The sequence below is a fragment of the Meles meles genome, chromosome 3 (assembly GCF_922984935.1).
Source record: "Meles meles chromosome 3, mMelMel3.1 paternal haplotype, whole genome shotgun sequence".
In the NCBI taxonomy this organism is placed as follows: domain Eukaryota; kingdom Metazoa; phylum Chordata; class Mammalia; order Carnivora; family Mustelidae; genus Meles; species Meles meles.
In genome coordinates this window covers 141,735,860-141,941,719 of record NC_060068.1, presented here as the reverse complement: position 1 = coordinate 141,941,719, position 205,860 = coordinate 141,735,860, and the positions used below count along the sequence as shown (strand labels likewise).

The 205,860-nt window shown below is 55.0% G+C and overlaps 5 protein-coding genes across 9 annotated transcripts; 2 read left to right on the top strand and 3 right to left on the bottom strand.

The window, feature by feature from the left end:
* Positions 1-14,374: 14,374 nt before the first annotated feature.
* PDGFRB (platelet derived growth factor receptor beta) lies at positions 14,375-51,051 on the bottom strand. Of its 2 annotated transcripts, none has more exons than XM_045999998.1 (23): positions 50,605-51,051; positions 35,430-35,475; positions 34,052-34,375; positions 33,023-33,289; positions 32,173-32,300; positions 31,882-32,056; positions 31,084-31,276; positions 30,281-30,396; positions 28,824-28,947; positions 28,276-28,490; positions 25,659-25,753; positions 24,596-24,728; positions 24,005-24,109; positions 23,541-23,651; positions 22,365-22,524; positions 21,542-21,702; positions 20,883-21,001; positions 20,533-20,655; positions 19,673-19,784; positions 19,164-19,263; positions 18,537-18,642; positions 17,453-17,685; positions 14,375-16,322 (listed from the first exon to the last, which is right to left on the bottom strand). In XM_045999998.1, exons 1-23 carry the CDS (start codon positions 50,632-50,634, stop codon positions 16,157-16,159), a joined length of 3,342 nt encoding a protein of 1,113 aa, XP_045855954.1. In that variant the 5' UTR covers positions 50,635-51,051; the 3' UTR covers positions 14,375-16,156. The 2 variants fall into 2 exon arrangements, with proteins under 2 accessions (XP_045855954.1, XP_045855955.1); XM_045999999.1 differs by having other exon boundaries at positions 28,276-28,487.
* Positions 51,052-60,892: 9,841 nt separating this feature from the next.
* On the top strand, positions 60,893-77,872 carry CDX1 (caudal type homeobox 1). Its single transcript, XM_045998849.1, has 3 exons — positions 60,893-61,475; positions 75,744-75,889; positions 76,415-77,872. Exons 1-3 carry the CDS (start codon positions 61,031-61,033, stop codon positions 76,619-76,621), a joined length of 798 nt encoding a protein of 265 aa, XP_045854805.1. The 5' UTR covers positions 60,893-61,030; the 3' UTR covers positions 76,622-77,872.
* Positions 77,873-82,339: 4,467 nt separating this feature from the next.
* SLC6A7 (solute carrier family 6 member 7) lies at positions 82,340-101,556 on the top strand. 2 transcript variants are annotated; one of them, XM_046000952.1, is made up of 14 exons: positions 82,340-83,171; positions 88,043-88,226; positions 90,178-90,309; positions 90,495-90,729; positions 91,230-91,368; positions 92,111-92,245; positions 93,386-93,489; positions 93,617-93,741; positions 94,142-94,254; positions 94,490-94,621; positions 95,102-95,201; positions 95,403-95,503; positions 96,032-96,199; positions 99,468-101,555. In XM_046000952.1, the coding sequence occupies exons 1-14, from the start codon at positions 83,139-83,141 to the stop codon at positions 99,675-99,677; spliced, it is 1,911 nt and encodes a 636-aa protein (XP_045856908.1). In that variant the 5' UTR covers positions 82,340-83,138; the 3' UTR covers positions 99,678-101,555. The 2 variants fall into 2 exon arrangements, with proteins under 2 accessions (XP_045856908.1, XP_045856907.1); XM_046000951.1 differs by lacking the exon at positions 82,340-83,171 and adding an exon at positions 86,634-87,903 and having other exon boundaries at positions 99,468-101,556.
* Positions 101,557-107,892: 6,336 nt separating this feature from the next.
* On the bottom strand, positions 107,893-168,677 carry CAMK2A (calcium/calmodulin dependent protein kinase II alpha). Of its 3 annotated transcripts, XM_045999567.1 has the most exons (19): positions 168,449-168,677; positions 153,825-153,919; positions 146,957-147,016; positions 141,815-141,869; positions 140,902-140,967; positions 140,726-140,798; positions 137,321-137,423; positions 135,979-136,062; positions 135,758-135,852; positions 134,602-134,724; positions 134,136-134,219; positions 132,594-132,636; positions 130,167-130,207; positions 125,456-125,488; positions 124,426-124,474; positions 118,090-118,165; positions 115,427-115,521; positions 111,619-111,847; positions 107,893-111,335 (listed from the first exon to the last, which is right to left on the bottom strand). In XM_045999567.1, exons 1-19 carry the CDS (start codon positions 168,508-168,510, stop codon positions 111,332-111,334), a joined length of 1,470 nt encoding a protein of 489 aa, XP_045855523.1. In that variant the 5' UTR covers positions 168,511-168,677; the 3' UTR covers positions 107,893-111,331. The 3 variants fall into 3 exon arrangements, with proteins under 3 accessions (XP_045855523.1, XP_045855524.1, XP_045855525.1); XM_045999568.1 differs by lacking the exon at positions 125,456-125,488; XM_045999569.1 differs by lacking the exons at positions 107,893-111,335; positions 125,456-125,488 and having other exon boundaries at positions 111,615-111,847.
* A 6,525-nt stretch (positions 168,678-175,202) lies between these two features.
* On the bottom strand, positions 175,203-181,855 carry ARSI (arylsulfatase family member I). Its single transcript, XM_046000167.1, has 2 exons — positions 181,020-181,855; positions 175,203-177,407 (listed from the first exon to the last, which is right to left on the bottom strand). Exons 1-2 carry the CDS (start codon positions 181,337-181,339, stop codon positions 176,000-176,002), a joined length of 1,728 nt encoding a protein of 575 aa, XP_045856123.1. The 5' UTR covers positions 181,340-181,855; the 3' UTR covers positions 175,203-175,999.
* Positions 181,856-205,860: the final 24,005 nt, after the last annotated feature.

The following is a 205,860-nucleotide window of genomic DNA, read 5'->3' as shown; positions in this document are numbered from 1 at the left end:
TAAGTGAAGGAAACCAGACACGAAGTCACGTACAGTATGACTACCTTTATATGAAACATCCAGAATACGAAAGTCCGCAGAGACAGAAAGCTGACTGGTGGTTGCCAGGAGCTGGAGGGAAGAGGGAGTGGGGAGTGACAGCTTGAAGGGGAGAGTGTTCCTTTTTGGGGTGATGAAAATGTCTCAGAGCTAGGGGGAGGAGATGGTTGCACAACACAGTGTACTCGACGTCACTGAATTGAAGTAGTGGGCGTTGAAGTCCATGTTACATGAATTTTACCTCGATTAAAAAAAGAAGAAGAAGAGATCAAGACTTTCTTAGAAAAACAAAACCATAAAATTCATTGCCAGGAGATCAGCACTACAAAAGAAAAAAAAAAAAAGAACAAAAAACGTCGGGGCCCCTGGGTGGCTCAGTCGGTTAAGCACCTGCCTTTGGCTCAGGTCATGACCCCAAGGTCCTGGGATCGAGTCCCACACCAGGCTCCCTGCTCAGCAGAGAGCCTGCTTCTCCCTCAAGAAGATAACAGACTGTCTGAAGCAGACATTGTTGAAATTTTCTGGTAAAGAACTGGATAGTGTCTATTTTAGGTTTGGCAAGCCATTCAGTTTGGGTGGCAACTGCTTAACGAGGCCATCGTTGTAAAGAAGCAGCAGCAGACGACACCCGAGCTATTGACTACAGCTGTGTTCCAGGGAGACCTGACTTTACAGAAACAAGGGCAGGCTGGGCGTGGGCTAACTTAAAGCACAGAAGGTGGCCGAGCATTATGTGTGTCTGGCTTCTGGGGTGGGTGGGGGTACAACGTAGGATAAGGATATTACAGAAGACATGAAAGTGCACTCTTTAAGGCCCTTATACTATATTTAGAGCAGTATAATATGATTTGCAGGCAAGTTTTGGTTAATTAAAGATATATATTTAAAAATCTAGAATAATCATTAAAATTGTTTAAAAGGTGGGGCGCCTGGGTGGCTCAGTGGGTTAAAGCCTCTGCCTTCGGCTCTGGTCATGATCCCAGGGTCCTGGGATCGAGTCCCTGAGCAGGGAGCCTGCTTCTCCCCTCTCTCTCTGCCTGCCTCTCTGCCTACTTCTGATCTCTGTCAAATAAATAAAATCTAAAAAAAAAAGTCTAATTCTAAAAAAAATATAATTGTTTGAAAGGTATATGTTATAAGCCAACAGTATGGGTAAGGAGTCATAATAGAGTCATGAAATATAGTCAATTAATCCAAAGAAAGAAAAAGAGTAGGAAGGAAGGACCGGGTAAAACAAAAAGAAACATCTAACAAGACGAGAGGTTTGTCTTATTAGCTTAAGCGTCAGCTCGTGTCCTCGAGGTAAGCAGCCCAAACATACTAAGTGAAGACAGAGATGGTCAGGTTGGATAAAAAAGCACACTCCCGCTATTTGCTTTCTACAAGAAACCTACTCTAAAAATAAAGACACAGACAAGATAAATGCAAACGGATGGAAAAATACATTCCACGTAAACAATAATCAGAAAGGGTTGGTGTGCAGCACTGATACCAGACCAAGCAGGCTTCGGACACGGACTACGTCTCAGCATAATGAAGGACATTACGTAATGGCAAAAGAGTCAATCATCCCTGATGACGTAACGATTCCAAATGCATACGCGCCTCAATTAGAGCAGAGCTTCGGAATATAGGAAATAAGATCCATGGAATGGAAAGAACAGAGAGACAAATCCTTGGCAAAGCTTCTCTCCCCATAATAAATAGCACAGGGGGAGAGAAAAGAGTAAGGATATTGAACAAAGCTATAATCCAACCTGACCTAATTGAAACTTCTAGAATAATCCACTCAATGGTAGCAGAATACACATTCCTTTTTAGGGCACGTGGAGCATTCACCAAGATTACTATATTCTGGGAAATAAAATAAAATAAAATAACAATCACAAATAACTAGGGGCACCTGTTTGGTTCAGTTGGTTAAGCATCTGCCTTCAGCTCAGGTCATGATCTCCGGATCCTGGGATGGAGCCCAGAGTCAGCTAGCTCCCTACTGAGTGGGGAGTCTGCTTGTCCCTCTACCCCTCCACCTGCTCATGCACTCTCTCTTTCTCTCTATCTCACACTCTCTCTCAAATAAATAAGTCAAATCTTTAAAACAAAACACAAATAACTAAATCTTATAAATTATTTCTTTTTTTTATTTTTAACGATTTTATTTATTTATTTGACAGACAGAGAGATCACAAGTAGGCAGAGAGGCAGGCGGAGAGAGAGGGAGAAGCAGGCTCTCCGCTAAGCAGAGAGCCCGATGCGGGGCTCGATCCCAGGACCCTGAGATCATGAGCTGAGCTGAAGGCAGAGGCTTAACCCACTGAGCCACCCAGGCGCCCCATAAATTATTTCTCGTACCAAAACAGAATTGAACTTGAATTCATTAACAGAAAGATATCTGGGTAATCCCAAATATTTAGAAATTGAATAACACACTTATAAACAACCCGTGAGTCAAAGAGGAAATCACAAGAGAAATTAGAAAATATTTAGAATTGAATGAAAAAAATAATGATTTGTACTTCTATCTTAAGAAACTAGAAAAAGAAGAATAAAACCCAAAACAACCATAAGGAAGAAACTAAAGATACCACCAGAAATCAATGAGATCAGAACAAAAATGTTAGAGAAAAACCAGTAAAACCATTGAAACAAATGAATAAAATATCCAGGAAAACAGAACAAAACAAGAAAGACACAAATTACTAATATCAAGAATGAAAGCGTGGACATTACTACCAACCATTTGGACTCTAAAAAGTTAATAAGGAAATGCTCTAAACAATGCTAAACCCACAAATCATTAGGTGAGATAAAATGGACTAATCCCTTGAATGACACAGAGTGCCAATCTCACATGAATGGCCCTGTATTTATATAAAGCCTTCTAACAATAACAACAGACCCCAGAAAACGAAAACAAAATTCCAGGCCCAGATATTTCTGTTGGCAAATTCTACAAAACAAGGAAGAGATAATACCAAGTCTACACAAACTTTTCCACAATGTAGCAGAGGAGAGAACACTTTCCAACTCATTGTATTATCCCAGCACTACCCTGATAACAAAACTATACAGGGACATTACAAGAAAATAAAACTACAAGCCAATATCACTGATGAACACAGATGCAAAAAATCCTCAAAAATATTAGCAAACCAGGGACAGCTGTGGAGCTCCGTCGGTAAAGCCTCTGCCTCTGGCTCCGGTCATGATCCCTGGATCCTGGGATCGAGTCCCGCTTCAGGCTTCCTGCTCAGCGGGGAGCCTGTTTCTCCCTCTGCCTGCCCTTCCACCCTTCTTGTGATCGCTCTCTCTCTCTGGCAGATAAATAAATAAAATCTTAAAAAAATATATTAACAAACCAAATCCAACAACACATTTAAAAAAATCACTCACCACGTTCAAGTGGAATTCATTCCAGGAATGGTTTGAGTATTTGCAAATCAATCAGCGTGCTACATCACATTAACAAGAGAAAACATAAAAAACACGTATGATCATCTCAATAGAATGCAGAAAAGACATTTGACACAATACAACATCCATTCATGATAAAACCTCTCAACAAAGTAGGTTTAGAGGGAAAATATCTCAACATAATAAAGTCCATATATTAAAAACCCACAGCTAACATCATACTGCATGGTGAGAGCTTTTCCTCTAAGATCAGGAACAAGACAAGGATGTCCGCCCTCACTACTTTTATTCAACATAGTACCAGAAGTCCTAGCTACAGCAGTCAGGCGAGAAAAAGAAATAAGGGGCATCCAGACTGATAAGGAAGAAATACAACTTTCACTAGTTGCGGATGGCAGGGTACCATATATAGAAAACCCTGAAGACTGTACCAAAAAATTACTAGGACTAATAAATGAATTCAGTAAAGTCACAAGACACAAAATTAATGTACAGAAATCTGTTACATTTCTATACACTACCATTGGAGTAGCAGGAGAAATTAAGAAAACAATCCCATGTACAACTGCACCAAAAATAATAAAATACCAGGAATAAAATTAAGCAAGGAGATGAAAGACCTGTACTCCAAAAATTATAAAACACTGATGAAAGACATTGAAGATGACACAAACGGAAAGGCGTTCCATGCTCATGGATTGGAAGAACCGATACTGTTAAAATGTCCATACAACCCAAAGCAATCTACAGATTTAATGTAATCCTCATCAGATACCGACAACGTTTTTTACAGAACTAGAACAAACGATACTGAAATGTGTATGGAACGAAAAAGACCCTGAATAGCCAAAGCAATCCTGAGACAGAAGAACAAAGCTGGGATTGAAGGTCTCAATCCCAGATTTCAAGATGTACTAGAAAGTTGTAGTGATCCAAACAGTATGGTACTGGCACAAACACAGACCCACAGAACAATGAGCAGAATAGAGAGCCCAGAAACAAACCACATTTATATGGTCAGTTAACCTACGATAAAGGGGACAAAAATAAGCAATGGGAAAATGACAGTCTCTTCAAGAAATGGTGTTGGGAAAACAGGGCAGCTACATGCGAAAGAATGAAACTGGACTAGTGTTTTACCCTATACCCGGAAATAAACTCAAAATGGATTAAAGAACTCGCTGTGCAACCTGAAACCACGAAAATCCTAGAAGAAATCTCGTTGACATTGGCCTTAGAAATATTTTTCTAGATTTATCTCCTCAGGCAAGGAAACAAAAGCAAAACTGAACTATTGGGACAACACCAAAATGAAAATCTTTAGCCCAGCAAAGGAAACCATCAACAAAACGAAAAGACAACCTACTGAGTGGGAGAAGATACTAGCAAATGATACATCCAATAAAGGGTGATTGAACTATGTCTTAATTGTGGTAGTGATAACATGAGCATATACATTTGACAAAAGTAGCACGATGGGGGTGCCCGGCTGCCTCAGTCTGAAGAGCGTGCAACCCTTGAGCTCCAAGTGTTGAGTTCAAGACCCAAGCTGGGTGTAGAGATTACACAAAATAAAACAAAACAAAATGTAAGTAGCACTATAGACTAAAGAAATGCAGCCTAAAAAGTGTGAATTTTACTGTTACTTAAACCTTAAGCAGAACGAATGGAGACTAAAAGTATAGGGTTGAGAATAGCCAAGACATTCTTAAAGAAGATGAAAGGAATGGAAAGCCTTGTTCTACGACGTATGAAGAAATACTGTGAAGACAGTACGGTGGAGTTTGCTACTGACTCACAGACAGACAGATGGTACAAAAGGAAGATCCTAGAAAGAGATCTCCACATGCAGGTACTTGGTAAATGATGGAGATGGCTGTGTGAGTTTGCAGGGTGGGGAAGGATAAGGATAAGGATCCCAGGTAACTGGCTAGCCACACATTTTTTTAAGTATATTTCTTCTACAGATATCTTTTGTCCATTTTTCTATGGGTTTTTGTCTTCTGTTGATTTGTGGGACGATTTCTATTCTCTATTATGTCTATTAACCCTAACATCATATATGTTGAGGTATCTTCCGCACGCAACCATTTCCGTTTGAACCCTCTTTTTTGCTGTCTTTACGTACACAGAAGTTTTTACCTTATATGTCGTCAAATCGTTTGGCCTTTTCATTTCTGGCTTCTGGGTTTCACGTCTTGCTTAGGCAGGGTGAGCCGTTTACTGTTTACAAGGCACTTTCATTTCCATGTTCTCATACAGGCCTGGGCCACCCGGACCCAGCAAGTGCATATTATCACCACTGGAGAGATAAGAAACAGGAAGGTCACCGAGGGTAAGTGACTTACCTCGGGTCACCCAGTTACTTCGGGGAAGACTCAGCCAGATTTGGGATTCTCAGAGCCTTCAGCCAGGGTCGCGGCTCCCTACTCCTGGGACCATTGGACCAAGACCATTCCTCTCACCCCTTCACTCCGCCCCTCAGCAGGTGACCTGCATGCCTCCTGTTGTCGGAAAGCTGTAGCCCTTTCTTCCCTCCCTGGGGCACCGCCTGTCCCTTTTAGTGCTGCATTCTGGACTCCCCGACAGCTTTGTTCCTTGACTCTTGATGGGCCGGCCTCCCATGTGTGGAGGCAGCCCTGTGCTCCCTGGAGGCACTGCATCTTAGGCTGGGTGTGCTGGTCCCTTAGCCATCCTCGGACCTGGTGTCCAAACACATCTGATCTTCAGCATATGCAGGGTCATGAATGTGACATTGACTTTTTCAAGTCTAACACGTTTGGAGGGAGCCCCTTCATGTGGAGACAGGTACAAGGGGGTACAGATGTGGAGGAAAGAGGACAGAGCATCTGTGAGGGTTTAGAGGGCGCGTTGGATGAGTCCTCTAGGCAGAAAAGGAATCTAGGAGAAGGACTGGTGTAGGGGCGGAGAGGGGGAAAAGCAGGGCCGCCAGGAGGGAGTGGAGGTGGAAGTAGGAAGGGGTGAGGTCCAGGTGCAAAGAGTCCCTGACGATCCCACCCGGAGCTCAGACTTTATCTGGTTGGCCATGGCCATGGGCTCTTAATGGGAGCCTGTGGATGGGCGCCTCCAAGAATGGTCTGGGGACTCCGGCCTCAGACTCATACATGTACCCATTAAAATGTAGAATCTAAGGCCATCCCAGGCCTGCTGAATTTGGGGTGAGAGGTAGAAACCTGCACAGGAAGCATGCTCCCTACGGGGCTCTGATGTGCACTCATGGTGGAGGCCACTGTCCTCAAAAACCCATGGATGGCCTCAGGGAAACCTGAGAACCCCTAACATGTCGGTGAAGTTTGCATCTGATCTCAGGATCTGGTGCTCAGCTTCCATGCCATTCTCGCCAAGTTCCTGACCCAGTCTAGCAGAGACCCTCTCTGGTGGAGGGAGGGAAGGTAGAGAAGGAACGTGGCCGGCGAGATCACTTCCGCAGAACCTGTCTCTGTCCCATCTCAGAAGAAGCCGCTCGCTCTGTCGTTTCTGTCCTCCCAGCAAACTCCCATCCCTCCTCACCCTCCCTGACTCCGGGAGGCCTCCCTAGCCCTGACAGACAGGCAAGTGTCCTTCCTATGAGTCCCAGGCTAGTTCCAGTACTTTCCTCACTCAGCAGGTGAGGGTTAGCAAAGGTTGATCGGGACCTTACTATGCATCAGAAGCATCCCACTCCCTTTTTGAAGTTCTCCCTCTGACTCCTCAGGCCTAGAGGTAGGTGTTGTTATTATCTTAAAGCTCAGAGAACTTAAGTCACTTTCCCAAGATCACACAGCCAGTAAGGGTATTCCTGCCTCTTGAGCCTCTGGTGCCCATAACCATTCTGATCCCCTGACTTTAGATATTTGGAGCATGAAAGAGTCCACGAGTAAATGCTGTGTTCCCCAAGTCTGCAAGCAGGACAGTACTCTCCCTTCCTGGGAATGTGGCCTCAGACGCCCCCTATTCTGAGTGTGGCTTGTGTGCAAGGCACCACATCAGGCCCTTTGCACATTTACCTTGTTTCATCCTCTCAGCCGTGAGTCTGGTTCTAGTGATTATTCCCATTTTGCAGATGAGGAAACTAAGGCTTAGGGAGGTTAGGTCACTTGCCTGAGGTCCCAGAGCCAGCAGGTGACACAGCTCTGGAGTTGGAACCAGGCAGCCTGGGTGCAGAGCCTGTGCTAATGACTGCCACACTGCACAGAGTGTGGGCCCCAGCAGCAAACATGCTGACCACCGCTGGCCACGGGATGGACGTGACCTGTGGTTCAGTGCAGTGATGCCCAGCAAGGAAACCGTAATGATGCAGCTGGGAGGGGGAGGAGCAGGAATCCTGAATTGACATCACTCCTTCCTGCAGCCGAGGAACTTTAAAAAGGCTTTGCAAGTCAGCCTAAGGATTAGGAAATCCCAGAGTAACTGTGTGGGACGTGTTGCGCTTCTGCACATACTAAGGGCCTGGAATTCATCTCCCTGCCTGGCTCTTGGCTCCTGGAGCCTCCAGGCCTCACGGGAGGGACAGCTTGGCCCTCCAGATCACTCAACCCCAGCCCCAACCCACGTCCCGGGATCCAGGAGGTTCCTCGCTCTTGGAGTGGAGGAGCCCCAGCCAGGAGCCAGGGACCCATTCTGGTCCTGCTTCCTGGTCCTGCTTCCACCCTAGGCCAGAGAGGTCCAACCACCCTTCCCTCTTGGCTCTGGGGAGTCACTGGGCTCTAGCATCTGGCGTAGGACACGGTGCCACATGTTTCCAGCTCAGCTCCCTCCTCTAGCAGGGCTCACAGGAACCCTGTGACCTGTTCACTGCTGGTCTCTCCTCCTCTTGTCACCCACACTCCTCCTGCACTGCATGCTGAGATTTCAGTGCTGAACTCACTTGGCTCCTTCTTACTTACTGCTGGAGGTGGGCCTGCCTCGTCTGGACTGAGTTCTACACCCCACGCTCTCCCTGGCCCCCGAGTGCACAGCACCCCTCATGGACCCAGCACAAGCTCTGTTCTAAAGGGGGTTACTGACACAGGGGCACGAAGAGGGCTCTTTCGCCATCACCCTGCCCATTGGGCACGCCCTCTGTGCCATCTCTGCATGGCTTATCCCGTCTTAATCCTCACAGCCACATCTGGAGATAGCTATAATTATCCCATGTCACAGATGAGGAAAGACAAGCTCAGAGATGGTAAGTGGCCTGCCCAGGGTCACACAGCTAAGTGGCGGAACTGCATTTGAACCCAGAAACTTGGTTCCAGAGCCCATGTGTTTAATCATCTACCTTCAGCTGGGGCTCTCAGAAAGGTCAAGGCTAGAGAGGAATGACCTGGGCTTTAGAGCCAGAGAGACCAGGAATCACATTCTCCCCTCCAGGCTGTGTGACCCCAGCCAGGCCCTTGGCCTCTCAAGGAGTCAGTTTCTTCATTGGTGAAGTGGGGGAAGGGTTACGGACTCAGATCCAGTGAGACCACAGTGCTTGGTGCACTCGACAAATATCTAGCGTGTACTCTGTGCCTGGCCCTGGGGACACAGTGGTGAACATGGCAGTCATCGTCCCCCGTTCTGGAGCTCCCAGCTTGGTGGCAGAGGCAGGAGAGGAACCAGGGGCTCAGGCGGTGGTAGGACTTCTAGGGAAGCACTGAAGAGAGGAGTCAAAAAGGGGTGTGACTAAGCCGACCAGGAACTGGGGGAGGTACAGGGAGGAGTGGGGAATATTCCAGGAAGGAGACCTGGCATGGTACAGGCCTGGAGATGAGAGAGTACACTGGACATCCAGAGACTGAGGCTATCAAACAAAGGACTGGGAAGAAAAACCACTTCCCGCTGGGTGATAGGGAAGGCTTCTTGGAGGAGGCCGCTTTGATCTGGGCCGGTTTGCTCTTCAGCCATAGTGCGCTGGGCATCCTCAGGGGTAAGGACAGCACCAATAAAGGTGCAGAGGTCAGGCTTCTGCACAGCAGAAGAAACAGTCAACACAACGAGATAGCAACCTACCAAATGAGAGAAAACATCTGCAAACCATCAGTCTGATAAGAGGTTGACAACCAAAATATCTAAGGAACCCCTATAACTCAACAGCAAAACAAAACAAAACAAAAAACCCCCAGACGAACAAACAAAAGCCCCACAAAGTATCAGACTTAAAAATAGTTGGAAGTAGAGCGCTTGGTTGGTCGGTTGGTGGAACGCGCCTCTCTTGATCTCAGAGTTGTGAGTTCGGGCCCCAAGTTGGGTGTAGAGATTACTTAAAGTCTTTAAAAATATGGGCGGAAGAACTGATTAGACATTTTTCTAAAGAAGACGTATAAATGGCCAACGTGAAGAGATGCTCAACATCACTAATTTTCAGTGAAAAGCAAATTAAAATCACACGAGGTATCACCTCACACCTGTCAGGATGGCTAGCGTCACAAAGACAAGAGATGGCTAGTGCTGGTGAGGCTGAGGAGAAAAGGAACCCTTATACCCAGTAGGAAGTTTGGAAAGCCTGTGGTCCACATGGGGATAGAGAGGCCCTGGGGGACAGACGTGGGGGGGTGTAGTGGGAGACATTGGAACCAGGTCAGGGATGGCCTTGAAGACCACATGAGGGTGCTTAGACTTTGTGTTGGGCCACGAGGAGCCCCTGAAGGTGTCTGAGCTAAAGAGAGTTGTGGTCATGGTATGCTTCAGGATGATCAATAATAAAGAAGAGAAACTCTCAGACATGGAAGCTTCCACCTTGTCCTTTCAGAAGGGGAACAAGCACCCTTGAGAATTCTGTGATTTTCCAGAAACTCTGTTACTTCCCCATGTTTGTGACTTCTCTAGTTCCTTGCAGTGATTACCATGAAACCCAAAACCAGAAAGAGACTATGGACCTGCCCTAAGTCTGTCAGACGGAGAAGAACCCTAAGAGGGTGTAGGGAGCGGTTGGAGAGGGCAGGCGAGATACCACCAGGGACCCAGAGAGAAGCGCCAGGGGCGAAGCCAGTGGGAGGAAGTCCCAGGGAGACAGTCTGGCTTCTGTGGTGTCCCTCAGTCCCTGCTGGATCTGGAAAAGAGCCAGGCTGCCCAGGCTGGGACCCCCTCATCAGGCCATTGAGGCAGCCGTAGCAGATTTATTCTGAGCTGTGGGAATCTGTGATAGCCCAGAGAAGCCCCGGGACCCCACTCCAAGAAGAGCCCCACCCAGGGATACCGGGAGCCTCATCCCGAGTGGCAGCCGTCCCTAGTGGCAGCCAGCATGCTGATGCCGGAGCCCAGTCTGCTGCTCCCTCTGAGTTTGGAAAGTGGCCTTAGAAACTCCCTGAAGAAGGTGGTAGAAGGACACTGGACTGGCAGGCAAGAGTCTCCTGTGTGTGACCTTGGGCCAGCCCTCAATGGCGCTGAGCCTTAGCTTCCTCCTCAGGAGCTGAGTGAGCCCTTGACTTACCTCCCAGGCTGATTGTGAGCATCACATGGGACCACTGTCAGGAACAGCAAGGGACACATGCAGGGCTCAGGTGGCCAGAGCGAGTTGGGTTTCCCAACAAGCAGGTGCCCTCTGGATGTGGGCTGGGGGCCAGCCCCCGGGGGGCCCTGAATATCAGCGTTGGAGGCAAGTTCTCAGCCCTCTGGTCACTCCAGGGACAAAGTCTCCACTTGGCGCCCTCCCTCTTTATCTCTGTTCTACCCCTGGTTTGTAGCTTTTCCCTGCAAACAGAAGAGGCTCCGTTCTTCCTTCAGGAAGTCAGGGCACCTGGCCAGAATTGAATAATGTTGTTTTCATCACTTTTCTGTTTGATTTTCTTAGCTTCTTGGAAGCTTTATGATTTTGCATAAAGGCAACGTTTGGACTCCAGGAACGTTTTAAATGTTTATTCTGTTTCCTAAGCAACTCTGTGTCTAGGAATTTAACCTATGGAAACAGATACTTACAGAATGTACAAATAGAAATATACTTTACGGGGTACCTGGGTTAACATCAGGTCTTGATCTCAGGATCATGAGTTCAAGCCTAGTGTGGAGCCTACTTTAAAAATAATAAACAAACAAACAAACAAACAAACAAACTTTACGAACAGTGGTCATTCCAGCATAATTGAGAACCTGGAAGCACTAAATGTCTATTACAAGGGGACTAGTTAAATAATGTATGGCACAGGCATATTTTAAATTATGCGCAACTCTCGCAATGAACACATTACTTTCTACACGTACCACCGACCTGTAAGTATTCCCAAGATGTGTTCTTAAGGGGAAAAACAAAAAGTTGCGAAAATGGTAGTGGTAGTGTTATTTAAAATTGTAATTATATATTTACACATATAGGTACAGATACAAAATGCAAATATTAGTGTAGCTGTTAGGGGGGCAGGGAGCCCCAGAAGGATGTAACTGAAACATCAACGGTGAGAGGTGAATTTTCCATAAGATAAATTCCTACACACACAGTTACTAAATGAAGAAAAGACATTTACGATGTTACTGGAGTCTAGAATACAAAATACACAAAGGGAAGACTTTCTATATTAGATATTTTGAGAGTAGATTTTTTTTTTTAATTCTATATTTGACAGATAGATATCACAAGTAGGAAAAGAGGCAGGCAGAGTGGGGGGGGAGCAAGCTCCCTGCTGAGCAGAGATGCGGGGCTCGGCAGAGAATCGGGGCTCGATTCCAGGACCCTGAGACCATGACCTGAGCCAAATGCAGAGGCTTAACCCACTGAGCCACCCAGGCACCTGGGTGTTTTTTAATACTGGTGTATGTTGCATAAATACTTTTATAAAAGTAATTTTTAATTATTATGAAGTTGAACAAAGAAATAAAAGAGGCCTTTAGACCATGTCCCCTAGGGCAGAGGAAGGACGTTGGTGAGGGTTATGAGCCGTGCATCAGCTGAAGGGTAGGGCCCCACGAGCAATGGCTCCTTCCAGTCTTTCCCTCTTTTTCCAGGAACAAGGCCCCGGCTGTGAATAGGACAGTGGAAGAATTGTACAGTCCAAGTGGCTCATCCGTCTGGGAGGAAAATTCCAGCTCACAGATTGCCTTGGGCCTGCCTGAGCAGCAAGGCTGGGAGGCAGGAGGCAGCAAGAGGTGACCTGTTGTTCTCCTCTCCCCCAACTCCTGCACGCCCTCTGCTAGCCCTCAGGTTCACTTAGCTCTTTCCTCTTACCCTGCGCTTCCCTACGCTGTCTGGACAGCGCATATGTCTACAGTCTGGAGACAGGGGTTGGGACCCAGGCTTCCCCCGTCCCCAGCTCTGCAACCTTGGCTGAGCACTTTACCTCCCTGAGTGCTGACCTGGGAGTCTGCCAGAATCCTGTCCCTACCGCCCTGATGAGATGGCCTTGGGCAGTTCGCTTCGAAACCTTCTTGAACTGGCTTCGAATGTACTATGAGGACAGCAGCGGTACCTGGTCCCCTGGGTTGGTGTGAGGGTAAAATGAGAAAAGGCTCACCAGACTTTCCTCATCCTTTCTCTCTCTGTGACATCATTAGCTCCATTTACTGCTGGAGAAATCGAGGCCTGGTGTGGTGTAATCTAGCCCAGGTCTCCCCTAGGGAACAGGCCTGAAGTGGAGGGAGTCCAAGTCTCCTGACCTCCAGCGGGAGGCTTTTCCCATGAGCCAGGATAATCCCCATCTGGAATGTGGGTTGTTTATTCGCAGATCCTGGGATTGGTTTATTCATCTTCTACCACAGCCGGGAAAGAGAAGGTCAGGTCACAGGCTCAGGGTGCTCTCTGAAGCCAGGTCCCCCAGGAGGGTGGGCTTTGTGTGGCCAGGCCATGCGGCGGGTGGGGTTTCCCCCGGTGGGTTCAGCTGCCCTGCGTTGGTGGCTGGGCCTGTGAGTCAGAGCTGCCCGCGTCTCCCTGTGGGCAGCCACAGCCCCAGACCCATGGCAGCAGTCCAGGGAAGTGTGGGCTTCCAAAGAGAGGTGCCTGTGCCCCAGAAGCAAACGGAGATGCCTCCTTCCCCCACATCAGAGAGAGCAAGGGATGGACAAGGTCACGCAGTGAGGCATGATAGATAGAAACCCAGGTCTACCTTGGGTGACCCCTGCCAAAAGGCCCAAGTGAGACAGTCAGGAACCCACAACCTGGGTCTAAGACCCTTGCCCTCTGGCCCTTGCCCCCATTGGCTCTATTGCCCTGGGGTCTGTCAGGCTTGGGATGGGCCATGCAGCTTACGGTCAAGATGGAGCTGGCAAGCAGGCACCAGGACACCTGGCTCCTGCCCCCCCTCCATTCGACTGAACTGCTGTGGTCATGAGGGGCTTGGGGCCTGCTGGGTCTGCATCCTGCTGCCCGGCCTCGCTAGCTCGACTGTGCCAGAGACACAGCGGGGCCTCGCTCACTCCCCAGCCTCACCCTGGCCGCACCCACCTCCTCCCCCCGCCCACCCTCCTCTCTCTCTTCCTCTTCCTTCTCTCACTTGCCCTCTCTCCTCACTTCTTTCTGCTCTCTGACACCTATGGGTGCTCTGTCTGCTCTGCTCCTCCTTGAGACCCCACTGCTACTCACCCAGGCCTGGAATCTGGGCTGGACCGATGCCTGTCCCAAACCACACCAGCCTCCCTCTGGCCTGCGAGTAGAATGGAGGGGAGGGCAGGGGGTGTCCGGGCTTACCAGCCAAAGCCAAAGCACATGGCACGGCGGGGCGGGGGCCACAGGAGGGGCTCAGGCTTCTCTACAGGAGCCTGTGAACGGTCTGGCCAGCCCAGAGCCAAGCGCTGCGGAGCCAGAGGGACCTTCTCATTTCACACTCTGGGAAGCCGAAGCCCAAGGCCCAGGACGTCCAGCTGCTAGCAAGCGGTGGAGGAGTGTGCAAACCCCATTTTACAGATGGAACTGAGACTCCAAGCTAGAGGACACTGTGTGGGGACACTGTGGCCGGGGCCAGCCCCATCTGCCCCACTCCACTCCTGCCACCTCCCGGGCACAGGGACCTAAACCCACGAGAGACCACGAAGTCCATGAGTGAGAAGCACCAGGTTTAATATTAAAATCTTTCTCTTAAAAAAAAAAAAAAGTACACAGATAGGAAAATTTGATGGCGTATAAAATAGCACTTCTGCTGTATAAATGTGAGTTAATGTGAGTCCTAAAAATACTTGTAAACCTAGGTGATTACATCTTTGGTACCGTAGTGAGAACCCCCTCCTTCTCTTGGCCCACTTCCGGCTCTCCTCCTGCCAACAGTCTTGGTCATAGCCCTCACTCCCCTGGTACCCCCGATACCCACTGAGCCAGGGTGTGGTTGGCAGAGAGAGTGCAGCGAGCGGGCCTGGGCAGGGAGTGAGCCGTACCCCATGGGTACTCCCTCAGGAACAGGCAGCTGCTGGGTGAGAAGGCAACCCCCAAAATACCTGCCTTTTGCACCCCTCTCAGATTCCCTAGAAAGGTTTCTTATACTCTCTGGGGTCCCCCAGGAACCCTCACTGTCCACGATGTCTGTGGCACAGACTTGGACAGCAGGTGCTGGACAGCAGACCGCACAAGGGGTCGGATCTGATCCTCTCTGCTTCCCTCGCTCAGGATGGCTCCAGGGCTCACTGGTGGGTCTGAGAGGGGCCCCGTAGTCCTCCCATGGGGCAGCTGTTGGGGGCTTTCCAAGACACTGCCTGTCACTCCAAGTCAAGGCCTAGGCAGCTGGCCTTTTGGGGCTTGTTGGAGGTCTGGGGGAAGGGGCGCGGTTCCTGGTGCCCAGAGTGTGATGCATGGTCTGGAATCTCCCCAGACCCCAGATGACCCCTAGGACGGAAGTTTGGAGTGTTTGGCTTTGCTTCTTCTGGGCAAGTGTGCCACCCCCTGGAAGATTCAAGAATGTTAGTGCCGCAGGCACCAGAAGTCAACAAGTCCACCTTTTCATTTGTCAACAGGGCAGCAGGCCCAGAGAGGGCGAGGGATTCCTCTAAAGTCCCACATCAGGTCCGATGAGCCTCCTGATGCATGCCTGTGGACATTCCTCGCCGGTGCATCTGCACGCTCATCACAGATGCGGGGCCCGCCTGGCCCTGGAGACTCTGGCGGGTGAAATAAGACGGGCGGTGATAAGGAAGGAGATCCCCCGCACTTACGGGGCCAGGCAAACATGGACACGGGCACTTGTACGACGAGGTGTGCCCCAAGTGCCTGGGACAGGGGCTGTGGGCCAGAATGTCCTGAACTTGGCTCAGCCCTCAGCAGGGAGCATGGATGGCCCCAGACCAGCTCGGGCCTGGGAAAGTGGAGACTGGCATCAAGGAGAGGTGGCTTCCAGAGGAACATCACTGTCCGAGGCCAGGCCCCTGCTCAGTCGGGAGCCGAGGATGCCAGGGTCCCTTCCCCAGCTCTCAGGTGGATGAAAGTGCGAGGAGAGAGCTACAGCTCCTGGAGGAACAGCTGTGCGACCAGAAGAACATTAATCTGTGCCTCCTGAACGCTGAGCATCTCTAGGGATTCTAGCCTCCCCACCTGTCAGCCAGGGCGAGAAGCCCAGATCGTGCGTCACCGGGCCCGGCGCTCCCATCCTACAGATGGAGAAACGAAGCGTCCCGGGAGACCCCTGGCTCCCATCACATGGCCCCCCCAGCGGCAGAGGCCAGTCATGATCCCTGCAGCCTTCTTGCCTCCTAACCCACCCCAGTGGCTGGGGTGCCACAGGCCAGGGGCAAGAGCTTTCTAGAAAGTGACAGCGGATGGGAGGCCAGCCCAGCAGGCGGTGGGCGCTGGGAGGCAGAGGGGGAGCCTCGGGTGGGGCAGGGGGGGGCCGGCCCCCTACAGGAAGCTGTCCTCTGCCTCGGCCCGGGGCCCGGGGCAGGTTGGATCCATTGGGGGCTGCGGCTCCGCCGGGGGCTCGGGCTGGGGCTCCGGCTCCTCTTGGGGCTCCAGGGGGCTGTCACAGGAGATGGTAGAGGAGGTGTTGACTTCATTCAGGGTGGAGCTAGGAGGAGAAGGCAGGTGAGTGGGGGGCCGGGAGGGGGGCCACAGTAAGATAACAGCAGTGGCCCAGAGCTTTCTGTGCCTTCGAGCCTGCCCCGTACACCCCACACCCTTTAGGTCATCCAATCCCTGTCAGGACTATGCAAGGCACCACGTCGATGGGCGCTCCTGTTTTCATTTTTGAGAGGATGAAATGGAGGCTGGGGGAGCGGAGGCAGCTTGTGCGAGGGCGCCGGACAGGCCAGCGTTCACGCCTCAAGCTGTCTGAGCTCTGAGCTCCGCTCCTCTGTACACAGGCTGCCTGGAGCCCTGCAACCTTTGCTCCTAAGGAAGGCGGAGAGAGCCTTCTAGTTCTCCTGGCGTTCCGAGTGCCCAAGGAGCGATGGAGGCTTGTGGAGACAGGGCCTGGCCGGGCCTCACAGCAGCTGCGGCCTCAGCTGGAGCTGGAACCCTGCCTGCAGCTGCTGCCACTTCACCAGAGAGTGGATCTGGTTTTTGGGGGGCTGGTGTCTGGCCTTGTGGGGGACTTTCCTCTCCAGCTGAGGGAAGGTCCTGTCTGAACCAGAAGGCCAGGCCTTCCTGCAATCCCCGCCATTGTAACTTCGCCACATCTCAAGGCAAAAGAAAAGCACGAATCTCCTTCCCAGTCAGAATTCTGGCCTCAACTCCTGTGGGTACCAGACCTCCTACAACCACAGCCTCCTACAGCCAGGCTCCCAGGGATCCTTGGGACGTGGTGCTGGAGAACGGAGCCCAGACCAGGGCTGGCAGTGACCCCAGAACAGTACACAGGTGCTGGGGATGCTGATTAGACTTCCTACTTCTCCGTAGGGCCTGAATAGGTCCTAGGGAGAGGAGCAGGGACAAGGCCTATGGGGGCCACTTTCCAGGAAACTGCTACCTTGCAATTAAATCCCAGACATTCTGTCTCTTACCAGTCTGCCCTTTCCCCCTGAGCTCATCAGAAGCCAAATGAGTTCAGTTCTCTCTGCTCACTGGCAGGAATCAGTACTCACCCCAGGTAATGGACTTCTAGGGCAAGCCTGGCGGCATGAAGACACACACACATACACACACACACATACACACACACACACACTATTGCCTTGGGCCTCAGGCCAGAACAGCTACCTGGCAAGGCTGGGAGAACTCTCCAGTGGGCCCTCATCAGCAGCGTCAGGTTTGGGGTCAGGCAGGGGGATGATGTAGTCGTTGTCACCCTCGTTGGGCTGCACAGCAGTGTAGAGGACAGAGCTGGTGTCCAGGGGCGATCGGAGGCCATGGAAGCCAGGCAAACGGGCTTGGGACCGAAGGACGGCCGGGTGGTCGCTCCTCAGAAACTCCTCATCAACCTGCTGGTACTTCTGCTCCACGGGGAGGGAGGATCAGAGAAACAGCGAGGGTCAGACCACAAATACCCGTGTGGTTCATCTACCATGAGACCCTGACCTGGCCCCTCCTGCCTCGTGTGAATTGGGCAACTGGTGCTCAGAGAGGAAGGGGAATTGTCCGGAGCCACACACAGCTGGCGGCTCTCCCAGCTGCCATCACACAAGACCAGGTGGGCTCGGGGGCCCCCCAGGGAGGGGACAGTCAGCAGACTAGCGCCTGTGACCCTAACAGTCCCCGTACTTCAGAACAGACAGGTGTGAGCTGTCATCTGGCTTCAACCTCCTTCACTGTGGCCTCAGCTTCCCTAACGGCTAAGTGGTGACAATGCAATCATCTCACTGGGTGCTGAGCTGTGACTGAACGTGGGTGGGAGTGTGGTTAGGAATGGGTCAGGGGGAAAGGGGTGTGCACCACCCCTCCCTATAGCTCCCTCTGGTGGACAGGCCGGGTTCTGCCTTAACTGAGCCCGCAACAGGAAATCAAAGCAGCATCAGGGCGGTCAGGCCCTTGGCGGACGTGCAGCCTAAGGTTGTTCAGACTTCTGAGGGAGCCCTAGGCCTGGTGCATGGGTGCAAAGGCATGAGGAGGGATGCGGGATGAAGGGGGCTGTGGGCAGCGGCTTCCACGCAGGATTTCAAAAAACGCTGTGCTGTTAAAGTAAATTCAACTCACAGCCCCAGCCCATCCCTTACTAGTACCAGCAGGGAAAGTGAAGCCCGAGAAGGTACAGGGCGGTCCCTCAAATACCAGCATGACACACAGAGCCTTGTACCCAGTGTCTGTCTTCTGGACCAGAACTCTCCGTTTCGCTGCCTCAACATACCTTTTTGTACCCCTCGCCCAGCAGCCTCTCGAGAAGCAGCACCAGCTGGGAGAAAGGAGGCCGGATCTCAAACTTCTCTTCCCAGCACTTCTGCATGATCTCGTAACTGGGGAGAGGCACAGACGGGGTCAGGGTCTTTGGCTCTGGCTCTGCAGCCTCCCAGAACCAGGTGAGCAATGAAGGGAGTTGGGGAAGACAGGTGAAGAGGGATTGCTTTTCCTGTCCCTTAGCAGGCCCTCCCCCCACTGGCAGGTTCCCTGGGGTTGACCACATTAGTGAGCATGTGGCCCAGGTCTGGCTGGTAGGAGTTTTCATGGCTCTCAGCTCAATGGCTGGCTCTGGATGTGTACGTGACCCCAGCTGAGCCCTTGACGGTCAACTTGGGGCCTTCCGCCCGAACTATGGTGAAAGCAGCAAGCAGATAGCTATCTGGCCTTAAAATGTGGCCACCTCGAAGGAAAGCAGAGCCGAGTAGAACCAGATTCCTGAGGACAGCCTCTGAACACCTAGATCCAGCTATACGGAAGTTTTTCTAGATCTCTGAATGAATCTATTTTTGCCTTAAGCAAGTTAAATTGGATAACTATTGTCCACACCCAAAAAAATCCTCGCAAAGGCTCCACTCACATCTCGTCAGAGGCGTGGGCAGGCTGGGCCATGCGGTACCCCCTCTTGATGGCATTATAGAACTGCTCATTCATGGGCAGCTCTGGGTATGGGGTGCCACCTGCAGGGAGCAGAGACGAGAGACACACCCGCTCAGAGGTGCTGGAAGAGTGGCAGAGAGAAGCACACCAGCCCTAGAATGGACAAGGGTATAATGGCCTTGGCACGGAGACATGTGAGCCCCCTCTAGAGGCTCTGGACAGAGATGGCAACCCTCCCCAGAATCAGAGAACCAGAGAAACCAGAATCAGCTAGGCTTTTTGATGTCACTTCCAAAACCATTCATAATCGGCTGGGGAAGTAAAGAGACCCAGAGAGGACAAGGGATTTGCCAAGGTCTTGTAGCCGCAAGAAAGCAGCAGAGAACTATAACTTGCACCAGAGCCGGTCCCACAGCCCCACCAGGCTGGAGGTACACGCAGGCAGGGTAGGGGCTGTGCCCCTGATGGCTGGGGGCCAGGGGAGCATACCCAGGGTGAAGATCTCCCAGAGTAGGATCCCAAAGGACCACACATCGCTCAGGGTGGTATAGAGGCTGTTGAAGATGCTCTCGGGGGCCATCCACTTCAGAGGCAGAAAGGTCTGGGGGAGGGCGGCACAGCACTAAGCATAAGGAGGGCCAGGGCCCACTCCACACCTGGCAGTTTCCACCCAAGCACTAACTCCTGCCCTGAGAGCCCACCTCTGCAGGCATGCAGATCCCACAGGCATCCCAGTACTGACCAGGGGACCGGAAGGCCAAGTTTCTTTACCCACAGCTGGTAACATGGCGGTCCCATCCCTGAGCAAGAGCCCCAGGTCTGAGGTCCCTCTTCCTGACCCCAGTAGAGGCCCCTGGATGGCTTGGTAGAGAGCAGGAGAGCCAGAGAGAAGCCAAGGAACCCAACTGCTCTGACCCGGCCACCTTTGATCCCTGTGGTCTAGAGTCCCTTCAGCTCTGAGATTCACTGTCCTCTTGTGGAAAGTGGGAACATGAGTGGCTGACAGGATGGTCACATTTTAACCAAATACACATTTGACCTGCTCCCTTTCCACGTTTCCCAGGACCCAGGTCCCTTGAGCACCGCCCCCCTCCCCCCGGCCCCCGTCATGTCTGGTGACTCTGAACCCTGGGCTCACCTCACAACCTTAGCACTCTACTCCCCCATCCCCCACCCCATGCTCAGCCTGTGGCTTCCCTTCCTGGGCCTGCACACATGGCTAGGCAGGTCAAGCCTGTCACCGCTGGACAGAGCAGGTCACGAGGCACTCAGTCCTCATCTCCCACGTGCCACAGCCACGCTGACCAGGAGAGAACCTGCTCCCAGGGTCAGAGGCACATGGTACTCACGCTGCCTTTGGAGATATAGTTCGAGTCTCGCATGATGTCACGAGCCAGGCCGAAGTCACAGATCTTGACCAGCTTGCCCTCACAGATGAGCACATTCCTGGCTGCCAGATCTCGGTGGACACACTGGGTTGGGGGAGATGGGAGCTGAGGCCTTGGGGGCAGTTGTGGGGAAAGACCTCCCTGCCAAGGGCTTGGGGAAAAATGTATCACCACACAGGTGAGGGGGGCCACCCAGCGAGGGCATTCACTGTCCTCACCCACCACAGGGGACACAGCTGCCATACAGAGCTTTGTACTTGGAGGACCCTGGCCAGCTGGGTGGCCCACCTCCCCACTGTGACCACACGTACGTTCTTGGAGGCCAGGAACTCCATGCCATTGGCCACCTGGTAGCTGAAGCCCACGAGATCCGTGTAGCTAAGCACTGGGGACTCGTTGATCAGAGTGGCCCGACAGGTCCTCTCAGGAGCTAGGGGAGAACAGAAGTTCACCTACCACCATGGGTCTCCACATGGCCCACAGGACCCCTGCCCTTTTGCTCACAGAGGCCGACTGTCTGATACAGGTAGCTACTGATCCTCTAAGTCCTCCAAAAAAAGGAAGACCATTTCCAAACATCTAATGCAAACCTCTCCTACCTCATCAGTGCTTTCATCAGCCAGAAAAGCTTTTGACGTCAACCCCAGGCCACCTTTGCTCAGCCTGACCTGCCTGCTTCTCAGGGACCCTGGGTCAGCCTGGGAGCCTGGGACCTCCTCTGTGCCCATGCCCCAGGAGGCCCAGGACTCCCTCCATCCCAACTCCTCCCACTCTGGATCCAGAAACAGAGGTTCACTCTGGGGCTCCCTCACAGAGCAGCTGAGTGCAGGTGGCTAACCTCAGTTTCCGCATCTTTGAAATGGGGACAAGCCACCTTCCTCCCCGTTATTGCGAGCCTGGGCATACGAAAGGCTCTGATAGGAATGCATGACGGCACAGGGGTGGGGGCCGTGCTGAGGTGAGGACCCACCGGTGGGGACGTAGTTGTCATAAGGGGCCATGTAGCTAGAGGACTCAATGTCCGCATATTTGACGCCTCCTTTCATGTCCAACATGGGCACGTAGTCTATCGACTCGTCTTTGCTCATGTCCATGTAGCCACCGTCGCTCTCCCCAGGCAGAGACACATGGCTGGGGGAGAGAGGAACATCACAGGAGGAAGGGCTATGGGGCTTTCCTTTTGCTTCCCTTACCGTCCCTCCTCGCCCCGAGGCCCCACACGGCCCTGTCACTCATGGGTTTCCTCTCTCTCTCCACCATTCATCTTTCTCCAGCCTGTCACCACTTGAATGGCCACGCAGGGAGCCCTTCCCCCCAGCCTGTGGGGTCCTAAGCTGGGCAGCGGGGTGCTGGGATGACATAAGACCCCGTGCGTGTCCCCGGGGAGCTCACGCCTAGGCGTGATCACAGCACTCCAGTGCGAGGGTCAGAGGAAGGCCAGGTAGCACGGTGTCTTTCCGGGGGTCTCCATCTGGCTCTGAGGGCCCAGCCACAGCCCAGAGTGGGCAAGGAGTCATCCTAATGCCTCTGCCTACAGCGCCAGCTCCCCGGAGAGCTAGGGACCACATTCGCCCATGTCTCTAGAGGTGGACCAAGGACTGGAAGGAAATTGATCCAGTGCGGGGGGGGGGCACCGGGGTGGGGGTGGACAGGGCTGAGTCTTCCTATCTTTCGGTGACAGACCGACACCCCAGCTCCTAAACTGTCTCTGCCCACCCTGGCCTCAGCTTTCGTCCTGGACAGGGAGGGAGGGAGCGGGGGCCCCGAGGGCTCCGTGAAGCCTCCTGCGGTACCTGGACAGCGGGAGCCCGATGGGCAGGGCATTGCTGTAGAGCTCGGCGCTGGGCGGGTGGCGCTTGTCAGAGCAGCGCTGCAGGAAAGTGTGCTTGTTGCGGTGCAGGTAGTCTACGAGGTCGCCGTAGCGGCAGTACTCGGTGATGATGTAGATGGGTCCTGTAGGGGCACAGGCTCAGGAACAGCCCCAGGGCTCAGACCTGCCTTCAGGGCTGCAGCTTGGAAAGGCAGTTTGGTAGGATGGCCGAGAGGCTTTGGCACCAGGCTAACCCCTGTTCTTTTCCGGCTTCTGTGACCAGGAGGGAGATACTTATTCTCGCCGAGCTTTACTTTCCCCATCTGTTAAATGGGGCTAACCCTAGCCACCTCCCTGAGCACTCATAAGATAATACCTTTGTCAGCTCGGCCCCAGGCCTGGCACAGGGCAAGGACAGGGTAGTAGATGTCACCCATAGGTTTTCAAATGACAGCGGATGTTGGAGCCCAGTATACAGAGCAAAGAAAGGCAACTATTTCTTATCAGGTTACTGTTTCAACCCAAATACAGTACATTTACTTGAAGCCTGTCGTGGGAACTTGACGATATTGATGAGGACTGACATTTTGAAATGGGTGATCTTGTGGACATAAATTGGCCTCTGTGTGCAGCTCACTTCTGTATTTCATTTTGGTTGCACAATACTGAGGAAAATCCCAAATCTCACAATAAGCAGCTGCAAACAGTGATAACACTTCTTTTTTTTTTTTTTTTTTTAAATGGCCTAACTTGCAATCAGAGCTTCAAATAAACACATGCGCCGGGGAGACTTCATTCTATGATCTGAATGAAAGCAGCTCCCAGTCGGCCTGCTGGTGTTCTCTGAGTGTAGGGACAGAACTCACCTCACAGGGGCCAGGACTTAGGAGTTTGTGGAATGTATTGCGAAAATTTTAAAGAGTCGGAGGACCCTTGGGTTTGGAAACGGCCAAGTCCTTGGGCCTTGAAGGTGATGTGACTCTGTGGGTTTGTGAGTCCCACCCCTATCTGGGTCTGTGAAATGATGGCACTTGACAGGGCGGGTATAGCCCCTCCAGCTGGAGTGTCCTGTCATCCCTGGACTGAGGAGGGGGCGGTGGGGGGGCAGGCTTGGGCAGCTGGCGTTTTCCGGAACCCTCTGGGGGAGTGGTTTTGGTACCTCCTTTGGTGCAGGCCCCCAGCAAGTTGACCACGTTCAGATGGGGCCCGAGGTGACTCATGATCTTCAGCTCTGACATGAGGGCCTGCTTCTCGCTGCTGCGGGCTGTGGCTGAGGAGGGAGATGGCGCCTCAGGCCTGCCCTGTCCCTGAGGCCCCAAGGAGGCTGTTCTGCTCCACACCCTACTGTAAGACCCAGATGGCCTGGGGGCAGTGAGGACCCTCGAGCAGGGGGAGGGGAAAGAGGGAGGGAGGAAGGTCAGGGAGAGGAGGAGGTGCAGGGGGCGGGGGCAGGGTGAGGAGGATTCTTGGCCAAAGCAGAGCCTGCAGTGGTGCTGGCCCACAGGTGACTGTACTGCTTGGGTCCAGCAAATGAGAGCCAGGGAGCGCCTGACTATGTGGGGCCAGGGACAGGGGACACATGGGGGCCCAGATGTGAGGGAGGGGCAGGCTCCCAGGACTCACATTTCAGCATCTTGACTGCCACTTTCATCGTGGCCTGCGAGTGGCTCAGGCCGTGAGCCGTGGCCTCCACCACCTGCCCAAAGGCCCCGGAGCCCAGGGTGCGTCCTGGGGTAGAGAAAATCCTTCAGCTCCTGGCCCACCTGGGAACCACATACCCTGCTCTCTTGGAGATCAACCCCTCCAGCCAACGAGGACTCAAGGTGTTCCCTCCAGGGGTCTCCCACAATGCTTTGCAGCCCTTCCTGATGTCTCATCTGAGTCCTGCCAGTTTTGTGGTCCATCTTTAGTCCCTGGAAGACTTCCTCCCATCCCCAAAGGGAGTTCAGCTCCTCTGCACACCTTGGCTTCCCCAGCTAGACTAAGCACAGGCCTGACATGCAGTCTGTCCTCAGTTCCTAGTTCCCCTCTTGCCCCCAAGAGGTCTGATTTCACATAGTCATGGGATCACAGGACCTCAGTGCTGAACCCTCCCTGGGGTATCACCTTGCCCCCATTGTACGGAGGGGGCACTGAGGGCCAGAGATGGCAAGACCTCAGTCTTGCCACCCGCCCAAAGTGCCCAGACTGCCCTTGAGAATGCCTTGGACTGACCGAGCACAAGCTGGTCCCGTGGCAGCTCCCAGGTGGAGTCGTAGGGCAGCTGCATAGGATCTACATAGATGTACTCATGGCCGTCAGAGCTCACGGATTCAATCACCTTCCACCGGATCTCGTAACGTGGCTTCTGCAAGACCAACATGAGGGATGGCTCATCTGAGGAGGTCTGGGCTTTGGGGCCCACCCACCCATGGCCCCTTATGGGGCAGATGGAACAGGAGACCCTGAGGCCCAGAGAGGGACAGAGGCCTATTTGAAGTCACACAGCAAGTTATTGATAAGGCTCAGGTTCACGGGCTCAGTGAGAACAGGTGCCAAGAGGCCCCAGCTTGGTGCTGGCTGAGGAGCAGCTAATAGCCCAGGGCCTGGCTCATCGGGACCTCCTTGCCAGCTTCTCCCAGAGTTCTGGCTGCTTCTCAGATGGGAGTAGCGGGGCAGGCAGTCCTGGGAAGTGACACAAGCTAGGGGCATTCGGCTAGATGTGGACAGCCCGTTCTCCAAGCTGGGTCATTCGCAGTGGGAATCTCAGAAAGATGGAAGCACACGATGTTGAAATCATAGGATGTTGGAATCACAGGATTGGGCTCTTAGAATGATAAAATCATGGGTGCTGCAATCCTAACTCGAGAATCTTAAAACATCAGGATCACAGAATGGTGAAGCCTCGGAACAGAACACTGAAATGACACGTTAGTAGGATTAGAATGCATTTCAGTAGAAGCCTGGGAGCCTCTGGAGGTGAGAGCTGGAAGAATCCTGGGACTCATGTAGTCCACCCAGAAAGTGCCTTGCCCTGTGGCTGGGAGGGGCAGGGCTGAGGTCCAGGCAACACCCAGTGAGGCACAGCAATGGCAAGGGACCCTGGATGGCCTGGACCAGGCTCAAGACGGCCCTTGCTGCTGGGGGTGGAGGCAGCTCTCCATCGTTTTACACAGCAGCGCTCTGTGCCAGGCTGGGCCATGACCAGATCCTGCAACATTCAAGGGCAGCTGGGGGCTCCATATGTAGGAAGAATAGTGTGCCCATGTGCACCCACCAGGCAAGGGAAGGAGCTTACCTTCTGCCACAGCATGATAAGGATGATGAGGGAGATGACTGTGAGGACCACCAAGGCCAGGATGGCCGAGATCACCACCACCTTGAAGGGCAGAGCTGCAGGCAGAGACAAGAGCCGGCCATAAGCAAACGGGGAGCTTGGCAGCTCCCTGGCAGTCCTCCCATGCCCCCACTGCTGGTCCGGCAAATCCTCTCTGCCTGTTCTGCCCTCCACCAGCCATGGCCTGTGACGTCAGACTCTCAGCCCCTCCTATAAGAACCCACACCCCTCAGTAATAATGGCACTCAGCTTCCTTTGGGCTCCCATATGCCTTCAGCACTTGCGGGGGTCAGTCAGGCCTGTCTGCCATGGCCCCAGGCTGGATACCAGCTCCTGATGACTGGGCTCACCTCGCCTCTGAATCCATGCTCTTGCCAGGGCTGCCGCAGCTAGGACAGAGCCTGACTGAGCTCCCACAGCCTGACAAATCCAGACCATTTCCTCCCCTGCTTCCCCTGGAGTCCCCAGTGGCGTCGGTGTAGTGATGACAGTGGGTCCTAGTGACGACCCCAGGGAACAGGGGTAACCAAGTGGGGCTAACTCAGGGTCCCCAAGCCCCAAGTCTCCTCTCTAATGCCTCAGCCTCTTTGCTGTACAATTTCCCATTTTCTTCCCCTCCCTCTGCATCCACTCTGGCCAGACCCTCACCTCCCCTACCCTGCCCCATTGGCCACCCATAGGGTCCTCCACAAACTTGTTCCTTCTTCTTCTGTCCCACACTTGCCCCTCTCAGAGCCCCTGGAGGCCCCGTCCCTCCTCCTCAGGGTCCCAGACCAACATCACTCTTCTCCCTCTCCCCACAAGGTCACACATCCCAGGCCTGGGAAGGAAGTCTGAATCTTCTTCTTCTTCTTCTTCTTCTTTTGACAGAGAGAGATCACAAGCAGGCAGAGAGGCAGGCAGAGGAGAGGGGAGGAAGCAGGCTCCCCACTGGGCAGAGAGCCCGACATGGGGCTCGATCCCAGGACCCTGGGATCATGACCTGAGCTGAAGGTAGAGGCTTAACCCACTGAGCCACCCAGGTGCCCCGGAAGTCTGAATCTTCTAAGGAGCAATCTGAGTAAAAAGAAGAGGCTTTGTCCAGCCATGGTAGTTGCCCTGTGGGTTGGTACATGGCTTCCCCCTCAGGCAGTACACAAAAGCTTTACTTCTGTCTTGCTCTGGGCTGGCCTGCAGGCGCCTACCGGCTCAGGGCTATGAGCACATGTGTGGGAGTGGGAGTGAGATAAGGGATGAAAACCCCCACCCATCCCACCACTGGGCAGCGGGCTGGGGACAGCTCTGTGCACAGAGAGGCTCGTGTGTGTGTGTGCCAGCCCAACCTGCCAACGCCTCCCACAGCTTTCAAAGCTCTGTTTGCCCTGGCTTCTGCCTAACCCAAGCCCCTCCTTTACCAGTCCTTTCCCTTTCTCTTGTTATCTCCCTGCTCCAGCCCCTAAACACGCACATATTCTGGGCTCAAGCCATGCTGAATGCCTTTGAGTTCTCTGATCTCACTTTGCCTCTGGGCTCTTGCAAAAGCCATTCCCTTTGACTAGAACCCCATTCCTTACCAGCCTAACTTCCAGGTGTCTTTCAGGTTTTGACCTAAAGATTTCTTTTTCCAGGACACTCTCCTGAATCCCCCAGCTGGGCACAGAGCCCCTCCTCCCTCTAAGCTCCCTGCCCCCCACAAAGTACTGCCCCCCGCAGTGGGATTGCCTAGTTCCTTGGCTGCCTTCTCTCCGGACTGAGGGCACTAGAAGTGCAGGGAGGCTGGGCCTTCTCCAGGGAGAAAGAGGAAACGAGTGAACAAACGGAGACCAGCACAAGGGGAAACACACGCCCAGGGACCGGCAGGTAGCATGGGCACCCAGGCGCTGGCTGACACTATTCCCGTGGACAAGAGCTGTGCCTTTGTGTGTGTGTGAACCTGCTCACAGACATGCATGGGACAGCATGGTGTCCATCTGGGTGCAGAGGCTGTGTCCGCACGCTTTCATGGGGGAGGGGGTGCTGCCGCTCCACGCTCTGTGCCAGTTTGCACACATGCACAGGAATTACACATGCACTACCCACACCCTTGTGTGGGGATCGTGCATCTGCATGTACACGCATACAGACACACCCCCATGGGTTTATATACACGTCTGGGGATTGGGCATAGCCATACCCACGGCTTTATGCATGCACTTGGTGTAGTCCCCCAAAGGCAGGCATCATGCGTGCTTGTGCACAAGCCTGTAGACATACACTCCAGCCTGACACGTGTACCTGGGGCTTGGGCAGTCTTCATGATGTGGTTTACAGATCTACACTGGGAGGGTCTGCCCTGTGTCCAAGGTCAGGCCTGCTCCTGCTCACACAGAACATGCGTACACCCAGCCAGGGCCTAGACACGTACACTCATGGATGTACACACATGTGCCAGTCCTGCGTTGTCGCATAAGTGCACAGGGGCGCATGCTGGTGGGCTTGGCGAGGCCCCAAAGTGCCCACGCTCCCAGGCACAGCTGGGCTCCCAGGCACAGCTCCAAGGATGGCAGGGTGGAGGTGGGGGTGGAGGGTCTCCAGGAGCCACTCGGGCCAGAGGACTCACAATGCGGCACCACGGTGACCTCCTGCATGTCGTGTCCCAGCAGGTTGTGCAGAGTGCAGCGCACGGACAGCGGTTGGTCCACACGGCGCAGGCGCAGTGTGCTCACCACCTCAAACTCCTGGTCCTCTGGCCAGTATGTCACGTTAGTCTCCAGCTGGCTCTCCTCCTCCGAACTGTTCCCCAGCGGCGTGGGCGGCAGCTCGCGCGGACATCTGCTGGGGAAAGCCAGTCCGGTCAGCTTCCAGTCCTTGACTGGTCCTGAGCTCATTCCTCCTGTGCCCCCTCGACTGACCGGCAGGGGGAGCTCCGAACCCAGAACTGAGAGCCCGCGATCGCAAAATCCACTCCCTTCATTTGATCGCCTGAGTCAAGGTAAGGAAATGGGACATTGAGGTCATGCAGAGCATCTACAAGAAGCTACATCTTCTAGAACGGGGCTCTAGCCTGGAACTTGGTGCCCAGAGAAGGGGCTGGAGGAGATGACCTCCACTGGGTCCTTCCAGGCCGCTGTGGTTACTCTGGGAGATGGAGGCCAGGGGTCTGCTCACCTTTTGAGGTCGCTGCAGGTAGACCAAGTGAGGTGCGGCTGGGGCATGCCGCGACCGCGACAGCGGACCGTTTGCTCCCCGCTGGCAGGGTGGCTTTCACTAAGCTCCAGCACACGGACAGGCACTGTGTGGAGAGGGCAGGAGGCCAGGAGGTGGGGAGGTCAGGAAGGAGACAGTGAGAAAGGCCCTCCGGGAGGATCTGGCCCAGGGTCTGGGGGTGGGGGGAGGGGAGCCTCAGGCTGCAGGTGAACATCAAATACCAGGAATCCCCGTGTGAAAACTGACAGGTTCTCCTTCTGGGCACTTCAAAGGGAAAGCCTCTGTAGGGTGCCAGTCTGTCTCTAACACCTCTCTGAGACTCGCTAATCTGCCCTTTTAACAAAGAGCAGGTCTGAGGGTCAGAGAAAGCCCTGGGAAAGCGAGAGCAGGAGAGCACGGAGCTAGAATTTAATAGCATCGCTTTGTTTTCCCAGAGTTTATTTTAGTGGTTGCTTTATATTTATGACATGTGATGCTGATTTTCCATCTACAATTGAGAGGTTAAATTCTCTTTCAAAATACATTTATTTTTAGAAAGTCAATTGACAAAACAGTAAGTCATTCGTGTGTCATTCCCCTGCTCAAAACCCTGCCATAGCTCTGTCATCTCCGTCACAGTAAAAGCCAAAGTCCATACAAAGGCCCGAGGGGACCCATGCAATCTGTGCCCCCCCCTCTACACCCCACGACCAGGTCTCAGCTCTGACCTCATCTCCCACCACTCTCCCCCTTCTCGGTTCCTGCCACACCGGCTTTCTGCTGTTGTCCTGCCTTGCCACTGCTTGGCGGGCCCTTGCCCCCCAGAACCCCCTGGCGAACACCCTCACATTCTTGAAGTCTTCACACAAATGTCACTTCCTTGAGGCCAACTTGATCAGGCTGCTTAAAATCGCAACCCTCACCGCCCCGTGCCCCCTGAACCCTCGGTCCTCCCTACCCGGCTTTTCTCCCCCTTCGACGGCACTTGTTACCTTCTAGCCTTCTGTGTCATTTGCTGGTTCTCTGCCCTACCGTGGAGTGCTTGTCCTCCCCCAGCAGGAGACAAGCCGCACAAAGGCAGGGCCTCAGGAACCTTGACCAGACTGGTGTGTTGTAGCTGCTCAGTGAATACCTATCTAAGTAGTAGTCCAGTATGAGGGGATGCGAGAAGGACAAATCGTGGCACTGGCGCATGAAGGCCTGAGGCATTAGGGACAACAGTATAGCCCAGGGGCCTCCGTGTACAGCTTGAGGCCCAAGGAGGAGACACGCCGAGTTCACAGAGGAGGGGAAATGTTGGAGCTCGGCCTCGAGGCCAACCTCCTGAGTCCTCCGCTCCCTCTCCTGCCCCCTCTCCTCCTATGGGTGGGTGGACAGGGTAGGAAGGGAGAAGCGGTGGGGGGTTGGTGTGCAGGGAGGCAGGGTGCAGGGCTCCTCACCGTTGACCTGCAGCTGGAAGGAGAGCTCGGCCTCCGCGTCCTCATGGAAGACCCGCACGGTGTAGCAGCCAGCCTCCGCCACCTTCACCCGCACCAGCGTCAGTTCCGACATGTACCTGCGGAGCACGACAGGCCCAGCTGCCGGCGCTGGACGAACTCCCACAGTCCCCCCATCCAGCCCTCCTTGGATGGACCTGAGAAACCAGGCCCAGGGAGGGGCAGGGCCTTCCCAACGTCACACAGGTGTCGCTAGCAGACAGGACTCACGCTGCCAGTCTCCTGAATCCCCCACCCATCGGCAGCTGGCTCCACTGAGCTCAGAGGGGGGTTGAGAAGGGGTGAAGAAAGTGGGGCAAGCGCCCCTTCCCTCCCCCTCCACATCTCACTCCTGCAGAAAGGCCTGACAGGGCTTTATCCACATGGACGGCCACTCATTGTCGGCCTGCTCGCCTCCTGCCTCCCGGCCACCATCCATGTCATGGCCCGTCTGGCACCCTCCTCCCTGATCATCTGGCCTTCTTCTCCTCAGCTGCTCCCAGCTGGCCCCACCCATCACAAGGACAACTGAACATCTGGGTGATCATCTGACCCGCGTCTGTTTCCCCCTCTAGACAGGAGACGCTAGGAGGGCTGGAACAGTCTACTCGGAGCTCTGCAGCCTCCTCAGTGCCTGGTACGGTGCCTCGCACGTAGTGGGCTCTCAGGAAAAGTGTCTCTAGGTGTGTCCCGTGGCTGAAGGCTGCGAGCTGCCACGCAGCTGCAGAGAATAACGTCAAGAATGGAGCGGGTGGGCTGCTGCTCACCGGGTCTCAGACACGTTGCGTGTGGACAGGGAGATCTCGCCAGCGCTGGAGTCGCCTAGCGTACGGTTGTCCTTGAACCACATGACAGTGGGCGGCGGGTAGGCCTCGAACACGACCTGAAGAGTCCGGCTGCGGTGCAGCTCCGCGAACTGTACGGCGTCCAGCTCTCCCAGCAGCCGCACGTAGCCACTCTCTGCAAGGGGCGGCCGTCAGGGGCGGGGCCCCAGGGGTGGGGCCGGGCCCGGCTACCAATAGGACAGCGCCTCCTGGGGGCGGGGCTCCCGGAGGCAGGGCGGGCATCCACCGAACGCTAAAGGAGCCCGGCCTTCCGGGCTTCAGGCTTCAGGACCTGAACCAATGATGGGGGTACCGGATCTGGGGTTGAAGTCAGGGCTGAGCCTGGACCAGGGACCGAACTGGGGGCTGATATTGATTTGGGGACCGAGTTTGAGGTTGGGACTGGAGTTGTTCTCACTGAGCGTATTCTGGCTCAGGATTGTGGCTGAGGTGAGCTGCAGCATGGTTGAATTTGAGGATGGGGCGGCCTGGGCTGGGGTGGCAGTTGGGTTTAGAAATCGGTTTGGGCCTGAGGTTCTGGCTAGGCAGAAAGTCCACGCTGGGAATAGAGTTGAATTTGGGGCCGACACTGCATTTTGGTTTGGGTTTATCCTAGAAATGGGCTTTGGTTGGTACTGAAGCCAGAGCTGTACTGGAATGCGGCTGACAGGAGCCTGGGGCCATGATAGGGTCTCAGTCCAGCTCAGAAGGAGGGTCGGGGCTGAGCCCCAGGGCACGCACCAACCACAGTGACATTGATGGACTTTTCATCCCGATGCTCGTTCACACTTTCTGATACATTGCAGATGTAGGTCCCTGAATCGCCAAGCTCAGCAGCAGGGATGTGCAGGATGGAGCGTATGTGCGAGGGCATATTGAAGAGGAAGTCGGTCACTGGCTCCACCAGCCGCCCACTCTGTAGGGACAGGTGGGGGAAGCCCCCCCCATCAGGCAGAGTCCAAGAAATTAGGCTACAAGGCAAGATACCCATCCTTTCCTGGCCGTTCCTCCAACCCCCCAGCCCAGCACTACCTCCATGCGTGGGTAGGTCCATTCGAAGTTGACCACCTCATTTCCGGTCACGATGCACATGATGGTGATGTTCTCACCCTGACGGACCACAGTCTGAACTGCATTCACTGAGACATTGATGGACGACACTAGAGGAGAGAGATGAGTTTAGGGCTGAGGAAGTCACCACCAGCCATCACACCAGCCCTGCGGCTTGGGGATAGGGTGGGGATTCAGAGATGGAAGGGATGACTCATGCGGAAGATCCATTAATTCAACAAATATTTGTTAACTATGTTCTGCATGCCAAGTACTATGCTGGGCACTGGGACTTTAGCAATAAACACAACAGACAAAATTCCTGTCCTCATCGATCCGACATTCTAGAATCTTGAATCAGTATATTCTCTGGGCATCTAAGTACCAGAGAAAGGTATGGATCACAAACTATGTACCAGGGAGCCTCTGTCTTTAATCCTCCCAATAATCCCACCAGGTGGGCTATCATTATGGTCCTCTTTTTCCAGAGGACGAAGCAGACTCGGAGAGATTAGGTGCCTGGCTCAAACTCGTTCGTATGGGAAGTGCACAGCTGGGACTCAAACCCAACCCACTCTGGGGCCTGGGCCTTTGCCCACCACAGTGTAAAGCCCAGCCCTGCCACCCACCCTCCCCATGACCTTGGGCATACTCCCTCCTCCGAGTTTCAGGCTTCTCATCTGTAAAATGGGGAAACACTACCTGCCTTCCAAGACTACCATGAGAATCTGGTTGAAAATGGAATTGCCCACTTCGTAAGCTGGAAAGGGCTCTACCCCTGTGGATGGCCATACTTGCCTCTGCTGAACATCAGGCCAGAAAGGGGGCTTACCCTGGAGGCTGTAGACATAGTAGGCTTCAGAATCCACTTCCCTGTCCCCGATGGTGGTTTTGCAGACATAGGTCTTATCCTCGAATGTACCGGAGAAGCCACGTTGGTGGTCGTAGGGGATGGGTAGTGGGATATCCACTTTCTTCTCATGCAGCGTCACCACCAGCTTCGGATCCGTCACTCGGCACGGAATTGTGATCTCAGTTATTTCCGTGAGGAAAATGAATAGTTCCTCGGGGTCAACCGGGAGAAAGCCCATCGTGGGATCTGCCAGGTATGGGGGCCAAGAATGAGGGTCAGGGGAACTGGTTTTCTGGCCATCCCCTGAATTTCGGTGTGTCCTTGAGCAGGTGTTTTCTCTCTGCCCCTCAGTCTTCCCCTTTACAGAATAAGGGTGCTCTCAGAGGTCCCTTCCAGCTTTAATGTTTTTTTGTTTTTGTTTTTGTTCTTTAAAGGTTTTATTTATTTATTTGACAGAGAGAGAGAGAGAGAGATCACAAGTAGACAGAGAGGCAGGCAGAGAGAGAGGGGGAAGCAGGATCCCCACTGAGTGGAGAACCCGATGTGGGGCTCGATCCCAGGACCCCGAGATCATGACCTGAGCTGAAGGCAGTGGCTTAACCCACTGAGCCACCCAGCTGCCCCCAGCTTTAACGTTTGATACGGTCAGCACCAGGGTGGGAAAAAAGATAAGCTACAAGTCAAAGGGCAGCTGGTACCTGGAGCTTGCAGGATGGGAAAGGTGGGATGTGGAGGCCCAAGAGAGAGCATATTGGAGCCTGCTGAGAAGCCAGAATTCTGGGGAGCCAGGAATGGGGTGGGCTGGCAGGGAGCAGTCAGATCTCCCTGATCTGACTCCGGGGGGGTGGGGAGTCATCATACTCCTGGACCGAGCCAGGCTGGATCCCGTGATTCATCTGCATGTCAAAGCTGGCCGTGGCTCACAATGTAACTAAGCACTCTCCGCTCCCCCCAGACACCGGCAGTTGACAGAAGTCAGAGAGTGAGCAGGCAGGTGGGGGTGCTTACCTGGCACAAAGATGTAGAGCCGTTTTCGCTCACCAGGCTCTAGCCCATGGGAGCCTTTGTAGGCGCAGAAGTATTCTCCCGTGTCTATCCCACTGACATTGGTCAGCGTCAGTGTGCTGGAGAAGGTGCCATCCTGGGTCTTGGCCATTTTCTGCGGGAGCTCCTGAGACATCCGTTCCCACACCACTGGAGCTGGGCCCGAGCAGGTCAGAACGAAGTTGCTGGAGACATTGAGGACAAGCTCTGGCCCTGGGGGTGTGATGACCAGGCCCCAGGAGGCCTGTGGGCCCAGCAGCAACAGCAGGGGCAGCAACAGCACCTGGCCTTTGGGAGAAAAAGCGTCAGATGTCAGCACAGGGACATCAGCCCCTCTCCTCTCGGCTGACCCTGGAGGAAGCCATGTCTGCACAGTCCCTGAAGACCACGCCTCCCTAATCTGACACAGACTGAAAGCCCTGGCTTTGAAGCCAGCTTGCCCAGTGCTGGGGGCCCTCGGGACTCCTTCCAGCCCCCAGCTTCCTGATCTTAGTGCCTCTAGATCCCAGACCTTAGAGTCTCCAGCTATGCTGTGTTCAGGCTGCGGGCATGTTCACCCGAAGGCATCAGGAAATCCGTGGGAAGCAATTCCCAGGCCTCCAGTTCCTGCATTACTTCCCAGGTCACTTTCCGAGCCCCTTCCCTGCAGCTGGCCCAGTTCTCCAGGTTCCACCCAACCCCAGAGGTGGCCTTGATTGGGGAGGGTGGGGCAAGGTAGCTCAGAGTAGGGCACACAGGACAGGAGAGACTCAGCGCCCCCCACCTCCCGGGGACTGGAGGGAACTGGGGTTGGATGTGGGTGTCACGTGATTGGTTCCTCTCTCTCTGCTAATGTCCCCTGGGCAGGATTCTGTAAGCCACATCCCCCAGACCTGCAGATGCTCAACCAGACAGCCAGCCACCCATCCTCGGTAGACTCTCTGGTGGCCAGTGACCGTTCACTGCCTGGTCGGCCACCCAGCCCCAGGAGCACCAACAGCATAGAACAGGCAGTAGTGAGGGAAGGGTGTGCTCGCAGAAGCCCAGCCAGGACTTGGGAGCTCATAGCCAGTGAGGGATCCAGGCATGGGAGGGGAGCCCCAGACCGGAAGCAGACCAGCCAGGCTGGTACCCCAGAGTACTGAGAAGAGGTGGGACATGGGGGTGACTGAGCTGAGTGAACAGTAGAAGGCGGCCTCCACTGAGCACCACAGGAAAGGCAGGAAATCGAGGCTCAAGAGCACAGCAGTGTCCCTGGGCTCCCATGCCCTGGTGCTAGGATTCTGCTCAGTGCCTCCTGGGGGTCCCCTACCCCTTTGACAATAGGATCTGACATGACACTTGGAAGCCACAGTGTACCTACCTTTGAGGACAGGAGCTGGCCTGGTGCTCGGAAGCTGCATGGTGTCCTGCAGAGTTAAATATAGGGGTCAGGGCTGAGTGGGCACAGTCATTGTGAAATCGGACTTAGCACCTGGGTCCTGCAGAGGAAACCCCAGCGCAGACCACCAAGCCTCCATGTCTATGCGACTGAAGTCAAAAGCCACCCATGTCCCATGATCAAGAGGACACTCATGCCCGAGTCCCCACCCCCTACATGGGACTGGGCCTCAGGGAGATTGGACCCTACTTCGGCTCTGCCTCTACCTCTCCAGTAGCCTTGGCTGAACCCAGGCCTCTCTGGGCCTTAGTTTCTCTTTATGTGCAGTGGGACTGGGGGACTTGGGCTGGATGGTGTCCAGGGGCCCGCCAGCTCCAACAGCCAGTCATCTGGGTGACAGTTCCAATACTAAGCTCTTATCTGCCAGGACAAATATTTGGGAAAGCGTGATGAAAGGCCTGGGGGAGCAGGAGGGGGAAAGCCAGAACCCAGAGAACTCCCGCAGGCTCCAAAAGCACAACAGGAAGTGGAGGCGGCTGTGGGAAGGGAAGCAGGGCAGTCAGGACTGCGGAATGTGGGGGGGGCACCCCTGTGCCTGGGCCCCCTTTACTCAGCCCCAAGCTGCACAGGGAGGCCTAGGGGAGAGGGGCCAGGGACTGAGCCCAGGGGCAGCCCCACTGCACGGGAAGGCTTCAGAGGTCCTTGGAGACTACTGAATCCAAGCTCCCCCACCTCCACCCCCCAGGGTCCAGACAGGGAAACCAAGGCTCCAGATGGGAAAGAAGTTCACGCAGGATGACCCAGGAGAGCTTGTCCAGGTGGGAGACAAAGAGATCTGGAATGATAGAGGCAGAAAGAGACAGACACAGAGACCAAGAAGGAGGACACACATGGTAAAGGAGGAGCCAGAGACAGAAGAAGGACCACAGAGAGACAGATCGACTCAGATGGGTTTCTGCTCCATCCCTGCCCTTAGCAGCCCCAACTGCAGATTCCAGACAACCACCAATAGCCAAGCTGGCAAGGGTCTGCCTGCAGCATCGATAAGAAGGTGACCAGAAATAGACAGGGGTCATGGAGCAAGAAACGTGGGAAGAGACCACGTGACCAGGCACAGGGTGCCTCCCGGGCTGCGGGTCCACTGACTTCCCTGAGTGGCTGCCCGGCCAGGCCTGGCTCCTCAGCCCATGCCCAGATGGCCCTTTACTTCCCAGTCTAGGGCTGGGCTCCGGGTCTGAGCCCCACGGGGCCTGCCTCCTGCACCATCGCTCTCTCAGTGTCCTCAGTTGCCAGCTCTCAAAATGGGATGATGAGGAGTGGACCACTTACGGGGACAGCATTTACCCCTACTGCCCAGCCCCCCAGGAAGCTCTCTGAGCAGCTCTGCTTTGCCCTTCCTCCTCCTCCCCATCCCTTCGACCAGCCTGCCTGAGGGTCTCCTCATTCCTCCCCTTTCCTCTCTCTGAACTCTTCCAGAGACAAAGCCCAGCCCTCCCACAGCACCCCCACTCCCGTCCCTCCTGCCCCAACCCCTCCAGCTGGATGCCAGTCTTCCGCCAGCAAGAGGGAGCAGTGCAGAGGCAGAGCCAGCAACCCCCACAGAGGCCCATGTGCCCCTCGCTGGGTGCCCCTCTTGCTCCCCCCTTCCTGCCTGAGATCCCAGCCAAAGAAAATCATTAGCAGCCCAGGCTGGGGGAGGGGGTCATCTCAGCCTCCCTGCCCCTCCCCTCCCAGCCTCCCTGGCTGGCCACACTGTTTATTATTCTAAAGGAGGAATTTGGTCGGCTGGCCTGGAGATGGGAGGTCACTGCGACCAGGGCTGGCCTGGCTCTGGAAGGCTGGGCCTTGCAGGCTGGGCCCCCAACTCCCCTGACCCTGGCTCCTCTCCTGCTGGGCGTGGGGCCGGGGGCAGCTCAGAGTTTCTGAGACTCTGAGCCAGGAGGGGCCCTCTTGAACAGGCAGTGGCCCAGAGAGGGACAGAACTGTGGCCTAATCACACAGCAAAAAGGCTGAATCAGGCTAGGGAGAGGATAGTCTGGGCAGAAGAGCTCAGGGCCAGTGTAGATGCGCCACGGATCTTGGACCGACTTCTTGCTCTAGGAAATGAACATTTTGGCTCCAGTCACAAGGGATCTCAGACTCACCGTGAGACTCAGCAAGTCTCCCGCCTTCTCTGGGACTCAGTTTCCCCCCATGAATACAGGGAGAAGTTTGGAGGGGGCAACTCAAAGAGCTACCCTTGTTCTAAAACTGTGCTTTTGACTTGCTAGAGAGAAGGTTCTGGTCACTGTTATACTTGCTGGGGTGGTTTAGGGAGGTGAGGCCGATGAGAAAGAGGGGGCTACGTTACCAAGGCTGGAGTCACGTGAATCCACAACCCATCTCATTCCACAGGTTGAATTTCCCTGACCATTTGGTCACAGACATGCTGTATGGACTTTGACAAATTGTTTCCCTCTCTGGGCTGCACTTTTCCCATATCTACAATTAGGAGTTAGGTGGCCTTTCAGGGGACTTGGAGACAAATAAATAGGTGATCTGGAACCCCAGGAGGTGGCAAAAGGAAAGGTAGCGTGGACAACAGAAGGACTGGGAAGAACAAGAGTATAGTTTGGGGCCCCAGACTTCACCTCCCAGGCCCATCTTAGATGACTCCCTGATACCCACAGTTATTTACCCAATGCCTTACGGACCTCTGCGCTTCTCAGAGGCTGCTGTAGTGCCAGCCAACCCCACAGAGGCCCAAGCAGCTAATTCAGAGGTTGTGGGCTTGCCTGTGACAACTCCCCCTTCTTCAGGGGGAGGTCTGCGCTCCAGGGAGAAGTCACCTGGGACAAGACAGATGTCACAGTCAGGATGCAGGCACCCTCCTACCTGCCATACTCTCCTGCCTGGGGAGGGCCCTGAAGCAGAGGGAGGGCAGGGACTCTCAGGGATCCCCTCTTTGCCCATGAGGAGCGTGCTGAGGGCCAGGAAGATCCCATGATTCCTCTTACTGGCGGGGGCAGAGGTCCAAAGATGGAGTCATTGTCCTGCTCCTCCAAGTGAATTAGAAGGACGTGTTTGGGGGAGCAGAATGTGCACCCCAAGTCCGGGGAGCAGGCATGCTTGGGGAATCATTCTGAGCCCAGCCTTATGTCTTTCCAGCTCCTGTGAATCTTTCCCACCACCTTAATCTAAATAAATCCAATCCCTCTGGGCCACATCCGCCAGCAGTAGCTTCCCTCCCTCGGGGTCCCAAGACTCCCACGACACAGGGAGGCCAGGGAGGAGGGCTCCCTGGCTGCCGGCGGTGGGGGAGGCTTGCACACGGCCAGCATGCGCTCACAAGCCCCAGAGCCCCACCCACGCACTCACTCACACGCTGCTCGGAAACACACCCGTGTGCACCGGGCCATGTGTGTGCCCAGCCCTCAACGCAGGCACTGCACATGTGCGTGCCCACACAAATCCCACGTGCACACAGCTCCCCGGTGCCCGGCACACATGGCCGCACACGCGCTCTCGGCGCAGACTGCTGCCTGTGTGCTCTCCCACACACCCAAGGGCGGGGCGCACGCATGCCACAGATCACATGTGCACCCGGCCCCAGCCAAGCTGCACACGTGCAGGGGGGCCTGTGTGCACGCAGACCTCAACACACCCGAACACACAGCCACAACACCCAATACAAGCCAGTGCTCACCAGCCGACTCTGTGTGCTACATCCAAGGGTCACTCCTGTTTTAGATGGGGAAACCGAGGCAGTGAACAGGTAGGGAACTTGCCTAGGAATGCAGAGCAGAGACCGAACCTCTGTCTGCGGAGTGCTCTCTGCCAGCCTGTGCCACCGCCACCTTCTGTGTTTGGGCTAGGGACAGGGCAGGACTGGTTTAGCTGAGAGGTGACGGCACCTGGTGATAGAGGCTGGAGTGAGAGGTAGCTTGCACGAGCCCCCACTCCTGATTCTGACTTGGAACACTGCGGGGGGGCGGGGGCAGGAGTGTGTGTGTGTGTGTGTGTGTGTGTGTGTTGGGGATGCAGTGTCATTTCCTGAGATGAGAATGAGGCAAAGGGCCAGGATTGAGAGCTGCCATCAAGCTGCTTCAGGGTTTGGAGGGGCCGTGGGCTCCCGAGTGGACGGAGGGACCCTCTGTCTGGAGGCAGGGAATGGGCAGAAATAGCAGGGAGGTGGGGATAGGAGGCAGCCCTGCTGCAAGGAGGAGGGGGGTGTTGGGGCGGGCAGTCTCAGGCCAGGGATGCTCTGAATAAACAAGATGCCAGAGGGAGGAGGAGGCCTAGCCGCGGAGTCACGGGGTTAGAGTCACAGAATATCAGAGCTCCACGGCCCTCAGGGATCATCTCGCCAAACTAACCCTCTTCCTGTGCCCGTTGTACAGGTGGGGAAACTGAGGCTTAGAGAAAAACAGGGACAGGTGCCAGTGTTTTGGCCTAGGCAAGCCAGGCTCAGGTAGGTGGCTAATGGGGCGCTGGAACTCACCCGACTGGGCAGCCCTGGCTCCAGCCCCAGCCCCGATGTGAGGCCGGTAGCTCAAGACCCAGGGTTCAGGCTACCTTCATGGCCCACTCTGTGGGCAGTCACTCTTCCTGTCCTGTCCCACCTCAGAGGAGGTGGCTAAGTTGCCAGCAGAAGTGGGGACACTGCTGGCAGCCGCGTCCTCTCTTCTGTACACCCCTCTCCACTCTGCGTCCCGGGGACAAACCAGCAAGGATCCCTGACTGACGGGAATAAGGGTATGTGGGTTCTTGCCCCAGCTCTGTCACCCACGTATCGTGCCATCGTGCCCCTCGCTGAGCCTTGGGCTTCCCATCTGTACACAGGGTGCACTTCCAGGGCTGTCTGTGGCTCTCAGGACCTCGCTTGGGGAAGGCAGCTGTGCAGAACTGGAATGCTGGGGTGGGGGTGGGGACCCGGGGAGGGGCCCTGGCCTGGATGTCATGACTCAGCTCAGAGAAGGCAGCCCGCCTGAGGCCTAGGAGTGTGTGGAGGCAAGAGGCATCTGGAGCCAGGGATGGAGTCCTCCCTCCAGCAGCTGCGAGAGCACATGAGTGAGGGCCGCACTGGCTGGACCTGGCAGAGGGTGGCCCGGGGGGCCTTACTCCAAGGGGGCTGAGACGTAGGTGTGCTCTGGCAGCATGGGTGGGGGACCTTCATCCCGAGAGCCAAGGAGCACTGCAGAGTCCTCTGGTAGGGAGACAGTCGGGGTAGAAGCCTGGGAAGGGGCTGAGGCTGGGGGGCTCCCACCTGCCACCCTCAATCCTAAGCCCCCCTCCTATCTGTTGGCTCAGCACTCCACCTTTACACAGTGTCTCCCCCACAAGCCAGAGGAGCACTTCAGGGCCGGAGAGAGAGCAGCCTGGCCCAAATCGCACAGTGATGTAGCTCAACATCCAGGCCTCACTCTGCCATGCGGCTCCAGACCTAGAGGAACTTCTGGTTTCCGGGTACCTATGAGGTCCCCCAAACAAAGCAGCAGAAATCAGCTAAGTTGGGGCCTGACCCGGACTCCAGACGTTCTGGAAGTCCACGTGGGTAGAATAACAGTGCCTGTTCCATGGGCTGGCATTCCGGTCCCCCTACCCCCGCCCTCTCCAGTGCAAGCTTGGTCACCTCTGGCTGTCCCATGGCACCGCCCCTCTTCTGTCTCACCAGCTGCAGGCTGTCCCCTCCGACCTGTTCTCACACCGAAACCAGGGGAGCCTTTCTGAAATACCTGTCTAACCACCTTCTTCCCTGGTATGTCCGTGGCCCTCCACTGCCCACAGGACTGGGCTGGCTTCTTAACTCGGCCTCTAAGAAACTAGGTGCCCCGGCCCTGCCGACAGCTTGTCATGACTGAGGAAGGGAGGTCGCTGCCCTCCTGGCTCCCTGGGGCCCAAGTGAGGCCCCCACGCTCTCGTCACTCACTGTGTGCTCCTCTCCCCAGGAGGCCTCCCCAGGGACACAATGGAAAGAAATGACCTATTTTCTGGAAGTTCAAAATAAAATGAAACATCTGTCGGGATCCGAGCCAGGCTGATAAAGAACGGACTGATTCCCCCCACCGAGCCTGAGCCCCCTCTCCTGCCACACACCCCCTCCTCCGCCAGAGTGTGTGCACGTGGGGGTGGGGGATAACGCAGGCCCGGGGACTTGGAACAGCTCGTGGGAAAGCGCTCAGTGTGTGCTTCACGGCCACTGGGGGCCCAGGGGAGGGGGCCTGGGTCCCCACACAGGCTGGGAACCATCCTGAGAAGGAGGTCAGTGAGGGAGGGAGGCCTGCCGCGCGCTCCTGTCCCCCGCCCCCGGCCTCCCGAGCAAACGCTTCCTGCCTTCTCTGGTGTCTTGCTGGCCTCCCTGCTCGTCCCCCCACGGCTGCCCACCCCGCCCCCAGGGCTCTGCGCAGGCCCCGTGTATTCCCGGACTGGAGTCCTCTGGATCCCATCTGGACCCCCCGGAGCCCCTGTAAGATGGAACAAGGAGCTAGCCGGCCTTGAAAACAACAGGGATGACAATAGATATCTCTGATTTCTTTTGGGCCTCCCAGTACCTGGGCTGATGTCAGCGGGACAACCCATGATCTCTGGGTGGCGGCCCCCTTTCACAGATGAGGAAAGCAAGGCACAGAGGGGTTAAATCATTTGCCCTTGGGCACGGGGCTTGTCAGTGGTGGAACCAGTGCTCAGTGCTGGGCGGACTGACCCGGGAGCACCCTGGCTGACCCCGGAGCACCCTGGCTCCACACCTACGTCACAGCCTCCCTGAGGCAGGAGGTAAAAATGACAAAGCCATGCCTGGCACCCAGCACAGGCTCCGTCCACGAGCCACACCCGCCTTGTTCTTTCCGCTCTGCTTCCAGACCTCGCCTGTTGGTCCAGGCCCTCCTTGTAACGGGGTGAGCCTGAAGCCGAAGAACAAGGCGAGAGTCATACCACCTCTCACAGAGCCCTACGGCCTTGGGGCTGGAAGAGGCCCCAAACACTCACCCCCACACGCCTCCCTCTTCCTCTCCGCAAACCAAGGGGTTGTCCTGTCCACAATGGCACACCTCCCATGGCCAGGGTCTCACCCCCTCATCCGTAAACTGAGGCCATCCTTAGACGGCTCAGGACCCCCAGAGGTCAGGCTACTCAGAAATGTTCATTACATTGGGGATCTCCTCTTGTCCTCACAACAGTCCTGTGACAATCGTTATTTTCCTTTCATGAGGAAGAAACTGAGTCTCAGAGAGGTCTGGTAACTTGCCCAAGGTGACACATTCAGTAAGCCATGAAGCTGGGGTGCAAATTCAGGCTCGTCGGACTTCAAACCTGTCTTCTTAACCATTACGATGGGCGGCCCTGTCTCCAGCCCAGAAACAGGTCTGTCCACAGGGAAACAGGACTACACGAGTTTACCCTAATGGGGTCCATACAGAATCCAGGCTCCCAAGGTCCGAAGGATCCTGCGGTCCGAGTCCTTAGCCTTCCCTTGCTGAGGTGCCAAGTGAACACGGGGCGTGCCCCAGCTCACCCAGCAATTTGAAAGTCAAGCTAAGGATAGAACTCAGATCCTTCCAGCAACTTCCCTGCAGAGCCTGAGGGTCAGCTCACGGGTAGGGAGAGGAGTCCTTGCTGAGGACAGCCTGGGCCTGGCAGAGGCCGTGCCCCAGCAGTAACTGGCCTGCCCCGAGGCCCCCCCTGAGGGCCTCTGAGCTGGAACACCCTGGTAGTCAGGCTAGGTGTGTGGCCGGCTCTGCCACAGGCCCAGGCCCGCTGTGCTCGGGGTCCAGGCCTGCCCCTGCTGGGGCCCCAGCACCTCAGCAGCTGCAGAGTTCTAGGCCTCCACCATCCCTCGCTGCCCTCCCTGCACTGCCCCCCCCGCCCCACCCCCAGCCTCATCTCCGGCCGGTGCCATGGCAACGGAGAGCCCAGATCCTGGCAGCCAAAGGAGCCCCTGAGAGGGGTCCCAAGCTGAGGCTGGGGAAGGGGGTGCAGCAGACGCAGACAAGCAAACCTTCTGTTCCCCGGGCTGCTGCCAGCTCGAGATCAGCCCCGGGCCGGGGTGGGGGCCGCAAATAGAATGGGTTCTCAGAGCCAAGTGGACAGGGGGCAGGCAGGCCTCAGGCCGTTTGTCCTGACCCACCAGCACGTGGCCTGCCCCCACCAGCCTCGAGCCCAAGCCCACAGGCTGGCGGAGAAACCCTGCCATTAATTGGAGCCAACGTGGAGCATTGAGATTCCCCTCAGAGCCCTTGGGGCGGCAGAGCCAGAGGGGAGAAAACGCCCACATTTTGCTTCCCTCTCCCTTTCTCAGCCTTCTGTCTCTCGCCCCTTCCTCTCCAGTCCTGCACTCCCACTCTCCCACGGACAGTTACTCGGCTTCTCTGCGCCTCAGCATTCCCATCTGGAAGTCGGGGCTCATCACTGAGCTGGGGAGGCCACTGAATGAGTTCATGCAAGTAAAATGCTTAGAACAGGGCCTGGCACACAGCCCTGTGCCAAGTCAGGGGCCTCGTTCTTCCTGCGCTCACGGGAGAATAAGTCACTTACCCACTAGCCCGGCCAGTGAGTGCACAGCTCAGGCCCTCTGGCTGGGCCTGTCAGTGAAGGGATGCCTGTGATAAATGAGATGGGAAAGGCCCTTCTAGAAGGACTTCTTAGGAAGGGTAGCTGCCTGTTACTGGTACGGCTGGCAGGCTCGGCAGGCGGGGCCGGGGGTGGGGGGTGTCCTCTAGCATAGTCGGGAATTTAAAGGCCCACCCAGGACCAGAACCCAGGCCTCAATCCCCGGTCTGCCAACCACTTCCTTCCTGTACCTTTGCCTTAGTTCCTTCACTTGATTCCCCACAAATGAGGAAACACACCTAAAATTTTTTCAGATGCCCCCAAATTCCTAATACAGAATTAGGCTTACAGTAGATGCTTAATAGATGCTTACACACCATAAGGGATCACACAGCCTTGTAGGGGTCAGCCCTTCTGGTCTTCAGGCATGGGGTTTCAGCTGTCTTCTAATGGCTTGGGGTTCACTAGGCTGGAGAGCTGACATGGGCAGACAATGGTGACTCTTTCCCTCCAGGGTGGTGATGTGATGGGCTAGATTGGAGGGCAAAAGGGGACCCTGAAGCCAGCAAGCTGTGCCTGGTGCCACCCAGGGCACCAAAAGCACAAGGGAGCCCAGCCAGATCAGGTGCAGTAGTCCTGCTCTGAAGCCACTTAATCCAGGTCCAAGTTAAGTGCCAGTTCTCCTCCCTCATAACGGTGTGACCTCTCTGACTTTAACTTCCCTGAGTTCCAATTTCCAGGAAAACGACACAAGAGACTTCCTTTTCCAGACTTCCTTTTCCATTGCTTTGAGGGGCAGCAGTGATGACGAAAAGCACCTGTCACAAAATAGGTGCTCAGTAAATGGCAAGTGTCCCAAATATGGGATTCTTCTAGTGGGGGAGGGGGCGGCCTCCAGCTTGGCCTCCAGGATTTAGCTGGTTTCTTTGGTGGATGATGCCAGGGAAGGGTGTCCTACAGTGGCTCTGTGTGGGAAGTGGGAGGTCTCAGGGCATCTGGGAGAACAGCAGGGGTAGAGCTCTGACATCAGAAATCCGGGCTCTTTAGCAAAGAGGTAGGGAAGGGCTCACGTCTGACACCAGGAAGAAAGGCAGAAGTCACTCTGGGAAAGCCTTGGGGTCCTGGGTGAGGATTCAGGCTTTGCTCTGGAGGCACCAGGACATTAATAGTGGGGTAGGGGGTGGCAGGCTGCTGGCTGGGCAGTGGTAACAGGCCAGCTCCAAGCACTGCAGGAGGAGGGAGCTCCCCGTCCTCAAACGGGAGTGATAGGGGTAGATTAGCATCTGTGGGAGGGCATGGCAGCGAGGCCAGTTTTGGGTATGAAACCATCTCAAGCCCCACCTAAGGTCCCAGGCAGAACCAGCTATGTAATTTGTGGAGCCAAGTGCAAAATGGACACGCGGGACCCCGGTTCTAAAATTATTAAGAATTGCAGGGGTGCCTGGGTGGCTCAGTGGGTTAAGCCTCTGCCTTCAGCTCAGGTCATGATCTCAGGGTCCTGGGATCAAGCTCCGCATCGGACTCTCTGTTCAGCAGGGAGCCTGCTTACCCCGCCCCACCCCGCCTGCCTCTCTGCCTACTTGTGATCTCCGTCAAATAAGTAAATAAAAATTAAAAAAAAAAAAAGAAAGAAAGAAAAGAATTGCAAGTTGGAGCATCAGCCCCGTTCCCTGGACTAAAAGGGAGGCCAACTGTCCAGCCAGCCAGCAGCGTGTCTATCTGTCTCTCCCATGCATTATTTATCCATTCCGCAGACAGGTTGCAGAGTGAGAACTGAGAGGGTGCAAATACGGGTTGAGGGGTGGGGTAGTCCACAGTCTACCACGTCAGAGCAAGCCTTTCCCTTCAAGCCCCATGTCCTGAGCTACGGCTGTGACAGGTTCCTAAAGCTGAGCCCTGTCCTATGGACTGACCCTGGAATCCCCCCATGCCTAACTGAGGCTCAGTTTCAAGAGAGGAGACCCTGACCCACCCGCTGGTTCCACTTCCTGGGAAGGAAGTCTACTAAGGGCAGCAATGAGGATTTGAAACAGCCACAGAAGCCTGGCAGGGGCTAAGAGCAAAGCGGGATGGAACATCTGAGGTCACTGAGTGGCACCCTAGGTCTCCCCTTTTCTTATATAAAAAGGAAATTGTGGCCAGAGAAGTGACGTGGGGAGAGCTCTGGGTCCACAAAACTTTACCCTGGGGGGTTCCCGCCACTCATGGAAATGGCATTTCCTCTTTAGCCCAAACTCTGCCTTGTGACCTCAGCCAGGGAGAACTGAGGCTGAGGGAGTCCCCGGATGGCAGAGGCGGATGGATGGCACGTACTTGGCTGGGTCCCGGGCTCAGTGCTACCGCTGACCGTCCGTACGACTGGACCTCTCTTCCGGACCAGCCCTTCTCTGGACCTCAGTTTCCCACCCGTACAACAGGGAAGTCAAACCAGGTGACTCCCGGAGTCTTTTCCATCCCTGTCCTTCAGGAGTTCCTGAACTCCCTGACCCTGCTGCCCCCCAAGAGACGATCGTTCCCATCACAGGGTGGAGGAGCTGGTACCTCTGGCAGATGGAAGGTTTCGGGCTCCTGAGACATCAAAGAGCCCTGAGCTGAAGAGAGAAGAGAGGGTACTAATAGTGCAGCTAAAGCAATACACTTTGATCTGCGGCCTCCTGAACTAGGCTGGGGGCAGGGTGCCCCAGAAAGCATCTAGGAAGGGGGTGGTCCCTGGGGTGGGGGTCTGGGGGTTCAGAAAGCCATTGGCTCTGAGTCTGAAGTCTTGGGAGGGTCTTAAGTTGGCTCTTACACTGGAAGCCACAAGTGTGTAAATTCCACACCCGCTCCCATCAGGACCCCACATCGCTTCCCTCACCTCTGGACCCCACCATTTATCCATGCACCATTGACCCAAAGCCCTGCTTCCTCTTGAAATCAAAGCACATGAGATTTGAAAAATCAGCATCGGAAGGGGCCTAAAGGCTCACAGCATCCACCCATATGGACCCCAACAGGCGCATCTTCTGACTTCCTCCCTCTGTACCCCAGGAAAATGGGCACAGGGGCTCTGCAGGAACACACCCTTGGAGCGCCCTAAGAAACCGAGTACATTAACGAATGGGCTGTTCTAACTGTAGAAAGTTTCTCCTCTTTATAGCAGGTTACAGTTTTCCATTAGTGAACATCGATCCTGACCTCTTTCTGTAATGGGTAAAGAAAGAGTAAGAAAAAAATCCTTTCACTGTGAAGTTAAAGATACAGGATGCCTGTACCCAACAGGCTGTGTGGCTGCCAATCTGGGTTGGTGGGGCTTGCAATCCTGGAATTGTTTTCAGCCTGGAAGGAGCTCAGAGATCATCTCGTTCAACCTCCTGGGTCTTACTGATGGAAAACTGAGGCCCAGCTTAGGACGGACTTAGCCACAGTCACACAGGATGGGTTCCAGGGTCTGAGGACCACCTCTGGAACTCTGAGGGGTCCTCACAGCTCAGGCCCATTGTCAAAGTCTATGCTGTTTCCCCAGGGGTGGCCCGCACCCCACGCGGCCTCTCTTGGGCTCTGGAGTCACAAACACCCAGACGAAAACCACTTCCTAGCTGTGGGAACTTGGGCAACTGATTTAACCTCTCTGGGCATTTCCTCATCTGTTAAACAGAGAGAGTTTATATCTACTCCTGGAGGTTGCTGTGATGATTCTATTAGTTTGGCAAATATTTATTAAGCACTTTCTGAGTGCTGGGCCTGTTCGAAGCCCCAAGGACCACAGCAGTGAACATCACAGTAATGGGATGGGAGGCACTACGAAAGCACTCAGGGATTGCTGGTCCCTGTTATCTCACCCTGCCCCCATTGCTCCCCAGCATAGGGGCTATGAACTCTGCCTCCTGGGAGGCCCCCAGGAAGGCCTACGGAAAACATTCCGAGGGTGAGGGCCCACTGCCTGCAGGATTCTGAAATGTGCAAGGACATAAGGTGGGCACGGAGGGTATTTCAGGGCAGTCAAGGGACCCTCTCCTTCCTTCTTCCTTCCCCACCACACTCAGCAGCCCATCCTGAGCAAAACACGAAGCCCCCTCCTCTAGTCCAGAAGGCAGCTGGTCTCAGAGCCAGACCAAGCCTGGAAGGTGGAAGTGGCCTTTATAATACCTATGGTGTCTAGGTCCCTCCCGTGGGCATGGTCCTTTGTTGATCCCAGACTATTTCACTGCTGAGTCCCATGCAGGAGAAGGGCGAGCAGTGCCCCTCCCTCAGCCCATGACCATTAGGTGAGCCCTGTGAGAGCCCAGCAAGAGCTGCTCAGAGCCTTACCTATGTTACAGTCGCAGAGCTTACATGCCCCTGCTGCTCGCAGAGGAGGGAACTGATGCCAAGAGTGACAGAGTGCTGGCCCGGGGTCACACAGCCAGCCAGGAGCCAACTAGGGATTAATGCATGGTCCCCTGATGCCCAAACCTGATGTGGTTTACCCATAGTGTCCACTGCCTTCCAGACGTAGATGCCATCCAGATAAAGGACATGGGGACCCGAGGCTGGCCAAGCAATGGACTTGAGGCAGGGCAACACCGGGTCTCCTGACTCTGAATCCATGGTGCTTTCCGCTGTCCCACATCTGTGGACAATTACAAGCCTCAGCTCTTCATCCCACACAGGAGGGAGGTCCGCCTGGTCACCAGTGAAGGGAAGGTGCTGGCCAGATGGTCTCCTTCCTCACTCAGGACCCGGCCAGACTCCGGGTGGACCCAGGAGCAGGTGGGGCCTGACGCTGAACTTCCTGCTGTGGAAGGTGCTGGAGCCAGAAGCAGCCTCTGTGGGAGGATGGAGATACTCTCCCTTCTGACCTAGGCCTCCCTGGGTAGCAAGGGGTTAAGTCTTTGGTTTCAAACAGACCTGGGTCTAAGGACTCTAACTGTGTGATACTGGAAAAGTCCAGTAGCCTCTCTGGCCCTTGGTTTTTTCCTTTTCTGCCAAACAGGGTAACAGCCATATGGATTCCCAAGAGCTGCTGCGGGGGTTACAAGGGGCATGGGGTCCCGGGCTCTGCACCTGGCACAGGGCAAGCGCTCTATGACAGTGAGCAACATGGCCCTCCATCCCTGAGCGTTGTGGACTCAGAGCCTCTTGCTCAGAGGCAGGGGAGGCCTGCACGACTTCAGAGATCTGGCTAGAGGCCTTTGTGCACTCTGGGATTGCAGAGACAGGCCGGGACGCTCCTCCCTGTTTGACATAGTAAAATGCCATCGGGAGGAACAACGTGATGTTCTGGAAGGGCACCTGAGGGAACCGAGGGGCCTGGTTCTAGTCTCACATTTGGGAACAGAAAGTCTTCAGTGAGCCCCCTCCTACCTTTGACCAGTACATTTGCCCCCCTGCCCATGCTGGGGACAGAACACAAGATGGGGGAGCCTGGGGCCCAAATGATCTCTGATGTACACACAGGAAGAGAAGGCCAAGCAACCAGGCAAAGGGCATGGCAAGCACTTGAAGACTTGAAGAACCTGGAAGGCTCCCTGGAGGAGGTAAAGTCGGGGAAGGTCCATGAAGGAAAATGGAGGTGATGAGGAAGGGCATTCTCATGGGCAGGATTGTGCATACTCTTCCTGGGAACCCTAGGATCTGACTAGCGGGAACACAAGCCCCAAGTTTGGAGAAACAGAGCAGGGAGCTTATTATCTCCCTGAGCTCTGCCACTTACTAGCATTGTGATGCAGTTTTGTAGCTGCCTTGAACCTTACCCGCAAAACCGACATAAAATCCGTGCCCACCTCAGAGCTGCTGGTGAGTTATGTGAGATCAGGCCCATAAAGCTCTCCAAGGGGTCCTGGCATGCAGTAGGTGCCAATCAATGGCAGCTACTATTAGGAGTTGGGGCTTTCTACACAGGATAATCAAAGACGGAATCGTGATCAGATTCGTGTTGTAGGACGGAGTCAAAGCAGCGTCCGGAAGGAGGGAGGCAGCAAGGCGGCCCAAGCAGCTGCGCGGGTCCAGAAAGACCCAACACCGACTCCTCCTTCTTCACAGAGGGGGCCCCCCACATCTGACGGCCAGGCCCAGGCCCCCAGCCCCACGGCCCCAGCTGCATGACTGCTTGGTTAGGCCTGCCACGGCCCCCTTGTCTTCATGCTTTCCCAGTCACTGGAGGTTTAGAAGGACATCTTAGGAATCTGGAAAATCTGCAAATCCATTTAAATCCCCAGAGGTTGCCTGGCGGCCGACTGGCCTAGGGCCAGACAGATTCTTAAGGACAAGGCTTGGGACCAGAGACAGGGACCATGGTTCTGAGGTCCCCTATCCAGATCCCCTTTCCACGGACCCTGTTTGCCACCTCCCAACTCCCCTCTCAAGCTTCTTCTAGCTCTCCCAGCCCCCTCAGGCTGTGCTGTGTTTTGGAGGCCCTCAGTCTGCACCCAGAAACTTCTGAGGTTCCTTTGATGAAAGCAAGGGGCAGCAGGGCTCTGGAGACCGGGGCCACCCACCCCAGACACAGCCTGAGCTGTGCTCCTTCAGCCCTGACGTCGCCCACAGCCTCCTGGCCTCCTCCCATCTGGTTTTGTTAAAAATATTTTCCATTTTTTGACCTACCCAAGAAGGCGCAGACTGGAGCAAGGGGACAGGGCAAGGGGCTGGGGATCCCCCTTCTCCCAGCACTTACCTTGCTGCTAATGCCTTCAGGTGTGGGCATAGTCCTGAGCTGTGGGCTGTCACCCCCTCCAGGAAGTTCTCCTCACTGACCTCTCATTAACAGAAAGACTTTGCTGGACCCCGAATAGGGCAGTGCCTTGGCAGGAGAGCAGGGAGGACAGCTGTAGTCTCCCGGAGCCTGGAGGGAGTGAGGGGCTGCAGGGGTGAGGAGTGGCCTCACTCCCAAAGCATCCTTCTGGAGGAGCAGGGCTGCCAGGAGGGGCCGCCCTAGGTCTGGCCGCCTGGGCTGCGCTGCCCAGCACGGGCTGCTGCCCCGCGCCGCTGATCAGAGGGGCTGCTTCTCTCCTTGCTGTCCTCCTCCTCTCTGCTTCCAACTTGTTCACAGAGGGATCCTGGGTTCCAGACGGGATGGGAAGGGACTGCGGGCGCTGGCAGCCCCACGAGCTCACACCACTGTGGGCTTCCTCGCCCCCCCCCCCCACTTTGGGGGAAAGGCTGCAGGGCCGCTGCTGATTGGCTCCGCTGGGAGAAGGGGGGCGAGGGGGCGGGGAAGGCAGACGCGTGTGTCTGTTTTCAATTTCAGTTTCTTCCCCCCTCTCTTTCTTTTCCCCTAAGTTTCTTGTTTTTCTTCCTTTTTTCCCCTCTGCTTGCTCCCTCCGTCGCCTGCTCTCTCAGGATGTGAGGGGATGTTTAGAATCTCCGCAGCCCACGCCAACCGCTGAGTCACTTTTATTAAAAAAGTGGCCTGGCCTCACCTCCCTGATGCCTTGCTGTGGCACCTGGGGCGGGCTCCCTTCTCCGTGCCTGTTTCCTCACCTATAAATGCAGCTCTCATAACCTATATAATTGATTCAATCAACATCCGTTTATTGAACAAGCACGTTGAGCACCTACTATGTGACACATGTTGGAAACAGGGTAGTAAGACACAGTCCCTGACTCCAGGCCTGCCCCGGGCTTGTGGGAGACACAACGAGGCACAGGCAGGTCCCCAAAGAAGGACAGGGAGGCTGAGAGTGCCTTTAACTGACGCTTTTTTGATTATCAGTCACTTTTCAGAAGAAGAAACCCAAGGCGGGCGTGCATTGGCGCGGAGAGGGAAGGAGACCTGCTCCATGTCACCGCTGTGCTTCAGATTTCCAAACATGTTCCTTCCCGTCCCCTCACAGGCCCTGAAGCATCAGGAAAGGATTATTTCCCCATTGTATAGACAATGGAACAGAAGCCCAGAGGCATGAATGGAGCTTCCCAAGCTCACACAGCAAGGGCAGAACTGGCATGGAATCGGCCTCCTGAGTTCCATGATGGAGCGGACACAGGTGCTCTGACCCCACACTGCAGAGCAGACTGGGGCTCCCGTCCCACCTTCTTCCTAGGGACCCTGTCCCTGCCTCTCACTCAGTCCCCCAACATAGATTTTTGAGGATCGGATGTTCCATTGCCAGCCTCTTGCCCTTCCTTCCCCACTAGGGTCTGCCAAGACTCCTCCAAAACCTGATTGGACCTCTTGTCCCACCCAATTAGTCCGCCCGCATTTCCTCAGACCAGAAGACATCTCTGGTCATAGACTCCTGGCCCTTAGATGCCCAAGGGCATCATTTTAAAAGGGTTTAAAGAGTTGAGGCGAATCACCCTTTGCCCTGACACTGTATACATGGGGAAACCGAGTCCCAGAGAAGGAAAGAAAGGTGTCCCAGGTCACACAGGTAGAGCCTGACTCTGCCCAGGGCTCCTTCTGTCCTACCTGGTGCACCTCTATCTACCCCCTTCTTCTCCTGGACCTCACCTTGGGCCCCAGGACATGAGCAGGAGTGTTTGCCTGAGCTGGGATTTTATGCCAGTCACAACAGCACATCCATCTTGAGGTCCCTTCTTGGTCTTATCTGAGTGGGGATTGAGAGGGGTCCCAGCCCAGGGTGGTAGCAGTGGGGTCATGGGGGGAGTAGGGGGACTCCAAAGACGGGGTCAAGACTACACTCATATATCTTACAACTAAAGACTGTGTGAGTCTTTGCAACTGTTAGCATTTGCCCTGGCCGTTCGCTTCCAAAGCCTTGACCCAACCGCTAGGACCAGAACAGCCCCAGGGGTGGTAGGGGGTGGAGGATCAAGGAGGCATTTCATACCCTAACTCCCACCCCCCAAACAAGTCTGGGAGTGAGGAGACACAGCTGTGGAGTTGCTGTGTAGCTTTGGATAGATATCTTCTCCTCTCTGAGCCTCAGTTTCCCATCTGTACCTAACAGGGTTGAACCCACTGTGCTGGGAGGTCCTTGGGATGCTGTTTACAAGTGGCTTAGAGTTGGGCTCTGGCTAGAGAGAGGAGGCTGGTGGGCCCCAGGACAAGGGGACAGCTGGGGGCCAGAGATGCAGCACAGAGGGGAGGGGGTGGCTGGTGGCGGCTCCCCCGGGAAGCTGGCGGCGGCCGGTTTCCGGCCAGCCCAGCCGTCCGGCTGGCCCATCTGGAATCACTTAGCCCCTACCACCATTAACCCTTGGCAGGCACTAGGGCTGCTAAGCTTCCTCTCTGCTGAGGTGGGGCTGGGGGACGCAGAGCCCCCATGGAACACCACAGGGCACACACCAAGAACTGGACAGATGACGCAGGGGGATCATGATGGAAAGGGCAGAGTCAGAGCCAGAAACAGAGCTGGGTTCAAATCCCGGCTTCTGCAAGGCCAACCTGCATGACCTTGGGCAAGTCACTGAGACTTCCAAGCCTCAATTTCATCCTCTGGTAAATGGAGCTGATTTGAGGGATGATTTGAAAGACTACTACAATTTATACCACACTTAAAGGACTCAGTACAGTGTCTGGAAGTATTATTGAAATACAGAGTTTCCCTCATTCCAGCTGCAGCCCATTGCTGTGTGCCCCTGAGCTGAGCTCTTCCTTCTCTGGGCTTCGGTTTCCTCTGTGCACAGAGGGCAGTGCGGTACCGGCAAGCTGGGGGGTGGGGGATCCACACGTTCTCCAGCCCCACCGTGGACAGGGCAGGCTGCCCAGATGCAGGGACCCTGGTCCAGCCCGGGACAATGCTGACTTGGAAAAGCTGGGCTCACAGTGGGTGAACAGAGCATCCTTCCTGAGGTGGAGCGAGTGGGGTCTAGAGGGAGAAGGGAGCTCTGGGCCTTGGGGTTCAGCACCCCTCCTCCCCACTGCATGGAGGCAGATCAAGAGCCTGAGATCTGACATTGGAAGTTCAGCCCAGGTCTTCCACTTCCTAGCTTCATGGCCTGGACAAATGACACTATCTGAGCTCTAGGAGCCTCAGTGTTTTCAGCTGTAAAGTGGGGCGCGTGTGTCTCCCTTGCAGAGTGGTTGAGAGGTCCGCATAAGTGACCCACCTGGTGTTTTATGCAGGACTGGAGCAGAGCAAGGAGGCCCCACTGAAGGTTACAATGCTCAGGCGCCTCCAGGAGCCACTGTCACAGAAGTCCACCATCCAGGCTGCAGGGGAGCCCATCCAAATGCTCATCTTACAGCCCAGATGACGGCAGCCGCACTGGAGAGTGACTGAGCAAGGCTTCGTCATGTTCCCGTCCCAGAACTGGAACGGCTCTTCCCTGAAGGAGGGAATCAGGCTGAACTGAACGCCCCCCCCAGACCCCCACCCACGCTTGTCAGAGCCGGAAGCCGCAGCTCTCAGTGGGGGAGGGAGAGGGGAGCCCGGAAAGGGCTCCTGAGTGGGAGAATTCCCAGTAGGCCAGCTCAGCTCTCACTCAGGCAGGGCCAGCAGTCACCACATCTGGCTCTCCCACGCTCCCAGCACTGCCCCCCTCCCAGGCTCCCTAGGCCTGGGGCAAGGAAGCAGCACACATGTCCCAGGCATCAGCACCGTCATCTTGGATATCTGGGGGAGTCCTAAGAGTGTGCCCATAGGACAGGCATGAAACTGAGGCTCAGAGAGTGGAGAAGACTTGCCCAAAGTTAGCAGAGAGAGAGAGAGGTCCTGGGATGCAAGGATCCTGACCTCTAGCCCAGTGTCCTTCCACCCTGCACACCCAGAGCAAGGTAGATCCTTGTACCTACAGCTGACCTCTAGCAGTGACCTCTAGCACAGTGTTCTTCCACCCTGCATACTCTGAGCAGGTGGACCCTTGTACCTGCAGCGAGGGAGGCAGAACAGGCACACAGTGGGAATTGCCCCTTCCCGTCCTGGACACTCAGCATGGTAGTTGTCCGGTTGCACAGACAAACCAAGGGGGGCAGACTTCAGGCCACATTCCTGCCCTAGATTTCTAGGACAGCTCTTACTAGGCCAAACTATAGCCACCAAATTCTGCCAAGGTCCCAGGAGATAGATGAGGCCCTGCCTGCCTTGGCCTCTCTCAGCCTCCCACTGACCTCAGGCTCAGTACCCTAGAAATCAAGGGTGTGCTCTGGTACCCAGATGGCTCAAGGATCCTCAAAACAGTGGGGCCATCAGAGGCCACCTATCTCCCCCACACTGGACACGCTGGGTCCCAGAGAAGGCTCAAACCTGCAAGAAGGCACACAGCAAGTCTGGAATGGGGTCTCTGACTCACAGGCCATGCTGTCCCTCTTGCCACTTATCCACGCAATGGAAATTAATTGAGCACCTACTGTGTGCCCCACCCTCATGGAGCTCACGAACATCGAACATCAAAGGAAAGCACAAATTAATAATATCAAATTGTGTTTAGTGTGAAGAGATGAAGAATAATGGTAGGCAGTTGGGGACTCTTGTTTAGGTCAATTAAGGCCTCTCTGAGGAAGAAATGTATCAATTGAGACCTGAGGTTAAGAGGCCACACACAGTACGAAGGTGGGAACAGTGTTCTAGGCAGAGGGAACAGCATATGCAAAAACTTGGAAGCCAAAAGGAGTTTGGTGTGTTTAGGTAGAAGGAAAAGAATGGTGAGGTGCAGAAAGGAGGCATGGGGGGGTTATAGGCTGGAGAGGAAGTCGACGGGCCAGGTCTCAGGACCTTGTGGGCCCAAGAGGAGCCTGGCTTTTTCCTGAAGGTCAGGAAGGCCCATGCCTGATCTTAAACAGTGACAGATAAGACCAAGTCTCTGTGGTGCACTCCGGAGGACGGGCTAACACAAGTGAAGTGGGGGACTAGTACGGAGGTTATTGCGGTCGACTTTGGACTGACTGCCCTCCCCACAGCACTAGGTCCTTCTGAGAGGCTGCAGGAGTGCCCTGGCCAGGGAGTTGGGACTTCTGGGCCCCAGTCCTTGCTAGACCATTGACTCATGCAGTGACCTTACTTTTTCCTTCCCTGGCTCTGCTGTGTCTCCTCTGAACAATGGGTCAGACACAGTGCTTCTTCGGCACTCTGCCCCTAGACCTTTGATTCTAGCATCCCTTCTGAACCCTCAGCGGCTATGTACTGGGGGACTGCCTCCCTCCTCCACAGGGAGCAGGAGGAGAACCCACAAGTCTGTCCAGGGGTCACGACTGACAGCAGCCTGCAAGCCTTGCCTTCTGGCAGTACCCAGCAGTCCCAGCAGGTGGCGCCCTAGCCTCTGGAGGGTGAGAGGAAAGGGGCTGGAGGGGTCCAGAAGGAAAGGACACCTGGCAGGAGCCCCAGCACCCACCTGTAAGCCTCACATCTGCCCCCTGGAGGTGGAAAGGGCAGGAATTACCAGCCCCTCTTCCAGCTCAGAAAGCACTCAGCCAGGGAGAGTTCCTGGCCTAAGGTCACAGAGTGAGTCAAAAAGCCCTTGGGCTGGGATCTGGGTAGGCTGAAAGTTAGCCCACCAGCTTCTCTTAAGCAAAGCATTTCCAGCAGCAAGCTCCGCCCAGGATCTTTCCTCTTCCAGGGCCATAAACTTGTTTAAAAAACAAGTTATCGCCACAATCTTTATGAGACCGTGCCTCTGCACTCCACCCCAGGAGGCCGTGGTCAGGCCCGAGGAGAGAGGGGCCACCACGGGAGCCAGAGGGAAGGAGGTCCTCTCCTGGAGATAAGGGTTGGTCAGAGGAAGAGGGAGGCTGTGACATGGACGGAAGCTTCTCCACACACACAGTCCCAGTACCATGCTGGACCACTGTCTGACACAACCCGGTCCCCAGTGGGGATACGGGGACACTGAGACCCAGGCGGGAAAGTGCTCAAGGTCACATAGCAAGTCCGAGGCTAAGATGAGGCAGAGCGGCCATCCCCGATGCCCAGCCCGGGACTTTTGAACAAAGTTATAGTGTCCTCGGGAGGGGGGAGCTGGGGTGTCATATCAGGGCTGTCTTGGATCTCTGGTCAGCGGGGGGCGTCCATCTAAAGGTGAGGCTAAGGGGAGAGCTGAGCTCTTTTGCATGAGCCAGAGAAGGAAGAGGAAGCAGATATTTGTATAAGCAAAATCCCAGGTTTAGGAGAGAGACACACACACGGGTGCACTATCTTCCCGGGCTGGCCTGGCTGGAGAAGAAAGAAAAACTTCCAGACAGGCCACTCTCCTGCTCTGTGGCCTCAGGTGGGTGACTTCACTCCTCTGAGCTCCAGCTGCTTCATCGGCAAGATGGGGATAGCAGGACCCTAGTTCACCCTACGGGAAAGAATATACGCAAATAGCTTGGCCCCGCTCCCGGCACTTAGTAAACGTGCGCTCTCTCTCTCTCTCTCTCTCTCTCTCTCTCTCTCAGTGCTATTGTCATCATTGTCACTCGGGCACGAGGTGGAGGGCCAAATCCTTCATTCTCAGAAGAGGTGGGATGAAGGGGCACTAAGCTGGCAGTCAGAAGACCAAGGTTTTCCACGACAGCACTGTCCTGCTGTGGGACTTGGCAAAAAATCCCTTCTCCCTTAGGCTTCGAGGCCTCAGTTACCCCATCTGTAAAATGAGTAAGTTGGCTCTCCAAGCGTCTTCCGTGATCGGGATGCTGTCAAGTCTCCTGTCCCTGCTCTCCTACCCTAGGTGGACCAGGGGTGGGTTTGGACCCCTTGCAGGGTCCAAACCCTGGCAGGGCTGGGTTGAGAACCCCTTGAGCACTCTGGTTAGGCAGCAACAAAGGCCGTCGGGATCAGGAGACCCAGCTTCTGTACCCAGCACGGTCCCTCTGTGAACTTGCCTAGATCCCTGAACCTCTCTGTGCTTCCTCATCCAGCAATGAGGCCAGTTTACCTCACCCTCCGCAACAGCAGGGCGCAAGAAAGAGCAGGCCCAGGGCAGGGTGGAAATAGAGTTTTACCCCAGCACGTGTCTGTGGAGTGGGAGGCCTGTCCCAGCCTCTGTCCTGGGGGAGGACAACACTGAGGGGCTTAGGGAGAAGCTGGCATGGCTCCCCTAGGCCCTCCCCCATCTCCCAGCCACCACCCAATCCTGGGCACCATCTTCTATCATTCCTGGACCTGTCCACAGCTTCGCCGCTGCTCTAGAGCTCCCCGCCTGTCCTCTGGCTCATTCTCCACACGCCAGCCCCTGCCATCTTTCAGCTCCCATCTCTACCACTCAAAGCCGTCAAGAAAGCCCTCCCACACCTCTCATCAGGCCTTTCCCCCCGGCCTTGCTCTGCCCTCATCAGACTCATCTCCTGCCTCCCATCCCGTTCTACAGATCATGTGTCCCCTTGGGCCTCAGCACCTCTGTTCACCTGTGGCTCTGCCCGAAATGCCCTTCCCTGTTCCACAGGACCCTGGCTGCTATGTCACTTCCTCTTGCAAGACTTCCATGTCTCCTGCCTTTGGGTCAAATGTCCCCATTTTTGGGACCCTTACCAGGATGTCATTTTACCTTTATTTGTGATTATTTGATTCACGCATGCTTCTCTCCTGCCCCTCCACCCCCGCCACTGTGAAAACCCCAAGGGCCAGGCCTCACCCACTATCAAACACAATGTCAACACAAAGGAGGAGTGTTAATACATATGCCTCAGATGAATGAACACGCAAACAAAAGAATTCCTATACCTATTCCCAACCTTTGTGCTTTTAGAGAGCACCTAAAAATCACCAGTCTCCCCGCCCCCCTCCCCCCCCAGGATAGGCATGCTTTCTGCAGCATCCCTGACCAGAGCCCTCCAGCAGTCCCTTGCATACTTCCTGTGACAATCAGCTCACTCTCTATTTCCTAGCAGCCTATTTCGTGCTGGATGGCCTTTTAGAGAGCACTTTATTATGGAGGGGTTGAAATCTATGTCTGTGCCTACAGCTTTCTCTCTCAGGTCCCAAGTGTGCCCTGCAGCCTCCCCAAATTCAGTCCTTCAGTCCAGATTTGCTCTTCCTTGTCTGAGCAATTTGTCAACTCTGAGAGAGAACCCAGTCCTTTTGGGCCTCTTCTCCCTTCTCTGTGTACTTCCAATTTTTTACTGACCCCTCAAAAAGGTCAGTCCTGTGCGGAACCCTCACTCCAGATGATTTCTGAGGACCTCTCACTGACTTGTCCCCTTCTTAACCTGGGAAAGGGAGCCTTTCCTGCAGAGGCAGCCCTGTGCACCTCCATGTGAGTGACAACCCAAAGCAGACACCTCCCCCACCCCAGCCAGCCTTCATTTTCCTGCATAAACTTGGGCATGGTCCATCTCCTTTCTGGGCCTCAGCACTTCCACCTGTACAATGGAAAAAGTTCCTCCGAGCCGGGAGGGGAGCCCTGTCTTTACTGTCCCCTATTCTGTTAGAGTACCATACCATAAGAACCCCAGGAGTGCAAGAAACTGGCCAGGGTCAGCTTCCTGGGGTGGGGGTGGGGGTGGGGGGGTGTCACCTGTACAGTCACACAGGGCCCCGTGTTTAGAAGGGCCCTTTGCATGGTTGAATTCTCTCCTGTCACCATCTTGAATTTCTTAATAATTTTTGAACAAGGGACCTCACACAGTCATTTTGCACTGGACCCTGTAAATTGTATCCAGATCCTGACACATCTGTCTAGTCTTGAACTGATTCCGACCTGCCCTGCCCAATGCGGTGACCCGGGGGAGGGACAGGTCAAATAGATAACACCCTGATTCTGTCCACTTTTGGGGGCCTCATGTCTGCACATTTAGGGTGTCCTCAGGAAATGTTGGAGGATCAAACAAAATGGGGTGGCTCTGTGCGGCTTGTGGACACTGAACCCCCCACTGGGGAAGAGAAACCCATCACTCTAAGACTTCTTGACCAAGAGTCTTGCTCTTCATGAATCCTTCCCCAGATCTCTCAACCTTGCTACCCACTCCCAGCTCCTCACCTGTTTTAGGCACTTCCCCTTGGATAGCTAGGAAATGTTTACCAGTCTTTAACAGGGTAAGGGGATTCAAGACTCATTTAAAATTCCCGTGGGCCCCAGCTATAATAAATGAATCAGGGCGTTTAGATCCTGATTCACCCAATGCAACTGTTGCAAAGACACGTTTGAATCATCTGGAGTATTTTGCCTATGAACTGAGTGTTAGATAATACTCAAGAATTCGTGTTAATTTTGTTAGATGTGTTAATGGCATGTTATGTAAGGAAGCGTCCGTGTGTTTTAGAGATGCATACTGAAGTATGTAGGGGTAAAATGACATGATGTTGGAGATTTGTTTTAAAATACTGTAGCAAAAAAGGGAGGGGAGTGATGAAATAACTTAGGAAATCTTGCTAGCGGTTGGAGCTGGGTGATGGCTATCTTAGTGGTTCACTACACACTCCGCTTCTGTGTCTGTTTCAAACTTCTCATTGAAATAAAGGGCGGGTTTGGGGAGCTAAAAGGATTCGTCGAGAGAATTGTGAAAAATTCCCTAGAAGATCCCGCAAAGACGCACATACACTTCCTCTTTAAGAGCTTTCTCAGGAGAGTCAACTCAGGAAAATGCCCCAGTCGTCTGCAGCCCCGTGTATGTGCATATGTGCATTTTCCCGGGAAAAAACATCCACAGCTTTCTTTGGCGGCTCCGAGGGGTCGTGACCCCTCCCCCCCCCAAGATTAAGGACCCGCTACCTTCCAAAGGGAACCCTGTTTGAAGTCAGGTTGACCCGTCACCTCGAGCTGATCACTGCGGAGTGCAACACGGGGCCCACGCAGTTGTGCGACGCTGGCCTGGGGTCCCCCCGCGCCGCCCCTCGGATCCCTTTTCTCCACCTGTAAAATGGGGCCACGGGCGGTGCACGCGGCCGGCCCCGGGAGGACGAAGCGTTGGTGGCGCTAGGCGGTCGGGCCCGCAGGAGACTCCCACACCTAGCGAAGCCTCGGACTCCTGCCCGGGACGCGCCCTCCGCGCCCCAACCCCCTCCAGGCCCCGGCCCGTCCGCCTCCCGCTTGGGGCGGCAATTTGTCTCCTTTTGAACCCCCCGCCCCCGACGGGTTTCCCCCTTTGATTCGCGGCCCTGAGGCTCCCCCCGCTTTGAAATGCAAACCCGCCGGGGCTGGGGCCGCGGGCGCCCGGAGCTATAAAAGGCCTGGGTGGGGCGGGCGCCGCGGCCGGGCCCGCGAGTTCAGGTGAGCAGTCTGCTCGTCGGGGCGGCCGGCAGCGGCGGCTCCAGGGCCCAGCATGCGCGCGGGCCCCCGCGGCCACCATGTACGTGGGCTATGTGCTGGACAAGGATTCTCCGGTCTACCCCGGCCCCGCCAGGCCCGCGAGCCTCGGCCTGGGCGCGCAAGCCTACGGCCCCCCGCCTGCGCCCCAGGGACCCCCGCAGTACCCCGACTTCACCGGCTACTCTCACGTGGAGCCTGCTCCGGCACCCTCTGCGGCCTGGAGCGCGCCCTTCTCCGCGCCCAAGGACGACTGGGCCGCCGCCTACGGCCCAGGCCCCGCGGCCCCCGCCGCCAGCCCAGCCCCGCTGGCATTCGGGCCCCCTCCGGACTTTAGCCCGGTGCCCGCGCCCCCTGGGCCGGGCCCAAGCCTCCTAGCGCAGCCCCTCGGCAGCCCGGGCGCACCGTGCTCGCCCGGAGCGCAAAGGCGGACGCCCTACGAGTGGATGCGGCGCAGCGTGGCGGCTGGAGGCGGCGGTGGCAGCGGTAAGGACCCCTCCCTCGCCCGGCGCCTCCGGACCGTTCCCTTGGGCACCGGCAGGTGCTAGGGCGAGGCCCAGTCGCCCCCTGTCTAACCCCTGCCCCGGCTCCGCAAGGGATTCCACTGGGGCCTCCCTGACCACTCTGGTCCTGGGGTGCTTGTCCCTCAACCTGTCCCTTCCGAATCCCAGCCTGCTGAGCCTCGGTAAGCACGGCTCGTCTCTTCGTGTAGATTAGGGGAACAGAGACCCCGAGACGTGAAGCAACGCGCCTGTGGTCACCCGGCCAGGCGGGAACTAGAGCGCAGCTCCCAGACTGAGCCCAGCGCCCTTGAGCATCCCTGGCCCCGCTCGTCGTCTGCCGCTTCCACCCCTGTCCCAACCCCAAGAGGAAGCTGCCAACCGTCCCCAGAAGGGGCGACCTGCCGACACAGGCCGGCCACTTTCCTGTCCAGGTCTCAGCACCCCCATCAGTGCTGGGGAGAGACTGTGACTCCTAGCCTTTGGACTGCAACAGAGCCCTCTTTGGTTACACTGATGTGGGGGGTCCCTACCTTACCATTCCAGGGCCCTCCCTGAACTCTTGACCCTGGGGGAGGGGCAAGCAGGAGCAGTTGGGAAGGTGGCTACTGTTTGGCTCCTGAGACAGTGAGCCTCCTGCCCCCAGGCAGGCCTCTCTGATCCACTCTCTTCAAAGGCAGAGGAGGGGGCAGGACAAAGGGCTGGCTTTAATGAGGGGCGGCCTGACCTCCTTTATAGGTCCCCCCTTTGTCATGTAACAGACTGCGCCTTAGCTCTGTAGTGACTCCTGTTGGCCGGAAAGTGAACACGATACCCCATTGTCCCGACTGTGTCCGGCCTGTCCTGACAAAGGCCACCTGGCTTTAGGGGCGGGAAGTTGGCCTGCCCACCCTTTGATGTCCGTCCCCTCCCCCTCTTCCCCCAGCTGGGAGGGAGCCTGGGACTTCCCCCACCTCCTCTCTCTCTTCACCCCCGTGTCCCCATACACACTCCTCACTCCTGGGGCAGATGCTGGGGAGGTCTGGCCATAATCAGAGCACCTTCTTGGGAGTCCCAGGGACACAGAAGCTCCTGTCGTCCTCCGGAGGCCTCTCCTTTGCGTGACCTTGGCTAAATAAGGACAGCTAATGTTATGGCACTTACTAACGGGCCAGGCACTGCTGTGATTTCTCACAACATTATTGTAGGTACCATTATCATAGCCATTTTTAATGTGAAAAATCTGTGGCTTACAGAAGTTAAACCCTTGAGGATGTAACCTAGAGAGGTTAAATCCTTGCACGAAGCCATTTGACCAGTAAATGGGGGTGGGGCTGGGAATCGAGCCCCAGCAGACTGACCGCCAAGCCTGTGTTCTCACCCTTTCAACAATAGCTTCTCTTTAACTGATCATCTTTCCTGGGTCTCAGTGTTACCATCTGTGACATGATAGAGAAGGGTCTTATACTTTTGCTGAAGTTATAAAAGGAGCTTTTGAAAAATCTGGTAGAGAAAATACAAGTCTTCTGTCTAGAAAGAAAGTGTTGCCTAATTCTGCAGACAATGTGAGGGATTCTAGAAACTTCTGAAAAACTTTCCATTAACTCTGGTTGAGAACCCTGCGTGAGATTAAATGAGAGAAGGTGTCTTGGGGCCACTGACCCCCCCCCACCCCTCTGGTTCTGTGTCCGTCCCCTGGAGAGGGAAGCCTGCTTTTCCTGCCCCTCTATTCCAGTGTTGTGCCTGCAATTTAGGAGTTGGGGATGAGTCCCAGAGGCAGGAGGAGTTCCTCAGGAGCAAGGACCTGGACAGAGTGCACCGGTGGAGATCAGAGGACTGGTGGGAGGTGCGGGGGAGTTTTTAGGCTGTGTGATGTCAGCCAAAAAACGTTTTCTTTCTGGACACAGGAGCCACTTGCGAACATCGCCAGCCTCTGGTCTCAAAAGTCATTTGGAAACTGTTGTCCCCAGGCAGATGGGGGCCTAGCAGTATGTCTCCCCAAACGCCAAAAAAACCTTTCCCCCTTTATTCCCAGAAAGTAGAAAGAGAGAACCCAGGGAAGTCTGCAGGCTCCCAAGGAAAGGGGCTGCCCCAGAAACCAGGTTAGACCCATTCTGCCAAGGACTCAGGACCATCAGCTTTCTAGAAGCTAGAAGCTGCTGCCTGTCTGCCCAGGGCCATCTGATTCTAACCAGTGCTCCAGAATTGGCAGAATGGCGCAGAATTGGCAGAATCAGGATGGAGTGACAGACCCTCCCTGAGAGAGAGAGGCCAGGCTGTGCCCCGCCCAGCAACTTTGGCCACAGTTTCTCCTTCTGGGCAATGAAGATCCCAGGGTCTCTACGATGGTGCTTGTGTAATGCTGTTCTCTAGGATGGCAAAGGGAAGGTCAGTACACACCAGTGCCCACCCTGCGCCCCTGCCCCCCACAGCAAGTGTTGCTGGCCACCTGGTCTTGTGGTACCAGGTCTTCTTACCAGCTGCTTTTCCCTCTTCCTGGAAGCTCCTGTGCCCTAACTCTTTGCAGGCCTACCTCCTTCTCACCCTTCAGGTCTTAGCTTAATGGCCGTCTCCTCAGAGAGGTCCTCCATGATTTCCCAAGGAAGGCTCCCCCATACATATCGATAATCTTCGCCGTGTTTCCTTCAGACCACCAACCCTGATTTCAACTTACTTCCTTATCTGCGTGTCTGTGCGCTGTCTACTTCCCCACCCACCTGCCCACCCACCAAAGAAGTGCCCATGAGGTCCAGAGCCACATCCATTTGACCCATAACTATCTTCCAGACACTGTAGTACATGACATTTAGTAGGGGCTCAGTACATTTTGTTGAATGAATGAACAGGAAAAGTGTGAGGAACAGCAACAACAACCAAGAGAAGAGGGAAGAGATGAGATCTTGGCTTTGACATGTTTCTGAGGTCCCAGCCCTAGGGATGGGACCCCTGACCGTTGAGCTGAGCAAACGCATGCCAGGGGTGGAAGACTGGTTGCTCCCTTCTCCCTCCTGGGATGGTCCTCCCTCCCCAGCTGAGGACTCAATGTAACTGAGGCTAGGACTGGAACTATGACCCGTGACCCCCCCACCCAAGATTCTATTTATTTTATTTGACAGAGAGAGAGAGAGAGACAGAGAAAGAAACCGCACAAGCAGGGGTAGCGGCAGGCAAAGGGAGAGGGAGAAGCAGGCTCCCTGTGGAGCAGGGAGCCTGATGTGGGATTTGATCCCAGGACTCTGGGATCATGAGCTGAGCCAAAGACAGATGCTTAACTGACTGAGCCACCCAGGGCCCCTATGACCCAGATTTTATCTTAAGGAGGGACAGTGGGAACCAGAAAGATGAGAGAGAGGCTCTGGGGCTTCATTCCGTCATCAAAATATTACCCAGTTCTGAGGGATTACTGTCACCTGGCTGAGGCCAGGATAGGAAAGTACTACAAGGGGTTCTCCTTTGTGGTCCTCCCTGTTTGCATCTCCAAATAGCAGCATTTTCATTAAGAGGGTCAGACATCGGGGTGCCTGGGTGACTCAGTGGGTTAAGCCTCAGCCTTCAGCTCAGGTCATGATCTCGGGGTCCTGGGATCAAGCCCTGCATTGGGCTCTCTGCTCAACAGGGAGTCTGCATCCCACCCCACTGCCTGCCTCTGCCTGCTCGTGATCTCTCTCTGTGAAATAAATAAATAAAATCTTAAAAAAAAAAAAAAAGAGGGTCAGACATCATCCTGTCAAAGGCCCAGCATCCCTTCCTTATGAATAAACAGTACTTCCCTGGTCAGTGGCCTCTGCGGTAGGCCGAGGTCCCACACAACGAGGGAGATGTTTGTTGAGATGATGAGACTATAGCTGTAGGGTTCAGGTCTTGGTCCAGTCCCTTCAGCTTTCAGATGGAGACACTGAGGCCCAGGGAGGGGAGGAGCCCTGCCCTTTCCCCCCACATTCCAGACTTCTCCCTTGGCCCATTGCCACAGACACCAGCCTGGCCTCTCACCTTCAGCCTCTCTCTGATGCCCCAGCTATCTTCACAGTCATCAGCAGATTTGCCTTTTCAAGGCACATCTCCTGCTCAAGAGCATTCCATGGCTCCCCATTGCTATGGAATTCCCATTTTGTTATATGCTGTTACATTGCTGTCAGATCCAGCCCCATTTCTGTGGCACTTGAGAACTGGCTCCAACCCACTCTTGAAGCCACTGTCCCACTAGTTTGTCTAGATATGGAAGTGCTTACTGGGGATGGCTAAAGGGCTGGGCTTCGGAGCCTCAGGCCTGGGAGTGCATTTCTGTTAGAAGCTGCATAGCCTTGGGCAAGTTAACCTAGATCATTTTGCTGAGCCTCAGTTTCTTCCACTCTAACATCAGGATAACAATAGAATTGCATCTTGAAGCCCTGGTGCCCATCAAGCCCAGCCCCTATGCTTGGGGCAAGGTAGGTAGGAAGAGCATCTGTGTCTATGACCTTCTCTGCCAGTCCTTAGAAGGTGCACGGAAACACACACCTCATACTCCCTGCCTCTCCAGTCTGGTTCCCTCCATTGCAACTACCCTTCCTGCCCTCCTACATCTTCGCCAGCTCAAATGCTGTACCTTCACCAAGGCCGTCTCCTCTAGAAAGCCCTCCTGGGTTCCCTCCCCTCCAAGCACTGTGTCAGGTTCTTGTTCTAACAACGCCCACCGCTATCTTGTTTATCGCTTCCATCTACCTCAGGGACTTGTGGTCAGCCCCATCCTTCTCACCAGGCCTCGCACCAAGTAGGAGCCCATGATAAAGCTGGGAACTGTGGTGTTGGCTGAGTCCTTACCGCATGCCGGGCAGTGTGCCAAGAACCTCACAGGGGTCTTATCACTCAAGCTTCATAACAATGCTCAGAGGTATGAGGATCTATTATTGGCCTCATCTTACAGATAAAGTTAATGAGGCTCAGAGAGGGTAGGGTGCCTGCTGCAGCTCACACAGCCAGGATGCGGAAGCGTGGGGTTCAGACCCAGACTCTACCGCCTAAGGAGCTTCTGTCAAATAAAGCAACACACACAGCAGCCCCGGACCCCTCCCCATGCGCGTCCCAGCCCAGGGTGGGGGAGAGGGGCAATGGGGGAGGGGGACAGAGGGGGGAGGAGGCTGGTTGCGGAAGAGCTGGGGGAAGATGATGGGGGAGGGTGGGCCCAGCAGGGGCCAGGCTGTTTAAAACTGGTCCTCTAGGCAGAAGCTGCGTTTGACACCTCATCTCTCAGATGTAGCTGGGAAGGGGAATGACCCAGTTAGAAGGTGGCAGAAGGCTTTTTTTGGTTGGGTGTTTTATCCACCACCCCCCACCTCCCGGCTTTGGCAGCTATTGCGGCTGAGAGCTTAGGGAATCACTGTGAAGGTCCAAAATGGCTTTGTTAACGGCAGGGTCTGGCTTGTCAGTAGCAAGTTATCTTAATGCACTGGCCCTCTAGTTTCTGTCCCGGAGCTCCTGGGATTTGGAAACACCGTGTGCATTTAGAGTCAACGTGGGTTAACCTGTTGAACACTCCCCACGCCATGCTCAGCCCCCAAGCTTGTAGGGGTGCATAGGTCCCTCTGCATCAACACAGATGAGCGAGCAGATGTTAGTGAAAGCCAAGATTGATGCTCCAAGCTCAGCACCTTCCGGTGATTTCCCATTGCTCTTGAAATCAAATTCAAACTCCTCATCCCAGGGCAGAGACTCTGCTGGTCTCTCCAGGCTGATCACGTGCCTCTCATTCATTCATTCAGGCAGGCTGGGGATTTGGGCCAGAACGAGGCAGACAGGCCCTCTCGGGGAGCTGGCACTGTTGCTCCTTCCTCCGCTATTCTCTGCCGTAGGGCCTTAGCACATGCCGTTCCTGGAACATCCCCTTATCCCCTTCCTTGGTGACACAGAAACTTCTTCAACCTTCAGGTTCCAACTTAGATGTCGCCTCCTGGAGGAGACAAGCTAATTAAAGTAGGTCCCCCTAGCCCCTGCCCCTGCCACTTAATCTAGCTCTCAGCTCTAGGCTTACTTTCCTTCATGCTAATCCGTTTTAATGATTTTCTTAGTTTGTTTTTAATCTGCGCCCCACCACAAAAGGGGGGAATGAACTATTTAACAAGTCCCGAGCACCTAGCATAGCAATGAAGATATAAGCTGGATCTACCGAGCACTCAGCCTGTGCCCAGCATTTTCTCAAGTGCAGGTATTTCTGACCCCAGGATCTCATGCACACCTCTGCATTAGATTCGTGGCTTTGAGAAAGCCTCCAGGAAGATGTCCTTTGGAGACTGAACTGACCAGCTGATGGATTGGCTGTGGGAGCCGGACGTGCCACCTCGGCTTTTGGCCTGAGTATCGGGAGGGCGGTGGCCATTTACTGAGAGGAGGCCCCGCGGGGAAGCAGGAGGTCTGTGTCATGTCCCACAAGGACTCATCCAGTACTCCCTGTGTGTCAGGCACCATCTTGAGACTGGGTGAGCAGCAGACCCGGAGCAGGGCGCTGAGGGGAGGAGATTTGCAAAGGTCACCTAGGGAGCTAGGAGAGGGCTAGAGTCCAGAGCCCCTTCCTGGACCTCACCAAGAATGGGAGACCTCGGGACCCAGGTCGAGGATGACCGGGTAGGGCAAGGCTGGAACACACCCTGAGAAACAGCTCAGGGGGGCCTCGGGCTATTCAGGCCAGGGAGAGACTTGAAGGGACACAGTTGCTGTTTGCTAGTCTTGGAAGGGCTGTTCTGGGCCAAGGGTGACCCTTGTGTTTTGTTTTGTTTTGTTTTATGGAAAAATACAAGCGGGTGGTCGCTGGGAGACCAGGCTGCTTTGTAGAGAGGACAGGCACAGTCTGGTTAGGAGGTGATGCTGCTGTGGCATCTGGCTCGGGGCGGGGGGGGTGGCGGGGAGCTTGGGTTATTGGGGCTGTCCAGTAGAACTTTCCTGTGATGGAGGAAATGCTCTGAATCTGTTTGGTCCAGGGTTCCAACCACCAGCAGCAGGAGTCTCTCTGGCCCTTGGAAGATGGCTCACATGATTCAAGAGCTAAATTCTTAATTCCGTTTGGTTAATTTCAATTTAAGTAGCCACACATGGCTTGGAGCTGTCATTTGGGACAATGCAGGACAGGCCTTCTCAAGAGTTCTTAGAATAGTCATCTGTTCCCGACGGGCTCCTTATTCTCCATGGAGGGGCCTCTCAGGCCTCTTCTGTCTCTATGGTCATCTTCATCTTCATCATTGACTAACTTTTATTAATAATTACCTTGTTCAATAGGTTCCCACACCTCATCTCTACGTCCCTCTGAGGGACCATGTCCTCAGTTGACAGGTGAATATCCCGGGATCCAAAGAGGGGCGGGGCCTTGCTGGGTTCACACCACTGGCCTGCGGCCAGGCTGGGGTAGAACAGACAGGTCTACCTGCTCCTGCAGTTTCTGTCCTCTTTGCTCCCTCCCACGGCCAAGCCAGACCGTGGGCCTCCATGGAGAAGATGAGGCAAGGGACAGGCAACAATGGCCAGGTGGCCCGGAAGGAGAGGGCGCAGTGCCGACTGAGCGCTGTGCCTGGAAAGGAGGACAGTGGTGGGAAGGAGAAGCTTGGCTAAGATGCAGGAAGGACCCCTCACCCCCACGCCAGCCTCACCCCTGCTCCAGGGCTTGAATGAGGAACCATGAAGGAGCCACCTGGGACTGGCAACTCAGCTGGAACAAGGATCCAGTCAGGGCCCAGTAGAGAGCCTCATGGTCCAGGAAGGGACAGCCATTCAGCATCTAACTGGCTGGGTCTGGGCGGCCCCGCACAGAAGTCCACCTCCTGCCATTGGGATGGGGAATCTAATCCAAACTGAACATGGCCGTCCAGCTGGTGGCTGGGCCAGGTCTCCCCGCTCCCAGGCCAGTGTGTTCCTTGCCCTGTGTCTCCCTATCAGGCAGCATTCCTCACTCTCCCAAGGGACTCCTCTAACATCCGCTTCCGCTAATAGCTCAGCTCTCCTTGACATCCCCTTAGCTCTTTGCCCTCTACAAACTGCTTTCACGTCCAAAGCCTAAAGAAGTTCAGTTGCTCGTCAAGTCCATTAGCTAAGGATTGGTCATATCCGGGCCCAAGCCTTGAGAGGAGGGCTCCGAGCTGCACAGAACTTCAGAATCTCCAGGCCCTCGGGGCTGCCCCTCTTCTGAGGCACAGGAGAAACTGAGGCCCAGAGAGGAGAAGGGACTTAGTCATGACCACACAGATGGCACAGAACTGGGACCAAGACCTACTGACATCAGCTAGTGGTTCAGAAACCCCAAGGGCTGTTAAAGAAGGCAGGAGAGCAGGACGCGGTGGGTCTGGGAGGGAGTCTTTTCGAACAAGCCGGCATGCGTGCCTGTGAGCACACTGCGTGTGTGTTTGTGTGTTGGGGGGATCGGGATGCACAGTCAGGCTGGGGCTGGACCACACAGAGAGGGGACATGGAGGGTTGAGGCGGGAAGGGTGTTCCAGTCCCAGGGGCCAGAGCTGGTGGTGTCATCCCCCAGGGCTGCGGGGACCCAGCAGGAAGAGGGCAGAGGAAGTGCTGACCCAGAGGTCATGTGACTTTCTTGGAGCCACCCCACCCCGCCCTGGGGGCAGAGGCTGAACCCTGTCCTCTCCTGGCCCAGGCTGGATGGGGAGGCCCAACCGCCAGCCACTGTGCCTCCTGCCCCCTCTCCTCCAGCTTGGCAGGCCCAGTATCTAGGCTCTCAGACAGGGAAATCAGTCTTAGAATTCTTTCAGCAAAAATAACAAACCCAACCAGAGAATCAACAAACATTGGGAGCTTCGTGTTTCCAAGTTGGAAGGGACCTTATAAATAAACAGTCTCATCCAACACATCACCCGTCGCCCAGATCCATTTCCCAGTCTTTCTGCCCCATGGCTGGCCCGTCGCTGTTGGGGATGAGTAAGACCTTCCCATCCGTGTGTGCCATTTTTCTGGAGCAATCCCCGCACCCCTGGAGGTTGGAGGTAATGACAGGAGACCTCACACTGTGTGAGAGGTTCTAGTGCTGTTTCTGAGGCTGGACAGACCCGAGTTGAAATCCCACCTGCCAGATGTGTGGACCACTCAGAGCTTCAGTCAGAAAAAGAGGGTACCAGCTACCCAGCTTCATAAGTTGTTGAGAGATGTATACAAGTACCTGCCACAAGGACAGGCTGGCCATTATCAGAATAATAGTGATCCCCACTTTATAGATACAGAGAATGAAGTCCAGAAAGATGGGGTGACCAGTCCTCGATCACTCAGCCAGTGAGAAGCTGTCTTCCCCAATCCCAAAGGTCTGTTCGCCCCAACAACCCCATGTCAGGGTCCCCTGACAGCCAACCAAGTAGCAAATCCGTGAGTCTCATTTTAGCCTCACTGAATCTGAATTTCTGGCCTAGAATCTGTGCTTTTGAAAAGCTTCCCAGGACCTCCACTGTGCATGCTTTAGGAGAAGGGAAATGTGCTATCTTCCCAGCAGCCTGATGCATGTGGATGGGCCATTACTCGCATCCCAAAGCTAGAGCAAAGAGGAAGCCTCTCCTTCGGGTGAGTTATCCAAGCGTCTTCCCTGCTGCACTCACCACTGAAGAGCCAGAGGGGGCTGCCCTTCCACTGTCCTGCCCCCTTGCACTGGCATCTGGCCCAGAGGGTTATTCATTAGGTGTCTGGGAGCGGCTGGCCCCCATCAGACACCTGTTGCAGGAGCCCGGACTTCCCTCTCTGCACCAGCGTCCCAGGGGCCTGTAAATCATTCATCCTGGGGCCCTCTCCCTGCCTGCTGCTCTCACGCACCTCCCTGTCCCCTCCCTCCTAGGCTCCTGGGGTGGCACAGGTGCTCACAGAAGGGGGAAGGGAGGGTGGCTTGGAGCAGTTGAGAGTTCTGGCTCAGAGGCTAGAGCCCAGGGCTCCTGACTGTCATTAAAATACAAACTCAGGGGTGCCTGGGTGGCTCAGTCGGTGAAGTGCCCGACTCTTGATTTCGGCCCAGGTCATGATCTCAGGGTCATGAGATATTCGAGCCCCACTCCAGGTTCCATGCCAGGCATGGAGTCTACTCTCTCTCTTAAAAAAATAATCATAAAAAATACAAATTCACCTCGCACGCAGTAAAAAAAAAGAAAGAGAAAGGAGGGGAAGGAAGGAAAGAAAAGAAAGGAAAGAAAGAAAGGAAGGAAAAGAAAAGAAAAAGAAATGAAAGAAGGAAGAAAGGGTCATCCCAAAGACTCTCACTTACCTGTGGCCCCACAGCTTCTGGTTCCTTCTCCAGAGGCTTATTATTGATTTATATTTTCTTTCAGAAAAAACTCTACCTACACACGTATGAGTGTGTGTGTATGTGTGTGTCGAGCTGTTACACAAAAAGAATAACATACAATTCACAATATTCTATGTCTTGCTTTTTTTTAAACTCAATATATCTTAGAAATTGGTGCATATTAGTATGTGAGGACCTTTGTAATTTCTTTTCAATGACTGCATAATGTTGCTCTCCATGAATGTGCCATCTTTTATTTAACTTTTTTTTTTTAGGATTTTATTTATTTATTTTTTTTAAGTGAGAGAAAGAGGGCAAATGAGAGAGCCTGAGCTGGGGGGAGGGGCAGAGGGAGAGGGACAAGCAGACCCCCCACTGAGCATGGAGCTTAATGCGGAACCCTGAGATCTTGACCTGAACTGAAGGCAGCCACTTAACCCACTGAGCCCCCCAGGCACCCCTAACAAGTGCCCTACTTGTAGACATGTACATTTCTTTTAGTCCTGTGCCTTTTGAAACAGCGATGGCTTTGGGCATTTTTCGGTGAGATCACTTCCTGGAAGTGGGATTAATGGGTCAGAGGGTGCGTGTGTATTAAACGAGGCTAGATGTTACCAAGCTGGGCTCCAAGGAGGATGTTGCCATTATTACCCCCGGACAGCATATGGGATTTCTTGGTTCCTGGACCACAGCAAGGTACCAAATGTTTTGTTCTTTGGCAGAGCCATTTTCTTAGCAATGAAATGGTGTGATTTGAGAGCTCCACCAGGAAGAAGTTGGCCAGTGGTTCCTGAGCCCACCAGCCCATCTCCTGGGCCCAGCAAGGAGGCGATGGGGCCTGTGGGCTGGGACCTCCCTGGCAGCCCCTCTGGAACAGAGAGAAATAATTATGCAGCTAGAGTCCTATCCCCTGTCTAGGTCCCCGCTCCACAAATCTGGGAGGAGTCAGGCTACAGTTGGGGTCATTTGAGCCCAGGGTTGATAGCAATACCAGGCAGGGTGGCCCTCAAGAAGGATGGGTCCCTTTCTGAGCCCCCGTTTCCCCATCTATGGAAATGGGTGTGATGGAGCCCCACTTGCTCATCAGAAAAGATGGGAGTGAGTGTTGGGTCCCTGAGGAAAAGGGTCTTTCATAAGCACTACTTATAATCTCTCAGGCTGTTTGGGGGAAGGGAGATTCGTCCCCCCACTTCAGATGTGAGTGTTCTGGGCATTTCCAAGGGCCCACCCAGCCTGCGGACCATCTAGCCCTGGCCCAGAGCTCTCTGGGGCCCGCCTTCCCCATGATCTGGCCCCTCCCTTCCCACAAGTACAAGTAGACAGGTGGTCTGCTGTTTGAGCTTCTGTTGCTAAGGCTCAGGAGACTTCTCAGGGGGCTTTATGGACTCTAAGCCTGATAGGGTAAAGAATTGTGCCAAGAGTAGGGAGTGGAACTCTAGACCAGGTGACATGGCTTTGGGCAGGTCCACACTTGTTCAGGGCTTTGGTGACCCTAACTGTGCAGGGGAGCTCGGACTTGAAGGATTTACAAAGCCTCTCTTACTTGGACCTCCTGCATCTGTATTAGCTGCCTGAACCTCAGTCTCTTCATCTGTAAAATGGCAGGAGACTAAACTGAGCCCTTCTGGCTTTAGCCCAGTGAAGATTCGGAGCTCTGCTGGGCTCTGGGGGTGGCGCATTAGGCAGAACTGTTTTTGAGTCAGCGTTGAATTTTCTAGGCCAAGGAAGGACCCATCTGGAGCCAAGGCCTCAGCAGCCACTCCCTTGTCCCTTTCCTGGGCCAGGTCTGGCCGAGGGCCGATATTGTCCCGTGCTACATCGGGTGGTGGGCTGAGGTCAGTGGATGTGGAAGTGTCCAGTGAAGTTCTGCTGCTCTGGCAAGAAATCCAAGGAAAAAAGCCCAGAAACATCTGTTGTCTCCCATTTTCTGCAAAACCATTTGGCTCTTGGGGAGCCCAGCGACTGTCCTGCCAAGCTGCGTGGGCTTGGTAGTGGGGCAGGAGCTGGAAGAGGGGGTGGGTGGTTAGCACGGGGATGCCAAGGGACAGGCAGAGCCAGAGCCGTGACCCTGGGAGATGAAAGCCAGGCTGCATGGGGGCAATTGATTGAGGTGGAACAGGGTCCTCAGTTATTCCAAGACCTGCCATGCCCTGGTGGACATGTGCAGGTCTGAAAGTGCTTACGTGTGCCTCCTATTTATAGCTGAGTACTGAGCTTCTTACGAAGGAAACTGGTGTTTAGTCAGGCCCCCGCACCAGCCCGGGCCAAGCATGACTCTTAATATGCTCTCCAGACAGACCTCTGATCCCAGCCCCAAACAGTCCTGACTTTAACCCCGGGCAGTCCTCAAATCCCACTCCCGCCCTCAGGCTGAGCCCTGTAGAGAAGCCAAGCCACAGCCTTCTCTCTCCTGGGTTGTTGCAAGCCTGTCTGTGCTTCCCCCTTCTTGCCAGTCTGTCCTCCATGCAGCAGCCAGAGCCAGATTAAAACCTACATCAGACCTGCTTTCTCTTGGGCTCAGAAGCCTGCAATGGCTCCCATCCTAGACAGAGTAAAACCTGGAGTCCTTTCCATGGCCAGCAAGGCCCTGGACAACCTGCCCCCCTGTCCTTGCTCACGGCACTCTGGCTATACCAGCCTCTGCACTGTTCCTCACACATCAGATGTCAGGCATGGTCCCACCACAGGGCCTTTGCACTCGCTGTTCCCTGCACCTGCAGCCCTCTTCACCAGACACCTGCATGACCCTTTCCCTGACCTTCTTCAGATCTTTGCCTAAATTTCCCTTCTTGGTAAGTCCTTCATGAACTACTCTTCTTAAAATCGCATGCTCAGTCCTCTTCCTGCAGCCTTCTTCTCAGGAATACTTATCAATTAACATATCAAATACTTAGCATTAACATATCAAAGTATTTGGATCTCTGATTATTTTGACTAGGCTCCACGGGAACCTAATTTCACTGAGAGTAGGGACTTTTTTTAGTTCGGCTGGCTTGTGTACCCCAGTGATTGGCCCACACTAGGAGCTCAGTAAATATTTGTCACCTGAGCCTGACATGGCTCTGTGTCCGCAGAAGAGGCAGTGGAGCGGATGGCTCTGGGCAGACCTGAGGCTTGGTGTCCAGGGCTGGGGCCTTTGCAGATAGCTGACAGGCCCTCGTCTTTTCTGTTGGGCCAGCAGCCACCAGGGTTTTGACAAGAAGTGAGGAGCACCCAGCCCAGGACTGAGCGGCAAGCTTCCACCTCTGCCGGACGTGGCTCTTCCCCACTCTCCCCCTGCCCTGGAGAGAGGAGCCACTGACTTGTCCTTGGTCTCTGTCCACCCTGGGCTGCGAGGTGTCCCTCTGTGTCTCTGGTGTGAGGACACATGGTCTCAGGATCCTGAATCAGAACCACACGGGGAGCTTGTTAAAAATGCAGATTCTAGGGGTCCTGGGTGGCTCAGTCGGCAGAACATGCGACTCCATCTCAGGGTTGTGAGTTCTATCCCTACGTGAGGTGTAGAGATTGCTTAAAAAAAATAAATAATTAAAATCTAAAAAAATAAAAGAAAATGCCGGCTTGACTCCCCAGGCTTTCTGGCTCACAGGGTCAAGGGTGCCCAGGAGCTGTGTTTTTCCCAAGCCCCCGACGTGTCTGTTGCCCTGCTGCACCGGGAAACTGCGGGGGTGGGGTGGGGTGGGGAGAGCTGGTGGAGCTGGCGGCTTAGAGGAGGGCTCTGGGTCAGGGGAGGTGGACTGAAACCTGGACTCCACCAGCAGCCTGCTCTGGGTCCCTGAGCAGACTGCTTCTCCTCTCTGAGCCTCATGCCTCCCCAAACAGGCGTGAGAGCAGCACTTGCCTCTCAGGTTGGGGGGTCTCCGAGCCTGACCCCTCGGGGGGAACGATTGTTACCCCCAGGACCGAGTGGGCATCCCTCCTCACCTCAGGGTCCTGCTTTCAGGGATCTGGATTGTGTCCTCCCTGGGGCCCTGCTTGAGATTTGCAGAAACCCCCCCACCCCATCCACTCACCTCCCCTCCTGGCCCCTCTGCTTCTCAGGGAAGACCCGGACCAAGGACAAGTACCGCGTGGTCTACACTGACCACCAGCGTCTGGAACTGGAGAAGGAGTTCCACTATAGCCGTTACATCACCATCCGGAGGAAGTCAGAGCTCGCTGCCAACCTGGGGCTCACTGAGCGGCAGGTGTGTGCGCCCCTGCCCCCGGCCGCCAGCCCCATCCCCACGGGAGCAGTACTGAGAGTCTGGCCTCCAGGGTGTCAGGCAGATTATAGACTCTAGATTATAGAGGAGAAAAGAGAGGTTGAGTTTCCTGACATGGTCACACAGCACAGCAGAAACTGAGGTGCTGCTGAATCTTCCCACTTGTAACAAAACCCAATATCCCCAACCCCAGTAGGGGGATGGGGGATCTAATTAGCTGTAAACTACAACTGCTAGGATGATGGCTGTTTAAATCCCAAGTTGGGGGAGATGTTACAGGAAACAAAGGAAAGTCTTCCTGGAGGAGGCGTCTTACAAAATGGGGACAGAGAAATTGTCTTTAGGGTCCGGGAGCAGTGGGGGAGGATGTGAGTTGTCTGGGTGGTGAGGCAGGAGGGAGGCCATAAACCCCACAAGGGGAAATAAGAGCCTAGCTGTCCCTCCTCTCTTCCTCGTGCCCTGCCGTTTGGTCTCCCTACCACCCATCTCTGCTCTCCCACACCGCAGGTGAAGATCTGGTTCCAGAACCGGCGGGCCAAGGAGCGCAAAGTGAATAAGAAGCAGCAGCAGCAGCAGCCCCCACCCCCCCAGCCCCCAGCCCATGAAGTACCCCCTGCCGCAGCGGCGCCGCCCCTGGGGGGCCTGTGCCCCAGCTCTGCCAGCCTCCTGGGAGCCGCCTCCCCAATGCCTGTTAAGGAGGAGTATCTGCCCTAGCCCTGTGCCCGGCCTTGTGGGCGGGGAGGGGGGGTGGGGAGCTGGGGGAGGGGAAGCCCTGGGGACACAGGTGTGGGCCATGTGGCTTAGGGCCTAGGAGGCCTTGTCTGAGCCCCAGCCCTGCCACTGATCTCCTGGTAACCTTGGACAAGTTGCCACCCAGCCTCTGCATCCCCTTGGCCCATCTATGCCTAGAGGCTGTGGGATAAGGACTTTTCCAGCTCCTGTGTTCTAGGCCTCAGGGGGGAGGTCTCGATCCCTAGAGGGCTAAGTGAGGCGCCATGATAAGTCTCCAGGCCTTACCTCCTCCTCCATGGGTTCAAGGGTGGGAGGCCGCTGGAGGGACCGGACTGACTCAGGGGGAAGGAGTTAGAGACCAGAGAAGATGGAATGTTGCAGCCCATGACCCAAGGGGAGGGGGTGAGGTCAGCTTCCACCTGCCCCTTCCTGCAGCTTTACCTCCAGCTGTCCCCATCACAAGTTACCCTGACCCCTCTCTAGGCTGGATGCAAAGCACAAAACCCATAAGCCTGGGCCAGAGTAAGAGGCTCTGATGACCGTCCCCTCTGGGTTGCAAAGCCATATGCCCCCACTAGCATTCTCTGTGGGGTCTCCAGACAGGGACAGGCAGAGGGGCCGGGGGGAGGGGTCCACCTGCCTAGTTCCCCCCTAGGCTGTCCCTTAGGCCCCAGGCCCCAGGCCTCAAGGAGTCCCCGGGGGACTTTCTCTGGACCAAACAGAGCTCATAACTGGGCAAATGTTGTACATAGAGTGGAACCTCTTGGATGCAGCTTCAAGAATAAATTTTTTTCTCTTTTTGAAAAAAAAAAAGGTATAAAAGTCATTATACTCAGCCTTAAAAGAAGATGCTAAAGAAGTATAAACCGTCCTCACCTTCCCCTAACAACTGCATAGTCCCCTCCAGTCTCTGTGTTTCTTTAGCAAGGTCACCTTTAAAATGTGTTTGAAAGATCCAAACAGGACATTGTTAGAATAAGTCTACGAGACTACGTAAAATTGTAAGTCCATTTTGCAAGCAGATTCATCAGACCCAATATAGAGTTTTTGAGTTTTTCAAGCACTTTCAGCTCGCATTTTTCACTCCACAACTTTCACTGGGCACCTCCATGGGCCAGGCATGGCCAAGCGTAGGGAATGCACAGTCCTTGCCTCACAGCAGTTCCCAGTCGGAGCTCTGCTCTGGGCATCAAAGGAACAAACAGAGCCTCCAGGGAGCCCAGAGTGGGTTCCCATCTTAGGGCAGAAGATCTGGAAGGCTTCCTGGAGGAGGTGATATTTGGATTGAGGCCTAAAGATCTAGTAGGTGCTGTCAGGGCAAGAAAAGAGGAGTGGTTAAAAAAAAAAAGAATGTGAACAATAGGAACTTAAAGTATGATGTTTTAAAACTCCTGAGAAAAGCTACTGTTCTCAGATCCCTTCCAGAGGTAGGCAGAAGTCTGCCACCTGGGGCCTTTTCTCCCTAGAAGGCTCTGGTGCCAGTGGCCTGCCCCTCTGTTTACTGTTCTGGGATGTGGCCCAGCCATAAAAAAGTGTGTGTAGCCTGCCTGCCCTTTGCTCCTGGGACCCATGACAACAACGCACGAGGTGGATCCAGCCCCACACTAGCCCCTGAAGAGCAGCGGGCACTTCCCTCTCTCCTGCTGGTGGCCTGGGACACCCGGCAGCTTCCCCGAAGATGGTGGACGTCTAAGGCATGGGAGCAAGGTGGTGCCAGGAAAAGGACTATGGTTCCAAGATCAGAGGAAGAGGGTTGGTGTGCCGCTGGTTGGCAGTGAGTGGATATAGTTTTCTGATCTTCAGAAATATTTGCTGTGTGACCCCGGCTTAACTTCTTCCCCTCTCTGGGCCTCATTTCCCCATCTGTAAAACTGAAGAGTTTGCTTACCAAAAGGAAATATGACTCAGGTCCAATAAGTTTGGGAAGTCCTGAAGACTCGACCCTTCTGGGGGAGGCCCAGTGGCATGTTAACACATCAAAGGTTCTGACAAGCCCTACAGCAAAGAAATCCCTTGAACTTTCTTTAATCTGGCATTCTCCATGCTTTGCTACCCAGGAGTCCCCTCCTAGTGCTTGCCAGCACCCCACTGCACAGCACCCACCCCACACTCCTCCGGAGTGGGAATGCTGTGGCCTGGGGGATTCGCCTGGCAGCAGGCTCCAGTGTCAGACGGCCTGGCCTCCGGTTTCCGGCCTCCCTGCTCTGAGACTTCAGGCAAGTCACTAAGCTTCTCTGAGCCTTGGCCTCCTCACTCATCAAATGGAAATAAAGTCCTTGAACCTATCTCAGAATTGTGTCTAGGGTAGGGGCTGTGTTTTAGCCACCTGCTCACGGGCGGTCGCATCCCTGGTGTGTGATGCTGGCAGGCCTGCCCAATGTTCAAATTCCTCCCTCCCCCCCCCCCCCCCCCAATGCTGAGGGCAGATGGCAGTCTGGGAGGTCTGAGGTAGGACAAGCCTGTCCCCAGCCACAGGAAAACCTCTGTCTGGCTGGAGGTCGGTGGCCAGGCCTGGTAGGCTGGGTCAGCTGTGGCTGCTGCCCACATGGGAGGTTGGGGGGCTGGGTGGGGCCCACAAGTTGGTTGGTGATCACCTGTCAATTGGTTTCTGAGCTCCAGGAAGAAGGTAATTTGATCTCAAATGACTTCTAAGCAGTGTCAGGGGCTGCCTTGTGAAGAGTGAGTTCCCTATCACTCAAGAGAGTTCCACCAGAGTCTGGGGTGTTATGGCTCAGGAAAGGGACCCCCCCGCCCCCGTGTCCTGTCAGACCCTGCAGCCCACCCAGTGCCTGAGAGGTATTCCAGCGTTCCTGCCAGAAATAGCTGCTGTGGCCTCTATCGTGAGTACGGCAATTTAATGCCACCCTCCCCCAGGTGGTGAGCCCTGAGCTGGTGCTGGAGACCGGGGGTCCGGACAAACGTCAGATACGGCTTGGCCTGGTCATGGCCTGTAGCAAATCAGAAGCAGGCACAACAGCACAATGTTTTGCATGCAACTTCCCCTATGGCCCCCTAATCCTGTGCCGAGAGCCTCGGTCTGTGGAGGGGCCAATCCCACTGACTGCCAAGGGACTGCAGTGGGCAGAGCGGAGAGGGCCGCAGCTCAGCTCGAGGGGAGGACTCAGTCCAGCATGAGGAATAGGGGAGGTCTCCTGCCGCCCAGGGTATGTGTGTGCATGAGTGTGTAATGTGTTATGATGGGGAGGGGTGAGGTAGGAGGACTGTGGAGCTCCAAGGAAGCTGCCCCAGCTCTGGATGCATGGGGTGCACAGGCCTCAGCCAGGGCAGCCTTGGAGGGCAATCCCATCCCAGAGCGGCTGCTCCGGAGCCACTTTCTCTGAATCATACCAGATGGACCAGCAGTCTGATTCCTCATCTCTCGCAGTCGCCGCTCCGTGGTGTAACAAAACACATGCTCGGCAGCGATAAAGTCTGAACGTTTTAGCAAATTAAAAATGTTTATTTATACGCGTTTAAAAATATCTCCCTATATAATAAAAGGAAGTACATTTTCATCTAACACTTTCCTTAAATCAGCTCACATCTCCATTCTGGTTTGATGTGAGACCAGGAGAAACAGAGAGAGAGAGAGGTGGGAAGGGGGGAAGGGAGATAGATTATTTACTGGTTAGGATTCCTAAGTAGTTATTCTGCCCAGGAGTACCCAAAGTTGCTCTGGGATAAGGCAGAAGGAATGGTGTCAAATGTGCTTGGTGCCTGAACTCGTGGCCAGTTGTGTGATCATAAGACTGGGGCTTCATTGGGCAGGTGGGCTTATGTGGACAATAGCTTCTAGAAGATGTTGCAGTTTTGTTTATTTGTTTGCAGAAGACCAGACTTTTCCAACAAGGGTTGTGGTATTAGGGCAGAGGATGGCAGGAAGGGGAAGGTAGAACCTGAGTGGGGTCAGATTCCTATTTGTCGAAACTAACCCCACCTCTGCTTCATGCGGTGATTGTGCAAGTCTTTTTTTTTTTTTTTTTTTTTAGTCCTGCCTTTTCTGGGCCTCAGTTTCTCCATCTGAAAAGTGTGAGCCTGGACCCATTTGCACTCACAGCCCCAGTGAGTGCCACTGACGTTCAGGTTCAGTGGTCACCCCATGATGTGTTTGCTTCAAGAAGGTTAAAGGAAAGATTCAGTCCTAGTCCCTCCCACGAACCCAAGACTGGCTCCCCCAAGGGCTGAGTCTGGGGAAACAGGCACAACTGGGAAGGCGCCATAAAGAGGCCAGGCTCCCAGGGCTCTTGAGCAAATGCCTCCCCTCTATTCCCTCTTCCTGTGGTTCTCTGGACCTTCCATAGGATCTAATGAAGCCCATGTGTCTAATGGTGGGGTTGTTCAGCAAAGCTGCAGCCTGTCCTGTGACAGAAGTGGTGACAGGTCCTGGGGGAGAGGCAGGAGGTTCTGTCTGGGCCTTCTCGGATTCAGGAGCCATGGCTTTTGCCCTCTCCCAAGCCCAGAGATTCCGCATTCCATGCGACCTTGAGTATACGACTTCCCTCCTCTGAGATGGTTTCCTAAGGTGCAGAATGGGGGTGCAGAAACCTGTCTTCCCAGGCTGTTAGAAAGAATTACAAATCCGATATTGGATATAAGCCTTCATCCAGTGAACACAGTAGGGTTTCCTGAATGCTCCTTCCCTTCACATTCATGCCCAAAGGGCTCCTTCGTCCTGCTTCTGGAGAGCCCCTGGCCTGCCCTTTGAGGCCAGGCTTAAAGCATGGAGCAGCTGGGTGGGGCCTTGGGAGGAGAGGCGGCTCCAGGACCCAGCCAGGCCCTTTACCCAGGCCTGTGCTTCAATTTAAGCCCTTCTTGCCTCCTTCCAGGCTCCAGGGGTATAAGAGGCAGCAGGCCCTTATCCTCAACTCTCCCCAAAGTCTTCCCCGTGTTGGTTAATGGTAGGGCAACGCTATGATTTAGTGTCTGAACTGCGACACTTGTGGGTGAAAGGTGCATGATTTATTATTTTTAAAGATTTTATTTATTTATTTATTTGACAGACAGAGATCACAAGTAGGCAGAGGCAGGCAGAGAGAGAGGGAGAAGCAGCTCCCTGCTGAGCAGAGAGCCGGATGCGGGGCTGGATCCCAGGACCCTGAGATCATGACCTGAGCCGAAGGCAGAGGCTTTAACCCACTGAGCCACCCAGATGCCCCAAAGGTGCATGATTTATAATAAATATGCTGGGTCCACTAGCATCTACCAGACCCATGGGTATGAACACCCCAGCTAATAATTTCCCCTCCTAGTCACAGGCTCGCACAGACCCTCACAACGTTCAGAGAGGTCGGTCAGACATGGCATCGCTGATGTAAATTCATTTTAGAGATGTAAAATTATAACACTCCTGAGATCTTAATGCTGGCAGAGAGGAACCAGGTGCTCGTGATCTAAGTCACAAGCCGTCACAACACACAGTGACACTTGCCCTGTCTATTCTCGGCCAAACCTCCTTGTATCTCTTTCATCCCAGCAAAAGGATAAATGTTCCACACCACCCAGAAGGTCCATGAGGCCCGACTGTCACTGGTGTCACTCACTAGCTCTGTGACCTTGAGCGAGGAACTTAACCTCTCTGACTTCAGTTTCCTCATCTGTAAAGTAGGGATGACACCGTCTGTCTCTCCGGGTCGCCGTGTTGAGACAGTAAGACCTAGCCCGGGATCTGGCATAATAAATATTGAGCGCTTGGACGACTGAATACGTACGGGATTCATGGCCCCCGTTCCTTTGTGGCAGGAGTGGGCAACTTATAGTGTCAGCTGAGCCCTACTACGTGCCAGGCCTTGTACCATGTGTTTTCTATGCACAATCTCCCCGGATTCCTCACATCACGGTAAGGGACGTAAGATTCTTATCCCCATTTTCCAGATGAAAAGGCAGCTTTCATCTGGAAAAGCGCGGCGAGCTTGAGTCACGTGGGCAAGGTCACACAGCAAAGAAGAGGAGGCACCGGATAGCTGGAACCCAGGACCCGTCCCTTGGTGTCCAGGCACGTGGCCTGCCTCTCATCGCCCAACTAGGGAAAGGAAGGCCGAGAGAGGGCAGGTTACCTGCCCAAGGTCACGCAGGAGACGGTGGCCGAGGCCTCCAGACCTCTGAGGGTTTCCGTCGCAGACCCCCCTCCTCCCGCGCTCGGGGCCCCTCCAATCCGCAGCTCTGCGTGCGGGGGCGCGCGCATCCCCCCGCTGTCCGTCCGTCAGCCAGTCTGTCTGGGTGCCTCCGCGGGCGCAGCCGTGCACCCCTCCCCAGGCTCGGGCGCTGCGCAGGGAGAAGCAGAGCGTTGGCAGCGCCCGGCCCGCGCCCCACGCCCCACGCCCGCAGCCGACAGACGGCAGCGCCTGCGCCCGCGCCCGCACCCACCCCCCCAAGCCGGTGCGCGGGAGCCGCCGGGGCAAAGTCGCGGCGGCCGGCCGGCGGCGCGATCTCGGGCTCCCTCGCTCGCTCTCTGCTCTCAGGGGAAGCCAAGCCGGGAAGCCCCGGCAACCCGCCCTCCAAGATGAAGAAGCTCCAGGGAGCTCACCAGCGCAAGGTAGGGCAGGAAGACCCGGGCGCACACGGGGGCGGGAGCACACCTGAGGGAGGGGTGCAGAGGCCCGCCCCCATTCAGGCCCGGGGAGGGTCGGAGAGGGCACCTGGACCGGCTCAGGGCTCTGGGGGAGGCAAGGCTGAGCTAGGTGGCAAGGAGGGGCGGGGTCACGGCCTGCAGAGGTGGAGTGGAGGGTGGCGACATGGCCTTCCCCATCTGGGGGTCGGGGTGTTGTGTGATGGGGCTGAGGTTCATTGGGCCAGGTCCTTCGAACAGGTGTCTGCAACCCCAGGAGGCAAGGGGTAGGGGTGGCTGGGGCCAGGCGCCCGCCCCTTCCCAGTCCCTCACCCATTTCCCCCAGGGCCTGATTGGGGTTGGGGGTGTTAGAATAACTGAGCGCCAGCCTTGAGGGGGACTAATTTCGGGGGTGGGGGCGGGGAGCCGCTCTGGCCCTCAGCCGCGCGCTCTACACTGAAGCAACCTCCGAGAACCAGCAGGGAGACGCTGTTTTTCCTGCCCGAGGTTTTGCCCTGCAGGGGCCGCCACCTGCTCCCTCGAACCAGCTTTAGCTTCCCTGCTAAGACCCCAGGCTGCCCGTCAGCAGGGCTGACTGGAGGCAAAGGCGGGGAGGAAGGAAACGGGAGACCCAAGGGATATGGGGGTGGGGTGAAAGCTGGCATGAGAGAGGGGGCCAAATCTGTGTTTCTGGAGCCCCTCTCCGCCTTTCCTGTGGAGTTAGACCTCCCAGCCTGCGGGGGAGCGGGGAGGGAGAGTATTGGGTCAAGTTTTCTGGCTTTTGGCTTAAAAGTACGAGTCCTAGCCAAGGAGTCAGAACTCCTGGGCACTATTTCTGCAGATGCCACTTACCCTGTGACTTTGGGCAAGTCCATTCTCTAAGCTGGACTGTCATTTGCCAATCCAGCTCCAGTATCAAGGCACCAAAGCAAGCCCCACTGTCCCTGAGCGGGGTTTGGGGGATGTAGTGACCCCACAGGGGCTGGCAGATGTAGATGGGAGAGAGAGCTCACAGGGGCTGGTGTTATTGACCATCCCCTGCCCCATTCAAGCCTTCTGCCCCTGCGTAGCTGGGCGTGGAGCGGCTAAGTGGGTCTTTTTATTCACTGCCGCGAATGACTTCTTGGGGCCATTTGTGGGTCTCTTGGGTCCTGCCTGCCATTCTTTTCCATTCTCTTACTCTCTCCTCTTTCCTCTCTCTCCCCACAAGAGCTCCTGCCCCTCACTGCCACCGTGCCACACGGTGTGTAAACAGCCATATTCTGTAAAGCCTTATCTCGTGTAAGCCTCCAAAAATTCTAGGGGCTGGGTCTTGCTATCCCCATTTTATAGACAAGAGGAAACAGACATGGGGGATGCAGCTTTCCTAAAGATGGACCGAGTGACCCACGGGCCCACAGGGCAGGGGTGGGGCCACCTGGCCTCAGTGTCCTCTCCCTTGGTCTCAAGGTGAAGGGGACAGGGAGGGAGGAAATGCCAGGTATCAGCAAAGGAGCAGTGTTGTTCAGAGATGAACACTGGGCTGAAAGTCAGGGATGTGGATTCTGATCTTGCTCTGCCTTTAACTTGTTATTTGACCTTGGGCTTATCCCTTCCCCTCCTTGAAACTCAGTTTCCTCATCTGCACAGCAATGAAGTTGGACTCCAGATTTCTATTATTTTTCTCATCCTGAAGAAGGTATGAGAGCCTGGGTTTGGGGCAGGCTAACCTCTTCCAGCACCTGCCACTGCTGGTGACCTACATCTGTTGGTCCCTAAAAGAGGGGGTGCAGGTCTGGCAAACTCAGGATTATGTTTCTGCGTGACTTGGGATAGGCAGTGGGGGAATCGGGGGTGGGATCTTCACACCCAGGCGGAAGTGTGAAGCGACTCATTAAGCTTCCTTCCAACCCTGCCCCATTGACTGGGGTGCTTGTCTCCCAGCCAGTCGCATCCTGTCCATGCCGGCCTCCTGGGATTCATCCCATGGTGGGGTTGGGGGCTCCGGGTGGTTTTGGGATTGGCTCATCTTTGGAGGACTCAATCCCCTGTGCCTGGAGCAGGATCAGGCTTCCCTCTGATTGGGGGAGGAGGGGGACAGGAGAGCTGGCAGCATCCTGCTCTTGGAACTCTTGTCACCATGGAAACAGAGAGCCGGGACTGCTCTGTGAGCAGAGAAAGGGCAGCAGCTTCTCAGGAGGGATCAGAGGAACCTCATTACTAGGCCCTCCTGCCAGCTGGCCTGAACAGGGCTGGGGGCTCACAGGGTGACCAGACTGCCACACTACCCCATTTCCGGGGTCAGTGTCAACAGGCTGGTCCTCCATTCCTCCCGGAGTTCACCTGGCAGGGAGTGATTCTAGGGGGCCAATGCTCACCCAGCTGGGAAGTAACCTCATGGAAAGCAGCATCAGAGGCTGGGGGTGGGTTTCAGATAGGTCTGGGGGCTGCCGCTACCCTCAGCCCAGGATGTCTGAGATCACCGCAAGCCCACGTTCATTATCGTCAGCATCACCATCTCCCATAATAATGCCAGGCTGTCTATGTTACCACTGCCCCTCTGGCCAATAGCCAGCCTAGGGCAGAATCGTTGCCATGGTCGCCACTGTGACTGAGAGCCAGCCCAAGACTATTCCTCCATTCTGCCCCCCCAAAATCACTGCCCCGACCCTGTCACTGTCCCGAGACACCTCCAGTCCTATGACACCTGCACTCTCCTTTCACCGTCTTTATCCTGGCAATGCTCATAGGACAAATTCCCCGCAAAGCCTCCTCTGCCACCACCCAATCTGTGTGTAGACACCTACTTGACTCGTATCAGGAAGGGCAGTTTTAGGGGAAAAAAATATCTGATCAGTAGACAATCACCAAGTCCCTGTGCTAGGATCTGATCTGGTCTTCATCCATTGCCAAATGTCTTTAGGGGAGTCTCTGGTGAAGCTTTTCTCACAAACCATTAGAGCCAGAAGATGAACAGATAGACCTACATTTCTCTGAGTAAATCTCAGCATACTAGCTTCTTAAAACCCTTTTCTTAAATAGAATTGCAGAATACTGTCTATTCTAGGCAGTTATCGTGGGTATTGGTGCATTAAAGGATCTGACAAGTCCCGCAGCAAAGAAAACTATTTTGCTTTGTGTTAACTCGGAGTCCCCCAAACTTTTTTGTCTCAAGATTCCTTTTCTTGGGGCACCTGGAGGGCTCAGTGGGTTAAAGCCTCTGCCTTTGGCTCAGGTCATGATCCCTGGATCCTGGGATCAAGCCCCGAATCAGGCTTTCTGCTCATTGGGGAGCCTGCTTCCTCCTCTCTCTCTGCCTGCCTCTCCGCCTACTTGAGACCTCTGTCTGTCAAATAAATAAATAAAATCTTAAAAAAAAAAAAAAAAGAATCCATTTCTTACACTGAGTACCTATGAATATCATAAGGGATGTATTTTTGGAGACCCTGATTTATTCAATCCCCTCAGTGTAGAGATGGGGAACTGAGGCTCAGAAAACTCTTTTCTCCAGTCACACCATGAAGGGACACAGACCTGGGAAGAGAATTGTAGTCTCTTGACACTCAGTCCAGAGGTATCACTGTTTTCTTATAACCATTCCCCAGCAGAAGCAGGAGTCCTTTCTCCTCTCTCAGAACCATGACATTATTAGACAATTGGCCTTCTTAGCTTCTCCATCCTTCTCTGTTATGGGTGTGAATTTCGGAGGCAAGTGGGAAGGGCGTGGCTGTCCTTTCCTTGTGATCCATTCCAGGAGACACTTTGGGGGAATCGCTCTCTGAATTTTAGATAGCTACCCTGGTATCTTTGGGATTCCTTGCAGACCCTCAGCTTGGGCAGCTCCTAGATGCTCCCTCCAGCCAGCATTTCAAGCATTTGGAGGAGGGCCTCACTTTTCCGGCCCCAGTCTGGAGGGAGAAGGCCCAGTGTACTTCCCCACCCTCCCCGAATGGCAGACAGGGATCTTAGGGACAGCTGGCTTCCGTTCCCCTCTGTGCCTGCATCTCTCCCGCAGTGACAAGAAGATTATGACTTTTGTGAGATAGATCTGAACTCAGTAGCCTCTTCCTGCTCATGAACTATATGATTCACAGGCCTCTGTAGGCCTCCTTGAGCCACCAGAGCATAAATCGGACTCCTCCCTCGGGGGAGGCCATGTTCTCTGCAAGTCCTCTTCTTTCTGTGCTGAGGGCCCCCGCTCCTTCCCCTGTCCTCCTATTATTGCTTCTCCCGAAACGCTCCTGTCTGGCCACCTGCCCTGTAAACATGCTCCGAGCTACCTGTGTCTCTCTCAAAATACGGTGCCCAGAATGGAGTAGCCAAAAGGCCACCACTGGAGGCTGAAGATGCAGGCTTTGAGGCTGGGAAGCTCTGGGCATGAGACCTGGCTCTCCACCCCTCAGCCTTGTAAAACCTCGGCAGGTCATGACTCCTCTCTGAGCCTCAGTGGGCCTCATGATTGAAACAGCACTTAGACAAGTTCTTAGCTCATAGGGTTGTTTTGAGAATGAAGTCAGGTAAAACATTTAGTGCACTGAGCACATAGTAAGAGCTCAAGACAGGGTAAATGTTATGAAGGTCATTGTCGTCGTCGTCATCAATCAAGGACCATCCCTTGATCTGACCTCTGTGTTCACCGAATAAGATGAAGGTGGTTGTCTTAGCGCCCGAGCCACCTTGCAGCCCTCCTAAGTTTGTAGCGACCAGCCACCCCAAGAAGCTCCTGCAAATATTAGCCCAGGTAAGAGCAGTGGATTTTCTCAACCCATAGAGTATCTCTGCATCAGCCCTGTTTGATTTCATCTTCTTATTTTGGGGGTGGAGTGGGCTGTGTCACAGTTCCAACCTGGCCTCACCTCTTTGGTCTCTTTTACCAGCAGCCCATCACCCCAGACCTGCTGATGACCCCCAGTGACCAGGGCGATGTAGACCTGGACGTGGATTTCGCCGCGGACCGGGGGAACTGGACCGGCAAGCTGGACTTCCTATTGTCCTGCATTGGCTACTGCGTGGGCCTGGGCAATGTCTGGCGTTTCCCCTACCGCGCCTACACCAACGGAGGAGGTAGGGGCCGGAGGGCCTGCTGGAGGGGCGTCTAGGCTCATAGGCCAAGGCTTGGGGAAGAGGGAGGTTTTAGTGGCCTTGGCCACCATCTCCTATGTGGTCTTTTTTTTTTTTTTTTTTAAAGATTTATTTATTTGACAGAGAGAGATACAAGTAGGCAGAGAGGCAGGCAGAGAGAGTGAGAGGGAAGCAGGCTCCCCGCCGAGCAGAGAGCCCGATGCGGGACTTGATCCCAGGACCCCAAGATCATGACCTGAGCCGAAGGCAGCGGCTTAAACCACTGAGCCACCCAGGCGCCCTCCTATGTGGTCTTGAGCAGAATTCACTGAAAGCAGTGAACTGGGGCTGGGAGAAGACAGCTCTCTCTGCCTTGTCTTTTTTCATCACCCAAATACCTCCTCCTCTCTCCCCCGAAGCCTGGGCACGTCCAGGGCCCTGAGTGATGGGCAGCGAAGTTGCCTCCGCTTCAGAACGGCAGGCTGTACCTGCCTGGCAGCAATCACCGTACTCTCACAGTTGTCCCCTACCCCCTCCGGGACCTCACCCCACCAGACCTTCCTGCTTGTGAATCTTCAGTCTGTCCTCTTCTCCTGGTTTTTCCGTTCACACTACAAATGCGAAGCCTGTCCCATCTTAAACAAATCCTCTATTGACCCTGCTTCGCCATCAAGTCACTGTTCTGAGTCTCGTTAACGATAGCTGGGGTGAGCACTCACCATCTGCCAGCCCCAGGCATTTAACCCTGATGACAACCCTCCCGGGCGGGCATGGTTATCCTGATGTGACAACCGGGGCTTGGAGAAGCCAAGTTCCTTGTCCAAGGTCACCCGGTGGCCAACCCTACATTCCACCTCCAGGACTACCTTCTCCAGAGCCAGTGTGCTCCTGCCCACCCGAAGCCTCCTCCCGTCTCTGCCAGACTCATGGAAGAGACACCTTTTGGTGGAGTGGCAGAAACCCAAACAGGAGGGGATGGGGCGAGGACAAGATCAATTGCCGTGACCTGGAAGTGTGGGACTGGAGCCCCCTCTCTGACGCTCTAGGAACTCCTTAATGGCCACAGTTCTGTGGGCTCTCCCTTTCCCTGGCTCCTAAATCTGTTTTTCTCCGGGTGCTGACCTCCTTTTCTCCTGGGACAATGACTTCATCCCCAGAGCTCTTCTCTCTGGGTGGGGCTGTAGAGGACCACAGGGAAGGTCTCTAACTGGCCTGCCTTGGGACCCGAGCCCCTGAAGGGTTGGGTTTGGGGGGGCAGCTGGTGTGATTGATGGCCCTTCCGGAGCCCTATAGTGGTAGGCAGTCTTCTAAAGGAGCTGGCTGTCAATGGGGGAAGCAAATGGGGAAGGATATTGGGTACTTGGGACCAATGGTGGCAGCCAGAAGCACCCCAGGTGGCTGGGCAGAGAGGACCAGGGGAGGTAGACTGAGGCCAAATCCCGAGGGCATTCATTTCCTACTGAGGAGTTTGCACTTTCTCTGGCAGGGAATTCACTCATATATCCCTTCATTCCCTCAGTTTTTTTTTTTTTTTAAATATTTTATTTATTTAACAGAGAGAGGTCACAAGTAGGCAGAGAGGCAGGCAGAGAGAGAAGGAGAAACAGGCTCCCCACTGAGCAGAGAGCCCGATGCGGGGCTCGATCCCAGGACCCTGAGATCATGACCTGAGCCGAAGGCAGAGGCTTAAACCACTGAGCCACCCAGGTGCCCCTCCCTCAGTTTTTGCCCTGAGCCCAGCCCTGCCCTGGGCACCGGGGCTGCCGAGGTGAGTAAATCCCCACCAGCCCCAGCAAGCCCTCAGTGATCTGGTGTGAAAGGTCGTCCCCATCCACAGGAGAGGCACTCCCTGGGGTCGCAGGTGTCTGCCATCGGGGAGGGCAGGGCTTGAGGAGAGCGATCCACGTACCCATCCGCCGGAGACCCTCCCTGACCGCCCTCCCGCTCCGCTTAGGTGCCTTCCTCGTGCCCTACTTCCTCATGCTGGCCATCTGTGGCATCCCCCTCTTCTTCCTCGAGCTCTCTCTGGGCCAGTTCTCCAGCCTGGGACCCCTGGCCGTCTGGAAAATCAGCCCCCTCTTCAAAGGTGAGGACTTCCAGTCCCCGCAGGGGCCGGTGCCCCGGGGAGGCAGGGAGGTTGACCCCCTCCCATGCCCCAGCCTCTAGGCAGAGACAGAAGTGAAGCCCAGAGAAGGGCTGGCTGCCGGAGGCCGCACAGCCTGGCCTCAGGAAGGCTTCACCTGAGGGCCACCCCCTGTCCCTCACGCCCAGGTGCCGGCGCGGCCATGCTGCTCATCGTAGGCCTGGTGGCCATCTACTACAACATGATCATCGCCTACGTGCTCTTCTACCTCTTCGCCTCCCTCACCAGCAACCTGCCCTGGGAGCACTGTGGCAACTGGTGGAACACGGACCTCTGCCTCGAGCACAGAGGCTCCAAGGACGGCAACGGGGCCCTGCCCCTCAACCTCACGAGCACCGTCAGCCCCAGCGAGGAGTACTGGAGGTCAGGCCACTGCCGGCCTGCAGCTGGTTGGGAGGGCCCCGAGCTGCCGGGGGCAGTGGGGGAAGTGTGGGAGGTGGGAAAGGGGTGCTGGGAGGGGCCCCAAGCTACTGGGGGCGATGGGTGGGGGGGGCAAGAATGGGCCGGCATCCCCGGGGGCTTCGTGAAGGCCAATCCAGGAGCTGGTGTTAGGTGGGCCCCGCGTTCTAATCCCAGCTCTTCGCTGACCAGCCGTGTGACTTTACACAACATCCTTGGCTTCCGGGGCTTTGTCTATGAAGTGGGTGTGGTCATGGCATTCGGGGGGGTTGTTGTGAGGATTAAAGGAAGGAAAGCAGAGAATGTGCCACCAGCCTGTTGGGTAACCCTGCTCAGTAGAGTCTGGCTGGTAATCGTGATGGTGAGGACACTGGTAAGGGTGACCTTGCTGGCCACAGCTTTCCCGCATGCCTGTGGAGTGTGGCAGGGTGACCTGAGGACCCTCAAATCTTCCTCCCCCACAGCCGCTACGTCCTCCACATCCAAGGCAGCCAGGGCATTGGCAGTCCTGGGGAGATCCGCTGGAACCTCTGCCTCTGTCTGCTGCTGGCCTGGGTCATCGTGTTCCTCTGTATCCTCAAGGGAGTCAAGTCCTCGGGCAAGGTGAGGCCTAGGGGGTCCTAGAGGCTCAAGGGGCTGGGAGGTGGGAGGACTTCCCGGAGGAGGTGGCAGGGCACGGACTGAGTCCAATAGGATGAACAGACATCAACGGGGCAGAGGTTGAGGGTAGGGGTGGGGAGTAGGCGTTGGAGGCACTGTCTGAAGAAAGACGTGGAGGTAAGGATGGACAGTGGCCAGGCTGGTTCACCAGGCTGGAAACCTTCCAAGGACAGGACCTATGGGTGACTCAGGTTTGTATCCTAACCAATTGCCTGGGACCTTGAAGAGGCTCCTCAAGTGTTTGGTGAATGTTTGGAAGGTGGGTCTATGAGTCAGGATGGGGAGGGGGTTTTGGGAATGTGCCATGGCTGATAATCACACAGGGAGGGAGGGGTTGCATGGGCAGGGGGCGGGGCGGGGAAAGGAAGGGGGAGACTCTCATCAGCCCTAGGCAAGGCCTCCAGGCAAAGACCCAGGGTGGCCTGGAGGGGGGCTCGTAGGGCTGGAGGGGGTGGGTGGGCTGGGACGCCTTGGGAAGCAGCGACAGGACTTTAACGAGGGATCCATGTGCGGAGGGAGGGAGGGAGGCGGGGAGGGAAAGAGAAGCATCATGGATAATGGCTGTTCTCAGCTCAGCCTCCCCAAATATTGGGGAGGCGAGTTAGGTAAGATGGAGATTTCTGGAAGAGGAGCAGGGTGGAAGGAAGTTCACCCCTGCCTTCCATCCCCATTTACCACGTCTCAGGTGGTGTATTTCACGGCCACGTTCCCCTACCTCATTCTGCTCATGCTGCTGGTCCGAGGAGTCACCCTCCCAGGGGCCTGGAAGGGCATCCAGTTCTATCTCACCCCCCAGTTCCACCACCTGCTGTCTTCCAAGGTGAGGCTCTCTGGGCTGGGGTGCTGAGGGAGGGGTCAGGCCTGAGCCAGGGAGTAGAAGGAGGAGGGCTCCCTGGGGAAAAGAAGGGCAATGGTTAGGAATCCTCCCGGTGGAGGGTCCTCAGTATCAGACCCTGTGCTTGGCGTGCACTCAACAGTGTATGTCCTTTTCATTTCTTATTCTTCACTGTCCTACAAAGTAGGCATTATTCTGGGGGCCCCAGCTGGCTCAGTTAGAGGAGGTGTGGCGCTTGATCTTAAGGTCATGAGTTTGAGCCCCACGTGGGGTGTAGAGATTACTAAAATAAATAAATAAATTAATTAATTAATATATATATAAATATATATAATATAATATATATAATATATATATTAACATATATATATGCCTTAAAAAAAGGTAGACATTTTCTCCCATTTTACAGATGAAGAAACTGAGGCCCGAAAGAGTTATAAGCTTAAGATCACACAGCTAGGGGGAGGCAGAATTGGAATTCGAACCCACAGCTCTCTGATTCCAAACCCCAAGGAGGTCATTGGTAATGACAGAAATAGTGGTGCTGACAGCTGACGTTTCTTGTTTATTAATTGCCGACTGCCTGACCCTGCCCTGGCCCTTCGCACATATGCAGTCATTAATCCTTACCACCACCCTATAAGGGAGCTGGTGTTCCTATCCGTGCATTACAGAGGTGGGACCCGAGGCTCAGAGAGGTGATGGGGCTTGCCTACACCATACAGCCTGGAAGTAGGGGAGCTGGAATCAAATCCCGGTCCCTCCAACTCCAGGGAGGAAGTAAAGGGGATCCATGGGCTTGTCAATACGGATCTACCGGAAATTTACATAAGACACTACTTCCTTCAGAATTGGACCAAGCATAGCCATCATCTAGATCCTGGATGGGGAAACTGAGGCCCAGAGAGGGAAAGGGACTTACCCAAGTCCCGCCGTGTAAGTGCTGGAACGGGGTTTGCTCCCAGCCCACATCACCTGGAGCCAGGCTCTCCACCACGCCGTCCCTGGACCTGTGGACTAGCTCCCACCCCACCTCCTCCCTCCTCTTTCCGTGACCCTCTGGACAGGGTCGCAGTGTTCCAGCCCCTTCTCTCTGCTGTCCATCTGCATCCTTCCCTGCCACAGGTGTGGATCGAAGCTGCTCTTCAGATCTTCTACTCCCTGGGTGTGGGCTTCGGGGGTCTCCTCACCTTCGCCTCCTATAACACGTTTCACCAGAACATCTACAGGTCAGTGCAGCCTCCCAGACCGCGGGGCCGGAGTGGGGAGGAGAGTGGCCAGCCAGGGCAGGCCCTGTTGTGGGGCAGGGCCAGCTCACTCTGGCCTGCTCCTGTGTGCCTGTACTCCCCCCGGCAGAGACACCTTCATCGTCACTCTGGGCAATGCCATCACCAGCATCCTGGCTGGCTTCGCCATCTTCTCTGTGCTGGGCTACATGTCTCAGGAGCTTGGTGTGCCTGTGGACCAAGTAGCCAAAGCAGGTGGGCAGGCAAGCCAGCTTCGGGGTGAGGGGCGGGGGTGTGGACGATGATGTGAATCAGTGTCTTGTGCCGGAGGACAAGTCCACATCTGTGTGTTAGCAGGATTGTTTGTGTGGATGATGGTATACAGAAGTGTATTCAAATGAGGTTTTATATTGTCTTGTGTTTCTTCCTGCACTCCTTATCAGTTCATTTATCTTGTCAAGCTGTGTTCATTGAGCACCGACGGCGTCCTGGCCGGGGTTTAGGGGTTCAGTGTTGAAAGTGTGCACTAGGGTACATGTCTGCATCTGACTAAATGAGCGTGCGCACGGGGGTGGAAGCGACTGTGTGTGTTTGAGTGTGCCTGTGAGGGCCCCCTTGTGCCCCAGTCTGCTGACCCTTTGTGTGCCTGGCCCAGGCCCTGGCCTGGCCTTTGTCGTCTACCCACAGGCCATGACCATGCTGCCTCTGTCGCCCTTCTGGTCCTTCCTTTTCTTCTTTATGCTCCTGACTCTGGGCTTGGATAGTCAGGTGAGCCTGGTCTGTGCCAGCGGGCACCTTGTGGGGGGTGTGTCCATGTGTGTGTGTGTGTCCGTCCACGTGGGATATGCATCTGTGTATCTGTGTATGTAGCTGTGTGTGGGACGTAGCTGTCTGTGTCTGTGTGATGTGTGTGTCTCTGTGTGAGTGTGTGTGTCCATGCACGTGTGTACAGGTGTGTGGTGGGGGCCAAATTCTGACCTCCCCCTCTTTTGCCCTCCCCCAGTTTGCCTTCCTGGAGACCATTGTGACAGCCGTGACAGATGAGTTCCCGTACTACCTGCGGCCCAAGAAGGCTGTGTTCTCGGGGCTCATCTGCGTGGCCATGTACCTGATGGGGCTGGTCCTCACCACCGATGTGAGTTCTGCTGTGAGGAGGGAGGGCAGCCCGGGGGTGGGGTGGTGCGGGTATGGGTGGAGGCAAGGCCAGGCAGCTGGGGTGGGGGCAGGCGACTCTGCCCCGGGGTCCCTGCTGCTGCTTTGAGAGGCCACCCAGGCCCACTCCCCAAGGGCAACGTGGCCTATGGCCCAGGGTCCTGGCTCCAAGGTACAGAGAAGACCCAGCTTCCAGCCTGGGTCCTACACTTGCTGGATGACCTCAGGACAAAAGGCTTCACCTTCCTCAGCCTGCGTTCCCACCAATAAAATGGGCTCTACAGCTAGGGTTGTTGTCAGGCTCCAGTAAGATGGTGTGTGGGAAGGGCCCAGCATAGGCAGTGGTCACACGGCCACCGTCTTGCCATCACCGCTGGCCGGGCTGCTCCCCGCCTTGAAAAGGGGCTGCACCAGGGAGCGAGGCGGGGCTGAGGGAAGCCCAGAGCTGTGACTTGTGTTCTAGGGAGGCATGTACTGGCTGGTGCTTCTGGATGACTACAGCGCCAGCTTCGGGCTCATGGTGGTGGTGATCACCACATGCCTGGCCGTCACCCGGGTGTATGGTGAGAGGCGCTGAGGGAGAGGGGGTTGAGGCTCCCCACGGTGGGAGGCTGGGAGTCTGCTCTGGAGCCCCCCTACACTGGGTCCCAGGTCCCAAGGGCCAGGGTCTCCCATGGGGCAGCGGTGGGGGGGGAGGGGGAGGAGTCGCTGGTGCTGGTGGGGGATGCTGGTGGGGCCATCCTCCTCCCCCCTCCCCTGCACAGGCATCCAGAGGTTCTGCCGGGACATCCACATGATGCTGGGCTTCAAGCCGGGCCTCTACTTCAGGGCCTGCTGGCTGTTCCTGTCCCCGGCCACGCTCCTGGTAACCAAGGGGAAGGAGGGCTGGGGCCCAGAGCTGAGAGGAGGGGCCCCCTCTGGACATTCAGTACAGCAGGGCTGTCCTGGCCCAGAGCAGACCTCTGTCAGGGCTGAGGGGCAGGTGGGCGCCAGGATCTGGGTCTACTCCCCTCTGCCTCAATGCCCCCAGCTTTTGGAGCCGTGCTGGGTCTAGCCTCCCATGCAGCTAGCCAAATGAGTGAGGCTTTTCCAGGCCTCAGGGCCTTTCCTCAGGGCCTTTCTGCCTGGGGCATTAGGCTGGTATGTTGGTGAGTTGGAGGTCAGGCCCAGGCTGTCTTAGAAACTGGATGCTTCCAAGCTGGGCTGTCTCAGGCCTCACAAATGCCCAGAGGAGGGACCGTCTCAGGTTCTATACAGCTTAGGATGGGGTTCTCTTCAACACCGGGTGGCTCTGGGCTGGGCTGTCCCGGGCCTTCAGGTGCTCAGACCTGGGCTGCCCTAAGACCTAGGGTCTGCCCAAAGCCCACGGTGATGCCGGGGCCCCTGCCTGCAGGCCTTGTTGGTGTACAGCATCGTCAAGTACCAGCCCTCGGAGTACGGCAGCTACCGGTTCCCAGCCTGGGCAGAGCTGCTGGGCATTCTGATGGGTCTGCTGTCCTGCCTCATGATCCCAGCGGGCATGCTGGTGGCCGTGCTTCGGGAGGAGGGCTCGCTCTGGGAGGTAAGTCTGGGCCGCCTTGTCTGCCCCGGGCCCACCTGCTAGGACAGAAGACATCTGCCGCAACACCTTACCCAGGGCCTCACAGGCCTTTCCAGACAGTAGCCTGAGCTCTGAATCCTCTCACCTGCTAGGGGTGAGGCAGGCTCAGGGGGCTTAGGGTCCAGCCCTGTGGTTTCTGGCACCACATGGGGTCTCTGACGTGGGGATGTCCCACTGCCCACATGCCATAGGGAGAGGACACGTGTCCCACTGCTAGTCGGTCCGGGGTCCAGACTGGAACTCTGGTCACCAGTCCAGAGCTTCCCCTGACTCAGGGTCAGAAGGCAGGACTGAGGGACCCCAGAGGGTGGGCTGCAGCCCGTGGGTGACCTGGGAATGGGCCGATGGTGGGAGCCCTGCCCTCGCCAGGCTTTGTGAAGAGATCCAGGAAGCACAGAGAATGCAAGCTGTTTGGGCATGGGGGTCTGCAGGTCTCAGAAGAGGGGAGTGGGTGTGCAGTGACGCTGTGTGACTACGGCAATGTTCTACCCCTCTCTGAGCCTCCCCGCACTCTGTCCTTCTAAGGCTATGGAATGTGGAGCCCCTCTGGTGGGGAGAGGTTGTCACAGTGAGCAGAGCTGAATGAGCCTGCTAGGGCCTGGAGAGAGCCTTGGGACCCCCATACATACCCCACATATCCCATCAGGCTTATGGCAGAGCCAGCTGGTTCTGGTTCATGAGAGCTAATTGTTATATATTCAGGGATGTTGTGAGCTGGTTGTTAACTCATCGATAACTTGACATCGACCTTGGTGGGAATATTTATACCACTGGAACTGGCTACATATCAAGCCTCCTGTGCCCCTCCAACCACTGCCCCCACTCCACAGACAGTGCCACTGTGTCCTCAGCTGTCCCTCACCCCACCTTCATATCTGCACCTGGAAGGAGGCTCCGAGTCCGCCCCCAGCACAAGTGCGTCATGGCCACAGCGCCCAGACCGCAGGGCAGTCCTGGACCCAGGCCCTGCTCTGGATCCAGCTGCTGGGGGATGGGGAGCAAACCCCCAGCCTTCTCTCAACGTTGGGGGGTCCCACCTGTGCTGTCAAGGGCAACGCATCTCCTTGCTTGAGAGTTGAGGTATCTGCAAAGGAAAGGAAGAGAGGGGTGTCGCTCAGGACAGAGGGCTCCAGTCCCCTGGAAGTTCATGGTTCCCAAGCTTTGCTACACTTCCCTCTTGCCCTATCTCCACAGCCACCAACAGCCAGGCCGAGGGCCATGTTGTTGGGTGGGGAGCACTGCAAGGGGAGTCCTTGCCCGGCCCTGGAGTACCGCCTTCAGAGACCGGGGATTCCGGCACTGTCACATTAGGAGGAATCGGGGCTCTGCCTTTTGCCAGCTGTGTGACCCTAAGCGAGTTAACGCCCCTCTCTGAACCTTGCTTTTCTCTGTCCTTCAAGTGAGGACAAAGATTCCTCCCCTGAGGGTTGCTCTGAGAAGAAAAGAAGCTTATCCGTGTGGTCAGAACTGTGAAGGGCAGGAAAAGCAGAGTGTTTTAAAAGTTTAGGATGGAGTCAGACTGCCCGGGTTCAAATAGCATCACCACTTGTCACCCGTGTGACCTTGGCCAAGTTGGCTCACCTCGCTGAATTTTGCTTCCAGATAACATCTGTGGGGGTGGAGGGTGAAAGTCCTAATGGCTCTCTCATGGGGACACTGAGGACTGAAGAAGCCCACACGGCCTAGAGCTGGAGCACGGGGAATGTTTTGTTCCACTTTGGGGATCCTCATGGGGGTGATTCTGCTCTCAGAGGCCATTTGGTAGTTTCTGGAGGCACTTTGCTTGTCATAAGAGGATAGTGTGCACAGGGGATGATACCGGCTTCCAGTGGGAAGAGAGCAGGGATGCTGTCAAATTCTCCTCAGTGTGCAGAGAGCTCTTACACGGGGACTCTGCAGCCAAAATATTCCGAGTACTCAGGTTGAGGTTCTAGTGTTCAGCTGGAACAAATCTAAGTGCTTGTTCTCAAGGAGCTTGAATTTTAATGTGGGAGACAGACAATAAACAAATACATAAAGGTAGTAGTAAGTGCTACATTTAAAAAATAATTTTTAAAAAACCCTGAAATAAAAGCAAAGTTTAGGACTAGAGAATGAAGGGAAAATATTTTGGCCAGGGTGGCCAGGAAGACCTTGGTGAGGGCGTGACAGACATCTGACCGAAACTCACAAGGTGATCAATAGATATCTAAGGGGAGAGCATTCCAAGCAGAAGGACAATCAGTGCAAAGGTCCTGAGGCAGGAGGGGATGGCATGTCTGAAGGCAGCAAGGAGGTTGGCAAGACTGGATCAGAGTGGGGGTGGGTGGAGGGAGAGTAGCAGGAGCTGAGGTCAGGGAGGTAGATGGGCAGGTAGGCTGTGGTGGGCAATTTGGGTCTTATTCCAAGGGCAAAGATGAGCCATAGGCAGGTTTCTGGGCAGGGGGTACGGTGCTCTAAAACAGTTCAGTAAGTGTTCCCAGGCTTTGAGTGTGGGGCCATGCTGATCCCTGGGCTAAGGGCTCTGCCCACATTATCCTCCTTGAATCGACACCCAGTAGGCTCCACTTAATGTTGGTCGTCTATCCTCCTTCAAGGGTCTGGGCCTCTTCTCCGTGCAGGTCGGGCAGAGGACTTTGGGAATGTGGTTTGGAAGGGGAGGAACTCTAGAATGTCCAGACTTAGTCATTATCTTAGTCACCTCTCTCCTTCCATGGAAACTGGGGCTGCAGAGGGAAAGGTCAGACAATCAGAGTCAGGATGAAGCAAGTGGGAGACACTTGGAGGGTCAGTGACACTCTCTGCCTCAGTGCTCCCGGCTCCTGGCTCTTCCCCCAAACTCCCGGCTGCTTAGGACTCAGCATTTAGGGGAAGGGACTCCGAGTGGGCTCCTGTTGGCTGGCATGTAGTGGTAGCCTGTCTGCAGCGCCCCTGGTATGTTCTCCGTCTCGGTGCCTGCTGATGGGATTCAGAGTGGCAGGAGTGGCAGGATCCCCAGGTGACAGAGGAGGAAACCAAGCACCGAAAGCTTAAATCCCATGTCCCCACCCAGCTTGTGAGTGGCCAAGTGGGACTTATTCCCCTGGGGAAGTGCCACCGCCTTGCCCTACCCCCCCACCCCCGCCCCAGGATGGTCGCCAGGGCTGACACCGGGGACACAGTGAGGTCTCTACCCAGTGCCCGGCCGCAGGAAGCACTCCACGAGCACCGGCCGCCCACCGTTTTCACCGCTGTCCTTGCTCTGCCACAGCGGCTCCAGCAGGCCAGCCGACCGGCCATGGACTGGGGCCCGTCGCTGGAGGAGAACCGGACTGGCATGTACGTGGCCACGCTAGCGGGGAGCCAGTCACCAAAGCCACTGATGGTGCACATGCGCAAATACGGGGGCATCACCAGTTTTGAGAACACGGCCATCGAGGTGGACCGCGAGATCGCCGAAGAGGAGGAGTCTATGATGTGAGACAGGAAGATGGCGGCCTGGAGGTCCTGCCCAGCTGCGGAGGGGTAGCCCTGCCCTGTGGGGTCCCAAGAGGCCTGAGGTCCTGGGCGGTCACCACAGTGATGCCGGTCCCCAGGGCTAGTCCTTTCTCATGGCCTCTGCCTCTCCTCTGTCTCCTTTCTCCCCACACGCACACAAACCTGCTCAAAGCTCAGTCCTCTTGTGCAGATGGATAAACTGAGGCCAGGGAGGAGGGACCTGACCAAGGTCACATGGTGGAGGACGCTGGACCCCAGACCTCCTGGTCAACCAGTTCCCTTTCTTATGTGGCAGCTGGCATCATTCTCTCCTCTGTTTCAGGGCCAGGACTCCTCTCTTTTCTAGGGGAGCCTGCCCCCCCACATATTGCAAACAGCCAGAGTCTTGAGCTGGGCAGGGATGCTTAGGGTGTGGCAAGGCCCACAAGGCCCCAGGCCTCAAGGGTTAGCAAGTGAAGGGGGACAAAACCCCCGTGTGCTCCTGTGCCTATGCCTGGTTTCCTGGAAGAGGCAGGGTCTGAGGGCCCTAGAGGATGGGCAACTTGGGAGGGAGAGAGGAAGAGGGCAGGGTGTGGAGGTCCCCATGTATCCCCTGTGTCCCAGGGCCGAGCCCACGGTGTTACCAGGCTACAGCAGGGGCCAGGCGGGAAGGACAAAGGAGGGCCGGGGGGAGCATGGGACAAGAGGCGGGCCGGGGTTTGCATGATCTGATTGTGCTTTAGATAGACTAGCTTTCAGGATCGGTATGCAGGGTGGATTTGAGGGGACGGGGTGGAGGTGGGAGGCCTGTGAAGGGCAGGCAAGGGGGGCTGGTGGCCTGAGTGAGGCGGTGGGGGTGGGGAAAGGAGGAGGTCCCCACATTTTCCACCCCCCAGAGAAACTAATGTATTTTATTTTGACCCCACACTTCTGAGAAGGGCCCACAGCTTCCCTCACTGGACTTTGTGCCCTCCCATGTCGGGAGCCATGGGCATGATTAGGACAGAGCAAACAGGTGGAGAGTTGGGAGTGAGGGCCCCTAGTGGGACCTGAGGCCCCTCTGTTCCCTTCTCCCTGTTCTGGTGGCCCTCACTGTCTCCTCCAGCTCCAGGCACTGCTGGGAAACTGACCTTGGCTGTGGGCCACCAAGGCAAACAAGAGGCTTGGAGGTGGTCCGCACACGTGGCTGTCTGTCCTGATGAAGCCCCCTCTGGGCCCAGGCATGAGGGTGGAGGCAGGGAGCCAAGGACAGCCAACAGCTCAGGCCTGTGGCCAGAGGCCTCGGCCTCTTCGGTCCCAAGCACAAGGCGGGCTGCCCTGGGATCCCTCCTTCCCTGAGAGACGAAGGTAGAGAGTGAAAGTGTGTCCCAGTGTGACAGGCCACCCTCATGCAGCTGGGCCAGGCTGCGTGCCCTCTTTCTTTCCTGCTGTCCCCCCAACCCACTCACGTCCTATTGGTTTATTGTTAATAAACACCAATGAGGTCATCCTTCTTACCCCTTCTCCTTACTGCTGAGACGGACGAGGAAACTGAGGCTCAACTGTTCGCTTTCCTGGCTCTCCCAGCTTCTGACACATGCAGTCCCGTTTCTCTGTGGCAGTGGTGGGGGCGGTGGGTTGAGGAAGGGCGGCGAAGACAAGGAAGCCACTTCGCCCCCATTATATGTATGGGCAAACTGAGGCCCTCCAAAGAGAAGACTTGCTCGAGGTTACCCAGCGGAGGCAGGCACACCTGGGCAGCTGGCCTTCCCCTTCCTGGCTCCAGCTGCTCTCCGGCCTTACCAGCAGGTGTAGCTGGGGCTGGAAGCCCCGGGTTGGGAGAAGCCCTGAGTTTCCCAGGCTGGAAGAATTTCCTGGTGCTGCCCACCCCCTCCTGGCAGGACCTGGCCACATAAAAGAGCCCCAGGGCCTTTCAAATGCGAGGCCCAGGTGTTTGTGAAAGCTTTGATGGGGGGTTGGAGAGGAAGGGCTGCTGCATCTTTTAGATATTAATAAATTTCCCCTAACAAAAGGCCAGGCCCCCTCCTGCCCCTCTTTGTTTGAGGCTCTAGATGGAGGAAGAGCATGGGATTGCTAATTTGCTGTAGGCTCAGGAATGGCCTTCACAATTCAAGGTGCCTCTTCCCACACCCTGGGGGCAGGCTCCAGCCTTGCTCACAGAGCCCTTGGCGCCAGCTCCGTGATCCCAAAGGGGGGTTGGGGGGAGGGGGGAACCCTCTCCAGGCCCTCCCCCGCTCCTTCTAGGACAGGTCCCAGGCCCCAGCCGTGGTCCTGTGCAGACTCCTTGCCCAACCTCTTGGCTGCAGCCTGGGGTCCTGGGCATCCAGAATGGGTGATCCTAGAAGTCTGGCCTTCTCTTCAACCAGATTCCCAGTTGGCCATTGCAGGCCTCTAGGAGCCTAGGGAGCCCACCAGCTTCACCTCCCCACCCCACCCCCCACTTCCCCTGCCTTGCTGCCTCTGGCTACCCTTGCACTTGCTCACTGCCCTGGCCCCCCGGGGCCTGAGATTCCTGGTCTGTCCTCCCTGGGCCCCATCTTCCCATCCGTCCTGCTTTTCCCATTCCTGCTGCTCCCAGACAGGCTGTCCTGCCGCCTCACCCTTCTCCCGCCTCTGTCACCTCCCAACAGCCCCCGCCCCTCCCTTTATTGACCTCAGGTGGCCCTGGCTCAGAGCAGACCCCAGCCAGGCCTGACGGCAGCGGGAGCAGATGAGAGGAACCCATGGCTGCATAGTGGACAGCCCATGGAAGACCTCAGCCCTGTTTGGAGTAGAACCCTTGCCTGGAATGCTAGAATGCCCTAGCAGGTGACAAGCCCAGTGCCTGCAGAACCAGGCTGAGCGGCCAGTAGGTGTGAGCGGGAGAGCAGGTGGGGACTGGTCCCCAGAGAGGGTGGCCGTGATGAGTCAGTGGTGGGGACCTGGTGCACGAGAGAAGAAAGCCTGCCTCTCTTTCCGGGAGGCTGCCCCTACAAGCATGGACCCAGGCTGCCAGATAGCCCAGCTTTTTAAGAGAAGCTGGAAGTTTGGATTTCTGTGAGAAATGTCTCATTTTTCTGGCTCTGCAGAGACTGGAGATTAGCAGAGCCGTGGCCCGTGGTGACAACATATGGGAGCTGGGGCCAGGCCCGGGGTCCCCACCCCTAATCCGTGTTTTGCTCTCCTTCTCAGCTGATCTCTGTGTCCGTGGCCCCCTGACCCGGGGAGACTCAGGTCAGGTGGAGGGGCAGTGAAGGGCTGGGAGACAGCATCTGTGCCTGGCTCAGGTGTGGAGAGAGTGTCCTGGGGCCCTTCATTCCTCTTCTAGGAATGTTCTAGGACTCATGAGAGATGGCGTGCTCTTGGGGATCACTGGGAAGCACTGAGATGGGGCACTGACCATCCGCAGTCCCTTCTAGCCTATGATCTGTGAGAGCAAATATCTGGGAGGCGGAAGGTGGAAGGGGAGCAGGAGAGGGCAGGGGAGAGGGCCCCACACCATTAGGGTCAGCCATATTTGCAGGGTCAAGTCAGGGTCAACAGCACCAGGGTCACACAGTCTCCTGTGTTTGGTTCTCAGTAGGTCCTTCCCCCTCTGTTTCCTTCTACCACCCCAGCCACGTTCACCTTTTATGGTGCCCTGAGCAGGCCCAGGCTTCCTGTTCCAGTGTCTTCCCCTTCCATCCATGGGACCCCGAGCCATCCTTTTAGGTCTGTCCTCCATATGCCCTTCATTCCCCATCAGGAGTGGGCTCCTGGAGTGTTCAGGGAGCCTGGCTCAGCCCTACACCTGGGTAGCCGTGACAGCCCAGAGACAACCCCCTTCATTTCTGTGCAGTTAAGACACTTGTAGCGCTCTTCCCAGACCCCTAGCCCCTGGGACCATGGCAGGGCATCAAGGAGGGGGCTCAGACCACTCAGCCACGCAGGCCTGGCTTCATTCCCAGCTCTGCCCCTCCCTGGCTGTATGGCCCTGGGGACCCACGGCGCCTGCTCACAACTTTGCCCAACTCAGCAGCAACTGAAAGCAGTGTGCTGATGGCTCTAGCAACAGCCCGGGAAGGGTTAAGACAGCCCCGGCCCCTCTGAATCTCACGTGACCTTGGGTTGCTGAGCCTACGGTTTTGCGGTGGACACTCTTCTCCAGACTCATTTTTTGCCGGTGGCTCATGGAAATTTTGGCTCCTGGAGCTCCAGGCCACTCCCTCTGGGGCCTGAGGCCTTGTTGACGCTGGTCCTACCCTGGAAGGGCGTTCAGGGCTGCCTGCCCGCCCGTGGATCCTTGGCCAGCACTCAGCCCGCCATCCCCCTCCCCACCCCCCTTCCGTCTCCGCCTGACTTCCTGCAGCCTGACCTTCTCCCCCAGGACAGGGTAGCAGTCCGCCCCCGCCTTGGCCATACTGAGGCCTCCTCCCAGTGCCCCATCCAGGACTGCTTTCTATTTGAGGGAAAGAAATCCTCTGCCCCTGATGTCCATGGCATCTGCGAGCAGCCTCCCTTTGAGAACAAGAGCCAACAGGAGCCAAGGCAAGCTTGGACTCTGTTTGTCAGAGCAGAGCTGGATCTGCTGGTTCACCTCTGACCCCCGGCATCCTCAGATGGAAGATGTGGACAATGGCTTCCCCCCGCTTCAGGGAATAAAGTGGAATAATACAGGTGCTCAGTGCATAGTTTAAAAAAAAAACAAACCATCAGCACGTAGTGCAAACCGTGGCAGGTAGAAGCCTTGTAATGGGGTGGTTCTCACGAGCCTCCTGTCCCTTGTGCAGATTAAGAAACTGAGGCCCAGCTCCTGCCTCCAACCAGTAAAGGGAGAAGGAGGGCGGGGACGGGTGTGCTCAGAGCCAGGGTCAGGCAATGACGGCAGGCAGAGGGTGAGCTGGCACCTTCCCGTTCCATGGCAGAGTGCCTTGGAGGCGGGGCCTTGGTGTCCCCATCTGTAAAATGGATGGATTGGAGAGCCACAGAGGGGAACAGTGTCCATTCCTCAAAGCTGGGTTCTGGGATTGGCCCCTCTTGCTGGATGGAGTTAATGATTAAGAGCTCTAATGGTTTCTGTGACAGACAGGGATCTCCTGCCAAAGCCGCAGGAGGTGTTAATGAAATGGAGTAGGGCAGCCCTAAAATCCTCCAGGCCCCAAGGATGGCTTTGACCCTGACTCCACTGATGGAAGGTCAGGGTCTCACAGAGTTTTAGGAATTGGGGTGGCAGGAGGCAGGGGCAGGGGAGGGGCCAATGGTCAATATTGATCTAGCTGTGTCAGGGGAGTGGGTGGGGAAGCGGGAAGGCTGGGGTGGGGCTCGCTGATAACTGGTCTTCCAGCTCCCAGTGTGGCTGTGGGAACTGGGAATGGGGTGCTTGGTGCAGAATTCCCGGACTGACTGCTTACTGAAACTATAGCTGCCTGGAGGCCTGCCCAGTCTTCCTGCATCCTGTCCCCTGAGGGTAGGGTCTAAACATCTGTATTTTTAGCCTATTCCCTGGGAGGTTCTGCAGCAGCCAGAACAGTTCCCGTATTTGGGGGACCACAGGTTCAAACCCCTTATTGTAACATGAGAAATCTGAGGTCCCGAGAGGGAAAGGAACTCACTCAAGGTCACACCGGGAGAGAATCATGGTAATTCTCCCTTTTTCCTTGGGTGAAAGTAGTCAACTTCTAGATAGTTCCATCCATCCCCTGGCTGTGGCCCAAAGCCCAGGAAAGGATTGTGGGGCCAAGATGCCCAGAAGAAGGTGGCTTCTGAGACCTTGGTAGGTCCACATGGAGGAGGGAGGAGGCTTGTCCCAGGAGGAAGGACAAGGAGCAGGGGCCATTCCCACAGGTCTGGACCTGCCCTACCCTGCCCTGTGCAAACACTCCCAGCACCTGCTGGGGGATGTTTCCTAAAGGATTTAGGGTCTGGGGAAGGCCATTTCCATTGCTGGGGACCTACCCGTGCCCCAGAAAAGCACATCCACAACAAAGGAGATTTGGGACACACTCTGGCACTCTGGCCTCCCACAGCCTCCTCCCTAGCCTCGTCTCTCCCCACCCCTACCTAATCCACTGTTCTGGGCTCTCGGACTTTGCCTTGCCTCCACCCCACCCCCCATTTCACCCTGTTGAGCATGGACACAAGGCCTCCCCAGCACCCCCCAGTCACTGACATGCTCCTCCTCCTTCTCTGGCTCCAATAGGCCTCATATCTCTAGGCCCAGCCCTCACCCCAGCCCACCGTACACTCCGGGTGCTACGTGGCTCTCACTCTCTGGGGTGGCCTCTCTGGGGACAAGAGACAGGTCCCGCTCATCACTGGGTCCTACTTAGAGCCCAGCTGGCTGCAGCAGACCCCAGCAGGTGTTTGGAGGGGCTAAAATTCCGAAACCCACCCCCTCCCTCACACCCTGGGCCATCCCAGCCAGGTTCTCACCCTCTGCCCTACAACGTGGAATGAACAGAAGAGCAATGCAGCAGCCGGTGGATGGGCGAACTGAGGACCGTGTGAGCACACACAAAGGCGTAGGGGTGCCTGGTCCTGGGCATGAAGGAAGAGTTAGCTTGAGGGAGTCAGTGGGTTTCCTAGTAAATGGGCAGTGGGGATGTAGGGACTGTGGGCGGTCGCTGGAAGGAACGGAGGGTCAAAGAGAGGAGATTCCAGAGAACTCTAGTCACAGTTAGCTGGCTGTTCAGAGACAGGAAGACAAGCACTGGGACACTGGAGGCCCTGGAGGGACCCCTGGTTCCTTCTGGCAGGAAGCCTCTTTGCTTCTGAGTCTCATTGTCTTCCTTTTCAGGGTAGGGCTGTTCTGACACAAGAGGTATTGTGAAAGCACTCCGTGAACTCTAAGGGGTCATGCTCCTGTCAGCTAACAGTAGCGTTTTGGGTGGAGTTGGTACTTTCTGAGAGTCAAAGGGTACCTCTTGAAGTTCACCGGGAGCTCGAGCCTCAGGGCCCAGGGCCTGCCTGTAACCTGTTCCTGCGCTGCCACCTGCTGGCGAGTATCTGCAATAGCAGCATGAACGCTTGGCCCGCCCTCAGGCCCTTCCTCCCGCCCAAGCCGAGATCTGTAGTCTGCGGGAAGGCGGAGCTGGGAGAAGTTCGGGTGCTAAGGCTAGCATCCCGATTCCAGGCCAAGAGTGCAAATTCAGGGCCCCACATCCCTTTGCAACCCACCCTCTGGCCCTTTGCAGCCTTGGCCTCTGTTCTCGCTGTGAAGATTGTCCTGTGTGTGCAAAGGGCACACGCCCCGCGGCCCCCCCGGCAAACCAGCAGTGGGGATGGACTCTGGAAGTGGCTGGTGTAGGAATCTGGAGTCCCAGACACCCCAAGCGTGGTCTAGAGGGACTGTGGGCTCCAGAAGGCACATTCTCCTGGCGCTGTGGAATCCAGGTAACTTAGGGGGCCGCATGGCTGAGTGACCAGCTCACCTGCTTTGCCTGGGACTGCCCTGTGTCAGCAAACCAGGATGGGTGGTCACCTCGCCGTGGCCCAAGGGCCAAGGCCTCTGCATCCACACGTTGGCTCCACCTTGACAGCCTGGACGCAGAGAACCACACTGGCCTCTGTTGTAGCAGGGGCCGCCCCTTGGCCAGTGGAGCCTCTCATCCCGTCCCTCTCTCCAGCCCCAGGGCTCCTGTCCCAGGCACTCAGTCCACTGTGTGTGGGTTTTTTTTTTTTTTTTTTTTAAGATTTATTTATTTGACAGATAGAGATCACAAGTAGGCAGAGAGGCAGGCAAAGAGAGAGAGAGGAGGAAGCAGGCTCCCAGCCAAGCAGGGAGCCCGATGCGGGGCTCGATCCCAGGACCCTGGGATCATGACCCGAGCTGAAGGCAGAGGCCTTAACCCGCTGAGCCACCCAGGTGCCCCCACTGTGTGTGGGTTTTGAGGGACCCCTCCCCTTACCCCTTTCTCCAAACCAGTCTCCAGGAGTTCTGAAGCCTGGCGGCTTGTCTGTGAGGTTGGGCTGAGGGAGGAGAATGGGTGTGGAGGGACTTCTGGAACAAGTTCTCATTTTACAAGGAATCCGAGGCCTAGAGGAGAAGGGCCTTGCCCCCAGGCCCCTGTGAAAGACTTTGCTGCTGGCCGGCTGTTTGCGGCAAACCATGTCAACCTCCCCCTTCCTCTGGATACAGGGCCCCTGGTGTGGCTGAGAGAAAGCGAACCTCATCCCTGGTTCTAAGGCCAGGCCACAGGGTTCAGGCATAATCCCACTGTAATTGGCTCAGTCTTGAGCATGAGACCAAGTTGGCCCAATCAGAAAGGAGACCTTGGCTTTTATTTTGCAAATAGCGAGATCTGGAACAGGAAACAAACACCCCCCCCCCCCAACCCAGTGTTGGTGGGAGACAGCAAGTGCGCAGAAGTTGGTAGCTATTTATTGCACTGAAAACACCAGTAAAACAGACACCCCTTCTTCCCCCCTCCCACCCAATAGCAGAAGTTTTGAGCAGTGGTCATTCAAGTTCACAGCCACATATTTTTTAAAAAAGAAAAAAAAAAGAAGAAGAAGAAAGAAAGGAAAGAAAGAACTGAAACAAATCCCCAAACAGATAGTAACAAAGAAACCAGCACGGGGAGTCTGGCAAACACATCCCCCAAAGGGTCTCCCCTTGGGAGACAGGAGGCCAGGATTAGCGCCCCAGGGCGCATAGTCCTGGGAGAATACTTTCCTATAGAGGTATTGGCATGCTGAAGCCTAGGTCTGGTCTTAGGTCTGGATTTTTTTTTTTTTTTTTTTTTTTCATCTACAGGATGTTTTAGAGGAGCAGAGTTTCACCTCTCTGGTGGGGGTGGGCTCTGGGCCGCTGTGTCTGCCAGCCTCCCCTGCCTGGGCCTCAGGAGGGCACCAATGCCCTGTGGTCCATGCTGGCTAACTTCCTACGCACCGGAGTGGCCTTCCTCCTGGGGAGCCGTCTCCTCCTGGGGTAGGGACCTGCCTCCATTTCTCTGGCACTTGGAATGGGACACAGTGGATAGGAGGCCTGAGGCTTGCCAGCAAATAAGAATCAGGACACTGGGGTCCTCCAGCTCAGTTCCCCCTGGTGGAAAAACCCAGGGCCAGAGCAGGAAAAGGACTTGCCCAAGGTCACACAGCAAGTCTGGTCAGACCTGGGAATGGAATCCTAATCCTACTAACCCCCAAAGCATGGCTCTTTCCCCGCAGTCCACTGCTAATGAGCAGTTGACAGGCACCAAAGAGGGGAATGAGGGGCAGGTGCGGGAGTGGTGGGGGGCTGGCCAGGCTCAGAATGAAGCAGGAGTCTAGCCAGTGACTAACCCTGTCAGCTCTCACAGGTACATTGGGCTTCACTTCACTGTCCCGTTGGATTCCCCCATCAGCCCTGCAGCATAGGCTGGGCAAGAATATTTAACCCTTTAACTGATGGGGAAACTGAGGCTGAGAAGGGGACCAGACTTGGTCTTGGTAATTGCAGCATCCCCTGTGAAGGCCACACCTTCACGCTGGGCTTGGGGCTTGCTGTGGGAGCTGGCAGCTCACAAGGAGGCAGGCGGTTTTACTGCTGGGACGCTGGGATCACTGGGCCCTAGTAGGAAGCCCTCTGGACCCAGGGCAGGCCAAGTCCCTATGCCCTGGGCCTCGGCAGCAGGGTGTCTGCCAAGGATAGAGGCCAGTGATCAACCAGTTTGGAGAGCAGGAAGCCCAGGCAGCCTCTTTCCTGGCCTGCAGCCCCAGTCCAGCCTGTCTCACCTGTCCCCAGGGCAGCAGCTGTGGAGAAAAGGGCCCAGCAGACATCTCATGACCAGGGAGGACTCAGAAAGTCCCAGATCAAACATCCCCACCAGTCCTTCAGCCAACACCCAGGACTCCCCAGAGGTTCGGGGGAACCAGAGCCTCCTCCAGATCCCCAGGGATGTGGCTCTTCCTCCCCTAAAATCCTCCAGAGGGGACAGTATCTCATGCTGGCAGAACACGGCCACACAGAGGCCAAAAAGCACAGAGAGGCGGCAACATAATTCCGAGTCGGACACTGAGAATACAACCTCTTTTTTTTTTTTTTTTTTGTCCAAAACACGTAGATTAGTTTTGCTGAATGTTTTTCTTCTTTTCCTTTTTTTTTTTTTGAACATACTTACTGCATATAAAGTCATGCAAAGAAAACAGTGCAGACAGTAGATCCTAGTGGACATGCCAAGGCATTCCACGTCAGAGTCAATCCCGGGGAAGAGGGAAAGAGAAAAGAAAAGAAAGAGATTCGAACCCATGGCTGCAGGACGAGGCGTGAAGAGGAGAAATTCCAGTGCTCTGCTTGGACCAGCAGATGAGGAGGGGAGAGGCCATGAAGACACATGATCGTGAACCCCCAAAGACTGGGGAGTGCTGGGGGGGGGCACACACGGATGCGGTGGGATGAAATCCTGGGAAGCTGGGAAGCGTCCTAGTAGGAACTTCAGTTTGGGAGGCAAGCAAAAAAAAAAAAAAAAAGATATTTCTGTCCTGACAACCTCTCCCACTCTCTCTGCCCTGATTTGCTGTTTCTTAGCACTAACATCTGGTGTTTCTAGAGTCCTGAAAGGAACCCTGGGACCAAAATGTCAGCGAGGCCCTCTGCCCCACCCAGGGCTGAGTCTACCTCGGACCCAGATAACCACAGGTGACAGAGTGAATCTCAGAGATGACATGAAAACAAAAACAAAACAAAACAAAAAAAAAAAAAAAAACCACACACACACACAAAAAAGAAGAAGAAGAAGAAGAAAAAAAGACCTAGAACAGAAAAAATCTACCCCTCACCCCTCTTCCCACATCCCTTCCCAACCCGGCCCGACCCTCCTCACAATAATTTGAGAGGTTTAGTTATTACATAAATATCCATGAACGCAAAATCCATTTACGAAACACACAGGAGTTTGGCTATAAAAAGGCATGCGGTCCAAGTAGGAGTGGTACCTAAACGTGCCTTCTTTGCCCCCAAAAAGCAATCAGATTCTCTCCCTCTGACGGGACGAAGCTGGAATTCTCCGGGACTGATGGGAGGATGGAATGGGCATGACTGCTGGAGGTAAACATCAGCCGAAGGCAGAAGGAAAGAGTGGGGGCACCCTGAGAGGATCGCACTCCACACACGGAGGGAGAAGGGTCCGCATGGACAGGAGGACGAGCAGGACTGGAGGAGGAGCTAGGGAGGCAGTGTGAGGTGGGGGCTCCTGGCATCTGCTCTTCTCTCACCCTCTCCCACAGGGGAGGCTGGCTCACAGGGCTGGGGGGACCCTGGAAGGGAGAGACAGGGAGATGGGGGGCCGATGCCACACTCCTCCTGATTCCGCCCCTCCTTCTCCTCAGCGGCTGGGGGGACACACAGCTGGGCATTCTGGCCTACAGCCAAGGCAAGACCAGGCTGACGACAGCCAAGAGGGGGAGCCCTCGGAGCCAGCACCCAGAGGGGAAGGCCTCCCCCACCGGGGCACCCAGTCCTGAGGAGGCCCCGCCCTGGCAGGTGACACAGAGCGAAAGGGACAGGGGGTGGCAGGGAGATGTGCCATTTGCTCGGAAGTCGTGATAGCTTTTGTGAGCAGGCAGGATTTTTTGACGTAGCTCTGACGGTGATGGTGATGATGGTGGTAGTGAGGTGACGTGATTGGGGGAATTCCAGCAAAATCCAAGTGGGAGAACCAGCAGCCACATTCCATGAACGAAGAATAAATCTCTGCGGTCCAGGGCCCCCAGCCTGGTCCTTCAGCTGTAAGAAATTGTATGTGTGGGGGGTAATGCAAGTGTTTCTGAGGGCATCCCCCTCCCCATCCTTAGATGGGGTTGAAGCTGCTTCCGGTGGGTCCCGCTCAGCGCCCCACCCCCCCACCCCGGGAATCTGCAGATCTGGTCTCCACCCCGTGGTCCTTCAGCCCCACCCCATGGCCTTCCAGCACCCAAGCTCCCCAACATGTCCCCCTCCAGACTGACACCGCCCCCCCATTCTTTTAGACTGTCCCAGATGACAGATGGCAGGAAGGAGGAGCTCTTACTGGGGCAGGACGGAGGGCGCCCCAGATCTGTGGAAGTGGACGATCTGCCATTTGCCGTCCCGGCGGTGCCAGACGCGGGTCTCCTCGGACTGGGCCGTGCGGGGGATGCCGCCTGCATCCAGGTACTGCGTGATGCGGATGTAGGCAATGCAGGCCGACTCGTCGCCCATCAGATGGATATGGGGGTTCAGGATGGTGGTGTGCACGGGCTTGCTGTTCCGAGACCACACTGGAGGTGGGGATGGGAGGGGGCAGAGGAGATGCAACGGGGGGCCTCCTGTGTTCCTTCCTTCACTTCCCCGTCTCCCAGCGACCCTCTCAGCAGAGGCACCCCCCGCCTGCCTCATTTCTACAGGAGGGGTTCAGCTAGGAGTCCAGGCAGAACTTCCAGATGGCTAGAGCAGACCCCAGCTTAGAGACAATGAATTTCAGGCATGCCAATTCTTTAAACACAGGGGAATGGGATTTTTAGATTCACAGGATCTCAGATGTATGGAAGTATAGGGCTATGACTGTAGACTCAGATGAACTTAGATCAGAGTCTCAAAACCAGGTTCCCTACAGAGGCCAGACAAGTACATAAACGAGGGGGGTGAGCAGGGTATAAGATGCTAAATAGCAACAGACCCTTTGCCTCTGGGTCAGGGAGCAAGTGATAGGGAGCGGTGGAGACTGTGGTGAATAGCACTCCTTGTCCCACCTGCAGAGGGCGCCCTGTCCACAGCTTCCCGGGGGCCCTCTGTGAGAACCTGACCCTTGAACAATGAGGTGGAGGGAAGTTAGCTGCATCCCACCCCCACCCCCTTGCACACTTGAAAATCCACATATAACTTTTGACTTCCCCAAAACTTAACTGCTAGCAACCTTCTGTTGACTGGAAGTCTTACTGATAACATCAACAGTCGATTAACCCACATTTTGTATGTTATTTGTATTATGTGCTACGTTCTTACAATACAGTAAGCTAGAGGAAAGAAACTGTTATTAAGAAAATCACAAGGAAAAGGAAATGCATTTACAGGGCGGGTCTGTACTTATTGGGGAAGATGTGTGTAGAAGTGGACCCACGCAGGTCCAACCCATGTTGTTCAAGAGTCAGCTTTAACGGAACCCACATTGCCACACCTGATTTTTGAGGAGAATCTAGAAATCTGAATTTTTATGTGAAAATGACTCATTTTTATTATTGCACTAATTCAAATTTAAAACCTCATGCAGGCCATGCGAAGCATATATGCCATTTAGATATGGCCTATGGACCCCTGATCTGCAACCCCTACTCTCGACATATGGAATTACGGAAACCTGATTCATCTTAAAATTGAGGAATCCTAGGATCTTGGAATTGTGAGGATGGAATTGGTGGTCACGGCTTGAGGTCATGGAGATTTCCAGAGTCAAGCAGAAAGGCATAACTCTTGTAATCATGACAGAACCGAGAAAGGTACCTGAAGCCAGCTTTCTCTATGAAACATGTGAGCCACAATTATTATTACTATTATTACTCATTACTATTATTAATTATTTTAGTTCTAGGAACTCTCCATGTTTTCAGCAAGACAGAAAACAAAAGCACAGAAAGACAATGACCCAGGGAAGGGCTGGACTGGGGTCATGAGGGTCCCGGGCTTCAGAGGAACCCTCATGCCTTCTCTTTGTGTAGCCCAAAGGCAGGTCCAAATATCACAGAGGACCAGTTTAAAAAATGCACTGCCCATCTCCTCTCTTGAAGGTGACAATTCTAAAAATCTATATTATTCGAAAGCCTCCTTCCCCTTCCCCACCCTCTGATTCTGATGCCCAGCCAGGTTTGTGAGCCATGGGTTTCCTGGGAAAGGTAAAATGTCTTTTTTTTCTTTCCAAACTACCAAAAGCATCCCTAATATTATAATCACACTATACCCAGGCTTTGTCTGCGGAACACCAAATCACTGAGACTTACATATGTAGACGAACAGACTGTGACCATTTTGGGCTCTCAGTGAAGGTAGAGCTTTTGCATTATAGGCTTGGGAGTGACCTCAGAAGTCAGAGGTCTCTCAGTGGCCCTCCTACAAAATGCAAGGAGGCCTCCATAAGCATCCTCGACAACAACCAGGGCTGGAGGCACCCAAGACCATCTAGGTCAATGCCTCCATTTAACACATCTGGAAACTGAGGTCCAGAAAAGCAGTCTGACTTGTCCCAAGCTGGGCCACTTCCCAAAAGAAATGCAATAGAACCTAAAAGAAGTCAGTCTCCAGATGGGACTGAATTAGGACAATCTAGAACAATCTCAGAAGAGACAAACGAGCTCAGCATTGTTGAGGGTGCCTCGCTGTTGTTGGCAGGGGCTGGAGTTCTGGGGGACGTCTGTAAAAAAGGATCATCCTAGTGTGGTGTCTCTGAAGAGACCGTGGCCTTCTAACGCCCGCCCTTATAGGCAGCATGGGAGAAAGGGCCAGGTCCTCCAGCAGGGAAAAACAGGCAGGATGCTGGGACTCTGGGTCTTGCACTCATGGGCCAGCTGGCATTCAAACCTAGAGCCCAGGGGGCCGGTGTTGTGATGAGGCCCGTGATGTGGACCCAGGCCAAGAACTAGTTCAGCCTTCTCTTTGTGTTCCTCATCTCAGAGCCTTTAGAGACAGCTCAGCCTGGTTTCTGCTCTGCTAAGTGGGGATTGGGGAACTGACACCGGGAAACCAGCACCTCCAGAAGACAGACCCAGATAGAGAGGAGCCAGGGAACTCCAGGGTGATGGAGAAAACTTAGGGTCCAGCCACCTATCTTCACATGAAAATTTGACCTCCCCTGCTACCTTTGGAGCATCAGAGTTTGATTAATCAAGGGAAAAGGTAACTTCCTTCTCAGCTTGTTGAGGCGGCTCTTGGCCCCTCTGGCCTGTAGGGTACAGTCTGATTTAGCGCCCAGCTGAGCCTTGCCCCTGATGAAGCTGGACGTATTGAAAGAGAATTGAGCAAGGTACCAGCTTTCTCACTGTGCGAACCAGTGCTGTTTCAAGCAGTGCCTACATGCTCCAGAAACCATCTTGCATAGCCTCAGGGGTATATGTCTTCCCCCTTGGGGCACCTTGATATGCCACTCAGGGCCTTCCTGTAGGTCCTGAGCTAGAGGAGTCTACCCTGCACGTGCTTTGGTTTGTCCCTGTCTGACCCCTGGCCAAGGTGAGACATGGACACAGGCAGAAAGCGCCCTAGGTCAGGCCCAGCCTCAGCCCCCTGACAGCCCCTAGTTGCAAAGCTGCCAGGGTCTCTCCTGCAGAAGAGAGGCCCAGGAAGGACAGACATGCGGACAGAGACCTAGACACACAGGCAGGGGCACAGCAGTGTGAGCTCGGGTCCCCTCCTCTTCCCCCGACTGCCCACCCACAGGCATAACAGTCCACCAGCCAGCTTGTGACCAGTTGGGAGAGCTGGGGTGGCCCTAGACATCTAGATGATTGTGACATGGGTGTATGCCCAGGCAGGAAAGCTCCCTCGTCTGGAAACTGAGAATAAAGGCCATCCCCACACCCTCCCAGGGGCAGGAGCTGGGGCAGGGGGAGGGGCAGGGGCAGGAGAGGGCTGGGAGGGCTTGTCACCCTTGTCCCAGGTCCCTATCCTCAGCCACAGGAAGGAGAGCTGGCAGTCGGACGGGCCCGGGTTATGAGAGGGAACCAAGATGGTACCAACCCCTGTCCACACGGGATCTTCCTCTTCGCGGGCTCCTGAGCTGCCCCGGGGGCCCTGCCCGTCACCCTGCTGTGCCATCCGGCAGGACATGGAACGAGAGCAGACAACAGGCACCCCAGAGAGAAGGGATTGCTCACGGTTTTCAAAATAGAATCGATGGAAGTCCAGGCCCTCGACCAGGTTCCCCAGGGCCTCGGGTTCGAAGGCTGTCATCCCAGGGTCACACATCTTCCTAGGGGGGGAAGTCAGAGAACAGAGGGCTTGGGGTGGCCTCCTGGTGCCACCTTCTCATTTCAGGGGCCTGGACTGGAGGAGGGCGGGCTTGTGACATTGAAGTGATCGTGCCCGACTCACAGGATCGGTGCGGGAACAGGCTTGCCAACTACACCGTGAGGCACCCACCGCCCACTGGGGGTGCCACTTAGAACTGGGAAGCCTGGGTGCAGGTCCAGCTCCTGCCACTCACTAGTTATAAGACCCCCAGCACCAAGCGAGAGCGCTGCGAGGGGCCGCGTCATGGGCAGCCCTCAGGCGCCGGCCGGGGGTCACTCGGCCTGCAGGCTTTTCTCTACATCACATCTCCCTGCCCAGGGCAGCCGGGCCAATCTGCCTTCCTGGGAGGGCGGACAGGGGAGGAATTTTTCCTTCACGTGAAAGTGATCTCTGCTCACAGAGCAGGTATGTCCCTGGAGGGGGTGCATTTTGCTTCTTTAAAGGTACCCCTTTTGCCCTCTGCGTGAGCCTCAGTTTCCTCTTCTGTAACGTGAGGAAAGTAGCCCTCCAGGAAGTCATGCCTGGGAGGAAGGCATGTATTTTCGGCTCAGAGCTCCCTTTCAGGTCTCAGCCTTCTGGGGAACCCTGACAGTCAGGTTGAGGAAGGAAAAACTGTCTCCCCCACCCCCAGGCCTTTGGGACCTGTGGCACAACACAGACCCCCGTTACAGAGGCAGTGCCTGGGTACAGGAAGTACCTCCGGACAAGCAAAGATCCCAAGCCGGGGAGGAACAGGAGACAGCGGGAGGACAGGTATGGGGCCCGGCATTGTCTGATCTGGGCACTGTGGGGAGTGTAGACCACTCTATCCCTGCTCTTCCCTGACTGTCCCTGTCCGTGTGACCCCAAACAACTCGCTTCTCGGCTCAGCACCCCAAATTCTCCAAATGGATTAGTGGAGGGCGGGGGGCCCTGCTCAGACCATATGAGATACTCAGGACCCTTCAGTTCCAGAAGTCTTCAAGTCTGGGGGTCCGAGCCCCAAGTGTCAGGGAGACTGAGCCCCTCACTGGAGAAGCCCCTCTCCAGGGGGTCTCTGGGGTCGCTGACTCTGAAGTGACTCAGAGACCCCCTGTTCTAACTCCATTACACATCTAGGGACACTGAGACTCAGTAAGCGCGGGTTACTCAGGGCCAGACTCAGGACACCAGAGGCTCCAGAGGTGATGGCACGGGGTCAGAATCTAGGGTAGGCTGCACATATCGGGAAAATGACATCACAGAGGTGGGGGGGGTCCCCAGAAATGGCACTGCAGGGAGGGGTTTGGGGTCCATAGAAACCACCTCTCTTTCTCTCCCTCCCTGGCTGTATCCTTCCAGAGATAGTCTTGGGCTCTTCCCGGGTCTGATTTAGCTCTCTTGAGGAGGGCTGCCGGCAAGACCCGTTTAGCACCGTGTTTCTGTGCTTGTAGGCTTTACCTGGGTGCACGTGTGCACACATGCCTAGCCACACCCCTTATGCACACAGTCACAAACGTGCACATGTGTACAGGTGCGTGCACACACGCGGCCATGCAGCTTCCGTCCCACACCTGTACCTTCCAGAGTCCTTGTTCCTCCAACAGAAGCAGTGGGTTGCTGGGGCTTTGCCACCTGCTGCTGCTGAAACCTTCCACAATTAAAATGCATCTGGCCTGCCAAGCCTTTGGGAGACAAACTTAAGGTCCTGGGCACCGAGGAAACCAGGAACCAGCTGCCCAAGACCCAGATTCCAGTTAAATTGTTCCCACCTCACCCGACCCAAGGCAGGGTCATTCTATCCTAGATGGCAGCTTTTATCCACCAAAAATAATATGTGGGGTCTTGTCAGCCCTGAGAGGTTGAGGCCTCAGCCCAGAATTCACCCTCTCCCTGGGGTGGGCCGGCTTCTGGGCCTGACCATGCAGGCTGTGGGTGGACACTAGGGGGCGCTCCAGCCCAGCCTTCACACACAGCCGCCCCTTGAAAGGCTGGTCCAAATGGGTAGGGGACATCTCATACCATCTGTTTCATTTTATGTTATTTTTGGACATTTGGCCTTATTCCCCAGAGGATTTAAGGTTCTGTTTCGAGGTTCATTTCCTCAACCCCTGCTCACTGGAGGACGCACCCTGTGGATTCCTGCCTACTTCTGCCCACCTGAGGTCAGAGGCCTGAGGAGGTCCAGGCTGAGGAACAGGCCCATGCAGCAGGTCTGAGGAGAGGCCCGCCTCCCTCCCCTCCTTCCCCGCTCATCTCCTGAGGAGGCCCATGCTGTGGAGGGGGAAGCAAAGGAGTTTTGTTGGAGTTCCTTCTGGGGAACAAGAGATGAGGAGGAGGGTATGAGGAGGAGGAGAAGAGGGAGGACCGAGATACAGAATATTGTGAACAGAAAGCTTCATTAAAGCAGAAAGTCTAAATGCAAAACAGACATATGAGTTCAGTCTGGTTCATGGCACATGCAGAGGGAGTGAATGAGGACTGGAGACGAGAACCCCCAAAGTTAGCCATCAGCGCCCCCTGAGCCACGATCCAGGCAGGACATGCAGAGTGGACCCAGCCGACTCACGTGTAGGACTCAAAATCTCCATTGCTTATGGCTTCAATCAGCTGCTCTGTCACTTTAATAATCTCCTGTTTCCGCACTGCAAGGCAGGAGGAGACACAGAGAAATGATAGTAATATAACCAGCTACCATTTTTTGAGTCCCTGTCATGTGCCAGACTCGGCACGGGGACGTGAGGGCCTTGTACAGACAGTCTCCGTTAGCCTCACATTTTCCCTGGGAAGCAGGTACCATTACTCCCATTTCACAGAAGCAGAAACTGAGGCCCAGAAAGGTGGAGAAGAGTGGGAAATTTCCCTCAGCTGCAAAGAGCAGAGTCAGTGTCCCGGTTGGCAGCCTTGGCCTCAGTGAATCATGCATGGCGGACATTCTGACGTTAGGCCCCATGGGAAGCCAGGACGACTCCAAAATACACTACTCCATCCCCTTGCTTTGCCACCTGAATCAAAACCGGGTCAACAGTGGTGGTTGTGGCTAGCAGCCACGAACCAGGGCTCCCCCTGGGCCCAAACTGGGGGCCTTAAGGAAGGTCTTGGGGCTTACCGTTCCCTTAGGTCTGGGTGAGCTTTTTGCTGCATGTGGGGCCTGTAGGAATCAGGCACTGAGGGATTCAGAACTTTCTAGGCATCATGAATCCCAGTTGCTGAGACCCAGCCTCCGCTGTCCACCCCCAGAACACGACGAATGGCTCTTTCTGGTAGAGGCTTAGGCCATCAGCTGTCTCATGACAACGGCTCTGTTCTGAGCCCCAGTGTTCCCAGCTGTGAAATGGAAACAGCACCACCTCTCTTCCCTTCAGTGCCAAACCCAGACTGGAGAACCAGACAGACTTCACCCACTTCTCCCAGACACCCCAGGACGTCAGCAAGGCCAGCACCCTGATCTGACACATGCAGAGACTGAGCCTCACTGATGGAGGAATTTGGAGCCCAGTGTCCTGGCTCCCAGCAGGACTGTCCCACCAGAAGCCTGGCATGGTTCCTTGGGGCAGGCTCTCCTCACACGGGCCCATGCTTCATTTCCAACCCAGTCAGCTGGCTGGCCTACGGAGCAGCCTCCGGTGAGACACGTGGCCGTGTCTCAGTCTGGGACGGAGGGAGGGGAACACGCCAGGCTGAGGCCCTGTCCCTGCCCCTTTCCTCATCACCTCCTGGGCCACCCCACCCCTGATGCCGGGGAGCTCACCTCAGGCCCAGAGGACACAGAATCCTACAACATCTGAGCTGAAAGAAACCTTGGGGACCAGAGCCTCAGCCTCCAGATGATGATGGAAATGGATGGACATCTTTTTTTCAGATCATGGGGGAAATGGAGGCCCAGGAAGGGGTTGACTTGCCCAAGGACATAGAACACCTTGGTGTAGGGCCTGGTTCCCAGCCCAGGGCCTTTTCTCCAGGACCCCCACACCCCCCACCCCATGCTCCCTGATGGGTTAGGCCTGTACACTTGTCTATCTCCCAACTTAGATACGTGCTCTGTGGAAGCTGGGCTGTGGCTGCCCTTGTTGTACTGGATCCCTGGACCTGGAACAGACCTGGCCCCACGGGCGTTCCCCACCTCACGAACAAGCACACCAGCCTTTGTGCCGTGTGCTCAGCCTGAAACATCTGGAAGCGTCACAGCATGACTTCACGTGGCCATCACTGGCACATCAGAGATGAGTAAACCGGGGTTGGAGAGGGTGACTGTCTGCTGCAGTGGGCTGACCGCTCCCACCAGAGTCTGTCTGCAGCTCCAAAGCCCACCACACTCTCCTCAAGGCAGGGGCCCTGTGCCCAGCATGGCTCTTGGCACGGTGGGTGTCCCAAAGACGTAACAGTCACCATCTTCAATGTCAGTAGCACAGTGAAGGGCTAATTCTTGATCTCCTGGCTCTGCTCAGATTTACCAGGGCTGGGAATGAACCTGTGTTGGACCGTGAGCTCTGCCGGCTCACACCGGGGGGCCTCGCCTGGGGTGGGGGCAGAGGAGGCAGGGGCGAGCCAATCAGTGAGTGGACTGAGCCGGGCCCAGGGCTACTGTCTTTGCCCTGTGTGCTGGAACCTGCCAAGTGGCCGGGTGGTCTCTGTCCCTTGGAGCCCAAGAGCCTGGACTGCTGCCCAACTCTGCCTTCCTTCATGGAGACTGAGGGCAGGAAGACACCCATCCCTGCCAGGTGACACGGCATTCCACTCCCATGCAGAAGCAGGGTGGTGATCCAGAGCGGTCCACACGCTCCTGGCAGGCCATGGGATCTGGCCCACCTCCTGGCTTTCTCTGCACAGACTTTAAGATTCCTTCCAGCCTGACATCCCATGGGCCCGTGCTTCATTCATTCCCTAATTCCTGTGGGCTCCTTCTCACTGCCATCCCGGAGATACTAGGAGAGTGGTCAAGGGCCTGGATTCTGGAGCCAGACTCCCTGGGTTTGGAGCCTGACTCTGGTGCTTATACTTCCCCATGCCTCAGTTTCCCCGTATGTGTAATGAGCTTCTAATGGTACTTACCTCACAAGGTGGTTCTGAGAACCGAGTCAAGGATGCATCAGTAGAAATAACAAACACATGTATGCTTCTCATTAAGAACCAGCTACTGTTCCAAGCCCTTTCTATCAACTCATTTATGTCAATAATGATGTACAATATAAAGCATTTAGAGTCGTGCCTGGCAGTCCGTGAATAAGAGTGATGATTATTATCATCTGGAAATCTCCGAATTGGAAGTTCTCCCTGAGGACAGCCTCTGGTCTCTAGCCAGGGCAAGGATGCTTCCCAGCAGCCTGAGACATGATGGTTCTGTTTTTGGTTGGAACTTTGGGGGTTGTAGCCTGCCAGGGAGCCTGATACACTGTTGGGCTTCTCTCCCTCTGCACCCATCTTCTTCTTTTTCTAAGTCAGACTCTCCTTTCCAAAAGCCCCTTGTTATGGTTCTCTTCCACTTTCTGCCTTCTGCGGCCCCAGAGTATGCACCTGCTTCCCCAGACACTATGCCCTCTCCCCTCTACTTGTCTTCTCTTTCTAAGGCTGAAAGCCTCCAGGATAGGGTTTGCAGGATCTGATTTAAGCTGGCCACCCACTCTTTGAGGGTCCTTGAGCTGTTTAAATGCCTGAGTGTCAGCACACAATCCTCAATGTGGCTTGAATATTGCAGAATATCAGGTCTGGGGTAGCACTCTATCCACGCCTCAAATCTGGACACTATACCTCTATTAATGCATCCAGAGACAATGCCTAACTTGGCTGTGCTTCTAGCCACTCAGAACATCAAGTTTAACAACAGCGGAAGTCTAGTGGGCAGAAATCTCCCTAGTAGCTTCATCTCTGGGACAGAAGATCTGGGAGTCTGGTGTTCCCTAGAGCTGGAGAAATTCATTCCGGTTTTGGTTCCCTTCCCTGTCCTCAGCAGTCCTGTTTCTATGTGAGAGATTCATTCAGCAGCTTCTCAGCAGCAACCTCTGGCATTTCTCATCTGCCAGGTGTTCACCCATGCAATCTAGGAGTGCTCCTATACAGATGGGAAAGCTGAGGCCCCAGAGAGGTTAAGGCACTCTCTGAAGGTCTCACAGCATGCTGAGGCTCAGATGGAATCAGCATTCCTGGCCAGTATTTCCTAAAAGGTCTCTGCCTAGATTCTGAGACAGCTCTTTGGGTTGGGGAAGAAATTAATTTTTCATGGCGCTGACCAGTAGGAGGTAGGGAAGTGGGAAGGAAGCCTGGCAGAGCCCCGTCCGCAGAGCTCAGAGGGCCAGAGGCCTGTGCATTAAGCCCGAGGTGCTCTGAAATATTAATGTCTCTTTCCTTGCTCAGGGGAAATTGTTCCTTGGAGGATGACATTTCTAATTAACTTTAATGTTAGGTCAGAATCTACCCCACCAGCTGCTATTCTCACTTAGGGAGAAGACTTAACAAATGAACACCAAAAAATGTTTTTTTCTGAAACTTTCTCTGAAGTCTGAAGAAGCTGGGGAAGGCACGGGCTCCTCTTTCCTGCCAAACACAGGGAGAAGCTCTTGGCTGAGCCAGTGTCTCTGCTATCTGACATGGCCTTTTACATGGGGGAAACTGAGGAAGGGAACAGGGCCCCAGTTCTGCCATCGATAACCTGGACATGCCCTTTCTCTCTGGGCCTGAGATGCCCCTCTGTAACAGGGGTACAGGTGAACTAAAATCTAAGACTCCACAAATTTTCCCATCCTGATCTCTCTAGAGCGGAGTCTAATGGCAGCAAGTGTGAGGCCTCAGGATGCCACCCAGAACCATCACCCCAGGGGGAGAATGTCTTTGATGGGTCACGTTCACATTTATAACACATACAAATTTCACATTCCTTTCCAAATATTTCTAACATATAAATAAATATCTGTCTTAAAATAATCTTTGAGTAAAACTGATGCTCCAAGAAAATTCCATGTGGCTTCCTGTCATTCAGCCGTAAGTTCCAGTTTGAAAAAAAGAAATTGAAGTTTATTAAACTATGACCAGTGCCAAACACTGTGAAACCACTGTATACGCAGCCTCTCATTTCATCTGCACAGCAGTCCTCTGAGATTGTTACCATTATCATCCCCTCTTTACCGAAGGAAAACTGAGGCTCAGAGAGGTTGAGTAAGTTGTCCAAAGTCACCCAGCAAATGGACTGCCATGAAGAAGCATAGAGCCAGTTCATCTCTACAACCCCTGTCTGCTCTGAGACCAGCATCACAAGACCTTAACAGGGCTTTTCAAAATCCCAGCGCCTTTTATCATTAGAACGGTGAGCCTTAAATGTGGGGACAGTCTTGGAAATGCCATCTCTTGGCTCACCACAGAGTCCACAGGGGCAGGGCCAGGGATGTGGTTGGAAAACCACACCTGAGGGACTTAGAATGCACACTTGACCCCAGTGGGGAGTTTTTCTATAAGATTGTCGGTTTTTGAAAGGTCATCCCTAGTTCCGTCATGGAAGACTGATGTGTTCTAGGGCTGGGCTGTTGTGATGGAGTGACTGGCCCCACGGCCCGGCGGGGAATGACTGCACAGGGACACACACAGTGTGGAGCCGACCTTCCGCGGCCCCCGGGCAGTGTGTGGAAGGAGTCATGGTGTTCAACGTGCCAAACTGTCTTAAGAGGTGGACTGTGCAATTGTGCGGAAATATTTGTTATGTGACAAAATGCCCCTTCACTGTGCTCTTCTAGGGGCCGATATCCAAATGGAAATTGTCTACACTGGTACGGCTGCAATCTCTCCAGGTCAGTGGTGTTCTTCTAAGTTGCAAAGACTCCCCAGGGGTCTCCGACATGTGCTGAGTGTGAGAACTCCCACCCCGGCTAGTCTCCCTGTCCCATGGGACGAGGATGGCTGGTGTGAACAGGACAGCAGGACATCGCTAACTCGTCCAACAATTTGGGGTCCCCTGAGCAGAAGGTGACCCTCAGCCTTCCTCCAACTCCAAGCATGTTTGCCACGCACCCAACCTGTGAGCCACGGCTACCAGGCAGGGAGTCCTGGAGCCACGCTGCCCGGGTTCAAATCCGAATTCCAGCCTTAGGAGCTAGGGGACCCTGGGCCAATTTACTCAACCTCTGTTTCCCAGGCTGTAGAATGGACTTGATCACAGTACCTACCTCACAGCTCAGGTAGATAATAAAGCACTTGGACCTGGTCTAGCCCACAGCAAGTACCCTGCAAAGGGTGTCCACGATTCCTGTTATTGTCCTTATTAGCTCCCCTCTTACTAAGCCGGTCACAGTACTTCAGGGTTTTGCTCCCTCCTCCATCTGAAGACTTGTGGGGACTGTCAGCCACTGGGGGTTGGTCTTAGGCAACGCTCCAGTTCAACTGAATTTTCGGAATTTTTGCTTTCCCTTCCCTTCCTATTTTCACTTCATGTTCTTAGAATCAACTCATCTTTATTATTTATTTGCTTATTTATTTTTAAAGTAAGCTCTATGCCCAACGTGGGGCTTGAACTCATGACCCCGAGATCAAGAGTCATACACGCTCCACCGGTGGAGCCAGTCGGGCACCCCCTAAAATCAACTCATTTTTTTAAAAATTCAAAAAGAAAATGTCTGCCACCTTGATACCTTTGTGACCTGAATAGGTTAATGTTTTGCCCCCTAAAACATCCTAAACTTAAGCACACCACCCCTACGGTGAGCAAAGTCCGCCTGTGCGCCGCCCCTAGCCCGAGTACCTCACGCGGGAAGCAGTGTCCTGCGGTGGCACTGCCCAGTCTGCAGGGGGCGACAGCCAGGGTCTCTGTGGAGGAGCAGGACACAAGCTCGGCCCTGGGGCCCTTGGAGGCCGGGGCTGTCAGGGAAGGGGGCCTGCCGGGAGGCCCGGGGGGCCCAGACGTTGAAGGCGAGGCCCCCCCTACCTTTGGTGTCTTCATCCTCGATGGTGGTGTTGGTACTCTCGGAAGATTCCTGCCAAAGAGAACACGGGAGGCGGTGAGGGCTCGCTGGCGAGCAGAAGAGGCACGGCCCATTGGGGGCTGCCCCCCGGCTGCCTGATGCGGCGGCCCGGCTTCTGTCGGCCTCGCCGGCTCTGCCATCCAGATGCTGCCCTGAAGACCCTGCCAGACTCTTGAGCCTAAGGAGGGGGAGGGCCCAGCTAAGCAGGTGGCGGGTGGCAGGGGGCGTGGGTGAAGGGACGGGTGTGAGGAGATCCCTGGCCTTTCTGGAAGGGCTGGGAGGGCTCCCCAGCCCTGTCTGCTTGAGGGAGCCAAGACGGGGTGTGGGAGAACAGAGAGGCTCGTGGTGGCCACAGAATGGGGAAGGGATACACACACCGGCAGGAGAGGAAGAGAGAGAGGAGGGGAGGCCCAGTGTGAGAGAGACTGGGCTTTTCGAGGGGAGAAAAACCACACAGCTGGGGGAGACAGCCACGGAATCAGAAGAAGAGGGATGTGGGCCGCCATGCCACCACTGGGACCCCTGGACAGAAGGCAGGGGCTGGTGGCTCCACTGCCACCGGCGGGCCCTGGGGAGCGTCGAGAAGCTCAAGAAGGGCCTCTCGGGCGCCCACTCCTTTGGCCAAACCAAGCCCCCCCGCGCCGCACCTGGCACAAACCAAGCCCTGAGATGAGTTCCAGAGCAGAGGGCGGGGAGAAGCAAGAAGCCACGGGCTGGACGTGGGATGGGGTTCAAATCAACCTTCATACCTGAGGAGGTCCTCAGGTCTACGGCCAGGCTGCTGGTCTGGGCCATGGAGTTGGAGGTGTCAACAGAAACACGCAAACAACACGCACACGCAACACACAGACTGTCACACGAGGCACACGTACCAAGCATGCCCTGAGCAGCCTCTCCCCGCCCCGGGTTCCCAGTGCAGCCTGCAGGAGGGAGGCAGGAGCGAGGGTTCGAGGCCCAGCATTTACCGGCGTTTGGGAGACGGCAGACACTCACCATTAACTGAACGCTGGAACTGGACTTTCTTTTCTGGAAAAACAAGGAGAAGAGATGGGACAGGAAAAGACACAGCGTGAAAACGGCAGGGAGCAGAGAAACGGCAGGGAGCAAAGAAACAAACGACAGGGGGGTCTTGGAAGGATGATGGGCCTCACGGTCATCCTCTAAGGTTCCTTACCAGCATGGCAGTGGGGCAAGAAGTCAGGGCCATTAGCAAGAGCTTCCCGAGCAGGGCCAGTCCTCTCTCAGCCTGAAGCTCTTCGGGGGCCTCACGCACAGCTGCCTGGGGCTCACCATCTGACCAGAAAGCTCCGGGCCAAGACTCCCTTGGCCAGCGCTCCCTCTACATCGAGTTCTAATGGGGTCTTGGATGCCAGTTGCCAGAGGCCTCTGGAAGCCAAAGTTCTTGTAGGACCAAAGGTGCTCAGGTCTGGAGATGAGGCCCAATGCCTCCTCCTAGCCTCCCCTTATGTCTCTACTGAAAGAACCCCACTACTGGTTTGGTTGGGTGTCAGAGTTCCTTGGGAAACCTGTAGAAAAGAAACACAACCAGGTCCCCTCAAAGAGTTCAATAACTAGGTCTGGGGTGGGGTGTCTGCTTTTTAAACAGTATCCCCAGGTGACTTCAAAGCAGCCCTGGGCATGGACAGTCCTCTAAGAGGCCTTTGAAATCCTGCCTCTGGTCCCAGCTTCTCAGCGACAAGCCTGTTCAGCTCCCTTATGCTGACAGAGAAACTGAGGCATGGCCAGACACACAGCTGACCCCTGCCATCCCACCTAGTCCAGCTTTTGGAGGATTTGCAGCTTCACTCATATTATTGGCCATGGAACCAAGGGAGAGGAGAAAGACAGAGGACACATTGTCTTCTTGTTCTCTCACTCTAAGCCAGGAGTCGTAAAGACTCGCATTTGCGGAAGGCTATGGGTCTAACACTGACACTCGCATGCACGGATGGGAAGCTGGGGCCCAGAGACGGGCAGTGACCTGCCCGAGGTCTCTCAGCTAGCTGGGAGCAGAGCGGAGGCGGGAACCCCTGAGTGCAGGCTTTCCCCTCTGTGCAGGTCTCCAGACACCGCGGCCTGACTGCTCTGCCTCCGCTGGTCCTTCACGGACGCCCTTCCTTCTGAGAGGCCTGGAGGCTATTATCCTTGCTGTAGTGTGTGTGTATGTGTGTGTGTGTGTGTGTGTGTGTGTGTGTGTAGGGAAGGACTTGAGATGTCCTCAGGGTGGGCCTTTGCCCTGGGGGAGGCACTGGCTATTCATTGAGGATCCTTAGGTCTAATTCTGGGCTTTCTGACTCCAAGATCCAGGAGTGTCTGAGCACCAGGAGCCCAAGATCCAGAGTTCTCCTTCCAGGGACCCCACAGACGTGGCAGAAGCGGCTCGTTAGGCATTGGCCCGTGTAAGGGCTCACGGCCCCTGCCTCTGCCCCAGCTGGGTGGACAGTGAGACTCCCGCAGCCAGCAGCCTGCAGCCAGTCCCCAGGGTCGGCCTCACTCCTGGCAGGAGCCTGGCCAGGCACAGTGTACGTGGGAGGGGACAGGCCCTCCCAGTTCGCCGTCAGCAGAAACCTGAGGAACACGGGGGCCAGGGTTCCAGGCGGGACACGAGGAGGGAACACAGAGCAGAGACTGCATCAGAGTCGGACATACAGTGACAGGATGGGACATGGGGGAGAGGAGTCACGATGGTACGGATGGGACACCAACAGGGGCAGTGAGTGGGGCTGAGGGGTGGGAGCAGTCGGCCGCTCCTCATAGAAGTAGAGGCTTAGAGGTGACAGGGGTGGCGGTCAGCGCTCCTCGGGAACAGAAAGATTCAACTTCCCGGGATCACCAGGGACGAAGGTGCTAATAATAACCCCATACTGACCGGGGTCCTTCACTGCAAGTCGAGTCACATCTCTCAGAACCACATGTAGAAGCATGGTTCTAGGGTTTGCAAAGATGGTAGAAATAAAGTAGGGTCAAAATTAGCCTCACGAAGCCCCTACGGGCCCATAAAGCCCAGTATCCTCTGTGTTCCGACCAGCCCGTCTTCCCTCCGGCCACCACTGCACCTCCAGCTAAGCCCCCGGTGACCTCGGCGGTTTCTCCAGGGACCACGTTGTAAGAAGAATGCACCCTTCCCCACTGGGGCCGAGCGTGTGTTGGTTAAAGGAGCTCACAGTGTGACTCCCCAAGGCCCACTCTCGTGCGAGCCTCTCGCCGGCCCAGCAAACACCGGCCCTTCCCCCTTGCACAGACAGCAGAACTGGTGACGCAGGCCTCCAAAGGAGGGGACGACGGGGCCCGGCCAACACACAGCTTCTTGACTCATAGTGGAGCACATGACTGGACCCCCAGAGCAACGTATTGTAGGCCAGGCTCCCCAAATCCCAGCCGGGTCCCTGGTTACTCTCATCTTCCAGCTGGCCTTCTCTCCTCCAGTCCCCCCAGAAAGGGCAGGAAGCTGAGCTACAAAGAGACAGTCTGGCCGGGAAGAGCCTTTGGGTTGTCTTCTCATCCACACCCAAGCCACCCTGAGAAGTCACTCAGGGTCCTCCTGCCGTTACAGGAAGGAGTGGCTTTTCCTTCAGAGGCAGCCCCTGGTAAGCCCTGTAGTGACTAGCCGGAGTTCCACCACGCTCTGCGATGTCCTACCTCAGACATCCTCTGTCTCCTGGCCTGGCCTGGAGAGGAGCCAGAAAAGAGTTTCGTCCCAAGACCCGGCCTGAGGGAGGCCCTGACCTCACAACCGTGGCTCTGTGTCAGCCCTTTGCCAGGGCCAACCTAAGAGCCAAGCAGACAGGGTAGCCCTCCATCTGCCCCCGCCTCCTCCACTGACCTGGGCCTGACCTCACAGGCCCTTGTGGCCTCTGCCCTACATTCCCCACATAGGACTTTTCCCAGGGAACAGAGCACCCCCAGTGTCTACACACTATGGCCGAGAGGGCCCCGGGTGCTCCAAACAGGGCCCCCCAAATTGCACATCCTCCCATTACCCTTTCCAATTAGAGGGGCAGGGGAGAGTTGGATTCATGGGTAACCCGAAACTGCAAGTAAGCCAGAACGCAAGTCTGGATTCCGTCCTAGCATTTGGGATAAGCGGGTGTTAACTTCATACGTTGGTTTGGCTTTAGATCTGTGTTTCCGAATACTTCCTTGATCAAACTTTGTTTTCAGGAGAAATCTTACTTCAAAGTCCAATCTAGAAAACACAAAGCACGTACCCCACGCCAGGGCCCCTGCTAAGTCTTCAACACCTATTACCTTCCTTCATCCTCACAGTCCTGGGAGGTGGGAAACCCTTTTACCCCATTGCCCGGAGGAGGAAACACAGGCTCAAGGGAGTCAGATAACCAGCCGAGGTTTCCAACTGCTAAGTTCACTGTGGCTTCTTCAACCACTGAGAGGTCTGTTACACGGAGTTTTTCTGGCTCTAGTGGGCGCGAGAAGCCCAGTATCTTCTCTGCTCAGCCACCCCCTTACTATCCCACTCCACCCCATCCGCTGCTAAGGATGCCTCCCCCAAACCTTCCGGCTCCAAGAAATTCAGTTTGAAATCCACTGACGCTGGCTGATAACCAAGTAATTCTGTATTCCTCAAGTACCCAAGAGGAGAAGGAAAAATGATTAGGTAGGGTTTAGTTGCCTTTTTCTTTTCTTCTCCTTTCTCTTCTTTCCCTTTCCTTTCCTTTCTTTTCTCTTTTCTGTTTTTAAAGCTTAAATCTTAGAAATCATGGAGTCCACACTCCTCCCACTCCACCCATTGTGCCAATAAGGAAACTCAAGCCCACAGAGGGCTCAAAACAGCAAGAAGACCCAAATCCTGGCCTCAGCCAGCCAGCCAGCCCAGATCCCCTCCCATGTGACTGTGACCCCCAAACCAAAGCCAGTGGCCGGAGACCACAAATACTGCTACAATGAAGCCATGAAGCCACCAGCCCACCTGGGTGGCTGTGTTTGGACAGCATCCCACACCTTCCAGCATCCTGGGCACAACCCAGCCCTGGGGTCCTGGCCAGGCAGGGCTCTGAGCCCAGAAAAAGGCAGGGTCTCAAGAGAGGAGAACCCACAAGGCAAGCCAGTGGCAGGGGAGAAGGGAGCTGCAGAGAGGGGGGCCAGGCCCCAGAGAGCAGAGGGAGAAGAGAGAGGAGGGAAGGAGGGGTCAGCAGGGTGCGGAAGGAAGTAGCTCGGGCATCAGGGGTGGGGACAGGGGTGGGTCAGGGGAGGAGGGGATTCTTGGCACCCAACTGGCAGGCCTTGACAGGGGTGGGTGCCTCTGGATTCCAAAGCCGAGAGGGGTGGCTATCCATCCTCCATGGGCTTTGTGGGTTGGACTGGGGTGCACGCTGGGTCAGGGGCCCATTCCAGCCAGCCCACACTCGGGAAGGAGGAGGTCACCCCTCATGATAGCTCTGTCTCTTCTTCATACCCTCTCACTTTCCAGTCCTCCCATCCCAGAGAACCACAGAAATCTCCTTCAGACCTGCCCCTTTCCTTGTGCCCGCCCCCACCCCAAGCCACCTGCCTCTCCCTTCGACTTTCCGGCCTCCCCCTCCCCCACCCGCCCCCACCCATCCTGGAACCAGCCCGATTGCACGAGTGACCACACCTGCTCAGAACACCATCAGCAAGGCCTAGGTCTCGCCCTGGCCCTGAAAACTAGGCCCTATCGGCGGAAAGGCTGCCAGAGGCAGGCCCTGCTGTGCTCCCGGGGGCTTACCTTCACACCATCATTCTTCTTGTTTCCTCCACTCTTCCCTCCTACGGAGGAGAAAAAGTAGAGGGTTACCAACACCAGGCAGGGCACCAAGGCCCACAGGGTGAGGAACAGCAGCATCTGTGGGCAGGCGGACGGCAGGGAGCCGGCTCAGCGATCTGAGGGACACCTCCTCCTCCTGCTTGTCCTTCCTCCTTGGGGCTTGGACTGCCAGTGGCCCTCGAGGTGGGCCTGGGCTCCCCCGTCCTCAGCAATCTCGAGCATGCCCCTCTGGCCCCATGGGTGGCAGGAGGTGACCGATGCGTCCCAGGCCCCGGGGGTTGCTGTTTCAGCCTGGGGATTCCCTCTGGATCCCGGTCACCACCCGTGCTGGTGGTGGCCAACCCGGAGGCCTGGCTGCCTGGCCCAGGGCTGGCTGCTCCCTCCCCGCCCCGACCCGCTCTAATTTTAGGCCCATGCTGCTGCCGAGGTCATGTGTCAGCCTGCCTACTCACTCTGGACAGCTGCGAGCCTTGTTTTGCCGGTGAGAAGAAGCAGACGCCCCACTCGGGGGCCCACCCCTGCCAGAGCGCCCATCCCCTACCGAGGCCTCCCTACCCTCCAGTTCCAGAGCCCCATGCTGGGGCTGTCGGTGTCCGTGGTTCCTGGGAAAAGTAGAGCAGCGGCTCTCAGGGAGGCCCCACCTGTCATTCCTCTTTGCCTCCCGGCCAGAGCCCTTGGTGAGGGCCGCAGCCAGGAATTGGCACGAATGCCCAGCCCTGCCCAGCTTGGCATCTGGCTGCTTCAGACCTCAAACAAATGCCTTACGTTAAAGGAGACAGGAGATCTCTAAAGCGCTTAGCGCAGCACGGGACCTGTATACAGTAGGTGCTCAGTAAATGGTAGCCACTGGAAGTCCTTCTCCCGGTGGCCTGGGGATGGTGAGCCTGGGCAGAGGGGCAGCACGGGACACAGACACCCCAGAGGCTCAGAGAGACAGGCTCGTGGTGGCCTAGCCTCCCAGTCCCTCTCACAAGTTCACCTACAACCCCTTCCAGGCAAGTAAATGCAGGGGTGGGTGGCTCTGGATCCCGAAGCTGAGAGGAATGGCTGTCCGTCCTCTGCGAGCTTCCTGGGCTGGGAATGATCCCCCCTCCAGCTTCAGGGGGCCCTCTCAGCTCCAGCCCGAGACCACAGAACGGGGGGGAGGGGAGGGATCCCACGAGGTCACATGTTCTGATTTTCAAGAAAAGACAGAGATCTGGGTTTTTCTGTGAAATCTCCTAATTTTTAATGGCTGGAAACTCTTTTCAAAAACATCACCGTTTTCAAACACCATTGGTCCCACGGGGCCGTCAAGAGATGGGAACGGACCCACGGGCACCATTTTGTGAGCTCTGGACTAGAGTTTCTAAGGGGCGCTTCAGAGGTTAAAAAAAGACTCTGACTGTCCAGTGGCTCGTCTTTCAGGACGAGGAAAGTACAGGACCCTAGTCTGGGGAGACAGTGGGAAGGCGATTCAGTGCCGTGGGGCCAGCCCGCATCGGAAGTTCCCGAGTTTTCCCACCTCTAGGTCTTCGTCCAGCTGGTTAAATGGGCACGTGGACCCTCCGCTAAGTCAGAACCAGAACTTGCCCGAGCCGACCCCTTGCTGTGGAGCCGGCCACGTGTCCTGCCTAGCCCATCAGAGGGCCCCTCGGGTGAGCTTTGCTATATCTGCTCAGCGGCCCCGTCAGCTGTCCTGTCTCCCCAGAGAGAAGCCTCTGGCAGGCACTGACCTGGGCGCTCTCCAGTGTGCCAAGGGGAGCTTCTTGCTAAGCCCTGACACTAATCCCTTCCTTTTCTCTGTGGGGCTCCGCGCTGTGGCCTGTGGGTCGCTGGGTACTCCCTGCCTTAACCAGCCGGCTGCGGCCCAGGCCCAAGGCTGCTACCCAGGCTCTCTGGTGGCCCGTCTTGATTAAGGGCACTTGCTCTGAGGTGGTTCAAAGCTGAATGAAAGCAGGCCCTGCCTCTCTCTGCCTAGCTATGGACCCCCACTGCATTGTCACCAAGGCCACCTGAGCCAAAGCTTGGGGACTGCCTAGCACAGGCTCAGTACTGGTGGGAAAAGGGAATATTGCTACTCTCTGGGCCTGCTTCTGTCCTGCCTGAACCTACACCCCAATATTCGGGAGGCCCCCCTTGGGCTGGCCCAACCTGAGAACCCCAGCCCTGCTGCGAGGTTAGGGAGCCAGACTCAACCTCTAACCCTTCCTTGTAGGCCTTTGGCTTGCTGACCTATCGGCTTCAGCCCTTTCTGGGTGCAGGCGACCTGAACCCCCAGTCTTAGTGTCCTCTGTAGCCCTCATTCTCCCCAGGCCCCTGGCCTGAGGCCCCACAGATATAGACAGGGCAATGCTCCCAACAGACCTGTGCAGGATATATTCAGGACTTCGAGGTCCCACCACCTACCAGAGAAGTTCCTGGTGGCCAGCATGGTGGTGAGGATGGCTCCCTGCAAAGATAAGGAGCGCGGGAGGGGACAGGAGGTTGGAGGTGAGGGGGGAGAGGACAGAGAGAAACGGGAGGAGCAGGGGAGGGGAGGCAGGTGCTGCCTTCAGACAGAGAGCCACAGCCATCTGCCCTGCCCCTCCCTTTGCCCTCACCCCACAGCCCGGAGACCATCTCTGCCTCCCTGGGGAAGTCGGAGCAAGCTGGGCCTTAGCTGGCACAGCTCCTAGAACAGGGCCATCCCTGCAGAAGATATTAATAGGTTCCGCTGTCCTGGCCAGAGGTGGTGGAAGGGCTCAGAGACACCTGTCGGTGGGGACTCCTAAAGGCCAAAGACGATAGCCCCTGCCTTCCTGGGGCATGGTGCTCATGTATCGCCCTCCTTCGCCTTCCGTCATGGTGCTCAGTACCTTGTTTCATCACTAGTTCATCTTTCCTGGGGCTCCCTGCTCACAGCCTGGGGGACATTAGAGAAACGCTTCCGTCCCAGTGAAGGGCCTAGTGGATGGCCCTCCTGCTTCTGATGCTACCTGTTTTGGACACTTTCCGAGTCTGACTGTCCGTGATTTTAAGACATTTTGAGATTTCCTCTGTGACCACTCCCACTGGGGGGTGGGATGGGACTTAGTTCTTCTGGCGTCATGCTGGCCACCACCCAAGGGGGCCCAAGCCCCCTTCCTGGGCCGTCACATCAGGCCTGGGAACAGCTGGTGAGGAGTTTCCGAAGGTGCTGGGCCCTCGGCATCTGTCACTCAGCGTTCTGATGGCTTCTCTGTTCCAGCAGGCTGGGGCCTCCTCAGTTACTCTTCCTACCTGTTCATGGGGTCCCTGGCGAGGTCCAGGCCAGGAGCTATCACAGGTTAAGAGCACACACCACTTGCTCACGAGGCTGGCAGCTCCTGCCCCACCTGGGTCCCACTGTGGGTTCCTCTGGGCTGTGACCCCTGTCCGTGTCTCTGGGCTTGTCCTCTCCAGTGTTCGGCACCAGGGCCTCTCACCCACCCTGGTCTCCTGCCCAGTTCCATCTAACCCCCCAGACCCTCTCGCCAGCCACGCTGAAACGCTTACAGTCCCCCTACAGGCTCAAGCTCATGCTTCCAGACTTTGGCACGTGCTTTCTCTCTGTCTGGAACGTCCGTCCGCTCTGACTGCATGACTAACACCTGCTTCTCCTTTGCGGTGTCCGCTCATAAGCCACCTGCCCAGCAGGGCTTCCTGGGAGGCTTCCCTGGTCTTTCCCTGGTCTTTCCAGGTTCATGGCCCTACTATGGTCACCCCCGGCCTCGGGTCGTGCCCCGTCCCAGCACTCACCATGCCCCCTTACGGTCCTGGGTCTTTGCCTGTCCTTTCCACCCACTCACTCCCCAGCCCAGACAGTAGGTGCTCAGGACATGTTTGTTGACTCAGTGAAGGAAAGAACTTGTGAGTAAATCTCTTGGCCTCTGCGGAGACCCAACCCAGCTACTCCGTGTCCGGGGACTATGGAGGGCAAGGACATGTTACCTTCAGTTTTCTTCTGGCGTTGAACTTCTTCAGGCAGTCCACGGTCTCCTGTCTGTGCATGCAGGAGGCCACAGTGGACCGATGCTGGAGGAAGTAGGGAGAGGTCTGTGAGTGGGAGGCAGGCCTGCCCAAAGCCCCTTCAGTGCGGTGTCTTACAGAGAGGTGCTTGGCATTTGGGGAGCACAAATCTTTGTTCTAGAGGACGTTGTAAATGCTGCAGGTGCTTAGCAGCCCTGACACCAGATATCCATGCCAGGAGCACCCCCCGTTGTGATGCTGACACAGAATGCCTCCCACTTCCACTTCCCTTGAGAGCCACAGCAGGGCAGCATTTCTGGGTGAAGACCCCTTGACCCTCCGTTGGGCCTGAGGGCCCGGGGACAGGGCGAGAACCCCATGAGGGTCTGCACCCTGATGCCGATGCTAGGAGGGGCTCCCGGAAAGGACCCCGCAGGTGAGGGCTCACCGAGATCCAGGGGTGCTTGAGGGCCTCGGCGGCCGTGATGCGTTTGGATGGGTTGATGGTCAACATCTTATTGATTAGATCCTTGGCTTCCGGGGTGACCGTGTCCCATTCTGGTGACGGGAACTGGAAGGGGCAGAGGGGCCAGGTTTGCCCAGCCTACCCCAGGCCACCCCTGCGATCCCCCAGCCCCTGACTGGCAGGGGAGCAGGCAGGGGTCCTACTGCCCATCCACTGGGTATCCACAACCAGGAGGCGCTGGGATCCTCCATGCAGGGACCCTCTCTGGAACCCGAGGAGGGGCAGGATCCTTGGTCCCCCAGATAAATCAGAGCTGGGGTCAGGGGGAAAGGAGGCCTTCCTCTGTTTTTCTGAGGCTGTGCCTTATCTGGGGAGCAGGAGGCCAGTGGTTATGGGCCAGACTTCAGAATCAGAAGGCTGGGTCTAAGTCCTGGCTCTGCCTCCTGGGCCGTGTAACTTTGGACAAGACTTTGGGTGACCTTCAAGCAGCCCCTAGAGATGCTGTGAAGATTAACTATGATATAAAACATATACCACAGGGCTTGATAGAATCAGCCTCATTGAAAAGCAGTATAGCTTGGTCATTAGAAACATAGATGCTAGAGCCAAATTGCCTGGGTTCAAATCACAGCTCTACCATTTCTTAGCTATGTGGTAAGGGCAGTTATTTAACTTCTCTGTGCCTCAGCTTCCCTATCTGTAAAATGGGCATAATAATCGTACCTATGTCATAGATGGGTATATGGATGAGCTCTAATAATCTATAAAGCATTTAGAAAAGTGTTGTGTTAGCTAATATTATTATTCATGTGTGCATTATTATTTGGGAGAGAGAGAGGGAGGGTGAGAGTCTGGCTTCTGCGACCTACTCTCTACCTCTCACCCCACTTCAGTGCTGCTCCTGCCCTCCGGGGCCCCAGGCTAAGTGCCATCACGTCGAGGCCCAACCATGAGCCTGGGGCCACGCGTGGTCAGTCCTCAAGCTCCACCCGCCTGCAACTAGGGAGTGGCAGAGGGCCTAAATAGGTTGGGAGGGTGGACGGGAGGCAGCTCAGATCTCTGACCTCACTGGGTGCTGTCTTTCACTGGAAGGGACTCAGGGCACGGCAGGGAGGCTGGAGAGAGGAGGGACACTCACATCATAGGCGCCAGCTTTGATCTGCTGGTAGAGGCGGTGCTGGTCCTCATCCCAGAATGGAGGATACCCAACGAGCAGGATGTAGAGGATGACCCCTGGGGAGAGGACCGGGAGAAGCCTCGCGTGTGAAGAGAAGTGATGAAGAGGGAAGGGATGGGGAAGGAGAGGGCACCCGAGGGCCAGGAGCCCAGGGGGATAAGAGGGCTTTGGGATGGACTCACCACAGGCCCACAAGTCCACAGGCTTGCCATACGGGTCCTTCCGCAGCACTTCTGGGGAGAGGTATCCCGGCGTCCCTGCAAACCCTGCTCCGCAGACACACAGACAGGCAGACACACACGTAAAAGGGATGAGGTTTTCCTGGAGAAAGGGGACACACTCCCCGCCGCCAAGAGTGGCTCGAGGGCAGGAAGTTCTGGCCCAGCAAGGCAGCAAAGCCCCTAGAACAGGGTGGACAAGTGCACAGGGTACCTGTTGCTCCCCACCCCCCACTCCAAAGCCTACGGCAGAAGTCATCGGTCAATCACAGAGTCCTTCCCATGGGGTCCTGCTCAGCGTCATACACTGCTAACAGCCCTCCTGCAGTCAATACCAAGTGCTGGTGGCCCTCTAGGCAAAATATCCTTGCCATGTCAGCTGAAGGCTGAGCTGACCCTCGCTCACTCCCCACCGTTCTAGGAGCTGGTTCTGGGCTAGCAGGAGGCCTGTCCCTAACTCTGGTTTTGCCCTAAGTCCCCTGGTGAGTCTCTTTTCCTTCAAGGCCTTAGTTCCCTCCTCTGTCAAATGAGAGATTAGGGATTCCTCCCTTTACTACTAGCCAGCAGTGTTGGGAGGATCGTTTGAAATAAACAGACACCCAAAGTACTTGAACGAGGATCATAAGAACAGTTACTATTCATTGAGTGTGTGTGCTCGTGCCTGGTCTCACTTACTCTTCACACAGCCCTGATGTCCATGCTATCATCACCCCCATTTTACAGATGAGGAAACACAGACTCAGCAAGGTGAAATGATTTGCCAGAGATCACACACCTCCTAAGTGGCAGAGTCAGAACTTGAACCCGGAGCTCTGTCTCTTAGTCACTGATCAGTAGTGCCCACTGAAGTTTCCCCCGCTAGCTGAAAGGACTCAATTATGCCAAAACCTCGGAGTCTGCTGAGTCATCTGAGCTTCAATCCTAGCTCTGTCCCTTTTAGTCTCCGGTGAACTCTTTCAAGTTTCTTAGCCTCTGTTCCTCGTTTGTAAAATCAGGATAATTAGCTCTGGCACCCAGGCTGTTAGGGGAACCCACGGAAGCCCCCAGCCAGCCGTGGTGGTGCGTGTGCATGTGGAAAGGCCGTGTACTGTTTTAAGGATAACTGTGTCCCTGAACCTGACCCCTGTGGAGATAAGATGGGCAACACCACTGACCAGAGGCTGTGCAGTGCGACCTCTGCTCCGGGAGCTCTGGCTGGTGCCCCAGCCATCTCTTACCTGCCCCTGCTTGGGCCTGAGACTCCTAGAGGCCAATGTATCAACACAAGCCTGGCCCCCCACACCCCTGCCACCCTGTCCCCACTCACCAAACCATGCCTGCTGCTCCCCTTCCACTTCTATGGCCAGGCCAAAGTCTGCCAGCTTCACCGCGGCACCCTTGAGCTTGGAGGCCAGCAACAGATTCTCCGGCTTCCCGGGACCAGAGAGAAGAGTGAAATGGGAGAAGAAAGAGCCAGAGGACAGTGAGCAGATTCAGAACCTCACCTCCGGTGGCCTGAGCCCACAGGAGGAGTAGCTAGACAATCTAGAGTTGCCTTGCCCCCACCTCCAGGCCCAGCCACAGGACCCTGAGCTCCAGCTCCCAGTGGGGGGAACTACTCTAGGGTAAGACCTCTGTCTTCACTAACAGGAAGACCCTTTCTCCACCACCCATCCCCTCCTTTGCCTCTCCTTAGGGTTTGGGGCTAAGGCTGACATGGGGTGAGGGAGTTGGGAGGGCAGCTACCACCACAATAAGGAAAAAGGAATGACATTTATTGTGCCCCTACTGTGTGCCAGCCACCAGGCTAAGTGTTTGCATTTATCATCTCACTTGTCACCTCTACAACCTTTGGGGTGGGCATTATTATTCCCTTTTCCCACAGCAGCCTTCCTATGCTGCCTGAAACAATCACACTTGGTCCCACCTCAGGGCCTTTGCACTTGTTTCCCCTGTCTGATTTGCTCCTTCTCTGAGCTTCACAGAGCTGGTGTCTTCTCTTCATCTGCTCTCACCTTCATATCGTCCCCTCAAAGAATCCCTCCATGGCTATTGAAAGAAGGACCCCCAGGTATCTTCTCTCTTAGCAACTTGTTGTTACCTTCATAGATACCACAATTTGTAATTTCCCCCCCATCTGGCTCTGTGCTTGTTCATTATCTGTCACCTCTACAGACAGTGAGTTCCCTGTCTGTCTGTCCACCACTCTATCGCCAACACCCAAGGCGGGGGGCAGCACATAGCGGGTACTTCATACATATTTGTCATATGTATAAAGATGAGGAAACCAAGGTTCAGAGAAGTTAAGTGGCATGACCCAGGGCACACAGCTGATAAAGCACAGAATCAGAATTGAGGCAAAGTTTGGCTCAAGAGCCACATTCTCAACCATGCCCGACTGAGAGATGGGGGCCCTCGTACATGCCACCTGGCCTCTGGGGCCCCGAGACTGCTGTCTTCGGCTGGAAGTCAAGAACAGAAATCCCCCCCGCCCCCACCACAGGCCAGAGAGGGGCTGAAATAAATTCTGCAGTTGACCTGGCCTCTGACCCAGCTCCACCATTTCTGTGCTATGGAACTTAGACAAGCCATTTCACTTCTCTGAGCTTTGGTCTCCTCTCAGAAAAATGGACAGAGCCCACCTCATGGGCTGGCGTACAGATTAGTCATGATAATCCGCGCGGAGCCCTTGGCAGTGGTCCACGGCACATGCGCGGTGAGCATTAGCACTCAGATTCGCTGCTGGGGCTGGGGCGGGGGCCTGGGCTCCACGTCCCAGGAGACAGCTGGTTTCCCCTGATCCCGTTCCCCACTGGGACTTCTGAGGGGTCCCACCTCTGACCTTTCGCTGCCCAAAGCTAAGCGGGACCCAAACAAATATAGCTCCATCTGCCCCTCACAAAGCCCTCTTTTATCCTTCGGGGACTGCGCTCCCAATGTGTCCTGGGTCTTGGTAGCCGTCCTGCCCTGATTTGATGAATATGCCACTAATTAATCTATCCAGAGTGGCCTAAATTTGTGCTGCTTCTCCTCCTTTCTCCTCCCATGCAGGGGCTGTTGCTATAATAGGAACAGGCCCTCTGGGAGAACGGCCCTGCCGTCCGGCCAGGACCCTCCTGGACTGCACACTTGCCTGTGGGTCCAGACTGAGCCCCAAGGAGCTCTGCTGTGAGAGTCAGGGGCGGGCAGGGCTTCTGGGCAGAACGCTGGATCCCAGAGAGGGGCCCAGGCCTCGTGGAGGACGCCCAGGGAGAGGGTCCAGAGAGGGTGTCCAGGCTGAGGAGGGCCTGAGGGGTCCTGTCGTGGGTGGGGATGGGGGAGAACAGTCTGCACAAGAGGGAGGAGGTACCATCAAGCTGCCCAAGGACCTCAGGCCTGAGCTGGAGGCCTGATCTGGGTGGCCCCCAAGGGCAGGACAGGGGCTCACAGGCCAGAGCAGGAAAGATGAAAGGAGACTTTCCCAGTGGTTCGAAGGGGCTGCCTCTCAAGAAGTGAGTTCAGGGGCACCTGAGTGGCTCAGTGGATTAAGCCGCTGCCTTCGGCTCAGGTCATGATCTCAGGGTCCTAGGATCGAGCCCCGCATCGGGCTCTCTGCTCCGCAGGGAGCCTGCTTCCTCCTCTCTCTCTGCCTGCCTCTCTGCCTACTTGTGATCTCTTTCTCTGTCAAAATAAATAAATAAAATCTTAAAAAAAAAAATAAATAAATAAATTTAAAAAAAAAAAAAAAGAAGAAGTGAGTTCAGAGGGGTGCCTGGGTGGCTCAGTGGGTTAAGTCTCTGCCTTCAGCTCAGGTCATGATCCCAGGGTCCTGGGATCAAGCCCCACATTGGGCTCTCTGCTCAGCAGGGTACCTGCTTCCTCCTCTCTCTCTGCCTGCCTCTCTGCCTACTTATGATTTCTCTCTGTCAAATAAATAAATAAAATCTTAAAAAAAAAAAAAGAAGTGAGTTCAGAGTCACTGAAGGCCAAACAGCAGAGGTTCACGTGCGCCTAGAAGGGGCCACTGCAGGAGCAGGAGCTGCGCTGAGTGGCTTTTTGGCCCCGACCCCCGCAGGCCCAGCGGCTGGGGTCAGAAGGCCAGGGCTCCATTCTAGCTCAGGCACAACGGAATGGCAGAGTCTTGGGCAAGTCCCTTAGACTCTGTGGGCCTCTGTTTGCTGCTCTGAAAATTGGGGGAACTTGAGGCTTGGCGGAGGGGAGCGAGGAGTCTGTGCCGACCAGGCAAGGGTACTGCCAACCCTAGATTGCACATCTGCCCAGGCCTTTCTTCTCCTTCAGTGGGAAGAGGAAGGACTCTGGGGGCCCCAAGGCCTGTGCTTCTTCTCCCGGTACCTGCCAGGGATCTAGAAACAAGAACTGCAGTGTCCCTGTGCACTGGATACAGTGTGTCTCCTTTGACAGAACCAGCAACCCCCAGCAGAGGTTGCCATGGCAACCCCACCGCAAGGCAGCTGAGGCCCTGTGGCTGGAGAGTGGCCTGGCTGGGACCTGGACCCCACCAGAGCCAGCCTGGAACGACCTTACAACAGCTTACCTGGTCTGGCCCTGAGCACGTAGGCCTGGGCATCAGGAGACTGGATCCGAAGCTTGGCTACTTCTCCCTGCACCCAGTTTCCTCATCGGATCCCTGGGATAGGTATTCCCCGGCCCAGGCCAACTCAGGGCAATCGAAGGGATTCTGATGATCCCCCTGGCTCCACGGGGGAGCCGCCCCCTTGGGTGCGTCACTCACCTTCAGGTCCCGGTGCACCACACCCATCTGATGGCAGTGGAGAACCGCCTCCAGGATCTGCTGGATACAGTGACTGCGGAGAGAGAGGACAGGGTCCCCCTGTGAAGGCAGACATCCCCTGGGGAGCTGGGAAGCTGGTGGGGGAGACGCCCTGCCCCCAGGCACCTGGTGCTCACCTAGCGTCGGCCTCACTGTAATACTCCCGGGCCACGATGTCCTCAAACAGTTCCCCACCGGTAACCCTGGGGAGATAGGCACAGAGTCACCCTCCCACGAAGGCCCCCCGGGGTTGCTTCTTCTGGAAGAGTCTCTGGGAAGCTAAGGGCGTGACCCAGGGACCTCAGAATCTCAGTCCAAAGGGAGGAATCCCAGGGACCCCGGGGTGCCTCCCGCTGCAGCCCTCTTCCTGGCTCCCATCCCACCCTTCCACGGACTGCCCTCCCCTCCCCCACTTGCCCTTCTCTCCCACTGGGTCCACACTGGAGTTAGGTCAGGGGATGGGACACTCAGAGGGTATCATTCAGGTTCATTAGAAAGCCCAGGGACTGGGGTTTTTGTTGTTGTTGTTGCTGTTTGTTTCATAAACTTTAGTTTTTAGAGTAACTTGAGGCACACAGCAAAACTGAGCAGAAGGCACCGAGATCTCTCCTGTACCCACACATGCAGAGTCTTCCCCATGATTAACCGTTTTCTGCAGATGGGGCCAGAGTCTTCGCTGAGTTTCTCTGCCAATCCAAGAACCTATCATTTCATTATTGTTTTTCATTCGATTGAGTGGATTTCAAAACTTGAAAATTACCCCAAAAGGAAACTTTACATTGCCACTAGATATGGGAAGCCAGCACCGCCGGCCACAAATAGAAACAAAGCAGTAAGACAGCAGAAGTAACAAGTGTGCGTTGGCGTTTCAGGATGACCCATCGCCCTGTCTGGGTGGCAGGCCTATCATGTTCCAGAAACTTCTGTCTCAAAAGGGAATTCAGCCCAGCCTGGCGGCATTTGGGACTCAGGCCAAGGGACCCACCTAAGTCTTCCCTGCTCAGGCTGCCCCTCGAGCCCCTGCACGACCCGGGGTGGGCCCAGACTCACAGGTCGAAGATCAGGTAATGGTGTCCCTCCTCAGAGATGCTGTCGTGGAGCCGGACTGTGGGAGGGACCCAAGCAGCCAGTTAACCCGGAAGCACTGCTTCCACCTCCTCCCGCCCTCTCGCCTCACCTCTCCAAAGGCCAACATACCAACTTCTCAGTCACTGAGCACAAGCCAGGTAACAGGTACCTTGACAAATGCCAGTGAACGACGGTGATTGACCTCGGGCATCGTCAAAAGAGGCCCAGGTTTAAAGATGAAAGACCCTTCCCTGCTTTGGTCAAAGTCTGGCCTCTTCCTTCCTCCAACCCTCAGCTTCCTGGCTGGGCAGTCTGGCATCACGGAAATGGCTCAGATTTCTGCCACTTGCTAGCTGTGTGACCCCACGCAAGTTGCTACACCTTTCTGAGTCTCTCTTTTCTTGCCTGGACAATGAGAATGAAACTCTTGGAACTGCAGCCTCGTTGTGAGAACTCCATGAGACACACAGGCGGTGTTCACCCAGGGCCAGCCCTGAGAAGATCCCTGCTCAGCAACCAGATGTGAGATAAGAGAGCCGGGGTTGGTGGGAGGACCGGGGTCCCTGAGTTAGGCCTGTAGAGAAACCATCATCTCCTCATCCCTCACTTACCAAGAACAGGGGCAAGACTCCCAGGAACCCAGAGCTTCCAAAATTACCCCTTGAGATTCTGGAAGGAAGGGCCCAAGGCCCAGAGCTGACTCAGGGGCTGTACCCTGCCAGCCAACTGCATTTTCTCCCAGGACAGCTTCACATCCTTTCCCTGAGCCACAGCTTAAAAAGGTCCGCAGAGCAGGGTGCGTGCTCAGAGAATCGGGATACGTCGCCCAACGGAAGATCACACAGCTGTTAAGATAATACGGCACTTACGTTTCCCCTGGTTCCGAATCATCTCTGAATTATGTTGTTTGGCAAAAAAGCAAAGCGCAAAACAGTGTGTGTGGTACTTAAAAAGATGTATTTAGGCCTGTTTATGGCATCAGTGTCTTTAGAAGGATACAAAAAAAGTGGGCATTGGGGGACCTTGGGGAGGGGAATCGGGAGGGCAGGAATGGTGGGTGGGTGAGACTCTCCGCTTTATCTGCGAGCCTTAGTGCCATCCGAATTCTGGCCATATGCACGTGTTTCTGACTCAGTATCGAGTCCCCCCAATGGCTTATGGCTCTCTTATCTGCACATAAAGTTTGGAGAAGCAGGTGTCAAATAGATCAGAGTAGGCATCTACTATAGGGGCAGGGGAGAAGGTGGCTAGAGATGGAGGAGGACAGGAACACAAATACTTTAAAAGATTTATCTATTTAAGTAATCTCTGCACTGAATGCGGGACTAGAACTCACAGCCCTAAGACCCGGAGCCATACACTCCACCAGGACTGAACTGACCAGGCACCTTGGGATCACAACAGGTATAGAAACACCTGAGAAGGTACAGACATCGTGTATCATATGAAAACATATATCGTACAGTATAACCTTTATGTCCCAAGGCTATAGAATATACTTTTAAAATTGTCTTCTCGTTGATCTATCATCAACTTGCATTATTAGTGTAGCCAGATAAAGTTAAAAAAAAAAACAACAACAACAACCTTTTCCGGGTGCCTGGGTGCCTCAGTTGGTTAAGCATCTGCTTTTGGCTCTGGTCATGATCTCAGGGTCTTGGGATCTAGTCCCGCATCATGCTCCCTTCTCAGCAGGGAGCCTGCTTCTCCCTCTCCCACGCCCCCTTCCCCCTGCCTGCGATCTCTCTCTCTCAAATAAATAAATAAATCTTTATAAAAAAAGGAAAAGAAGGCTCCCCGTCTAAGCAGCCAGCATGGGGAACACAGGCTGGATTCCAGCCGCCACCTGCGTAAGGTCACTGTGGTAGGCTTTCGTCCCTGAGAGGGGGCACCAGCACAGCTCAGAACCCAGGAGACAGGACACATAAAACCTCCCTCCCATCAGGGAAGGCTACCCTGAGAAAGAACAGTCCAAAGCCAAAGAGGAAAAGGAAGATTCAAGCGCCACCACGGGGCATGAAAGGGTCACGTGGTAGAGACTGACATGTCTGTGCTCACTGAACTATGTTGCCAGCTTTTGACTTTTTAAAATATTGCCATAGATCCAACAAATCTGTAACCTAGTTTTCATTTATATAGCTGGACTCACGAATTTCTGGCATTCTTTTCATATTTCCAACAGGGATGGGTTTTTTTCTTGGAAATTGAAGGGCAGTGCTTGCTACCCTTGCCTCTGCCCCCTGACGCACACTCCTGGTGTCCCCTTGGGAGGTTCGATGGAATGGCGAGAAGCTGGGCTCTGAAGTCAGTCTTGCTGGGCTCACATCCCATCTCTGCTTCCTGTAAGTTGTGTAACTTTGGACAAATTAGGTAACCTCTCTGAGCTTCCTTTCCTACCCACAGTGCTAACACCACTGGCCTGCTGCGGGGGGATAATCGATGAGGCTTGCAAAGCCCTCAACTCAGGGCCTGGCTCCAGGAGAACTTGACAAGTGAGGACACTGTCGTGAACCTCACCGACCAGCTTCACTCCTCTTACCTACCCCCAAATCCCCTGCTAAACTCTCGGGATGTCCCCTGCTCCCTGGGGTGGCCTCAGGGTCGGCCCCATCAGCAGGTGGTGATGGTACAGTGTGGAGCGCTGTCCCTGTCCCGTGTGCGCAGCACAGCAGGACCCCCTGTGCTGAGCCAGGGCCTCCCTGACCCGGTCCCCCCTCAACCCCGAGGCTGGGCACCAGCCACACGTGGACAGCAGCCAGAAAGCATGGCTGGAGTCACCCAGCAGGCTGACTAGGGCTCAGTCCAGCTCCTCCAGCCACAGGCTTGCCTCTGGGGTTCTGCAGCCACAGCTGCACCTGTCTCCACTTCTTCTGGGAGATTATAATCTACTTAGAAGTGAGACGCTTGGAGGCTCAGGAAGCAGGGCCCTTCTGGTCCCCGAGATAGTTTTGGGGTTCTTTCACAAATCCTCCTGATCTGGGGCTCAGCTCTGCTTTCCACGTCTCTGTGCATTAGCTACCCCTATCCCAATGCCATCCTCACTCCTGCTGCCCATCCTCAGCCCCCAGCAGAGGCCTTGGCACGTGGTGGGGTCCCGGATACCCTTGCCGTCAGGTGAAGGAAGGAAAGAAGGAAGAGTGAGAAGGAGGGGGAGGGAAGGGCAGGGGAGGGGAGGAAGGAAGATCAATGATGATGATGATGGGGAAGCACCATTTCTGAGACTTTACCACAGGCCAGGTTTGTGCTAAGTGCTTTCCTTGCAATTTCTCATTTAACCTGCCCAGCAATTGTAAAAGACGGCTACTGTGCTTGCTCTCACGAGCCTGTGCGCCCCAATACCTAGCGAGCAGCAGAGCTGGGATTGAACCCCAGGAGCAAACCACATTCTCTTAACCAGCACGTTAAACACAGTGCCCCGATCTGGTGACCAAACATACTGACGGCTCGGAAGAGTGAGAATTGCACGGAGGTTACGGTTTCGGGAGAGGTTGTCTTGTGCGAAGGTATAGACTGAGGATAAGGGGGAGCAGCCCCTACCTTGGGACTGTCGTGGGGCTATGCTTTAATTAATCATCACAACTCTACGAGGCGGGTATCATTGCCATTTCCCAGATGAGAAAACCGAGCTTCAGAGTGGTTCAGCAATGGGTCTAGGGTCACACAGCCATTAAGCAGCAAACCCAGGATCGGAGCTGCAGACTGTCAGCCCCAGAGCCTATAAGGTACTGCTCCCCATGTATAGTGGGGTGGGGGCGGAGGGGAGGCTGAGAGGGAGGAGGAGGCAGGGTTGACCCGAGACAGTTGTAGTGCGCAGCAACACACACACACACCCTCCCTGCCTCCTTCCCCTGGCGCTGATCGCCTTTCTAAGAACCATGGGACTTCGGAGTCAAGGCTCCCTCTCAACCCTTCCATCACACTGCTGGGCAGCTGGAGGCCCTGAGCAGGGCAGGAGCTGCCTGAGGCCACACAGTAAGTCCATCAGCCGGTAGTCAGGGATCGGGGTACAAGCAGGCCTGCTCCCCACCGGCCGCCTTGCTGCCCCTCCTCTCATTCTGGTCCTGGAGCCTCTGGCTGCTGTTTGCGCAGTTCTGCTCCCCTTCCTTGGGCACAGGGAAGGGGAGGTGCCTTTGGGGTATAAATAGCAGACTCAGCCGCTTCTCTCCTTCTCTCCAGCAGGAGAGTTAACCCTTGGGGCTCTGGGCACTGAGCTATGCTTCCTTCCCAAGGGCAAAGATGTGGTGGCTGCCTGAGTGGGAATATTGCTTAGAGAGCACCTAGGCCTTGTTCCTCAAAGTGTGGTCTGAAGCAGCAGCCTTGGCATTGCCTTGGAGCGTGCCAGAAATGCAGAATCCCGGGCCCCACCCAAAGCCACTGAACCAGAATCCACCTTTAAACAGGAAGCCCACGTGATGCAGAGGGTGTCTCCTTGTGGAGATGGGGGGAAATGGCTCAGAGAGGACAGGGCTCCCACCCAAGGTCACACAGCCATTCCCTGACAGGACTATATCTAGAATCTGCTCTTCCTCCCCTTCCCACCCACCCTGGCCACACCACCCCAACTCAGAACCCTGATGGGCAGGGATGCAGACCCCCAGTCCTGCATGGGGGAGGAGGGGAGGTCAGGCTGTGAAGCATGGTCTAGGCCCAGCCTCTCCCCTGCAGTCTGTGCCCAGTCTGCCCCCTGGGGCAGGACCTTGGAGCTTGCCTCTGGGGTGCAGGCAGGCTGCTGGTCTGGGTAGGTGGGCAGGCCACAGTGCCCGGCTGACTCAGCTTGGGGTAGGTTTGGGGAGTGGGCCGTTATGGTCAAGGCCACGCCTGGCCTATTTTTGTCTCTCTCCCGGAGCTTCGGAGCTTCGGGAGTTTTCCTGAAACAGCTTTTCTGAAGGAGGCTGCCGGCAGCGTGGGCTAGGAGGGAGGGCCCCTTCTTCACCTTCCCCCCAACCAAGCTGGTCTCTGAGAAACGTGGAGACCATTAAAGGCACCCCCTTTCCCATCCCTAATGCCACCATCCACAGAGAAGAGAGAAGCTGCCTTCCCTGCCCAGAAGACCCACTGGCTTGGTCAGGGCACGGGGCCAGGCTCCACCCACCCCCCCCCTCACACACATCCCCACCAGCTCACCGATGTTGGGGTGCTTCAGCAGGCGGCAGATGCGGGCCTCACGCTCCAGCTTCTGATGATCTGAAACACAGATGTCCAGCTGAGTCCCAGGTGAGGGAGGAAATCTCACCTGCTCTGTCTCTGCCTCTTTATGGCCTCTTATGGTCTGCGCCCCCCAGGGCAGCTCCTGGTCCCCCACCTGGATAAGCTTGCCTTTCTGGCAGAGCCTCTGGGTTCTCCAGGAAGGCGGTGGGAGGCAGCAGAGAAGGGGTGGTGGGGGGTGGGTTGCAGGGCCTTGGAAGTCCCTTCCTCTCTCTGGGCCTTTGTTTCTGGGGTTCTCAAATGAGGTGCATCTCCAAGTCCCATCTGCAGAGCCTGGAACACCCCACACCACCCCACCCCAGGGTAGGCTCCTGCTACCCTGCCTCCTGGCTTGCCCCTCGCGGGGCACTCCAGCCAGACTGAACTGGTAAATGGCATTTCCCCAGAGCCCCCCTGCTCAGTCCTCGCACTCAGGCTTGGGGGCCATCACCCATGTGGTTCTCTCAGCTTGGAACTTTTCCCTCTCAACCTCCCACTGTCCTTCACTGGCCATCACTCCTTCATGCCCACCTGTCCTTCGATATGCCCTCTCCTGGCAGCCTGTCCTGACTGCCAGGCTGGTAGGGGCCCCTACTCTGTGTTCTCAGGGCCTCAAGTCAACACATCTCACTTTGGTCACGGGGACCCTTACCCTTAAAGGCAAGCGCTTGGTCTCTGTTGTACCCCTGGCATCTTCTCAAATGCCTGGCACATAGTAGGTGCTCAAGAAGTCATTGAATTATAGAATAAACCATGGACTAATGAACCTTCTAGGGGAGTGTATGTTTCTCTGCAGCAGAAGAGCTGTATTAATTCACAGAGGCCGCCTCCCTTCCAGGGAACTCCGGGCCAGGGTCACCCCAGAGAATCTGCAGGGTAGAGCCCGTATGTGGCAGCCTTGGGGCTTTACCTGGAGCTCTCACACCTGCTCTCCAGGATTTCTGTCCAGACCCCCAGGGAGAGAGGCCTTGTTCGCCATGGTCTCCCGCCCTGAGGCTGCGGGGAACAATCCTAGCCGTGACTCTCTTCAGTCCTCCCAACCACCCTGCTCTGTGGGCATCACTGTCCCCACTTTAGGCACTTCTCAGTTTCCTTTCTGGTGCTTTTCTCACGATTCCATAGTTAATGCCTTAATTTAAAGAACCAGAACACAAAGGGAACGAGTAGAATATTTACTACGTGCCAGGCTCTGTGCAGAGCACCTCGACCCCATCTCAAGTCCTCACAACAACCCTTCGAGGGAGGCGCCTTCACGCTCCGACCTTACAGAGCAGGAAACAGAGGTTCCTGGAAACCGAGTACCGGGCTCACAGCCGCACCTGATCCGCGGTGATCAGCGGAGCCACACACTGTACCCAGGCAGTCAGACTCCAGGCGTGAGCTTTACTGTGCTGTAGCACTCTCTGCACCCTGACTCATCGCCCCTACCTCCATCAGCCCCCAATTTCTGAATGGGAAAATTGGGGCGCATAGGAGGGACCCCAGCAGACACTCAGAGGCAGAGCCCAGATTCGAACTCCAGTCTCTGACTGGCCCCTTCAGAGCACGCAGCACCCAAGGAAGGCAGTAAGGACGGAGAAAGTCCCAGCCCTTGTCCCCAGGCAGGCAGCTCCCCTTTTCCTCGTCTCTTCATTAGAGCAACCCCTGCCCTCCCTCCATGGGCTGCACAGACCAAGAGCAATACTGAAATGTGGCTTTTTCATCAGCAAAGCAATTAAGTCCACGCCTGTCTCCATCGAGCATAAGCTCAACTCCCCAGCTGGAGGTGGACTATGGGCTAGGGGAAGGGAGGCTGCCTACACTGGGGGAGGCAACTTCCCCCTGGTCCCCCCTCCCTCCCACTGGCCTCCCGGGCCCCAGCCTCCTTCCCCATCCTCCAGGATGGTAGGAGACTGATTCTGCACAAAGGAGGGGCCTCTCCCTCCCGAACAGCTGAGGGCCCTCAGTGGACCGAGGACGGCTGGACCCCACCCCCCCACCAGCCCTACAACCCTCTCCCCACCCCACCCATCCCCAGCAGAACCGGAAACCAAGCCAGTCAAGTGGGGCCTATCAGAGGGGGCTGGGGGCTATAGTTCAGGGGACAAGGTTGGTCCAGCCTGTACATTCAGGGGGCAAGGGACCCAAACGCAGAATTCTGATGTTTCACCACCAAGTGATGTTACCCAGGAGAGGCCCTGAAAGGACACGTGGGTCACACAGCCTCACGCTTGGGCCTGATGGCCAGCCCCCACCGCCGGAAATGCCAGGAACTGTTTTTATAAACCTGGCGATCATCTTGTGCATTGTCCAATCACGCCACTCTCTGGGCTTTTAGGATGAATTTGTTGAATTTATGTAAACATATAAATTATTCACCAGTTTTTGTATCTCTGACATGTTTCTATTTTCTAACATTCCTCAAAGGAAGTAGGGACTGCATTTCTTTTGACCTCTGAGGCATTGCCGGGTTCTGTAGGTAAGGAAACTGAAGCCCAGTGATAAGGAGCAGTCCTGTTATCAAAGTCAGTCAATAAAGTGGTCAAGCCTCTTTAGAACCCACAGCTCTGAGGAACCACTCCTGGATGCTCTCTGCACTCCAGCCAATAGTCTTTGGTAGCCAAGAACCTCTTATTAAAATATGAATTAGATTCTGTCTCTCCCTGGCTTCAAACTCCCCAACAACGCTTCAGACTCCCCATTGTACTTGTAACCAAAACTCCTCACCATGGCCAGGCACACCCCACTGGTCCTGCCTCATCTTGGCCTTGGAGCTTCAGCCACAGTGGCTACCTTTCTGGCCTCAGGCACACCAAGCCCCTTCCCACCTCAGGACCTTTGCACTTGCTGGACCTTTTGCCTAGGGTGCTTTCCCCCTCGGTCTTCTCATGGCTGCCTCCTTCTCCTCAGGCTGGTTCAGCACAATATCACCTCTTCAAAGAGTTCCCCTGGCTGCCTTTTCTGAGGGTCCCTCCTGCCCCATCACTTCCCCACTTCTCGGTATCACTTTCTTGATAACTCGTTGTTACCTAAAATTACCTCGCTTATTTATATGCTTAATGTTCTTTCCAGTCTTCCTCCCTAGAGAACAGGTGCGATGAGAACAAGACCTTGTCTGCCAGTCACAGCCATGCCCCAGGGCCCAGAGCCACTAAGCAGCTTGTCCAAGGTCTCATAGCTAAGAAATGGCAGAACTGGGATTTCAACCCATGTTCAAAATTACTGTACCATATTGCCTCCCATTCTTATAATTAATTAATTGACAAATCAATCCATTCAGCTAGATAGATAATAGCCTCCCAATGGTGAAAGGGCTGAGGGACTCCTCCTGCCCAAGTACCTGGAAGGATTGTCCCAAATGCTCACCATGATACCTGTGAACCTTCTCCCTCCCTCCCTAGGGGCAGGCCTCCAGGGTGTTGGGGCTAAGGGGCCCTGCCTTGCCCAAGAGCTTGGCAGGCAAGGGTGAGTGAAAGTAAGGTTCAAGGTGAGGTTCCTGGGGCCAGATAGTGCCAGCAGGGCAGAGCATTGGGGGAAGTACAATCAGGCAGCCTGGAAGGCTCTACCTGCAGAGTGAGGTGGGGGGGGGGGGCCCTCCAGCGGGCAGGTGGGACTCTGGCCAGTGGAAGAGAAACTAGGAGGAAAATAGACCTCCAAGTCTTGGAAGAGGAAATGCTCCCACCCTCTACAGAGCCTCAACCGGGTTTCTCCTCCTGGGAGGTTGGAAGAATAATCCAAGGGCCAAGAGTGCCAGGCAGCGGTGGGAAGTAAGATGAAGAAGATAAAAAAGATCTGTCTTCGGATCCTTAGAGCATGAACCTGAAGCTGAGGGGCAGTGTGAATGAGCTCACGCCACACTTCTCACCCCGTGTCCTGGGACTGGTTGCCCGGGAGCCAAGGAGGTGACCCCTCAGTGCTCAAGTGGCCAATGATTACTATGGAGGTCTCTGTACCCCCACCAGTCACTCCTGGCTGCACCAACCACATCCATCTGCCCAGCGTCCCCTAAAATATTAATGAGTTTCTTCTCTGCGCTGGCTGAGACTGTGGTTGGGAAGCCTACGGAGCCCCCGGCAGGGAGTTATCATTGAGCGAGCGAGCTATGGTCGCTGCGGACGGGGTTTTTTCATTGCAGGAGCTTGGGCCTCATCTACTGACTCTAGCCCTCCAGGATGGAACTAAGGCAGCCACTTTTTTTGAAAGGCTCCAGAGGGGATCTGGCAGGGCCTGAGACAGGCAAAATTTTCACTTTCCATTCCATGTCCTTAAGACTTCTTGAAATTGTTTACACTACGAGCATTTTATCTAAAAGAGTATTTTAAAAATACATATGAAAAAATAATCTCCTGGGCTGGGGAGCCACTCAACAGAACAAGAGGCTGACCCGGGTGGGGAAGGGGAAGCCGCAGCTCCCTGAGGTGAGGGGAGGGACGGACACCCCGGGTGGGCCAGGCCCCCCCACAAGGAGCTGCCAAAGTCCACAGGAGCGCCAGCAGGGGAAGCTTAGGGTATGTTGCCAAATCTTCAGCATCAAACTTCTCCGCTCCCCAGGCACCATGAGTGGCAAACAAAGGAACCTGCTAGAAGCAGCTCCACTCCTCCTCTCCCGCTGGGGAGAGAAGCCTTGCGGTTGGCAGACTTCTTTGAGATGGTTCCCCTGAGAACCTCCCCTCTCCCACCCTCCACACTCAGCTAGGCCCGGGCCACCTTGCTGTAAGGATGTCAAAGTCTCAACAAATTGCCAAAGACAGGGGACTTGCTGATTTCCCCTTGGCGCTGCCCAGAGTCCCCACTGCCCAAGGAATGCTTAGTCACCTTCCAGAAAAGGGACAGTGCCCCCTCCACTGCCTCCCATACACATCTGTCTCTTCCTGTCAGAGTGTGTGTGTGTGTGTGTGTGTGAGAGAGAGAGAGAGAGAGAGAGAGAGAGAGAGAGAACCAGGAGGCAGGGAGAGGTATCACTCTGAGAATACTGTGAAGTGACTTAAGAGGTCCAGTGCCCAGGGAGGACCTTGACCCCTGACCCTCCCTCATTTTGTAGTAACATCAACCAGTTACCCCAAGCCATGGCGCTAATCTTGCCCCCCCACCGCCCCACCCCTGCCCTGTATCTCAGGGATTGGGACATCTCCTTTGATCACAAGAGACCCAAAGCACACAAAGGGCTCCAGACTGCCACTCACACCACAGGAAGCCAGGCAGGTCCCAGCATCTGGACGTGAGGCCACGCTCCCACAGCCGCCCTACCCACCCTGGCTCCCTGCCTCTGGCTCCAGCTCCAGACTTTCCACGGGTGTCGTCCGTCCACACCAGCTTCCATGCCAAATGGGTGCCATCTCGGCCCCCGACCCTCAGAGAACCACCCTCCACATACCCAGCCTCTTCTCCCCACAGGACACTGGCTGTCCACGGGGGAGTTCAGTAACTAGGAGAAAGTGCTGGGATCCCCGCAGCACTGAGCCAGAGAGATGAAAGACAGCAATGCGCGGTCCAACATGGGGCCTGCTGGGAGGCCTGCGGGGGGCCATGTGAACATCCTGTACCAGACTCTGTGAACCCCACACCTGCTGGGCACCAGCCCCCACACAGATGCCGCTATGCCCGATCAACACCTGGCCATGACGCCAGCTCCTCGCATGACGTCTCCCGCGCTGCACCTGTACCCGCCGCACCCAGCAGGACCCCCTCCACCTCCAGGGGTCCCCAAGGCAGCTTAGACACCATTCAGAGCAGACACTAGATTTTTGAAGATAACCTTCCCCGACACACTGACCATGGATGCTACCATTACTGCTCTAACCACAAGCTAAGGGCAAGAAGCCAGGCTCCTGGGCAGGCTTTCCAAGTTCCAGTATCCACATGGACCACCGGGGTATCTTGCTAAAATGCAGATCCTGATTCCTTAAGCCTGGAAACAAGAATGTGCATTTCTAGCAATCTCCTGGTCATGCTGACGCTGCTGGTCTAGGACCACTTCCAAACCAGAACTACCTGGGGATTGATTTTTTTTTTTTTTTTTTTTTTTTCAAATCCCGGTCACACCCCACACAGATGAAGTCACAAACTCTTGGTGGGGAGGAAAGCATCAAGGGTTCTTAAAGCTCTCTAGGGGTTCCAGGGTGAGGACAGGTTGGGGAGCCCCTGTTCTAAGGACTAGTTAGGGATGAGAGGGGGGACCCGTGTGGCTGAAGCAGGTTGCCCCTAGAGTTCACTGGACACTGGTAGAGCGCTAAGACGTGTTGGGTGCTGTCCTAGGTACTGGGTAGAGCAGGGAATGAGAGCCGTCCCTGCCCGCTGGAGCTTATAGCCAAGACACGTGTTAAGTAAGGGACCAAGCCAGCAAATGGGACAAGTGCAGATTGGGGGAAAGCCACAAAGAAGGTAAACAGTAATAACTGATATAAGATGGGGGAGACAGCCTCAGATGTAGGGGTCTGGGAAGTCACTCAAAGGGTGTGACATTGAGTTGAAACCTAAAGGTTGAAAAAGGGTCAGCCTTGTAAGGAGCCAGATAAAGGAATGGTGAGTGCACAGGTCTGGAGATGAGAAAAGAAGCAAGTGGCAGAAAGGGAAAGGAAGTCCCGCCTGGCACCTTAGCTTTCACCCTGGGTAGGAGGCAGAGAGGCTGGCCTGTCCAAGAGGCTGTGTCCTCTAGTCTAGATCTAATGAGGAAGGAAAATGGAGGGGTCTGTTCTCATAATACCCACAGGAAGAAGAATCTCCCCCTGTATCATCACCCAGGGGGTCAGACCCAGCTCCTGCTTCTAACTCAAGGCATAGAGGGGAGAAGAGCCCCAGAGGGCGAGCAAGGCACGGATCTGCCACCTACCTCTGGCCGAGAGCTTCTTGGTGTTGATGATCTTAGCAGCATACTCCTGACCAGCCAGCACCTTCACGCACCTGCGCACCACTGAGAAGGCTCCCCTAGGAGGACAGAGAAGGTGAAGGAGGGAAGGAAGGGCCCAAGGGATGCTTCGCTAGGACATGCCAAAATTCATGCATCTGTACCTCGCTGGCTAGGGAGACCTCCTGCAGGGCTGCTCAGCTCACGGGGGCCGCGTAGCCTGACTCAGGGACAGGGCAGGGCTGGCCACTCAGGAGAACACCCGCCCGCAGGTTATGAGGCCTTGGCCTCGTGAAGGGTGAGCCTTCCAGAAGTGTAAGAAGTTGGGCCCACCAGGTTGTAAAACATTAGAATCATGTAGGGTCAGAATCACAGAATCTTGTCTCCGAAAGATTTCAGTTTTTCAGGTTTTGAGTAGAGAGCACAGCAACATGACTCAAAGTTCAAATGGTATAAAAATGTAGGTAGTAAGAAGGCTCCCTCCCACCCCTGTACAGCAACCTCCGAGGTCCTGTCCCCGGGGACAGCCAGCATTCCATTCCTTGAGCATCTTCTCGTAAATACTCTCCACCACATAAAGGGCTTTGGACCTCACATGCTGTTCTGCGCCCTCGTTTTTTCAAGAAATATTTTGGAGACACTCCTTCCATATTGGAACATACAGAGCTCCTCATTATTTCATCAAATGGCTGTTCTATAATGCATCTAGCCAGTCCCCTATCAATGGGCAATTAGGTTAGTTCAATCCATAATTCCATGCATATTGCAAACAGCCCTACAATGACTAACCTTCTACATGTGCCTTAGAATTATTTTTCCCACATGTGCAGGTGTCTGTGGACCCACTTCGAGAACTGGAATTACTTGGTCAAAGAGTAGGTGTTATTAGTGATTGTGATAGATGATGGGAGATTATCCATCTTAGAGATCGTACCGACTTACTTTCCCCGGTATGCAAGGGGACCATTTTTCTCCACTCTTGTCCCAATGTGTTATCAAATTTTCTTATCTTTGCTAGTGAGACAGGTGAGAAATGACAACTAGGTTTGATTTGTAATCCTCATATCACCAGCAGTAGGGAAACACTTAGAGCGAGGGCTGTGTCTGTGCTTTGCAAGGGGACACCAATTATTGCCATGTGGAAGGTGGCCTGTTTACCAAATTGTTCAATATTTTGATAAAAGCCTGCAGTTTGGATGTTTACATGAAATTTCCCAATTTTTAAATACTGGACCTTTATAAAAAAAAAAAAAAGTAAACATAGTGCCTGGAAAAACAAACCTAGTGTAAGGAGGGTCAGGTGGTGCATCTAGGAACGACCTCACACCCCCTATCACGAAAGTCATCTAGTGCAATTCTGTCGTGTCACAGAGGAGGCCCCTAAACAGCCAGACCCTGACGGTTGTCACTGCCATTAGTTCCCTAACCACAGACTAATGGCAAGAAGCAGGTCTATAGGCAGGTTTCCTCAATTTTAATGTGTATATGAGTTACCAGGGTGTCTTATTAAAATGCAGGTTCTGATTGCTGATGTCAGCAGTGGAGCTGAAGACTCTGAGCCCCAGTGTAGCTGGGTGTAGACGGCTCATGTAGCTAGCTGTACACAGGGCCAGGTCTAGAACTCGGGTATTTGCATACACACTATCCTTCCCCCCACCCCCGGAGGGAGCCTGCCACTCCCAGCTTCCTGATCATCTGGCCACCCCTCATCACATCCTCCAGACTTTGATGCCCTATCCTCAGCACAAGGGCGGGTCCAAGCCCAGGAAGGCCGCCGTCTCGGCACACACCCTGGTCATAGTGTCTCTGGTTTCATATCCGAGCCTCGTGAATGGAGTGAATGGAAAACTGGAGAGGGATGAGGAAGAAAGAGCCAGGAGGGAGCATGAGACCAGGAAATGTGACCTTGTAAGAAAGCACTGGAAAGCACTAGACTATACACTTACACTAGAATTCCTCGGCAAGTGGTTCGTCTCATGTAACAGTGGACCCTCCCTGGAGGGTGGGGTGCACCCTTGCTGTCCTTCCCCCTATCTCCCTGCTCCTCCCACCCCAGGACAGCAGCAAGACCTGAGTTTCCTTCCCAGGGAAGCCTCCCTGTTAAGGACGCCCTCATCTGTGCTCCCAGAGCACTCGGCCCCTCTGCATCTAGCCCAAGTTCACAGTTGCTCTGTTGCTTGTCCTGTTTGTCCCTCCCACCTGATGGTAAATTCCTGAGAGACAGGACTTTAACTTTCTTTCCCACGTCCCCGTACCCTAGTATCCAGTGTCTTCTACACACAGGGCCTCCATAAGTGTTACTTTGCAGAAACAAGAAGTGGGTTGAATTCACAGTGAGAGAGACTGAACGAGGCAGGGGAGTGGACATTATGTCAGGGTGTTAGGAACAGGAACAGGCATCTGAAGAAGGTAGGGCACGACTGGTCTCTCAAAGGTGCCCACCCTACCCAGACAGAGGGATGGACCCAAAGACCTTCAGGTCCCTGCCCAGCTGGCGACCACAATCCCCAAAGGCCCCAGGTGAGAGTGTTTAAAGTGGCCTCATCCAGGAAAGGTTGGAGAGCTCCAGGGAGAGCAGGGGCACAGGCGAAGAGCGGTTATAAGCTCCTGAGTGCAGGGGCTGGGTCCTACCTCACTTACCAGCAGCTAGCCGGTGTTTGGTCCAGAGCTTTCAAATAATGTGGGCTGGAGGTATGCAGGGGAGGAGTAGGGGGAGGAAGGCAAGGGAGGAGGGATGGATATAATTTCTCCACTAAAGAAACAAATTCTACGTGAAAAGTAAAAAACGAAGTGAAAAATTCCGTCCCAAGCAGAGACCTTAGACCCATGCCTATCGAACTGGCTGCATTGGAATCCCCTGGGGATATTTAAAAAATACATATACCAAGGCCCTATCCAGACTTAATCAAACCAGAGCTTCTAGGTGGGGGCACAAAGGATCTGTATTTTTATTTAACATGCGGTCCAGGGACTGTCTCCTGCCTGCCCTCTGGGGGTGTCCTGCTAGAGGCTCGGACACCGGCACCGATGGGGACTGTCACATACAACTCTCTGCAGGGGAGCTTGGCAGCCCCATGAAACCTAGGCTCTGCCCTAGGAGCTGAGGACCTAGGAGCCGCATCTGTAAGACAAGAGAAGGTACATTTGCTAAACTTCCTTCTCAGAACACAGTGCCAAGCTTTTGTGTAAATCCCAGCTTCTAACTAGGGGTCCTTTTTTTTTTTTTTTTTAAAGATTTTATTTATTGTCTTGAGAGAGCGAGAGAGAGAGCATAGAGGAAGAGGGAGAATCAGATTCTCCACTAAGTAGGGAGCCTGGCGTGGGATTTGATCCCAGGACCCCAAGATCATGACCTGAGCTGAAGGCAGCTGCTTAACCAATAGAGCCACCCAGGCGCCCCTACCTGGGGGTCCTAACTAGGTTCCAGTTAGGGGAACTGACTAGGGGAGGGCAGCCACAGGGCCCGTGTACCCACAGAAGGACATCCTGTGCTCTGAGAATAGGTATGTGCATTTTTTTCTGGGGCAAGGATGCATAGCTTTTAGCAGCTGTTCAGAGGGAGGAGCTTATTAAAACCAGTTCAGAGCTACTGATGCAGAGGGTACCAGCCTCTCACACACCCAGACGGTATCTTCCTTTTAAATGCACATACACCGCTAAAGCTCCTTCTTGACCATAGCAGAACTGCGGAGTTGGCATTAGGATCCCCATTTAACAGATGGGGAAACTGAGGCCTCAAGTGAACAGGCATATTCCTAGTGCATCTGTGAAGAGGATTCAGGACACCTGCTCTTCTGACTCCACCAAAGGCAGGAAAGTGTGACCCTCCAGAGCAGGGGCTCTGGGCTCACAAAGCTGTGAGCCCACGCTTATCCTCAACATGATATTGAGCTAGGCACTTCACCCCGACCTATGCAGCCTCAGGTCTCCATCTACCCTGCTCACCATGGTGCTGGGGGTCCAGGAGACAAGGGGCAGAGGAGAATCTGCAGCAGAAATGAGACCAACCTCCTCTCTGGTATCCTTTGCTTTAAAAAGACCTATTTCTGCATTCCCGTCCTGCATGAGCAAGTGGCCACAGCCCAGCAGCCTTGGCAAACAACAAAAAAGCCAGCCCAGTCCTCCCACGGCCCTGAGGCCCTGAGCGGAGCAGGTGGGCAGCAGGGGGTGGGGCAGGAGCTTGGAAATGGCGCAGGGCAGGGAGGGGAGGAGGCCAAAGTGGGGAGCTCAGGGTGGAAGGCAGTGACCAGGGGTCCTGAGAGGAAGGGATGAGGCCTGCGTGTGAGAACCCAGTGTGAGTGTCCACAGACGGTCCCGGGAGGGTCTGTGAAGGTGTTCCTGGGTGACAAGGGGTCAAGGGGGCCTGTCTGCCCACAGCCGTGGGCGGCCAGCCTGGGCAATACCCTGTGTGTGAGATTCCACGGGGCTCTGGGTGTGACAAGGCGCACGTGTCTCACCCTGGGTATGAAATATACATTCACATCAGCAAGCACGGAACGTGGGCGGGGAGGCATGTGTGTGAGACAGACAGACACAGGAGGGACAGAATCTCAGCTCTCAGCCCCACTGGAAGGTCCTGGGCAGGGGCCTGCCCCAACACGGGCCTCACTTTCTTTCATCTGCCACATGGGGGTTTGGGTGGGAACGAGGCTAAATAGTATAGCGCCCTTTCCATCTGTAATATTCTCTACCAGAATATCCTGTGACGGTGAAAATATTCCGTGTTGTCCAATGTGACAGCCACTAGCTTCATATGGTTATAGAGAACTTGAAAGCTGGCTAGTGGGAATGAAGAACTGAATTTTGAAGAACTGAATTTTTAATTTTACTTCATTTGAGCAGATGTATGTGGCCAGTGACTACCATATTGGAGAGGGAAGTTCTATGGGGATAAGAACAGGGATTCCTGAGCCGGGCCAACCAGAATTCAAATCACGGGGTAGCCACTTACCTGCAAGCTAGTTAAGCTCCGTAAGTCTGTTTCCTCCCCTGTGAAATGTACATGAGAACAGTACCGGCCCTGCGCAGTTGTTCCAAGGATTCAGTGAGATACAATAAGGTATGCGATGGGTTTAGCACAGCCCCTGGAGTCTAGTAAATGCCCAAGAAACGCCTTTTATAGGCATCATTATCTACGAAGTGATGAGAACAGCTGGCATCATCAGAAACAAAATGGACCTTGTTTGCCAAGCTCAGGGAAGAGGAAAGCCAGGAGAGGAGGTTGCGGGGGCCACGGTGAGGAGGGGAAGGGGCTGCTTCCCAGGGTAGAGCACCCTGCCCTGTGGGTGTGGACACAAGCAGGCAGGGAGGCCCCGGCCTGCTCTCCAACAGACAGATGGAGAGGGCGCTCTGAGAGTGGGTCCAGCACGGCTAAGAACATAGGGAATGTGCTAATGGGCCGTGAAAAGCAAGATTCACACTGGGAAATTGCTTTCTGGCTGCCTGGCAGGCTCGGTGTCCTGGGAGTTGCTGGCTGTCAGCCCGCAGGGGGCTCACCACTCTTGCTGGCCTAAAACAGCCCAAAATGCTGACGTGGAAGCCAGGTGAGCCTGGGAGCAATCCACGAGGAGTTGAAAGAGCTGGGTCCTCGCCCAGCTTGGCTACCAGCTTGCTTATCCTCTGGACCTCAGTTTCCCCATTTGCAAGATAGGGATGAGGACCCTCAGCCACACTTCTTCCTGGGCCATTTGTGAGAAGTCTTTCCTACACAGGGATGGGAAGAGATTCCTACTACCCAAGACTGCTTCCTGCCAATTTCCTCTAAAGTAAACCTCCCCACCTTTACTCTGAGCTGCCCAGAGCCCAGCCAGGCCCCTGGGTCTCAGCAGGCACAAGACTGTTTATGGGGGCCTTCTGGAGATAACCGCGCCCCCACTGGACCCTTTAATTGTCAGGGGTCCTGATAATTATTGGGTCTTCTCTTCATTGGCTGCTTCCTCAAACACACACACATCTCCCTTATTCTGGAAAAATAATCATCCTGCTCCCCCCAAGTTTTTAAATTAAAAACCACGAACCTTTCTCTCGACCCAACAGCTTGGGCCACTTCCTTCCTCCCTCTTTGCTGCCAAACTTCCAGAACAAGTGTCCGACATCCGCTGCCTCCTCTTTCCACCTCCCACACTCCATGAACCCACCACAATCTGGTGCCCACCCCCGGGCTCCCTGGAAGGAAGCTGTGCCAGGCCCGCCCACCCAATGCCCCCCCCCCCAAGTCCCTGCAGCCCCAGTGGGCCTGATCCACTTTGCCTGCCCCACACCAGGCGACATCTGGCCTCACTGGCCTCAGGCTTGGAGGCCCAGCTTCCCTTTCGTTTCTAGGTGGCTGCACTCTCTCTGGCACCCTGCCTCTTCTCCCTCAAGATCCCTACCCTCTATTCTCTCTCCACTGCCCTCTTATCACTTCTCTCCTTCTCCTCCACCTGGGCTTTAGCTGGGAATCCCTGGGGAGGCCCTGGGTGGTCATGAACACACCTAAAATGTCAATAAAATGGTTCTGTGTCTGTGCATTATTCTGTTCATCAGCTTCACAAAGCATTCTGTGACCCCACCACCCCTGCAAAAGCCACTGACGGTCATACAAAATTGAAACCTGCGTCTCTACAACCCTTCATTTTTCCAGAATTCCAGTCCCGACTTTCTAGCCACTCACCATCTTGCCTGGATGCTACGTGACAGACAGCTCATAACCAAAATCTGGTCTCCCCAGGAAAGTCTCCCCACTCTCAGTTAAGACACCTAAGCGTTCTACCTCTCTGAGATGAGCTGGAGTGATTTCAGAAAGTTTCCAGTTAAATGCAGGCAGACCTGTTATCTGTGAGAGGATTAGTATCCTGAACGCCTTGGTGGTCAATAACTCACAGCCCAGGTTAGCTGATCTGATCACTTAGCAGAGAGCAAGGCCTAGGGCTGTGGAAGCCAGAGCAGAGGGAGGCAAAATGTTGGGGGAAGAGACAGAGCTGGGGCCGGCCACCAGAGCAGCTCCACCGAGGGGCCAGGATGTGGGCCACATGTGGCTGTGCGAGGAGCTGCCGTGCCCAGTGATATCTTCCCATTGAGGTCCACACTTTCCCCATTTCACAGATGAGGAAACTGAGGCCAAGACCTTGAACCCAGGACTCTCGACTCATCGTCCATTGCTCTCTCCAATACCCCATGCTCTCAGATCAGAGGGGGCCCTCACCTGGGGTCTGTGGGCTTTAGGGCAGAGGGATCTGCGGGAAATAATACACACATTCTGTAGGTTGTCATGAGTGCGCATTTTTCTAGGAAAAGTGCCTGTGGGTCAGATGAGATTATCTGAGGGGGTCCTAGATTTCCAGAAAAGTTAAAAAGCTGGGGTCAGGTTTGCTGAGAAACAGAAAGGATACTCTGTTTCCACAACACCTACCTTTGAGAGCTTTAAGCAAATCCCTTCACCTTTTTGGGCCTCAGCTTGCCTATCCGTGAAATCAGCTGTGGGTCAATTTTAAACCCACTCTCCCTTAGTTATTTCTTTTCAACCAGTGATGCCCTTTTAACAACAAAACACAGCTATGCAGGTCCCCAAATGGCAAATAGATCAGAGGAGAGAAGGCCTGTGGGGGCCGGAGACTCCATTTGTTTGGTTTTTCTGTCTCTCCTCCCCAGTTCACCACAGCAGCTCTGCCCAGAACTCCACAAAAGACAGCATTTTACAGCCAGAAAATTCTAGGACCTTATTACTGAAGCCACACATCTCCCTCCTCCCATTCCAGGCTGCAGCCACCCACGGCCAGGCTCCAGAAGATGCGGCAGGGACTCGGTGTCTTTGAGCTGTCCCCTACCCCACAGACCTGCCCCATGCCAACCCAGCAGAAGTCTCGTGGGGGACACAGAAGGCCCGGGAACGGGAAGATTCTGTTTGCTGCGGGGAACATTGAACCAACAGAAGTCCCAACATATTTCTTGTTTTGGCTGTGCATGGTTTTTCTTGAATGGGTTACAAAAAGGGAACTTGAAAAATATTCGCAGACCTTGGAGATAGGACCAGAGCAGACAGAGCAGGGGGTGATGTGGAAGGTCTGCCTTCTCCCCAGGCTACATCCACCTGCACACCCTGAAGGCTTCCAGAGGTTCAGAGAGAGAGAGGCTCCAAGGGCTAAGGGGGCCAAGCGCCAGACTGGAAAGAGGCTGGAGTGCCCTATTTTTGTGTGTCGTTGGCTTGTGTGACTTTGCGCAGGACCCTGGCCCTCTCTGGGCCTGAGTTCTTGATCCATAAGACAAAGGAGCACGCCTCATGCCAAGTGAGCCTGATGATATTCTGGCCCCTAAACCATCTCCCACTTCATGCTTGTGGCATGTCTCCAGCGAAGGCAGGAGGAAGATGGAGGCGAGGGGGTGAGGGAGGGCTGTGAGTGTCTGCCTGTCTGGGGCCACAGTGCTCGCTACCTCCTGAGGCCGAGTCCATCTGGGGGCCTAGAGTGGGGGTGGCGGTGGGAGACGAGCCGTTCTCATAATTCGGAAGTCCTGCCTATGCTGAGCTGAGCTCCACCTCTGTGGAGCTTAGGCTCTGCTCAGGAGAGGACACCAGCTGAGAGGGGAAGAGAGGGGAGAGGGGGGAGGAGAGGAGAGGAGAGGATACGCCCCCCTCCCCCAGCCCACTCAGAGGGGTCCTTTCTTCCTGCTCAAGTCCTCCAGCTCTTCAGCTTTCCCTCACTTGGCTTGGCTTCCAGAACTGCCCCACCCTGCCCGGCTCCCTCTTCAAGATCATCTAGGAAAGGCTTTTTTAATTCCTTCTGAGCCCTAAGCATCCAAAAGTTGGGGGCAGATTGAGCAGGCCTAAGAAGAGTAGGATCCCCAACCTCCCTGGGGCTAAGTACACACCTCAGAGCCTTTGCCTGTGCTGTTCCCACTCTGAGGCACACTCTTCCATCTTCTTCCTTCTGACTAACTCTGATTCAACCTCCAGCTCCAGGCTCACATCCTCGGGGGAGCCTTTCCTGATACCTTCCTCGTCCCAACTAGTTGAGGTCTGTGCATCTCATAGCTCCGTGTTTGTGCTCGTAGTCCTTATCTAGTTGCCCCTCCCTGCCCCCCCACCCCTTATCTAGTTGCATGTAAGTAATAACTTCTGGGGGCCCCTGGGTGACCTAGTCGGTTAAGCATCCGACCCTTCCTCTCAGCTCATGTCCACTTCCCACTAGGCTGTGAGCCCCAAGGGGCAGAAACTGCATAAGCCTTGCCTTTGGGACCTCCTGGGCTCAGCGCAGGGCTGGGAACAGAGCGTGTGCTCAGTAAACACTTGTTGCGTGGATCCAAGAGGCACAGACATGTTCCTCCTTTTATGTGATCCCCAAGGCCCTCCACTTTCTCCAGCACAGACATCTTGGGGGCAGTAATACCCTGGAAGGCCTGGGTTGGGCCTCAGCTGGTGGGGATCTGCCCTGGGGGCTGCGCTGACCTGCCCTGGGGCGGGGAAGGGGCAGGCTTCCTACTGTGCCCCAGAGAAGCTCCAAAGAGAAAGCAACACGGGCAGCCTGAGTGCAGGAGAAGATGGACTCTGGCTCAGGGAGAGGTGTGCAAATAGGGAAGGGCAGGGTCGGGGATCAGGTCCTGTGCTGGCCCCACCCTGAGGGACACTCAGAAGCCCAGACAGCATCGTCTTGCTCTCCCTGCGCTGGGAGGGACACTCGTGCCGGAATCTCTGTCGGAACCTGCGCGCATGCGGAATAGGAGGCAGGCTTTGGGCTCCAAGGCTCGCCCTCCCCACCCGGGGAAGGCCGGGGTCCCAGACTGCAGGGGTGCCGGCAGCGGTGTCACTGTGTGCTTGTGCGGGGAGGCGGGCGGGCAGGAGGGAGGCTCAGCGGAGTGTCAGTGTGTCTCGGGCTGTGTGGGGGCGGCTGTGCGGGGGCGGAGGGCTGCGGCACGCACCAGAACATGTGCGTGCATGCCTGCCGCTCGGGTGGCTTGGAGGGGGAGGAAGGAAAGTCTGTCCCCTTCCCTGTTCCTGCACCCCCCCACCTTGAGGACCTCCCTGCCCCCCACCCCTAACCCAGCATCCCATCCTTGGTCTTCAGCCCCTGCACTGGACCTGGTCCCCTACTTTGACTTTAGCACAGCCTCTTCCTATGGCCTGGGGCTATTTCTCTCTGGGTGTTGGTTCCACCATCTAGGCTATAAATAGAGAGTGTATGGGTCCTCCCAGTTTGATGTTCTGGGAGTCGGAAATTTCCCAAGTGTGCCTTCCACAGAGGGAAGCTAAAGAGGGCAGCACCTCTACTGGGGCATTTCAGCATCTGCGGAGTTATTCTGATCCCCATTTCACAGATGGTAAAGCTGGGGTTCACAAAGGACAGGGGATCCACACGGGGTGGTCCAGTAACTCCGAGGCAGAGTCATGACTGGAAAATAAGCCTCAGCTCAGAATTCTCTGGCCCAGAAGTCGTTGGCCCCTCTGCCCTAGTAGCGTCCCTTGGACACAGCAGCAAGAGGGGTCCCTCTCATGAACTGCCCCCCACATGCCGGACGCTCGCCCGCTGGGCCTCCCTCTCCTCAAGCCTCAGTCTGCTCCGCTGTCTGATGGTGCATAAGCCCTCTGCCTCCCTCAGAGCTAATGGATGGAGAGCTGCCTCACTGGCCCCAGAGCTCTGTGAATGTGAGAGGCTATTAGAAGCAAAATGAAAGCACACCCCCATCTTCAGGGGTTTTCTCTCCCCAGCATTACCCTATGGAGCCTCCTGACAGCTCAGCCAGGGAAGGAGGGATTGCTGAACACGTCTGATGGATGTTAGAGCTTGTCTCCCGTGAGGGAACCGCAACATCCGAGTTCCTGGTACCTCATGAGGTGTGGGGAGCAGCCTCTGGGCCCCAGGTCCCCCCGCCCAGGCCCAGTTCCTGACACATACCATGTGGGTAAAAGGGGCAGAAGTCTCCAGGACCAGCTCTTGCCTGTCCCTCTGCTGACCTGGCTTGCCCCTCCCCCAGCCCAACACTGCCCTCCAGTCGATTTCATATCCCAGTTTCTAGAGGAAGAACGGGCTGCTCTCTATCTGTTCTGCCTCCCTCGCTCTCCCTCTCTCAAGTAAAACCTCCTTCTGGACCGCTCCGTGATTACACAGGCTGCAGAGCAATTCTCTGCCTCCCTCACCTCTCCTGGAAGTGGGATCCAAAGCCCAGAGAATGTCAAAGGCTGGAGGAGGCATCCTCCTTCTCTGCCTCCTGGAACTGGACCCCTTCCCCCCACATCCTGGGTTCTGCCTGGAGCTCTGGCTTGGCTGCCCAGACCCGCTCTGACCACGAAGCTGCCATTACCACAGCTGGCCTCTCAACAAGCTCCGATGCTCCTATGGGCTTTTATTTCTTGCATCTCCTGGGAGGGAGAAGGGTGGGGGTCAGGGAGGAGTGAGTGAACCAGTCTCCGGATTCCACCTTAACCTTCTAGGGGAACTGGAATCAAGATCCTACTTTTGTGCACCCCATGCAGAGTGGGACCTTTGTCCAGGAGCACTGAGGGGCTTCAGAAACCACCACCGAGGGCCCTGGGAAATCACTCCCTACCCAGCTGGCTGCCCACCAGGTGGGAGAGCAGCAGCTGTTCTTACATCCGTAGCGAGCCCTACCTTGGGCTCCTAGAAGGCCTGCAGTCACTGAGTGGGATGCCAGGAAGCCCTCGAGGCATGTGCCCTCCTCTCCAGCCAGGCAGCCCAGGGCCCTGCAGAAGGACGTCCAGTGCCTCCCCTGCTCCCTTGCAGGACCATGCCAGCTGCCTTTGCAAGTCACCCTGCCAGTGATCTGGAGTGGGCTCCTGGAATGGGGGCTCAGCTTCTGGGTGGTGGCCACCGTGTCCCAGCCGGCGGGGACTGCGGGTCCACAGTGGAAGGCTGGGCCCTGCAAACATCTTCCTGGCTTCTCCCCGCAGAAGGGGAGCTGGGTCAGGCCCTTCCCCCAAGCTGGGCCAAGCCCAGACAAAAGGGAAACCTGTGGCAGGCCCCAGCCTTGGGCTTCAGCCTGCCTCGCCTTGGCCAACAGTGATCCCGACAGTGGTCCCTGCTGAAGGCCCACTGTGTGCCAGGCTTGTCATTAGGTCTTCACTTGTGCCATCTTACTGCATCCTCACAGCAACTGCTTTTATCTCCAGACTACAGGGGGAAAGGGGTGCGTCATGTGGCCAGCGTCACAGAGCTATGGGTGATGAGCTCCAGGGCCTGGGCCATGGGCTGGGCACTGCCCCTACCCGCCCCGCTGGGTGCCTGGTGTGCAGAGCACGAGTCCCAGCTGCTCCCTGAGGTACCCTGGCCTTTTTAACCCCTGCATCAGAGACAGGGAGCCTCACTCCCTCCCGGTACAGGAGCCCAGGCCCATCCCCAGCCTTCCTAAGGTCCTGCAAGCTCCTGACATTGTCCGCAACATTTCGTAGATCTGTGCTTTTCTCCGGAGATGTAGACTTGGACTTTCATCAGATTCCTGGAGGAATACGCGACCTAAAAAAGGTTAGGAGCCCTTGTGGTTCCAAAAGGAAGAGGTCTGAAATCGATCCGACACGGACTGGCCGTACCTGCCACCCTCGCTCTGCCTGCCATGGCCACACCAAGACTCCCCGTCCTCTGGAATTCTGCCCCTGCCCGGTCCTGGCAGGCAGTGGGGTCGAGAAGACTCACGAAGGCTCTCTGCACCAAGTCAACCCCTCTCCTCCCCACCAAGCATCTGGTCTTCATGGTATCTATCTCCTCTTGGGGCAAAACATCACTTTTATTTTCACTTGAAGGGCCTGAGTCACATCTCAACTCCATTTCCCTGCACTCTGTGACGCAGCCCTCCGAGCACCAAGCCTCGGTCATCCCCTGAAAGGCAGCTCCCAGCTAATGGGGGAACCCTGGCATTCCGGGGGGTGGGCGCGGGAACCCCGCCAGGCAGGGGCCCTGCGCCCTACAGCAGACAATATCAGTCCTCCAGAGAATCTCGTGCCTACTGCCCGCCCCTGCCCCCAGCACACTCAGAAACACACTCAGAAGCACAGTGAGTCTGCAGGCAAGAGTGACTACACGTCTGCACGTGGGTGTGTACCTGTACAAGGGACCTGGTGTGTACCTGGGAGTGCCAGGATAGCCTGGTATGTGAGTGTGTGTGTGTGTGCAGGCAGCCTACTTGTACACAGCCACAGGCCACCTCCCACACATATGCAGACACCAGCATGAGCTCACACATGCCTTCAACACCCACACTCCCACCCGAGCCTGTGGCCCAGGCCTCACACGCACGCATATAAACCTTCCCGTGTGTACGCCCCCCCCCCATCCCCACACAAATGTGCATGTCCGGACCTCAAAGGGATACCACTATGCCCAAGTCCCACACACACATCCTTACAGAGACACATATTTGCACAGACCCAGCCCTCAAACACATCTCTGGCTGACGTGCACACAGCTCTGACCTGCCATACGTGTGCACACACAGTGACGCACATTCACGCCCGCACCCCCCGTGCAAACCGGCCCACGGTACCCCATGGGCCCCTTGCACACCATCACGGTTGCAGGCCTTCCACATGTGGCTCACGCCAGCACCTCCTGCCGGTGCACCCATGTGAACATTTGCATACTCTCTTGGAGCACATAAGTGTACCCCAGAGTCAGTCCTCCCACAGCACACATCAAAAGGCACACTGGTATGTGTCCTTCTGGACGGCACACTGGCACAGATTTGCTCCCGGTGCCCCTTTCCCCGGTGCTCCTGCTGCCCTGGCAAAGACCACCCCGGGCAGGGGAGCTACTTTGCCCAAGGGGCAAACTCTGCCTCCGAGCTGTACCCCTCCCCTGAGCCATCCCTGGGGCCTCCCTGGACGGCGCTGGGAGAGTCCAGGATGCTTTCCTGACACTCCACGACCCCAAGAGGCTCTCCTCTCTCCCATCCTCCCACCCTTCTCTCCACACCAGTCATCAGGGGGCATAAAATGAGCTCTGGGGCCAGACAACACTGCCAAGGAACCAGAGCTGGTGTACCACTAGCCCCTGAAATGGTGGTGCTCCCCCCAACTTGCCCGAGTGCCCCTCCCTGCCTCTCCACACCCCAGGAGCCCCACAGGCCCTTAGTTATTCACCCCTGCTCTACTGATGCCCTCCCTCTAAGAGGAGCTGGGGGGAGGGAGGGAGGGAGGGGATGTGCTTTCACAGAGAAGTTGGCCACTCTGCACAGTTGCTGGTGGTGCCTAAAGTCAGGAGGTCTACCTGGGAGATGGCGAACTCTCTCCCATCAGAGGCGTCCGAGTTGAGGCCAGACGAACACCTCCAGAGAAAGTCAGCAGGGGCTTCTGGCCCCGGACTTAGCTGCCTGGGAAGATCCCTTTTTAACCCTGAGTGTCTAGACATCTGTGTGTGCCCAGTAGTGTGCACTCGGGTGTGTGTGTCTGTGTGTGTGCGTGCGTGCATACTGGCATGCACCACTAGCCCTTCACCCCTACACACATACTCAGCTGGCTGCCTTGGCACCTCTTTGCACCCCTGAACATGCCTACACCCAGCTCTGGGCAAGTGTCCCCTCAAACATGCAGACTTCCTCCCTGTGCGTGCACAGGAAGCATGCAGGTGCACACTCCCAGCCCGTGACACTGACCCCCTGCACCCTCCAGAACTCTCTGAGGTGCAACTCACTTTCCCAGTTCCTCGAAGAGCTGGTACTCTTCCGTGAAGCGGGTGCAGGTGATGGTGGCCATCCTGGCGCTGGGCGGGCAGGCGAGGCTTGGGGCTGGAGGACCAGGACTGGGGCTCTGCTGCTCTGCTCCTGGAACTAAGGGCCACTCGCCTGCCTGTGCTGCCGAGTGAGAGCCGAGAACCAGCTTGACTGACGAGCCCCGGGCTTCTGAGCAGGGCTCACAGCGTCGCGAGCCTTCGTCAGCATCCAGGTCCCCATGGCAACCACCTCCGAAACGCCCTGTTCCCGTTGCCCGGGTAACTGCCTCCCCAACACCTGCCTGCCTTCCACTGCAAAACCTGCTCCGGGACGCCCTGGCCCTAACCGCACACAATGCTGCAGGCCTGTGTGGGCCCAGGGGCGGGTGGACCCGGCACCCCCAAGGTGGTGGACTGACCGAGGAGTCTGGGGAGGGGGAGAAGAACAAACTTAATCCACAAGTGATCGTCTCTCTCCCCACCTCCCCCACCTCCAACTGTGGGTCCCTTGTAGCAGACAGGATGGGATTAAGTGGGGCAAAAAGGCAGTTGCCATGGTAACGTCCAGTGGGTGCCACATTCTGGGATGGTCCCCAGGAAAGACAGGATGCAGTTACCCTGGCAACTTCATCTCCTCTGGAGAGACAGGTATTGCCCCGTTGCCCTGGCAACAGCCGGGTTCCAAGGTTTACAGGAAGCGATGGCTAATTCATTGGGATCTCTCTCCCAGTGGATCACTGTAGTCTGTAACTGTCTCTGTGCTCCCCTCTGTATTTTGTTTTTTGCCTCTGCCTCTGTCTTCCTTATTGTGCTCTCATTCTCTGCCACCTTGTCCATCCCACTGGTGCTCGAGCTTGAGGGACACGTGCAGAGGAGACATTGGGATTCTGGAGGGAACGGCCCTGCCGGCCCGCTCACCCCCACCCCTCTCCTCCATCCCATGCCCCCAGAGGGACCATGGAGATCTGGTCTCCTGGGGCTCATGTCCCAGTTTCTGCTTGTGCTTCAAGTCAAGGTGAAAGAGGCGGAGGCGGCAGTGGGGAGGGAAGCATGGCCTGGCATGGAGGGGAGTGGCCACGGGCCTGCCCTGAAATCCTCATTCTCTCTTCCTCATTCCCCCTTTTCCCTGCCAAGTTCAACTCTTCAGGGCAGCAGCCAGATCCACGGCCCCAAGATTTCACTCCAGCCTGGGGGTGGGGGGTGTAGTTTGGAAGGAAAAGGGTTGGAGTTCAAGGCTCTGAGTTCAACTCCAGTTCTGCCGTTTGTGAGCTGTGTGACCCTGGGAAAGTCACTGCCCCTCTCTGATCCTCCAGCGGCCTTTTCTGCAAAACAGAACAAAGTTGCCACTGCAGAGGAAGGCTGTGAAGAGGGAGTGGGTTAAGGGCTGTGGAAGCCTTTGGGAAGTATGTAAACATGAGGCCTCTTTTTAGTTTCTGGAAGAGGAAAAGGAAGGTCTAAAGCGGGACCATGACCACCCCCATCACTCCAGCCTGGACTCAGAATTTCACACCCACCTCCTCCACTCAAGCTCATTTCACAGCCCACCAGGCTGAGGTCTCTTGCCAGCATTCGCCCACAAGGAGCCCAGGTGAGATAAAAGGGTCCACGATCCCAACCTTCTGAGTTGCTAACCCACCCCTCTGAACCTTCCAATTGCCGTACTGGTCACCTCACTTGCTGGACACATTGTCCACTTCTTGGTAATACCCAACCCTAGCGGGTCCCTGACTCACTACCTTAGGTCCTGGGGCCCCTGGAGACATCTGGGTACCCTCTCACACAATTCTGCCCCTCTCCCTGGGCATCAGGGGTGGGAGAGAATGATGGGATTGACTCTCCAACACAGGATGTAGCGACTTCTTCCCAGGAGAGAAACAGGAGGGAGGCCAAGGGGAGGGAGAGGAGGCGAGCTAGGGAGGAGGGGTAATGGCTTAGCCACTAATTGCACCATTACCACCTTCAGAAAAAGGAAAAACCACTCAGTTTTGTTTCTGCGCACAATATGCTTCCTGCTCCTGCCGCCAACGTTGCAATTCAGAGGCAGAGAAGAGAGGCCTTTGCTCGGGGGGCCGCACAGCTGGTGGGAGCAGGCTGGGCATGGAAAGCTGAGGCCAACAGGGGTGAGAGGCAGATGCGGGGGAAGTGGGGGAAGGGCCGCACGGCCACCTCTCCGCCCAGACCCTCTCTCCCTTCCTGGGAGAGGGCATCCGTTCGTGAAGGTGTTGCAACAGCCCTTAGTGACCTCTGAGGCCACCTCGGTCACTGTCCAGGGGAGAGGAGAGGGACTCCACCATTTATAGGCTGTGGGATTTTAGATGAGTTGCCTAACTTCTCTGTGCCTCAGTTTCCTCATCTGCAAAACAGAGTTACTAATATTCCCTACCTCCCGGGCTATTTAAGGAGGAAGGAGATGAGCACAGCGGCTGACACACTGTAAATGCTCAGAGATGGGAAATTATTACTATTAAGAGACTCAGAAAGAAACCTTCTCTCCTCACTCTGCTCAGTCTGAATCCTGGAAGCACGTACCACGTCTTTGCTCCTAGCACTTTGCAGCCCCACTGGAGTTGAGTTCCTGGTTTGAGCATCACCTGGCCCCAGCCAGGTCCAAGCAATGCCTGTAGGACAAAGGACCGGGGCTGGGATGAGAGGGCTCAGAGACCTCTTAGCTCACTTAATGAGGCTTTAGAAGTTAATACATAAAACAAATGGCAAACGGGCTCCTGAGGCTATATGAATGGGAGTCTGAAGTTCTGGACAAAGGAGGTGAAAGTCCTGCTCAGCTGGGAGCTGGCCTGACCATCCTGTTCCTGGGCTCGGGGCCCCATCCCCAAACCCCCACGTGATATCTGTGAAGAGAAGCAGGTAGAAAGAAGAACACCTGTCAGGAGGTCGTGCCCTCAGGTCACTGGAAGATCTAGGGGGACAAGAGGGTCAGAGGCTAATGACCAGCTCTCTCCCTGTTTCCGACAGTGACCATGGAGGTGATCTGTGTGACTTCAGAGAGCAAGGGTAACCTAGCCCTGTACCACTCCATCCTGTCCTCCACCCCTGTTGATCATCCTTCCCTACCTCTGTCTTCTTTTTCAGCTCCTCTTTCTCCTGTCCTTTCTCTTTCCCACCTTTCCCCCACTTTCCTCCTTCCCCAAAGTGCTTTCTTCTCAATCCTCCCTATCCTTCCTGTGCCTCCCCTTACCCTTTATTTCTACCTCTCTCCCACCTGCCTCCTCTCTGCCTCCCCAGCCCAGACCCTGTGCAGGAGAGTGGGACACAGCACGACACGCAGGACCTGGTGCCAGAGAGATGGCTGGAGAGGAGGGAGAAGACCCAAAGGTCTCCTTGGCAACTCTCTCTTACGCACACACCCACTTGGAATCTTTGAGAGCTTAGCTCAGGGTACGGGCACTGCCTCGGACGGGCCCCCTGCCCCATCCTGAATTTGACTGTTGCCCCCCACGACAGCTAATTCACTGCCTCCCTTGTGCCCACAAGCCTGGCAGCTATGCCTGGTGCTGGCGGGCAGTGAGGAGCCAGGCCGGCCTCTGGGATGTGGAGAAAATGAGCCGATGATTGCACGGGGGGACCGTTCCTGCCAGACTGCCCACTCCCCAGGGCCATGGCAGGCATGCGAGCCAGCACGTGTGTGCCCATCTGCAACACACCTGTGGTACTCGAGAGCTGGCCTGCCCGCCACAGTCTAGTGGCCGGGGGCGGGAGCCCCGGAGGTCGCTGAGCACAGCCCCAGCATGCTAAGAGAGGGAATGGGAACACAAGCTATACCCCATGTCGATGGGATGGGAAGGAAAAGAACTAGGGCCAGGGCCAAGTTCCTGGGCCATGGCAGCGGTGGGGGGTTCGGGGGAAATCAGAGCTTGGGAAGCATTGTGCCAGCCCACTCACATCCCACCTTGCACAGCCCACGTGCACACGCTCACACGCACACAACCGAGTGCCTCAGGGTCCTACAGGACCTGGGCAGGGTACCACAGAGAATGTGCCATTGGAAGGGTCCCCACGAGGCCTGTCCCACCAAGGGCAGTGAGCATGGGGGGCAGAATCGGTGGAAAGTGGGCCGAGGGAGAAATGATCCTGCAGGGGGTCTGTTAGGTGGAGGGCCATTTGGTTAATGAATGGCAGCACGTAAGGCCAGGCTTACACCTGGGGGGGAAGTCGGGAGGCAGGGACCAGCACTCTCCCCTGCGGGGTCCCCCGTAGGAGGCACTGCTTGCAGAGCAGGGAAGCAGGGAGCCAGGGGACAGAGGGCCATGGCAGTTAGAAGACACAGCCTGCAGTTGGAGGACCCAAGTTCAAGTCCAACTGTTGGTTAGGAATGCTTATGGCAGGTCTTTTTCCCACTGGGGCCTCCATTTCCTCCTAAGAAATATGGGGACAAGATGTTCCCTCACTGACTCCAAAAATATGAAAAATAGTTATTTCTGTTTAGAGCCAGGCCCGGTGCTAAGCATACTGCACAATTTATGCCTCACAACACATATCTGTGGGATGGGTTCGGTCACCGCCTGTTTTGCAGAGATGCGACGGGACTCGCCGGTGTAGGGTCTGGGTGACTTCTGCACCTCCACCCTCTGTTCTTTGGCCTGCATGAGGGTTGGAAGGGCCCTGACAGAGCCCAGATGGAGACCAAGGCCCAGAGACAGGAAACTGCCCTCCCTCAGTAGCAGAAGTCAGGGCCAGAGTCAGGACATAATCCAGAATTCCTGACTCCTGGAATAGTGCTCCTTCCCTTACCCTGATCTGCCTACCCCTTTCCTGCCACTGCTGGGCTGCTTGCCTGAGGCCCAGGGTAGCCAGTCGGTACCAAGTGAGAGGAAGAAACACTGCCAAGGTCCAGGATGGGGCTCAGAGCCCTGCCCTCTAGCCAGGTCCGGGGCTCCCTCCTGGTTCCTGGGGGACTGGTCACGTTTGCTCAAGACTCCACAGGCAGGGCCTAGCTAGGATAGGGCCACCCCTGGCTCTAACCTGGCTTGCTGGGAGATGTGCTGCCATCTGATCCAGCCAAGGGGGAAACCGAGGGTCTGTCTGGCATCTCTAGGCTCCATTCCCCCAGATCAGTGACCCAAGGGGCCGGAGCTGCCTGGTCCGCCCTTACCCCCACTCCTCTCCACCACAGGTGTATGAGCATCTGTCCAGCAGTAGTAGTCAGGGGCCTGATGCAGAGTCCAGAGCCAGGTGCTCTGGCTGGGGGAGAATCTCAGGGGCCATGGGAGACAGGAGGAGGTGGGCAGGAGCCACTGTCCACTGGACAGGACAGAAACCACAGCAAGGAGGCTGAGCCTCTCCTCCCAAAGCCCTAATCCTGGTGGCTCCTTATCCCAGTCCCTTCCACCCATCTAGGCCCCCGGCCAGCTGCCAGTGCCCCGGGGTAGGCAGGCTTAGGGACAGCCAGACTGTGGACCAGGTTGCAGTCTGAAGCTTCAGTGGGGCTCCTGGGCTGTCTGCCGGGTTCTGGGTTAGGCAGGACTCTGAGCCAGGCCAGCTCTAGGCTGGGTTTGAGATGCTGCAGAGCTTCCTCCCAGGGGCAGCCCCAGGGCCCAGCTGGACTCTGTTGAAGGCCAGGTTAGCCACAGGGCTGTGGTGTCCAGGGAGGTGCAGAAAGGGCCTTTTATGGTCCTGTTCTCATGGCCCCAAAAGGCAGGGGCCCAGGAAGAGAAAAAGGGTTGGAGCTCAAAGTTAGGTCTCCAGCGGACTGGTGGGAGCCGGGAGCTGCAGGAGAGCCCTGGGGCCACACCATTCTGGAAGGACACAGCCCTACAGCTGGGGAAGCACCCAGTGGAGTTGGTGTGTCCTGGAGAACGGGCACACTCTGAACAACCCATCTGTGGGATATGCTGGGTCCAGGACACCATCCCAGTGGATGACATCTTCAGTCTCCCTCCTGAGCAGGCAGAAGCGCTGGCGGTGGCCGGAACCCAGAGGCCTCAGCCAGTCCCGGCCCCTGTGCTCTGCCCCGCAAGGCGCAGGCATCAACCTCCTAGAGACAGAGAAAGATCCCGCTGCAGGGCAGAGGAAGGGGCCCAGGCTATGGCCAGTCACCTCCGCCCTGCAGCCCCAGGCCAGACGCTCGCTGCTGGGCTCAGCTAGCTCTGCAGAGGGGATGCACTCTGGAACCGGTCCCCAAACCCCCTCCACTGCACCGCACCCAGCCCACCCCGCCCCGCCCGTCCTGCTCATCCACAAGCTGACGAGTCCTAACAGGCCTCCTTTGCCAGTGACAAAAATAACTATTTTCAAAATTCACAGCAGGGCTTTCGCCTACACACGCTGCACCGACTGGAACCTGAAGGGAGATATGCAGAACGCAATGTGCGGATAGAGGCTCGCTCTGCAGCAAGCAGGCTCTGAGCCCCCTAGGCCCCTCCTCCCGCCACTCAGCCCATGCCCCCCAGCGCACATGTACAGGGGTCCCTGGAACGACCAAGTCGGAAGGGCTCTTAAATTGTACACAGGGGGACACTGAGGCCCAGAGAGGATCCGGGATTTGCCGGAGGTCGCCCGGTGGGCCTGTGGCAGGGCCAGACCAGAACCCGTACATTCTGCTTCCCCACCAGCCTGTCTACCTCCCCTCCCACCGACTCGGTCAATGGTGAGCTCCTACTTGCCCTCAGGAAGCACACACCACACTGGTGCTCACAGACAGCCCCGCAGCCCTGGCGTCCATGTGACTGCATTTTAATCAAGTTCATGGGATCCTCCACACCATTACCTTGGCCAGAATATCTCTATAGCCCTGTGAGGTAGGCAGAGCTAGGGCTAACAACCCCATTTGCAGATAGGGAAATCGAGGCCCAAAGGGGAAGGGTTGGGTCCAAGGTCACAGCAGCACCCAGCGTCCTGATTGTTGGTTTGGAGCTCTTTCCACAGCTGTTCCCATCACCCTTGATCCTGCTATAGCTAACAGCCCAGTCTGTCCTCTGGGTGCTAGGGGCCGGAAGGAGAGCTTTCTCCCATCGCTCCCAGCACTTGTCTGGCCTCAAGATTGGCCCAAGCCATGGGAGGACCCGGAAAGTCAGTCCCTATCCCTCCATCTCTGCCCTCAGCACTCTGGCCCGACCACCATGCCTCAGCGGAGGTCCAGGCCTAGAGATGCCTCCATGTGGCCCCTCACCCAAGCAGTATCCCAGAGGTGCAGGCTTCAAGGGCAAGGTCGTCGAAGAGCTGGGAGGTGGCAAGGTCAACGGGAACTCCATCATGGCCCCAGGTGCCAGGTTCACTCCACGGAGCCACCAAGTCATTACAGCTCTTTCACCGAGCAAGACACGGAGGGCCTGAGAGCTCACGCAGGCCATTTGAGGTCACAGAGCAAGTCAATGGAGAGGTGGGACTGGAATCCAGGCAACCATGTCTAGTTTATTCTCCCCAGGCCAAGCTCCCCACCCTTCAATGGAGGATCTCTCTGCTCCCCATTTCCCTGCAGGTGGGGACTTGACCTCAGGCCCCTTGGTGGGGAGGGGCAGGGCCAGGCCTGATTGGGGAAGTACATCTAGGGGGATAGAGATCGTGACCTCCCTGCCATCAGATCCGCTGGGACATCAGCCTGGTGTTGAGTTTACGAAAAAAGGATCGAAGCTTGCAAATCTTGCATTTTTTCTTGCGGCGGCCTCGCGAGAAGCTTCGAGCCCTGCCTGTCTCTTCCTCCTCTTCTTCATCTTCCTCCTCACTGGCCCAGGGCCCCCAAGCACCCCCATTAAAGTCGGGATGGGCCCGGGGATTCTCAGCTGGGTAGCGCACAGGGATGGCTGTGCGGTTATAGTCCACCAGACGGGCCAGAAGGGCACGGACCACATCGGGCCGTTGGCCAGCCAGGTCCTCCCGTTCGTAGGGGTCAGCGCTGATGTTGAAGAGCCACACCGCCTGGCGGGCACTGGCCATGCGCTCGAGATTCCACCAGCTGCCGGGAAAGGCGGCCAGCGTCTGCGGTGGGATCCAATCCCCATAGCCAGGGTCCCCTGTGAGCAGCTTCCACTCACCCACGCGGATGGCAGCCTGCACAGCCGTGTTCCAGATGCCAAAGCCAGCCTCCAGGGAGCCATGCCGGGCATGGTTGTAGAGGGGGTCAATATTGTGCAGGATCTCTGTGCGCGGCGAGGCCCGGCCCTCACTGATGGTGGGCCACACGTCATAACCGTCGAGCCCATCCGCCGCTGAGGCAGTGCCACCTGCCAGACCCACGAGGGTCGGGTACCAGTCAGTGATGTGCACCAGCGCCCGGCTTGTCCGGCGCTTTCGCTTGAGCAGGGGGCTGTGGACGAAGCCGAGGCCACGCACGCCCCCTTCCCAGTAAGTGCCCTTGCGTCCTCGCAGCGGCCAGTTGCTCCCCCCAGAGAAGGTCTGGCCGCCATTGTCACTGGAAAAGATGATGACGCTGTTGTTGTAGAAACCGTAGCGCTTGAGGGCCCCGGTGATGTTGCGCACGGCCTCATCCATGCAGGTTACCATGGCTGCATACTTGCGCCGGGCCACGTTGCCCATGCTGCGGTAGCGGTACAGGTACTCGCGCGGGGACTGCAAGGGTGTGTGCACCGCTTGGAAGGCCACGTAGAGGAAGAGGGGCCGCCGGGGGCTGTGGCTAGCGAGGATGTGGCTGACCCGCTGGGCGTAGAGCATGGTGGAGTACTGGCCGCTGAGCCCCCAGGCCACGCTCTCGCCCTCGTGCAGGTCAAAGCCACACACCCCGGGCCCGTCACAGTTGTCGTAGGTGTAGTAGTCCACGTTGCCGGTGAGCGAGCCCAGGAAGGTGTCGAAGCCCCGGCGGGTGGGCAGGCACTCCTTCCGGTAGAAGCCCAGGTGCCACTTGCCCACCATGTGGGTGGAGTAGCCTGCCTCCTGCAGCTTCTGGGGCAGCGTCACCTGGTCCAGGGGCAGGCAGTTGGGCTGCCGAGGGCGGATGATGGAGTGCTGAAGGCCGGTGTGGATCTGGTACCTGGTGGGAAGAGGAGAGCGTGCGGAAGGCACAAGGAAGCTACAAACCACCACTCGGGCCAACCAAGCCCCCAGTACCCTCCCTGAGGGGGGCTCTGGTCCCAGCACTTCCAGCAAACGCACAATAATCGGCATGCAAAAAGCACTCCAAATGCGTTGTCTCAACAGAATCCTCAAAATCCTCAAAATCAATGGAAGCTGGTTATTTATTGTTTGACAGATGAGGAGACTGAAGCTTGGAATGGTTCAACCACTCACCCAGGATCATGTAGCCAGGAAGGTGGGGGAGTTAAGAGTCGAACCCAGGTTAATCGTGACAAAAAAATAATAATAACTAATACCAAGTCCTCTCTCTGTGCTCGGCATTGTGCTAAGCCCCTTATACTAAGCATCTCACCAACTCCCCACTAACCTAGGGAGTGCATGCATGTCATTATTATTCCCATTTTCCAAATAAGGAAACTGAGGCTCAGTAAGTTAAGTCACTTGCCCAGTGATTCAAACAATTAGTAACTGGAGTGGGGATCTAAATCCCAGGAGGTCTTCAGAGACTTCAGAATCCCTAAGTTCTTTCAAAGAATGAGTCCCTTTTGTTTCTAGGTTAACATTTAGTACACATGATCATTGTCCTACGTGGCCATTGGGTTCTGCTTAGTTATACATGCTCGTGGGTCTAGTGGTATGTACTGGGGCTGTCCTTTACTCAACTTTGTATTCCTGGCATTCTGGTGATGTTTAAACAATCCTCAATTACGTATGGAAGGAAAGAAGGAAGGAAGGAAGGAAGGCACTCAGAGGATTTTAGAGGCAGAAGGGACCCAAGTCAATTTCTAGTGTATTTATCTCTCTTTAAAAACACAGGTCCAGGAGCACCTGGGTGGTTCAGTTGGTTAAGTGTCTGACTTTCACTCAGGTCATGATCTCAGGATCCAGGGATGGAGGGCGGAGTGGAGCCTTGCATCCGGCTCTGCACTCAGCAGGGGGGCTGCTAGTCCCTCTCCTTCTCCCTCGGGCCCTCCTGAGTTCATGCTCTCTCTCTCTCTCTCGAATAAATAAATAAAATCTTAAAAAAAAAAAAAAAAGACAAACAAAAACCCCATGTCCAGAGGAGGGGAAGGGCCTTGCTCAAGGTCACTCAGGGGTCAGGGGCAAAACCAGGACTTGAACATAAGTCCAAGCAGAGTGCAAACAAACCCAGACTCAGCTCCAGCAAACTAAGCTGCCACGTCTCTTCCCCCATGGTGGCCTCAGAGAGCTCACACAGACGGGTGAGTTGGGTAGAAGGGGAGATCTCTGAAAACCCTCCAGTTCCCAAATTTTATGAGACCAGTTCTCACGTGCCTGCCTATAAATTCATGTGGCCCCTGGATCTGGGTCACTCACCCAGGCTGACGCTCTGAGGCAGGAGCAAATGGTTAGCAGAATCCTGCATTCCTCATCTATTCATTCAAATCTCTTCTGCGGTCAAGGTCCCCATGTGATCTGCTTGTGGTGTCCAGCCTTTACTCAAGTCTTAAAAGCCCAGAGTAAACAGGAAGGCTAGAACTTCACAAGGGTCTTAGAATCCCACAGCTTTTTCTCACCCCAGGGGAATCCTAGTTAAGCCAAGACCTGACAACCTGACTCCTTTAACCCAGACCTGGGCGGGGGGTGGGGGTAATCGCTCTCCTGTTTTTGGTTTCCTAAACTTAGAGCTCTCATCGTTAGTATCGCTAGCTACCGTCGCCATTTTTATATTTGTCTCTACACCACATATATTATTTCATTCAATCTTCATTAAAAGCTACAGGGACGACTATTATTACCCATTCCACAGCTGATGAAACTGAGGCTCTCAAAAGTACAGCATGGGCCCAACTGCTGACAGCTAGCCAGCAGGGGTTCCGAGCTTGGATCCCAGGTCTACACAGCTTGTGCTCAAATCCTCTCGGTTATGCTGGCTCTGCAGCCCCCAATCAAGCTAATGAATGATTCCATTTAATATAGGAAGTACCCCAGGACCAACCAGTGGTGGGGCCTCATCACAGGGCTGGGTACCGTGGAGGACCAGTTTGTAAAGCGGGCGGCCAGCTACGCGTCACCGAAGCCCTGATGCAAGGGGTAACATGAGAAACACTGGCTCTCTCCAGCATCGCCAAGCACGACTGGATGCATTAACAAACACTAATGAGAGTCGTCAGCATCAGTCAGAGGGAGCCAGCTGCAGGGGGCAGAGGGCAGACGCTGCCCAGCCACGCTCAGCTAACTTCCCAGATCAGTGGGTTGGACCCCTGCCCTGCCGGCTGCTCATTCCCCTGCTTCAACCGAAAGTCACCTCTCGAGAGAAATGCTAGCTTGTGCACAATTCTTGGAGATGCAGGTTCTTTTCCCTCTGCTGGAGGTTAGTCAACATTTGGCCCTCGCCAACACTACTGACGCCCCAACCCATAACACACACACCAGTCCCTCTTCCATGCTTCCCCACTTCTCTCTCCCTCTCTCTCTGTTCCTGGAGCTGAATGCTGCATGCCCGAGTGGAGGAAGAAAAGGGACCTATTCGACTCCCAGCTCTGGGACCCCGGCCAACCACCTGGCCACTCAGCCCCCTCTCCCACCGACCCTGAAGTTGGACAAAGGCATGAGTTGGGCCCGCCCTAACTCCATGCCTCAGTTTCTCCCACCCGGAGAAACAGGGAGAACAAGGCTCTAGTTCCTGAGATCATGCTAATGGCTTTTGGGTGGAACTTCGGAGAAGGCATGACTTGGACCCCATCCAAGGAGGATTAGCTTCAGTCTTGCCAAAGGATTTTCTCCTAAGTGGCCAGAGTTTGCCTTCCACACCCCCACCTCCTGTTACCCTGCTCTTTTAATCCTGTAATCCCGCTGCCTTGCCTGTGGACAACTCCTTACGGAGAAAGCAGCACGTCTCCTGGGGGCTCCCAGCCAATTTAGGAGGATTTCGCAGATGAAAAAACAGAGGTTTCGAGAAGTGAAGTAACTAGCATAAGGTTCCACAGGTCATGGCATCCTGCGTGTGTCTTTCTGCCCCACCTACAAGTTCCTTGGTTTCCTTTCCATGCAGCCCTCGGTTTGGGGACCCTGATCCCTCCGGTGACATAGAAGCGCCATTTATTATAGCCAAGCAGGATACATACAACTCATCCCATCCTCACCACTCTTCTTCAGGATAAACACTGCCCTCCACTCTGTTTCCGGACAGACGAGGAAGCAGAGGCTTAGAGAAGCTAAATGATTTGCGCATGGCCTCTGGGTCTGTAATTAGAAGCAGCGTTAAAACCTAAGTGTCAGAGACTGCCGTGTTCCTCTCACAAAGGGAAGCCCAGGTGTCTCCTTCACATGGTGTACAGTGTGTGTCCTAGAACATCAAAAGGAGGAGACCTCAAAGATGATCCAATCCATTCAGTGTACAGTTGGAGAAACTGAGGCCCAGAGAGGGCAAAAAACTTAACTAATGATCACACAGGCAACTAGAGACAGAATTGGCAGAGTCCTGGTTTCCCAGGTCCCAGAGGGGTTGGGGAGTGGGGGGACTTCTGTGAATGCAGAGGAAATCTACAGATGGGATTTATTTGGGGCACACCAGGCCAGTCCCAGCAGCCTGGGTCATGCCTACCTGCCAGTGAGAAGTTGGCTCCGCGAAGGCGTGCAGATGGGCTGAATATAATAATTCTCCAGCTTGACACCCTCGGCTGCCAGCCGGTCCAGTGTAGGGGTCTCGATATCAGAGCCGTGGTAGCCCACGTCGTGGTAGCCCTGGTCGTCGGTGAGGATGAAGATGATATGGGGAGGCTGGGGTGGAGCGGCTGAAGGCTGCTCCACACCGGCCTCCCCAGGCCCGTCAGCCACCAGAATCGGCTTGGCCCAGTCCCAGGACAGGTAGCTGAAGCTGAGCAGGCTGACCAGCGAGAAGCCAGTGAGGGCGTGCATCGCCATGCCGGCCCGCGCGTCCCGGCGCACAGGGTTCCCGGGACCTCACCGCCTCGCGCGCCCAGGGCGCACGGCCCGCACGCCAGCCGGCTGGCCCGCCTGGATGCTGCGAGATGGTTCAGCGGCCCCGGGGGCAGCCCAGAAGTTGGATCAGGACCAGAGGGCCGACCTGCGCGGCCGCAGCGGGGCGCTCTGGGGAGGTCAGGCCCGCGCAGAGCTGCCTCCCGCCGCCTGCGCGCCCGCCCTGCACCGCCCTCGCTCCCTCTCCCCCAGCTCAGCCCGGCCAGTCTGAGACGCGGCGTGGCTGCTTCCAAAAAGTGCTCTCCACCATCCTCTGACTCTCCCCTTCCTACTAGCCCTCGATTTCTCCCGCCTCCTAATTTCTCTCGCCTCTGCTTTCCTTTCCTCCTCCTCCCGACCCTCCAGCCCCCGGCCCTGCCTCTCGCCCCGCCCGGAGTCCTGAGAACAGTCGGGCTCCCCGCAGGGATGTGGGCAGGACCCCAGCGGGGAAGGGGAGGGAGGCACGGGTTGGGCGGGCCTGGGGGGGACACCGCGGGAGAGAATGCGAGAAAGTTGTAACATCTGCCGGGGCAGAACCCCAGGTGGAGGGGCGGGACAGGGAGCAGCGGCTCCGCCCCCGGGCGGGAAGCCCAGGCCCGGTCGGCCCTCTGGCTCCCTGGCTCCGGCCCCCTCCCGGCCGTCCCGGGCGGAGAGCAGGAGGGAGAGGGGCAGCTTGGAATTCAGTGGAACAGCTCCGGAATGGCCCCGTCAGACATTCCAAGATCTTGGAGCCTTAGCACCTCTGTGTGCCAGCCCTGGAAGGGACGCGCATAGTTTTGTATTCCAACCCGCTCGTTCTACAGTTGGAGAAACTGAGGCCCTGAGATAGGTAGAAACTGGTGTAAGTCACAGGGCATGTTAGTAACTTCTTTCCGGGGGCTCGGTGGCTGCTAGAGTGGCAGTAGAGACCAAAGTGGAGAACAGGGATGCCTTTAGCAAGCGCCTGAGGCTGGAAATCAGGAAGCTATGTTTTTGCCTTTGCCAGCTTCCCTCTCCCCATCCCGTCCCCTCCCTCTCTTCATTCTGCCCTTCGGGGATAGAACACTGCGCTAAAACCCAGAGGGCGGGAGCTGTTGAATACATCTTGTATCCACAGGGTCCAGAAGTTAATCAGCACGTGTTGCATGAAGGAATGGATGAGCGGGCCTCCCGCAGGAGCGCAGGCCAACTCTCACCCAAGGAAATCTCCCCAGCAGAGAAGGCAAGCTGGAGGGACTCCTGTGCCAGGCAGGTATCATAAAAGGGTAAAGCAGGGGGATGGCTGTGTTGCCAGAGGGAAGGCAGGGGCTTCGGTGAGCCAAAGACTAGCCAAAGACCGCAGACTTGTGTGTGGCTGACCGTTGTCATGCAAGAATGTGGGCCAGTGTTTCCAGATCTTCTGATTTTCCAAGAACACCCAAATCCGGATTATTATGAGAAATATCACAACGGTTAAGTGCTAGCAACTAATTTAAAGCAAATTTAAGCACTGCACAGGCCAACTCAAACCTGAGGAATATCCCGTCAGGTGCCTTTTGCCACTTCCGCTCTGCTTTATTGTTTTCCAAAGTTGTCCTAGGCTGCATTTTTAAAAAGGAGAACTGAATTAAACAAAAGCAATTAAGCTCCCTTACCACCAGCACTTCAGATGTTGGCTATGCTGAGCTCCAGGAGGGGAGCTGGTAAAGCTGTTTCTTCCAATTTTATGTGGCCAAGGACCCTCCTTTCCACAGGGCTTCGAGAAGGTCCAGTGTCTGGGGAATTGAGGGGAACGAAGAGTGCCCAGGTGTGTCTTCTCTGCTAGCATCTTTCCCCTGCCAGTATGCTGTCATAATCCCTTCCCTCTTCCTTAAAACCACTGTGTGTGGGGAAAGAAACCAGACCTCCGGAATAGCAGCCGGAGTGAACCCACATTTTTTTGAAATGAGGGCTGCCTGGAGCCAACAGCTCCCGTTTGCTCAAAGCCCCATAGTGAGGGTGACCAGATCTATCAGAAGGGAAAACTGAGCCTGTTGTTCTGGCCAAAGAAACGTTGAGGACAGACAGGAAAAATACAGCCTCCCGAGGGGAAATGCTGTTAAAACGGTGTTTCTGGAGGCTTCAGCCAAGGCTGTCTTGGGGGTCAAAGTGGGACAAGTCACGGGAGGTCAGACGGACTTGGGTTTTGCAGTCTTCGCGTTATCCCAGACCTTGGTCAGGAGGAGGAGTAGAAGTGGCTCAGGGAGAATGGCAAGGGAGGTGGGGTGGGGAGAGACGTAGCCTGGAAGGAAAGAGGGGGCTGGGGAGGTGAGGAGGGAAGCTCACAGGCTGCAGATCTCGGGGCGGGGTGGGGGGTGGGAGGTGTCAAAGGGACAAGATAAGCTGAATTTCTAAGAATTCAAGACGGTGGGCTCTGACATCAAACTGCCTGTGTTCAGATCCTCCCTTTTATTTGGGGTCAGGCCCTTGGGCAGATTATTTGGCCTCCCTCAGCCTCAATTTTTTCTTCTATAAAATGGGATGATAATCTAAATGAGACACAGTCCAGTGTTCAGGAACGTGCCCAGCCCACAGTAAGTACTCCGTGAATGTGAACGATTATGATGGTTGTTCTCTGCGGTTCAGGGAGAGCAGACTAAGTCCTGTGGGTTGAGTGTTACCAGGAGGCAGATTTCAGGCCAATTTAAGGGATTACTTTTGTAGGAAATCTGGCGGTTTTCTTAATAAAAGGATGGCAGTGATGAGTGAATCAGCACATGGAGAGGAGTAGGTGGGACTCCGGGGCCCAGCTCGTGTTCCCCAGCATTCATGTTTAAGTGCCCCTCATTACTCCCCCAAACCCATGGTGGTCTCAGGGGACATCTTTCCCCTCTAACGTTCTAGGCAGATGAACACTGATCGGCAACTCTGAATGCCATTCCACAGCAGGACCAGGCTGGCACATTTAGGCCAGACATTTCCAAAGGCTCAGGGATGCCGAGGGGGGAAATAAGCAAGGACTAGCGTGAATCGAGTCATATCGGTGTTAAGACGTGACTCACTCATCTTCCCTTTATGTTCCCTACAGGATGCCTACCTGCCTTCTTCCCTGAGACAATGTCCATCAGCCCTATTGCCACCCAGATGGATTCAAGAACTCGAAAATGTCTCAAGTTCAGGCCCAAAAAGTAAGTCTCAGAGAAACAGAAGTTCCCTCTGGAGCCAAGCTAGCCTTTGCAGTTTCTGCCTCAGGACCTACCTATTTCCAAGGTGAATGACAGCAGAAACATCCATCCCCTACAGAGCAGGGAGATCTGCCCCCTCCTTCACACAGGTGCGCACTTCCCCCATCACCCACAAAGAGCAGCTGCATTAAAACAGGACCAGAAACCTAACACCTGCTCATAGAACGCAGATCAGACATGGTGGGGGTATAGTGCTGTGACTTCCTGCTGGACTTCAAAAAGCACTGAGCTCCGTGTTACTAGCACAAGGCAAAAGGGGCAGAAAGTGCCCATCTGTCCAGGAGGGAGAGAGATTCCAAACTGAAATGGGGAGCAAAACTGAAGGACTTCGAAAGTTCTTTCCAGCTTGAAAATGTTATGATTCGGATTATTTACCCATAGAAAACGGTTTGGAATGCGGAGATCTAAAAATGAAAAAGTGGGTGGGTCCTTTTTGTGGCTTCGTCTTTCATTGCTGTGTGTGTGGTGTAGGTGTAGGTGTGTGTGTATGTTTGGCCATTTTTGAGCTAAAATTAACTCAGTACAGATATTATTTTCTTCTGACTTAATTGACCTTGGCAGACATCTTCTGCACAGATTATGCATGCTCTCGTCCTCTGGAGGTCAGTTTGTGTAGGCTGGGCCAAGTCAAGGACTGGAAAGATAACACAGAAGTCGTCTGGACAGTCAAAAATGTCTTGGAGTTCAATTCCTTAACTCAGAGTGGAGCTCCTCAGCCTTTCCCCAGTCCAGGCCTGCTGACTCTTGCTTTGTATGCAGTTGTTACAAGGCTAACGATTTTGTTTCCCAGTCTGAGAATACTGGAGAAAGTTCAGAGGGAATAAAGTAGACGGTGGCTTGAGGGCACTTGCCTGTTTCATAGTTATACAGATTCACAGTGAAAGCGTCAGGGAGAAACAAAAGAATAAACATAAAAATCAGACCAGTGAATTCCCCAAAAGCCAGGGAGGTTAGGGCCATTTGGTGCCCAAGCAAAGAGCTATGTCCACGGGCACCACCAAATCATGGCCATGCCACAGAAGGGAATGTGGGGTCACCCTTCGGCATTTAAATTCTGTTCAAGATCCTCTTTTTTTTTTTTTTCAAGATCCTCTTTTTAAGAAAGCTGGAGGAAGGGGCGCCTCGGTGGCTCAGTGGTTTAAAGCCTCTGCCTTCCGCTCAGGTCATGATCCCAGAGACCTGGGATCCAGCCCTGCATCAGCATCGATGGCATCAGCATCAGGCTCTCTGCTCAGCGGGGAGCCTGCTTCCCCGCCCCCTATCTCTGTGCCTGCCTCTCTGCCTACTTGTGATCTCTGTCGGTCAAATAAATAAACAAAATCTTTAAAAAAAAGAAAGAAAGAAAGAAAGCTGGAGAAGGCATCCTCTATGTTTTAAGGTTTCTATCAAAGCTGGTTAGTTTGACTGGTTCCTGCTGTAAGCTCGGCTTCAGCTGGAGAGCACTTTCCAAAGATTCAGGCTCAGGCAGCAGTTCCGCAGCGAGAAGGATGCAGCCCTTCCCCGGGTGCCAGAGGTCGGGCTCCCCAGCAGCAGGCCGGGCTCAGCAGCCTCCTGCCTCTTCTCAGAGCCCACGGAGGCCAGCATTACATTCCTCGCACTTGGAGCCCTGCAAGCTCCTGGGGCTTGAGAGGGTGTGGGGCGTGTGGGATGTGGCACTCAGCACACTGAGTGGGAGCCCAGAATTCGGCTCCTGGCATCCTTTCCAACAATCAGGCCGTCTCCTCCTAATGAGCAGTTTCTCTATTTGCAAAATGCCTCCCCGAGAGAAAATTCCACAGGTTTCCTTGGTCCTCCCATCTAGTGGCCACAGGTTCTCACTTTAACTCCCACGCTTGACTGGTGCCTCGTTAGTTACAATGAATGAACGATCCTAGGTGAGGTCAGAGGTGTTTCAGGAAGCCGTGCTGGGTGCAGCCCACAGACGACTGACCGCCCAGACAAGCCACTCTCTCCGGAGGGGGGCAGGCTGAGGGGCATCCAAGACCCAGTCCTTGCTGGATATTATTTGGGCAAAATGGTTCTGGGAGGAAGAGCATTTTCCCCCTTGATGGGGGTACACCTCCTTCTGCATTTCTGAGCAGGGAGACACACTCCCGACCTTTGCTTCCGGCCCTCTTGGTGGTCTCACGGAGTCCCCCTTGTTTTAGCATCAGGATCCCCATATCAGACTTCTGAACCGCGAGTGGCAAGAGTCAGGGCACCCTCGTCCCTTGCCTTTAACCCTTCACGGGGCCCCAGCCCTGGGCATTTCAATGGCTCCTTTCTCTGGCGCTCAATGAAACATTCTTCCGAGCAGGTTATTGAAAGCAGAGCTCCGGGTCCACAATGAGCGCTCTGTGCTCACAGCCGCTGCCCAATCTGTTTGCCCAGCTCGACTGTGGCCTCGCCTCTCCGCACACTCCCCACCCTCCACCCACCCGACCCCGGCCCCACCTCGAGGCCAGCTCAAAGGGAGGCCGTATGAAAGGACTTGTTCTCCACCTTCTCAGAAGTTCCCGCCTTTGCCTCTGCCAGCCTTGGGAGGAATTAGCCCAACGGGACCCAGGCTTGCCTCCAGCCCATCCATCCGGGGCTCTGCCCACTTTGATGTCCAGAGGTTTCCGTCCTCTCTGGTCAGCTGGCTTCTCTCTCACACGCACACACCAGGTGGGACTTTCAGAGAAAGAGGTGAAGTCCCAGAGAGTGATACTGAGAGTGAGGGGCCCTGAGATCCAGATAGGTGGAGGGGCTCAGAAAAGTGAGGCTGCCAGGCTGCCCACTCGCGTCCCCCCACCCCAGGTTCAGGGAAGGAAGGAGTGCCTGGGTGAGACCCCGGGAGCCAATGGCTGTGTTCCAGCCCAGCTCTGCCATTGGCTAGCTGTGTGACTTAGCTACCTGAGTCGACCTCTCGGTGCCCCGGTTTTCTTGTTTGTAAAACAGGAATAATTATAGTAGCTACCTCATAAGGTTGTTGTAAGGCTTATAACAGACAAGGCATGAGCCTCTCTGAGCATGAAGACTGGTGCATTATAAGCTCTCATGAAAAGATAGCTGTTGTTATTATTGTTGCTATATTTAAATTCTATTGCTATAATACTTGGAGTTTATTCCTACAAGTGCGGAGCCTCAGGGACAAAAATCTGCATTCCCTCGATCAAGTCCTTTTTCTCTTCCAGAATTTTCCATGGCTAGCTACGCACTGTCTGTAGTAATAATGCTATAACAGCCCGCATTTCGTGAACACCCACTATGTGCCTCACGCCATGCGTGATGACATCATCTCAGCGAATTCTCGTGCAGGCCTAGGACACAGGTAAAATTATTACCATCACCTGCATCTTCCAGATAGAGAAACAGAAGCAGAGAAGGAGTAAGTAATTTGCCCAACCTCACGCAGCTAGGAAGTGTCAGAGCAGGATTTGAACACAGGTCTGGGATCCAAGGGCTGTTGTACTGAATGCGCCACTATTCCCTCTCCTGTTAGAGAACCCCAGCCTCTCCCTGGGGTCTTCACTTCTGGTTCCCCCAGTGCCCTTGGTGGTTGGACGCCAGCTCTCTCAGTGCACTGGAATCCCCTGGTACTCCCCAGGAGTCCTGCCTCACATGCTGGCATCTAGGGTAGAGCTCCACCCCTTGGCCCCCAGTGCCTCTTGGCCCTGCTTCCTGCCCTTTGCATCCCCTCCATGAGGTCCCAGTGCCTGCTCCAGTAGCTTGGGGATGTCCCCCGAAGTCCTTTGAGGCAGAGGCTTCCCCTGGCTGCCTGACTTCTCAGAAACAGATATCACCTGTCACCTCTGTCTCCCTGTGAAACAAGAGCCTGTCTCCCAGGGCAGCTGTGTTGCCGGGCTTTTCTTCTAAGGGACAGTGCAGCCCAGCCCCCGCTGCCTCCTGGCCCTGGCTAGACAGCTCCAAGCCAGGGATGCTCACTAATGACAGGGAAGAGGCTTGCCTCGGTTTCCATGGCAACGGCTGCGCGCTCTCGGCTTAGTCAATCACTCTCTGAATCTCCTGCTGGTCTGAGAGTTATTTTGCATAGACATGCTTCACTCTTACCCAAGAACTCTGCACTGGCTCTTCAGATCCTTCCAAATAGCTTATAAAGTTGATTTTCTCTTTCCTTCCTCGGTCGAAGTTCCTTTATCTTGAAAGCTCAGCTCAAACCCCACCTCTTCTAAGAGACCTTTCCGGGTCCCCTCCTCTCACCCCTCCCCAGGTGGAGTCAATCTCCTGTGCCCCGCACTCCCCTGGGGCATGTTTATGGCTCTCTTAGATCACAGTCTGCCTGTTTCACAGTTATTTATGTGTCTCCCTCTGAGCCCCTGGTGAGTGATCAGCCCATAGTAGGTGCTAAACAAACATTTGTTTGAATTTATTTGAGTTTCCCTTTCAGGGTTTTAAAAAATTACTATTATTAACAGTACAGACCCTTACTAATAATCCCTATGCTTGTAAAATTATTTACACTTTATATATAGCTTCGTGCTCGAGGGCTTTAAACTTTAAACCCCAGCTCCTCCTTTGTGAGCTCTGTGACAACGTACAAGCCCAGTGACTGTTCTCAGCTTGCTTCTCATCCATGAAATGGATTGTTGTAAATATTAAAATAAACGTGTAAAGAGTTTACTTCGCACAGGGCCAGATGCTCGCGATGCCTCAGTGAAATGTTAGTCATTATTCTAACCACGGTCTCATTTGGACCTCACCTTGAGAAGAAGGGCAGGGTTTTTGTCAGTGTTGTTCTTGTTGCCCAGGACACGAGAGAAGGCTGAGGTTGGGAGATGGGAACGTTGGTCTAAATGTTCAGACCTCCGCCCAGTGCTACGGTGGGCGCCCGTTGTCAGCCATGGAGCCCTCTCCCCTTTCCTGGCACTAAAAGCTGCATTTCCCTGTGCAGAGCCACTCCTTCCTCCTGGTGGGTCCACTCTGAGGCAGGCTTGGCTAATCTTGGCCAGATGTCCCTGGCCACAGTGATTAGTGCAGGGACAGGCGAGAGGACCCAGCTCAAAGGCAGTCCAATGAGACTCACTTCTGAGGTTTTGTTTGCATTTCTGAGAGCAAGATTGTCTCTTCGCTGCTGGATTGGAAGCCTAACTCTAGACTGACTCTAGGAGCCAGCTCTAACAGAGAGGAAGGCCAAGTGCAGAGGTGAAGACAGATTCATCGTATTGTCAGTTGAGCTGAGGAATTCCGAACACACAACTCCCTGCGGACTTTGGCAATGGGAATGGGTACAGTCCTTCCATCTTGCGCCAGGTTGCGTTGGTATCTGTCACCTGCAACTGAACAAATACCAGCTATTGCAAATATCCTGTCTCCTCCACACTGAGGTCAGGGGTCTCTCCATTGCGTTCATTCACACGACAAACCCTGAGCACTTGCTGTGTGCCATCTACTACTTCCCAGGGCTGAGACTGCAGGGATGGGCAAGACAAACCACCCAGCCCTCGGGGTGAGCTGATGGTCCATTGTCATCCCACTTGACATGGGAAGAGAATGAGGCTCAGAGAGGGGGACATCGCCAGGGTACGTGTCCTTCAAATGATTCGGGGTGCCATGGTTCAGAGTGAGGCTGGCCAGGAGCTGGGACAGGCAGCTGGGACTGGCCAGTCACTGTCAGGAAGGACTGGTTGAGGCATTCATGAGTTTCTGCTTATCCCAGGTCAAAGCAGGAAGGTTCTGGACCCAAGCAAGAAGTGGGAAACAGAGGCTGAGACTCTAGACCCCCAGCTCTAGCACTCCCTACAGGGGATGTTTTTCTGGGAACAGTGTGGTCCGTTTTGGGCATCTGATTTGGGGGATTTGACTCCCATCTTCCAGGCTGAGTGGATAGCCTCTCCTCCTGGGCTAGAACTCGATTGTTAAAGGCTCTCCAGCTTCAGGATTATCCCAGGAGGAGACTTCTCCTGGGATCTCTCACTACACTTCTCAAAGTGAAAGGCCCACTTTCCAGCCCAAGCTGAGACGAGTTTTTCTCCTCCATCTTATGACTCAGCCCCTGGGAGAGCCCAGTCTCTCCAGAGCTGGGCCCCTTGGGGAGGCTGTGATGTCTAGAAGTTGGATGTGCTCTCAGCTTGCTTTGTTTGTCTCTGCCTCATCTGGATCTAGAGTCTGACATATAATAGATGAATGCATTTTTCTTGAATGAATGTTTGTGGGGTTTGGTTTGCTTGTTTACTTGTGGGGGGTTTTCCGAAGGAGAGAGCGTGCGTATCCCGAGGCAAGCTGACTGTGAAGCCAGCACGGTTTAAGCATCCGGACCCTTTCCCGGCACTGGCCCCTCTCTAAGCCCTGGGAGGGGCCCCGACCATGGTCACGTGCTTCTATAAAACTTACACAAGGCATTTGAACTGTAATCAGTTGAGATCACTCACTTTTTTCATGCTGCCCTCCTTCCTGTCAGGTCTTCCTTTTGTCTAATGCCTTGAGAGTAGCTGTGGAATTTGGGGGATCTGGCTAAGGAGAAGTGGAATTGGTGATACCTTTAGTTTGCATCTGGCGGCCGTCTAGGTTTTGCATATAGTTCAGTCAGCTGTTTCAGGATAGGAACGTCCTGAAGGACACCCTTGCTATCTACGGAGCCCACTCACCTGGCATAAAGACACAGAGATGAAGGCTCCGAGCTGCCTGGAGCCATGAACCTGTCCTCCAGGATCTGGCGACAGAACTGTGTGTGCTGGAGAGGAGGGCACCTTTGGAAGCTGGAGGCGAGGCTGTAGACAGTTCTTCCAATGATCAGGCCTCTACAATTGTAAGCAGATAAGCCTTCCCTTCTTTTTTTATGGCTTATGGTTGAACTGCATCCCTCTGAAAAGATCTGTTGTTGTGCTCATTCCCGGTACCTCAGAATGAGACCTTAGTTGGAAATAGGGTCTTCTTGGAGGTAGTCAAATTAAAACAAGACCCTTAGAGGGGGCCTTAATCTGATATAACTGTGGTGACCTTATAAGACGGGGGAGGTTTGGACACAGATGGACAGACAGGGAAATCGCAGGTAGGGATGAAGGCAGAAATCAGGGTGATGCTTCTACAAGGCCAAGAATACCGAAGACTTCCAGCAAACCTCTAGAAGCCATGAGAGGGGCCTCTTTCTCATAGCCCCCAGAAGGAACCAATACTGCCAACACCTTGATCGTAGACCTCTAGCCTCTAGAACTGGGAGACAATACATTGCTGTGATTTAAGCCCCACAGCATGGAACTTGGTTATGGAAGTCCCAGTAAACAAATCCACATGGGAAACAGAAGGCGTCAGAAGACCTGTGTGTGTGTGTCCCAAACCTGGAGCAACACCACACACAGTGAGAACATCCATGTGGGAAGTCCCATGTTTCATGCATTCCAGCTAGCACAAATCAAAAGGAAAAATCCAGTTAACTCTGCAAAAAGGAGGAGCCGATTAGCTTTCCATTTTCTTTCCAGGAGCATACCTTAGATGACACCGGTACATTGCCCCCCACCCTCCAAGAACTATACGGCTCCCACCATCTGGAACTTTCTCTCATTGTCTGCAGCTAGGACTTCCCTATCTCCACCCCAGGGGCCTCCTCCCATTACCTGTGTGTGCTCCCCCACATCGGATTTAGAAAACAACCTGCTGGGTCTGCTTCTCTGAGATCTGGGCCCAGATCTCAAACTGGAGATTCTAGAGGTTTAAGGGGTAGAGTGGCCTGAACCCTGTCCCCCAAACCACCCTTGCTCATCAGTTTCCATTCCTTCCCCCAGCCCAGAAAACCAAATCAGAGTTCTTTCCTCTCAGACCCTGAAGGAACATCGCCTTCATGTTTGGCCCCAGGCGAACATTCTCAATTACCCTGGAAAGGCCATCTAAACATTGGCGATTCTGCTGGGTTTTTCTTTCCACCTTTTCCTCCTTCTCCTGGCCTGGCCTCCAGCCTCTCTTCCATATTCCTTGCCCCACAATGTCCTCAGGGGAACCCAGCCCTCCCTCTTCCTCTGCAACCCACCTCCCACCCACACTTACCTCCAGCCTCCTTTCTCTTATCAGATGACTGGCCACTCAGGTTGTTTTTCTTAGGCGTCTGTCTGAGGCTCTTGGCTAAGGATGTGGGCAGAAGCAGAGGGAAACAACAGGGTGGTTCGTCTGTAGCAGCCAGACGGGATTCAGGGGCTCACCATGCGGAGGGTTCTAGAACAACCTCGAGTACAACTTGACTCATCAAGATTCCGGACTTGGCACTGAGAAAAGGGGATTGATCAGGACCCTTGGAGAGACAGAAACCCATCTTGCCAGCTTAATGCAAGAAAGGGGAATTTTTTTGACTGATGGAGCCATGAGGAAGAAGAAGGAGGGGGCACCTAGGTGGCTCAGTGGGTTAAAGCCTCTGCCTTCGGCTCAGGTCATGATCCCAGGGTCCTGGGATCGAGACCTGCATCAGTCTCTCTGCTCAACAGGGAGCCTGCTTCCCCTCCTCTCTCTGCCTGCCTCTCTTGTGATCTCTGTCTGTCAAATAAATAAATAAAATCTTTAGGAAAAAAAAAAGAAGGGGAAGAATGAAGCTTCTTCGGGGACTTACATTCTCCCGTTTTTCACCTTTGCCCCCCGCTGTGGCTGTCACTTTTATTTTCCCAGGCTTGCCAGGAAAACACTCACAGACCCTTTCTTGGCCCAAGTTATAAAGTCCCAGAGAGCTCACACACTACTGGTGGGAATATTTAAAATGGTGCGGCCACCATGAAAAACAAAAGTCAATGTAGAATTACCCTAAGACCCAGCAATTCCATGCCTAACTGTATGCCCCCCAAAATTGAAAATAAGGACTCAAACATATATTTGTACACAAATATTCATACAGCGCTATTCATGATAGCCAGAAGGTAGAAACAACTCAAAGGTCTTTCAGTGGATGAATAGGTTGAATAGGTAAACAACTTCTGGTAAACACATGCCATGGAATATCACTCAGCCATAAAAAAGGAATGGAATACTGAGACATGCTTGGTGTGAATGAGCCTCAAAACCAATAGGCCAAAGGAAAGACGCCGGATGCCAAAGGTCGTGTATTGTCTGATTCCATCTGTGGCAAATAGCTAGAAGAGGACAATCCATAGAATGCAATTTGGTGGTTGTCAGAGAAATTGGAAAGAAGAAATGTGGAGCTTAATTGGTGTGGGGTTTCCTCTGGAGGTGATTAAAAGGTTTCCAAACGAAGAGGGGGTGGTTGTCCAATGTTGAATTGCTCCCTCATCTTTAGAAAGTTAATTTAAGGTCATACTCATTTCACGACCATAAAATGTAAAAGTCCCCGAGAGCAGCTCTAGTTGGCCTAGCTTGGATCACGTGCCCACCCTGGCCAATCAACAGGGATTAGGGGTGGGATCTTCAAAGACAGGCCAGCTCACCTTGGAGTCACATGGTTGCAGCTGGGGGAAGTTCCTTTCCTGAAGAGGTGGGAAACAGAGCCCTCTTCTGAGACAATGAAACCTTAGTTTAATAAAAGAATCACCAAGCGGCAGGGCTAAGAGAAAATCTGGAACTACACCATCTGTTTGGTGGCTACTAGTTAAATATGGCCATTTATTTATTTTTTTAGTATTTTATTTATTCATTTGAGACAGAGAGAGAGAAAGAGAGGATGAGCAGAGGAAGAGGCAAAGGGAGAGGAGAGGAAGAAGCAGACTCCCCACTGAGCCGGGATTCCATATCCCAGGACCCTGGGATCGTCACCTGAGTGGAAGGCAGACACTTAACCGACTGAGCCACCCAGGCACCCCAAGTATGGCCATGTAGACTTAAATTAATTTGGTTTCTAAATGGCATCAGCACCTTTCAACAGCTAGTGGCTACCACATTCGACGACAGAGATATATAGAACTTCTCCATTACTGCAGAAAGTTCTATTGGACAACACTAATTTCGGGATCATGAGTCCAAGCCCTTCATTTTTCAGGTGTGGGAAATGAGACCTAGAGGAGGAGAGGACTTACGTCAATACCCACAATATTTTAGGGCCATAGCCAGAACCAACACTCAGGCTTCTTGAGTCCTACTCCAGCGACGGCTTTCCCTACAGGGGCACGCGCTGTAGGTGCCGTCTCTCCTCAGGGGGCCCTCAGTTTCATGGGAGAGAAGACATGCGCACAAGAAATGACTGGGCAGCCTGTTTGATTCCATTCACTGATCGTCTTGAGAGGCTCTGGGAAGCCAGGCACCCAGTCACGCCGGGAAATCAGTGTACGCCCCAGAGAGGATGATTGGCAAAAGACCACACAAACGTAGGGGAAGTGGAGATGAAATTCTTAATCAGAATGAAGTTCTAATGTCTTTCTGTTTATAAAAGCAACATGCTCGTTGCATACAACTTAGAAAGCCTCGAAAAATATTAAGGAAAAATAAGTATCACCACAATCTTCATGACTCAGAGATTGTCATGGTTAACATTTTTATATATATCCTTCTAGGCCTTTTTTTCTCTCTGCATTTCCAATTATAGACACATATGTATGGATCAAAATGGGTTTTATACACTTTATTCTGTCTCCTGCTTTTTTCTGCTTAATATATTTTGTACAGTTTTTTGTGTGATCAAATGTAGATTCATGTCATCACTTTAACATCTGGGAGAGTTGGATTTTGAATAGGAGGTTCTGCTTGATAAAGCAGCGTTTGACCAGGCCCCTGAAGGATCAGGAGGCAGAAAGTGGCCAGGGTGTCCTCAGCAGACGGGATGATGTGGACGAAAGTCAAGTCAGTGTCAGTCCACTCTGCCCGCCGAGCTGGCCTTCGATAGATGAGGGTATTGAGGCCCAGAGGCAGCAGGTGGTTCTACCAAGGTCACATGTGAGTTGGTGTTAAGGGAGAGACTTGAGCCGAGGACCCCAACCCTTCCTCCAGGGCATCAGTCCCACAAAGTCTAGCCCAGAGTCCCCCCCACCATGGGGCACTCGAGGCCCTGTACCACCTGGTTCTTGTTCCCTTTCATTGTCTTAGTGACAGATGACAGCCCATCATGGATCATTCTGGGCCTCAGCTTTAGGCACCAACAGGGAAACTGAGGCCCATGGAGGGAAGGGCTGTCTGGGTCACCAAGCTCAAGGATGACGACTGCTCTCCTGAAGAAAGCCCTCACGCCTGTCAGGCCACGAGCAGGGGCTTGGCCTCCATTCCACCCGGGGCCCCTCCCCTCCCCTCCCGAGGGCTGTGCCTGCGCCACGCTGAGTCACCGTCGGCCTGGCTGCCGTGAGTCAGCAGCATTCTTGGGGCTGACAGTGCCGTGCTGTATCTGCAGGCCCTGCCTTGTTCCTGCCTTGTTCCTTGTTCCTTCTCCAGAGAGGCGAGACGTGACAGAGTCGGCCAGAGGAGTGGCCTTAGGTCCCGACCTGACACCCTGGGAGCTGACCTGTGGGTCCTCAGGGATTCGGATGACTCAGAGAATCCCCAGATGCCTCTGTGCTGCCCGGGAGCTGGACGCTGACCCCACATGCTCTCTCTCCGGAGGAACCCTGGGTGGAAGGCCTCAGCCACTGTCCTGGCTGGGAGAGGCTGTGGGGGAGGCCGTGAGAAGATTCCCTGATCTCCTCTCTGCCCCGATTTGGGCAAGTCACTCTCCACCACTATGTGTAGGGGAGATGTTAAGAGCACGGGCGTGGCCATGAGACAAGCTTGGGTCAGGATTGGAGCCCCAACTTGGCCTCCTACCACCGGTGACCTTGGTCGGTTCCTTAACCCTACAGGGCAGCAACAGGATGAAGTGAGACGATGTATGTGCAGCACTTGGCACAGGGCAGGACACAGAGAGGACACTCAAGAATTGGGAGCGATCGTTAAGTTCGTAAATACTGTCCATGGTCTTTTCTGGCGTTCCCCTTGTATGCATTCACCCAACACTCCTTCATTTATTTAACCAGTGTTTACTGACCACCTCCAGGTGGGGACAGAGCTGGGAACAGGGCTTCCCGGGGAGCGGAGGTTACTCGCTAGCTGACATTCATGGTAAAGGCCTCAGCTGAGCCAGGAAAACACAGATGTCGACAGTCACGGTCCCTGCATCTTAGAACTTAACATTCTAGTAGGGAGAAGAGAGACCGCACAAAGTTAAATGGATAATAAAAAAGACAATTGCAGCTGTACACTTGAGGGTGGCTGGGAGAGGGGGCCCACGTACATGGGGTGGCCAGGTGGCATCTCTGGGGAGGGCGATGTTTGTGTAGAGACGTGAGGGTGGACCCGTGAGAAGAAACCAGACTTGTGAGGAGGCAGGAGGAGGGCCTCCGGGCCAGGGTGAGAGCTAGGCTGAGGACGGGTGCCAGGAGACGGTCTGCTGGGGAAGGCACGTCAAGGAGGGGCGTGGTGCTGCTCTGAGAAGGGGAGCGGCTCGAGATGAGGACAGGGAGTGTCACGGCCTTCCAAGCCATGTGAAAACATGTTCATTTTCTCCAAAACACGATTCCGTGCTTCTGGAGGCCAGGGTTCTCTAGAGGGCAGGACACCCCAATGCCTGAATCAGGACTAAAGCTGGCAAGAGCCTGGCCATTTTTCCCAAGGGAGCAGCCTCAGTTCTGTCCCCGCTGCTGTACCTCTCAGGCTTCCCAGCTCCAGCAGGGCCCTTGGAGGTGAGCCTCTCCTGGAACAGAGAGACCACAGCAAAGCCACCTGGAGGCTATTTCTGGCGGGGGGCCAAGCCCTCCAGCTGCAATCCCGGAGCAAATCTGCCTTGATAGTTGGTCCTAAGGAATGCAGAGTCCACATCTACCTTAGACACAAGGAGGCTTTTCTTGCCCAGGCCCCTGGGGTGAGGGTTTCCAGGGAGGGAGGTCACCCGACTTCTGCTGTTCACGGTGAAGACCTGGTCTGAGCAGAGAAAACACAGCAGTCAGCCAGAGGCCCAGCACAACACCTGCATGGAAGGACCTGGACAGGGGAGGGGAGGTGGCTGCCAGGCTCACTGGGTCCTTCCCCACCTCCCAAAGTTCAGTCACACCGATGACCTGCATCTTCCTTGCCTAGTCTAAGCAAGGCTGACAGCCTGTCATACCATAGATCATCTCCTGAACCCACTTCAGAGACAGGGAAACTGAGGCCAGGGAGGGGAAGGGCCAACCAGCTAGATAACACCCAAACACTGAGAACTTGTCAGGGGTCAGGAGTGTGGTAAGAGTTGACCAACATTTCACAATAATCCTAGGATGTAGCCATTCATGTTACTGCCATTTTCCAGATGGGGAAACTGAGGCTTAGAGAGGTTCACTTACAGGCCCAAGGTCAAGGAACTATTAAGAGGAAATAAATCTAGATTTGAACCCAGGCCTTCTGTGTGACTCTAAAGCTCATGCTAATTTTCTTGTTGTGTTTTATTTACACTTATTTACACAAATTAATTTTGTTCTCAAAGGAAACTTATTACTACTACTAATGAAAAAACCATGTTGGGCAAAGGCAAAAATAAATGCAACAAAAACCAAATAATGTCAGTAAATTCTAACTAAAGTCTAAAAATACTGTTGCTGTTCAAAGACCTGAACCTAAAAGGTGCTCTCAATGGATGAGAGAGAAAGTCAGAAAGGGACCGGTGATAGGCTAGTACCCAAGGGAGGTTCCTTCTTGAAAGAACCTCAAAGCGGGGCGCCTGGGTGGCTCAGTGGATTAAGCCGCTGCCTTCGGCTCAGGTCATGATCTCAGGGTCCTGGGATCGAGCCCCGCATCGGGCTCTCTGCTCCGTGGGGAGCCTGCTTCTCTCTCTCTGCCTGCCTCTCTGCCTACTTGTGATCTCTCTCTCTCTGTCAAATAAATAAATAAATAAAATCTTTAAAAAAAAAAAAAAAGAAAGAACCTCAAAGCTAAATGGGGTTGAAAGGAGACCAGCTCTTCACCGCATGCTTCCTCGTCATTCAGGACAGCTTAGCTATGTGGTTCTCCTGCATGCTGTCCACTAAGCATTTCTGGGTTTCTGCCTCCCGGGCATGAGGAAAGAGATGCCGCCCCGTCCCTTTGTGGTGGGATGGGACCACATGACCAGTACTGGTTCCAGAATGTACCATATTATGAGTTGGGACTTTGCACTGCTGTGCCCTCCAAAGCTCTCTTTTCCCGAGTGAGAGTCCCAGAGAGAAGGAGCCATAGTGGGTGTGCAGCAGGAGTAAGAACTAAACCCTGATGCTAAGAGCCATCAAGAGTTTTGGTTGCTCACTCACTGCTGCGGCATCTAAGTGTTCTGACATGGCAAACCACCCGGAATCATGCTGAAGATCCTGCCCCCCTTTGCAGAGACCACAGCCTTATCCCCTGTGCTGTGTGGACACTGGCCAAGTCCAAGCCTTCGTGCTCCTGTAGAATCCATGTCTCCTTCCCTGAGATCACTATCTTGGAGAACCAACCATTTCCCCAAAATGCCCTTGACTTGCCCCCTCCTGGGGCTTTGCTTATGCATTTCTCTCTGGCAGGAATGATCTTCACCGCCCTACTGGCCAAAGCCAACATCATGGTAGAGACCTATTGCCTGGGTTTGGATCTGGGGTCTGCTTATTACTAGCTGTGTGATCCTAGGTTAGTCACTTTGCCTCTCTGGAACAGACTCATAGGAGTATTCAAGTACTCAAATGGAGACAATGATAGGGCTCCACTCCTCACAGAACCCCTGGGAGGGTTCAATGGGTTACCATCTGCAAAGCAATAGGACAGTGTCTGGCAAATAGTGAGATGTTTATAAGCATTAAACTATCAGTGTGATCCTTGCTTCCTGAAATCATGCCTTGGCCCTGTTCCTGGTCTGTGCATTGAAGACCGGGGACCCTTCCCCTGATTCTGAGGGTCACTTTGCATACTGGCTGGAAAGATTGGAAGCCAAGCATATTCATTTGCCCATGCTCCCATAACAAAGTACCATAAACTGGGTGGGTTAAAACAACAGAAATGTATTCTCTCATATTTCTGGAGATTAGATGTCTAAAATTAGGTGTTGTTAGGGCCATGCTCCCTCTGAGATGCTGGTTTGAATTTTCCTCACCTCTTCCTAGCTTCTGGTAGTGACCGTCCACCTTCGGTGTCCCTTAGCGTGCAGACACGGGTGTCTGGTCTCTGCCTCTCTCATGCTGTGTGGTCTTCTCCATACGGGTCTGCCATATTGAATTATGACTTCATCTGTAAGGCTTGATCTCCAAGTAAGGTCATGTTCACAGGTACTGGTGTTGGAACTTTTGGGGGGAACACAATTCAACCCATAACACCAGGAGTCAGAAGGCTTTTGGCCTCTGGTTTTCACTGGCAGGTGGAAGGGGGGCATAGAAACAGAGGGAGAAGGTGAACGGGAGCTCTGATCCAGGTACCAGGACTCCTGGACTCTGCCAGCAGCTTCCAGGGTGACCTCAGACATTCCCCTTTCCTAGGCCTTATCATTCTTTATGGTAAGACGCGGAAAAGCATGCCCCACCCCTAACCAGGTTCTCATGAGACCCAAATAGGGCAGGGAATAGGAAGGGGCTTTGCAGCTTGGAAACCCATACACAGATGAGAAGACTAGCCCCTTAGCCTTTGACTTCCCTCTCAGCCTCTCACCTGAGCTGGGCAAAATTACCGAAATGGTGGTTTTTCCAGCAACCCTGCTAATTAGACATGCACGAGGCTGGGCCCTCAGCGCCCCACCCACTCCATTCCCAGGGTTTCTCATGAACTCATTATTTCTCCTGTTCCTGAGTTCAGTTCCTTGGCTCTGAAAGTCTGTTCCCTCCCCTCTCCAATGGGGAGAAGGTTGCCACCACATATGGTTGTTGCAAGAATTAAATTTAGAGGCAATGCAGTTAAGTCAGCACGGTGCCTGATGCATGGGAAACTTGAATCAACACTCATTAATATTGATTTGATTATCACCATAAGGAAATAGCCCCCACGACATAACAGACACACAGTGCATTGCGACCATTGTGTCCCCCTTAGCTCTTGGGCCTTTGTTCCTGCCTTCACCCCCTAGCCTTAGATTCTTAGTGCTCCGTTAGGCTCCAGAAAGGATGGGCCTGGTTTGTTGGGAGATCCCACTGGTTCTGCTCATGCTGTGGCTTGGGAATGGCCCCTGTCTCTTGGGTCCTTAGTCTCCTCCTCTGTACAATGAGGGTATTCGTCTGAGCAGTCTCTGGCAGGCTCCAGCAGCTTTCCTGCTGTATGATTCTAGCCCACAGGGGCCTTTTAGGGCAATTTAGGCCCCGGATCTTTTTTCTTTTTTTTTTTTTTTTTAAGATTTTATTTATTTATTTATTTGACAGAGAGAGAGGTCACAAGTAAGCAGAGAGGCAGGCAGAGAGAGAGGAGGAAGCAGGCTCCCTGCAGAGCAGAGGGCCCGATGCGGGGCTCGATCCCAGGACCCTGAGATCATGACCTGAGCCGAAGGCAGCGGCTTAATCCACTGAGCCACCCAGGTGCCCCTAGGCCCCGGATCTTGATGGACTGAGCAAAGACACGGTGGCCGGAGCTCAGACAAAGGCCAGGACTCCTGGTTCTGCTTCTTGCCCTGCTACTGACATGCCTGGGCAGTTCCTTTCCCTCTTTGTGGTTCTTCTCTCCATCACATTTGAGGCTGGCCGGGACCAAAGCCTTTCCGGTCTGCTTGTCTATAGTTCAACAACTAGCCCTCTTTTGAAACAAGTCAAGGTTGTCTTCACCACCTGGCCTGAATGTCTACTGTGCCCTCCTCCAGAAAGCATGTCCCCCATGTCCTCCCCACCCCTGCTCTGTCTGCATGGTGCTCCCCTTCACCGCACTCTACTTGTTAGCATTCGGCAAAGCCTGCCTTTTCCAGCCTATCTGAAACCCCGTGTATATACATAGCCCTGAGACTGCTTCTCCCTAAAACATTTATTACCAGAAATCATACTACACACTTATTTGTAGCTTACTTTTTCCCAGGCTCCCCCACTAGAATATAAGCCCTCCAATCACAGGGACCTTGTCCATCTTATTCAGCACAAAACTCCAGTGCCCAAGATAGGTCTGGGCACATAGTAGGTGCTTGATATACTGTGGAAAGAAGAGAGGGAGGAGAGAAGGAGAGAGGGAAGGAAGGAAGGAGGGAAGGGAGGAAAAAGGAAATGCTACCTACATCCGTGAATTCAGCCAAGATCACCTAAAATGCCTTTTCTTTTTCACCATTGCGGTTGCTAAGCGATATCTTTTTGTATTTATCTGTTCAACCAATATTTATTGCCAGCTGGCTCTGGCCCAGGCGTGGAGCTGAGCCCAGGGGATAGAGAGGCCATCTCCTCTGGGTCTTATATCCTCCAAGGAAGAGACAATTTAACATTTTACCCAAACAGTAAACCAGGCTTGTGGTCAGTACAGTGAAGGAGAGCAGGACACCATGTGACCCTGGAACAGGTCACAGGCTGGGGGGCAGGGAGGAATTAGGGAAGGCTTCTCCAAGGAAGTGACACGGGACCTGAGTGGTCAGTGAGGGGATGGGGAGAGGAGACTGGCTCCCTGGTGTGGACTGTGGCAGCCCCAGGGTCTGGCCTGCTTTCCCGAGAAGCCTTGCTCCTTAGCTACCCAGCTGGACACCCTCCTCCAGCCAACCCAGGGCCTCTCCCTGCACCCCTAGATGACAGATCCTTGCTCTCTGCCCTGCGGTGGGCTCGGCTGCCTGACCTCTCCGTGGGCGATCCTTCGCTGTGTCCCTTTAACACTGGCCCGGGGTGGGGGGGAGGCGGCAGGCCCTGGATAGACTCCCTGACCTCTGCCCTGCCATAGCATGCAGCGGCTGCCTTCTCTCGCCTGCCTCTGCGGTGATGGCTCTCTGATTGCCCTCCCCCTGTGGCCCCCACACTCCTCCAACAAGTCAGGACCAGGCTGACCCTAGGTGGTGTTGGAGGACATTCAAGGAAGCCGCTGTCAGGCAGGCTCTATTTAACAGCAACGGCAACCACAACAATAATAGTAACAAAAACAACAATCGTTAACAACAACCACAGCAGTAACAGTAGCAAGAACAGCAGGCATACAGTGCCTCCCTCTGACACTTGTCTCAGTAGGTGGTCAAGCAGGGGCTCTGCGACAGGGCCGCAACACTGAAGCCTTCTGTGACTGGCCGAAGAGCCCATCCTTTCCACACCCCCATAGCCGGGCTTGCTGGAGCCGGTGACTGAGCCGAGGGCCTGCTCCTTCTTCAGGGAATCCAGCTGTGCTCTGTCACAAGGGAGTGGGATAGTGTTGGGAGGTGTTCGGATAGCGTGGGATAGCGTTGGGAGTCAGAATCATGGACATTTTATTTATTTGTTTAAGAAAGAACATGAGAAGGGGGAGGGGCAGGGGGAGAAGCAGACTCCTCACTGAGCAGGGACCCCGATGCGGGGACTCGATCCCGAGACTCCAGGATCATGACCTGAGCCAAAGGCATATACTTAACCAACTGAGCCACTCAGAAGCCCCAGAATCGTGGATATTTTCAATGTTGGGCAGAACCCTGGAGAAGGGAGTCAGAGGACCATCCTACCCTCTAGACATTGCCATAAATGATAATAATTACAACAGCTACCGTTTATCTAGTACTTACCATCCAGTGCCTGGCGCTGTTGTACACAATCACACATGCGTTCTGATCTCACTAAGCTGTTATCCCCACTTCGCAGATGAGTAAACTGAGGCAGGGAAAGTTACAGCGTCACAGCTGCTGAGCGACTGTGTTGCGGTGGAAGCCAGTAGGCTCCCGAGTCAAGCTCTTAAGCTCAACCGATAAAGCATCTCAGAGTCACTGACGTGGCCCCTGCACACAGACTCACCCGGGCTCACCCCTACCCCCACGTGGAACACACAAAGGCAAAGGGACCTGTCATCCCAGCCCACATACTTCCCCGGCCCTTGTCCTCCAGACCAGGGGCCATGTTCATAGTGATGGGTCTGGACGCCTTTTAAAAGAAAAATACAATTTTCTTTCCACTCAACAAGCCCGTGTTTCTCTCCCCTACCTCCAGCCCCATGTTTATTTCGGCCAGGAAATGGCCTTTCAAGTCCTCACTTCTTGAAAGCTGAGCGGGAAGGGAGGCCCTACAAACATTTCAAAGCATGTCCACATTTTGGTCGGAACATGGAATTTTTTTAAGGATTAATAACACTTTTTGGAATCCACCGACCCTGCTGTTGTTTTTTTTTTTCAAGGAAAAAAAAAAATAACCCCTTGAAAATCACCGCTGTTGGGGTCTGGGGCGAGAAGCCCGCGAGCCCAGGGAGCTGTGCCAAGGGCTTCGTAAGCAGAACCAGGCAGAGACCGATGGGGAAGAGCTCCAAGTGTGCTCCAAGGGAGAGATTTCATAGACCGTGGCAAGGTGAAAGGAAGAACAGCCGAGCTGCTCCTAAAGCTCCATTCACTCAGTTTAACTCAGGGGTTATGCCCTTCCTGGTTTGCTTGATGTCAAAAAGTACTCTCTTTAAGGAAATCGCGGCTATGATCAACGATAGCCTTCTTTAAAGTGTCTTTAGCAAAAGAAAATAGTTGCCAATCCTGTTTTGGTCTCCTGGTTTTTAATTTTTTATTTTTTTTGGAATGTGTCTGGTCTATGAGATCTCAGGTCTGAGAGTGTAGTTGGGGAAGAGGAAAGAGCTGGACCCAAGTTATCTCTTTTTTTTAGTTTTTTTTTTTAAGATTTTTTTTTTTTAATTTGTTTGCCAGAGAAAGAGAGAGCGTGAGAGCACAAGCAGGAGGAGCAGCAGGCAGGGGGAGAAGCCGACTCTCCAATGAGCAGGGAACCAGATACGGGACTCTATCCCTAGACCCTGAGGATCGTGACCCGCGTCGAAGGCGGACGCTTGACCGACTGAGCCACCCAGGCATCCCAGGACCCAAGTTATCTTAATCCAAAGTAAAAACGGGTCTCCTAAGACTCCAGCAATGTGCCCAAGGGGTTTAGGGAAGGTCTCTCCAGATGCAGATCCTAGGAAAGACTTCTTGGAGGAGGGGGTGCTAAATTAGTCCAGGAAGGGCAGGGACCACTGCTCCTCCCCACCCCCCACCCAGGGCCAAGGCTGAACTCCAGGGAGAAGGAAGGAAATGTGGCTTTGCTAAAGCCACAGAGGAAGAAGCAGAATGGCCCTAGGGGACACTTGCTTGCCCACAGGCTCCCTCAAGCTGATCTCACGGACTTCTCACAACAGGCCGGCAGGGTACCCCATATATCACCTGGCTGCCATGCTAGGAAACAAAGTCATGGGCAGCGTCACACAACAAGCAAAGGCAGAGATGTGTTCTCACCTCAGCCACCCAGCATGCCGGCTACTTAATTTGCAAGTCCAGTGCACAGCAAAAATGTGGGGCCGTGAGTTCAAACATTATTAAGAATTTTAAAACGGTGACTACAGGACATTCATCCAAGCACAGGACCCTCCTAAGTGCAGGGCCCAGGGTGACTGCATAGGTCACACACCCGGGACAAGAGCCTGGCCACCTGGCCCAGAGGTCTAGCTCTTTCTATGCCGCTGTTTTCCAGTAGACGGGAGAGTCAAGTTAAACAGAACCCAAGTTGACAACATACCACATTGTTCCTCCATGGCTATCTATGTTTGGGGAGTTAAGACAATAGGTAGATTTTTTCCCTGCTTTTCTATGTAACTAATTTTTAATACAAGTCTGTTTCATTAAAATAGAAATGAAGAGGTGCCTTGCCTTGTTGTGGTGGTGGTTTTACCTACAGCACAGGAGGGATGATGGAGTTTCCTGGCCATTTTCTGAGCTTCCTTTTCAGGATCACTTGGGTCTCCTTTGTGGGTCATTCTCTCTAACTCTAAACCTGTACCCACCCCCTGTCAGGGCCCCAGCCTGGCCATGGCCTATGGTTAACTGTTAGGACCAGAGTAGGCTGTGATAATCCAGAGCACGTGGACCAACAGAGAGACCACAGCCCGGAGAGGAACTAGGTCTACTTCCTACTCTGCCACGAATATACTGTGTGGCCTTAGGTAAGTCCTTTACCCTCTCTGGGCCTGATGTTGTGGTAGGGCCCTTTCATACAGAGCTCAATTATTGCAGTGGACAAGGAGGCAACCTCACCCACCAGGATCCTTTCTAAATGTCCTCCTTTTCCACTAAGAGCATAGAGGGAGTGAGGCAGGACAGCCTGGGGAAGAGGCAGCATCGTGGACAGGACGCTGAGCCTGCCATCAGGAATTCTAAGTTGGAGATTCTCTAGGTGGGTACCATCGGCCCCTCTTAGTACCTCTGTCTTCTCCATTCCAAACTCTCCTTGGCTTCTAACTGCCCCCAGAATAAACCCTAAACACCTTAGCATGGCCCTACATGAGCCGTCTTGCCAGCCTCACCTGCTCCCATCTCTGCCTCTTGCTCACACTCCTGTCCCACTAGCCTCTTGCCTTCCCTCCAAG

Bases quoted from the DNA above. Each gene is read 5' to 3' on its own strand.
- PDGFRB (XM_045999998.1), bottom strand. From the start codon at position 50,634: ATGCCCACACCTGAAGGCATTAGCAGCAAG. The intron at 30,397-31,083 runs GTGAGCAGCAGC...CGTGCTCCGCAG, and splicing joins CGCAACGTGTCTGAGACCCG to GTACATGTCGGAACTGACGC. The intron at 20,656-20,882 runs GTACGTGTGGTC...CCCCCAACCCAG, and splicing joins AGTTCCTGGCCTCCAAGAAC to TGTGTCCACCGAGATCTGGC.
- CDX1 (XM_045998849.1), top strand. From the start codon at position 61,031: ATGTACGTGGGCTATGTGCTGGACAAGGATTCTCCGGTCTACCCCGGC. The intron at 61,476-75,743 runs GTAAGGACCCCT...TCTGCTTCTCAG, and splicing joins TGGAGGCGGCGGTGGCAGCG to GGAAGACCCGGACCAAGGAC. The intron at 75,890-76,414 runs GTGTGTGCGCCC...CCCACACCGCAG, and splicing joins TGGGGCTCACTGAGCGGCAG to GTGAAGATCTGGTTCCAGAA.
- SLC6A7 (XM_046000951.1), top strand. From the start codon at position 87,808: ATGAAGGTGGTTGTCTTAGCGCCCGAGCCACCTTGCAGCCCTCCTAAG. The intron at 92,246-93,385 runs GTGAGGCTCTCT...TCCCTGCCACAG, and splicing joins ACCACCTGCTGTCTTCCAAG to GTGTGGATCGAAGCTGCTCT. The intron at 95,504-96,031 runs GTAACCAAGGGG...CCCTGCCTGCAG, and splicing joins TGTCCCCGGCCACGCTCCTG to GCCTTGTTGGTGTACAGCAT.
- CAMK2A (XM_045999567.1), bottom strand. From the start codon at position 168,510: ATGGCCACCATCACCTGCACCCGCTTCACGGAAGAGTACCAGCTCTTC. The intron at 140,968-141,814 runs GTGAGTCTGGGC...CTATCTCCCCAG, and splicing joins CATTACCTGATCTTCGACCT to GGTTACCGGTGGGGAACTGT. The intron at 118,166-124,425 runs GTAGGGGGGGCC...CCTGCCTTGCAG, and splicing joins CGAGGATGAAGACACCAAAG to TGCGGAAACAGGAGATTATT.
- ARSI (XM_046000167.1), bottom strand. From the start codon at position 181,339: ATGGCGATGCACGCCCTCACTGGCTTCTCGCTGGTCAGCCTGCTCAGC. The intron at 177,408-181,019 runs GTAGGCATGACC...TCTTCCCACCAG, and splicing joins AGCCAACTTCTCACTGGCAG to GTACCAGATCCACACCGGCC.